Here is a 288,358-nt window from a genome sequence, read left to right on the forward strand (position 1 = left end):
ATTTTTGGCATAAAATTATTTTCGTAGAGATTTTTTATCGAATTTTTTAATGTAACAAATCTAATTTTAATTTAATCAGAATGGATTTGGATTAGGTTTGAATTTTTTTCGGAATTATTACAACTTTCAAAAATCTCGGAAACATTGTGTGATTTGCAGTATTTTTTTCTGATAAAAAAATCCTATAAAAATAACTTATCAAATTGAGAGATCCTGGAAGTTAACATTTTCGCCAACACATAATACACACAAACAAGCTAAAGACGTAAGAAAATTTTTTTGAAAAACTCGGAATTTTCTATTTGCAACCAAATTTGCACACTACAGACAGAATTCATAAATTATTAGGTCAAGTCAAGAACTTTTCTTTCAATACGCCGGAATATGAAACTTATCGTTCTTTACATTACTATTTCTTCGTACGTGAATCTTCATGAATTTAACTTCGAATCTTATTTTAGCGATATCATATGCTGATGTCTCCAATGGTGAAAGCAATAGACGCGTAGATGTTTGAACACTATTAATTAATTAAATTAATTAATTATTTAAATTAATTAATTAATTAATTAATTAAAAATAACGTTATAAAATCCATAACGTTTACAATACCTGTATCTGGCACTTTATTTAAGTAGAAGAATATAATAGTCTATACATAGAATTGAATAAACTTTATTAATATATGCTACATATCGCATTGATGAAAAAAATGTTATACAGATACAAGTCTGTAAATTCTTTTTTCGTGCATTCTTTAAATTTTAATAGAAAAAAATCTTCCACTTAGATAAACTTCACAAGTTTATATAGTCACACTTACGAAAATATTTGATCAAGCCACAAGAATATATTATATAAATCTCATTTCGAAATAATATTGATACTATACTATTTATACCAAACATTTTTATATAGGCCACTCTTTTTAAATTTAGAACAATTCTAATTAAAAATATTATATTGAGTTTTTTTCTAAATATTTACTCAAGTAAATCCCTTTACACATAAATTTAAATAAATATGTATATATTTGAGAAAAAATATTAAAACGCGAATAAATGAATTGATTAAGAAATTAAACTAGAGGAGATAGTCTTTTGTTCTTATTTTTATATTTTTGTATAAAATTTTTTCCAATACTTTTACTTTACCGTTCTTTCATCACAAATTGTACAGTATCGTGCGTGCATATGTGTATGATATACGCTATTTATAACAGCAGGGATAATATAATGTCATAAATCAAGTCTGCTGCTCACGTCAGACAAGACATAAAAAAAAGAAAGAAAAAAGAAAGAAAAAAGAAAAAGAAAAGTTATATTTTGATATTAGCGGATTTAAGAGATATATTTTTTACCGCTCTGCAATAAAACGTTCCTATAGATTGTGACATGGCCTGCCATAAGAAGTGCGAAAAGCTAACTGGAAATCTATGTGGATTAAACCAAAAACTAGTTGCAGAAGCGTTGCAAGCTTTGAAAAGAGGTGAGTAATGCTCTAATAAATATCTTTCATCGTTGATTATTTTAATTGCAACCTTTTAAGAAGTATAATTAATTAGAAGTATAATAAATTCTCAACTATAGTAACACATGGTACTTTTCGGATATTCTTTGCTCTTCGCACATTTTGCTTAATATATAATGTTGAATAGTCAGAGTTATTTTTAAAAAATGTCATACAGCCAAATTGCATAGAAAGTCAGATATTTTTAATTTTTAGTATTAACGCGACAATATCAAAGACGACAATTAGTAAAAAATTATATGTGAAAAACTTCCTTGATGCACGCGAAGAAAAAATCTTGACATCCTATATATACATCTATATACAAATTTTATACACACACATATATACATATATACGACATTGTGTAGATACTTTTTTTATTTTTACATTATTAATATTTTCAGAAACGGTTAAACTGCATTAATAATACAAATCAATGATTGAAAATAAGCTTATATAGTTGCTAAATACGGTTGTTAATATAAAATATAAAATTAATATAAAATATATATTGATCGAGTTGTATTAATTGTTTTATTACTAAAAGAAAGTCCAAAATAAGAATCAAAATGTTTATATAAGTTACTATCATAATGTATTTCTTGAATATGTTTTAACAATCGCATTTAGTTCCATTTAAGCCTAATTTTGGTAATTATGCAGAGATAAAGAGCCATTCCCGATTTCGATAATTTTGAAATATGTTATCAAAGTCATCATCTTGAGTAATGTTGTGAAGGTTTCAGCATTTATTGTTTATTAAAAAGTTATTAACAAAATAAGTTTAATAATAAAAGCTCATCCTCTCAACTTACTTTCAGCGAACAATGTAATATAAAAACATACAATTTATATACAATGTTATAGAATTATATACTATTCATTATACTTTCTTTGTTATTAATTATTACTTTCTTTGTTATTAATTTTTGAATAAATAACGATCGCCGACTGAAACCTCCACAACATCACTCAAAAGATGATGACTTTGGTAACATATTAAAAAATTATCGAAATCGCGAAATGGCTCCTTATCTTTGCCTAATTAATTTTTAATGATTAATTAATATTTTCATGTTCGTTGTATTTAGGAGTTGGAATCACAAGTCTCTTGTCTATCAAGCTGAGTGCATGACTGAGTCTGAGGAAAAATTAATCCTAATACATATAATTACAGATGCATGTTGTTCAAGTTTATTTTACTTATTTAAGAACAAATTAAAAATAAAGTTCATATAATTATCATTTATTCTTAGCGCCTTCGCAGTCATCGGACAATAATCAGCGAAACTCAGACACCTCGGATCGTTTCTCAAGTGGTCGAATAACACCTCCAGCAACGAATTTACCAAGGTTCAAGAAATATGCCGTTACAGACTTTAATTTTCTCAAAGTAAGTTCATAATCGAAGAAAGAACTCTGCACTAAATACATAAGATTTTGGCTTTCGGTGGAATTGGCTGTTTTTTCCATATGTTGTAGCTTATGTTCTGCTGAACAAAAGATGTAATAGCCTTTTAAATATAAATATTGGATAGTTACTGAGTTACAGCCAGTCAAACAACTCGTAGAGCTCAAGTTTTTCGTATTTGACTGGCTGTAAGTCAGTAACTGTTTATTATTTATTATTATTAGCAGATCATAAGCTACAACATATGAGAAAACTATCTTACCAAGATTTAATTTTATATATGGTTATATAGTACGAGGTTTTTGAACCTATATAAAATCCTAGATGAAATTGAATCCCGATAAAATCAGCTGATTTTCTCACATGTTGTAAATGACTTGCTGAACAAAAAATTTAAATAGGCTCATCAAAGCTATAATAAATAATAGATGGTTACTAATTTACAGTCAGTCAAACACGAAAAATTATTAGGACTTTGCGAATTGTTTGACCGGCTGTAACTCAGTAAATCTTTTGTTCAGCAAGTCATAATTTAAGCTACAACATGAGAAAAACAGCCAATTCCACCGAAAATCAAAACCCTATGGCCCGTATTATGAACTCGCATCTATCTCTAGATGTACCTCTAAAGTTAGAGGCGCCTCTACAGTTAGAGGCGCAGATAAATGTACATCTAAAATCAATCATATATTTATCGCACATTTAGAGCTTACATCTATCTCTTAGATGTGTCTCTAAAGTTAGAGACGCAGATAAACTGACTTTAGTCATACATTCATCTGCGTCTCTCACTTTAGAGGCACGCATCTATCTCTTAGATGTGCCTCTAAAGTTAGAGGCGCAAATAAATGTACCCAAGAGCACATTTATCGAGAGTAGCATAAATGTGCTATAAATGTGGTACAAAATAGGTTTTTTAGGCGATTTCCTCTAGATGCGCCGCTAAATGTGCGCTCATAATACCGCCACATTTATCGTGACACGTTTAGAGACACATCTAGAGATAGATGTGTGCTCATAATATCGCCACAATTATCGTGGTACATTTAGAGGTACATCTAGAGATAGATGTGAGCTCATAATACGGGCCTCTCTAACTTTAGAGACACCTCTAACTTTAGAGGTACATCTAGAGATAAATGTGAGCTCATAATACGGGCCTCTCTAACTTTAAAGGCATCTCTAACTTTAGAGGTACATCTAAAGATAAATGTGAGCTCATAATACGGGCCTATGTATTTTGATCCTTTCATCGATAATTTTATCAATATGATGAAATTCATGCGATAAACTGGAACTATTTTGAACAATTCTGATCCCATTTCGCAGGTCTTGGGTAAAGGTAGCTTTGGTAAAGTCTTGTTAGCTGAATTATTGTGCGGGACGGAATGCGTATACGCGGTGAAATGTCTGAAGAAAGACGTTGTTCTCGAGGACGACGACGTCGAGTGCACATTAATCGAGAGAAAGGTCCTAACCCTGGCGACGAGACATCCGTATCTCTGCCATCTGTTCTGCACCTTCCAGACCGAGTCCCATCTCTTCTTCGTTATGGAGTACCTCAACGGGGGTGATTTGATGTTTCACATACAAAAGTCCGGTCGATTTCCCGAGACACGCGCACGTTTTTACGCTGCCGAGATATGGTCCGGACTGAATTTTCTGCACAAGAAGGGCATCGTTTACCGGGATCTCAAGTTGGACAACGTATTGCTCGACTTCGAAGGCCATATTCGAATTGCGGATTTCGGCATGTGCAAGCTCCAAATCTTTCTCGACAGAATGGCCGATACGTTCTGCGGTACACCAGATTACATGGCACCAGAGGTACATCATCATTCGCTTAAGATTTATCTATCTCTATCTTCTCCACTTAATTTATTAATTCATTAACAGTTATTTAATAGATAAAATTAAAATATACATATTAAAAGGGACTTGATAACTTTGACTTTGACATATGTTGTCAAGATATGATGTTGTGAAGATTATTGGGGGTGAGGCCTCTAATATGCATATTTAGCAAATTATTTTATAATTTATATTTACAGATTATAAAAGGACTTAAATATAATCACGCGGTGGATTGGTGGTCTTATGGTGTCTTGTTGTACGAAATGTTAACCGGTCAATCACCATTTTCTGGATGCGACGAGGACGAACTATTTTGGAGCATTTGTAATGAACGGCCGTTTATACCTCGATATCTGAGTCAAGAGGCTACCGATATACTCGTCTGTTTATTGGAGAAAGATTCTGGAAAAAGGCCGCCTGCTCACGAAATTGCTATGCACGCTTTTTTCCAGGTAAGGATCGCTTTTGCCGCAGAAATATATTTAAATGTTAAATAAATATGTAAATAAAGAAATAAATATATGTACGTATATTTCTGATTTTACAGAATTTGCCTTGGGATCGATTAGAGAGGAGACAATTGGAACCGCCATTTAAGCCGGCGCTCGATCACACCTTGGACACAAAATATTTCGATACAGCGTTCACAGCTGAACGTCCAAGACTCACACCGGTGCCCGAGCAGATTTTGACTTCGATGGATCAAGATGTTTTCCGCGGATTTTCTTATACGAATCCGAACGCGACAGACTGATATGTATATATATTAAGTGGGAACGCGTAATGTTAAAGTTAACAGATTAATGTCTGTCATTTTCTTTCTCATCAATAATTTTCTTGTTCCATGTGAAAACGAGAAAAAAAGATGCGTTATGCTCTTTTGGGTTAGCACATTCGAAGTTACTATTATAATAATGATGCAACATATATAAATGAATCACATCTTAAAGACATGTATTTGTCTTTAAACAAATCACGAGGAAGGAATAATATATATCGAAGTATAATGCAATATTTTAAAAATAAATGTACAGGATGACAAATTGGAAAATTACTGAAACTATTCAGCTGTTATTTGGGAACAAATACATTAAAATTTTAAAAATTAAAATTTGAATACAAGGAACCTATGGTGTCAATTTTATTAGCACACAATGAAAAATTATTTAGTCCATGCAAAAATTATATAAAGCAATTTGATAATCAAATTTTATATTTTCAAAAAAGTATAAAAACGATGGTGAGCAAAATTTGATTATTACGTTGCTTTTATAATCAACAGTATACATGTTAATTGTTTAGAAACAAATAAAAATTGAACAAATCAAAGAATTTCGAGTATAAGAAATCTGTCAATTTTATCGACATATAAATTATACAAAGCAATAATTTGATAATCAAATTTTGTCCATTATACTTTTTTATACCCTTTTTTAAATGTAAAATTTGTTTGTCAAGTTGCTTTATATAATTTTAATACTATATGCTAATAAAATTAATAAATTTTTTGTACTTAAAAAACAATTTATATTTTTATTTATTTGTTTCTAAATAATAGCTGAATAGTTTCGGCAACTTCCTAATTGTTAGCCTGTACATTTACTGATATACAAAAGTATATCGATAAGTTATTAGCAATAATAAGCGAAGCAATTATTGCTAATATCATAAATTGTTTCATATATTTTATCGATACATTATATAATTAAAAAATTCATTAATAATGCATATTGTAGATAGCTAGCTTAATATAAGATTGTTTTCTTATACACAAACTATAAGCGTATAAGAACATATAAATTTTTATATTGTAGGCAAAGCATAATAGAGAGATGTAACAATTATATACAATTAAATATTTATTTAGTTCAGTGAATAACTGTTTTTGTAGTCGCAATTGCTCGATCCTGATCTACTTTTTATTAAATGTATCCTCTAGTTAGTCTATTAAAAGTTAAAGATTCCATTATCATTTAAGATAATAATTATATAACTCAATTGGAAAAACATATACATTATGGAAAGCAAATTAGAAATAATTTTTAAACATGTACGTGTTCATCAGTTAGGTATATAATTCAAATATATATAACTTTAAGCAATCGAGTTCAATAGAGATATGATATAATATATATAAAATGCATATATAATATAATATAAAATACATAAGATATAATTTGAAAAGTAAAAAAAATGCATGTGTATTTAAAATAACTTTTGCGTGTAAATATATGCAAGATATATTTCATCAAAAATATGCAAAATGCATTTATTTACACACAATTTTGAATTTATCATCATATGTCAATGTAATGCATCGTACCTGTGAAATTATATAAATTATTAAATTGTTTTATATTATTTAAATTTTATTAATTACATATTATTTGTTTTTCTGCATTCTCTCATTAGGGAGGTAAGCGGAAAGTGTGTTGATCACTCTTATCCTGATATAAAATTTCGGCTATGCGTGATTATTTCACCGCTTGAATATATAATCATTATAAGTCTCGATTTATCACTACAGCTAGATTATATTAATATGTGAAATGCCTTATTATTTTATTTTAATTATAGTAATATAATTTCGTTTTTAAATGAATACTCGCTTACTTGTGTATATCTTTACTATAATCGTATTTTTAAATCTGTTTTGCATTACTTTTTATTTGTTCCTTTCTTTTCAATCAACTTCCTATATTTTTCCAATATCTGAAATTTAGTTCCCTCCCTTTTTTTTACGAATCGTCTTATAGCCCTATAAATTTTATAGTAATAGTTTTATATTAATAATTATAGCATTAGTAATAATAATAGTCTTAGAGTAATAGTTTTTTGTCTTTTCTTTCTTTATTTTTTATCGGTTTTGAGATTTGTTTTTAAAATTATGGATTATTTTTAATTTATGTTTTTGAACTTTTTTTTATTTTCGTCTTTCTCTTTTGTCATTAAATAATTGTTTTCTCATAAATGTATATATTTTTCACAGAAAACACTCTCTTTCTCCATTTTTATTCACTCTTTCATTTCTCTCGCAATTTGTTTTTCCTTTTATTTCTTTAGATCATGTATTATTCTCTCGCTCGAATTTATTTGGTTGTATGTACGATTACTATACATGCTAACTTCAGATTATCAAAAATGTAGATCACACATCTGCTCTCATCTAGCTCTTTATATAAATACTAGAAACAACACAAAAATGAATGATATTTTTATATAAAGCTTGTTTAAACACGATTAATATTTTTCGACAGACATCAGCTGATTAAAACGTTAATTTGCTAATTAAATTTTAAAATAATATTATGTTATAAAAATTAAAATAATAATGTTATAAATAATATGTTATAATACTTTAAACGAATAAAATTTTTTTGCAGAAATCAGTTGATAACTGTCAAAAATATTAATCGAGTTTAAGGAATTATAACATATTATATAAAACATATTTTTATTTTATCATTTTTATTACATACTATTATTTTAAAATTTAATTTACAAATTAACGCTTTAATCAACTGATTTCTGTCAAAAAATATTAATAAAGCGTTAATTTGCTAATTAAATTTTACAGTAATAATAGATTATAAAATATAAAATAGTAATATGTTATAAATAATATGTTATAATGCCTTAATTGCGATTACTATTTTTTGACAGAAATCAGCTGATAACTGTCAAAAATACACTGAGAGAATTTTCTCTTAAAATTTACCCTGAAAATCATAGTAATCGTGGGACAATATGGTATGGAAAGAATTTTATGAGAATTTCTCTGATTAATATTTATCACAATAAAAATAATAATATCTATTACAATAAAATATAAAACATGTTTGATTAATTTTACTAAACTGCACAGTAATATTAATCAAACATATTTTATATTTTATTGTAATAAATATTATTATTTTTATTGTGATAAATATCAAAGAAATTCTCCTAAAATTCTTTCTATACCATATTGTCCCACGATTACCATGCTTTTTCGGGTAAATTCTAAGAGAAAATTTTCTCTATGTATTAATCGAGTTTAAGAAATTATAACATATTATTTAAAACATATTATTATTTTAATTGTTATAACATATATTTATTTAAAATTTTTATTAGTAAAGTAACGGTTTAATCAGCTGATTTCTGTCAAAAATATTAATAAAGCGTTAATTTGCTAATTAAATTTTAAAATAATGTTATAAAATTTAAAATAGTAATATGTTGTAAATAATATGTTATAATGTCTTATCTTATTAATATTTTTTGACAGAAATCAGCTGGTAACTGTCAAAAATATTTAATTGAGTTTAAGGAATTATAACATATTACTTCAAATATTTTGATACCAAGCAGATATACCAGCGTACAAATTCTTTTATTTAATATATATATATATAAGTATGCGCATAGAGTTCGCAGCGACATAGTGTCGATTTTTAATATTTTATGAGCAGAGACCAAGAATTCATCGCTTTTTGCACGCTCCTATCTGCTTTGATATAAAAATAATCTGTAAACAATGTATTATCGAAATATACCAGCGATGAATTTTTGGCTGATCTTAAAATATTAAAAATCGACACTATGTCGCTGTGAACCTTATGCGGAGCATACTTATTTTATGTATATTAAATAAAAAATTGTGTACGCTGGTAACTGCTTGAAATCAAAATATTAATCAAACAATGTATACTATCGAAATATACAAGCGATGAATTTTTGGCTAAACTTTAAATATTAATAATCGACACTGGATCGCCGCGGACACTAAGCGGCGCATACTTATATTATGTACATTTCATAAAAGAATTAGTAACACTGGTATCAAAATATTCTGCGAACAATGTACTGTCGAAATATACTAGCGATGAATTTTCGGCTCTTCTAAATATATTAATAGTATTAATATGCATAATATAAAAATTAATAATTATTAATTTTTATATTATGCATATTAATACTATTAATATATTTAGAAGAGCCGAAAACTAATAAATAATTGTTTGCAGAATATTTTGATACCAAGCAGATACCAGCGTACAAATTCTTTTATTTAATATACATAATATAAGTTTGCGCCGCATATAGGGTCCGCGGCGACATAGTGTCGACTTTTAATATTCTAAAAAGAGCCAAAAATTCATCGTTCATTTTTTTTACTAGTACATTGTTTGCAGATTATTTTTATACCAAACTGATATACGAGCCTGTAAATTCTTATATTTAATATACATAATATAAGTACGCGTTATTTAGGGTTTGCCGCTACAAAGTCGATTTCCAATATTCGAAGAAAAGCCAAAAATTTATCGCTTGTATATTTCGATGGTACATTGTATAATATATAAAAATGATCTTCAAACAATGTACTATTAAAAAAAAACAAGCCATGAATTTTTGACTTTTTTTAGAATATTTAAAAATGATTCTTTGTTGCCGCGGATCCTATATGGCGCAAACTTATATTATGTATATTAAATAAAAGAATTTGCACGCTCGTGTCTGTTTAATATAAAAATTATCTGCAAACAATGTACTATTAATTATATGTTATAATATTTCTTTTAGAAAGGGATATGTACGTGCACGGTTATTTAAAAAAATATATATATTCAAAAATTTATAAAGATATTTTTTTAATTACTTTTTATTGTATAGAGATATCTTCATCTAAAATATTTGCTGTGCGTCAGTCATGTTATTACAAATATATTCTCTTTAGAGAAAGATTTTGGTGTCGTGAGAAAAATTCATACGTATAAATCGTGATAAAAAAGTAATCTAGTTTTGAATGAGTTGAATAGTTTCGTGCTAACATCGAGGAAGAATAGACAAATGGCAGAACATCGCGGAGATGCGCAGCAGCACCTAAGGCGAGAAAAAAGAAGTGATGTTCGTACTATTAACCCAGGGTGAGGTAGCAGAGAAACCTCTGAATGCTTCAGGATCTTCGTCGAGCGCCATTACACCGAGAATAAATAATTGCGTAAGAGTCAGAGTCGTGAGAGCGATCTGCTGCTTGTGATTCGCCAACAAGACTGGTGATCTTTAATCTTGTCTCGTCTGTCTCTACTTCTTCCCTTCAATTCGACTTATCTGTCTCTCGTATCCTTATGTACTGACCGTAAATACGAAAGCTGCAAATCGATTCTATTGCAATGAACTGAATCAATTTCTTCAACCACGACAAATTAGAGAATTCGATTTAGTGACGTTATTTATAATTGTCACTGATTTTCAAGGTATAATGTTGTTTAAAATATTTTTCGCCAAACCACACAATTCTAAATAATTAAAATGTTTTTTAGTCATGCTCTTTTTCAAGCAGCTAACTATTATTAAAATTACTTAGATGATTTTTGCGATGATTTAGAAACTAATCTGTATAAGAAATTAATTGCAAAATAATTGTACTGTGATTGAACAAGTTAGAATAAATGTAAAATTAATTTCTCTAAATATATATATTTTATAACATACTAGAACAACACAAGCGCGCGCCATTCCTCGATCTTCTATAAAAAAGAATGTTTTTATATTTTGTTTAAACTTGATTAAAATTTTTTGACAGATCAGCTGATAACTGTCAAAAATATTAATCGAATTAAAAGAACTATAACATATTATTTAAAACATATTACTATTTTAATTTTTATAACATCTTACTATTTTAAAATTTAATTAGCAAATTATAATGCTTTTTTAATCAGCTGATATCTGCCAAAAATTATTAATAAACCATTAATTTGCTAATTAAATTTTAAAATAATAATATTTTAAAAATATTAAAATGTAATATGTTTTAAAATAGAAATATGTTCAAATAATATGTTATAATTCTTCAAACTCAATTAATATTGTTGACAGTTATCAGCTGATTTTTGTCAAAACATATTAATAAAACCAAAATTTGATAATTAAATTTTGAAACAATAATATGTTGTAAAAAATTAAATAGTAATATGTTGTAAATTATGTATGTTATAATACCTTATCTGCAATTAATATTTTTTGACGGAAATCAGCTGATAACTGTAATAATAATATTAATCAGGTTTAAAGTATTGTAACATATTATTTATAACATTACTATTTTTATTTTTATAACAAATTATTATTTTAAAATTTAATTAGCAACCTGACACTTCAATCAGTTGACTTCTGTCAAGAAATATTAATCGCGGATAAGGTATTATAACATATGTTATTTACAACATATTAACATTTTAATTTTTTTGACACATTTTAAAATATAATTAGCAAATTAACGCAATAAGTATTAATATTTTTTGACAGAAATAAGCTGACTAAAATGTTAATTTAAAAATTAAATTTTACAATAATATGTTATAAAAATTAAAATAATAATGTTTTAAATATTTCATAATGCTTAAAACTCGATTGTTATTTTTGACAAAAATATTAATAAAGTAAAAATTTGCTAACTAAATTTAAAAATAATAATACATTAAAAAAATTAAAATAGAAATATGTTGTAAATAATATATTATAATATACTCTCCTTTATCTGTATATATAATATAATACTTTATCTGCGATTAATATTTTTTGACAGATATCAGCTAATTAAAGCGTTAATTTGCTAATTACATTTTAAAATAATGTTTAATAAATTAAAATAATAATATATTTTAAATAGTATGTTATAATTCTTTTTTAACTCAATTTATATTTTTGACAGTTATCAGCTGATTTCTGTAAAAAAATATTAATCGAGTTTAAATATTTTTATATTATTTTTTTAAAAATATTCTTTTTAATATAAAATAAAAAAATGGCGCTTAGTGCGCGCTTGTGTTGTTCTAGTAATAACAAAATTTCGAATAATTTGTTCAATAAAATTCGATTTTTTTAATAATAATAACTTCATGTGCAATTTATATATGTACATTAATATATGTATATACCTATAATTATAGTTCTTCATTAGAAAGAGAAGAATCTCTGATCTGCGAATGATAGATATATCAAAAAATTACGATCACGGATTTATTTCTCAGAAAAATTATCGCAAATGTTCCAAATTATCACGAACTAGAACATTTGACGATTTCGTTTCTTTCGATAGGTAAAATGTGGATCTTCCGATAACTAACTATAAGATCAATATTTTCTAGATTGCTAATAAATTTTAAAATTATACAAAAACTTCATATTTAGTTCAAGCAGACTTCGATTTCAATAAATTGTTATAAAAATATCAAAAAAATTACGCATTTTCCAGCGGAAAAAAATATAAGTCAAATTTGACTGTAAAATCAAATTATTAACACGATTTTAAGAACTAATTTATTTTTAATTTATTATTAATTACCTAAAAATTACTTTAAAAAACTAATTATTAAATAAAAATATTGCTCTCTTATATTTGATTGAGGTTTGAACCTTTCTTAGAGAGTATTCTTAAAGATTTGATCTTGTACATAACTCTTTTATACAAAACCATTTTGTTCTATTTTCAAATTTTCAGTATATGTATATTTAAATATTGTATTATGTTTTTGCGAATTTTTCGGGGCCAAACAGAAATTATTTTGTTTCTAGAGTGGGCCATTTCATAATAGTACAATATTTGTATATTTTAATATATAAAACAGAAATAATCGCCAGAAAGTTTTAATCGTGTTCATGAATATGTAAATGTACATGAACAAAAAAAAAACTAAAATATTTAACACTTTTATTTGCTTGTCATATATGTATATATATATATATATACATATACATATAATATATATATATATATATACATATATATATATATATATATATTTTTTTAGAGAAACTTATGTATTTTATTGTTTTAATGAAAAAGTTAACATATATTTTCTTAAATCTGTTTTTATATAAAGTTAACATATTATTTCTTAACTCCTTTTTCGGAATTGTGCTTTAATTAAATTCTGGCGATTAATCTACATGTACAGATAATGTTATGCATATATGTATACATGCAATACACTCACCGATACGGTGCGGAGCTCTTCAGTACAAAGCGTTGATCTATAACATATAAAAAACGCAATTAAGATGCATATACAAAATAAAAATTTGAATAAATTTATATAAATTATATATATATATGTAATTATATATAAATTATATATTTATTTATATAATTTATTATTTATATATTTATTTAATATATATATTTATATATTATATAAATTTCTTTTAATTATAATATAATCTGCTTACCGCATGGTTGCTCTGCCGTTGCCCGATGCCACCCCGGGCCTCCTTCTCGTAGAAGCTTCGAAACACTTGCACTCGCGTTACTTTTTTTCGTTCGCGACGCGCGGCGACGCTCGGATTTTAAAAACCACATTTTCGACGCGTTTCAGTAAAACGCGAGAATCGCAAGAGCTTATTCACGCGCGAATAGAACCGATGCTCTGTTTTCGCGTCGCCGCTTTTCTCGAGGCCGACTTATCGGAGGTGGACCTAACCTCATCGAACGACGATGATGCGGCGACTCCCCCGCGACGCAGATTAGGTCAGGAATCGCCGATCGCTATGTTTTATATGTCACAATTCAACGACGTGGAAATCGCGGATCGACAACGCCGAAAAACTCCGGAAACTCGCTTCGAAAGCGGTAATTCGAACCGACCGTGTAGTACACTCGCCCGTGTAATGAAGTTGCCTGCGTATCGACTCGCCCGTGCGATCGCGATCACGATGTCGGTACACGATTTCGCGACGCGATCAGATTTATACGATAATTAAGCACGTTAAAACACTAATCTCACACTCGTACTGTCGCGGACCGACGACGAGCGCGCAAACGTCGATCGCGAACAACGAAAATGCACCTAACAACAGCTGTACAGTGACGGACGCCGGACTGGCACTGCCAGTTACGAGACGCGCAGACGCGCAACACGTCACACGTTGCGACAAGATGGCCGAGTCCCAAGCGTAGTGGTGGGGGTCGCTGCGTATATATGGCGTGCAACACGTCATACATTGCGACAAGATGGCCGAGTCCCAAGTCGTAGTGGTGGGGGTCGGCTGGGCGGTCCGGGCCAGTGTTGCCAATTTCAGGGGCGAGCCGCGGCGGCTGGTGGGGGGAACGGCGTGGAGGGGGCTCGGGGGTGCGCGCGCCGTTTCGTCACGTGACCGCGTCACGTGGTTTGTAGGCTGCGCAGAGGTGGTGGTGGGGGGCACACCGAACCGCGTGACGCAGCCATGTGACGAAACGGCGCGCGCACCCCCGAGCCCCCACCACACCGCTCCACCCACCAGCAGCCGCGGCTCAAGGCTCGCCCTTGAAATTGGCAACACTGCTTGGGATTCGGCCATCTTGTCGCAACGTGTGACGTGTTGCGCGTCTCGTAACTGGCAGTGCCAGTCCGGCGTCCGTCACTTGCATAATTGTTGTTAGGTGCATTTTCGTTGTTCGCGATCGACATTTGCGCGCTCATCGTCGGTCCGCGACAGTACGAGTGTGAGATTAGTGTTTTAACGTGCTTAATTATCGTATAAATCTGATCGCGTCGCGAAATCGTGTACCGACATCGTGATCGCGATCGCACGGGCGAGTCGATACGCAGGCGACTTCATTAAGTACACGGTCGGATCGAATTTCCGCTTTCGACGCGAGTTTCCGGAGTTTTTCGGCGTTGTCGATTCGCGATTTCTATGTCGTTAATTGTGAAATATAAAACATAGTGAAATGTAGTGCCCATTTCTTGGAATATCGGCGACTCCTGACCTAACCTGAGTGCGTCGCGGGGGAGTCGCATCATCGTCGTTCGATGAGGTTAGGCCCACCTCCGATAAGTTGGCCTCGAAAAAAGCGGCGACGCGAAAACAGAGCGTCGGTTCTATTCGCGCGCGAATAAGCTCTCGCGATTCTCGCATTTTAAAACGCGTCGAAAATGTGATATCTAAAATCTGGGCGTCGCCGCGACGCGAGCGAAAAAAAGTAACGAGTGCAAGTGTTTCGAAGCTTCTACGAGGAGGAGGCCCGGGGTGGCATCGGGCAACGGCGAAGCAACCATGCGGTAAGCATCAGATAGTAATTGAGAGAAATTTATATAATATTATATAAATATATAAATAAATATATAATTTATATAAATTTATTGTTTAAATTTTTATTTTGTATATAAATATAATTTGTGTTTTTTATATGTTATAGATCAAGAAACTCTTTGTATACTATAAAGCTCCGCACCGTATCGGTGAGTGTATTGCATGTATATACAATATATGTATAACATTACCTGTATATGTAGATTAATCGCCAGAAATTAATTAGAGCGCAATTCCGACAAAGAAATTAAGAAATTATATGTTAACTTTATATAAAGAAAGATTTAAGAAAGAAAAATATGTTAACTTTTTCGTTAAAACAATAAAGTACATAGTTTTCTTTAAAAAAAAACTAAAAAATATATGACAAGCAAATAAAAGTGTTAAATATTTTTGTTTTTTTTTGTTCATGTGTGTACATTTACATATTCATGAACACGATTAAAACTTTCTGGCGATTATTTCTGTGTTATGTATTAAAATATACAAATATTGTACTATTATGAAATGGCCCACTCTAGAAACAAAATAATTTCTGTTTGGCCCCGAAAAATTCGTAAAAACATAATACAATATTTAAATATATACTGAAAATTTGAAAATAAAACAAAATGGTTTTGTATAAAAGAGTTATGTACAAGATCAAATCTTTAAGAATGCTCTCTAAGAAAGGTTTAAACCTCAATCAAATTTAAGAGAGAAATATTTTTATTTAATAATTAGTTTTTAAAAGCAATTTTTAGGTAATTAAAAATAAATTAGTTTTTAAAATCTTTTTAATAATTTGAAGCATTTTACAGTCAAATTTGATATATATTTTCTTTTTGCTTAAAAATGCGTAATTTCTTCGATATTTTTATAACATAATTTATTGAAATCAAAGTCTGCTTGAACTAAATATGAAGTTTTTGTATAATTTTAGAATTTATTAGCAATCTAGAAAATATTGATCTTATAGTTAGTTATCGGAAGATCAACATTTTACCTATCGAAAAAAAACGAAATCGTCAAATGTTCTAGTTCGTGATAATTTGGAACATTTGCGATAATTTTTCTAAGAAATAAATTCGTGATCGTAATTTTCTGATATATTTTTTATAATATCTATTATTCGCAGATCAGAAGAACTATAATTATATATATATTAATTATATATAATTATATATATATTAATTATATATAATTATTATATATATTAATTATAATATATTAATTATGTATAATTTGCAGATGGTTATTTTTATTAACAGCTGCATTTTATTGAATAGATTATTTGAAATTTTGTTATCTTTTTATCGTTAACGATAAAATGATGTATGCATCTTTGTTCTGAATAACACAATTAAATACTATTTTTAAATACTATTTTTACTTTTTTTATTTTGTTACCGATTTTATCTCGAATATATATCAGTATTTCTTTATGGTTGTGTGTGTGTGTGTGTGTGTGTGTGTATGTGTGTGTGTGTGTGTGTGTGATAACCCAAATCTTTTACTAAATCGTCCAGGGTGTTGCTCTTCTTTATAATATTAAATTTATAAAAATAATTGCTCTCAATCTCGGAGTAGTGAAAAAAGAGTAATATCGAGTTTTCGTCACTAAACTATTGAAACTATTAAACACATTTTATTGTTTTAATTCATACTTTTACAATAAATTTATATTACGAATGTTTTATAATATATAATGTTTATTCAGCTATGTGAACCTAGCACCCGACTTTTTAAATATTAATTTTTTAAAACGGAAAATGATAGCATTTCGTTTGTAGTTGTTTATAGTGATTTTCCTTTCGTTTGTAGTTGAGCGGTTCAAAAGTTATAAACAATTGTTTATTCATCCAAGAGGTAAATTTGTTAATTTTAAAGATATCGCACATTTGCTTGCGCAGTCTTCTTTAGAATCGTTTGTAGTTGTTTGTAGTGATTTTCCTTTCGTTTGTAGTTGAGCAGTTCACAAGTTATAAACAATAGTTTATTCGTCCAAGAGCTAACTTTGTCAATTTTTAAGATTTTTAAAATTTGCTTGCGCAGTCTTCTTTAGAATCGATTTAATAGAATATATGTATTTTGATTAAAAAATTAACTCCAGCTCGATTATTTTAATATCTCATATTACCTATATATGTCATATTTAAAAAATTATATTATTAAAGCAAATGAGCTGGGGTTATTCCAATCGTTTTAATATCTTATTTGGGCAAGAATATATGTATTTTGATTAAAAAATTAACTCCAGCTCGATTAATTAACTATTTCATATTAGCTATATGTGTCATATTTAAAAAATTATATTATTAAAACAAATGAGCTGGGATTATTCCAATCGTTTTAATATCTTATTTGGGCAAGAATATATGTAAATTGATTAAAAAATTAACTCCAGCTCGATTATTTAAAAATCTCATATTATCTATATGTGTCATATTTAAAAAATTATGTTATTAAAGCAAATGAGCTGGGGTTATTTCTTACTAAACTGCATAGTAAAATTAATCAAACATATTTAATATTTTATTGTAATAGATATTATTATTGTGATAAATATTAATCAGAGAAACTCTCATAAAATTCTTTCCATATCATATTGTCCCACGATTTGTTACCATGATTTTCAGGGTAAATTTTAAGATAAAATCCTCTGTGTTTATTACTTACAAAATATTATAATTTTAATTATAATAATATGTTGTAGATATGTAAATAATATTATACGAGTATGTTATAATATATTCTTTTAATATAAACTTATTTGTCCGCGATTAATATTTTTTGAAAAAATCAGCTCATAACTGTCAAAAATATTAATCCAATTTAAAATATTAAAACATATTATTATTTAATTTAATTTAATTTTGGATAAACTGTCAAACTGCTGATCCTCGCGATGATTGTCAACAATAATTGCGGGAATTGATTTAACATGTTTTTTTTTTAGAAAAGGACTAGAACAACACAAGCGCGCGTTATTCTTCAATTTTATGTTAAAAAGAATGATACAGAAATCAGCTGATATAACTGTCAAAAAATATTAATCGAGTTTAAAAAGTACTATAACATATCATTATTTTACTTTTTATGTCATAATATTATTTTAAAATTTAATTAACGCTTTATTAGTATTTTTTGACAGAAATCAGCTGATTAAAGCGTTAATTTGTTTGCTAATTAAATTTTAAAATAAGAATGTGTTATAAAAATTAAAATAATATGTTTTAAATAATATGTTATAATTTTCCTTAAACTCGATTAATGTTTTTGACAGTTATCAGGTGCTTTCTATCAAAAAATATTAATCGCAGATAAGGCATTATAACATATTATTTACAACATATTTCCATTTAAATTTTTATAACCTATTATTTTAAAATTTAATTAGCAAATTAACGATTTATTAGTATTTTTTGATAGAAATTTACTGATTAAAATGTTAATTTGTTAATTAAATTTTAAAAGAATAATTAGTAAAAATTATAAAATAATGTTTTAAATAAAATGTTATAGTATGTTTAAACTTTATTAATATCTTTTGACAGTTATTAACTGATTTCTGTGAAAAAATATTAATCGAGTTTAAAGTACTATAACATTTTATTTAAAACATATTATTACTTTATAATTTTTATTACATACTATTATTTTAAAATTTAATTATCAAATTAACGCTTTAGTCAGCTGATTTCTGTCAAAAAATATTAATCAAGTTTAAACAAACTTTATATAAAAATATCATTCTTTTTATATAAAATCGAAGAATGGCGCGCGCGTAGCGCGCGCTTATGTTGTTCTAGTAAGATATAAAAACGATTGAAATAATCCCAGCTCGATGCTATGAATATAATGCACAACGCGAATCGAGACAGCCAATTAGTATCGCAGAAAAGCGACAACAATGTCAATAACATGCCTTTTTTTAGAAAGGGATCTTATATATAGAAAAGGATAGAAGAAAGATTTTCGAGTCTTTTGCTTTTACAATTAATAATTAATAATAATTAATAATTTATATAATAATAAAAATTAATAACTAATTGTAAATAATAATAAACTTTTAATAATGGAATAAATAAACTACAAAATATTAAATAATAAAAATATATTTATAACAAGAATAAGAAATGTTTCAAATAAACATTTGCATAACAATTCTGCAAAAATCTGTTGTAATATTGATTTATTCGAAATATATATAAATGTATATAATAGTCGCAAGGATTCGACACATGTCAAGCTATTTCCAATTACATATATTAATAAAATTGTGAATAGAAAAATACAGTGGAAGTTTATTCAATTATATTATTAATGAAATACCATTATAGGAGATTAGATTATTTTATATTTGATTACTTGATATAAACACACATTTTCTAAGAATCAATATATTTATTATTATTTATTTTCTTTAAAAAAGTAATTTTTTAAAGAAAATTAATAATAATAATATATTGGTTCTTTTTTTCTGTGTGTTCACTTATGCTTGTGTAAATTTGATTGATTTGTAACGCGTTTAATATGCTTATAAAAGAGTATATAGCCGTAATAAACTGTACGTTGAACTCTTATATGGTACTTGAGTGTAGGCATTTCGGACGAATGTATCAGCTAAGCCTAAGATTTAATAAGAAACGCACAATCTCATTTAACGCTAGGGCAACCGCGAATAAGCGTCCACACAGGGCCGCATAAAGTTCTCACGTAAAACGAAGGTACGCCATGTCATCATAAGTATAAATAGATCCGTTCGTCTGCAACGATGATACGGCCCTATATTGGAGGAGTTATTTTTGAAAGCCACATCTCGTGAGTTGTTATAGCTCTGCACTCAGTTATAAGGAGTTTTCTTCGCGGTAAGAGCGCGGTGGTTTCACGCTGCGCCCGGAGAATCGAACAAAGACAACTTGTTTACCCCGTGAGCAAAAAGAATCGTGATTGTGCCACTAAGATCTGATTTTTTTTTACATATGCGTTATTCTTTTGCTTCTCTGTTCAGTGAAAGATCTATTTTTTGCCAATTTAAGCCAATACTCTGAAAATTCATACGAGTAATATATGGCTAGACATATGTATATATATCTTTGATCTCCACACATGAGTGCGTTTATAGCTTTAGTAAATTTATTATTAGATATTAAAAAGTAGCTGAGAAAGAGTATATACTCTATTTTTCATTAATAATCGGTTTTAATTTACTAAAGAATGCTCTTCATTCGACGAGATGAGTATATAACGTAAAATAAAATGTTCATATATCCGCATCTATATATCATCAAAAGATTGTCTTATTCTTTCTTGAAGTGACAATTGTTTTGCTGAATTAATTCGAGCAAAATACATATTGGCTCGTGATCCTGAATCGAGGAAGCACAGAAGGATCAAGAAGGATGTTCAGTTCATTAAGGCTAACGACTATGCGTTCGCACAAGAATCGTGCTAGACCGGGAAGCATCGCCGCGTCTGCGAATTCCGACTCAAGCAGAGTGGAAGAGACGCAAATACAACACCATCCTCACAGCTCTATGCTCTTGAACGATCAGGAAGCGATGAATGTCATCGGTCTATCATCATCATTCAGTGTCTCTTCGAAGGTCGCGCAAGTCAGAGTGGAGCGAGAGGGTGGCAGCCTCGGCGTGACTCTTCGTGGCGGAGTATCCAAAGCTCTGATGGTGACGGGGGTGAAAGCAGACGGTCCGGCTGCCAAGGAAGGAAGAGTCAGACCTGGCGATCGGTTGCTGGCGGTAGATGACACCGAATTGCGGGGACTCACCCTGGCGGAGGCTCAGCGAGCGCTTAAGAAGAGTTCGGATGCACCTGTCGCGTCTCTCACGATCGAGTACGATGTCGCGAACATGGAAGAGGCGCGAGCGGCCACTTCCGGTCCGTTGCTCATTCAGCTGGAACGCAGTTTTTCGGGTATATATCGTGTTTCCCTCAAACGCGAGGGAAGAACTCCCGCTTAGAATAAATCCAGACAGCACCAAAATCAAAACATGTCCAAAATCGAGATAAGACGTCTTTAAGATGTTTTCTATCATAAGACTTCTTAAACATGTCCCAGATAGCCACAGTAATTATTATAATATCATTTTGACGTCAAAATACTTTTGCTATCTGTGGTCTTGAAGACTTCTTAAAGATATTATGTCCTAATTTTGGACATGGTGCTGTCTGGGAACCTTCGGTCCTGACAAAATGTTAAAAATATGAACATTCGAACGAATATTAACTTGAAATATGAATTGTAAATCTTCAGGAGAGCTGGGTTTAACCGTGAGAGAGACACCGAACGGAATCTATATAGAGAGTCTCCGTCCAGCGAGCACAGCGGATCGTTGTGGTGCTCTGCAAGTGGGAGATCGGCTTTTGGCCGTGGACGACACGCCTGTCCAGGATGCGACGACCGCCGCAAAGTTGCTTAGAAACAATTCCGAGAGTTGTCGTATCGCTAGGCTGCAAATATTACCGCGATCTCCGAGGACAGTGAAAAGAAGAGCGCAGCCGCAAGCTCAGCAGAACTCGAGTCAAAGCTTGCAGATGAAGGAAAGTCTGACGGTCGTCCTGCGACCGGATCATCGGGGTTTCGGGCTCGCGCTTAAGCTGGTCGAAGATCGCATGAATTACACCGTGAGCTTCCTGGAAGCTGGTGGCCCGGCAGAACGAAGCGGTGTCCTTTTGCCTGGCGATAAGGCTATCGCGATCAACCGGAGGATGTTACGCGATCTGCAACCAAGTGAAGTAGCTAATATACTTGAGACATCGCAATTGGTGAACATCTTTTTTAAACTTTTACAAAAATAGGAGATGAAATATCTTTTTATTAATTATTTTTGTTTACTTTGGCACAATCAGATCGAGCTGGTGATAGAATACAGAGTGGGTGGACCAGTGGTTCCGAATTCCGGAGTTTTCACAGTCAGAGTCACGAGGCCGTTAGGTGGTCAACCCGATTTGGGTCTTACGGTGAATGAGGATTTAATAATCACGGAAGTTCGTCGAGGATCACTTGCTTATCGAACAGGCAGCTTAGCATCTGGCGACAGGTTGCTCGCGATAGACGGAGAGAATCTAGATTCTGGAGACTTAAGACAAGCCGCTCAATTATTGCATCGACCCGGCAGCTCAGTAGTTGCCTTAACTGTCAGAAAGTCAGATCCTAATTCAACAGAAACAAGGTATTTGATAATGAAAAACATCTTCTATAAATGTTGAATTTTTGAGCATCGACTTTTTGGGGACAAAAATACAATTTTTATTAAAAATTATTATTTATATAGTTACATGTATTATATTTTATTATTGATGTATATAACTTGCAGTAAGATTATATAATTATGCAATATATAAGTTGATAAAATAAAAAAATAAGAATTTTTTAAAACAAATTTTTCGATAATTAATAGAGATAGGAAGCTGTTTACTCATAATATACTCGAAAGAAAAGCTCTACAGAGATTGTTGCAGAAAGCTTAGTATAGGAAGCGACACAGTCCAGCCACAGTTTCCAACAACTGCGTTACGTTCGGCTAGAGAGAGTCTTCCTAGTGTGGACAGCGCGGTGGATTCTTGGGGCGAATTGGGAGAGAGTACTACTATGCCAGAAATATTGAGAATTTGGGATACCGTCTCTGTAGACAGCGGACAATTGGACTTATCAATGCCATCTTATCCAGGGTATCGATCGATCAACTTACGATCAACAAATTTATTTGACAATAATCGTTTCTTTATATAATGTTTCTTGTTTTTTAGAGTACAGGAATGCGGCGATTCCGACAACAAAGCCCAGCAGATAGTGCATGTGTCGTTGCGCAAGGATCCTGTTTACGAAGACTTTGGCTTCTCAGTATCGGACGGCCTTTATGAACGGGGGGTCTATATAAATCGTTTACGGCCCGGCGGACCCTGCGACGGTGTTCTGCGACCTTACGACAGAATTCTTCGAGTGAACGAGGCCAGTACGGAAGACTGCGACTGTTGTCTGACGGTTCCGCTCATCGCAGCAGCCGGATCGCGTCTAGATCTGACCGTAGCGAGACTCTTATTCCCACAAAACATTATAAAAACTTTGTAAATCGATAAAATATCTATAACGATCTAATAATCATGATCATCTATAATCAACTGCCAGTATATCATCGTGACTCAATTAAAAATCTTTTATTTTAAAGAATACTTTATCATTAATTATATTAAAATATGTTAAAAATTATGTAATAAACTGAACACTGTTGATACTGGCAGTTATTTTTGGGGCATGACTGCAATTTTATATACGAGCAATTGCCTCGAGCATAATAAGCATATATATATAATGCTTTCGATATATTTTTGTACACGTGTATATTTATAAAAATAAATGTATAGATTGGTTTTCCAGCTAGAACGTCTCCTCCTAAATATAACTTGCACGCACGCATGCGTCTGTACAGTATATTGACACTTATAAAAAACATATTTAAGTTCTCTCTCACATGGATTAAAAACCGAAGAAATTTAAATAAAATTGAAACAACACTGAATATGGTCTGTACAATGTTCAAAAGTACATAAACCGTGTTGTAACCGTTTAATTATTTAGTATTTAACACAATTTTCAGTTTCTATATATTAATAAATACTGCATCACATTTGTCAAATACAGGATGTCATAACACATTGCATACCTTTCATATATTCTAAGCGATTTGCAGGAATGTAATTTCGTCGTTAATGCTAATTGAACCAGCAATCAGCTAAGAGACTATACTTTTGAATTATGCAATCATACCTTACCAGCAGGTTCAGAATTCAAAAACTAAATCAAATTCACAACGAGCGCAGTACGAAAATATATTTTTTATTAGCTAAGAAGTATTGTAATTTTTCACGATTAAATTCGAGAAATATAAATCACGATTTTTCTGCAATATTTATACAAGTCAAAAATACACACACATACATACGCAATAATTGATCATGAGTTTCTTCTATGTATCTGGCTGATTATACGCAAACATAACAATTTATATTTAGTATTTTATTGCGCGCGAATGAAACTAATCCATAGACAGATAAAAAGGAGATAAATAGATGCCAGAAAACTCATGAATTCGTCAAAATAAAACTATCAATTGAGACTAGATTGCTAATAATTGATGCTGTTTACTGGCAAATCCGTTTACCATGAAAGAACTATTACCATTCTGCGTTAGATTATGATATTTCGGAAGAATCGTCTCCTTCTGTTTCTCAATTCTCTGGTTGTATTTAGCCTTATTGTAACACAATACTCCAAATATGGCCATAGTCATTCCAAATATATTCAGCCATGTAACTGGATTGCCAAGCACGAGTAACGTTACTGCGATCACGAATATACGTTTGCTCGCGCTGGCTACCGCGTATGTTAAAGGAGTCACGATAGATAACACGGAAAACGCGATAATGTTCTGAAACCAGTTCAATATACCGTCTAAAAATAACAATCCTGATATGTAGTAACTCATCTCCGTCGATGATTTCATCATCGGTTCATATACCAAACCGTATAGATCGTATATACCCCAAATTGGTAGAAACATAAACAGAGCCAGACGACCCAAAATGTGTAGTAGCCGCAAGTGATGTATCCCTGTGTCATGCAGTACCTGTAAACGAATAAATTGGAAGGTTTAGTTAACGTAAGACGTAGAATTAAATGTTTCGTTGAGATTTGATTACACACACTTTACCTTTTTGGAGTAAATATTCTGCAAGGAAAATGCCATAGTGGATGCTAACGCACTTATCAGGCCAATCATGTTAAAACTAAGCTCTGTCAGCGTAGCAATTGCTACCCCACCGACTATTGGTACCAGGCTCAGGTAGACGTTCCATGTCTGCTGCTCCCGAAGTATTATTCTTGATAGGGTTACCGTAAAGAAGGGCATTGTAGCCTTCACTGGGACAGAGCCAAACTTTAGTTAATATAAGATAATATAAGACTTATGTAAAACTAAAGCAAACACGGTGTGTACATGAAGATTCTTTTTTATGGAATTATATTCAAAATACTGATAAAAATCATAGTTAGATTATTTAATGATACATTTATATTTGTGTTTCTTTTTTTATATCTATATATAACAGTACAGTGACATAAAAAATTTGACAATTCTAAATTTCCCTTTTCATAATACTCTTTCTTAATATATACATGTACATAATTGCATAAATATTTTTTCCAAATATTGTTTATATATTCATCATTACGCAAGTCATGAGCGAGTTTTTTAATTCAGCACTTTGCTGTATTTGCGCATCATGCGATTGATCAATCGATGAATTAAAAAACTCATCCCATATTGCATAAGCAATATATGTCGATGGTTTCAATAGACTGCCAGTATTTTTGCAACATTAAATTATTCAAACACATACACACACGCAACATGCACACATGTGCATATTCATTCACACTCATTCATATGTGATGTATTATTGGGTGCTTTCCAGCAACATAACATAAGGTCTGTTTCTTATCTGGTTCTTATCTAAACTGGCTACTAATTAAATTTATTATCTTTTTTACTCTACACTGGAAAGAGTGACTCTACATTTTGACAATGAAATAAAAAAGCTATAGCAAACTTTCCAGCAAGAAACACACATAAACAATGATTCGTCACATGATTAGTTTTCAAATAGAACAATTTTTAAAAATTATGTTCTGTTGCTGGAAAATATCCATTAATTAAAATGGAATACATCCATAATTATTATCAAAATTCTATACTTGTAAATTGCTGTTTATATAATATAAAATCTTGCCAAGGAACAAGATTATGCAACTCAAGCATCGCGTATCAAGTTGGATATTCCATATTGTCAAATTTTTAAAATTTTTTATCGCAGAATGTTTGATAATAATTGTGGATATTTTCGCAACATGTAAAAAATTGTTGCACTTAATATTTCATTTCAGAACTACAGGGTGATTCAAAACGAGTATAACAAATTTCGACAGATTGTTTGGGCCAGTCATTCTGAATAAAAAAAATGTCAATGAACATTGGTTTTATTTTCAATATTAAAGTAGTTATAGAAATTTAAAAATGTTGCCGCTATCATAGTAAAATCACATGCTTGGTAAGAGAAGTAAAACTTTCAAAAATCAAAGCAAACAAAACAAGAGAACATACAAACATCATTTATTTACAATTCAGTTTTATAATAAATGCTCAAAATGTGCTCTCTAAGCTTGAATGCACGCATCGCAGCGAAGAATCAAGGAATCTCGATTCCTCAATCGCACATTTAAAGTAGAACCTACGTTCATTGACATTTTTTTCAGAATAGATCTGTTCTTTATAATTGAACTGCTCGCACCAGTTCAGAGTAGTATCTTTTTTACTCCACATTGAAAGGAAAGCGATAAACTCTGAATTGGAGCAGCCAATTCAGCTATAAAGAACAGACCCATTGACTTCTCAAACAGGGCATATGTTCATTGACATTTTTTTTCAGAATAGATCTGTTCTTTATAGTTGAACTGCTCGCACCAGTTCAGAGTAGTATCTTTTTTACTCCACATTGAAAGGAAAGCGATAAACTCTGAATTGGCGCAGCCAATTCAGCTATAAAGAACAGACCCATTGACTTCTCAAACAGGACATATGTTCATTGACATTTTTTTTCAGAATAGATCTGTTCTTTATAGTTGAACTGCTCGCACCAGTTCAGAGTAGTATCTTTTTTACTCCACATTGAAAGGAAAGCGATAAACTCTGAATTGGTGCAGCCAGTTCAGCTATAAAGAACAGACCCATTGACTTCTCAAACAGGGCATATGTTCATTGACATTTTTTTTCAGAATAGATCTGTTCTTTATAGTTGAACTGCTCGCACCAGTTCAGAGTAGTATCTTTTTTACTCCACATTGAAAGGAAAGCGATAAACTCTGAATTGGCGCAGCCAATTCAGCTATAAAGAACAGACCCATTGACTTCTCAAACAGGGCATATGTTCATTGACATTATTTTCAGAATAGATCTGTTCTTTATAATTGAACTGCTCGCACCAGTTCAGAGTAGTATCTTTTTTACTCCACATTGAAAGGAAAGCGATAAACTCTGAATTGGCGCAGCCAGTTCAGCTATAAAGAACAGACCCATTGACTTCTCAAACAGGACATATGTTCATTGACATTCTTTTTCAGAATAGATCTGTTCTTTATAGTTGAACTGCTCGCACCAGTTCAGAGTAGTATCTTTTTTACTCCACATTGAAAGGAAAGCGATAAACTCTGAATTGGCGCAGCCAGTTCAGCTATAAAGAACAGACCCATTGACTTCTCAAACAGGACATATGTTCATTGACATTTTGTGAGAAAATCCAATCTCCCAAATGACAATCTGTTAAATTTCCATATCGTAGACTGTCAAAGAGCTGCATTAAGTATGCATACCAGTATGAGCATAGGAAACAGGCACTTTCCAAATGCTGACGTGGCTGAACACGTTTGCGAGAAATTTGCCTAGAGCCAGGGGGACGATGAGCCGCAAATAGTAGCTCCACGTTATATTGGCCGAGTATCGTCTCACGCCCCAGAGATTAAAGAACGGACCGGAGTAAAGGGTGATCGAGGTCAACTGGACCATGGTGACGGTGAGGGGATACGGGAACTCGGACAGCAGCATCTTCCCGACGACATTGCTGCTGCTGGATACCAGGTACCACAGCAGGCAGAGGAACAGTATCGTCACCACTTCACGATTGTTTCGTCTATCATCCATGTTCGCGCGAGGAGAGAGAGGTCAAAACTCACTCCCGATCCCTCTTCACCGCTTTATCGCGCGTGCACTCGCAACAATATACACGATATCCATCAGAATTCACGGTGCCTAACAGGCAGTAGTTATTAATGTCGACGGGGGAACCTGAAAACCGGGCCACGCCGGTGCTTCTCGTGCAATCATTAATAAGGATCGGACGGGACTGAGGAAGGAGGAGAATCCGAACCACAGTCACAGTATACTTACATACAGTAGGGACTAGGGACAGTCTTTTGTTCTCAAATCAGCCGCGCAGATTTGCTTGCGCATCGTAAGCGATCATTTTTATAAGTCACGCCAATCCCGTTCAACATAAAGAACCCAATAACTCCATTACTGTGATTACATTTATAGTAAAATATAATCTGTAAAACTACAATACTATCATTTTGATTTCGCGTTTTATGCAATATTAAATTTTTATTCAGAAAAAATGACTATAAAATAATATATCGAAAATATTTCGCGCAAAATTGTTTTAATAGTAATGGGTACAACAAAAATATTGATACGGTGCTGCAACCTAAAGACATGGCGGACTGCTGAAAGGTCAGCTGAAAAAGATCAAAGGTTTCGACGCTGTGTCCCTACTAGGGATGCGCGATTTTGAAAAAAAAAACCGATACGAAAAGAATCGATAAAAATAAAAAAAAACCGATACTAAATAATCGATTATTGCAAAAAAAAATCGGAAAATCGATATATCAGTTTCATAATTTTTTTAATATTTGAAATCTAATTACTATTATAATTTTTTTTTAATATTAACATATTTTTTTATATTAAATTTACATAAGATATTTGAAAATAAATCAACTTTTTGATATCATAAAATTTCATGAGCAGTGTGAAATGCAGCAGCAGTTTAGTAATTTCTAGATACAATTTGGTGATTTCTTTGATTTAGCGCAAAAATCACCAAATTGTATCTAGTAATACGGCTTGAGGCTGTGCTCATCGATATTCACCAAAAAATATCAAAAATCGATATATCGGACCTCAAAAACATCGGCAGTTGAAAATCGATTAATCGACAAAAAAAATCGGACGTTTCGATTAATCGATCAATATCGCGCATCCCTAGTCCCTACTGTATATAAGTATACTGTGGTCAGGTTGTGTCCTTATATGTACGTAAAATTTTATTACAAAAGAAATAATTATAGGATTATAGAATATAATTATAGGATTAAAGATGAAAAAGACTGATGAACTGATAGACTCGTCGGAGGATGAAATATCTCCAAGTATTCTGCGAGAAGCGATCGATCAAGAATTTTTAAATGATAATCTTTATATCGCAGGGAGAGCCGAATCTGGTAAATAAACATAATCTTGCTTTTTATATCATTTTTTTAAAATTTATTATGGAATAGATAAGTGTTTATACAACCTTTTTTGATGATCACGAAATTGTAATATATTAATTACTTTTTTTATAATTTTTAAAGACTCGCAGAGCAACAAACCAAACGCAAGATCTCTCAGAAGCTCAAAACAGGACAAATTTGCAAATTTTTGTGTTACTGACACATTCCAAAATTTTATTGCTAATAAGTTAGATGAAATTTTGGAGAGGTAAGTATCAAAGTAATTATCTACAAATGCCATTTTAATTTTAATAATTATTCTTTGTGTAAATATCAATGTTCTTCTTTTTTTTAGGACTATTAAATTAAAAAGAAACAAAACTACTGAATGTTTAATAAAACAGAAATGGAAAAGGAATAAAAATTCTGGAATAAAACTCTTAAGCACATCGAAGAAATTTGTAACTACTAAAGAAATCACAGAATTACTTACAAAGCACAAAGAGAAACTCGGAAGGTGTTCACAAATCATAGAGGATGACGATACTTTATTAAAATTTCAAGAAGCTGCCGTCACTCCAGAAAGTATATTGAGCCAATCAGATATGATAGTTTGTAATAGTAAATATTCAAAACCAGAATTTAACTACAAGAAATTAAAAGATAACATTTTAATCGAGGTGTAGCATTAATTTTTTATCTACGATTAGAGATTGTGTATATATATGTATAATTATATATATAAATATTTCATATGCACGTAAAACTAAAATTGCGTTTATCATATTTTTCTTCTTATTGAATTGTTTATGATGTACTATTATCGATGAAAAACAAACTAAGTGTATAGTTTTATATAGGTTTTCAACTTAATTAATTGTAAATACTATTAATGGTATATATTTGCCATCTTGCAGTGGATTGAATATTTTCAATTACAATTTTAATTTTTTATTTAATGTGAAAAAATCAATCGATATATTAAAATATCACATTTAAATATTATAATATATATAAATGTATATTTAAATATTCCATCCATTGCTGCATCTTCATGTTCCACTCATCGTTTTACATAAAAACAACTGGTTTTGTTAGTGATTTTAGTCCTTTTTATTGCAATATATTAGACGTCATTGTATTTATGTCCGATAAATACATCAAGTAAAATTTTATTTGACAAGTTTTCTTTTTTTTCCGACTGTTAAAGCGTGTTATGTGTGTATAATGTATATTATACGATTATATAATATCGCAGAGCGATGTGTGTTCACTTTTACCGCTACCATAACACGAATTTCTCATTATTCTTAATATTCTTATATCGCTTGCTTTCTTACCTAAAGATTAAATATTATACAAAATAAAAATCGTAAATTGTAGTAAATTGTAGAATTATAATATGCGTACGTTGGGTCGTAATAGTTTGCGCTTCACTTTTTGTTCCACATTTCTGAAACTACTTCATAATTTGTTCTATATATTTTAACGCATTATATATTGTTCATCGAGATGTCCAGTAGATGGAAAGAAATTAAAGCAAAAAAAATAAATTTATTGATTACAAAATTACTTTAAATAGTTGTTTTACTCAGCATCTTGTTTGCAATAAATTAGTTTTGCAATAATTTTAAATAAATTATTATACTCTTAAGACTTTGGAATTGAAACTGCAAAAATAACTAATATTGTATTTAAATATCATTAAAGTTGTTAAATATCTATTTAGATTAATTAAGAAACAAGATTCAGTTGCACATTTCTAAAATTATTTTTTACGCTGTTACTTTTCCTAATTGCAATTCTATTATATGCACTCAACAGAAGATGCGACTTCTATATTCTATTCCAAAAATGCAAATATCATTAGTAAATATATAATAACATTATTCCAAACTATGAATTACATAAAAACGAGTTAGCTTCTTCCGATCTCTTTTGCACTAACTATATTTCAGCAACGTACGCAGAATATATAATAGCGAAGTACATCCTTCGTTGAAACCTATGAGAATAAATAATAAACACGACTTTAATCTTAAAAATCCTGTGAAAAATATCAACTTTTCCTTGCGTTCACATTTTTTTGTTTGTTTGTTACGTAATAAGTTACATCGTATCCTTATTCATAGACAATATTAAATAAGTTCGCAATATTATTTTTGGTATATGTGGATTTTATGTGTGTGTGTGTATGTTTTTTGTGTGTATATGCGCGCACATTTTTGTGAGCGCATGAAGGTGTAATTTTATATAATACGTTATAGTCAATTTTATTATTAATTATAATATACAAATAATGGAAGACATATGGCGGCACTAAAAGTGCCGATCGAAAGATTTTTTATCTAACACGTTTATAGAACTTTTTTGTTATTTTAAGTTATTAACGTTTATCTTTATTATTTTGCGTGATCTAGTTGCACGCGTTTTGTTCGCATTATATACTGAGTTTACATAGATGTGTGTGTATGTGTGTGTGTACATATACACACACATACACACATACATATATATATATATATTCCCATTATCATATAGATATTTTTTGATAAAATGCATTATTTTTAAATAATTATTATCTATCAAGATCAAGACAAAAAATAAAAATTATTTAATTGACAAAAAAACGAAGAAACATAAAATTAATAAAAAATAGACAACAGTGCCTAGCATCAAAGGATAAAAATATATATACATAGATACAATAAATATATAATATATAATTCATATGTATAAGCAAAAGGATAAATAAAATAAATATTTTATAATAAAATATAAATTGATAAAAATAATTTTAACATTAGATTTTGATTTAATAAGTGTAGATTAAATTGTCTTGAATTTTTCTAATTACAAATATCTAAACGTAATAATCTTTCTTTCAAGTAATGCTTTATGACGCCCTCAGTATTCTATATCGCGATTTTGTCGCAAAGTAATAATCGCAACATTACAGCAATTGTGTTTATGATATATCATTAAATTTCCACTTCTAATAATACTCTGGTAAAATTTGTGTCACACTGTGATTAAAGTCTTTGTGACGCTCCGCGACGCGTACATATATATATTAACATACGTTAATGTAACATTTCTTACAATTAAATCGAACGAATAGCCAACTAAGCTCTCAACAAACATTGGTTTTTTTTTAAAATCCTTCCTCACACATAATCCACGCATTGAAATCATTCATGGTCGAGATACTATTTAATGACATATTGGCTATTAGACCGATACTTTGACAATAAGTCATCTTTCTTTGGCTCTATAATTCTACCTTTGCTTATCTTGATAAAGGAATCTATAATATATAACATTTTACACTTTACATAAAATGTGAGAAAGTATATTATGTAATAATAATAATTATTAGCATATATTATCGAAATTTAATCAACTTATATATATATATATAAATCATAAAATATATAACAATATATAATAATCAAACTATATTAGAGAAATACAAATTTCACGAATAATGAGTCATTTTTATAAACTGAACAAAATTGGAGATGTGTGTGTTGTGTGATTTCGCTTTTAAATATTACATTTTTTGATGATGCGATAATGTAGAGTTTTATTCGCGAAGAGATAATGCATTCTTTTCGTTAAGCATATAATCCTATCGCATTCAAATGTAATACAAATTATAAAGTAATTCGTGACTATATAGTATAAAGATTATAATAGCAAATTCGTTATGTTAATTAAAAATCAAAATCCTTGTAGAAAAATGTTGAAGCAAACATTATCGCCATTTCTTATATTAGAATATCAGTAATTTTCAATATTAAGCATTCTGGTAATCAAATGTAAAAAAATGTTTACGTTTGCTTTTAAAATCAACATCCCTACATTTTTTTTTCATAAAAATCCTTATTACCTTACTTCAAATTTTAATGAAAAATTTGATTTTAATATTTCGTACGCGCGCGCTCATAAATGCAAATTATTCTGTACTGCATTTAACATTTCTCGATCTTTATAGTTTTCCTTAGAAAATTGTTAAGATCACTTGTGGGGGGAATCAATATCTCGAATTAGGAAATCAGGCTCGGTTTGACCGATATCCCGATAAACAAAATGTCTGTTCTCACATTTTTATCTTACAATTGCAGTTATAAAACAATAAAATAGAAGTGATAGCACGCAACTAGCTATATAAGAATGTATTATTGCGTGATTTGTTATCATTTGCGTATCCGTGATACTCCAACGACTCTACTAATCATGCTAATAATAATCATATGCTAGTAATAATTATATGTTAATCAATTATCGCTTCGTTACGATGGTCGTAATTTCTGTGTGAAGTTTACACCGAAAAAATTGTACTCTCTCGAAGAGAACTGTATATTATAAAATCCCTATTAATAGATATTCTTAAAAATGATTATTTAAATTATATTATTTATTATTTATATCTCTTGAGCGACTTTGTAAAAATAAATTCAATTTCGTCTACATTTTATAAATTAGGAATATCTGATACTAATCTTTTAGAGGATCCCCTCTTAAGACGCCCCTTTTGGCGCCTTATTTCTGTGAATAAATCATTCTAATAATAAATGAGAAGTTTTTAAAATGAGAATACAATTTTTTCAGTGTATACAACATTAAATTACGAAATGATGCATATATTCCGATACGAATGATAATAAAATATTAATTAAAATTAAATATATATATTATCATTTTGTTTTGTTGTTGCTTCTGAGTTATGTCAGTGTGAATGCATCAATCTACAAGTTTCTTTGCGCGTCTTATTCACAACAAGAACATTATCTTATTCACATAGGGTATGTTTTGTTTTATGTCAAATAAGAAACGATGAATATTATAGATTACTTGTTTTTTTCTCTCGACTTCTCCGATTTCTTTTTACTTCCTTATCGATTATTTCGTTGCTCCAAGTGTATCGCGCTTTTTACACTTCCATAGAAACTTTTGTTATGCAATCAATTATTGTATCTATAAGATGCTGCGGCTATTTCTGACGTGTACCAGGTAAATTTACAAGATAACACAAAGAGTCTCTCTTTTCTTTCTTCAAACACACACACACATACACAACATATCTAGAAGAAAGCCTTTACTTTGGAAGAAAATGTTGCTTTAGAAGAAGTAACCGGAATAAAGTTACTTTTAATGTTATTCGATCGTAAAGATTTTACTAATATGTGCGTTTATACGCCTTACTTTACGGAATAAATAATCAATACACTGTACATTTGTCGCAAAATACTTTTTTTTTTCGGAGTAATGTAATTTTCGTATGTGTGCGTTTGTGACACGGATGGAAAATTTCTCTTTAGATCAATCATTTCTTTTGTCATCTTCAGAAGATGAATAAAAAACTTTTAACGTCGTCCTGAAGATTTTTTCAACAAATGCGAATATAAATATATAATTCGCAAAATTGTGTAACGACTATTTCATGAAATTTTCTTTGTGATATGGATTAAAAAAATTCAGTACAGTGCTTTACATTTTCAAATTTCATATCTCTTTGGAGTATTAATTTAGTAGTTATCCTACTAAATTAATTATTCAATAACCAACCAAGAATAAGCGCGATAATAAAAAGACTAACTCTAACAAATTAATATTTTACAAATTAATTGAATATTAAGATAATTACAATCAGGCTCTCATATTTTTCAACTTCAGTTTTTTTTATTCCTTATTATTTTTATCACTTCTTTTTTACACTGCTTTCTTACTATATGTTATATAGAGTGAAAAAAAAGTGAATAATGCACAGTCGCATGGCCATGCAAATATAAAAATAGTAAAAGAGCAGAGCGAGAAGTGGTAAAAGAAAATAAAAAATAAGAAACTCAATATTATTAATACTTGACAGCGAATGTTATTGTAATAAGCCGATATCATAATAGTTGATGGCTCTGAATCAGATCGACATTTCGACATTAAAATATAATTGCAAAAATGATTCACTAGCATAATAAAACTATACAATTATTAAGCTATATAAAATATAATAATATATAATATAATATAATATAATAACTATCGTTTTTTTGGTGTTGCATAATGAGCTATACGGTTTTAGATATTTCAATAATCATGGCGGTAGATAAAACCATCAATTCTTTGTTGTGGAAACCGATGTCTCTCTGATAAGCTAATTAATTCAATCTCTCATTTATTGCGCTATTATTTTATTTTAAACATTTGAGAGTAGCACGATTAGTATTTAAAATTTTAAATAATACATAAATGTTTTATATATCAGAGTTTATCTAATAACTTTAAGAATAACAAAAACATTCAATATAGATATAATATATAGGATATGAATTAGGAAGACTTTTTTGTGATAGTAATTCTGCTGATATGATTTCCTGATAATCCTGCTGATATGAAAGGAAAGAATTTACAACCTTAGAATAATTAATGAAGAATAATCGATACCATAATTAATAAGAATAATATATGTATTTACCGCGAAAGAATAAAGCATAGAGAAGTTAAAATAAAAAAAAATATTTAAGATAGCTATTATACAACTAGGCCTTTTCTATTCTTTCTCCAAATTTCTCGATTTTTTAATATTCTCTTAACATTTTCATTTTCTTCTATTCTGAAACGACTCTTTTCTTGTATTACTCTCTTAATACACATTTGTAACATTATTACATAATCATACATAAAAAATTAAATAAAAAATAAGTAAAAGTGGAGATTGAATAAAAATTCTAGAATAGAGAAATGTACGATTCCATTTCGATTATGATTCCATTTTTTATCAATTAAATTATATTATGGCCATTTGAATAATAATAAATAAATGGAAAGCTTTTAAGCTTTTAAGCGGCTCTCGTAAAAGAAATCCACAATAGTTAGACGATAAATCATGATAAAAAACTGGCTAATCGAAATCTTCAATAATTTCATATTAGGTTTTCAGGAATCATAAAAAAGACTTTAACAATAATAGAAACAAGATTCGAAGAAATTAAATTTTCTCGATAATCCTTTGAAGATTGAATCACTCATCGATCGTTACAATTTCTAAAGAATAAAAAAGAAAAAAAAATTGTAAACTAAAATCGTTCAAAAAAACTGCTGCTGCTGCTATTTAATATAAAAGCTAAACTTCACTTCATTACAATCAATCATTCATTATTAAATAATAACATCTTGTAAGTTACTGTTTGATTCGAAACAAAAAATCTTAAAGTGAAAATTTGATGAGGAAAATACATCAATTTACTGCTAAAGCAAAAAAAAAATGTACTATTAAGTGCAAGAAAATTCCTATTACAACAATATTGTCATTAGAGTAAATATCAATTTGCTATATTATAGTAAAATAATTTGCAAGTCGACAAAATCATTTTAAATAAAAGTAAAATTTTTCCGACAGTTTTTACTGTTCTTTTTTTCATATAGTATTAATAAACTATGTTACTCAAATATAATCCTCCATTTTTTCTCAAGATCGTCAAATTACAGGGGTATTTATTGCTTTTAGTGAGAGAATAAATTTTGACGAGATACGTATAAATATACAAGACTTTCTCGCCTAACAAAACTTATAACTCAATATTATAACATAGATGTCATGTATATATATATATATGTGTATATGTATGTATATATAAACATACATAACATATATTATACATATATACACACATATCTACTTATGTTCATGCATACATACATACATACATACATATAATATATATATATATATATATATATATATATATATATATATATATATACCCAGATAGCCAAATCTGTCAAGAGCATGTATTACAAACTATGTTATATATTATGTTAGGAGAATTTCAGCAGCAGCCGAGCATAATCTATCATTTTACTTAGTGTCGGCAGAAATATAGCAGAAATCGAGCAGACCTTGCGTCTTAACATACTTTAAAAAATACTATAAGAACTTAGGCCGGCATAGAAATAAAATTTTAATTGCGTGGCCTAATATATTAACAAAAAATCAATTTAGACTAACAATAAGTATGACATAATTCATGATATATTCTAGTTAGAAATGTATGTAATTAGAAATCAAGTTTATTTGCGAGCACATTATGCGTGTATATATGTGTGTGTATGTGACGGCAGAAATGCATGCATTATCATTTCAAATAAAAATAGCAAAAACTCAAATGAAATACAACATAGTCTGTTATCATAAAATAATAACAAGAAATAGAATATTGCATGAGATATGTTATAGTATTTGATGAGTTACAGTTCTCTCGTTGAGTTTCATTAATTATTAATAAATAAATTATTAATGATTTAAATTTATTTTACTTATTAAGTATTTAATTAAGCCATAATCGTGTTTATGTTATATAAAATTTAACTAAGAAAACATGTTACATTTATATGGTAGACTTTACTTGATATTTGTTTCACATTTGTTGCTACGACATGATACAGCAGACAATAATGTTTGATTTTTATTGCATTTCTACTGTCACACTATATCAGCAAGCCATGTTATTGAGAAATTGAGTTTAATGAAGAAGCATCAAAATCTGCTGCAAAATCATGATTAAATTTTCTGGTATACTATTAACATTTTTCTATCTGGATATGCATATGTGTACACACACACGCACACAACAAACACACACACACACAGAGACAGAGTGCTTTAAAACAACGCTGAGAATATTTAAGGGCTAATAGAGAATGATAAAATAAGCATTTTTTAAATGACAGTTTGTGTCCGGAAATGTCGCGTTTTTCTGCTAATGATAAAGTTATATATCAGAAACGTTTTTGAAACAGATTTAAAGGCCATTAGAGATTTGCGATATTATAATAAATGCTTGAAATTTCTATTTTTTTATCATGTGCACCGAATTTGCGTATTTTCCCATTTGGCGCATTCAAATTAACATCGACAATTTTGTATGTGTTCTTATGTGTGTATGTGTGTGTGTGTGTGTATCGCCATTTTTACCTTCATGTCGTGACCATCCGCGAAATATCTAATACGTTTTCTCTTTTTCTCTTTTACTTCTCTCCTTTATAATTGTTTCATAGAAACGATGATGCTAAATTCATTTTAAGAAGACAATTTATAAACATGTGTGTATATGTGTGTGTATATATATGTATTTGCGCGTGTGCACGCGCAATATATTAATTAATAATGAGGATAAAGTCACGCAAGTAACAGCCGCACTGTAACGATGGATAAGAGAACTGTAAGATTTAACGACGAGAAACTAACAAGACGAACTGCGTCGCCACAGAATTTAATCTCCATCTCTTCAGGATGGTAGTTTATACATTTCGGTGGTCTTCGTCGATACAAGCGTTCTCTTCTTGCCGTGCATGCTCCGGGTTCTGTCAGAGCCTCAATAGGTTCAATACTCAACTGTTTACTGCCGCATGGACACAAGGTGTCAACCACCAGCAATATCAAATTGGTGTGACGAATCTTTTGAACACTGAACGGTCTACGAGGCAAAAACAGAAAGAGAAAAAATATATTTCTTAGATTAGAAATTCTCTGTTTTATCCCAAGTAGCAAATACACGTCACGTAACGTCAAAATGACGTCATTAAAATAATGTGCGCTTGTTAACTCTTTTTGAGAGTAAATATAAGTTATAATATGGCCAAGTTCTCTTATAATTATATTATTAATAATATAAATATTTATTATTAATATATATATATAAAATATATATAAATATAATATATATAAATATAATATATATAAATATATATATAAATATAAATATATTAAATATATATATATATAATATATATTAAAAAATATATTATTAATAATATTAATAATATAATATAATTTCAGCTAACGAAAAATCAAGTGAAACTCGGCTCTCCGCGCTCTTTATTTCAAAAGTTTATCCAGTTCCCTTGAAATTTATCCAATATTTTTGGAAATAATATATAGTGTTGTATATCTATACTTTTTTTCATAGTTTTATAATTTTAGCTTATTTTTTATGTATGTGTAATCGTTACAAATTACCTTTCGCATCCAGTAACGTGACAATTGGTGAGCTTTCCCTTCAAAGGATTACTTTGCCCGCTGGTATTGAGCCGTTCAGGTTGCAGAATGTACAAATCTGTTTTCTTCTCGCAGGAGCGCAATTTTCGGGGATAATGAGCGGAAGTGGCTCGAGTAGTTGGTGGCGAAACTGGCGCAACCATCGGAAATCCCATGTATATGTTGTTGTTTGATGTTGCCTCCTCCGTCGAATCGACAGGCGCAAGTGACTCGAGATCGCGCGCTTCACCATCGTCGGTGAATATTAAATCGTCTGGAAAAGGTAAATAGAATTAATGAAAATGATGATGGACCTGAAATTATCAGACCCTCTATGAAAATAGACTATCGCAAGCTTAGAACATATATCAATGGAAGGGGAATTGTCCATATTTTCAACGAGCCTGAGTTCAAGAGCTGTACGAGAGAGAAAAGTAGAGACTTTAATTAATTTACAATTATTATATTAAATAATTATATCCTGCATTGAACACATTTTAATAATTGTGAAATTCTATATCTTTCATCTGATTTGTGATAGAAATAATTTTTACAAGGAAAAACTATATTTATCTTATAATTGTTGATTAAAAATACATTTGAGAATGCAAAGATTTTACTCATAAATGCATTTATGACATACTACCGTCTGACGAATGCATTGCATCTTTAGCAAATGCCAATGTTGTTCGCCAAACATCTTGAATATTGAGGCCTAAGACCAGAGTCCAAAGAAAATTGCCGAATGCCGCCGCTGTTTTTATAACAGAGTTGGATAGAGTTCGCGGCGCTGACGATTGATGAGATTCTTGAGGGCTACAGGTTCCTTGATAATCAATAACAGTTACTTTTCTGAAACATCGCATAAACGAAATACTTTAATAAATAGTAGCCATTATCTTACAGATGAGTATCTTACAAATTAGTTCGAATCTGTTTGCGTAGTTTTGAACTCTAGGATTATACTTGAAAAAATAAAAGCAGTCTACTTGCAAGTAGACTCGAATCTCGACGAGATAGATTCGAATTCTTTATGACTATTTAAGAAATAAAAGAATACAAATTCCAAGTAGTGTTAAATCTAGATAGATTAGAATTTTCTTCGAGAATCAAGAGCAATATCTTCGAAAATTGAATCATATCTTATTAAAACATTTCAATTACTTTTTAAATCAATAAATTATTTGATGATAAAGCAATACATACACACAATCAATTTAAATATATTAGGCTTAAAAATTTGACTTGGGGTTCATTTTAAAAGTGTTTATTTTATATAGCGCATAATTCAAAAGTTTGGCAAAGCAATTTTATAATACTCTAAACAATATATAGTCATATTACCTGTATATCCTATCTTGTACTAAAGAATCCATTATTGTCCCATCTATTTCGCCGAAAAACTTTCCGGTATGATCGTGACGTTCGCTTATAATGATAAATCCATTGTTATCTAGAATATAACAGTCGAGCTCTTCCGACGCGCAATTCTTTTTGCATCCTGACATACCAGTGCACTAAAAACCAAACATTCCATATAAATATATCATATGTATATAGGGTGTTTACGAATACTTCACAGTTAAAATGTTTGTGTTAAATATTTAACACATTCATGTGTTAATTTAACATTTTTATTGTGTTAATTGAACTCAAATGTTAAATTATTAAAACAATTGAAAAAAAGTGTAAAAATAACACAGAAAAAAATGTCGATTATATTTTATAATATAAGTGGGGATGGAAAATGAAAAATTAACATTTTTTTAGTTAATTTTTACATTAAAACTATGTTAATTTTACACAAAATTTATTTTAAGTTTACTTCAAGTTTGCCTTTATTTTATGTTAAAATATTAACATAGTATTCGTGTCACCATTTAACATATTTATAGTTTGGGATATGTGATATTTATTAAATTTAACACACTTTTTCAACTGTGTTGGACAAACTTCTAAGGCGTATTAAATAAAATACTTAATAATTAAATAATAATAAAAAGTTTTATATATACTTATAGTAAGAAATGAGCGACTGCGAAGTTATAGTAAAACAAAGTTGATATTAACAATAATAATAAGTAAGCACGTAACTCATAAGTATATATAAACCTTTTTTTCTTTCTTTTGACGTGAGGAATTGTCTTAGAAATTTGTCCAAGTATTTTGTAAACATCCTGTATAATATTATAGAGGAAAAGAAGAAATATATTCCATATCGACTTACCGTAGAAGTGATATTGACGAAATGAGTTGCCAAAGACGAATGTTGAAATTGCAAACCCACCACTGCCGCTGGAGCTTTGTGACTTTTTCCGATGTAAACTGCGTGAGTGGCGGTGACAAGCGAATCGAGTGTATCGGCTAATAATCGAAAGAATAATTAAAGAAATGATAATGATCAAAGATAAAAATTGAGGCCATGGATGGAAAAAGGGCACATGGACTTATGTGACATATCTAAATCGACTCTCAGGTATGTTTTATATATATAATATACAAAGGACATATTATTTCTCTAATGTAACAATATTATATAATAAATAATATAATAATAATTATTGTATAATATACAATATACATACGTATATACATATGTATATATTACATATATATTTGTATATATATTATAATACTATATAATTATTTTAATATTTATTTAAACAATATATAGAAAGTTATAAACTAAATAATTAATTATATTTAATTAAATCAAATTATATTTAATAAATTTAATTATATTTAATTAAAAAAGAGACCACTTTTTTACGATTTTACCCTATTTATGGAAAAAGGGCACATATATCAATTTTTGAAAACTCATAAAAAAGCAAATATCATCTTCAAATCATGACCTCTGTTTTCAGAACGTTTGAAGGATATGTTAATACACTGTAACTACTACTTAAAAAAAAATGGTTTTAATCAAATTGAAAGAAAGGTGATATAAGCATATATAATCTATTATCCTTACGGTTTATTGAAAAATAAAGGTTATTAATTACGACATTTGTCTTGATGTACAGCTTATTTTAAATGCTTTTCCCCCTGTCGATACCTTTTTTAATAATTTAAATTGAAAATGATAAGAATTATGATATAAAATTTTTAGAATTGCTTCTTTGATTGTCTATTCTTTGCTTATATTTGTTAAATAAGAAAATAAAAAAATAAAAATAATAATTAATATAATTATTTATATATAGCAGATATATCTCTTTTATATATACCTATATTAAAATACACATTTTAAAATATCTGTGCAATGTATCTACAACTTTTTTCTCCATAAAAAATATCTCAAAAATCAATTATATAAAGAAAAAAGATTTAAAATATCATAATACAATCATAGATACCTATATGTATTTGAAAAAATTCCAAATTTTAAAAAATTTAAATTCACATTTAAATTTACAGTTTTATTGATTTCATAAAACAGTAAGCAAGAATTATCTAATAAAAAAATAATTATTTTTTTATTATATATATACACACACAGAGAGAATTTTCTCTTAGAATTTACCCTGAAAATCATCGTTATCGTGGGATACAATATGGTATGGAAAACATTTTTTAAATATGTTTGATTAATTTTACAATACTTTTAGTAAAATTAATCAAACATATTTTATATTTTATTGTGATAGATATTATTTTTTATTGTGATAAATATTAATCAGAAAAATTCTCATAAAATTCTTTCCATACAATATTGTCCCACGATTACCATGATTTTCAGGATAAATTCTAAGAGAAAATTTTCTCTCTCTCCCTTTCTCTGTGTGTGTGTATATATATATATATATATATTAAAATAGGCATATTTACCCGCATTTAATGGTACGCTGAAGACGAAACTTTCTGGTTCTATGGAATGTTGATCCACTGCACGTTTGTACCATGATGAATCCATAGCTCTTGCATGCTTTTCCGCGAATCGCCTGCATTTTCAAATCATTAGAAAACCAATCGTGTTTAATTAATTTTGTCGATTCAGCATTTATCACGTAAAATCTGTCGTTTTTCAAATTTTTATACCAACAATTTAGAATATTGACCGCGTTCAGCAGAAAAACTGCTGAGTTGTCGTCCTATGAACACTCTACGTTGATTTGTTGGTTCTAAAAGTAAGAGCCAACAATCACGATTGTTTATTCTGCTTGAACGCGCCCATTGTTTCATACAGTGTTTCATGCAGTTCTTAACTATTATCGATATTTGTTTTATTGTTAAATAAGCTCACGGTTCGTCAGTGTTGTCATCGTTTTGCTGATGCTCGTGCCATCGCAGGAGTCCACTTCTGGTTGCGATGAAACTTCTCGTGACGCCGAATCTACCCTTGCCTTGACTGCAATTGTACATAATAAGATATGTAAATAGTATTCTTGGTAAAATAACAAATATGCCACATCCCGGTACGCAATCATTTGTACGTCCAAAAGCCGAATTACAAGTCAAACTAATCGTTTCGATCGTGGTTTGTGGAGTAATTTCTCTTTAACAGCTCTTTCATAATTTAGTAAATATACTGACAAAAGAAGATTCCGACTTTAATCTTGACATATATGTTGAAGATCATCACCCTAATTCGTAATTCCTAAAAAGTTTTGTAGTTCCGTCGTTCGTTGATTGTTAAAAAATTATTAACAAACAAAGATTTGTGAATATCAAGATTCGAAGGCAGACTGATAGTAAAAAATTCAATATTAAGGCTCCTGGCTCCTTTCCGACCATGTCGAAATCGTGACGTCAGAGGCGAGAAAACACACGCTAAAATTTCTTAGATGCCATTTCGAAATAAAAAAATATTTCGATGAAACAGCACTTCAGATGACTTTAGCACACTCTTAAAAAACCCCGAAAACTATCCTTTCCCCTTTATAATCAATCAACAGCTGTAAAATGTAATATTATGAAGCCCGGTCCGTCTGGTCTTTGCACATGCGCAGTCATTCCGCATGTCTGATATCTCGATCATTTTACAGATGTTGATTGATTATAAAGGGAAAAGGATAGTTTTCGGGGGAGTCATCTGAAGTGCTGTTTAATCGAAATATATTTTCATTAAAAAATGGCATCTAAGAATTTTCAGCGTGTGCTTTCTCGCCTCTGACGTCACAACCCAATATGGCCGCGGTGAGCACCCAGGAGCCTTAAATAGAAAATTAATATTAAATAATTTATATGGATATTCTTACTTATAAATATGTAATTAAAATTGTGTGTGTGTGTAAAGAAATTTAATATTAAATTTTCCATATCCAGTTTTTTGTTAAAACCTTGCTTTTCAGAAAACATTATTTGTTAATAATTTTTGAATAAACAAAATGAGTGATGCTTAAAACTAAGGGTGATAATCTTGTCAATATATGTCAAAATCAAAATTATTGGATCGAGATTCTCTCTTTTATCAATATTTCTCTCAGTTCTCGCTGATGTTGAAATGAAAAATTGAATAAAACTAAAGTTACAAAATTGTCGATATGTTCGAACTATACATTTGACATTTTTTTATTCCTAAGTAAAACTATCAAGTTCGATATTTGGCGCAATTTAATGGTTTCTGAATATAATTGGAGACAGCGACATATTTATTACATAAATGCGTGCAAAAGTACGCAACATTTTAGTTTGTTATTTAAATATTATTTCATCAATAATTGTAATATAAATTGTATACAGAGTGTCTCTTATACATGATGGTAAAATCGGAAAAAATGATTTCTTAATGAAAATTCGATATTGATATAAAATAAATTGTTGTAGTGATCACCTCTTCTCGAATGCTATATTTTTAAGATTGGCATATAATATAATCACATTTAATTTTCCGGCAATAATCTATTGTAACATGAAATTCTATAAACTTAGGAATTTTATAAACATGGTGATTTTATAATAAAATATAATAAATATAGACATATTGAATTATGATATTAAAAACGAGAAATCATGAGTTTTTTCTTGAAAAATAAATACATTTTTTATCATTAACATGCGATTATATAGATTAATAAAATACGTCGAAAACTTTCTTTTTTGTTATCCTGTATTATAATAAATATAATTATAATAAATAAAATAATATAATATATAATAAATAAAAATGTATCATCTGCATGTGTCCATTTTCAGAAAAAAAAAATAGATTTTATAACAATTGACCAAGATTTACAGCTATTTATTAATTCATAATTCAAAAAGAGAGTTTTTGGTGTGTTTTATTAATCAATATTCTCAAACACGCGAATAGTTGCATCCAAACAATTTTATTTTGATATATATTTTCAAGAAAAAACCTTATATGATATTTCTCGTTTTTGAAATCATAATTAAATAGCTGCAATAAGGAGTCTTAATTCGACTCTGGATGAGAATATATAGAGAAAAAGACTATATTCATCAAAACTCTTTCTCTTCATTCTTCTCTTAATCAAAATACGCAGTCTATATTTATAATATTTATGAATAATTCAGAGATAATCGCTTTATTTTTATTTTGTTTCGGACTAATTGTGTAAAAAATAAATGACTTGAAAAGAATCGATAAGAATTCATTGTGTAAAATTAAATTTATTAAATGAATTCCTATTGACTTCTTTCGACTCACTTATTTTTTTTCCACAGCAGAATTTTTCCGAAAATGAAAAGACCATAGTCGACGGCTGCCAAACATTCCTTTTAGCTCGTATACTGACTATAGTCAACGATCAATGATTATTCGTTATAGCTGTTTAATGTTAATATTTATAATTTTATTTGCGGGTGTCTCACATATTTGATTAAAATTAAATCTCCCAAATTCTTGACACATGTGCAAAGTACATTAAAGTCTTTTCCTTTAATTCTCCAAGTATTTTACTGGAATATTTAAAATGAGAAATTATATATAATAAAGTCTCTTTTTTAGTCCCGTTAATTTTGATATCCCTCCACATGCACTTATCCTAAAATATGTTACAATATGCTAGATGGTGCATGTACAGTTTAACTTCGTACGCGAATCTGCATTCGCGCAAATATATGTATGTATGTAATATATATATGAATTTTTATAATGTATTTTTATATATTAAACAGATTTTATATATCAATATAAATATATATATAAGAAATTTAAAAATCATATATATATGTTTTTTAAATTTCTTGTGTGTGACTTGTTTCTTCATAAAAAATCAGGATCTTTTCGATTGTACCATCAGTTTTAGTATAGTATAGCTTTTATTTATGTATGTATATATGTATAACGTATGTCTGAACATATGTACACACACATACATACAGAAGCTATATTATCACCAGAACACGTACAACTTGGTATATTTTTTGCGCTTATTATACACAAAAAACATATTTGTTACATCTATAACAAAAATTGCTAAAAATAATTGCGATTTTATATTTTATCCATCGAAAATAATAAACACATTTGAACCAATAAGTAAGTGATCATTAAAAAGTGAGTGTTACCGTGCATTATTGATAAATGTGTTTAACATGTTAGACAAATAATTGTGCATAATGGATTACCTGTGCAGTAGAGCCATCAGTATGGCAATAGGGCTAGCGGTGGAGACACACAATAATAAAATGTAATAAAAATATGCAATAAAAGATAATATTGTAAAATGAAATGTGGAACGGTTGCTCAAAGTACATTTCGCATATTACTTCGAGTAGTGATAACTGATCACACTGATCTCTTTTTTATATATGTGTGTATATATAAAATAACGTGCGAACAATCTTTATCACCTCTGATATCTTATTATGTATATATATATGTGTGTATAAAACACTTCTCTCTTTTATATATATATATATATATCTGTGCAGACTTGACAAAGAATTCTGAACAATGTTCAGCGATTGTCAGAAACTTTATCCGTCTATTGACACTATAAAGAAATATGTTGCAATTTTTGTTAAGTTTATTTCTACACCTTGCAAAACAATTATGCAAACCAGGACGTATATCACGGGCTATATAATCAAGGCGCAGAGTGGCAGATGAATAATTTGCAAAAATAACCGGCTTTATACGGTGCGTGGTAATGAACCGCGTGCTTGTGCATTGCTGTGCTCGATCGCAATTTGCAATAGTGGTGTGAACGGGTGAGAGTAAGAGACAGACGTGCATTCTTGTTTACTACCGATCGAGAACTTACTTATCATTTTCCTCCTTGCGCATTCTTTGTATTTCCCTCTTATCAAATCCATCTGTCACTAGAGCATCCATAACTAGGGATTGCACTAGTTTCTTATCACCTGTGGAATACGACAGTCGTCTTAATTGAACGAAAAACCAATTAATTTTATTAATTAAAATTAGAATTATTTATTTTATTATTAAAATTAGAAGTATATTTTTCTAATTAAAATTAGAAAATTTTATTTGCAATATTGTAGTACTTTTATGGTAATTATTTATATATATATATATCATAATATATATCAAGATCTTTGAAATCTGAAATCAGCCCTAATGTAAATTACTATTTTTGCTTGTCTTAGTTCAATATGTTATTTTTTCAAATCATTTTGAACGACGATTTAAAGGTATTAAATTATAATATGCGAATACTTACAATAATAAGAATCTTTATCCGTCTTGCTCGCTTGTTTATGGTGCGAGCTAGGACTCCTTGCTCTCAAGGACATCCACTTCCAACCCGGTCTACGCGTTCGTGCTAGAAAATGCAAGACGCGTTCTTCGGGCGAAGAAAAGAACTTATCGGAAGCCGAATTATATTCGCAGTAGACCCAATCGGGATGCACTTTCCAATTGCTCCCTTTGAAATACTCGGTTACTGCAATAATTAATAATAATAATATTAAAGATTTTAATGTCATCTCGGATTATCTTCTACTTAGATATTGTGAAATAACAATGGAAAATTTACCATTTACAATAGCGAGTTTGATTTCGTGCTCGGCACGCAATTCGAACATGCCGTATCCTTCTGGCAAAGCTAGGCCTAAAGAAAATGGAGTACCTTCGATCGGCTTGTAAAAATAGTTGTGCCGTCTAATCGTAACTCTCTTCTGCAAATCAATATAAATATATATTGCATAATCAAATAAAAATTTTAAATTCCATAGTATATAATAAAACGCGTATAATCACGTTTTTTTATAATCGCTTTTATAATAAATATGCAATATCTTTCGGTAATTATTATGAAAAGATTACACCTCATCAATCATTTTTATTCTCATTTTTTATTTTTATTATAATCGAGATATAGACTCCTAATTAATTTTAAATTATTTTAAAATAATTATTTTAATCTTTTAAAATAATTAAAAATTTTAAATTATACTTTTAAGACATGTTATTTTTAAGTTAAATATTTTGAAATAAATTTCAGAAATTTTATAAGAGTCTGCAGTGTGTATGATTCAAAGAGCACGTGATTCAGTGGATAATATATATGTACGCGAAAATTAAAGTGATCAGTGAGAAGTGTAATCTTTTCGCAATAATTATCAATCTTTCAAGTCTTACCATATTGTCATAATGAATTTTGATTGTAAAGTCAGTTTCTCCTTCTTTTTGATCGATCATATCACGTCTCAACTAAAAAGAATAATATCGCACTTATTATTATACACTATATAAGAGCAATAAAATAATCGACACGCACACCCACACATCGAACTTACATCGAGAAGGAGAGAATTGTTTGGAAGGGTTGAAGGGCCATCATATTCTGCGAGTTCAACTTCCGATAAATCCACACTTATATATGAAGGCTTTAGCGTTTCTTCATACTGAAAAAAAAAATATATATATATATATTTCTTCAAAATTCTTAGATATTCGAATAAAATGTAATTCCATAGTTTTGGGATATAAGTATAATAATTTTTATATATATATATTATTGTGTACATATTTGATTTTCATACTTACTTCTACATTTCCAGGCTGCACATGAAACATTTATATGATTATAATATCATGATATATTTCTGCAAAAAAATATACATAAAAAAAACTAATAAGAATTTGTTCTGTATAAGCTTTTATTGTTGAAATCGGGGATTGCTTTAAAAAATTATGCGTCATATGTGCAACGTAATGTATGCTAAGATGTGAAAAAACCAAACACGCTACTAGTTAAAAAATTTTTCAAGTGAAAAATTTCGAGCATATTTGATATATTTTTTATTATAATAATATTAATACTCACGAGAGGCCGCAAATCAGGATGATACAGAACTCTGCCATTATTGTCAACAATAAATGAATATCCATTAACTCCTAACTGTAATTAAAATACCGTACATTAAAATTAATAATCGGAACAAGAAAAAAATAACTTGTATAAGCAAATTTAATTTAACACTAATCTTCTAACTTTTCATTAAATAAATTTCATCTGTGGTATAAAAATATATTAGAAATTATAATTTTAGAAAAAAAGAATCAAGCTAGCTGATGCAATCAAGTTTTACTTGTAAAAAAAGTATTAGTCTGTACCTTGTAAGGCGGCACGAGTTTCTGAATCTCCTCAACAGGTACGTCAGTACCAACGATACCCAATAAATTGGCTGTTTTTACCTTAAAAAACAATATACTCATCAATATACATATCAATATACTCTTACAATCATATTTATATCATTATTATATTAATATCAATTCATATTAATTATGAATAAATATAAATAAATATTACTTTAGCATAAAACATTAAAGTAACGCAACATTAAAACAAGACCTATTATTTTTAGACAATTACCGTATAATTTCGGCGATCCAAGATTGGAGCTGTCACAGACGTCATTAGTTGACCGCGATTTTCTCTGCCATACATACTACTCTGAAAATCAATCATTATTATATTGTAGAATGTCACAGATTCTCACATGATATCGAGAAAATATTAATATTTAGAAAGGTATTTCACGAAAATGTAAATTAACTAATATGATGAATTGACATAATAAATTTATTAATAATGTGAATTAAAATGACTTACCTTTCCACCTATATAAGCAGGACTCCAGTGAAGAGGATGATCATGCTGATAAAGTACCATAGGCCGCGCTAGAACCTTCACGTACTCAAAGACTTTATCATAGATTTCGTCCACGTTTGTTATTCTCGCATAAAATCCTATGAAGTCATTATCGTTGAAAATAAAAAATTTACAAAAGTTTGTTTCTTCAGGTATCGACGAGATATTAATTTTTTCCTAATTTCGCTTAACTTTTACATATACATATTTTAAATAGATTTTCACAATTAAATATATATTTCGAATATCTATTTATAGCTATAGTTGCTATAGTTAATTTATAATATACAGGGTGTTTACAAAATCCTTGGACAAATTTCTAAGGCTATTCCTCATGTATGATATCTGGCATAATCTTTATCAGATACCCTGCATATAAATTTTTTTTTATTTTCTAGTATTTCGTAAACACCCTATATTTGCAAGTTATCGACACAAATAACGTTACCCTTATTGGTGCAAGCCGTATTTCGGAGTTCGGGACTCTTATCACCGCCGATGAGATAAGTGAAGATGCGAACAGGCATGTGAGGCCAATTGTAACGTTTTATGACTTCCGTAGGCGGCGCGCTGGTGTCGGAAGTGATCAACATAATGGCCTGATTGCACTGACTTCCCTGGCCGGTTCGATTATACTTGTGCAAGATCTCGAAGGCAGTGCTGAGCGCGGCTGAGATGTTGGTCGCTGGGTCCTCGTGTTTCACATAACTCAATGCTATCTTCATCTCGTGAATATTCTCTGGTGATGCCTGCACCAAGCTGTCCTTGAAACATTGTACGATCTCCTCGGCGTTTTCGCCGTAACGATATACATTGACGTAATCGTTCGGTCCTAGGGTATCCAGGATGACTTTCGTTGTGGCTATTGATAACCGCCGATTCTTATCGGACGCGTAAGTCGCGCTATCGATCAATATTGCTAGATCCCTTGGGCTATTCGCCGCCCCAATAAACCAATTCAACATCTTGAAGTCGTATATGTCACGAACAGCGCGATGGTGCGAGGAGGACTTGGACCTTCCGAATGTAGACTCCATCGGCGGCCACGATATCGCTGTAATAAAAATGATCTTATTATTTTCATGTAATTTTTCCAAAGATCATTAAAAAAATTGTGGAACATCTGTATTCACAACTCTACTCGTATGTATATTCATATTTCATCGTTCAAAGTATTATTTGAAAATATTATAAATAAAGATTCGAGTTTTTTCGTTATATAAGACGTGTCCAGAAAATAAGAACCGGTTGGGTGTAAAAAATTCTGTAAAGCATTGTTTTAGATATATTTAATGCACAATGTTGTAATATTTGTATGAAGAATCATTATTGACTAATCACTTGCATTACTTTCATTTTGCTTATACCATCTTGTTCCTATACATAAACTGGATATATAAATCGGCCCAAATACCTGGAAAACGACGTAGAAATCCTGTCGTCGATCCATAATATTGCCATGATAGTGTAGGGTCGCTCTCATAATTATTAACAAACAAGAGATCTAAATATTCGCTCCATTGAATGCCCGCAGCAACATCACGTTCTGCAAACAAACGAATTATTTTTTTTTCAATTACTAATCAACTTTTTTTATTTAAATTTAAACTGTAGCAATTTTAAAAAATGTGAATAACTTGGCTGAGTACGTACGAGAAAAAGGTAAAAAGAAAATAATGAAGGAAGATCTTTTCTTTTATTATATTATTTTTATGTAGAACTTAATAATACAATTTTTTTTATTTTTTAAGATTATATTGAAGTTATTTTGATTTTTCAATAGAACAATAGATTTATGTTTTAATACATAAAAGCACAGAAAAAGACGAATTTAACAGACTCATTTGAAATGACCATAAAACAATCCAATCACAATGAAAAAATTATTAACGAGAATTATAAGATCTCTAATACACTTAATTTATTTTATTTACTTTCATGAGTAAGTAAAGAATAATATTACAAAATGTATATTACTTAATAAAATTATATGCAATCAGAGATGAAACGACTTTTAAAAACAACAATAATACAGCGTTAAAACAATAATGCATCATATGTTATAATGATAAAAATATTTTGATGATAAAATAATATATTCTGCTAAATATAACTTGATAGTATTGGATTTTAATTCTTTACAATGTATTTATATTTTATATTTATTTCTTTTTATATTTTAATAATTTCATGTAGCCTTTAACATATAGTAATGCAAAATAATGCGAGTTTCAAATTCGTTATCAGATTTTATAAAAAAAATTTTATACAGGGTGTTAAAAAATTAGATTGAAAAACTTAAAAGGAAGAAAGAAGACTTCAAAATAAACATTTTTTGTTAATACTAATTTTTTCTACGACGTTTAGTTTTAATATTACATGATATAATATATGAGTTTGTGATTTTTCAGTTTGTCCTTTATATTAAAGTTAATGGAGAAATTTTTAAGCATTTACTGTAAAAAGAGTGAATTACTTTTATATATTTGTTCTGTGTTTTGTTCAAGATTGAAATACAATTTAATTTTTCAACTTATATATTTGTTTATTGTTTAAGTCACAAACTTCTATTTCATACCATGTAGTATAAAACTAAGATCGTCGTAGAAAAAAATTGTATTAACAAAAAATGTTTATTTTAAAGTCTTTTAAATTTCCCTTCAAAATTGGTCGGTCTAATTTTTTAACATCCTGTATAATTATATAAAAAAAATCTTTCCGTTGTTCTCTCTTTCTCGTTCTCTCTCTCTCTCTCTCTCTCTCTTGTATTTCTTACCTTCTTTGTTAATTACTTCATTTTTTGGCTTATTTAGGAGCACTCTGTATCTTAAAATCCATACATACAACGCTATTTTCTCGCGGATATTTGCCTTTATCGATTAATATCGTAATTCTTTAGAACAATTGCAGAATTATTACAATACTCACCACTGTCTTTAACTCCACTTGGCAAAAGCACGGCTGACAAACTAACGTTCACTGCTAAATGGTCAAAATGACGATTTACAGTGAGGAACATTTCTTGCGCGCCGGGCTTTCCGTCACTAACAAAGTTATTAAGCCGATGGGAAGCGTAATACTTAGGCGATACATTTCCTTCTTTTGGCATCGATACCGCAGCTTGCTCGGCGCTCTCGACCAATCTCTGTGAATGTCAATTATGTTCCATAAATAAATTATATTATGTATAAATAGATTATATGTTATATATAAATAGATTATGTCATGTTAACGTTTCCATACACGTTTGCACTTCTATTTAACGACAAATGTAGCAGTTTCATTAAAAATTAATTCAATTAACATTTAGAATTTCAGAACTTATCCAATTAACGGTATTATAACATTAATATTAATGCTAATTTTTTTTTTGATTGCGTGAGTAAAAATTAAAAATAAATGATTTTAGATAATATAAGTTAGCTTAAATCGATCGTACTTTTTTTAATTGCCAAATCTTTTGCCACTTTCAAATCAGTTTTTTATCTAAAATTTTGCATATAAAAGAGAAAATGTAAAGACAATTTTTATTTAGTTAAAAGGAAAGAAAACTTGTGTCTATATATGTGTGTTCTTTTGCATTAGGGTTTTTAAAAACAGACTTTTGCCTGAAACTCTATTATATTATTAATTTTGTATTATATATTGTACAATATATTTATTCATATTATAATTTCGCTTCGTTGAATCATAGAAATTCTATCATTTTTAATAACTTGGTGAATAGCTTTTTAAATCTCTCAGAAAAAAAGAATACCATCTACTTTTCACCAAGACGGTCTTTATATAGTGTTATATATCTAATTTAATATAAAGATATATATATATATATATATATATATATATTATATATTATATATATATATATATTATATTATATATTATATATATATATTATATATTATATATAAGATTGAAGCGCACTAATGAAAAAATAAGATATATATGCGAAAGAGATATGTATTAAAACGTACCATTACAGCATTCATTTTAAAGTCAATCATATTTTTCACTTCCATGGCCATTTCCCGAACAAGGACGAGACCATCTCGTTTTATGACGTTTGCATCCATTTCATGGTATTTCTAGATGTGAAGTAATAAAAATCAGTACATAAAAAATGAAACTATAAGGTTTTTTTTTATTAAAGAGTGCTTTGTGGAAGAATTCTAAAATATAATTCATATATATATGTTTATCTCTTATATTTTGTAAAATATATAAAATAAAACTTTGTGTACACACAATTACAATATATCTTTATATGTGATTTGCTTAACGGATATATTTATTCTAATTATGAATGTAATATTGAATTGAATGTAATATTATAATATTGAATATGTGTAATTAATTAAATTAGATTTATTATAATTATGAATGTAATATGGGATTGAATGTAATATTATAATAAATGAATGTAATATATTGAATGTGTGTGAACAATTAATTAAATATTAAGTATATATTATCTTACCCTCTGTATCTCATTCATTTTAGTTACTTGTTTCCCAAACTCCCATAAATCCACTCCAAACTTTAAGGCCCAGTTTTTCACTCTGCAATAATTTTAATAATATTATTATATTTCAAATACGTGCATGTTCAATAAGAAATTGAAAATAAAATATATATGAAATAAATAATTAAGATTTCTGTATCAACTCTATTAAACTTATGACATTGTTGTTTTATGCTAATTAATAAAAATCATTAATAGAAAAAAAATTACTCATAATTGCATTAAATATATGTTTTAACGTTTCTGTTTATTAAAATTAAGACACATATGAAAAAATCCTCGAGATAAAGAATATAAATCGACGAGATATTATTACGTGAAATTCATTTTACAAATTTATTATATTGTAATAAAAATTAAAGTAAAAGTACACGTATGATTTTCTGTTGCAATTCCAAAAAATATATAAACAGTTGTACAATTTGCGCATTTGCCATTTGTTTGCCGATCTCAACTATCTTCTTTAGACTTAAAAAATAAAATAAAATAAATTTTTTACATTTTTTCCATTTAAATCTTTTCACAATTAAATTTTTTCCCATTATATATATATATATTTTTTTTTTTTTCTTTTTCCATTTATTCATATACAGTGTTGTGCTTAGATGATTTTAAAATTAACTAGATAGAGATGAAAATATGTGAATTCTTATGGAATATCTTAGAATAAGATGAAGATGATTTTGTTTTAAACATATCTAGATAAAAGATAAAATTATATGGTGATTCATCTAGATAACTTCCAGATAATATTATTTTTAAGATTGCTTATGTAAACACAGTTATAAAAAAGTGTAAATTATAAAAGGGATATAAAAATATATTCATACTTTTATTTATAAATTTTTATCGCTTACTGCTTAAGTACTTTTTATGTGCTGCGACTCTAAACCAAATTATCTGAACATTATTCTAGATAATTTAGTAAAGATAACGCTATTTTTCATCTAACAATAAGATCCAGATATATAGATAGTACATATATTTTTATTATCTATAAAGACAAGATGACGCCAGAAAATTTCATCTAGATGATCATCTATAATTTTATTTAGATAACAGCAAACATTGTTCATATATAACCAATAGCCAAAATAATATCTCTCGCGTATCCTTATTTTCGCTTCCTTTAATATAATCGCCTTCTATTTCTTCTCCTCTTGTCCTTCTTTTAGACTTTTCCGCTCATATCCTTTACCACTCGTACCTTCTTTTATTTCTCTCACTTTGCCATCTCATTCTCCCCTTTTCGATCCTACATATTCGTCTTTCCTCCTCGAGAGCAACGCGTTACGCGTTTCTCGTCTTCCCTTCTTCCCTGCTCTCACCCACCCCCACTCAGCTACTCTCTTTTTACCTGCCCTCCTTTCCACCCTTTCGCGCGCTCCTTTATTTCCCCACCCTGTTACCGCATGCTCGTTCTCGCCTTCGTCTACCCGCTCGCCCTTTGCCCTCGCGCACCTTCTACTCCCTATCGAGTTTTGCTCGTCGAGCTTTATGCACCCCATCCGTCCGATCGCTCACATATCCCACCACTCTCTCCCTCCCGCCCCCCTAGGCCCCTATATGCGTCATCGCGATGTCCGACGAAGGTCTCGAATATCTCTGCCGGATATTTTTCGCCTAATCGCTAGGTGGAATCGTTTAAAATGCGAATAACACTTACTCATTGTGAGGTATGTCCTCCTCCTGCTGACAACTCGAGCCTATCCACAACAGAAACAGTATCCCAAAGCGTAGTAGCTTGTCGTCGATGCGCAGGAACATTATTTCAACAGTTCTCAACAATTATTTCTCGAATTCCTCTCTCTCTCTCCTCTTTCTCGGGACGAGTTTAAAGTCCCCTTTCCTTATTGCGCGAATAATTTGGCGCGATTGGGGCGATCGATCGGTAGTTGAATGAGGGACCAGTAGTTGACCAGGTACCGGCTCCGACACCCGTCGATTTAATGATCTTCGCGCATCGTCCATAGGTCGTCGCCTAAGAAGCGTCCAGATTTCTTCCTCTCGTTCTTCCTCCGGATCGATCTCAAGCGCATCTAGCCCTCTCTCTCTCTATCTCTATCCTATTTATCACTAATATAATATCGCGAACTCTCCCAACCCGCTGTCACTCGCTCACGTGTACAAGGTAAGGTATAACATGTATACGAGTCGCAAAAAGGGATCACACACAGAATAAGGACTCGGTCTTCATCCCCGATGTTCTTCCACGTTCCCCGATAATTACGGTCGTCCACGACGCTGATAATACATTCGCCACGATGACGGCGGACCCGTCCGTCGATTCGATCATTTCAGCAGAGGGCGGAAAGGAGAGGAAGGCGGCGGCGGCGATAGGTAGCGTTCCGGAACGTGTGCGTCCGAAATGTCACTGCCTCCTCGGACTCTGGAGCCGAGCGCGACCACATGATGATTTCATCGCGCTTAGCGAACGCGGCATATTCCCTCTTATCAGCCGCCTTCCTTCGGTTCAGCCGTTCGGTCGATTTATATTCGCACTCACCGCACTATCCCTCGATCGCGATTCGCGGCGCCGCGTACCGAATTCAGTAGTTCACGCCGTAACGCGCAGACAACTAGAAAGAATGGAAGACGGGGGGGTAGCGCGCCTCGTAGAGGGAGGAGGATAGGGAGTAAAGGGAGATAGAGGGAGCGAGCGGAGGACGAAAGGCGGGAAAGGAGAGAGTGAGAGAGCGGAAAAAGAGCGAGTACAAGAGCTAACAATAAGTAAAGGAATAAGGAGAAACGATAAAGATCGACGCACGATTTCGCGAAATTTCTTCAACGGGTCCACCTCGACGTGTGACGCAAAAAAATCTCGCAGAAACGCGCGTCGCGCTCTGTTATCTCGCCGCCGCCGCTGCCTAGGTTACCGTCTCCCCCCCACCAATAGCGCGCCGCTCCCACCAGTAGCGCCGCCCCTACCCCCCACCAATAGCGCGTCACCCCTTACCCCCCACCACTCCTAGTAGCTCGCCGCGCATGCGCGTTCTCTTTACTACGTCTACGTGCGACGAGGCGGCTTTGCGCTTTGATAGTACGTTGTTTCAGCGGGAAGGGAAGAGAGAAACAGAAGTGTGAATCTTTTCCTGGAAGAAGTTATAAGCAGCGGTCTAATAGAGCGATAAAGCTGATAACAGCCACCCCCTCGAGATTGGAATCGCCGAAACTTGTTGAAGCTTTCTCGGCCATTGTGATTCGTTTTGTAAAGCTTCGGAGTATTCGCGGTATTGAAAGATAGGAAAGGCGAGAGGAGAGGGAAATGGAGTACGTTGCGTGAAGAGTATATGTATATATATATATAGGTGGTAGTACGCAGGGGAAGAAAGGAGGGATAAAAGCGACAAAGAAGATGTGGCGGGGATGGCACAGTCCCAAACCTTATGCCACGTTAGGGGATTTAACGCAGCGCAAGCCCGGTATCATTGATTTAACATATATCTATATCTTACATAAAGACAGCGAGATCCTTTCCTATAATGGCGAGACGAGGTAACATCGTATTATGCTTGTTATTCAAGTGCGATAGGAATAGCGTTATGCGCGCGACTTGTATAATAATAAGAGTGTGAGAGAGATCTTTTGATCCCGATCGAAGGAATTCATTTAGAGATTTAATTGCTAGTAACTCTAGCAATTTAAAAAACGCAATAAAAAAACGTTGAAATCTTAATAAACTAGCATGTTTTTTTTCCTCTTTCGAACTACTATGCTAATAAAGTTGAAATATTTCAATTACAACACACTTGTATATTTATATATAATTTATACTGTGCTCTATTTATACTTATGTCTACAAAATGTGCTCCATTTACACACTTTTTAATTGCCTATATAATGTAGAAGCAGTGAGTATGTATATGTGTGTGTGTGTGTAAATATTTTATATTTATTTTAATCTTGAAAAGAGTAAAAAACTGTAGTTTCATTTATACAAATATTCTTTATACACATATATGTATTCCATCATATTTCGCTATTGTAACCATGCAATTGATGCTTCTTTTCATAAAAGTATCTGATCTGCCAATAATGGACAAACTTTTTACACTCGTATAGCACTCTAATTCTTCAAAATATATCTCTTCAAACATTTTCAACTTTTAACATAATGTACAAGTTTGTCGCACATATGAAGAAAAACAATTTATACTTGCTAATTATATTAGTTTGTGATTTTATCTAAATTTCATTAGTATGAAAAAAGTACTCGTATATAGTTACGTCAAACAAATAATATAATAACTAGTATGCGAACAAATAATGATTATATTATATGATACATATATATGTCATAATACATACAAAATACATTTCAGAAAAGTTGTATCTTGAACAATCTTATATCGATATTCAATGTGACTTTCATCCTTTCTCAAGTGATCAGATATTGTACAAAAAAAAATTATATGTATGAAATGTTTCTCTAAAGAATACAGAATTATTTCTCATTATTTCACATTATTTCTCGCGCACCTTTCCCTTCAACTACACACTATTATCGAATACATACTGAATTGCATTATACATAATACGCTTCTTAAGTTACTTAATATAATTTTATGCGCGAATTTTTAATTAATAAAAATGTAAAAAAGATCTAAATTTTATCACATGTTGATGTATTTTGCCAAGTTTTTATAATTTCCAGCTTTTTATCTACTGTATGAATCGCGTGATTTATTTTATTATGTCGCAGTCTGCTAAAAATATGTACTGTATATCTGGAGTTTTTAAACAAACTTTATACTTGCTTGTGCGAAATTCTAACTTAATTGTGGGAAAAAATAAAAGTTGTATCTTCTCTATTGCATTAAAAGACGTAAAAGCTTAACAACTATATTAATAATCAATAAATTAACTTATGTGTGTGTTATTCATTGCGACATCACTTCAGTTACGCGCATATTAACGATGGGTCGAAGTTCTTGCTGCGCATAATCCTCCGGTAATGGTAGCTGTGATATTAGACGAATCAACAATTTTGTGACAGATTTCTTTTCATTTTTCTGCAATAACAACAGATTTCTAGCCAAATGTAGAGTCCTTTTTGCAATTTCAGCCTGACATAATCTGGAAATGTGTGAAATTTCATTAGTATAAATTGAGAAAGTAATAGCCTTAACATAATATGTATTTTGCGCACCTGTGTTTAGCAGTTGGACATGGAAACTGATCGATCTTATGACACAAGCTCGTTAACCGTGGCTTTAATGCTTCCAGTTGATAAGTTATTCCATGGAAATCTGGAGCGGACTTTAACAGATTTTGAATTTCAGTAGTTATTTCCATATATTCCCACAGAAGCTGTCCCTGATGTGTCCATTTGTTAATCGTACCGCTACACTCAGGTGGTACTAGCGTGATTAACAATGATCTCAAATATTCGTAGTTTTCTGAAAAACAGAATAGTTTGTGAAATTGTTTGGATAAAGTTGAATATATAAAAAAAATCTCTACCGATTTTTACTGATTTCAATGATTTTGAAATATGTGATCAAGATTATGACAATGTTGAAAAAATTTTAATCGCCACTAGTTGCTTATTACAAAGTTAGTAATAAGCTGTGCTTTGGACAACATTGGTTTAAAAATAGTTTTAATACCATTTATTATAGCATCAGCTGCCAAATGCTCTATAATAATTTCATGAGCTTGAGTCCACTGCTCCGCTTGAATGTAGTACCAAGCTGCTTCACCAAATCTGCAAAAAATGAAAATAGCAAGTTGAAATTCTGTAATCATGTTCAGAATTTTTTTGCAATCGACAAACATATATATATGTGTGTGTGTGTGTGTGTGTGTGTATATATATATATATATATAATATAACAATTCTTTTTCTTTTTAATATTTGGTAAATATATCAAATAATTTTGAGCTTGACATATTAAAGCTCTAACATTTGAAAAAATTTAGTAATCACTCATTATTTATTAATAAATTGACGACTAAGATCTTTATTTATTAATTAACGAATTAAAAAGAAAGTTTTCGGCAAATTTTATTAATTCATATTATCCAATATAAGTGGTTGCATTCAAAAAACTTGTCTATCCCGATATATTTCCTCTTAAAAAGGAAAAAAAAAAAAAAAGAAAAAAACAAATGATTTCTTGCTTCTAATGTCAGAATTCGATATGTCAGAAGTGGAAGAGCATAAAAATCTTAATATTAAGTACCTTTTATTGATACTACTTTTGATGGCTTTAGCTTGATTAATCCAAACTGATGATATACCAAGCTCTTCTTTCAGAAATTGTTCACGTTCCATATATTCCGAGGAATCGTCTATCTCTACGTGACGCATTAGCAGGTCCTGTACAGCAATTTGTCGTCTAGATGAATCTCGTAGATGCAACATTACGAAGATCGCCCAGTGCCAGAGTCCGTATGCCTCTAATTGCGTCGCAAAATTTGTATGTGTTAACGCGGCAACATGATCGGAAAGATGCGTGTAACCCAGAGCTACGAGTATTTGTTGTATCAACCAGCTACCAAAAAAATATCACAAGTGTGAAAAGTTAATCATACAAGGTATCTCATATTTTAATTAATATAATTGAATATTGCTGAAACAAAAGTAAATATTTCATACAAAAATTAAAAAGGTTTTTTCTTTAAATTTTTGTATGAAATATTTACTTGTTACAGTCATAGTTTTTTTTTTTAAATAAAACCATCCTTACTTTTTTTATACAAATTGATATTTTTTATACAAATCTTTGCAATATTTGGCATAAAAAGTTATAATAGTAGAATGAACAAAATGTTTTTAAGAAAAAATATGTAACTGCTGATTGCAAATTATATATTTTTACTCAGAATGGCTCTCTATCTCTCTTAAATGATTCTTATCCAATTTATTTTTTAAATAAAAATTGTATTATTTTTTTTTAAATTAAAATATTTTAAAAATAAAACCATTATTTTTAAAATAAAACTAATTATAATTTTTATATAATAATTTTGATTTCTATTTGTCTTTATTTCTTCAATTTTACTTTTATCTTTTCGAGTAAGACTTCTACATTAAGGCATTTTTTGATACACCTCATTTATTATATTTTCTCTCAAATTTAAATAATATTCCAACATTAAGAGACCTCTGATACATCTTATTATTAAAACCATATGATCTTTTTGCTGTTGATCGTGCTACAATTAATTATTATTACGATTCAACACTCATTTGGCCAAATTGCAAATAATACGTCGTCGGTTTCAAATTACCTCAGTCTGTAATCCAAAGGATTGGCGGTGTAGGACAGCGGATTCAAAAGTTTTCCTAGATCGTGATTTCCCGTGCAGTATAACTTCAAGAGATGAAAGCAGAGGTCGTACGATTGCTTGCCATTAATCAACTCAGCGTCGTAATCGTAATTCTTCCTGTACTCAGGTTCCGGGATCGCCGCGTATCTTTGGCTACACTCTGTCGTATTGAATGACGCTTCGTAGAGATCCAGGGCGTCCGTGATCGAGCACGTAGGCGACGACAGGTACCAGAGATGGATGGCGAAGGCCCGCTTCCAATCCAGATCCTCGCACACATTGATGGTACCGTGCTTGCTGGAGATGAGCGGTTCGCCCGCGACCGTCATGAACAACTTGAGACGGTCGACCGTGAGATTCTCGTCCGCGTAGATCTCTTGCCACAGCGCGAGCTGCTGTTTGATCAGTTCCTTGACCGGGGCGCCGCCTCGCAGTTGCGCCATCAACAACGCCAGACAATGATCCCCGGCTCTTCGCGCCTCCTGGCAGGCGTCCTCGAGCTTGCAGGCCGAGAGCAGCGACAGTATCACCTTCTCGTGGGAATTCCTCGCCTCGCCGTCCACATTCCTGATCTCCTGCTCCACCGTTTGCTGCACCACGTTCTTCAGCCATTCGCTCAGCGCCTCCCTCCTCACCATGACGTTACAATGTTCCTCGTTGGAGTTATTAGTCGTATCCTGATCGGTATAGTTGCCCCAGAGCGCCACGCACAACGTCCACACGATGCTCGCGTATTGACGAAACGAGCGTTCGGTGACGGTACGCTGTTGTTCATCATCGTTTAAGTTCTCGTTCAATATTTGCTCCCTTTCCGTAAGATCCTGGGCCAACGTGCAATGCAACTGCAGCGCCTTATTCGCGTTTTCGGTAGCCACGTTGAAGATGGGACAATCCCCCTCGTGACCCATCACGCAGTGATCCAACTGGATTCGCAGGTGACGCTCTATGCTGTCCTTGAACATCCTCACGTCGTCCTCGTCACCGTTCAGAATCTGTAAACGTTGAACGATCGCCGTCGATGTGGTATCGTTGGCTAGACGACCGGACACATAGTAATTCAGCTGACTGAACGCGCTTTGTAGCTGCACCTTAGTCGCCTGACCCTGCGTGCTCAAGGATAATAATGTCAAACCGGCTCCCCAGCTAGATCGGAACATTCTACCCATCTGTACACCAGTGTCAGCGATGCAGCGAAATCGCAATTTGTTCAACCTTGACTCTTTCAACGGTACAACCTCGTAGTGGTATTTCAATATACTTGTGACTGGAGTGACCGCAGACGGCGGGATCACTCTCTCGATCATTGATTGCTTACTTTGCGCGTTGATCCGCGTCGACAGCTGCAATTTCTTCCCGGACGCGTAGAGTAAGTTCTCTTGGCTCGGGGAAAAGGGTATTTCGTTCATAATGATGCTCGATCGCAGCGTCGTAGCGTTGCGCAGAGTCTCGTCGTTCTTAATCTCCGCAACATCCGGAAAATAACGGGTCCGAGTTTTCTGCACGGAGGGAAATATATCGCGATTCATTTCCTCGCTCATATCTTCATCATCGTCGTTCGTGTCGAAGAAACTCGCTTTCATAAGTTGCACCTTGTGGCTGTCTGTACCTGCGACTCGGGCGGTATCGCCGACCGGACTGACGGTCATCCGTTTCTCGTAATTGTAATCTCTCGAGATGAAAACGGAACGATCGACAGGAGTATCCCTAACTGGACGAACGATCATATCCCATTTATCGTAAGCGCGATCGTCGTGACCGAATGAAATCTGAGTGTCTCCTAAAAAATTGCCCTCGACGTCTGAATGTTTAGCGTTATCTGCCTTTCCGCCACCGATCGTTCCATTAATCGCTCCGTTAATCGCATCCTTATTCGTCGCCGCTGACGGATCGGCAAGCTTTCCTTTTTGCGGGGGAACAGGAAACCCCTTCAATTTCTTCGCTTCCGAAGCTGGAACTTGATTGTCATCCTCGTCCGAATCGCTGAGACCGTACTTGGAAAAGTGATCGACCTTGAACACCCAGGAGCCGGTCTCCGGTCGATATTCGAGGAAACGAGTGTCGTGCTTGGCGGATACTCTACGCAATTTTCCCTCGTAATTCATTGCGGCGAGTCGTTGCGGATCTGTGATCGGCTCGTGCACCGATTTATCATGTGGCCATACTTTATCCAATGTAACTTGCGCTCTTCGATTTAAACCTTGGCCCACTGGTGGTTTCTTCTCGTCGTCGGGATAAATGATCACCTCCTTATGACGGAAATGAACTGTAACAAAAAATGCAAAATGTCATTCAACACGACTGATATACTTTAAAGAACAAGATAATTAAAAATTAATCGCGATAAAATTATATATATAATTATATATATTAATTGATAATTATACAATAAAACGTTAAAATACATATTAAATGATAAAATATAAATATAAATAATATATAAAATATAAATAAAATATAAATAAAATATAAATAAAAAATATAAATATATTATACTATTATAAAATATATATATAAAATATATATAATAATTATATATATATTTTATAATAGTAATTTTTGCATGTGTCAAAAAATTAGATTAATATATCTATTAATCAACTTACCGATTTCATCAAGATTTAAACCATACACATCGAACGAATCTGGAAAATAGACATTGCCGTAACCTTCACGGCCAATGGTAAAGTTTGGCACGATACATGTCTCGCCACAAACGAAATCGTCTAATTTATCGAGCGGCGGAATGGTGTAATAACCCACTCGTCGTAATGTAACTTTAGCCATATTTAAACTCCAATTTGATTGTAACATCAAAAATGAATTTTCATTTGCTTCCTGACTTAAATCTGAAAACAAATTAAATTTAAATTTAAAAAGACCGTTAACTTAATATTCAAAACAATCCTTTATCATACATAGCTTTTTAAATTAATTAGAAATTAAATTAATTAGAAAATATTTACCTGCATTTTGGATGGTAAGATTTCCAGAGCTTTTATCTTCGAAAGTAGAATTTAACGGCACTTCGATCGAATTAATCGTATTATCGGAATGATTCGTATTTATCATATTATTTTGTGGTCTCAATTCTGCCACCGTGTTATTCACTTCCTCGGGCATGTTTAATGCAGAAAATGGCGATCGCTGGCCCTCAAGTAATTCATCATCTGGAATTTTACTTCTCCGCGGAAGTGTTGACTTCAACCTGCAGATGGAAATTTATTCAAAAATTGTTTATATATTTTCTTAACGTTTTCATAATTTCTTTAAAAAATTAAAAGCTGAGAAAAGAAAATCTAAAAGATATATATATATATATTATTATCTTACCAAGATGTAGATGATCGTCGATCATTTGCAATCCGATTATTATCTTGACTGTGATTTTCTTTATTATTAACTTCAACACTGTTATTGTGTACTATATTTGACGTATCTGCTCTATCTTCTATAGAATTATTAGAATTATTTTTTGTCACAGACTCTCTCTCTCCGTTTACTGTAGGAGACTGAATCGAGGAATTTGTTGCCGATTTTGGTCGTAATACCAAACGTTTTGCATTTGGCCGGGGTTGGAAAGCTTCTGTTAACACGGGATCTTCCTCTTCAAGACCATCAAACAAAGATTTCTAGAAAAATAATACGTGGCAAAATAAATTATTATATTTAATAAAAATATAATATTTGTCATTTATATGTAATTAAAAATATAGGCATAAATAAATGCAGTTATTTATGTATATACAGAGTGTTATTAAAAGTATAGATAATAAATATAGTGTAAACTGTGATAAACGACATAACATTAAAATAAACAAATTTTAGTCAACATGAAATATGCAACTCAATCATTTTCAAATGTTTGGAGAAAATTGAAAATAAGTTTGAATAACTTAGTAAAAAATTTACCTTAGATAGTTGTACAGAATTGACAACTTTTGCCTTGATTTTTGGAGATTTGTTATTAGTGGTAACTCTATAATGTGGACTATTAAGTATTTTTGATGTTGGATTTGTAGGTTTTAAAAGTTCCTCGGTCTTTCCAGATGCCTATAAAAATAGAAAAATCAAAAATAAAGACTACACATTTTTTATTTGTTTTAACATCATCCTAAATGTGTGTGGGATACAATACTTACTGGTAAAAGATTCTTCAACAATGGTGAATCACCGAATGGTGCAGAAACAAGAGCTAAGATTTGTTGATGCACTGGTACTAAACCGTTTGTTTTAGTTTGATTAGATACCATTCTGAAATATATAAGTTTATTCAATTTATATACACAAACACACACAAATACATAATAAATATAGACAAAAATACACAAAATGTCTCAATTCGCGATTGTAAGTTTAAGGATATATTCCTGAGCCTAAATAAGAAAATTCAAAAATAAAAATGTCAATATTTTTTAAATGGGAAGTGTTTATAAAATTGATAAATCAGATCCAAAGTTTGTGCTTTCAGATACAGTCTATCTAATAATAATAATAATTATATATATAATATATACTCTTATTTTTATCATTCCTTTATTAAAACTAATTATGATATTAAAACTAATTATGTGTACAATAATGCTAAAATATTTCGTTGAATAAGTCATTATTTAAACACAAAGTGACTAGTATGTGCAAATAATAAACATTAAAAATATTACAGAATATTAAATATAATGTACAAAATATTAAATACAACAAGCTATCAAAATATTATATGATTAATTTCTTTCATATGATAAAAATTTTTAAAGACTTTAATCAACTCAATATTACACGCACATGCAACTTGTCAACTTTAAATTCTTCCCATTAAAAAATATTATAGTTTTCGACATTTTGTTTCTATTTTCGTCTTATTTGACTTGAAAAATATATCATTAAAATTACAGTTGCAAATTGTAAAATACTCTATACATGTTATGCATATATACATATTAATATGGGTAATTATTGAAAATTTAAGCGATTAAAACAAAAGAGGTTGAGTTTCTCTAAATCCAAAGTTAATCCGAATAAAACTTATTATTTGAAAAATAAATGTGTAAACATTACCCTCCGTTAAGCAAACCCATTCCTGTTCCAGACATCATATTAGAGCTTGTTCCAAAAGTGGAAGATCCAAATGTTCCAGGATTGTTAAACGTAGTATTAGTTCCAGTATTTCCAAACAGACTACCTGGTTTTTGTTGTCCAAATAATGAAGAACCACTATTTAAACTCAAACCAGTATTTGTGCCTGTAATAATAATGTTAAAATATTAATACAGTTAGAAATTAAATAACAAGAGTGTTAATTGAATATAAAAATCGAATTAAATATTAATTCAAAATAGATGTAATTACCAAGTCCAGTCGAAGCTACAGGTGTAGCTCCAAAAGAAAATCCTGATGTTTGTCCAGCCGGTTTAAACGATGAATTAAATAATGAGGATCCAGTATTGGTACCAGAATTGAAACCTGTGTTAGTTCCGAATGTGGAAGGCGCAGTGGCACCGAATGTAGATGCTGTTCCAAATCCAGTCGTATTGGTTTTGTTACCAAATAATGGGGTAGTAGTATTATTTGTAGCTGGTTGTCCGAAATTAGTAAAACCAGTACTAGTCGATGTTGATGGAATATTAAAAGCAGACTTGTTTTGGTTGAATAATCCGATGCTCTGCGAAAAATGCATAAAGTATAAGAATAATTTTGACTTTTACATGCAATATATATACATATATCAACTATTACCTGATTAGGTTGTGTGGCACCAAATGCAGATCCAAAACCTGTACTCTGTCCGGTATTAATACTACCAAAACCTGTACCAGCAGTAGGATTAGTATTGCTGGTACCGAAAAGCGGCGTCGGGGCAGCTGCTGTAAATAAAATTTCATACTTTATATTAAAATAAATATTTTTTATCAATAAAATAAAAATGTTTTTAATAAATAAGATAAATAAAATTGCACATATCAAAAACTCGAAAATCTATATTTAATTTTTCAATTTTGGGATTAATATTTAATATATAAAAATGATTAAATAATATATTGATATGTATATATTATTTATAATATATTCTCCGAGATGGATGACTTACTACCAAATGGTTTTGTTTGCGTATTAGTACCAAACAAGTTTGTAGTAGGTGTAGAGTTGAATGCAAAGTTATTGGTTGTTGTAGTCGCTGGTGTTCCAAAATTAGTAATAGGTTTTCCAAATAATCCGGTTGAGCCAGACTGACTGGTAGTGCCAAAACCTCCAGTCATTGATCCAAATCCTTTAACAAACAAAATAAATTAGACCTAACTTCCTCTTGCTTTAAACAAGTACTTGCAATATAAGTATTGTGCAATAGAAACATTATATAAAAATTTATATGAAAATTTTTTATTATAAATATAAATGTTTTATATCATATATAAGTTACCTGTTCCACCTGTACTGGTACCAGCTGTTGTATTAGCAAAAGGCGATGTCTGTGCTGGTGCTCCAAAAAGTCCCGTTTGCGGACCTGTTTGAAAAAAATGAGAAAGAAAAAAAATCAATAAATTTTAATCAATAAATTTTCTCATTTTTTCATAACTGATGATATAAATTACAACATATACCTTTCCTTCCTACTTGGTAATCTTCGAAACGTAATTCTTCGTATGATTTTGATTCATATTCCTTCATAGATGCGATGCAACAATGGCGCGCAGAAATGCTATGTGATATTCCATTTTTTGACATAGAATCGGTTGTAATGACAGGTGTAAATTTCACTACAGTACCAGTTGGCACAGTAGTAGTATTAGTATTGCCAAAACCTGTATATAAAGAAATCAAAATAATATAAAGATAGTACTGTTATAGATTATAATTGTTATTATTAATATATCGATAATATATATTTCTATAAAATGTCTATATTTTTTATATCATAATATCTTAAATATTTTTTCTTCCAATTATCTAATCTATTAAATTATCTAATGTAATCTATTATTCTTCTAATCTATTAAATATCTATTGCATACTTTCTATTTAATACATATAATATATAATATAATATATAATAATCAATTATGTTTGTAATTCACCTGCAGTTGTGCCGAAAAGATTTGTATTTGTAGTAGTGTTGGTTTGACCAAATGGAGTAGTTTGTTGTGCATTCTGTTGTGGTTGTCCAAATAAATTAGCTCCAGATGTCGTGCCGAAGTTGAAACTACCAGGTTTGTTCGTTTGACCAAATGCCGAAGTTCCTGTACTTGTGCCGAAAAGATTTGTGCCCGCATTTGGTTGAGTACCGAAAAGATTAGTACTTGTATTCGTTGTTCCAAAGCCTATAAAAATAAAATTATTACTTCAAAAATATACTCAAATATTATCATATTTGTCAAATATGACTTATTTACTGTCTACAAAATCACTTAATTACTGATTTTATCTTTTTCTTTCTTTTATCTGTTTACTTGATGTCAAAATAAAGTGTTCATAATTAAAAACTATGTATAAAATCTCTCAGATAATTCATATCCAAATTTCACAAAAAAAATAATATAATTGACATAAATTATTTTAAAGAAGTGTATAAATAAATAATATAAAAAAATAGTTTTAAACTAATTGTTTACATTTGCATCAAATTTTTTTCTAACTATAAAGGATTTTCAGAGTTTACAAATTTAAGAATTATATTAAATCATGAAATCTTTAGTTTCTTTTGTGGAATTCTTTGAAAATTCCTTAAATTTATCTCAAATATATTTTTGTAAAAGATGTATAATACAACTGATGTGTAAATAAAACAATTCATAAATTGCTACCTCCAAAAGATGGTTGTGTGTTAGTTGGTTGTCTAAATGCCGGTGGCGTTGTGGTATTGCCAAACAAGCCACCTGTGGTAGGACCTGGGGGCTTAGAACTAAAGAGTGATGAAGTATTGGTACTACCAAAGACAGGTGCTGCGCCACTACCGAAACTTGTCGTAGTAATTGGTTTACCAAACGCAGACTGACCAAACGGACTGTTTTGTGTTGCTGTACTAAAGCTACCTAAAAAAAAAAAAAAAAAAAAATAAAAATGCATGTTTTTTAAATAAAATCTCTTAAATAATATCTATGTATCAAATATACATACTGAAAGATGTATTTCCAGTTTGCCCAAACATATTTGCCAAATCAAATTATGACAAAATCTTGCTTGCGTAATCTGAAAAATAAAAAATTAGATTAAAATTAATTCCATATATTTACATATTTTTATATAAACCAGTTTCATTTATTAGAAAAATTATTTATATTTCTAGAAAGATTGAATTGATTAAACGCATCATATGCAATTAAATACAGTAATTATATACAATAAAACTATATTATATATTTTACACTAATAGAAATATAAATACAATATATAATCTTAAATATTGTTGTGCGAAAGTGAAATATTGTTTTATTATTAAAAAAAACAATTACAATTTAAAAAAATTTTATGATTTATAAAATACAAAACAATTTATATCAAAATATGAGTACCAAAATACATTATTACAAGATACTGTATTGGAGCAACAATGCTTATAGATATCAATAATGTGCATAAAATCGCTATGAAAAAAAGGCTAATTTTTTTTTTCCAACAGATTCTATTTCTGCGTCTACGAATCTATAAAATACACGAATTAAAGAGCAATTAAAAAAAAACGAAAGTTTCTTCATCAATAGCCCAAGATAAGAGCGCTAAATACGCATTTAGTTCGCTTTGGTTATGAACTCCCAGGCCTCTCTATTGTTGGAGAAAATCGAGTACTCGACTGAAAACGGCCTCGTTATCCTCGAATGTTCGAGGTTTTCACTCACCCGTGCAAGTAAAATTCACGCACGAAGCGCGAAGTTGTGATTCTTTCACGATTTTCTGCAAATTTGACACACACAGGCAGTTGTAACGCAATTATACAAAATCGCACGAAATGGCTCAACAGCCCAACAAACTTCCATGCAGTGTTCTCACATCATTTTAAAATGGAGGATACGCATCGACGTATCTAATCGTGGGTTTAGGAACGCGCTGCCGCCAACGAAAGTGAATTCCACGTCGCCGATTGGTCGAATTCCAGATAGAGCTCTCTGATTGGTTGATAGTTTTCCCTAGAGTCCCTAGAAAATATCTTCTAAAAATAAAATAAAATAAAATAATAAAAAATAAAATAATAAAAAATAAAATAAAATAAAATAATAAAAATAAAATAAAATAAAATAAAATAAAATAAAAATAAAATAAAAATAAAATTAAATTAAATTAAAATAAAATAAAAATAAAAATAATAAAAAATAAAATAATAAAAAATAAAATAAAATAAAATAATAAAAATAAAATAAAATAAAATAAAATAAAATAAAAATAAAATAAAAATTAAATTAAAATAAATTAAAATTAAATTAAATTAAAATAAAATAAAAATAAAAATAAAATAAAAATAAAATAAAAATAAAAATAAAATAAAAATAAAATAAAATTAAAATAAAAATAAATTATCTTCTAGGGACTCTAGTTTCCCCTAGGCATCGAGCGATGTGATTGGCTGACGTCATAAAGCCGTATGATTGTGATTGGGATTGAAACCTGTAATGTAATACGGCCTTAATGATTTGTTTTTTGTAGATTCATTGAAAACCGCCCTAATATTGACGAGCAGCAACGAGCAACGAGTATTTTCTCTAATTTCGCCAGTTATAAAATACACATGTGTATTATTGTTAAACATGGCGGTAAGTTTTCTCATAATTAAATAAATTATAAATATGTGTATAGATAAACTACAAGTCTTATATAAATAAATTATATAAATCTGTTTTCATAATTTCCGGCAAATACAATTTATTCTCATTTACGGTGCCGGTTAACCTATATGTATACATATATATATATACTTCTTTTAACTGATTTAAAATACATTTTATTCGCGCATTATGCTTTGTATAAAATATTTATGTACTTATATATTTTGTTTTAATTAATTCTTTGTAAAAGTTTAAATATTGATATTATTTTATGCTTTTTATTGGTTGACATAGCAACCAAGTGTTTGATCAATTTGATTACAATTATGCATATTTCATTACAATATGCAGATTTGAAAATCTTCATCATGTATCCAATTATTATTTTTTATTTCAGGTTATTACTAATGTCCAAGATGTTCGTGAAATTACTAAAATAGAGCGCATCGGTGCCCATTCTCATATCAGAGGTTTAGGATTGAGTGACAGTTTGGAACCTCGTAATGTAATTATCTGCATTAGACAAAGACACTTTTATTAATTACGAATAATAAAGTAATCTGAATTTTATAATTTTTAATTTTATACTATATTATAGGTATCCCAAGGTATGGTTGGCCAGCTTATGGCCCGCCGGGCTGCCGGTATTATACTGGAGATGATAAAAGATGGCAAGATAGCAGGTCGCACAGTTTTGTTAGCTGGACAACCTGGCACAGGAAAAACAGCCATTGCTATGGCAATGGCGCAAGCCCTAGGCATGGATACCCCTTTCACGTCAATGGCGGGTTCTGAAATTTATTCTTTAGAAATGAGTAAAACGGAAGCTCTAACTCAGGCCATCAGAAAATCTATCGGTGTCAGAATCAAAGAAGAGACAGAGATTATAGAGGGTGAGGTTGTGGAGATCCAAGTTGATAGGCCGGCAACCGGAGTTGGAGTGAAAGTTGGCAAATTAACATTAAAAACAACCGAAATGGAAACGATATATGATTTAGGAAATAAAATGATCGATTGCTTAATGAAAGAGAAAGTTTGTACATTTATATTATTACATAATATTTTTTTACATTAATTTTTTTTAAATTATGGTTTTGCATTATTTCTAGGTACAAGCTGGTGATGTTATAACAATCGATAAAGCAACAGGGAAGATCAACAGACTCGGACGGTCCTTTACTAGAGCTCGAGATTATGATGCAACTGGTTCGCAGACGCGTTTCGTACAATGTCCGGAGGGTGAATTGCAGAAACGCAAGGAAGTTGTTCACACGGTGACTCTACACGAAATTGACGTAATAAATAGCAGAACTCATGGATTCTTGGCGCTGTTCTCCGGAGACACCGGAGAGATTAAATCGGAAGTACGAGATCAAATAAACGCTAAAGTTGCCGAATGGCGGGAGGAGGGCAAAGCCGAAATCGTGCCAGGTGTACTTTTTGTCGATGAAGTACACATGCTGGATATCGAATGTTTCTCATTTCTCAATCGGGCATTGGAAAATGAAATGGCTCCAGTTGTGATCATGGCAACAAACAGAGGTACGAAAATGTGGAAATAATAAAATATACTAAACAACTATAAAATAATTACTATTTTGTACTTTGTGATATAATTTTTTATTAATGTGATATAATTTTACATAAATTATCTCATAAAATATTTATTTTTTGATAATCTTATCAATACTTTTATACAAAATAATGAAAGGAATTAATTGGTAAAGAAAACAGTTTTTAAGACTAGTTGTAAAATTAAAATTCCATAATCGTGTAGGTATTACAAGAATCAGAGGGACAAATTATAAAAGTCCTCATGGTATTCCAATTGATCTATTGGATCGCATGATTATTGTTCCGACAAGTCCATATCAAGAGAAAGAACTAAAGGAAATTTTGAAAATAAGATGCGAGGAAGAAGATTGCGAAATGGCTGATGATGCTCTGACAGTGTTAACAAGGATCGCTTTGGAAACGTCACTAAGATACGCAATACAATTAATTACAACCGCTTCTCTTGTTAGTCGCCGAAGAAAGAGTACAGAAGTAAATAGTATATGATATAATTTATCACATCATATGTGTTCAATGATTTTATTGAAATTTTTAAATTTATTTTTAGGTCAATATTGACGACGTAAAACGTGTCTATTCTTTATTTCTTGATGAAAATAGATCTTCGCAATTTCTTAAGGAATATCAAGATGATTTTATGTTCAATGAGTACTGTAAGTAAAAATGTAATTATTACGCGTAATTTATGACTACATGTTTAAAGTTTAATTATTTCAGCCACTTCAACTGGGGAAAGTATGGATGTTTCATAGGGACGTTAAAAAGTACACGAGTCGAATTTTTTTTCATTAAGTTCTATATTTTACAATATCTATCTAATTTACAAAAATTAATTATAATAAAATTTTTTATTAAATATAAAAATTGAAACAACTTTTTAATGATATTACTATATGATACTTATTAGCACAAATATTCTTATATATTAAGTATATATAAACAATAAATTTATCAAAAATAAATGTTTTGCATTAATTATCTCTTAATAAATAAATTTGAATATTTTACAGTTTATAATTAGTAAGATAAATGTGTAAACATTTCCATATTCAGATATATAATTCTACTTATTAGTTTTGATATCTTGGATAATAATACATTTTTGATAATAAAGATATATAATTAATAATTACAACATTTACAAAGGAGGTATATTATATTTTTGGTGTGATTTTTCTCTTAACTGCATATTAAACGTAATTGTAACGTGGTATTTGTATTTTATTTTCATTGTTCAAATGTTTTGATCTGTGTCTTAATTCAAGTTTGCTTACTGGGTTACTGAATAAGTTTATAAATCATGAATTGAAAAAAATAATGAAAATCTTACTATAAGAAAATCTCATTTTATATGATGTATTTTGTATAGCGCATAAAGTATTTAATTTAATGATTTAAATGTAATATTTGTCTCCATTAACACTTGATATAGAATGCAGTTTAGCACTACATTTTCGTCTTTTTCTCCTGAGTTTTCTTGACTAGAAAGAAGAAATTGACATTAATCATCGCAAATATTATATAAAATCATTTATATAAAATATAAATGATATGTAGAAAACTTGTTTTCATACAATCGCGCGTATTCTTTATGTAATTTGAATATAAATAATTGAATCGCGTTTTCCAAACAGCACAAAACATTGAAGGATTACTTTGAATATATCCAGAATATTTTGAATATTTTGAATTTTTTATAATTATTTATGTGAAAATTGAATGTGCATACATGTGATTAATTTTAATTGTAAGGTATATAAAGTAGTTTATTTAATTTAAAAACAATATATATCCTTTATTTCATATATGGGATTTATTATGGACTTTTCACAGCTTATGAATGTTTTGCGGACATTATTCATAGGACTCTAAAATAAAATATCCAGAGAATATTTCAAAGCATAGTTTGAAGCTCATTTGCTATTTTTAAGGATATCTTGAAAAAGTATGAGGAATCTAACAGTATATTTTCTCAATATCCTGCATAGAGCAAGTCCTATATACAAATACACGTCATTTGATGTCAAAATATTATTTGACATAAAAATGGCGTTCCTTGTTATCTGGGATAAAACGTCCTTAAAACATCTAAAAGATATTCGTATGCTATTTGAATTATAATTCATAGTTATAGTTTATTTGCTCGTATTGCAAACTTTTAATTAAAAAAAAAAGAAAAAAAATTGTATAAATGGCGGAAAAATAAGATTTACAGAAACGGGGGTTTCTAATCTTAAGGTTTTCTAATCTCATTTACAAGTTAATACTTACTGGTTATCAGCTTTATATTATCTTCTGGTTTGAACAACGATTGGGTTTTCTTATCTTTTGATATGAAACCTAAGCCATATTCTACCCTGTACACGGGTAATGGAATCACCGTGGATGATACAGGTATCATTACTAGAGAAAAAATACATTTATAATTAATTATTAATTAATAATTATATTATATTATTAATTATTTATTAATTATAATTATAATTATATTAATTATTTATGTAAAAAATGTATTGGAATCTCGTAGAGAAATAGAAAATTAATCTTGAAATAGCGCGCAAAATCCTTTTTACGTGCCGGATATACGTGAGTAGCGTAAATAAGGGTAACGATACAATGAAAAATTTGTTAAAAGCAAATATCACATGTCCCAAACGGTTCACAGAAATTTTTGTGTTAATTTAATATATAACATGGATATGTTAAATGGTGACGAATACATAGTGTTAATATTTTAACATAAAATAAATGCAAACTTTAAGTAAACTTAAAATAAATTTTGTGTAAAATTAACATATAATTTTAATGTAAAAATTAACTAAAAAAATGTTAATTTTACATTTTTTCATCCCCACTTATATTATAAAATAAAATCAACATTCTTTTCTGTAAATTTTAAAAGATAAATCTTGTCACTATAATAATACGGAACATATATTTATTGTGTAAAATTAAAAATAGATACACATTGTGTTATTTTTACACTTTTTTCAGTTGTTTTAATAATTTAACATTTGAGTTTAATTAACACAACAGCAATATGTTAAATTAACACATGAATGTGTTAAATATTTAACAAAAGTTTCAACGAGGATCATTTTTAACAAGAAAACCAACATTTTCAAATTGTGTGCGTATCTGTTTTCTGGCTGTACTAGAAAATAATGTGGACAAAACAATTAATAATAGTGATAAAAAAATAATTTGTCAAGAAAGAAGGTTTATTACAATATTCTATTTACAATATTTGTGTGTATATTCATCGCATATCGTAAGCAATATGGTTATTATAAATGGAATTAAACTCTTCCTGGCTTTATTTTTTTATTATTTATTTTTTTCATTGTAGATTGTAGATGATTTTAAAAGGTGCCACTTATGGCACAAAATACAGGGACACAATTCATGCATGGAATTTTTAAAGAGACGTATGGGATTTTGATGTTTTTTGTTTTGTTATTTGATTAAAAATAATTTTTTATCGTACGTTTTTATTTTATATATGCGTATATAATCATTTTTGTAAATCTGCTTATTATTACCAAATATTAAATTTTTACACTAAGAATGATGTTTCAAAGCTCAGCCGCATAAATTTTGCTGCATTTTATTCCAGCAAAATTTATGCGGCTGAGCTTTAAAACATCCTTATTTATTTTTTTATATATGTATATATGTATATAATCATTTTTGTCTGCTCATTATTACCAAATATTAAATTTTTGCTTCAAGAATGGTTTCAAAGCTCAGCCGCATAAATTTTGCTGCATTTTATTGCGCCGACAAAATGTGCAAAAAATTTCGCGATCTAGATATAAGTAAAAAATAAACAAAAAAACAGATCAGTGTCCGATGCAATATCGAATATTCTCTACATCGATTAATATACAATATACAGACTTTGTAATCTTGTAAAATATAATATGTAAATCTTGTGATCAAACCTACGCATTAGTCTGACAATCACCATTCTGTTAAGGCTTCTTTAGACTTTAGACGATTCATAACTCGTGACAAAATTCAAGAGATAATTCTATTTATAATTTTATGCGTCACAACATTTTAATGTATACGTGTGTTTTTTAATATATATTTTTATATGATTTATATTTTACGTGTTTAAATATTTTCTGTATTACAGCATAACATAAAATTTATACATAACATTTTCAAGAATTCGCTGTTTATATATATATAATTACAGTTTTTTTCTTTTTTTTTAAATAATATACTTTTTTGATTAAGATATGTAAAACGATAATATATATGAAAAATGTGAGTAGTACGAGAGAGTATATACTGTATCAATTAGCCTCAACGATATATAATTACGGTGAAAGTTCTTTCCACGTTCACTTTTCCACGATGTGTTACTTATGTGATTCCATAGAATTTTTTAATTAAAAAACACAATTTTTATATTTAAACACTTAATTTCTTATAATATTAAAATACACTTCATTTTTTATAATAAATTATTTATTAAACATTTATTATTTTGCATTATGTGCAAAACAAGAAATTATTTTCTTGATTATGTTTTATTTATGGATCGATGAAACAATAATGTGTTTCTTCTTAAGCGATCTAAGAGAAGATCATTTTTTATCTTTGTTGAATAAAAATAGATTTTTGAATAATCGTCAAAACTATCGTGGGAAATTATCGTGGCATAATTTTTGTTCGTATGTAGTTTTTATTAGAGTGCGGAGAGTGGATTTATTTTTTATTGTTTCGTATTAAAACTATAGTGATATGCATAGATGATGTGCATTGGAAAAAAACACACGGCTTGTATATATATTCCTTGCGTACAAATAATGAAAGTTTAGATTTCACAGGAAATATTTAGAGAACATTCTAACACGCGCGTGAGAGTGAGAATAAGCAGAGCAGAAGAGGATATTTCAACTAATCTTTGTGAAATATTTAAATATGCTTAATTTCAATTTAAACAATGAATTTTTCTTTAAAGCGATAATACATATTCAAATTCACGAACGACAGATCGTTCGCCCACCTGGTTCAAAGATGTTGTCCCCGTTCTTCTTATAAATCATAGACTTGGCGTTTATCATGGCGAAAAGACAAAGAAGGACGACGGTCCAGAGAGTCCTCATGCTTAATTCACTAATTTTTGCGAATTCTAGGAAATTCGTCGAAAGAGATTTCTCCGCACGAAGATTTGAACACCTCGGTATTCGATACGATACTGTACGTTTCGCGTACGTTCTCCATGGACCCAGACAGATGAAAATATGAGTGGGGAAACTTGGGAATAAGGGAATTGGCGCAATCCGTGGGAGATCGTGGTTGTGCGATTGTGGTAAAAGTTAGCATATTATAGCATGTCAGTATGATAGAAGGTATAATAACGAAAAGGAAAGGAAGATCGAAAAAAAACATCATCACACAAATACTTATTGTACATCTCTCCCGCATAAGAGCAGGGATACTTGAAAATTCTAATCTTCAGCAAAAACGCTGATGCATCACATTCGCTGATTTGGATCGATCTTCATCTACTATAAATAGAAAAAAAATCATTTTTATTTTTCTCTCTCTCTCTCTTTCTCTTGTCAGAAAGTTTTTATTTTTATTATTATATTGTAATAAAATTGTAACTAATATTTGCGCTATAAACATTTGACACGATTGTGTATCACTTGGTAGAGAAACGTTATTCATAATACTCTAAAGATATTTTAGCAGCGAGTTAATTTATGCGATTTCCTCCTCGAGGATAAGTAAAAACTATTTTGAACAAAATTATACGTCACGCAACACGCCTACGCGGGTTTATTCTGCTTGAAAGTGAATTGTGACAAAAGCAAGATGCTCGTGTAAGCAATGACTTGGGAGCGTCAAGGATTTGTGTTAATTATTCTTTATACATACGTCGTACTTCGTTTCTTCGCCAACTTATATACATATGTAGAAGATAAAAGAGACAAAATTACAGCAAATTAATTTTTTAAATTTAAATATTGCATAAAATATAATTTTATTTAAGATAGAATTGAATAAATCAATTATCATTTATTTAAATTTAGAAAGAAAAATACAATAATAAAAAATAGAAAAAATAGAATAAAAATATCAACGATATAGTACTATTAATTATAGATAGTTCGGTAGTCAATAGATATGACAGAAACACAGACTTGGTCTAAGAATGTAAAATTGGGTTAAAAAGTGAAAGGATCTAGATTGGAAGAGAAACACGATGGTATATATAACTTTATTCGAATTTTCTATTCATGACGATAGTTTTCTACTTAAAATTATAGTACAAAATATGTTATACATTATTCATTGAATATAACAAAATTTTGACAGTGTGCCTCAAAATACAATCACCCTTTAGGAGGGTAAAAATAACAGAGACCTATATATACCTTCTAAATAAGATAAAATTAACAGCAGAAGAAAAAAAAAATAAGCTAATAAACACCTTCACACGATGAAGAATCTATTATTCAATCTGTTCTACTCAAAATTATAGTACAATACAATATTAATTAAATATAACAAAATTTTGACAGTGTGCTCGAAATACAATCACCCTTTAGGAGGGTAAAAATAACAGAGACCTATATACCTTCTAAATAAGATAAAATTAACAGCAAAAGAAAAAAAAATAAGCTATAAACACCTTCACACGATGAAGAATCTATTATTCAATCTTTTCTACTCAAAATTATAGTACAATACAATATTAATTGAATATAACAAAATTTTGACAGTGTGCTCGGAATACAATCACCCTTTAGGAGGATAAAGATAACGGAGACTATACATATACCTTCTAAATAGGATAAAATTAACAGCAGAAGAAGAAAAAAAAAAAAAAATAAGCTATGAACACCCTCACATGACGAAAAACCTATTCAAGCATGATGAAGCCCGGACACGAACCATCGGCAATTGTCTTTGTATCGACGGTGGAAGAGCAACCCTCGTGTTATATCGCACACTTTGCCACCCCGAAGATAGGCACGCGGCTGTTTCTGTCCGCCACGTTTTCCAGAGCCTGATTTTGACACCCTCGTATCGTCGTTGTTGGTCGGTGATCGTTCTCTGCATGTGCGCAGAGAGGGTGGAAAGGGTCTCTGTTCGTTAGCGGGCGTGGGGGTGCGCGCGCACCACTTACCCCCCTTTGTGTGCCCGGCACGTAATCGAACTGGGAGCGCCGTAGTAGTCGTCAGTTCCGTAAAACGGGGCTATATTTCATCGCTAAAAATGGTAATATAATTCGATAGAAAAGAGAAAAGCGTGGAAAATATATAATCTGTACAAAACGCAAAGGCAAAGACTCGCTCGAGGATCGGTCTCCCGTCGTGATAGAAGGCTCGGATCGCACCGGAACACAATCACGCCGCTTATCGCTAGATTATAGCGACACCGATGCGTGAATGCGTGCAGAGCGGAATGACTCAAGCGAAGGAGGGTGCCTATGCATACGTGCCAGCTCGAGCCCCGAGGGTGTCTAGGAAATCTTGAGGAGATCGTTAAGTTTTGTTTTGCTAGTCCGAGTTGCGAGCAGAGTGAAGATATCATCAATGGGAGCAGACTCGACGATCTGGTTAAAGCTGATGGACGAACGAGGGGAATCATCGTGAGGCGGAGGAGATCTGCGAAATCGTGAGCGAGACTAAAAACGGCCAATTTTATTGGGGCTTAGCCTGATCAAGGCCAGGGTGCTGCGGTATCTTTTCTCATAAATGGCGCGAATCATAATGGCGCCCAACTCCATTTTCGTGGAATCCTGACGGGCCGTGAACGACTGATGCAGGAGCAACTGCAGATATTACCTTCATAAATATCTAAATCCTCCTAATATTCCTATATATAGTTCGCTTGATACCTCGCTAATTCAAATGGGCAAATCAGCTAGTATCGCTCCTCGAAATATCCCGGGCAATCTAGTCAATGCAACACGGTCAAGGAGACAACATGGAAAAAATTCGCAAGATACATCCACCGAAGATAAAAGAACATTTACGAAAGTGATAATGTTAGCGTGAGTGTATTTAGATATATTATGATGTTTCTGCCTGAAAGTATTTGGTGGTTCCTTTCATCGCCGAAAGTGAATATTGTATCTTTTGAGGGATAAGAATTTAGGCTAACTAAACGATAACTATGGATGTATACGTGACACGTGATTTGTTGATTGCGTTCTCGATTCATTAGAACGAAAGACAATGATAATATTCCAATAACATTTGCAAATAATTTGGGTTTGATTCAGAATGTACATAGCAATATTGGAGAAAGAATGGGACACTGACGATAAATTGACATTTGACGTACATTGCATCGTTCACTTCCGGATGATGTTTGTGTCTGAATAAAACTAAAAAAAAAAAATATAAGTAAAAAATAATTTATTTATTGGATTGCCTTTGAAGCATTTTCTTAATAATTCCATCGCAAGCTGAGCCTTAAAATCATTCTAACAAAGTACATATGATACTGCATAAAAGTAAAATGGCAGTAAAACACAATAGACCGATCTCACGCAATCTCGTAAGAAAGTGATACACGAACGTGGAAGGGCATAAGAGGAAGAAGAAGAAGGATCGTGCGGCTGTTCGATCTCCGTGGCTACAAAACAATCATTCAACCTGGCGGACCAAGAGGAAGGTGGAGGCTCGGCAGCGATGCAGGGCAAAGAGAGTCCTATCGGGTCCAACACCCAGGAGACTCATCAGTACGTCGGCCCTTATCGGCTGGAAAAGACCTTGGGGAAAGGCCAGACCGGTGGGTGGTGCATCATCCCTCTTTTCCTCTCTCTCTCTCTCTCTCTCTCTCTCTCTCTCTCTCTCTCTCTCTCTCTCTCTCTCTCTCTCTCTCCCTCCCTCCTATCTATCTATCTATCTATATCTCTCTCTCTTTCTCTTTCTCTCTATGTCATAAATTCTTTGGATTTGTTCTTTATCGCTGCAGTGGTGAACCAGTGCAATAAATTAGAGTGAAACAAAATATATTTGTCTCACTTTAACTTATCGCACCAGTGTGCACTAGTTCATCAGTGCAGCGATAAAGAACAAACCCTTATTATAATAATTGTTATCGCGATCGGTGATGGCAAATCACATGGAAACCATATATAATAGCCACATGAATCTAGTTAAACAGGGTTGGAAAATTAGAGCAAATTCCACGTATTTAATAGGATACAAGAGACTTTGCACATTGCGTTTCTCATGAATTGATGGAAATTATAAAATTTTATAATTGTCCTATATATGTGTGAAACGACTATTCGAAATAATTGGTGTCGCGGTTTCTTATTGCTTACCAAAACTTATTGAAGTCGGCATGAATACATTGATCGATATAAATTTGCAGCAAAACTTTCTCGCGCGATTTCAAGGGCGCCGTTTGTACGTATGAGATACAGAACACATGCAAGTTTCATGGATTATTTCATTATCCGTACTTCTGAAACAAAGATATCTTCGAAATCTCTCAAATCTACACAGAAGATTGCGAATTCTGATATCATAACAATAAGGCATATGAGAAAATTTTTTTTACAAATAATATAATTTAACAAAAAATAACTTTTTTCGGATACAAGAACAAAATTAATCACTTCCTAGTTTTGTTGACGCTAAAAAAAAAATTTAGGTTTCCAAATTGCTCAATTACTTCATAATTTTGGAAATTTTGCAATTAATTGGAAGAAATGTAGCTGTAATTAATATATATCTTATTATATTATAATTACGATATGTAATGTATTGGTTTTATTGCAATAAAAATTAAGTATCTTGTTAAGGCTTTCAGCTCTCAAAAAAATATATAAATTTTTGTAAAAAATTCAAATATTTTAAAATTTTGATATCGATATTAATTCTGCCACTTTAAATTTGTTAATTTTAACACTGAATTTGTATTCAACGGCCTAAAAAAGTCCTTAAATTTAAATAAACACAATTGAAAATATATATTTAATCATGTTAATTTTGATTTTTTTCATTAAATCATATATTTAATCGCATATTTAATCATGAATATCTTGTTAAGCATAATCAATACAATAAATTTCTTTTACGAGTTAAAATTTAATTTTAATTGCAATAAAATTTTTTATACAACATGTCACATACTGTAATTATAATATAATATATTAAAATAGAGCGATTCTTACAACTTTAACTTCTAATTTCTTAAAATTGTGATATAATTAAACAATTTAAAAACCAGAATCATGTTCAGTGTCAAAGAAAAAAATACAAAAAATGACTAGTCTTGTTCTTATCTTTTTTTGTTTATTATGTTTTTATAATGTTTGTATAATGAAATCAACTCGAGTTTCCGGCATATAAGATTGAATAGCCATTCTATAAATAATGAATATCAACTTTATGGTAATATTCAATCAAATACATTTTCCAACTCGATACGGATTTGATTGTTTCATTAACTTCTCTCCGTCCATCGGTCTATTGTTTCGCCCAAACATAACTTAGGTATTGTCTTTCGTTGTTACTACGACATGCTATATATATGGCACATGCAAATTTATCAAAACTAGATATATATTCCATATATCTTACATATATATACATTAAGGAAAATTATAAAATAAATAATATTTCGAGAATACTGTTTTATATATAAATATTTTCTTTTACATATACACACTTATTTTATAAGTATATTATATATTATATAAAATATAAATATTGTGTATTTAAATATGCATGTGTGTGTATGCATACATATTTACATAAATATAATAATATCACTATATATTTCTGCAAATGTCAAAAAGTTACAGTGTAATTATTACAAAATGCTTTTTATAGCAAAACTATAATGTTTGTTATGGTATAATAAAAATAAGTAGAATGATTCGAGGAAAAATAGATAATTAAATGGTTAAAGAATTTTTCACAATATAAATCATAAAAAGTAAGTGAGAGGACAATGTGTTTTATAAAAAGCTCGTGTATCAAGAATATTTGCGGAGAAGTTAATGCCGCACTAATTTGCTCTCACCTCGAAGGTATTCGATGCTATTATGCTATTATACGATCAATACTGATGACATACTAATTATGCAGCGGTTATGGGCAGATAGAGAGCTAGAAATGTTTGAACTTAATTATACAGGAAGATATATAGTAATATTCTATATTTGAAATGTATACAAAAAATATACGTGTATTTATATTGTCACACAAATTGTAAATTGCCAGAATTAAATTGTATCATTTTTTATAATTTGAATCGGCAGATGGTAGATAGGAACAAGGCAAATAGAAAGGAAAATTTTTATCGAAATATTTTAAGAATATTGCATAATACACATGAGAAAATCAGAATTTAGTGTATCGATATACTTTCAAAGCGTTTTATCCAAGATTTTGTTCTCAATTATATGCAAAAGATTGCAATAGAAGAGAAGATATGATAAAAACCGAAATTTCACGATTTATAATATTGCTATAAAATAATTAAAAAGTCTTAAAAAAGTGCCGCTTATCCGCTTAATAAGAGTTAAAAGAATTGGAATGTTTGGTATTTTAATTTTTAAATATTTTTTCGTTAAATATCTAAAAAAAATCAGTATTCTAATACAAATGCGATTAGAAAACTAATGTAAAAATTCAAAATTAAAATTCTCATTTTTGTATTACATTCACTGGAAGAGAAAAAAATCCTAATAATTGTAAATTTTTATAAATTATTTAATAAGCGTTTCTAATTAAATGCTAAACCGATGAAGAGATTAGAAGGTAAAATAGTATCGATGACAATGAACCAAAGAAAGAAGAAACCGCCGATTTGCAAACGTGTATGTGCATTTTGCATATGAATGCTAGAGTAAATTAATATACTTCTGTTTTAATCAGAAATTTTTTTTTTTAGATTTTTATGTTTTTTTAGATCCGTATAAAATTTTTAACCTTCCAATGCAAAGTTGATATATGCAGAGATATTTTGCGAATTTTTTGCGATCAACGTGTTTCGTAAGAACTTGTTAATGAATTCACATGGGTTGGCTTTCAGCGAATGAGTCTCGTAGTGGTCATTTCCTCTGGCAGACTATATCGATCCCTTATGCACCTTGGAAGGGGTGCATGCTCCGGCACGTGACAATACGGTGCGTTAATCATACGAATGAATTCCTCTCCACGCTTTGAATTCTGTGACCCACGCGCAAACGGGGTAATGAAACTGCCGCTTCGTGCTTGCCGGCACAGTTTGAATTATAACCAGCACTATTAGATCTCGACGAAAAGTTGGGAAGAAGAATGTAACAGTTTTCAAAATTTCTTACGTGTTTTCGCGCGAAAAAGACAAGGGCGAGAATGTTACTTCCGGGACCCCCCCAATTTGATGGGTCATTTTTTATAAAACTTTTTATCGGAGGAAGAAGCTTCATCCCGATAAAAATCAAACCTAATCCAAATCCATTTCTGATTAAATTAAAATTATATTTGTTATATTAAAAAATGAGATGAAAAATCTCTACGAAAATGACCTCTTGCCAAAAGTTTTGAAATCTCAATATATTTTTTCAAAAAAAAAAAAAAAAAAAGATTAAAATTTTGAAACATTTTGCAAATACAAATTTCATTTCTTCATTTGCGTAAAAAATATTTCAGAGATTTTATTCTACAAATTCATATACCTTCGACATCGTTTAATCATAGATTGTTAGAGAAAAAAAATGATTTTAACTTTCTCGATTGTTAATGCAATTGTCAGATTTGATGGAAAACGCTGTGTCTATTTAACATATCTCCATAGAAATGTCACGTCGTCAATCATCGGTACTTAATATCGGACTTCATTTCATGTGACTCTATTGAGGCTGTCTAAAAGATAATCATCGATCATAAAAAGTGTTTCGGGCTATTTATAACTTTGCGATATAACGTCACAGAAATATAATATATTTCTAGACGATATGTAAATAAGTGCACATGCGGTAGATATATAGGGAAGCCAACGCGCACGTGAAAAATTATGTTTCGCTCGAGTAATCAAAAAACGTTGATCACTTCGCGATAATCGAGCGCCTGCAAGATTGCTAATAGTTTTCATATATAATTGCCACGTAAAGCTAATGCAAATTCCTCGTCTAGGATTAAACTCTTTATATCTCCAATTAGATACAACTTCATTACAAAGACTCTTAATTGCTTCCCCATTATCGCTTTTATAATGAAACAGTTTCCTTCTGTTTTTCTCCTCCCTTTTTTCCCTCTTCGTATATATTTGTTTAAACGGTACAATCATCGTTAAATCGACCGTTTAAGTAGATTAAAACTATAATAATTGGCCCGTATTATGAGCTCACATTTATCTCTAGATGTACCTCTAAAGCTAGAGGTGTCTCTAAAGTTAGAGAGGCCCATATTATGAGCTCACATCTATCTCTAGATGTACCTTTAAATGTACCACGATAAATGTGGCGATATTATGAGCGCACATTTAGCGGCACATCTAGAGGAAATCGCCTAAAAAACCTATGTTGTACCACATTTATAGCACATTTATGCTACTTTCGATAAATGTGCCCTTGGTACATTTATTTGCGCCTCTAACTTTAGAGGCACATCTAAGAGATAGATGCGTGCCTCTAAAGTGAGAGACGCAGATGAATGTATGACTAAAGTCAGTTTATCTGCGTCTCTAACTTTAGAGACACATCTAAGAGATAGATGTAAGCTCTAAATGTGCGATAAATATATGATTGATTTTAGATGTACATTTATCTGCGCCTCTAACTTTAGAGGTACTTCTAGAGATAGATGCGAGCTCATAATACGGGCCAAATAAATGTACCCAAGGGCACATTTATCGAGAATAGCATAAATGTGCTATAAGTGCTACAAAATAGGTTTTTTAGGCGATTTCCTCTAGATGCGCCGCTAAATGTGCGCTCATAATATCGCCACATTTATCGTGACACGTTTAGAGACACATCTAGAGATAGATGTGCGCTCATAATATCGCCACATTTATCGTGGTACATTTAAAGGTACATCTAGAGATAGATGTGAGCTCATAATACGGGCCTCTCTAACTTTAGAGACACCTCTAGCTTTAGAGGTACATCTAGAGATAGATGCGAGCTCATAATACGGGCCTTTGTCTTTACATTGATCCTGTCAATGATATTATCATCGCAGAAATATGGTTGTGTCATTATAATATAATAATTAAGAATAAATTATAAGGATAATATATGGCACAAATAATAACGAATTACTAATTTATATTTGATTAACTTGAATTATTAATGTATTTAAAAATATCTTTTAATAATATATTCTCAACTCGTTATTATCATAAAATTGCAGAAAATGTTATTATTTTAAAGTAATAATAGACAAAGATAAAATAATTAGAATTGTTTTGTTACGTGTTCTTTAGAGCACATAACAAATTAAAAAAATAATTAATAATACAGAGAAATCGTTTTTCTTTCTATATCTTCCAACTTTTTGCTATGCTAATATGTGTAAAATAAAGAATTCTGTCTTTTTATTTTAGGATTAGTAAAGCTCGGCGTACACTGTGTGTTGGGCAAAAAGGTAGCAATCAAGATTATCAATCGTGAAAAGCTTTCGGAATCTGTGTTGATGAAAGTGGAGCGCGAAATCGCAATCATGAAACTGATCGACCATCCTCACGTGCTCGGCCTCTCGGATGTGTACGAAAACAAGAAATATTTGTAAGTTAAAATTGATAAAAATATTTTTACAAATGGAAAAATATTTTTCTCTTACAAATAATGCAAAAGCGTCACATTTCGAATATTCTTTCAAGATACCTGGTTCTGGAACACGTCTCGGGCGGGGAGCTGTTCGATTATTTGGTTAAAAAGGGTAGACTGACTCCGAAGGAAGCGAGACGATTTTTTCGACAAATAATTTCCGCATTAGACTTTTGCCACAGCCATAGTATATGGTGAGTCGTGTACATATCTCGTTATTTATAATATAAATAATCGTCTTTTTCTTTTCTTTTTTTTTAATTATTATAATTGTCCCTCTTTCTCGACATTATCTATGATTTATTTTTTTGTTATTTTTACAGTCACAGAGATTTGAAACCTGAAAACTTATTACTGGATGAAAAAAATAATATTAAGATAGCGGATTTTGGAATGGCATCCTTACAACCTGCGGGTTCTATGCTGGAGACTAGTTGTGGATCGCCTCATTACGCCTGTCCCGAAGTCATTAGAGTAAGGACCTCTATTATAATTAATTTTCTCACTAATAGCTAATCGATATCAAATGACAAGAGTGCTAAATTAAGCGAGTAATAACTAAATGTACTCGATGTATGTACGTAATGTAAAACCACTTGCCGTTCCTCTTTTTTTTCAGGGTGAGAAGTATGATGGTAGAAAGGCGGACGTCTGGTCCTGCGGGGTGATACTTTACGCGCTTCTGGTAGGCGCATTACCTTTCGACGATGACAATCTGAGAAAACTACTGGAGAAAGTTAAGCGCGGATTGTTTTACATACCGCATTTCGTGCCGCCTGAGTGTCAGAATTTGCTCAGAGGTATGATAGAGGTTGATCCTGAGAAAAGACTGACGGTGAGACGCTTTATATCCCTTTCTAGATTATGAACCGGCTTTTATAAAAATATATTACATATATTTGTTAATGTTGAAACATATTTTGTAAATAGCAAGCAATGCTACTTTTATGTTTTAGTTAACGGAAATAAACAGACATATCTGGGTGACGGCGGCGGGTAAGGGTGAACTGGAGTTGGAGCTGTCGATGATGGATGTAGTGCAGACGCACGTTATTCCGTCCGTGGATGCGATCGATCCCGACGTGCTACAAGCGATCGCGAGTCTTGGTTGCTTCAAAGAGCGCGACAAACTCATTCAGGAACTGCTCAGTCCAAAGTAAGATGATTCAACTCTGATAGAGAGAGAGAGAGAGAGAGAGAGAGAGAGACTATATTTCTTGACTCCAATCTAAGAGTTGGATATATATCGTGAAAAATGACTTTACAAAGTAATGCGAAAATTTCTCCCCAGCCACAACACGGAAAAGGTGATATATTTCCTGTTGCTGGAGAGAAAGCGAAGGAGACCGGCGTGCGAGGACGAGCTGGAAGTAATGAGGAGCGGCATGAGGGGATCCGCAGGACAATTAGAAGCTGATCCACCAAGAAAACGAGTGGATACGTGTAGAGTGAACGGAAGTACCGCACTCAATCTCGGACAAATCAGTCATGGATCACCTTTGACGCCCAGAAGACAGGCCAGGTAAACTTGAAATGAATTTTAATAAGAGGCGCGTCCAGAAAGTAAGATTGGGTGGAGAGAAACTTCCGAAATTTCATCGTGGAAAATAAGTTTCGTAATCGATTCTCGCATTTTATGAATAAAACTTATGTGCTTAATGAAAGAGTTCTGTAACATCAGACAGTTGGTTCACTTTAAATTGGCATCGCATGACAGCGTCAGTTATGTCACGTATTTCCTTCGTGTCTCTTTCTTCCTGTTTTCTCGTCAGATCTGAACATTTTGTGCAGGTGACTAGTTCTCGCACCATGTTTGGATGTTAGACATCTTGAGTTCTCGTAAAATAAAACATAAAACAATTGATACCAATGGTAACATCAATTAAAGTGTCTAAGTAAGTGCTGTTGTCATTAACTATTTGCTAATTGTTGCAGCACGAGACACCACGCGCGTCGATCACCAAGTACGGGCGGATGCCACACTCATAGTTCTCATTCGCACGCGTCAACCCCAGGTAGCTCACCGTTGCACGCGCCTGTGGGCCTATTGAGTCCCCACAGAGCAGTGCCGATATCACACGTAGGCCAAACGGTTACTAGCAGTCCACACAGATTGTCCATAGGCGGTAGTACTACTACTACAGCTGGAAATGGCAGTCCTACGAGTCAGAGCGCACCAACGCCAGCGTCAGCGTCGGCGCTCACCAGTGTCGGCATTGAACTTAACGAGATGCAACCTAGTGAGTTTAGTAGTGTTACAAATTATGTTTTTATCTTCATCTTATTTTTATCCTCCTCAAATACTTTTATCTCTCTTGTCCCAACATTGGGATAATCAATATTCTCAGGTACAAAAGGATTAATAAGAGCCAGGCGCTAATATTAGGTGCAACAAAATTGTTTTTAAATTCCTCTTTAATTATTTTGAACATATTTTTTGGTCCTTATCACTTGAATCATCTTCAGCAGGGGGAGGATCTCATTAGCATCCAGATATATCGACCTGAGCCTAGGGTAATCAGCATGATTGATCAATTAGAGAGTCTTAGTGCTCAACTGGTCAATTAGCAATGTGAGCTATCGGATCCTGCTCTTCAGCAGGTTGACTAAAAACAATTTAAGAGGCTTGTATATCTTGAGCTTAATGACAATATTGTTTTATATGAGGTCAGGACGTGCAAGCCACTTGAATGTTCTTAGTCAACCTACTAAAGATGGTCCAAAGAAAGAAACGTTCAAACCAAATGTTCAAAATAATTAAAAAGAAATTTAAAAATAATTTTGTGGCGCCTCTAATATCTGCGCCTGGTTCTTATATTAACCCTTTTATACCTGAGTTTATATTTGTGTATCAGAACTTTTTCAATTTATTATTGTCGATAATGTTAATAACATTGTCTGTATTGTTAAAGCTTCTGTATTGTTAAATTATATATATATATATATACAATTAACTTAAGTCAACTGTTGCTCTTACAATCAGCATAGCAGATTATATTATACTAAATCTTCCTGTAGTTTATCACACAGTTTTAGGATTGTCTATCAATGTTTGTACAGGAATCTCAATACGATCATGCAAATCATAGTATTTCTGATATTGCGTCTTATCAGATGTTTTATTATTCTGATTTATATATAAAATTTGCACTATGTAATCACACGAAATTGCATCCTTTGCTTTCATTAAATGTATCCCTTTTTCAATTAATAATCTTACAATAACAATCGTACCTGGATAGAAATTTGAAGAAAAAAATAATTAATATCAAAAGTAATAGGTAAAACTGTCACGTATTATTTTAATGTGCTTAAAATAAGCCCGCTATATACACTGTAAAAAAATTTAGTAAATTTACACAAATAATAGGTGTAAAAATTACATGATTAGTCTTGTAAATATAAGAAATCATGTAATTTTACAGAAATTATGTAATTCCACAAAATTATGTAGATTTATCTTTTATTATGTAAATATATCTTCTTTTATATGGAAACTTACGAAATAATATGATATTTTAAAGATTTTATGTAATTATCTTTAAATTTTTGTAATATTACTCAATACAACAGTAATATTCTATATATCGTGTTTAATAATATGTTTAATAATATGTTTAATAATACAATTATAAAAAATATTTTTACATTATCGTTTTATAATTTTACATATATATTGTAAATTTATTTTTGCAATCAGCTTAATTACAAATGAAGAAATTAATTTTACTTGTATATACTGCAAATTTACAAACGCGTGGAAATTTACAACTATTATAGTGGGTCTTAAAATTACCCACTATAATAGTTGTAATTTTACACAAAATTTTTTTACAGTGTATATATATATATATATATATATATGTTTTCAAAACGTAGCTTGTTTCGCAATAGTTGCGGTCGGCATTACACCCCCTGGATCGCCTCACACAGGAGCAGGATCCGGAGCTCATCACTGGAGATCGAGATTGACCACAATCAAGAACTCTTTCCTAGGCAGTCCCAGGTTTCATCGTCGTAAATTGCTCACTAGTACCGAGGAGGTATGCGATAATAGATATAAAAAAATATAATTAATTTCTTTTTATTATATATAATTTGTATTATATAACGTGTTGTATCTCAATCACAACATGTGTTATTTCCAACAATTAAATTTTAGATGAGTTTATAATAATCCGATTGATCTTCATACAATTTAAAAATTGATAAATATTTTTATGCACAGCAAAATTCCCCCAAAAATCAGTTGTAAGAATTTTAGCGCGATAGATAATTATGTAAATTTTGAATATACATTAAATATAAAATTAATTTTATTCATATATATCTCAGGAGGAATCACAAAGTAAGCTTCCTACTGCATATAGGTACACCTCACGCCAGATTCCTCTCCGGAACTAACAAAGAAATCGTGGTTCGGTAGCTTGATGACTACGGAAAAAGACGAGACCTTTACCGTCCTGGTTAAGGGAAAACCACTGGCCAGTGTCAAGGCTGATCTGATCCATGCTTTCTTGTCCGTAAGTATATCGAGATTAGAGATCACTTCGATTAAAGTCTGATTAACGTAATTGGGATTAATTCAATTGGTATATGAAATTATCTGCAGCAAAAATTCAAATTTTATATTCATTGATTCTAATCTAATTTTTCTCTCCGCACATCAGATGACAAACAACTAATAATAATTCTGAATTAATAAAATGCAGGTGTTACGATATATTAATCGCCGATTAAGTTAATCAGAGTTTGGTCCAAGTAATGATTAATTTGAGAGTAATTTTTAAAAGTAAAGAAAATAAAAGAGTAGCTATTCTTATCTATTTGAGAGAGAGAAACAATTTTCACATTTTTACCAAAACAATCTGTAAAATACAAATGAAGTATTTAATACAGATTAATTGGCATACATATTATTTAAAAAATTGCGAAATTCTATTTCCACTCAAAATTGTAATATTTAAAAGATTTAAAGAAATTTTATGATTTAAAATATTTGCCTTATACAATAATCTTTGTTAGAATTTTTGCTGAATCAGAAGAGAGAATTCTCTATCTCCTAAAAATTTCATGTTATTTTGTCCACTGTACATTTAATTATTTTTTAATACTAAGTTTTTTATTATTGAATATTTTCAATAAATCTTTAATATTTTTTAATTTGGAACAAACTTGTACCTGCAGATAGCAGAATTATCTCACAGTGTAAGCTCACCGATGTCGTTCAGAGTGGAGTACAAGAGAGGTAGCACCGCACCTGTCATGTTCCAAAGACAAGTGCGCTTTCAAGTTGACATTAGCGCGATATCGAAGCAACCAAACGAGCCCCTCTTCGCTATCACGTTCACATTATTGAGTGGTAAGCACACAATTTTTGCAATCTTCTTTTTCAATTAAAAATGTCGTTTCTCGAATTGGATATAACACAGAAACTAATTGAAGGGCGAAAAATTATAGAGTCTTCGCGATAATACTCGGTAAACTAACTAATAAGGGAACCTCACAAACCCTCCAAAATTCTGATTTCGATGAAATATTTTATATTGTTCGGTGTTTGGCAGTCATCCAAGCGCACTATCGATCGATAGTAGCATCCTTGGCTCATGTCAGTAAGATACATGCAGCCTTACATCTTATCCGCACATGTATTCTTATATACTCATTTGCATATGTTATGTACGATTCATAAGACGAATAGATTATTCTGGTAGCCTTTCTTCTGACGAATATATATTTTATTTTAATTACATCGTTTCCCCAAAAATGTCACGTCATATATGTATATGTATTTGTTTTAATCAATTCGTTTTATATTAATTTTATTCGAAAACATTTTGTGTGTCTCTTTAGAAGAAAATATAAATAATCTAATATAATAATGTTTTTCTGAACGTTCCTATAGTAAGGAAAAACAGAGACTGTCAAATTATGACTGTGAACAGTGTTTGTTGTTATCTAAATAAAATTTAAAATTATATAGATGATCATTTAGATGAAATTTTGGTGTTATCTTATCTTTATATAGATAATAAAAACATGTATTATCTATATCTGCATCTTAGATGAAAAAAGTGTTATCTTTACTAAATTATCTAGAATAATATCCAGATAATTTGGTTTAGAGTTCATAGCACATAAAAATACAAGTAGTAGAACTTGAGCAGTTAAGGCTCCTGGGTGCTCATCGCGGCCATATTGGAATCGTGACGTCAGAGGCGAGAAATAACACGTTGAGATTTCTTAGATGCCATTTCTAAATAAAAACATATTTGCATAAAATAACACTTAAGATCTCTTTAATACACTTCTAAAAAATGCCGAAAACTATTCTTTTCCCTTGACAGTCAATCAACAACCGTAAAATGATCGAGATATCAGACTTTGACGCGCGGAATGACTGCGCATGTGCAAAGACCAGACGAACTGGGCCTCATAATATTACATTTTACAGCTGTTGATTGATTATAAAGGGAAAAGGATAGTTTTCGGCGTTTTTTAGAAGTGTATTAAAGAGATCTTAAGTGTTATTTTATGCAAATATGTTTTTATTTAGAAATGGCATCTAAAAATTTTTAGCGTGTGTTTTTTCGCCTCTGACGCCACGATTCCGACATGGTCGGCAAGGTACCAGGAGCCTTAAACGATAAAAACTTATAAATAAAAGTATGAATACATTTTATATCTCTTTAATAATTTACATTTTTTTATAATGTTTACATAAGCGGTTTTAAAAATAATATTATCTGGAAGTTATCTAGATGAATCGCCATGTAATTTTATCTTTTATCTAGATCTAAGATGAATTTACATATTTTCATCTCATCTTTATCTAGCTAATTTTAAAATCATCTAAGCACAACACTGACATATTAATTATAAAATGCAATTGATTAATATTCGCAGGGAACATCCGAAGATTCAGGCGAGTGTGCGAACATATCCAGTCCCAAGTATGTTCGAGAAATGTGGGTCTAAGTTTGGGAGGACAGAGTAGAGCTGCACCCCCTAGTCCGAGAGCCTCTAGAAAATTTACCACGGAGATGAGTGAGAGCTCCAGCTGCGGCAGCGATACCAGCGAACGACTCTTCCTTCCTCATCCAGCTACCAGACAGGTAGTCTGTTTTAACAAGGTAGCGCATCATCCTCATTATCATCATCATCATCATCATCATCAAAATTCAAGCAGAAGGCTCTGATACTAAATATGTATATGCACAAGTAGTCCGCACTTGGCTCTTAATTAGCTCACTCCGCTTTGCTTGTGGATCTTCACCGTCGTTATCATGATAGTAATATTATCATTTTCTTTATTACTAAATTATTATTCTCTTTCCCTCTAGATCTTCTCTTTAGAAGTGTTAAAATTATTTCATTTCACACCAAGTTTTATAAAACATAACATAAAATATTGTTTTATTTATAAAGCCCCGGGAAAATAGAGTCTGTATATAATAAAATATAAATACATATATATCTAATTATGTATATATAAAATACGTCCTATGTTATATTTTCTTTTTTTTTTTGTATTATCTCTGTCCGCATATATATACAGGAAAAATAATAAGAATAATTGACAAATAATTAGAAGATTAATTTATCTCGCATTTTTTTAGAAAAAATAAAAAAAATACCTTTATATAATTTTATATAATATTGTACATATGATTAATTTTTTTTTATTTTTTCAAATTTTACATTCTCTAAAGAATATATAATGCAAAAAATCAATATCTTTTAATTATTTTCCAATTATTCTTCTTATTTTCTGTATACATATATGAACAGAGATTATACAAGAAAATAAAACATATATAGACATGTTGTACATGATGTATAATTATACATACATATATTTATATTTGATTATACAGTGTGTTTACGAAATACTTGGACTTTCTAGGACATATATTCCTCACGTTATATAAATTTTTTCTCTTTTCTTTCGATATAAGGAAATCTCTTTTACGTTATAACTAACGTATTATTTGCCGATTTCAGATCGATTCGGACATCGAGTCGGACACTTCGTTTGACGTGAAGTCACCGACTCGCGAAAATGGTAGAAGAAGCTCGACGTCGACGAATAATAACAATGCCCTGCCGAGCGATACAACGTCAACTCCGGGCAGCTCTCCTAAAGCAGTGCGAAGTAATTCGGAAAGCCAGAACACGCCCGAGAAGAAATGTGTCACCACAATGAGTGGTAACAACATAGCGTGATACTATCAGAACCTTCGCTTCGAATTCCGATCGAGTCTGAAAAATTTGTGGGACAGTGCTCAGAGATTCTGGTGAGGTTTCTGACAAGAACGCTCTTGGAACATCTTAATAGAAAAATGCAAAAGCGTATGAACTACATCTCTATACGACGTAGAAGACTACGAAGTCTAAACATTATTAATCTTTCCATCAGCAGTAAATAGGGAGAAGATCAAGAGGCAACAATAATGGGAATAGTGCAGTCATTCGTTACGTGAACGAAATTTCGAAACATCGAAATTTTTAGTGCGAATTCTACATTTATTTTCACTTTCAAAGTTGATACATGCTTGATTATATTTCGAGAAATACATGCGCGCGCGTGAAATGTTTTTTTAACTCGAAATCTAAAAAACAAACCCACATACAGAAGTTATGTAGAATACAATAACATTTAAAAAAAATAGATATCATACTATTCAGTTCGTAAAATAAATAACTCTTCGAGAAAAATATGTATTTCCAAATCGCCTCCAGATAAAAAATCGCCATGAATGTCACGGAATCAGTGGCGTGTGTATTTAAATAAAGAAGCCTATACAGTGCGACACAACATGAAGAATCACACGAAGAAAGGGATTCAGGAAATGAAGTGTAAAGTATATTATAAAGAAATGTGTTTGTTATAAATAACGAGACTTAAGTGCAATATAATATGACACATTGATATTGTTTTTTTTTTACATTAGATGTTATTGCAAAATAGCATTTTTCTGTGCAATAATCGCTGATTTTTTCGTCTGTTAAGTTTATAAATAATGTTTTTGCATTTATGCATGTTTTATTTGTTAACTAGAAAAATTACGCTGCTCGGAATACATTATTGTTATTTCGAAAAGTTATAAATTATATATTATACTGCATATTATATATAATTTCTATTTATTTTATATATATTATAATTTGTTATTATAAATTATAATATAATTTCTTGATCAATTTTATAATGCCATTATATGAAAATCTATTCTCAAAGCAATCCGACTAAATTTATATCGAATGCATTCCCATATCCATTTAAAAACACGAACCCATATGATCAACTGCAAAAGACGCGCCGAGAGATTTTTCTACGCACGATGAAAAAAAAAGAGAGAAAAAGCAGGTTTCCATACACTAGAAAATATTAATAACAAATATAAATACGTCAATAATAATATGCGAGAGAAAGAATAAGTATATATATTATGTATACAGGCTGTCCCAAAGATGACACATCACCTGCTAATGACAGATATTTTCTTCAGCGAAAATATTGTGAGAGTTTATCATTTCTTGCAAAATTTCCAATTTTTATCATCATATAGAGTCCTATAAATAAACTTTAATTTAAAATTCCATTAAAGTAAACTCCAAATTGACTAAAAAATTTAGTTTTGTTAATTTTTTAACTCTACAAAGTTTTTAATTTGTGAAAAAGTTTTCTTTTTCAATCGCTTATAAGTCGGAAATTATTATTAATGCCTTGACATTTTTACCGGGGAAAAATTGTCTCCAAATGAGTTTAAAAATCTGTTATTAAAATAATATTCGGTGATTTTGGAACACCCTGTGTGTGTATAAAAACATATATATATATAACTTTTCTCGTTCCTCGCAAAAAGAAAAAATTACTGACTCGACGAAGATATTTGAAATCTATCACAATAAATCCACAATAAAGCAATTAAAAAATGCGTTGTTTAATATAACTGGTATAGAAAAAGTAATAATTATACATATATATAATGTATTTATTTGTACATATGTATGTATGCATGTATGATATATATACACATATACAGGATGTGTTGTGTATGTTTAAAAGTAAAAAAGAACTATTAAACGAAAAGGAAAAAAAGAAGACTAAAAAATATTTCTGTTATTATTTTTTATATCAAATTTGATAATATAAAAAAGAAATTTATTTAACAAATTTTTCAAAAGGTTATATCTATTTGAGATTTATAAAGATTATATCAATTTTTCTGATTTTTACATCACAATATAATTTTATGTTTTTTGTGTTTAAATGGAATACTTATTTTTATTTTTATTGTAGAAAAAAATAAAATTAATAAATTCAGTTAAAGTATTATTCTTAAAGCAATTCAAGCATTACAAGAATAGAGAAATTGTTGAAACAAACAAGATTTTTATTATATTTTATTTATTTTGTATATACTTCTCTCATTTACAAATTATTGCTCGAAATGTCCATTTTTGCATGTATGCGATGCGTGTATAAATATTGCGTGCATATGTATATATATATACATATATGTATATAATAGAAAAAAAGCAGTAAAAATTTTGCACTTTCCCAAGTCGAGAGTTAAATAGTTATCATAAAGATTATTCTTAACACAGACATATCTCGAGATTATCCCCATCGACTTCTTAGTGAGAAATGATATAAGGTGTATCGTAAATGCATGTTAAGCACTGTTTTTAAGTAAAGATTTATTATTAAGGCTACATCGTGATAGAGGTTTACGAAGAGAAGAGAAAAGGCTTGATATATATAAAATAAAATGGATGGAAAATAACGAGCGTTGAGCGCCCGAATATTCTCGAAATCAATATCTTGAAATTCATCGATTTTCGAGAATGCGATGTACATAGGTAGTTTGAAAAAATGATATTCTTATCTAGGATATCCTTAATAATAATGCTTAATAGCATCGCGATCTTCGAGATTCTCATTAATTATAATTAGATTACATAATAAGCAAAAAAGATCGAATATGTATATAGAGAACATTCATATGAATCAAAATTATGATTTTTTTAGCGAACGTGTTGGCTTTTCCCCCCGCGGTATAGCTTCTCTTTTTAGATATTATATCTACTTATTATAAGGCGCAGGTGGCGACTCGTTCCTATATTCAAATAATAAATGTCTGTAGGCTATCTTTGACAATTGATAAATAATACAAAAGGAGAGAACTAGCGATCTTCATTTTCCGTTGCAAATAGTAAAATTTTGCGGGACATAAAAGCGCAGTGGTATTTCTCAGATAAAAAGATAGACATGCATTAATATTCCGCATCGTCGAGCAGATATATGTAGTATTGTAAAAAAAAAAAAAAATTAGCAGGATGTATCGAAAATATTGTTATAATGGAAGAACCGAGTGTAAAATTTTATGAAGTTGTTAACCTTTAACTCTATTTACAATTTTTACATTTTGCATCTTCATTTGTGTAATGTGTAATGCATAAAACATTGAATATTTAAACAATTTACAATTGAAAGAGTTAATAGAAGAAATCATTTAAGATTTATCTAGACACATTTGCATAATGCAGAGAGAGATTAATCAGGTATCTAATATAAACATTAATATGTTGTATTTTTTTTATATTGAACGCGAGGTCTAATATAAAAAAATACAACATATTAATATTTATATTAGATACTTTATTGATTAGATATTTTTGGTTGAAAATTTTTTTTTAGGTGTGTATTATGCAATTATACAAGTCTATATAGACATGCCTTTATTTATACGTCAATGCGCACACCAATTTATACGAATAAACTGTATAAATGTTTCCGTTTTTCTTTATCGCTTTTCGGAAATCAATTTCCAATTATTGCCTTTAATCGTCGTAGAGATAAATCATTAAGGCTCCTGCATACTCGATTGCCAAGTCCGTAAAATTTATACGACAGCGCCACATTTGGCAAAACTATAAACTATTAAGCGTGAAAATGATATAAATTATACTTGCGACTTACAGCGTCATTTATCATTTTAGTGCAGTGTTTCTATTTTTAAAGTAATTGTCATAGTGTTAGAATATACCGAAGACTCTCATTTTGTTATAATTTAATATGTGAAAGCAAATATTTATTTCATTTCGATACCTGTCAAACAGCTGGTTTTTGTCCTTGATTAGGCTCAATTCAATTCGACATATACAATATGTTATTTATTGCTTACCCAAACAAAAGGAGAGTTTTTGGATATTTTACAAGTTGGTTCTATCGGTTACAAACCCTATTTTATTGAAAAACATTTTTATTTTAGCGTAAGTCGCAAGAATTTTCATGGTATATTTTCTCGCTTCTGACGTCATCAATTCAAGATGGCTGCAGTGAGTATGCAGGAGCCTTAAATATTGTTAAAAAGAGAGCGAGTTTTAGCGTTAGTAGTTAAGCATTAAATGCACCAAGTTCGAATATAACTTATCCATGAGTTTATTGCGTTATTATAGTTGTTTGATAATTATATCAACACAAGAGTTAGGAAACAATGTCATAATTCGAATATAGGCGCGATTAATCCGCGATAAAAACAGACATTATCTTTTACGTATTACTCATAAATAGAAAATTGATATCCTCTAAAATTACTTTTAACGATGTAAATAAATTTTCTTTGTTTAATATTTTTTTGTTGATGAGTTGTCGAGTTTGATAATAAATGAATCGTTTATTAACGTATGAGAATGAAAGTAATAGAGAGACAGCTAATGATTTAAGAAAGAATAAGGAAAACAAATTTTCTCATTGCATAGAAGATGAATGTGAATTTAATACTACAACATAAACATAAACAAATAATATAAATAATATAAATTAAATTAGCATAAGCTTGCACACAATTACTATGTATTTACTAATTGCGGTTAAATATACATAAAACTCATATATATAGTGCGTATACTATAATAATGAAAAATTGAAAAAGAGGAAGTGAAACAGAGAACGAAAAGGGGCGATTAGAAAAAGAGAGAGAAAAAGAATGTAAAACAAATTACCGGCCATATTAAATTAAGATTTTATATTGAGCAAACTTGAATGTGAGTAAAGAAGACTAAAGTACTTCGGAGGGTAATAATATAATCATTTCGGAGAAGTGTCCATTATAAATGTAAATAATTACCAAAACATTTAAAAATTCGTAGAAAATATATTTATAATAATTTAAAAAATAACCCTAAATATAATTGGGGAAAATTATTGAGAAATCTGTAACGACACTATTTGTACCGAATCGCAGCACTAATTTTTGAAGATAGGGCTTTGCAACAAATTAAAAAATATGTAGTTTTTTAATTTACAGAAATTATCTCATTAAACAAATTGATCTATTATATCTGTGCTGTTCTTTATTTACAACTTTTGGCCAAATTTTATAACTCACTGTGAATGTAAGTCACAAAATCTGCAAGTAAAGAAAGAATAGTATTGCATTAAATCAAAATTTTGAGAAAATAACGATTTAGATTTTATTTTCTTACGATTTTTTAACAGAAATAGCATTTTTAGTAATGGAAAAAATTGTCTATAATCGTCACTACTATTTAATTACATTTGTATATGTGTTAAAAAATTATTTTTTAATTTTTTTCGATTCGAAGTATTATTTTCAAAAAAGTAAATATCAAATTATATTTTTATATCTTGCTTCTTTTTAAAAATCATTTAGTCACATTGTATGTGTTTTTCAAACATTCATATCTTAACATATCAAAATATAATTCAATGTAGTTTAAATTAAATAAGAAAAAAATTCAGTTTCTATTAATTTTCTACACTAAAAAAAATTAAGTGAAATGATATTTCTACTAAAATTGTAAAAATATCCTAAATCGTTATTTTCTCCCTTTTGATGCAATAAACTAATTTTGTCCAGTAATTTTTTGTATGCTAAAAAGCTTTGAAAACTACTTAAAAAAATGATCTATTTTTTATTTTATATTGTATTATATAATATATCTTTTCAAATTAATACACTGTGCGATGCTGTACAAATATTTTTATCTTAGATCTTTCACCAATTTTTCCCAATTTTGAGTTTCTAATCATTTTTTCTATCCTTATTACATAATGTTTCTATGAATTTTAAAAGTTCTTTTCAATTTCCTTTGAAGACGAAATATTGTCATTTTTTAAACATTATTCTTTGTATTACGAATTTGAACGAATTACAATAATATAATTCCACGTGTAAGAACACAAATCTTTGTCTCTTATTGTGCCATACAAAAGAGTAAAAATTAAGAGAAATCCATATGATAATTTGGCGAATTGATCCAGAATAGATTGATATTTTGCGAATTTTGCGATTTTCGATAAAATATCTCATCGATAGCTATACCGAATTAGTGTCATAACTAGCCTGCGTTGCAACCGGTGCAAGCTCAACTTTTTGCGTCCCTCCCCGTCTTCTAATACTTATAAAAAAAAAATTAAATTTTTAAAAAGCATGTTTACTTGCTGCAAATAAATATTTTCTCACAATTTTTTAAAAAAAATTTGTTCATTTAAAAAAAGAAAAATTTATTTTATCATCTTAAGGCTCCTGGGTGCTCACCGCGGCCATATTGGAATCGTAACGTCAGAGGCGAGAAATAACACGTTGAGATTTCTTAGATGCCATTTCTAAATAAAAATATATTTGCATAAAATAACACTTAAGATCTCTTTAATACACTTCTAAAAAACGCCGAAAACTATTCTTTTCCCTTGACAGTCAATCAACAACCGTAAAATGATCGAGATATCAGACTTTGACATGCGGAATGACTGCGCATGTGCAAAGACCAGACGGACTAGACCTCATAATATTACATTTTACAGCTGTTGATTGATTATAAAGGGAAAAGGATAGTTTTCGGCGTTTTTTAGAAGTGTATCAAAGAGATCTTAAATGTTATTTTATGCAAATATGTTTTTATTTAGAAATGGCATCTAAAGATTTTTAGCGTGTGTTTTCTCGCCTCTGACGTCACGATTCCGACATGGTCGGCAAGGTACCAGGAGCCTTAATTAAAGCTTGCACTCGGTGCAGAGGCATCGCCTTAATTATAGCCGCTTATATACTTGCAAAATTTTATTTACAAAGGAAAGAACAAGAATACTCGCTATCTCTCTCGCGTTTCTGACTTATTTTTCGACTCGCTTTTGCGTATCGCGAGAAATGCGTCACGATTTGCCGTATGAGAGCAATCATTATTATTGTATAATCGATCCAACCGAAAAATCAGCGACGATGATGAATAAATGTACTCTTTTCCTAGAAATAGATTGGAGCTTACGCGATCAGATCGTGGCAAAATGTTTCGCCGCAAGAAAGGCAGGCATTACACAACAAATTCCCGAAATATATCGTACTCTTAAGCTAATTATAAGCTAGGTTGAATAGATAAGAAATTTTTATACGATTTATAAGACAATGCAAATTTTGCATATGCAATTGATTGATTTATTATCACGTGTTTCCTTGTTGGCGTTTCGTTAAATAATGTACATTGTATTCTTCGGAACATGTATCCTATACGGTCATCCTGCTGAATTTCACGAATTTTTCGTTATAATAACGATTTGATAAATAATCGAGTGATATACAGGGTGTATCTAAATAAGTGCGAAAAATTTTAAGAGATGATTCTTTGTCGAAAATTAAGGGGGGAGTTTCTTATATAAATATATACTCTTATATCCCTGAGAAGTTAAACTTTTCTAAAGAGGAAGGTAAAAATTAAGTTTTAATTTTTTTTCTTTCAGACAAATTAAAAAAATGAAACTTGGTGGATATTTTCCACTAATAAAAAGGATATTCATTAATGTTTTTTTGATCTTCCTGTATTGTTATAAGGGGATGAAACTAACAACCCCTATTTAATTTTTTATCAGAACTTTTTAACGGATAAGAGTATATGTTTAATGTTTATATAAGAAACCCCTCTTAAATTTTCGACAAAGAATCATCTTCTAAAATGTTTCGCATTTATTTAGATACACCCTGTATAAATTATTTGAATCTTAAACAATTTATTTTCAAGAGATTAAATTACGTCTCTTATATTTAATTATGTTAAAATAATTTGAGCAGAACAATAGAGAAATAATAAAAAAAAATAATAAAAAAATGTCTCTTCTTTAATCGGTTTTAAACAAAATATATAAGGTATATGGACATCAGGATTGAAAGATATAAACGATGAAATCGAGCAGGTCGCCGCGATGTGCCTCGCGTCGATTTATCTATTGTAAGATACGTAATACGCTCTTATTAATTGTAAGTGAGAATTACATGTTATTTATTATTATTATGCTTATTGATATGCTTGCGCATACAATCCAAATCTTCATCGTGCGTTTCGCACAATCTCTCGGTGCGACACATTGCGCTTTTATTCATGTGCGTATTTATTTCTTTATCACTTTTTTTTATTTCTTTATCATTTTGACCTTTTGTAATCGCGACAAACGAGGTCCAATTAGTTTTAGCAAGGTTTAGTAAAAGCAGAGAAGAAAAAGGACACACCACATATATGTATTTATAGTCAAGATTAATCCAGATAAGAGGAATGTTTGAAGGACGATATCTTTTGATGAGGTATCGTTTTTAGATGTCCATCTAGAAAATTGCGATTGGAGAGAATGTTATTTCCTGGACCTTTCAATTTGATAGATGTGCTTTGATAGATTTTTTAGAGAAAAAAAATGTCGCAAACTAACGATGCGCTTAACAGTTTTCCAGATATTAATGTTTAAAAAACAATTTTTTTTAATATTGAGATTTCAAAATTTTTGACAAGAGGTCATTTTCACAAAGATTTTTCATTAATTTTTTAAACAAATTTTAATTTAATCGAAAATGGGTTTGGATTAGGTTTAAATTTTTTCGGGGGGTGTTTTTCTCCCCCGCTTTTACTTTATAAATACACGCATAACATAAATTTTTCCACAGAATATATTTTTTCTTAAATGTATATATATAGTACTATCTATTGTTGTTATTGCGATTTTTAAAAACTGATATTTCGAAAATTGTGAATCATAACGTATATTGTGGTTTGCGACATTTTTCTTCTGATAAAAGATCCTATCCCAGATAGCACCATGTCCAAAATTGAAGCATAAGACATCTTTAAGAAGTCTTATCATATAATATCCAAAAACATCTTAAAAATATCTTAAAAATGTCTTTTGCGTCGATTTTGGACATGATGCTATCTGGGATGAAAATGACCTATCAAATTGGAGAGTCTCAGAAATAATATTATTGTCGAGTTATTTTCGAAACAAAATGCTTCTTTTACAGTATATATCATATCACGCTTATTGGTTGCAAGTAATGCATTGTCAATCGTATTTAAATCGTCGGGTCTTATCAATATGTAGCTTTTGCCTCCCTATCATTGTTTAGGGAGAGCTTCGATAGCCCACATTGCTAATTGGCCAATTGAACACTAGGACTTTCTGGACATTCCTGGTCCAATATTAGGCACCGGTCGATGTGAATGTGTGTTAACGGGACTTTTCCCATCGTTTATAGGTTGCGTACAAAATTTGGCATATGCGCAGGCCTCGAGAAGTCATATCAAGTTCCGCTGATGATTGAAGAGAATAAAGTAGTACTTTTTCTCACAGCGACAAGAATACCTCTCTCGAGTTCAAATTCATAAAATGACGATTGTCATATTAATCGTGCATCATTAAAGCGGCAACGAATAAAGCTTGCGACCAAGTCGAATAGAAAATAAATGCGCAAAAATTTTGTTCATATATATGTATATATAAAATCTACATCAACTTAAGGCTCCTGGGTGCTCACCGCGGCCATATTGGAATCGTGACGTCAGAGGCGAGAAACAACACGTTGAGATTTCTTAGATGCCATTTCTAAATAAAAACATATTTGCATAAAATAACACTTAAGATCTCTTTAATACACTTCTAAAAAACGCCGAAAACTATTCTTTTCCCTTGACAGTCAATCAACAACCGTAAAATGATCGAGATATCAGACTTTGACATGCGGAATGACTGCGCATGTGCAAAGACCAGACGGACTGGGCCTCATAATATTACATTTTACAGCTGTTGATTGATTATAAAGGGAAAAGGATAGTTTTCGGCGTTTTTTAGAAGGGTATTAAAGAGATCTTATGTGTTATTTTATGCAAATATGTTTTTATTTAGAAATGGTATCTAAAAATTTTTAGCGTGTGTTTTCTCGCCTCTGACGTCACGATTCCGACATTACAAGATACCAGGAGCCTTAAAGCCAATTTAAATTGAGTCAAATCTATTATCGGATCTATTTTTGCAAAAAAAGAATGTTTTTTGAATTTTGACAACTATTTTCAAGAACAAAAATAAAATTTCATGGGATAATTAAAAATAAAATGATCAGTTTCTGAAACGCGTGCGTGATAGTTGATTTCTAACAATTACTTCATCATATTTAGCAATATTTTGTAACAAAAATGGATAATAATTATTTTCTTTTTCTGCATATATAATTATATCCAAAATTCTAAATATAATATATATTTTCTCTTACAATTAATAAATATTAGATAATACTATTAATGATTAATAACATAAACACTTGATTTTTCGTTTAATAACAATGATGAGAAAATGCCGCAAAACATAATTGGGCAATATTTTAAATTTTCCTCGCATTTACGAGCTTCAATTTATAGTAATCACGCGTATGTAGTATGTGCTGAATATTTAGTGACGTCCAGATAAACTGACAATAACGGCTGTGTGAGTGAACAGTATTCTTTTCAGCAAAAATCTATTCTAGCGTAAATCGCGTTTCGCTTGATCTGCCTATATCTAAATCGGATGACTACACCATGTCCGATATAAAAGCGTATCCAACGCATACATGCATCAATAATTTATATATATACTATCGGAATTACAATAAACTTTTGGTCGATACAGCTTGTATGTGGGCCAATAATTACACCGATCTGCTTTGGAATGCAAGAATATTCATTTCTATTCACACTTTAATTGTAATTTCCAAAAATCTAGGAGCTGCGTTTTAGCATCTCATTATTGTAAAACCACGTTTCGAGAAGATGTAAAGGTCTCATTATATATTATATCGCGAATATACTTCACTCGAACGTCGTACCAGATTTATGCAGTTAGCCTGAAGAAAAAAAAAAGCGCTGAAATTTGATGCATTCACAGTGAACTATTTTTTTACGAAGGATGAATCCTGCCCTTATGCGATTATATGCCGATACTGATTATAATAAGCGATCCACTGTGGATGATTAGATTCTCTTCACGCGAATTACAAACGATAATATGTACGTATTGTAATTTGAGTAATATTTCACAGGTCGACGAAGTATATATGCAAACTAATACACACAAAAGTATACACAAATACAGAATATATACATACATACACGCATATGCATATAGTTTTTAGCGATTATTCGCTAAGTGTCTGAATTAATTGTTCGACAAGGAAAAAATAATTTTATACAACGCAACAATATTTTGCGATGCATAATTTCATAAAAATCAACATCTGTGCAAAATTCTGTTTTTTTTTTTTTTTTTCGTTCGAAAGAAAATAAAATGATATGCAGCGGGAGAATCCATGAATCTGTATATGCTTTGCGATTAATTTTCCATACAATTTTTCGCTGCATCAATATGCATATGTGTATATTATCGTTGTATATTATTTAGGTCTTATTTGTTGAATATATCAATTCACATGCTGCAATTTATTTTCTTTTTTTTTTACATCATACGCGCGCAATTTTATTTAATACGGAGTGAGTTGAGAACGACGATGTCTATAATTTAGCGCGGTATAATTAATATTAGTAGACATTTGTCATACGCAATGACTATTTACATAAATGACTATGAGAATTATTATTATTATATTATTATTATTATATTATTATAAAAATAAAAATCGTGTTTTTTCGATAAACGAATAAAACACGAGAGGATGGAGAGATAAAAATTGTAACATATTTGTTGATGGCCAATATCAAATATGTATAAAAGTAATAATAATGCAACATTACCAAAATAAACAAATATTATTAAATTTGCTCGTTTTTTGTTAACCGACCATGTTAGATTAGACGATTAGACCATGATGCAAGTAAATAGAATATATAGTCTACTTATTATTGCATCATTAGACATTAAACTTGTCAGCTTTATATGACAGGCAATTTTTTTTCAAGACTTTCAAAGAGCTCATGTTATAGTAGGACTCTATGATAAAAATGAACGTCATGATATTTATCAGAAAATATAAACTTGAGCTCCGGAGCAAAATTATCACTTTTACTCCTTTGTGTCAAATACTTTTGGAAGTCCTTCTGGACACTAGCTAGATTGTAAATAATGCCCTGAAGACCAAAAGGGAAAATTCTATCTACCTTTATGTGGGCGAGCAAGAGAGCTATAAAGTAAGTCCTGGGATGTTAAACCCTTTGACCGTATAAGGCAGTTTCACTGTCCGGTTTGTAATCTGATGGTCCACAGCAAGTGCAAAATTACATATATAATTATATATAAAATAGATATATCTATGTATACTTATATTCCATTAAATTTAAACTTTTTTCTCAGGATACAGATGTTCCTTTACTTGCCGCTACGCGGCGAAACCAGGCGAAACTATCTTAAGTTTCCACTACGAACACAAATAAAAGCTACAAAGAGCGGCTACCAACATAAGATCCAAAGTGGTATCTTTTTCTCAATTTAATTTCTGACACAATCCAAACAAGAGATTCAGAATATATTAAGTAGATTGTTTGAAATTGGACGAATAAATGAGATAAATTGACCGAGATGGAACTGACTGATGAAATGAATCGAGACGAAAAGAAACAGCGCGGCAAGGATGGAAGGGGATGAACAAATCGAGCGCAATCTTCATGGTCGCGACTCTGACTCGCCGGTCCGATGCCAGAGAGCGAGGTGCTATTATAATTTCGTGTTCGACTTGGTCACCATCGTCGAAAGTCAAAGTGAGTTTGCCATCAGCTGAACGTTAAAACGATACGTCGAACTATTTGCGAAATATACACGAGAAACCTCATTTAGTGTCCTCGCTCAGTTATTTCTTTTCCCGCTTGTTTTCGTCAAAATCATGAAATGGTATGTATGTATATAAGATGAACTTTCTAATTAATGTCATCGAATGTGTGCTGCGATTTCTTATTTTTATGTACAATTTTTATATACGCTATCTTGTGTGTGTTTAATTAAATTACTTTTGCTATTTTTAATTTTGTGTATAGTGTTGTGTATTAAATTATATATATATTGTGTAATAATGTGTATACACCATTTTTATAAATGATAAATTGACGCAACAAATCGTATATTATAATTGTTTATAAAAGCATGTGAAGCTGTAATATACAAATGTATATTTTCTCTGAAGCATATATATTAAAGAGATAAATAAGCCTTTTGTGCCAGAGTGTTAAACTTCATTGTTTTAAAATATTTCTCAGAATCATATGTAAAATACTTAGATTTAATATATTTCAGAGATAAAGAAAATAATGTATATTTTTTCCACACAAGCTCTTCCAAATTGAAAAAAAAAGATTTAATAAAAATTTGTTTTGAAACAAAATTGTAAATTGCTACGTCTAAAGATCAGAATAAGTTGCTTAAAATAACTTTCCTTTTGTTTCTTTTTGCGCTTAGTTGTCTTTTCTTGATAAAATCTAAATATAGCTGAATTAAAAGTAATTTTTTCATACTTGCATGTTTTAATAAATTTGTAATTTTATCTTGGCAAATTTTTTTTACTCATTAACTTCAATCGTAGAATTATTTATTTAAAAATTAAAATGTTTTAGTGAATTAAACTTTACTGATATAAAACAATATAGATAATTAAGAAATATACAACTCTTAATACATGCTACCCAATAAACATTTTTTTATATACATATAATTATATAATAACAATATAAAATTATATAGAAATATATAAAATTCTGTATAAGTTATGTATAATTATATATAATTTTACATGACTTATTATAATATTTATATATAATTTTATATTAATGTTAGCTAGATGTCAGCCAAAACATTAATATAAAATTATATATAAATTATATAATAAGTCATAGAAAATGATATATAATTATACATAACTTATACAGAATTTTACATATTTCTATATAATTTTATATTGTTATATATGATTATATATAAACAAATTTTTACCGGGTATATATAATGATATAATCGCAACTATTTTAGTGTCGAGGTCTCTACCTGTAATGCAATTTGTATTTCATCTCTAAGATACTATTATTAAAAACACTTTAAATGATTATTACACCTCAAGCATGATATACTTTTTAAATCACAATATCATTGTCTTTGATATATAATAAATAAATCAATCAGCTTTCTCATCCTCCATCTCTTTTTCTCTTTTTCTATGTGTATATAGATGTGTGTGCGTGTATATAGTATTATGTAGTAGTCTTATAAAATATTACAATCGCAAAAACATATATACATATACACATTATAAAAAAATATATATATATAAAATTATATTAAATATAATAGTTGATTAAATAAATAAATAAAATTCAAATTTAAATATAAATTATTCTCCTTACAATGAATTTAACATGTTATTAGTATTTATAGTATTATTATATATAGTATTTATAATTTTTTATTCAATATAAAATTTAAAAAAGTTCATATCGATATTTTCAATAATTTGTGTAAATTGAGTCAATGAAACATCTCTCTCTCCTGTAAGTATATATGTGTATATATATATATATTTATCTGAAGTTAGTTATATAATTATAATTATATAAAGATATGTATACAAATCTGATCTAAATAATTAGATAATAATAACACCTACATTTTATCGCTTGCTTATTTAGATTTAACTAAATTATTGAAATAGTTTATGTTATTGTTGCATATGCGGATAACCGCAACATTAGATATTATTGGTTCGAATAGAACAAAAATATGAAAAAATGTAAAAAAAAATGGAAGAAAGATGGAAAGTTCTCTGGCACAGAGGAAGATGCTGCTCAGTGTATTATATACTGAGTGGGGTCGTTTAAAAATAGATGTTTAAACTTAAATTATGCCCTCTAGCAAAGGGAATCGCGAGCGAGCGGTCAAAATTTTATAAGCGCTTTATGTCTTGATATAACCGAAAGACATCGTAACAAGAATCCGAATATCAAATTGCATTTCCTTCTTTTATCAAGTTGTATTTAGATTTAGCAGACAAAGATAATATTAATAAATGATCAAATATCTTTAGTTAGATTATACATTCTGTGTACATATACAAATGAAATATTACGTATATTTTTGTTTTAACTATCTTATTAAACAAACAATTCCTTCATTCTCTAAAAATAACAAAATAGCAACATGTGGTTGTGTTGCCTGCGATTGATTTATTCTAACTTATTAATCAATAATAAACTCCCGAGGAAGAAAGTTCATATATATAAAATTAAATATAAATATATAATTATATATAAAATATGTCCCCTCATATATATCTTTTATCTTTCTCTTGTATAATCATTGTCCGCATATACAGAAAAAAATAAGATTAATTAAAAAATAATTTTTTTCTACAGTTTTTTTAGAAAAGAAATTTTAGAGGAAAAATTTGCCTATAAATATATATAAAATCTTATATGAGCATTTAATCATATATAAATTTATATATGGTTATATATACGAACACACAATTTTTCTTACTTCAAATTTTACTAAAAAAATATATCTTCTAATTATTTTTCAATTATTAAAAAAATTTTTTTTCTGTATATACAATATTATATATATTTTATATATAATTTTATATTTATATTTAATTATATATATTTAATTATAATATATATATATATTACCTTTTTTTTCGGGCGCTTCTATATAAGCATGATTGTACATTAAGACTCGTAGAACAAAGTAAACGATTAATCCAACTGAAAAGATTAATATAATAATTAATATATATAAATTCGTCAAAAATATATATTCTAAATTTTTATGTAAAATAATTAAATTCTTTTATGTGACGACATATTTTGTTGTTGCGCGGGAAAAACAAATCTTATGATTCACGTTTCTTTTTCACGAACCATGAAAGGAGAGAGATGTTGCATATATAATGTGTATATTATATTACCTATCTACCTACATACCATGCGGAACTTTGACGCGTATATATATATACATATTCACGCGTGCGACATGATAAAAAAGAGAGCGTAAAAAAGATCTATATAGGAGATATAATAAACCAATAATAAACGCGCGCGAAGGAGGACGACGCTGACGCGCGAGAGAGAGCATATGATGCGCGAAAATGGTTGGCAGGGGGGTGGAAGCGGGGCGCGAGAGTGAAAGAGGGGAGAGGGGAGACCTAGGCGAAAAAGGAGAGACAGACAGAAGAGAGGAGCGCATCGATCGTCGCGCGTCGCGCGCTATCTAGCGTCGCTTTCGGGCACTACTAAGATTCATGTGCGGTGCGAAACTCGAAAAATGGCCGTCCCGCTGGCATTTGACGAGAATTTTCACGGCAGCCGTGAATTTATCCGGCCCCGGCCGTGACGGACGAGTGTGATCAGCTGTTCTAACGATACGGGACTGTCAGAAGGAGAATGACGGCGGCAGGATTGTGAGGAGGAATTGTGCGCGCGATACAATTTATCGTATATACGCGAAAAGGAAGAAGAGAAGTCTAGCGGAGAGAGAAAGACAGAGAGAGAGAGAGAGAGAGAGAGAGAGAGAGGGAGGGAGAGAGAGAATAAGACACACGACTGGGAGTAACACAGTAAAGCGGTATTTCTAGCAGACGACATTGTTAGTAAAAATAAGATACTCACTATCATATTTTATATTTGGATCAATCTCTCGGAAAGAGTGGGGACGAGATGCACGCAATAATAATTGTAATGAACATTCCATCCGCAATGCGGAGATTATAATTATTTGTCGCGATAAAAGGGCGGCCGGATTTTTTGTCCTTTCGTATTATTTCGCGTCGAGGTATCACCGAGGCGATTCCGATCGAGGACGAGAAAAATGCGAAAGGGAAAGGGGCACCTCCGAGAATATGTGTGCGCGCGCGCGGACGTTCGATTAATTGTCACAATGCTCGTTAACCCGTTAATCGCCGGCGACGATGACGTTTATTTCCGAACGATTCGGGACGGTCGGATGATCGCTGGATATGCAAGTTAATTCTGGTGACCGAATAACGAGAGCAAACCAGCAACACCTTTCGCTCGCGAGCAATCATGGCTGCCTAGCACAGGGCGCGTATTGACCAATTTTATTAAACGTCTGTGTGCTATGAAAAATTAAAATTGAATTATAAAAAAAAAGAAAGAAATACTTACATCTCCTTACTCGAGATGGCTTTTGACAGCTCGCGGGGATCGTCGACGCGTAAACGGACTCGACCATCTCTCTCGTATGTACGTGTAATTTTATAATCTGTCACTCTTTCGCATTCTTTTTCCAGGCCTACAAATTATCTGGAGGATCTGGTGTTGAGGAATGTAGACGACGAAAGCACGGATCAAAATAATAATATAACTATGACGAGCGAGGATCTATTACAGCCCGGCCATGTGGTCAAAGAACGGTGGAAAGTTGTGAGTTTAATTTAATTTAATTTTTTCTTTTACAAACACGTATTTAATGTCATAGGGTGCTTTCCAGCAACGACACAGTGCGACAGAGTATCATTCTATGTTCTTTCAATACGAGTGAACAACAAAGATAGAATGATACTCTGTCGCACTGTGTCGTTGCTGGAAAGCACCCATAATTTCTCGACAAGATAGATCGACGAATATTTTATTCGAAAGGATGAAATATTTTTACGTCAATATTTCATTTGAATGGGTAAAATGAGTTTTACGTCAATATACATACGTAACTTCTGTTCTGTTTAGTAGAAATGCAAGCAAGCGAGATGTGTATTAAGAAAACATGTGTGTATCTTGTAAACGTAGGTGAGAAAAATAGGTGGCGGTGGATTTGGCGAAATTTACGAAGGTCTCGATTTAATGACAAAGGAACAAGTCGCTCTTAAAGTTGAATCTGCTAGGCAGCCTAAACAAGTCTTAAAGATGGAGGTAGCTGTACTAAAAAAATTACAGGGTCAGTATGAAATTTATTTTTCATACAAAATTAAGATAAATGTGTTTAATAGTTTTTAGAATATATTGCCTTATTAAAACCTTTCAGGTAAAGATCATGTGTGTCGTTTCATTGGCTGTGGACGTAATGATCGATTCAATTACGTTGTGATGCAATTACAAGGAAAGAATTTAGCGGAATTGCGCAGGGCGCAACCGAGAGGTGCTTTTTCACTCTCTACTACGTTACGTCTTGGTCTTCAAATTTTGAAAGCTATAGAAAGCATTCATCAAGTGGGATTCCTGCATAGAGATATTAAACCTGTACGTTTTTACATACGTTTATGATATTGTGCTTTAATTGGTGTATTTAAACAGTGAAATTATTAAAAAGAATTATCGATTTTGTCACTTTATAAGTAAAAGAGTCAAATGTTGCGTATTGTGCAAACATTGTAAGATTTATGTAGAGTGTATTAGAGTGTGTCTTATTTCCGTAACTTACATAGTAAATAGTTATAACTTATTTCTTTATTATAATGATTATATAATTTGAAAAAGATAATGATATTTTGTTTACAGTCTAATTTTTCAATCGGCCGACATCCTTACAACTCCAGGCTGGTGTATATGTTGGATTTTGGTCTAGCCCGACAATTTACGACTGGCACGGGAGAAGTTCGACCGCCTCGTGCTGCTGCAGGATTTAGAGGAACCGTCCGATATGCGTCAGTCAATGCACATAAAAATAAAGAGATGGGTCGACATGATGATCTCTGGTCATTATTTTATATGCTAGTCGAATTTGTTAATGGACAATTGCCATGGCGGAAAATAAAAGATAAAGAGCAAGTAAGTCCACGAGAAATTTCTATGTAATTACCAGATACATAAACAGTCTTGTACATAATTAGAAGTATCAATAAAGCGTAACATTTTTCTGCACAGGTGGGTCTCATGAAAGAAAAGTATGATCATCGATTGCTTCTAAAACACCTCCCATCTGATCTACGAGTTTTTTTAGAGCATATTCAGGTACATATATATGGATTGAAAAATATTCTTGCAATGTTAATTTTAGAGCAATTCATCTTTTTTGCATCTTTTGTTGAAAATTTTTTATGATTCTTGATATGTGACATTTTTATTTTTGAAATAATGAAATATTTATAAATGTTTATATAGAATTTAGAGTATGCGGATAAACCAGATTATGGTATGTTAGCTGGTCTGTTTGAGCGATGTATGAAGCGTAGAGGTGTAAAGTCAAATGATCCTTATGATTGGGAAAGGCCATTAATAGCTAATGAAGGTTTATCAACTACCAGATCATTACCTACAGTAACTGTACCTCCTGCACTTACTACAGCTACTACTATCAATCAACCTCCGCTTACGAATGTGGACACAAACAATCAAGAGAACGTGGAGCCAGATAACAGGAAGGAGTTGGATGTAAAAAATATAAAAATTTTATATAAAAATCTTATATATCTTTAAGTTTATATTAGATTAGTGCATAAAGTTTGTCATTTCATTAACTATATATCTTAATTTTAATAATCTTCCTTAAATTATTTTCTTTATATATTTACATAAATTTCAAATTTAAATGTTTTATATATATCATATAATTTAAATATAATATATTTCATTATAAAATGGTTTTATATAACAGGCACAATTGGATTATGAAAGCATATATAGAAGAAATAGGCAACGTGGAATAGAAGGTTCTCCAGTGCCCTTTGCAGCAGCAATCAGCAATCATGGTAGGGATAAAAATTGCAATGCTACGATACCAACGACAGATAATACGCATCAACAAGTCGCACAGCAGACTATGCCACCTCTACCAACTCAAGGTTTATATATAATTTACTTATATATTGCAATATCTATATCTTCTAATACACGTAGTAATTATATATTATTCATCGCACACAGGATCTCCCAAAAAACGACGCGCTGTATCGATGGCAGTAGAATCTCAAATTCCCGCACCAATAGAAAAACAGGTAGATAACGAGGGAGACGCATTGATGGCTTCCGCACGTTCCGCATCCGACGTTCCTCGACTTAAAACCGTAACGAATGCGACAGCCCCGCTTAGAAAATCAGCAAGCGGTGCTACATTGCCTGCCACGCTTGCACGTTTGCGTATAGCCACTCCTGAAGGAGCATCCGGCGAATTACCTAGTCCTCGCATACAAACGGAAGTCGACGCTTCCTACTGTTCTTATGATGTAACTAATACTAAATACATTGGAAATCAGAGCCCGGTAAGTATATATATCTTGTAGTCATCATTCGATATAATAAATTCATGTGTTGCGCTATAGACATTTCTTCAAATAATTATGTATACAGAATGATTCTTAATAAGTAAAAAAAATTTAGGACATGATTTTTTGTCGAAAATCAAGGGAGAGTCTTTCATAAACATATAGTATCTTTTATAAGTATCCTTTTTATTAGTTACAAATGTTAACCAAATTATAAATATATATTATATATTAATAATATATAATAAAATATATAATAAAATATATATATAATATATATTAATAATATATAATATATAATAAAATATATAATAAAATATATATATAATATATATTAATAATATATAATATAATAATAAATATATATAAATTAAATATTTTGAATTTGTCCAAAGTTTAAGAAAAAAAAAAGAATAAAAACCTAATTTTTACCTCCTCCTTTAGAGGAGTTAACTTCTCAGAAAGAGATATAGGAGTATATGTTTATATGAAAGACTCCGCTTAATTTTCGACAAAGAATCATTTAGAAAAATTTGTTGCACTTACTTAGAATCATTCTGTATACTGATTCAAGTATGAAAAGAGTCAGTGAGAGCTAGGCATAGATATTAGGTGCAACAAAATTATTTGAAAATGATCTGAAGGAAGGACCAAAACATTCAAAATAAAATATTGAAAAATAATTTTGTTACATTTAATATTTGTGACTAGCCTTTTTCATACCTGAATCTGTATCTATATATTAGAGCTTTTTCCAGCTTTTATTATTTCAATTATGTATATTTGGACGTTTTTATAGGTAACCGAACAAAGGGAACCTCTCAGAAGAGAACCCAGAAGAAAAGCGGAGAATCGACAACAAATGAGAGCCGGACGTTCGGGATATCTCGTACGAGATTGCTCTATTACGCAATTTGCACAAATAGACGACGACAACGTATCCGCCCTGCAGCAAGTGACTAAAGGCGGCGGAGGTTTGACTTTGGCTTCGCAATGGAAATCGCAATTTGACGATTCTGAGGAGACGGATAACGAATGGAAGGGGGAAAATTTGCAAAGCCCCGAACACAAAGGGATAAATGCCCCGTCCATAGCGCCACAGGTAAAATTCTTGTCTATTATAATCGAAAGATTAATAAAAGCAAGCATAATTTAATAAGTCACTGGAATGAATGAGTTTCTACAAGTAATCTCTATATGCAGTCCATAGATGTCGTCGAAAGTATACAACAATCGGATGCAAAACCTGTCACGGCTCAACCAAACTCATCCAACGTGTGTCAACAAGCTTTAATTCCTACCGCGTTGTCCAAAATAAGCGAGGATTCTCCGAAACCGGCGGCGCCGCACAGATGTTTAAACATCGCGGGTATTGAAAAATATCCAGAACTTCAAGGAGCACTTCCGCGAGCTTGGAGCGTTCCGGCTTTAGCGCCGCATGTTCGAGCTTATCTCGAAGCTCCATTGGTTCGTACCATATTCTATGTAGTCATCACTGTGATGTATCCATCACTGTCAGGGACTTTTTTTTCACCTTGAAAAATCCAAGAATTCTCATGAAATTTTATTGAAACACATAAATTCTTTTTAAAAATTGTGTCTTTGATTATTATTTAACACTTATATCTAATATATCTTTGTAATATTTAAATTTTTATTAAAATTTTGTGATTTTTGTATTGATAATCTCTTTTTAGAAGTCAAAGTTTTATGCAAATTTCATAGAAAATTGTTCAATTTTTAAATATTATTTAAATAAATTAGTACCTACTTCTTAAGACTTCATTATATTCATATAATGAATTATTTTTATTTTATATTTTTGCATATATCTTTAGCATGTAGATATTGCTTTTTGTTATTGTCCAAATTAATTTTACGATTAATAAATCAATATCAAACGCTAGAAAAACTACATTCTTGGTAACTTTCTTTGCAATCGTATGAATAAAAAATATTAGAAAGCGCGTCCAATAAAGAGACGTATTTTAAAAAGCTGCATCTACAATTTTTTTTATTTTACCTGGAATTTTAAAATATCTGGAAGAGATAAAAAAATTCTCAGGGAATTTTTTTACAAGATTTGAGTAGACACCTCCTGGTTTTTACATAGATGTAATTTTTTTGATATGCCAATAGGTTCAACAAGCGGCATTTGACGATTTGCTATACGAAGTTGATGTTATGAGAAACATCGCCACTCGATATGACGAGCCGAGACAGATCGCACCAGTCAGAAGAACTAGTCTACCAGCGGTAGCTTTCAATTCTGACACAACATTCAACGCTCACAAAGGAGAAGAAGAGGAAGAAGCAGTAGCAGGAAGATTGGAAATCAGAGTGGTGGATGCCACTGGTGGTGCTACAATTGTGCAAACCAGTGCCGACAGGGAACCATTACAAAGTACGCGCGTGTGACTTATTTTCTTCACAAAGTACCCCACATTAATCTTATGTAAAATGGATTTCGGTTAAATCAGCTGGTTTTTTTATATGTTGTAGCTTATGATCTGCTGAACAAAAGATGTAATAGTCTCAAAGCTAAATAATAGATGATTATTGAGTTATAGTCAGTCAAATAGCTCGCAAAAATCCGAGTTTTTCATGTTTGACTGATTGTAAATCAGTAATTGTCTATTATTTAGCTTTGAGCCTATTACATTTTTGGTCAGTAGACCATAAGCTACAATATATGAGAAAATCAGCTGATTTAACCGAAATCCATTTCACATAAGATTAGTGCGGAGTACTTTTATTTCCCTTTCATCGACCGAAATAAATCAGCACGCATTAACCATGCTTTGCCCGAATTTGTAGAGAAATTGGCGAACGGTATGGCAGGTAGTCCGGCTAGTCCTAATCCAGGACCGGAAGAACCATCGATATATTACGACGCTACCGAGAATCGACCGACTGCGAACGCCAGTTTGCAAAAGGAATCGACTAGCGTCACTACTGCCTTGACCACTGTACAAAATGCAGTACCGCTTCGTGATAATAAGGACAATAAGGAGAAGGAAACACCTAATAGAACGTATATCGCTCACAGTAAAATACCGATTCCCGTTAAGAGTCCACGATGCTCGTTGTCCGAGTCAACGCCCGAGACTAATACTCTGAATACCAAAGGGACTGGAAGTGACGTAGAAAAACTACCGGTGCCTATAACCGCAACTAAGGAAAAAGAAAATAGTTAGTAAAATTATTATAACATAACGGATTAGAGACAAATTCTTAAACAATATATCGATATAATATTTATAGCTGTATTTGTGATCGCTATGATATGTATAGATTGTGATAAAAATCGGCATGTAATATCGTTTTTGAAAGTAATTTTTAAAAGTATATAGAATAAGCGATGTTTCACCTTGGATACTTGTTGAAAAAGCGATATTTCAATTACTTTAATTTATTATTATGTAGGCGTTTTGTTTTGAAAATTTTAAAGATTATTTTTATTTACATGATTATATCATTGTTATTTTTAAAGGAAAGTTTTTGTAAAATATTAATATATATATCTTTATTTAAAGAAGATATTATCTAAACAAGTTTATTATGTCCCAGGATTTTATCTGGGACAAAAGAATTATAGCAGAAAACTTTTTCAAGTGTTACTTTCTGCAATATATTTCCAGAAACTTATTTATCAATTAAATCTTCAAATTTTTGCAGATTATAACATTTCTTTTCAAAACATGAGTATTAACTTTTCGTTATTAACTGTACAAAATATGTAACAATGCTACATGCACAAATATATATATATAACAATATATATATTATATATAACAATAAAACATACACGAATTTTAAATATCCCAAAAGAATTTATCTATAATCTAAAGAATTCTATAACAGAATATTTTTAGGCAGCAAAATAGAATCACAATTTTTATCGAAAAGCTTATAATTTATATTTAAAAAAAGATGAAACTATTCTTATTATACGCTAAATTAAAAAATAATATATGTATAGTTTCTCGCGCCATATTAATGTTTGCAAATTTTAGCTGTCAGAGATCAAATATTGATATATGTGAAAGCGCCAGCGTTTTGCCATTTGCATGTCATTATCTGATGCTAGACCAATCATATCATCTTTAACTTCAGCCAGCTCTGCCGAAGATGAAAATTTAACCGGATGCACGCCTGCTCTGCGCCGCCGAAGACAGAATGAAAAGTACGTGACAGACGCTAGTCAGCTGAATCTGCAGTTCCAAAGACCGCAACATAGAACTAGACCGCAATCCGAGATATTGCCGAGACTCTCTCCCAGGGGAGTGCCGTCGCATCTTCTACGGGAGCCGAATAAAAAGTCCGAGGAGAGCAGCGAGAGTGATTCTAACAGTAGCGGACCGCCAAAGTCCGCTCGTCAGCCACCACCACCGCCTACATCATTGCCACCTCATATAGCAGAAAATAATGCTAGGTATGATCACAAATATGTATATATACACCTCTGATCCGTATACAGGGTGTCCCAAAAGTCCTGCAACAGTCAATATCTCGAAAATAAAGGCTTTTTGAAAAAAATATTTCAAATAAAAGTTGGGCTTTAAGTGGCGCTTTAAGTAATAATATTAACATTTGTTAAGGTTCCTGGGTGCTCATCGCGGCCATATTGGATTGTGACGTCAGAGGCGAGAAAGCACACGCTGAAAATTCTTAGATGCCATTTTTTAATGAAAAGATATTTCGATTAAACAGCACTTAAGATGGCTTTAGCACACTCTTAAAAACCCCCGAAAACTATCCTTTTCCCTTTATAATCAATCAACATCTGTAAAATGATCGAGATATCAGACTTTGACATGCGGAATGACTGCGCATGTGCAAAGACCAGACGGACTGGGCTTCATAATATTACATTTTACAGCTGTTGATTGATTATAAAGGGGAAAGGATAGTTTTCGGGGTTTTTTAAGAGTGTGCTAAAGCCATCTGAAGTGCTGTTTCATCGAAATATTTTTTTATTTCGAAATGGCATCTAAGAAATTTTAGCGTGTGTTTTCTCGCCTCTGACGTCACGATTTCGACATGGTCAGAAAGGAGCCAGGAGCCTTAAGGCCATGTGAAATTTACTTTGAAATTTTTTAATAGAAACCCCTATTTTTGATTGCACATTATTATAGCTTATCTCGAAAGCTTTTCAAAATACTATAATAAAAATAACACTACAAGTTTACAGTATTTTGACATAAAATATCTTGTAAAACATTCAGTTTTCGATAAACTTATCTTAATACTTTTATGCACAGAATAATGAAATCAATTAATTGATATAAAGAAAACGCATAATTGTTTTTAAGAAAAAATGTTGCAAATTGTATACATTTTCTTAAAAATAATTATGCGTTATCTTTAAACCAATTAATTTGTCTAATTATTTTTATGAATAAAAGTATTAAGGCTCCTGGTACCTTGCCGACCATGTCGGAATCGTGACGTCAGAGGCGAGAAAACACACGCTAAAAATTTTTAGATACCATTTCTAAATAAAAACATATTTGCATAAAATAACACATAAGATCTCTTTAATACCCTTCTAAAAAACGCCGAAAACTATCCTTTTCCCTTTATAATCAATCAACAGCTGTAAAATGTAATATTATGAGGCCCAGTCCGTCTGGTCTTTGCACATGCGCAGTCATTCCGCATGTCAAAGTCTGATATCTCGATCATTTTACGGTTGTTGATTGACTGTCAAGGGAAAAGAATAGTTTTCGGCGTTTTTTAGAAGTGTATTAAAGAGATCTTAAGTGTTATTTTATGGAAATATGTTTTTATTTAGAAATGGCATCTAAGAAATTTCAACGTGTTATTTCTCGCCTCTGACGTCACGATTCCAATATGGCCGCGGTGAGCACCCAGGAGCCTTAAGGTAGATTATCGAAAACTAAATATTTTACAAGACATTTTATATTTTACGTCAAAATACTGTAAGTTTCAAGCATTATAATTTCAAAAACACTGAATGAAAAAATAGTTTATTATAGTGTTTTGAAAAGCTCTCGACATAAGCTAAGAATGTGCAATAAAAAAATAGGGGTTTCCATTTAAAAATTTCAAAGTGAATTTTACGTGGCCTTAACAATGCTATTTATAGTCACACTAATATTTTTACTTAATGTTCCACTTAAAACCGTACAATTTTTAATTAAAACATTTTTCTCAAAAAGCCTTTGTTTTCGAGATTTTTGCAGGACTTTGGGACACCGTGTATAGTCTATATATATTAGAGATGGGATCAATTAAATGTGTACTTAAAGATCCAAATCGAATCCACTCAATCAAGTTTCATTTTCTAAATAGAACTCGAATAATAAAACTAATAAACTCTTAAGAAATAATATTTTATATATTGTATACTTGTAAAGTAATCGAATAGAACAGTTATATTCGAATTTTAGATTGAAAGTATCTCTACAAAGTTCGAAATAGTACTTATAAGTACTTTCTGTCGTGAAGAAACGAATCTTTTACAAATAGTACTCTCATAAATACTCACAAAAAATTCAAACATATTTGGTTCGAGTCTACTTAATTTTTTCTTTTAAAATAAAAATCATAAAGAGTTTGAAACAATGCAAAGAAATTTGAACTTACTTGTAACATACTTAATCCTATCGCTATCTAATCACAAGTTTGATATATTATTTTCCCTCCAATTCGACGCATTAAATTCCACATCACTTTCTAAAAAATAAAAAAATAATTTATATACATATAATCTTCTTTTTTTTAAATCTATAGATGCAACTTTTTCTGTATAATTATAGATGCCGTCGTTATTGGCCCATACCAGATCCAACTGTTACTAGCAGAGAATCGTGAGATTTGGTATTCAAAATGACGAATAGTCTCACTTTGTGTTAGGATTGAGAAGGTTTTACTGCTCAACCAACTAAGAATGTGATACTCACTCGAGGCAACGGAAATACGCAATCTTTATCTGATTAATGTCTCTCTCATTGGGTACATATACAAATTTTTTGCGAAAGTGCATATCTGTATATCTACAAAGACAGAGAACATATTGATAGTTATTCATTTAGTATGTGAAAATGTAACTGTCTGTGAATGCATATTAATTAATAACGCCGCTTTAATTAACTACTGAAGTTCTTGAGCGAATTTTTCAATTAAAAAATCTTTCTATATATATAATATTGAGAGATTTTGGGATGCGCTCAATAAATTTCAGTAAACTGAATAAAAATGTGAGATTGCTTAAAATGTGCAAACAGTACAACAATCTAGTGATTTGAAATAGTCACTTTATAGGGATTATACTCTTTCTTTACTTATACACTTGGCACAGTTGTGTTACAGTATCCATCCAGTATCTTTAAATTTCTATATATATATTATGTATTCCGTTTGTGTGTGTGTATGTATGTGTGTGCGTTCGTTCGTTTGTGTGTATGTGTGTGTGTATGCGTGCATTTTGCATAATTTTGTTCACGCATATTGTACATACATGTTGTCAGAAAACTCGATGCTTTTATCAGAATTTTTTTTCTTTGCACAGAAATAAGTCGAATGCACTTATATATTATTTACACAACTTATCCATACTAAACTATACTTTTCTAGACAAGTTTTATAAGATTTATAATTTTATTCTATTATGTGAGAGATAGTCCTAAAAAAATAATATATAACATTTTTGTTATATATAACGATGTAATTATTATAACTACATTAAAACATATTTTATTTGTTAAAATAATATGAATATTTTATCTCAAAAAAAGAATGAATGATAATGATAATTTCATTAAAGTTATATTTAATTCCGATTCATAATTCATACTTTAAATTATTGATAATTTAGAATTCCTATTTTGCAATGAACAAGAGAATCACATGAATATGCCACACATATTAAAGCTCATATATATATATAAAAAAGCATACGGATAATAGATTTAGTGTCGCAGAAGAAAAAGAGGAGTTTAATGTGCGAAGAGAAGACACGCAGCTCTAGAATAATTATCAAATTCGGGCCAGATGTCCTAGTCCCCTTAATAGTCCATTATTAAAGTCAATGAAATTTTCGCATATAAAATACAGGATCTTCCATTAAGATTTTTTTTAAAGATTCCTTGACGACTTGGAATAAAGTTTTCCCTCTTGTAGATGTCAAGAAAAATCTAAATCAAATTTATTAAATGTTTGCACTATATATATTTTTATAATTAAGTTTTAAATTAAATTTCTACATTTAAAATTAGATAAGGAATGTAGTTTTGTTATTCAATTTGGAATTTAATTTGTTAAAAATTCTCTCAATCGTTTATAACTTGAAAATTATTGATGACTTGACATTTCAAGGAGAAGAAAAACGACTCCAAATCAGTTGAAGAATCTTTCATTAAAACAACTTCCGCTTTTCTGGGATATCCTGTAAATACGTATGTATAAGTGTGTGTATACGTGCATTTTGTGTATACGTGCATCTATATGTGTATGTATATAAATACTCTCAGTTTTGTTCTATTATTTTTAATTTATAGATTTTTTACACTGCATTTTCCTTCATAAAAATTTTATGATGGTCTTTAATTCTTGAGCTATAAATAATTTTTAAAAATCAAGGAATTTTTTTTGCAATCTTACTTCAACAATATAAACATATAATAACGCTATTTATTATTCAATAAAATAAATATAATCGCTCAATTTTAATTTTGATTTAAAGATTAAAATGCTTAAAATTATTATTATATTAATTATGCATATACACATTTACATACGAATTTTATATATATTTATTTATTCATTAAATTATATTCATATATATATCATTAATTAACATACATAATTAATATAAAAATATTTAAAATTATTATATTAATCTTATTTTATTATTTTTAATCTTTAAATCAAAATTATACTGAACGATTACATTTATTCTTATATGCTAATTTTTGAAGCGAAAAAATTTGCGAAACAAATTTTTTGATTTTTTAAATTATTTAACTTAAAATGAAAACTATCGTACAGTTTTTGTGAAGAAGAAAATGTATTCTAAAAAATCTATAGATGAAGAAAAATGCAAAAATTAGTAAATTGCACATATGAGCACATATACGTATAGACAAGAATCGAAAGGATGTGTGTGTGTGTGTGTGCGAAAAATATTTTAAATAGGAACTTTCAAGTAATGTTTGTACCAAACAACGTACCAAACACAAGTTCCTTTAGCAGCGTATGTGTATACATATGTATATGTATGTATGTATGTGTATATATTTATATTGCATATATAATATGTGTATATGTATGCATACACATTTCAAGATGGTAACGAAATATACCACAGTAATGTATAAAGTAAAAGATAATCGGTCAAGTAAAAAAAAAAAGTAATCGTAAACGTAAAAAACGTAAATGGCAAACATTTAAACATTTCTTATGCACATAATACGACAAGAGATCGAGCTAATTGTAAGCTTTGCGAGTTTTCTTATATAAATACGAATCTTGAGTGAAGTCTAGTGATGCATAAAGCTAGTCAAAGTAGAATAATTTATAATGTGCTATTGTTAAATCCAATTTTAAATATGGAGTTATATTACTTTGTGTAAAATAGGAAGATTATTCTGTGCAATGATTAATATAAGATCAAGTATATATATATACATATAAAATGTATTCTAGTGTTGGAAAAAAATGGACATGTAGCGAGTAATTTCTTATAAAGTATGTCGATTATTTTCTTAGTAAATATGACAAAACAGCGAGTAATAATAATTTTCTTCGAAATTTTTTTATCGAGGAAAAATTGAATCCAGGGTTCAAAAAAGATAAAAATTACTATGCAACTACTTTTATCGTCTCCAATATACTGTGGACACCCTATAAATAATGATACTTAAATTAATAAATTTTTAATCGTTTTGTTCGGAGAGAATATAACGCGCAACAAAAGAGATTATAATAATAGAATCTTCATCATCGACTTATTATACCGCTTATTAATCATGCAGCAATATATCTTCGTGTAAATGTATACGAAGTGCGGATACACACGATGTAGATTGAATAAAGATAGAAAAAAAGATCAAAATTGGTAAATTTTGCGATATTATTAACGATAGTATTATTATATACAAAGTCAGATATAAAAAAAAGTGTATCTTATTCATGCAAATATAACATAGACTTATAATTGTAAAATATTATTATTCAATATGCATGTATAATTGAATTTAAAGTTTTATCGCTTTTTTCAAAAGAAAAAAAAATAGAAGAGGAAATACGTATCGTCTTTTCAAATTTATGTAAATAAGTAGCATGTATGCATATATATGTAGATATAGTTTATGATAAATGCATATATACATATATGCATATAGATGCGTATATATATACTGTATTTTATGGATATTCAAATATAATATACACAATAATTAAACGCGCGCAGAAAATTACGCAGAATAAATGTTCGACAAATTCGAAAGATTAACTCATTTAAGCCCATGATTTTATTTAAAAATTCTGAATGGAATTTTCTTATCTCACAATTTATAAGATATAATTTAAAATAAAATATACAATTTTTTTTAGATATATATATAGAAATTACACAAATTTTAAAAGTATTTGGACTAAAAGATAAATATAACAATTGCTATCTTTTTATCCAATAGCAAACTCTGCAATAATTAAAATTCTAACTGGACTTTAATGAGTTAATTTGTAAAGCTGATATAAAAACAGATATAATTGATATAAAGATAGATTATATAGTATACAGGATACCAACATCTGGAAAGTATTTGAAAGGTATATGCTTTAAAATCAACCATTAGTGAAAATTATATGAGCTAACTTATCGCAACAGAGTTCAGTTTTTGATATTAAATATTGTTGTGTGATTAAGCATTAAATTTTAAAATTTTGCTGAGAGATAAAGTCTATTTGAAATTAACTAATCAAATCTATATTGTTCATCTATATTATTGTTTTTACGAATCTTACATATATAATAAAAATTTATAATAAAACTTTATATTTTTTTCTATAATTTAAAGATCCTTATTTTCTTAGAATTGTGTTTTTAGTTTTTAAGAACATTGAGATTTTAAATCAAGAAAATTAATTTTTTTCAAAAATTTCCTGCTTGTGGTATTCTGTGGTATATAAATTCTCAAAAAATGGATGTGTCAATATTCTTATTCGAGAATTTGATAAAATTATTTTCAATTTCCATAAAGAGAATATCACCCTAATATATTTTCACATTTATTTATTTTTCTAACATTCTCCCCCCCCCCCCCCCTCCTCACACCAAAATATTTTATGAATTTATCCATTTGTGTATTCTATTGAACTATATGATACTTGAGCTTCGAATTTTGATCATAAAAATCATTTTACGTATATATGAGCATATTTTCTGTCTTTGATAGATGGAAAAGTATGATTCCATCCATAATTTTGTATTATAACATGTGCATTATGAAATAGAAGACACGAGATCGTTTCCATCTTTACAATGCATCCGTAAATCGTCATGACGAGACCTCGAAAAAAGCGAGTTTTTTTTGTGTAATATATATTTAACGGATCTTTTACAGGAATCTATATATATATATATATATATTGTATATATATATAATTAATATATGTATTATATATATTAATATATATGTATTATATATATTATATAATTATATATATACATATATATATATAAATATAATTGTGTGGCTACTTTATTAAGAGTGAGTCCACATGTGTAGTTAATAAATATAACAAAAGTTGGCTGTAACGAACACCGCTAGAAAATGAAATATTGTATCGCCATATAAACGAAGTTCAATATAGCTGAAGTTTCAGCAATTTGGATTTAAAGCCTTCCCCTTTTGTATACAGTTCACTGTTCCTGTCTCTTAAAAAAAATGCATATTTTGAAATGAATTATACATCTAGACTATATAATATCGCATAAATATATAATATTAAAATGCACACAATACACAAAATGGCTCTTCTCATTGACATAATTTTATAAACAAGAAATAAATCGACTTGATTTATTTGAAAACAGTGACTCATATTATATTAAGCAATTTAAACCGGATCAGAAAATTGAATTGTCGGAAAGTTAAGTGTATTTTCTGTGCCTGTGACACTTCATAGATATATAAACGAATACCAAAAATCATAGAATAAATAAAAAATAGGCAAATGTTTTTTAGATATCTCGACAAAGTAAATAAAAGCTATCTATTAAATGCAATCAATTCTCAGATAATCTTACAGCAGAGCTACTTCCAATGCTTTCTGTCTTTTGAGTTGTTTCTCCTTTTTCCTTTTCTTTTTAATTTTTTTAATAGCATTATTAAATCATCTTTTTAGTATCTTCTATTGTAAGCTTTTCTCGAGCAGAAAGATAATAATGATCCTATCGGGACTCAATCCTAGGTTCTTGTGAGCCATACATTATTTCATATCACTATATTCTTTCTCTTCACTTACATATTCTCTACCCTATATTGTTTTGTGAAATATATTTGACAAATAATTCTATTGTAAAATTTACTACAAATAATTTTGCATAAGTTATGCAGAATATAGTATGGACTTAGGATTATCATTCTCTTAAAGTAGAAAAGAACAAAAGTAATGTTTGCAATACTAGTAATGTTGTTTTTATTTGTTATTAAAGTTTTTTGAGGTGTATTAGAGTTTTATAATAATCAATAGTGATATCTTTGCGCATTGCATTTCATATAATAGCTACCATTTCTCTAATTTATACATGAAGTGCTTGGTATCTTTTGAGAGTACAAGAGAGAAATCAGAATATCGACATCTACAGACTATAATATCACAATAATTAATTACAATTATGTTGATATTATTTCAGCTTTACAATAGCAATCATAGAAAATACAGAAATACTAATTAGATTTAACTGTATTAAATATTGGAATATATATAAATATATATATATATATATGTATATATATATATATATATATATATATATATATATTCTCGGACTTACCTAGGAACGAAAATATAAAAAATTGTCCCTTATTACTAATGTGCTCGTGGGAAGTGAGTGCCTTATGATATAAATCACACGAGCATATTTCTTGGCATATAAGCACGATTTTTTTTTTCTTTTTTTTTTTTTTGGTTTTTTCTTTTGTTAATATTTTATGGTATTTGCACCATCCACAACTTAGATCAGCTAAAGCTCAAATAGTTTTCTACAATAATGACACATTTGAACAAAACTTGCCCAATACGCTCATTTTACAATTTGATCCCAATACTATTATCAGTATCAAAGATTCGTCACGATACTAACAAATAATAGGATATTTTTAAGAATATTAGCGAACTCCACTTTTTGAATGCGCTATGAGCCACTGTAACGTAATATCAATATTGTCTTTTTCTTTACACGAAATACTGTAGCAACAAATCTCGCGATCTTGAATCGCAGATAGATTCCTAAAACATATGTGTCGTCATATATATATATGTATATGTACATAAATATATATCCATGTACTTGTAGAATATTACATTATAGTTAAATTGTAATACGCAACTTACATTCTTTCTATGAGTCCATTCTCATCCAGCGCATGAGGTAGATCCCTTTTATTGCCCAAAACCAATACTGGTATCCCAGACAATTGTGGTTTATCCAATAAATTGTGCAATTCATTACGGCTTGCCTCGATTTTCTCTGAATCAGCTGCATCCACCATATAAACTATGGCGTTTACTCCTCTGCAATATCTTTCCCACATGGATCTAAACCTTGGTTGACCACCAATGTCCCACACTTTTATAGTGACATTGCCTTTGGTTATTTTACGCATATTAAAGCCTACAGTCGGTATCATATCTTCGCTAAATTGTCCTGACTAAATATATAAAAGAGAATTATTTTGATTTGTTGTTCAATTTGAAAACAACACATATATATATATATATATAATTATTATTGATTCTAATAATACAATATAATGTTTACAATAATTTTTATACTTTTGACATAACAAAATTATTCAAATACTCAAGTTTTGCAAATTAATTAATTTTTTAATTTATCGATATGTAGACAAAATTAATTATACGCAATATAAAATCATAATAAGATAGAAAAGGACCAACTTTAATCAAAATTATTTACATATATATGTTGTTATATATATATATTTTATCATTGCAGAAAAAAGTAAAACAAAAAAAAGAACACAATGCAAGAAAAATAAGCAGCAATTAAATCGAATAATTATTACAGTCGATCGTGCGATTTCGAACGTAGCGTTAAATCACAGGGCGTATGCGAAGACGATTTACATTATCAGAGAGACGAAGAGAGTTATTCCGAACGGATTATCGAATATAACCCCCAAGATATATTGACTTTTCGAGTTTGCCTAATTTTCACGAATTTCATATCGATGTCGAGTATAAACAAACATTCCTGGTATTTTGGCAACCGAATGGGAATGCGACATGATAAATAGAACGGAATGACTCACGTACCGCTATGACATTCACGAAAGTAGTTTTCCCACTGTACTGCAGACCGACGAGAGTGAGTTCCATCTCTTCCTTCCAGAAGAGAGACTTGAACCAGTCCAAGATCCGATTAATAAGGGCCAACATGCTGAATTGTTTCGTGCGATCAGATCCAGCTCCAAAGTTGGAAGAGATTAAAATGAGGAAACTCCTTCAAAATACGACCGCTTAAACCTCTCGACGTTTAGATCTCACTGTATCCGCCGTCGGGCTACGTCTGATCTGACGTTTCGCAGGTCGAGAAACAAATTCCACGCATGCGCAATAACGGCATGCGCAGCAGACGAAGTAGGCCCTGCGCACAAGAAGCAGAGGAAATTAGGAACAGGAATAAATATTTATTTTTTTGAAGTATGTTTTTTTTATAATTTTATCTATAATATATTTTATAAATAATTAAGTAAATAATTATAAATAAATCTTTAAAATATTCATTCTTTTATTTTTAATATATGTTTAATTTTATATATATGTTTTATATGTTTAATTTTATTTATTAATATTTTTATTATTATTATGTTTAATTTTATTTATTTATAATTTTATTTATTAATATTTTTATTATTATTAATATGTTTAATTTTATTTATTTATAATTTTATTTATTAATATTTTTATTATTATTAATATGTTTAATTTTATTTATTTATAATTTTATTTAAGGTAAATAATTATAAATAAATCTTTAAAATATTTATTCTTTTATTTTTAATATATGTTTAATTTTATATATGTTTCATATATTTAATTTTATTTATTAATATTTTTATTATTATTAATATGTTTAATTTTATTTATTTATAATTTATTTATTATATATTTTGTAAATAATAAAGCAAATAATTATAAATAAATCTTTAAAATATTTATTCTATCATTTCTAATATATATTTAATTTTATATGTTTAATCTATATATATATTTAATTTTAAAATATTAATATTTTATTTTTAATATTTCTAATTGAACGATTTATTTACATTTTGAAATTTCGCGCTTTGTCCAACTAAGGATATGGCGATATGTCATGTGATTCGCAAATTGCAGCTCGTACAACTAGTTAAACTGTGATCTATGGACAAATGAAATACTTTCCTCTTTCCTTTCTTGTGAAAGTCTCTAGTTTTAATTTAGGAAAGAATTTTAGTGATACTTTCTTCTCGAAAACTTTGGCACAGATAGAAAAAAATATTTCTCGGAAATTATCGACGTATATTTAATACAGCAACGAAGCAACTTGTCTCGCAAAATGTCACATCAGACAGGAATTAAAGGTGATTATATTATACGCTTTTTATTATACATAATGTATCTCTCTCCCTCTCTCTATGGCAAAGATTAATTGCAATAAAGCGTCTGTATAAAGATATTTTATAATTTTAAGTGTCATCGTTAACAATCGTTGTGATAAGATTGATTTGTTTTAGCCAATGATGCATTAAAGAAATTGTTCACGAAATGCCGTGACGGAAAAATACGAGTACTAAAGATTTCGATAGAAAATGGTAAGTTTCGTTGAATTATGCAAATTTGCATTTCTATTATAATTTTATAATAGCAGAATTTTTTTCTACTATAATATTTTACTTAAAAATTTTGCAGTTTAAGATTTGGAAATTAAAAAGTACATGTAATATTTTTTTGATATTTATTTATTTTTTCCTTTCCAGAACAATTAACTCCGGTATCTAGTTCTAAGCCAATAAACAAGTGGCAAGACGATTATGATAAAATGATCAAGCCATTAATTGAGGAGAATCAGCCGGCTTATATTCTTTATAGAATGGATACAAAGTCGCCGGATTCTGGCTACGATTGGTTATTTATCTCTTGGTCTCCAGATACCGCACCAGTGAGACAAAAAATGCTTTATGCATCTACTAAAGCTACGCTGAAGCAAGAATTTGGCACGTCTTCGATAAAGGAAGAACTGCACAGCACCGTTCCAGAAGATATTACGCTGGATGGTTACCATAAGTATAAAAGAAATGATACGGTGCCTGTGCCGTTGACAATAGCGGAGGAGGAATTGGCTGAATTGAAAAAGACTACTGCAACTACAGATTACAGCGTAGAAACAAGACATCAGACATTGAGTGGTGTAGCATTTCCAGTATCGGATAAAGCCAAACAGGCTATTGTAGAACTTGAAAAGGGAATTCATGAATATGTTCAGTTAAAAATTGAATTGGATGAAGAAAAGATACATTTAGTAATGGCTTGTGATATTTCTTTAGATAAATTACCTACTAAAATTCCATCCGATGTCGCTAGATATCATCTTTATAATTTTAAACATACTCATGAAGGAGATTACACGGAAAGCATAGGTAAATTTAATGATAAATAATCTAGTAGCTTTATACACACCGATATAGTACAAGTAATTTTAACATTTTTCTTTTTTCTTTTTTAGTTTTTATATATAGCATGCCGGGATATAGTTGCAGTATTAAAGAGAGAATGTTATATTCATCATGCAAAGCACCTCTTCTTGATCTTATCCAGTCTCTAGGAGTTACTATAGCAAAAAAGGTTAGTATATATTTAATCTCTTAATAATTTATTTTTATTATTTTATTATCTTATTTTTATTCTTAATCATTTTTACACAAGTATATTTTATATATTTCTATTCTGTCTCATTTTTATATATATATATATATATATATATATATATATATATTTCTTTATCAATATTACTAGTTTAAGTTTGAAGATAATATTGCAATTAAATAGATATATTTTTGAAATGATAAAAAGTTTAAAACTTTGATATAAAAATCATAAAAAATTATATATATATATGTATGATGATGTATGTTGTTATATATGTGTGTATGTGTTTTATGATGTGGAACTATGTGTATATGTATGATACACACATAGTTCTATGCTATGTCATAAGATATGTATATAATTTTTCGTGAATTTTGATATTAATCAAACTTTTAAACCTTATTATTTCAAAAATGCACACATACACACACAGAGAGACAGAAATAGAGAGAGAGAGAGAGAGAGAGAATGTTTCAAACTTCTTGTGACTACTTAATGGCAAACTCCTGAGTTCATTTGAAAACGAAAATTCTTGTATCAAAATGTAGAAGCTATAATTGTTTTTAAATAAAAAGTATTTAGGAAGAAAGAGAGAGAGGTGTTAAAATTGATTAATTAGATTGGATAAAGTTTGAATGCTCAGGTATAATACAGTATACAGTAGAAATTTCTGTAGAATCATTTCTATTCTCGATATTGATATAATTTTATATATAATATTATTGAAGTTAATTCTTAAATTTGATTTATTTATAATTGATCTATTGCGAAAATAATATCTAGATCACAAAGATATTGACATTAAACGCGATGCGTATCGAACTGTCAAAGTTGTCACCTGAAATTTATATGAATAACATATACACACACACACAAATGGGATGGGATGCATAAATGTGTGTGTCTCATCCCATTTTTGTATTTAAATTAAGGAAGTGTGTGTGTTTATATATCATAATATTGTATATATCAATACATTCTCTCTCTTTTTCTTAATTAAATATATCTTTAGAGCTAACCGGGGATTGGGAAGGGGATATTTATATTATATAATATATATATATAACGCTTCAAATGTAAATCATGTGCCATGCTTATAATAATTTTCAACAATTAAAATATCCTTGGTCTATGTAACGCTTGCTTTTCTAAATCATGCAACATTATTGCATCAACAATATCAACAATATTGCTATTATCTATTATTTCTTATTTGATATTTTAAATATTTTTCACATGTAAACATATGTATATATAACTGCCATCTCTGTATTATATAAATGCAATCCCAGTTGGAAGTAAATAGTGGGGAAGAGTTAACAGATATGTTAGAAGATCCTTCAAGCATAAAAGACACAGCTGCAATAACTCCCGCAACTCCATCAACACCTTGTGCCCCTACTCAATTCATACCAGAGAAAAAATCAAAACAGAAACGATCTTGTGTTTTAAGCTAAAACTGGCCTAAAGTATTTGTCTCTGTCTTATTGCTTCCGCTAATTGAAAATGTTTGTGATGTTTTGCGCGTCAAATATTTTTTTATCCATGAATAGAATAGTAGTATAATATTATGACATCATTGATGGCTCATTTGAAGTAAAATAATGGATTTCCAATGGTTCCAAATACTAGAACAAATACATTTGCAATTATATATACATATATATATATATATATATATATATATATATATATGTATATATGAATATATATGTGTTGCAAATTAATTTAAAAGCAGTAGAAAGAAAGCGTGCATTATAGAAAAGAATATTAATCTCAATGTTGTTAATCAACATTTAGAATTAATTTATGTGTCAAAGTAAAACGTAAATATCTATTTAATGAAAACAGAATAAACTAAATAATGTATTTTTCTAAATTATAAAGGCAAAAATGTCACGCATATGAAAGGCTCTCTGTTGTGAAACGCCATTATATCTACAAATAACTTAATGTGAGATATAATACAACTCCATATATATTTCGTATTATATTTTAAAGACATACTCTATGAAATTTTTGTTTTATATGAAATATTGTGCTGAAATAGAGTGAAATCCACTTTGTTTGACATTAAAAGCTAAGCCTCATTTTTTTGGATTTTATATTTTGGATTTTATTAGACATATAAACACTATGTATGTGATAAATGAAATGTGAATTTAATTTAATTATATATAGAGAATGTGTAACAACATTCTATTTATATAGTTTCCCCATTTTTTATTTTATATATATTTTATACATATATGTAATTCCTATATTTAATAGAACACCTTGTATTTGTGTACACACACACACACACACACACACACACACACACACACACACACACACACACACACACACACAAACACGCACACACACGCACGCACACTTCAAAAAAATATATAAAATTCCATTATATTGAGTCCCGAATTAGTTCCTATAGTTAGTTCCTATAATTAGTTCCTTATAAAAAGTGATATGTATCCTCTTTTAAGTATTCTTTAAGTGGAATTTGAAGGCTTGGCTTTTAAGCTCATTCAAATAGTCATATATATATATATAAGATTTAGTAATGCAATATTTTTAATATTGATACGTAGTAATTTGCATATAATATGTGACGGACAGAGAGTTAGGAAAAATTCCATATTTGCTCTAGATAGAGATAAAAAGATAGAAGAAGAGATAGAGAAAGAGCTAAAGCCATTCACCTAACTTCTCTATGAAACGTATTTGATGATAATGTAGTGGACAGTGATAAATACGCGAGCACGATATTAACATGAATATATTTTTTTTGCACATTATGAAATATATATATATATATATTTCAGCTATAAAATAATAATAACACTCTAGTTATTCTACATATAAAATTTTATATCATGTTCTACATATATTGTAAATGCTACAAAAATATTAGATTCTACAAATACGTATGAAATAAGACTGATTTGAGGCGGGTCCTATCAGCTGTTAAACATTTACATAAATTTACTGTCTTGTAAGATCAATTTAAAATTATTCTTTTATTCTTGAAAAAGTTACATTATACCAAAAATCCTTATATTTCATGTATTTATTATTTTTAAATACATCTCTATATTTTCAAAGAGAATTTTCTGAAACATTTTTAAGTGCATTTATGCAATTTACAGCAGATAGGACTAAAATTCGATAACCAGCAACAAAATATACAAGAGGCATTCTATTTTTCGTAATCTGTATTTTTTAAAAATACCTGTAGCTTTTTATAAAAACTTAAAATATTTTAGTCTAAAATAGAAAGAAGTGAGAAATTGGTAGGTCTACTCTTGCGCTGTGAAGATTATTTGTGAGTTAAATTCTTGTAATTTTTTCTCTTCCATGCACAGTTATGTTTCTTATATTGTTTAAATAAATAATGTGTCTTATGATTTTAAAGAAATTTATAAATTATAAAAGTTATGGAGGATTCTATTTACAACAGTTTATCTATAAAGCTGGAAGAGGAAATAAAATGATATTTGACTCACATATTTGCTATAGATGTAGTTAAGTTAATTCTTGTATTATGCTAAAAAAAAAAAAAAAAATTTAGTTACAGTGTTCTATTTTACAAGATCATGACGCACAGTGTTATCTAGCATGTTTTAATTAAGTAATCATATCAGGCCTATTCTGTAATTGTTTAATTTTATTTTAACTCTGATATTTCTTCAGTTATGGTTATATAGATTCATTCAAAGAAATTGTATATCTTGTCAATATCAAATATACTGGAAATAAAATAAAGCATCATGCAATTTAAACTTACAATTTGGTGTTTCTCTTTATATCATGTTCAGTATTATGTATATTTATACCAGGTACATACAATGTAATTTGCTAAGGGCCATTTTAGGTACGTATGTATTTGCAATTAACAAAGAAAAGACTCTTTTCGTGATAAATGGATCCTTAAATGGGTACGCGATTACTTTTAAAATTTGAAAGCATGTTTGTTACAGAATTTACAGAATAGGCCTGTCATACATGACCTATAGCCACCTCAATTAATTTACAAAATTAATTTACAAACTTTTCTATCTCTATATGTACACGCAATGTCATGAATATTTTTTATTGCTTTTTTTTTTTTTTTTTTTGCAAATTGGGACATATATTTGCAAAAATGTGTATATGTGTATGTCGTATGTGCATATAATCTTTTATATATGTAGTTACTGTTTCTTGTTCTTATTAAATTGTGTATTAAATTATATAGCTTGAAATAACTGACGGAAAGGAACTTACCGAGGAATTTTTTCAAGAGGAGTTGCATCCAAAAATTAGTTTGCATCAGCCAAAATTTGCTAAACCCAAGGGTCCACCGAACAGAGGTGCTAAGCGTATAACCAAGGTTCAAGAGTTAGTATCTTCTGATCAAAGAAGTTAAATAAATAATTAAATTAAATTTTGAAATTTATTATCAGGATAAAAGCAGAATAGCACAGTAGTCTTTTTTCTATTATACTTTCTTGTGCACATCCATCATTGTATTGAAATGTGCATATAAAATCTTTTCATTTATTTTCAATGAAAAGTATTAATATTTTTTAATTACGTTAAAAAAATGTAATTTTTAGGCACAATATATTTGGCTTATTTTGTAAATATACTGAAAAATATCTATATAATTATTTATTCTATCGTTTAATTTCTATTCTAATTTTTACATATAAAAAAAATTCATCAAACCTTTAATTTTTAAGCACAATTTATATTTTGGCTTATTCTGTAAATATACTGAAAAAATATATAAATTATTTATTCTATTGTTAATTTCTATTTAAATTTTTACTTGCATGATATAAAAAAATTCATCGAACTTTGCACTTATTATGATAAATTATTTGTAGAATTTGTATGTTTATTAAAGAATGATTTTAAATCATTTTGCCTTGCAAAATTTTGACTAATTATTAACAGATAAATAATAAAGATACGTAATATGTATGTACAAGATTTATAGATGAATATAATATAAAGACACATATATCTATATGTACAAGATTTATTTACATAATAAGTTTATGTTTTATGATCTTCAATATTCACTCTTTGTTGAGCCAAGCGAACTTTTTGATTTTCTTCATATAGCTGTTTCACTTCTGGTAATTCAGTATTCAAGCATTCTTTTATCTTCTTATGCATAGTCCTATGATTATCGAATATATGAAATATTAGTACTAATATCAGAGATATAATGATAAATAGATGATAATACAAACAGATACGTTTTATAATTTCTATATAAAATATGTAACAAAATTGAATTATATATTATAAAATTTCTTTATAGAAAAAAATTAAATTTAATTAAATTACAAAAGAAGTGATATTTTTGTACTTACTCATCCCTTGAATTTACCCATTGTTGTTGTGCTTCTAGTACTTCATCTATAGTTATTCCTGATATTTTAAGAATAAGAATTGAGACGCCACCACATATTCCACCTAATATACCACCAAGTCCCATGCCAACGAGCGCTGCTCGCAATCCTAAATTCATTTTAAATAGTAATCCTGTTACAGAACCGCCTAACATATAATTGTCTATCGTTAATTTTCCTCGATACGCCGTTGTACATGTTGCTACAGAACTGTAAAAAAAAAAGAATATATCTTTAATTTATAGTAAAATCTTCCTATAAATTTTATATAGACTACAGAGATGTACTTACCTGAATATAAAACAAAAAAGCCCAAGTTTTGCTCCCATTCTTGCACCCTTTCTTATAAAATTCGTAGTAACTGCCTGTTGAAGATGCCATTTTGCATCAAAGTGACTTATAAACTTTGTCGCTTCATTATTTGAGATAAAATTATCTACAGTATTCCTAGTTGCACCCATGCCGCCCAAGGCTACACCAAGCACACCACCTGATAATGTTATATTTATGATAGACGTCAATTCTTTCGATAAGTAACCATCTTGGCTGTAAAATAAAATTATTTATAACAATTGTTAACTGTATATATATATATAGTTAATTTGATAATATACAGTAGATACATACTTTGTACGAAATACTTTTTTTACTCTATCCCAACCCAATTTATCATCCAGTGGCTCTATCACGCTATTCACAGGCTTGTCAAAATCATCATTATTAGTAAATGGAAATACGGCCATTAATATTGGGCTTCTAGCTATCAGGCCTAAGCGCATCATTCTGACAGTTTTTAAGAATTTATTGCAAATCACGTATGTATACATATAAGTGTTGTAATAAATCTGCAACAGAATTAAAAGTATATAAACATTTATACATAAACATTAATATAAACAATGGAATATACAACGGAATAATTAATCTCATTATTTAAGATCTTTATAACTTTCATATATACAACCTTTTCAGCTATAAAGTCAATATAAATATTCAAATGAGAGGATGTAAAACACTCTTTATATGCTTTCCAGCAACAAATATACACAGACAAAACTTGTAATTTACTCTCATGGGATTTTCTCCCATGCGAGCTATGGAAGCCTCTGTGCGCATGCGTCGAAGAGATGACAGATGACGTCACAGCAGAATCAGCTGTTACCACTGACACTTGACGTCACACGATTGGCTATTAAATAGAGAAATTCTGGGGACTTAAAAAATTCTCCATTCGATAGCCAATCACGTCACAGTGTGTCTAGTGACATTGTTGGTAATGGAGGAATTGAAAATATCGATATAGATGAGGGCGCTATTAAAAAATCCGGCTCTCCACCTACATCTTCTATTATATCTATGGAATACAATGTCAGTGGTTAGTGGTTATGCGTGTCACACTATTCCTTACTATTCATCGATGACAGTTTTCTGATATCTTTTCGGAGCTTGCTGGAATGATAAACATAAAAACATGAAAAAGAGAGATCTCGCACGTCAACATTTCGGTGCACTTTATATCCGAGTGATTAATAAAGGTAAACGATTGAATTAAAATGTGCTGTTTGCATTAGATATTTTCTTGCACAGAGATAGGATTGTTACTATTGCGACGAATTATTTTTAAAGATAAAAAAATTCTAGATTGTGCCTTTGTATGATATTGCATGAATAAATAAGTGTATGCTGTTTAATATATATTTATCAAAGCTATTTATTAGATACGTTTATACGTAATTTTTCGTGCACGTTCGATATGCCAAACTTTTAATTACAAAATATCAAATTTTTTTATACATTAATTGTTATAAATGTAAAGATTATGTTGATAATTTAGATAAATTCAAAATAAAGAGATAAAATGTATATTAAATATATAATAATAACAAATTTTCAATAAAAATAAATTTAATAAATCAAATAATTTTATTTTTTTTTAATTTATTGTATTAATAATTATATAAAACTTAATAATTGAACATAAATATATAATTAACATATATATATATATATATATGTATATATATATATATATATATAATGTATTAACACATTTGCGACAAATCTTGTTTTATTATTTTAGAGAGAATACATAAATTATTATGAGTAACAACTTCTAATTTAACGGACGGAGGGAAATAACGCCATCATGGAGGAAAACGAAGGATACAATGTTACAGTCTCATCTTTCTTTGGAATCGAACCAGCCTTTTGGAATTATTCCGATCATGTCATCCTGGATGACCTTAAAATGGACAGCAACTTCATATGGTTGCTGTGTTCATTAGTATCCGCCATATTCTGGATTGTTTATATCGCTTATTATAATAGCAGAGTGGCTGGTTATATTTTAACAAAATTATTAAATCGATTTGTTATTAGAGATGGATATATTAAAGTTGGTAAGGACACAATTGTTGTTGGATCATTTGTATCAAAGTATTTATTTTATTTTCACTTTACAGGTTCCTTCACACTAAGTGCATTAAGTGGAAAAATAATGTTCAGGGACATTGATTACATTACAATGGATTATAGCTTTAGAATCCAGGATGGCTGGCTTATATTCAGATGGTGGAGAAGCTACATTCCTAAAGATGTATCGGAAGGTATAAAACATTCTCCTCCAATATTTAATATGATAAATCTTAAAATAAAATAATATAATTAAAATTTTCTATAATTATAGATCTTTCACACTCTGATACACGATTGTCGGTTATGCTGAACGGGTTTGAGTTACATGTCTACAATCGCTGTCAACTTTACACACAATTGGAAAAGTCTTTTGGTCTTTCGTCGCAAATGTTCCCTGACGAGGAAGATCACAATGTAAATATGGATGATCGAGACGGGGAATCTATAAATAATGCAGCCAATGAAACTCGTCATTCACAAATCAATGCGATTGATGTATCTCGTCACGTAGATAACATCAGAAAAAAGGAGGCTCACGTGATCGCACGTACTTGGAGAGATCTGATACCAGTTATTAAACTAGACATTTGCACGGTTAGTAACAACATAACATTTTTTTTCTACTTTAATTTGAATTCTTCTTTGCATCTCTATTAACGATGAATAAAGATGTTGAAATAAAAACCATTTAAATGGAAATGTAAAATAGTTTTTGAAAAAATGTATTTTAAATAGGTATTTTACATTTTGTATTTCCATTTTAAATGTATCTATTTCAAATAATGCACATCTCTGACGAGAAGGAAGCTTTTTAAAAATATTATTTGCATTTTTCTAGGGAAGACTGGTATTTGGTAATCGTTTGGTACCAACTACACTATCCATAACTGTCGAGGAGGCGCATTTTGTATATTCCACAAAACCGGCGGCATCTAGGCACGATCATTTCATGCACTTCACCAAGTGCAAGGCGGAGAATTTCAAAGTTATTTTAGCCCCGAGTCCAAAGTACACCGGGATGATCGACGATCCGCCCAGATATATGGGAGAGGGTTTCGTGGTTTTAAGTTCGAACAATATGGAGGTTTATTATTACATGGACGAGCCAGGCGTCGTACCGGAACATCCCGAAATGATACAACTGGTAAATGGGGATATGGTCGAGGCGATGCCACCGATATGGGGTATCGACATCAAGTGTGGAAAGGGCACCGATTTCAGTTACGGTCCATGGGCCGACAGGCAGCGGGAGCATCTATTCAAATTCTTCTTTCCCAATAATTATCAGCCGCTAAAAATTACTAAATCACCCAAACCGGGGGATAAGAGACAAGTTCAGTCGTTCGACATTAGATTGTCGACGCTGAATGAAGCGACGATCGATATACTTTTCAGTAAAAATAGAGAGACCAACGCTGTTCATGTTAACGTAGGGCCAGGCTCGTACTTGGAAATTACAATGCCGTGGATAGTATTACAAGACGGATACACGACGAAGCTAACCGGTCAGCTTCTGCATCTGGAGGCCACGACTAGTCTACAGTATCGGAGTCTGGTCGAGAGCGAGACTTTGGAATTTGGAGTGAAGTGTCACTATCCCATCAAATGGAACGATCATCAAGAGTGGACGCTGAATTTAACTGGATGCAAAGCTACCGCGAATTTAGTCTACTTGCACAAGGACTTCTTTCAAGATATGATCAACGATTGGGCGAGCAAGGCGAGACCCGACATCCTACACTTTGTCCCGTACACCTGGAAATTTAATTTACTCTTGAAGGAATTCGAACTGATTACGACCTGCAACGAGTACAATTGGATCGACTGCTCGTCCCAGAATCAGGAGAATGCGCATATCGCTTTCTGCGGGGAATGTTTCGATCTGTCGTTCGATCTTCCGTTCGTGGACTTCCTGCCTGTTACGATACCACTGCGTTTCTGGATTCAGGGGGAAAGCGTCGATCTCTCGTTCTACTTGCCAGAAGTCAATACCAATCGTGTTATCTTGCTGGCGTTGGACAAGAATGCGAAGATCATGACGCGCGACGGGTCTCACAAGCATCTGCACGAGTTAAACAGAGGCAAGAAATGGAGGAACTTTTGTCAGAAGGAATCGGGTTGGGTGGATTGCTGGTCCGTACCAATTGTAGCCCTGAGCATCAACTATACTTACCACTTGTGCCCACCCCTAGGTCCCACACCGCAAGCCAATATAACGACTCCGGAAAAGGAGGAGATCCTTTTGTCCCCCATGCGAATTCCCAAGTGTAGGAAATCACCGGGCTTGCAGTGGGCGAGAAGCGGGGCGCAAAAGTTCGACCCGCAGTCCATAACGCCCGATAAAGTCAGCGTGGAACTCGAAATCGGGCCGTCCGTATTGATCCTATACGGATCGCTGCTGAAGAACTTCATGCACTTGAAGGAGAACATCTTCGGGGATTATCAAACGTTCACCGATATGCAACAGAGTAGGGCGAGTTCGACGCCGATCAACGCGGAGAGAAGCAACAAGGATAAGGATGTGCAAAACAGCAGCGTCGAGGTGTCCATGGAAGACGAGGAGATCAAATCCAAGCCGTTCGATTCGAGGGATTACAGAGCCCTGGAAGTGACAGTTGGCGTCACTATGCACGACATTCAGGCGCATCTGATCAAGAATTGCAACGAGGACGATCCGTCGTGTCCGATTATAATCCTGGAACGCTTCGGATTCGAAATGAGGAAGAGCTACAGGGAGACCCAGCTACAGCTTTTGCTCTCTCCCGCGATTGCTCTGCTCACGGATAACGTGGTGAGATCGAATAAGGAGCATCATCTGAATCAGGGACATTTGATGCTGAGCGCGCTGCAAGTTAGAGGACACGCTATGTTCAGCAACGAGGGAAGGAGCCTGGATCAGGAGACACTGGAGTATGCGTGGTTGATTGAGGTGCAATTGGGCAAATTGAGCGGAAAGATCACCTCCCCTCAACTGCACCATTTCGTTACGTCGTTGGAGACCTTTCTGTTGATGGCGAAGAATACTGAAAACAGTCTACGTCCACCCAATTTACCCTTTCAATGTCATCATGGTCTTCCTCCGCTTCAATGTCCAGAAAGCGATGTCGATAAACATTATAGGTATGTTTTCTTTATCTTCTAGTCTACAAGATGTTTTATTTTAAGTAATAGTAAGTAATAGTCGAATATTTTGCAGTCATAGTTTCAGCGATATTCAATTATATTGATCAAAATGAAGCAAACCTGTATGATAAAGATTTATCAACCATTTTTACTAGATGCCCGAGTTCCGAGGATATAAAGTATCGAATGACGAGGCTATCTATAGACGCCATTGATTTATATCTGCAAGAAGCAGGCACCGCTATACAATTTTGGATATCTCCGATTCGCGTTGCCACTTGTAATCTTCACGGACACCAAGTGAAATCGGGCGTCACAGCTGTTCTACCTACAATATCGATTCGGCAGTTTGTATCCGCGGCGGATTACTTCGCGAATACAAGTAACACCAATACAACTGGCAGCGGAAGATCCCATAATAATGCAAGCAGCCGGATGTCAGGTATTTTTCGTATGTATCTGCGAATTATGAATCCAAGTTATATGTATACATCAAGGTTGGATAGTAAAGTTGGCAAGTTAATTAGTTAAAAATTAAAAAAGTAAAAATTTAATAACTTTTAACTTAGCTTAATTAATTTAAAATGAGTTAATTTTTAACTTCAAAACTAGTTACTTTTAAACTTAAATTTATTAACTTTTTTTCTAAGTTAAAAATTGTTGAATGCCATTATTTTTTTTTTTTATAAAATCTTAAACATTGGACAATTAAATTTTTAATAACGATTAAATTTTAATAAGGGCATTTTATGATTTTTGTATATCCTTATAAATATTATAAAATAAATAAAGATACTATTAGTTTTTTTTTTCATAATTGTAATTACAAAAAAAATACATTTCTATATGAAAAACAAAATTTTTATTATTTCGTTATTTATTTTATATAAATTTTTAAAAAATTAACAAATAAAAATATTAAATTAAAAAGTTTTAAAGTTCTGACATTTCAATTTAATATAAATATTTTTAAAAATTAATATTTGATTTAACTTAAGTTAATTTAATTTTAACTCAACTTTTAACTGAGTTAGTTTTTTGTTCACATGCAACTTTTAACGTAACTAAATTAATTTTATAAACCATTAACTTTAATTTAACTTAGTTTAAAAAAATAATTAACTTACCCAACCCTGATATACATAAACGTGAATAAATTAAAAATAATTTTTAATCGATAAAAAAATTTAATACATTTTTCCCTCTGGACACGTATAATTACAGGTGACGGATCGGACATATGGCTTGAAGTGGGATCGATATCTCTGGGTCCGGTGATTTTAGAAGCCGCGATTTCCCTTCCGGCTCCAGAGCACAATTTGCATTTAGTACAAAATAAATATCTAAAGATGCACGACGAGGCGACGAAACGTTTGTGGTTTTTGTGGCCGCAGGAGAGCGGGGTGAAGGCGACAAAGTGCGGCTGCATAGGTGGTTGCGTATTCTTCGGCAATAATCGAAACGGACCGAGATTCTTCAAGCCAAGCTATCACGATCTTCAGGATGGTATCAACATCGCAGCCTACAGGTGGATATTTGCTCCCTTTCTCTCATTGTATTATAAAAATGTCTAGAACTTAGAAACATTAAGTCTGTTCTTTTTAGCTGAACTGGCTGTCTAGTTCAGAGTTTATCTTTTTTACTCCACATTGGAAAGAAAGAGATAAACTCTGAACTAGGACAGCCAGTTCAGCTGAAAAGAACAGACCTTTAATGTCGACGAATAATGGAATATTCTCGAATATTGTTTTAATATAAATTATTTTTATCGCATTCTCTAGGATTCACGAGCCTGGCAAAGAGAAAGGATTTGGACAATCCATCTTACACGATAGGCAATTGATATTTCATACACCGCCATATAGTTTGCAAGATATATCTTTGCAAGACGTATCCCATCCTGCCACGACAGGATTAAAAGTAACGCTCAGTCAAGACGGTTCGCAAATTACGAAGAAGGGCGTCGAGCGTCCCAAGTCTGTAACCGATCATAATAAGGAAGAAAATACTAGTACAAAATTAAACGTTGCGTCTGCGAGCCCGTTGATATCCAGTAGCGACAGGAAGCCGCTGGACAGAAGATTTTCTTACACATCAATGCGGTAATCTTCAGGATTTGTAGCAGTCTTTTTTAAATTATTTAAACATTCTGAACATACAAATTATATATTTTGGTTTCATATGATTTTATTTAATTTTTTAAAATCCTTTTATTCAATTATTTCAATTATTTCAATTTTATTCCATTATTAATAACAAGAATTCAAGGTTTAAATATTTTGGAGAACAAAACTATGCATTTTTTTAAAAATTTGTTAATTTATATCGCTAATAAAGGTGAAATAATATCGCTTGCGGAGGAAATTGAAAAGAAAGAAAAAAATAGCATATAATATGAAAGTGTAATTAATTAATTAATATGTAATTAGCTAATTCTTTTGTAATTAATCCTTGCAGCGGGCCAAATGTGAAAGATGTACCGTATTCTCGTTTGATCGATGCTAGTCCTATAACGCAGCTACCTCAGAAATTGGATTCTGATTCTAAACTAAATGTAGAACGAAGTAAATCCATCCTAAACGTACCGGAGATCGAGACTGCGCCAAAGAGTAGCGTGTCCGATTCCAAATTAGCTGTGGATTACTTCACCGCGTCGGAAAATGTAGAGACGTTCGAGTTTGCGAGTAGCCCGCAATCTTTACCTGTGGTTCCGACCGAATTCAACATCTCCTCATCTGCATCCTCGAGAAAGGATGACCAACGCGAAGGAGTGAACGTATCGGATTCTCATCACTCCTTGTACACGAGGACAAACTCGGAAGAGCGACTGAAACAGGAGGTAAGGAGATCGCGAGAGACTTTTAAAGCTCCTGGCTTAAAAAATGTGTCAACGTATCAAGCAATTACTCAATATTCAGGACGTTTACTGTAAAAAAAATGCGTTGATCTTCCATATTTTTGTTTAAAATTCCAAGTAAAATAAGAAAATATGAAATTGTGACGTCAGAGGCGAGAAAACAAAAAATTCTTAGATGCTATTTCGAAATAAAAAGATATTTCGATGAAACAGCACTTCGGATAGCTTTAGCGTACCCTTAAAATACCTCGAAAATTATCCTTTTCGCTTTATAATCAATCGACAGCTGTAAAATGACTGTAATATGAGGCCCAGTCCGTCTGGTCTTTGCACATGCGCAGTCATTCCGCATGACAAAGTCTGATATCACGATCATTTTACGGTTATTGATTGACTCTTAAGAGAAAAGAATAGTTTTCGAGGTATTTTAAAAGTGTGCTAAAGCCATCTGGAATAGTGTTTCATCGAAATATGTTTTCATTTAAAAATAGCATCTAAGAATTTTCTCGCCTCTCGCTTTCTCGCCTCTGACGTCACAATCTAACATGGTCGCGGCGAGGACCCAGGAACAGTGTTATGCTTAGATGATTTTAAAATTAGCTCGATAAAGATGAGATAAAAATATGTAAATTCTTATATAAGATGAAGATGATTTAAATATATCTAGATTCTAGATAAAAGATAAAATTATATGGCGATTCATCTAGATAACTTCCAGATAATATTATTTTTAAGACCGCTTATGTAAACACATAATTAAAAAAAAAATGTAAATTATAAAAGGGGGATATAAAAATATATTTATATACTTTTATTTAGAAATTTTTATCGTTTATTGCTCAAGTTCTACTACTTAAGTATTTTTATGTGCTATGACGCTAAACTAAATTGAACATTCGTCCAGATAATTTAGTAAAAATAACACTTTTTTATCTTAGATGCAGATATAGATAATACATATTTTTATTATCTATATAAAGATAAGATGACGCCAAAATTTCATCTAGATGATCATCTATATAATTTTATTTAGATAATAGCAAACACTACCCAGGATCCTTAAATAACTGTACTTTATCATTTATCGGATTTTATGTTTTTGAAAGGTACAACGTACGATTTCTATGTCTTCGGAGAATCACTCGGAAGCTTTTTACTCGGCCGACGAGGATATGAGCCACGGATTAAGCGGTAGTCGAACGTCCAGCTTACGTCAGTCCATCGTCGGCTCTGGTTGCGTCTTAAATCGTAATGACAGCATGAAGAAGAAATTCTCGTCGGATCTGTCTATCGTCGAGAGCTCGACCAACGTTAATCATTCGGCGACAGACAAAGCGCATACGTTGGAGAGAGCAAAAACGCAGATATTGAATACGAAGAGAAGTCCCAGGATCAACAGAAACGCTAGTTTTCAGAATGAAGTCGATCAAATGGAAAACGGTCGCGGTACGCAAGATTCCTCGGACAGCCACTCGATATCGTCCACCAGTTTCATCTCCGCCGTATCGTCGCAAGAAGATGTCACGCTTGTAAACCTGCACATGCAAGTGAATAAGCCGATCGTGGACTCGCCATTGTTGATGTCGAGTTACGTCAGCCACTTGACACAGGTACTTTTGACGCAAAACTCGTTTTCATAATTAATGAATATATTTTATATTCAAATAATATAATATATATAATAATATAATATATATATAATATAATATAATATAATATATAATTAATATAATATAATATAATTAAATAATATAATTAATATAATGTGTGCTATATAAGCTACATAAAATCTAAGCATGAAACAAAACCTGTTAGGTTCGCTGTACAAATTGGAATCAATCCTCATTACCTGCTGGTGGCGACGCATTCACCACTCCTGTATTCCAACGTACGGAAGACGGCAGATTGGTTTACGTTGGTGGACGATACGTGCCGAAGCTTGAAACTGTCACTGAAGGTTTTACATCATTGAAAATGATAACACGTTCCGATGGCTCACCTGTCGCAGGTTCATCCAACAAAACGCCTACGCATCCTTACTTGTGGGACGATATATCTTTAAACCGAACAGAAGGTACGATCTATTATTATTGAGAAAATTATACGTTATATTCTTTGAACAGTCCTGAGAAAATCTAGATAATTTTTATGCAGGCGAAGAGGATAGTGCGATGCATAATGAGGAGGAATTATTGGCGATACTTCACGAAACTGGATTACGTACAACGGTTATCGTCAAGTTTAAAGGTGACGTCGATATTATGTTAAGTCCCATGGTTCTGGAATCGCTTCAGCGTTTCATCGATAGCATCATACCAACCTTGGCCAGTCTACATCCGTTAACGATCTTGAATCACCTTCACAATGAATGTATAAGCAAGGTAGAGGATGCGAATATTTTGAAACAGGATCAGCGTTTGTCATATTGGAGTCAAGTCCAAACCAGTTCGAAGCGATCGACAGCGGAAAGAAATCTTAAAAGCGATCAAGGTGGTGACCAATGTTAGTTTTTATTATAACATTTCGTTATCCTGCTTCCTGCAGGGATCAGGGTGTATTTATAGATTTTTTATTTTTTTGTCAACAGGTAAAATCGCGTTACAGACGAACGTTTACGAAGAAAGTATTACGACACAAGTACAAGGCAGTATTATTCTACCGAAGGTACATAATTTTACAGAATGTAATAAACTCCCAAAATTTTTCACACATGTGTTCTTTAATTATACATTTTAATATTGTTTTTTAGTTGAATTTAACATTATTACAAGCATCCGTTGTTGAAGAGATCATATCGTTCTCTGCGTTGGAAAATATCCGCGATCTGACGTGCGTGTCGTTATTTGCGATTTGCCTTGACGACGTCACCGCTAGGTTTTATCTGGGGAAGCAGGCTCGTGAGGTCGTTCAAATGTTCCATAAACCAGCCGCATTACCGAATCAGAAGAAGGTGAACAAGATCAGCAAAGCGTTCTTACCCGGGCATCAAACTACTGCGGTAGTAGCTGATGTAGGAGGAGAAACGGTGTACATAGAAACGTCGGAGAAGCAACAGGAAGAGATTCTAGTCACCTTAAATATCGGTATTTAACTAACAAAATAGAGAGAATGTTTCATTTTAATTAATATAGTTGAATATCTTCTGAAAACTATGGCTATAACGAGAAAATAATTTATACGAAAGTTGAAAGATTTCGAGGGAGAAATAAAAGGTGATAATTTTGAATCTTAACCAGGGTTGAGTAAGTTAATTATTTTTTTAAACCAAGTTAAGTTAGAGTTAATGGTTTATAAAATTAATTTAGTTACGTTAAAAGTTGCACAAACAAAAAACTAACTCAGTTAAAAGTTAAGTTAAATTAAGTTAAATCAAATATTAATTTTTAAAAATAATTATATTAAATTAAAATGTCATAACTTTAAAAATTTTTAATTTAATATTTTATTTGTTAATTTTTTATAAATTTATATTTATATAAAATATATAACGAAATGACAAAAATTTTGTTTTTTATATAGGAAGGTATTTTTTTTCTTTGTTATTACAATTACGAAAAAATATAACTAATAGTACCTTTATTTATTTCATAATACTTGTAAGAATGGCATACATCATAGAATGATGCTCTTATTAAAATTTAATCGTTATTAAAAATTTAATTGTTCAATGTTTAAGATTTTATAGAAAAACAAATGATGGCATTCAGAGATGAAAAAAATTTTTAACTTACAATAGAAAAAAGTGAATAAGTTTAAATTTAAAACTAGTTTAAGTTATATATAAAAATTAACTTATTTTAAATTAACTAAGCTAAGTTAAAAGTTATTAACTTTTTTATTTAACTTTTAACTAATTAACTAGTTACTACTCAATCTTGATCTTAACTAGGGTTTTTTTTCAATTGACCTTTAAATGAAAAATAATTTTAATTAAAAATGATTTAAATTATATTCGACTATATTTATTAAAATCAAATCTGTATATCATGCGTTTTATCATATAATTTTTTTCTTTCTTTCTAGGCAAGGCTCATTCTCAATTAAGAAGGCTAAGAAACGAATCTTCGATATTGAAGGACGCGGTGATAACTGCTATACCTGCGCATTATTCGAAAGTATTGTTTACGTGCACAAGAATGACGTCGCCGCTAAAGTGTGTCGATTATTATTTACATCATTCAATTGATGATAAAGAAAAACTAAAAGTATATCCAGATCTTTTTTCCGAATATTACTTTATTAGGTAGACGTAAAGATAAGAGATGAATGATTACATGTATTTTAGAAACAAACTGGATTACCGCAAGCCACCGAAGAATTTACCATGGGATGCGGAGAGGATAGATTGGGATTTATCATGTTCGAGTGCGGTCTGGAGGGAATTAAATTAAAAGTAGTGAAGAGATCTCAATTTGAGAAGAATGAAAACGGTGACAATAACAAGAAGAACGAAACTGAAGTACTTTGTGCGGATAGCATTAAAAGCCAAGAGGAATTGGATAATAATACTGCTGGTAAAAAGAAACTATACCTACACGAATAATATGTATAATAATATATAATATATAATATAATATATAATATAATACATAATATTATATTTATAATTATAATATAATAATTATAATATAATATTATATATAATATATAATATAATATATAATATAATATATAATATAATAATAATGTATAATATATAATATTGATACAAAATTATTATTGCACTCATACATTTATTTCATTTACTTCATCTACTTTCAGCAACAGCTACCACAGAGGCAGAAACAAAGCCGGCAAGCGTATCAGCCAATACTCAGATGAATATGAGCGCTACATGCAACAGTCTCACGTCCAAGGTAGCTAATGGCAATACGGTGTCGTGCGTCATCGAATTGAAGACTGTTTGGTTCAATTTCGCGGCGCCCCCACGTACCCCGATAACGAGGAAGATCGATTACACTAGATTGGATTGGAATTTGCTCAGCACAGCGTCGCCGGCGATAAACGCGTGGATGAATCCTAGTAACAAGTTTGCAATTCGGATCGTTCATATGTTCAGAACCATGTATCGAAGATCCACCGCGATCGTGGCTTGCCTCATGGCGGAAGCACTAGACGTTCAAGGAATACATATGCCTATGAAGGTATATATAGTGATATATTGCACTTTGTTTTATTGTCCAAATTAATTTTACGATTAACAAGTCAATATTAAGGCTCCTGGATCCTCAAAACAGAAGAAATACATATGACAAGCTTTATCTCTCTATCTATTCTGCTATTCTCAATTATCTGTGAAAAAGAGATCTTATTTAAGGCTCCTGGATCCTCGCCGCGGTCATGTTAGATTGTGACGTCAGAGGCGAGAAAGCAGACGCTGAAAATTCTTAGATGCCAATATTAAATGAAAAGATTTTTAAAAACTATTTCAGATGGCTTTAACGCACTTTTAAAATACCTTGAAAACTATTCTTTTGCCTTGATAGGTCAATCAACAACCGTAAAATAATCGTGATATCAGACTTTGTTATGCGCATGTGCAAAGACCAGACGGACTGGGCCTCATATTACAGTCATTTTACAGCTGTTGATAGATTATAAAGGGAAAAGGATAGTTTTCGAGGTATTTTAAGAGTGCGCTAAAGCCATCTGAAGTGCTGTTTCATCGAAATATCTTTTTATTTCGAAATAGCATCTAAAAATTTTTAGCGTGTGTTTTCTCGCCTCTGACGTCACAATCTAACATGGTCGCGGCGAGGAGCCAGGAGCCTTAAATGCTAGAAAAACTGCATTCGTAACTTTCTTTTGCAACCGTATGAATAGAAAACATTAGAAAAAGTGCATATAATAAAGAAACTTATCTTAAAAAGCTGCATCTATAAAATTTTTTTCTTTTACTTGGATTTTTAAACGAAAATATAAAAGATCAGCGCTTTTTTTACAGTAGACGTCCTGAATATTGAGAAATTGCTTGATACGTTGACACATTTTTTTCCGTTAATTTTGTATTAACATTTTTGCATATTTTAACAGAGTCGTTATGGAAGGTTGACACCATTGGCGAAAACATTGCAGGAAGATCCATCTTGTCAATTATGTACTATATTACAGAATTACGTTTTATTGTCCGAAATTGCAAATATTGAAGCTAACTTGAAAGAATCCGATCTACCGCTTCTTTCAACACTTCGACAGGTAAGAATTTTAAATACAATTGACATATACATTTAATTTTTTGGAAAATATATAATTTAGGTTTTGCAATATATATTTTTCATTATTGTTATTTTTTTATTAGGGTGTCATCGTGTTGAGCAGACAATGGAAGAATGTACTTTATACACCATTATTGTTGGAGCATAATTACAAAACTAAACATGTTAAACCATTGAACGTTACATTTGCTGTGTCAGATCCAGATGAGGTAAGATATACATTGCGTAGACGAATTAATAAATATTCAGTGCCTAGAGATTTAAACATCAATATTGATAGTTTATTCGAAAATGCTAAAAAAATACGAAATAATTATTTATTTTAGTGTAAAACTTACAGATGACCTTGACCTTTATATATATTGTCAAAGTTATGATTTTAATCTTATCTTCAAAAATTTTTAGTTTATTGTTTATTAAAAAACTGTTAACAAATATAGATGTTATAATTTGATATTATCTCCCTAATAACTTTTTAATTTTTTGAAGATTACTAATCGTGATCTTGACAATATATCTCGGGGTCAAGGTCAAATGTAAGTGTTACACTAAATAATTATCAAATATTGATATAAGTTAAATATATTAAAAATAAATATATAATAAAGCTCATTATATTAAAAAAATAAGTTTAATATAATTGAATCGATACGATCTAGGAAAAGTTATTAAAGAATAAAGAAAAGTTATTACAGAATACATTTTTTTATAAAATAAAATATGCACAATTGCCAACAATTTTTTTTTAATCGGTACAAGTGAAATCTTTCCTACACTAATTAGTGTTTCTTCAGCCACAAAATATAATATTCATGTATATATTTATATATTTTATGGCTTAAGATACACCAGTTAGAGTCGAAACGTCTTACTTATATAAATAAAAGATATTTTGACAATTATCTATTATTTTATTTTATAAAAAAAATCTTTATTTAAAAAAAAATCTTTTTTATGCTCGTATTGGCTCATTATTAAAATTAAAAATTAATCTATAATATTAAATAAATCTATAATTAATCTATAAAATAAATATAAGACAAGAACATTTAATTTATATACACCTTGTATTTATTTGTTTCGTCTTTTCAATATTTAAGATCTTGAAGAGTCATCAATAGAAAAAGCATAAACTTTTTAAAAAATATAAATTTAGGAATTTTTTCTTTCAGCAAGTAAATAAGACAAAAGTGGAGGAAGAAATCGATATGAAAAGGAGTAAGAATTTTTCATTAAAATTTTTTTTTCAGAATTTATGCATTGTGCAATACATGATAACAAAGTCATTTATATATTTTTTTTCTTTCTTAAAAATAAAATTGGACTAAACGCTTTAAAGTTCTTCTTGCAAAATTGTTAAATACTGAAAAATATTAAAATATTACTGACTAACAAGGAAACATATGAAAGTGTTTGTTTCCAATTTTGACGAGCTTTAGATATGATTGTAGAGAAATATATTGTATTATAGAGCTCAGTATTAAATACATGAGAGAACGCACTTATAAAAAATAGCTGTCTTATATTTTAATTGTTTTCTACATCATTTCTAAAGTCTATCAAAATCAAAAGAAAAGGACATGTTTTCTTGTCAGAAAATTCTATCACATATGCTTTTAACAAATTGTAATATATATATTTAATATAGCAATTTTATATCTTACATTGTTTTATATATATATATATATATATATATATATATATAAATATATATTACACATTTATATCATAATCAGGTGTACAGGTGCGGCTATGCTTGGAAGAAATAAATGTCGCTAATAAACAATTATGTGGAATAGCTTGAAATCTTTTTGATTATTATAAAATACTTTTATATTTTATTTTTTTCTATACTAAAAAAAATTATTTAACTGTAACGCTATATTCTGCTATACAACACAAAATCAGCTTTAAAGCATTTTCTTTCAATTTAATTAGATGTTACAACTATAGAGGAAAGTCGCAGAAAAAAAGTTGTCGACGATTATATACGTTTAATGTCAGCGAAATATTATATTTTTTGTAAAATTGTTTTAACAAAAAATTGGCTTTGCAAAAAAAATTATTTTGAGCGGTGGTCTTTGCTGATACTTTTAGGAGAATCTATTAACCGATGGAGAGGGTAGCGCGGGAGATATTGATGATCAGGAAGTCACAGATGAATGTGCTATGCTCATCCATGCGGACCATATGCATAAACATGCACATATCAAAGGCGGACAAGATAAAACATCAGGTATTGCAAATCATAGCAAGCATTAATAACATTGCAAGTGTCAACAGAAAATAGGGCAGAGTATTTAACAAAGAAAAATTACTTTATATAATAATTGAAATATTAATATTATTATACATTGTATAAAATATTAATATTATTATACATTGTACATAATACGTATAATTAATTAGTCAGCACAATTATTTTTTGCCTTATAATTATTTATTATGATATGCTTAATAGTGTCCCATTTTTTAAATAAGTATATAAAAAAAACCGTGTTGTAGAAAACAATGTTTTGAACAAAAATTTGGTTTTGAGAAAGATTTTACAGTCAAAGGAACGTATAAATTATGTAAAATATATAAAATATTATATATTGAGTTATATATATTAATAATATTATATATATTAAATATTTTAGCTTGTTTTTCTAGATATTCAAACAAATTATCTTACACATTTTTCGTACACTTTGATTAAAAAAATTACACTTCCGACATTATTGAGATGTGCAGTAATTCGTCATTAATTTATCCATAAGAAATCTTGTTGCTTTCATAAAATGCTTGATCTTGTGTACATAAATGCTTGTGCATGTTCTTGTTTAAGCGTCTCTTTTCCTACTTTCTTCTTAACCGATCAGCTTGTGCGAGTCTATCCTCTTGATTAACAAATGTAACACTATTGCCTTATATATACAAACGCTTCTTCCGTTTTTGTTCGTGCGATAACGTGCTCAGGTATATGTGGTGGCGATGGTTTGACGGTTCCCGTAAGCTCACCTCGCGGAAAAGATACAACCCCTATAGCAACACCGGTTCCAGGCCCGGATTCATATTCCTCTCCCTCTCCGCCCGTAGCTGTTGCAAAGAGAGGAAAAACGTTGCAACAGACTCAAGTACCCGCTAGTGCTCGTGCGAGTATTGTTTTCCCTTTACTTACCAGCAGCGGACTATTTGGTCAGACACGAGAAGCGAATAATATAAGTAAGTGGGGACGGAGGCCTGTGATATCAATTTCCTTTAGTTTTTTTTTTTTGTAATTAATTTTATTTTTGGTAAATTGACTTGGTTGAAGTAATAATGACAATTAAAAACTATCATTATGTGTGTATATGTATATATCTCGTGTTTTAAATATTAATCCATTTTTATCATGAACAAATTTAGATATACTTACTGTCCCTAATTTAGCTAATTTTAAAAATTATTATTAATGATGTCATCTCTATAATTGTATTTATTTTAATTCTGAAATTATTCTTATATTAGGCTATGGAACGTTGAGAGAAGAGAAGACCCCGCAAATTCATATCCAACCTTCGCATCAGCTTGGCTCCAATCCTAGCATTTATTCCGGAGGCCATGGTAGTCAACATAGCACTGGGAGTCTAGAACAAGTAACATCTCCGACAAATCATTCCATTAAACCTATAAATACAGGGGAAGATCTGTACAGCTGGATGGCAAAGCAACAAGAATTTATAAAGGACAATGACAAAGGAAATTTAAAAGGAAATTGGGTAAGTATTAATATACGCATATATATTATATCTTCCTATTAAAATATGCAAGAGATGTGTTTGTAGGACTGTAAAAATGTATATACAGGATGTCCCAAAAGTCCTGCAACAGTTAAATATTTCGAAAACAAAGGCTTTTTGAGAAAAATGTTTCACATAAAAGTTGTAGGGCTTTAAGTGGCGCATTAAGTAATAATATTAACATTTGTTAAGGCCACGTAAAATTCACTTAAAAATTTTTTAATGGAAACTCCTATTTTTGATTACATATTCATATAGCTTATCTTAAGAGCTTTTCAAAACGCTATAATAAAGTATATTAAGGCTCCTGGCTCTTTTCCGACCATGTCGAAATCGTGACGTCAGAGGCGAGAAAACACGCTAAAATTTCTTAGATGCCATTTCGAAATAAAAAAATATTTCGATGAAACAGCACTTCAAATGGCTTTAGCACACTTTTAAAAAACCCCCGAAAACTATCCTTTCCCCTTTATAATCAATCAACAGCTGTAAAATGTAATATTATGAAGCCCAGTCCGTCTGGTCTTTGCACATGCGCAGTCATTCCGCATGTCAAAGTCTGATATCTCGATCATTTTAGATGTTGATTGATTATAAAGGGAAAAGGATAGTTTTCGGGGGTTTTTAAGAGTGTGCTAAAGCCATCTGAAATGCTGTTTAATCGAAATATCTTTTCATTAAAAAATGGCATCTAAGAATTTTCAGCGTGTGCTTTCTCGCCTCTGATGTCACAATCCAGTATGGCCGCGGTGAGCACCCAGGAGCCTTAATATAATAAATATAATATAATAATATAATAAATATAATATAATAATATAATAAATATAATATAATAATATAATAAACTATTTATAGTCACCCTAACATTTAACTATTAACACTATTTAATGCACTATTTAAAGCCCTACAACTTTTATTTGAAACATTTTTCTCAAAAAGCCTTTGTTTTCGAGATATTTGACTGTTGCAGGACTTTTGGGACACTCTGTATGTATATTGAAAATTATGTGTGTGTATTCACTCTTTCATGTTTACATTTTTTTGCTAATATAGGTCTTTCGTACAGAGCAAAAGCCTATGAAGGTATCTTAAAAAACAATTAGTTGTATTTTAGTTATAATATATTTAAAAATGTTTGTGCTCTATTCAACGATATACGGATACGTTGCTTTGTGTGATATAAAAATAAATTAAAGCATTTTTACTTTTTTTTTTTTTTTTTGCAGGACTCAAAAATCAACACTATGACTACCGACGATACCGAAGATTCAGATATACAGAGCGGTGCTTTTTTGTATCCAATGAAGGATTCTCTTAGATTATTAGATGCACATCTGATATTTGAGCCGCTTTTATCGTCTTTGTCGGTTATGCCACAACAGATGTTATCAGTTATCGGATCAGGAAATGTAAATAATATGTCTTCCTTAGATTCGTTAGGCTCAAATCTGTCTCTTGTAGGCAATATGGACACGATGCGCATTGATATAGTCGTGAGCGAATTTGGAAAGGTTACAGAAAAAAAGAAAAGTGAGTTTCCAATATTATTAAAACAACTAGATATAAAGATGTCAGGTATCTCTATAAATAATATATCAAGTTAACAGCCTTGAATTTTTATGTATATATTTTTTTTATATAGATAACAAGTATCAGTCAAGAAAAGGAAATAATTCGAAATTTTATCTCGATATACCACCGGAGACGCCAGCGTTTCTATGCGAAAGAATCGGCGTGGACATCGACGTGAAAAAAATGGCCGACATGACGGTAGACGATATGATACAGAAGCAAAATGTTTTATACATATCGAGGGGCCAATTGAAGAAGCACACCAGCACGGTGGTTAACATTAGTCTAAATATCCGGTACATAAGCCAGCAAGTGAACATGCCTCTTCTCCGATTATTGCATCAGATAAGTAACATGTATCAGAACGTTAAGGAAACGCAGATGGAGTTGAAGGAGCAACAGCCTGAGCGGAAACGTAGCGCTAATCTAATTGTCAACGATACGACTGCGAAGAACGGCTCGTCGTCGAGTAAGCATTATATTATTTTTATTAGTGTATTATGCAGTGTTTGCTGTTATCTAAATAAAATTATATAGATGATCATCTAGATGAAATTTTGACGTCATCTTATCTTTATATAGATGATAAAAATATGTATTATCTATATCTGCATCTTAGATGAAAAAAGGGTATCTTTACTAAATTATCTAGAATAATATTCAGATAATTTGGTTTAGAATTTCATAGCACATGAAAATATTTAAGTAGTAGAACTTGAGCAGTAAACGATAAAAACTTATAAAATAAAAGTATGAATATATTTTTATATCTTTTTTATAATTTACATTTTTTTATTTTACATTACATTTTTATTTATTTACATTTTTTAACTGTTTATATAAGCGGTTTTAAAAATAATATTATCTGGAAGTTATCTATGAATCGCCATATAATTTTATCTTTTATCTGAATATATTTAAAACAAAATCATCTTATCTATGATGAATTTACTTTTTTTTATCTCATCTTTATCTAGATAATTTTAAAATTATCTAACAAAATACTGGTATTATGTATGTGTGTCTAATTTTTTTTATTTTGTGTAAAACTTAATCAGGGTATATACTCCTGGGAAAAACCTTGAAAATCTGATATTCTCAGGGAATTTTGCTTTATCTTGAAAAATCAGGGAATTCTCATGAAATCTGATTGGGATTCAGGCACTTTTTTTAAAAATTGCCTTTTTCATAATTTTACTCTTATTTGTCACTTAAAAAACATGTCTAACATATCTTTGTAATATTTAAGCTTTTATTACAATTTTATGCGATTTTTTTATTGACGATCTATATTTCGGTGTCAAGATCTTATGTAAGTTTCATAAAAAATTGTTTAATTTTTTAACAGGTAATATTTAAAGAAATTAGTACTCTTGATTTATTTAATAAATATATAATTAAATAAATACTTTAATAAACAAATACATAATAATTTAATAAATAATTAATTTAAATAAATTAAAATTCCTTAACACGTTTATCATAAATTATTTTTTGTTTTCTATTTATATTTTATATTATAAACTTGCATATATTTTTAGAGTTTAGATATAATGATATATCGCACTTTGTTATTGTCCAAATTAATTTTACAAAAAAAAAAACATTAAAAAGCTTATACAATAAAGGAACTTTTAAAAAGCTGCACCTATAAATTCTTTTACCTGAAATTTTAAACGAAAATAACGGGAAGATTAGGAAATTCTCATAGAATTTTTCTACAAAATTTGAGTAGACACCCTGTTAATAAAAGAACTTAACATTTTATTTCTAGCGTCTGATCTGCAAGAACAGTTTCTCATCGGCAGCAAGAAGATGGAAGCGCCGCTGCTCGGTAGCAGCTTCGTCGAGGCCAACCAACAGAAGGTACCGGGTACAACAATCGTGCAACGATCGCGGCCGCAGAGTTTCGCCCAGAAATTACGCAGCACCGGTAAAAGCGTGAAGGGATACATGAATTTGAGCGAGGGTGTCATCACGCCCAGTTTCGGCGCGAGTCCCAGCGGATCGAACCTGGATAAATTCACGGACGCAGCCCGCAAGGATAGCGGACACTTGACGCCGCGATGTTGGAAGACTATATACTACCTTCTCGACTTGTACGCGACTCGTCCGGAGACCAAGACTATCACTCATCGATTTTCCATACCGGCGGACGCGGCGGAACACGGGAAGAGCGGCAGAAAGTACGAGATCTTGAACGAGGCCAAGGATATTGATATCGAGAAGGGATTGAACGCGGAGAACAACTCGACACCAGTTCCTCCATCGAGAGAATTGAGTGAGTGTCGAAAAATAATTTTTTTCCCCAGATATCTTCATCTTTTCAGCATCAATACTGACATCGAATGATCTTTATGATTGTAGACATCGTGACGGGTGAGAGAACGAGATTGATTATCTTCGGCGTCGCCAGGATCCATAGGACCAGATTGTTAGCCACTTTAAGCGGCTTGAAGCTCGAAGCGGAGATCACCAGTCTACACGCTAGTCTGACCTGTCGGAAGAAATCGCGACCCGCGAGCTTAGAATGCAGCATGACCGGACAAATCGGGAGGACCATGATCGTTCTATTGGAGGGCGTCGCCCCGAGTCAGCAGACGGTTGTAAAAGTCACCGTGGGAAAGTCGCAGGCGCTATATTCCAGCATCACGAGACGTCAGAAGGACAAGAATAGCGGTCTGCTGACCGTCGGTGCTGTTAACATCGATATACCGCAGCATCCCGTAGCCTTGCATGGAATGATGACGAGGGGCAGCAAGCAATTGTCGTCGACGCTCCAGGTAGATATCGATCTTCACTTGTTAAAGAATAAGTTTAATTTCACAACAAAATGTTTTAAATAAAAGTTGTTTGATTTGAAGATGACATTATTGACTTTTTTCTAAAGAGCACTTTTCAAGGTCATTTGAAGGTCATTTTTTTTTTTTTTTAATGGAACCATATTTTTTTTAAATAAATCGATTCCTCACAATTTTTGGCATAAAAAATTATAAGGGTTATAAAAATGAATAGTTTTGATAAGATATTTTATACTCAAGTTTGATATAATTTTACATAAACTCTAAAATATCTCGTATAATGTTCATTTTCCGATGATCTTATCTTAATACCTTTATATCTTTATAAAATAATGAGAGAAACTCAATTGGTGTAAAGAAAACAGAAAACACATAGTTGTTTTCAAGAAAAAGTATACAAATTGCAACTAGTAGCTACATATTTTTTCTTACAAACAACCATGTGTTTTTCTTTTATACCAATTGATTTCTTTCATTATTTTATGCATAAAAGTATTGAGGTAAAATCGTCGAAAAATGAATATTTTACAAGATATTTCAGAGTTTATGTAAAATTATGCCAAAAAGTATAAAATATCTCGTAAACTATTCATTTTTTTGCCACCTTACTCTTATAACTTTTTATGCCGAAAATTGCGAGGAATCGATTTATATAAAAAAAAATATGACTCAATTTAAAAAGCATAAATGACCTTCAAATGACCTTGAAAAGTGACTTTTTTCTATCTTCTATTCCCCTTTAAGTCAAATAACTTTTATTTGAAACAATTTTGTTGTACAATCAAAAATAAAAAAGTTTTGGGGGATAATCGATTAAAATGGGACACTCTGTATATTTGTAGGAACTAAGAGTTACTAGAACATCGTCGAGAATGTCGCGAGGACAGCAGCAGGATGAGGTAGACGCCGTCCCGGGCAGTCCTCATCATTATGCGCCTGCTCCGTCCGTAGACACGGAGAAAGAGAAAGCGCAGACCGTGTCCGGTCTTTTGGAGCCCATTGTCATGCAATTCCACATAATCCTTCAAAGCCTGAGCATAACCGCGGCACTGTTGCCGTCCCTCCAAGCCCAGTACAAGATGGATCAGGTAAATAGTTCCGGTATAACAGGCGGTAAGGCTAAGTTTACCATAGACTTGCCCCATCATAATCTGAGTTTCACGACGAAACTGCAAGTAACGGAAGCAAATCTACCATCCGAAGCTAGCATCGAATTACCTAAAGTGCACGTTTCGGCCGAGTACGTTCAAGACGGAAGCGGTAACTTGAATGACAGTAAACTAGCAGGTAAATAAATCGTGTTTTTTAAAAATTTTTGATAATATTTTTATAACAAATTTGCTGATCATTGTTTTGCAGACGGTGTCGTGTTGAGGCAAGGTAGCTATTTAAGCGCAACCGCCGATATTGGGGTATTTGAGCATTCCTTGACGACGGATCTCCTAAATCATTTGGTATTTGTGCAAAAAGTGTTTATGAAAGAGGTAAATGAGGTGGTGCAGAAGGTCTATGGAGGTGAAAAACCGGTGCCGTTGTGGCTCGAAGACGACGAATCCACCAACTCTACCTTGAAACGAATCTTATTCTCACTGATAATACGTATTAAAGTAAGGAGAATCTTTCATAAAGTTTTTTTTTTATATTGCTTTTTTACATTGCTAATTTTATCATTCATTTCTTTACAGAGAATTCAATTGACCGCAACAACTCCAACAAGCTCGGCGGTGCGGCTAGAAACCGGCGCGGTCGAGTTTCAATTATCCAACAGAGTGCAAAATGTTTCTGGATCCACTCACCCTAATCCCTACATGAAATTATTCGGCAAAGCGCAAGTTGATATCAACTTGAGTCTGGGACAATTGTTGAAGAACGTCCTGTTCGAAGAGGTGGAGCCCGAATTTCAGCAGTTTGCCTTTTTCAATACCAGAATCGGGCTGCGAAATGCATTTCAAGAGGAGATGGCGCAGGGCGAGGACAAGGAAGTGGTTTTGATCACCCTTAAACGTCCGCTGATTTACATACAACCGATGGCCATCGATAAAGCTATACTCGTTTGGTTGAATTACAAAAATGCGTACGAGTATTGGAACGAGAAGAGATCTAATTTAAACAAAGAGGTATTGACCGCCACCCAGCAAGTGTTTGAGAAGGTCCCCTTTGGTCAACTGACAAGTCAGTTGAGCGCGCCGCATCTTGGAACATTGTTCTTGCAATTGACGGTCGACGATATGGGTATCTGTTTGCCACTTAATCCATTACCGCCGAATAATTGGAGATTAAACAGAAGTCTTTACGACGGAGAATCGCGAGGAGCTGTTGTGGTGACGCTTGAAAACACGAGCATATCCGCGTGCAGCAGCGGGAGTCTAGTTAGCAAAGGAAGGTATGTGTACACATATACAAGGTGTTTCATTTTAATTTTCCCCAGGCAAATATTTTTAAAATTAAGCGCAATTAAAAAAAGAATATTTAAATAAAAAAAGTTGTAGGATTTCGAGGGGGAAAAAAGTTGGCGCTACAGCCTTTTTTTTTAAATAGCGATTTTCAAGGTCATTTGAAGCTCATTCGTGTTTTCTTATATGAAACTATTTTAATTTTTTTTTATATAAATCGATTCCTCGCAATATTTACTATATAAAGTTATAAGAGTAAGATGGCCAAAAAGTGAATATAAAGTTTATGAGATATTTTTATACTTTCACATAATTTTACATAAACTATAAAATATCTCATAAAATATTCATTTTTTGATTATGTTACCTCAATCCTTTCAGGCATAAATTAATGAGAGAAATTAATTGGTATAAAGAATAAAACACATAGTTGTTTGTAAAAGTATGTAATTTGCAACAGCTATACATTTTTTCTTACAAATTATATGTTTTCTTCACATTAATTAATTCCTCTCATTATTTTGTGCATAAAAGTATTGAGGTAAGATCATCGAAAAATTAATATTTTACGAGATATTTTTTAGTTTATGTAAAATTATGTTATATTAAAGTATAAAATATTTCGTAAACTATTCACTTTTTGGTCATTTTACTTTAATAACTTTTTACGCAGAATATTACGAGGAATCAATTTATATAAAAATATTAAGGTACTGCTATTTAAAAAAACAAATGACCTTCAAGTGACCTTGAAAATCGCCCTCTAGGAAAAAGTTAATAACGCCAACTTCTTTCCCCCTCGAAATTCTATAACTATTATTTAAACTTTTTTTTCATATTTCGCTTTATTTCAGAAATATTTGCCTGGAGAAATTAAAATGAAATGTATACAGAATGTTCTATTTAAAAAAAAGGATATGTATACAGAATGTTCTATTTAAAAAAGAAGGATATGCTTAAATGTATAAAAAACATCGCGTTTTAAAAAACAATTCGAACAAAGGTTGTCTGGTTTTGAGGGAAAAAGTTTTATATATTTAACCATTTTTTAAAAATAGGACACCCTGTATATTTGCAATTTTTGTTATTATAATATATATAAGCTTATTTATATATATACAATTTTAAAAATTTTATGTATGTTTTTTTTAAATTTTAAACTAACATGTTTTGTCATTTTTTTTTATAGATTTGTAGGATTATGTTTGAGATTTGCAGAAGACTTTGAAACTTCTTTGGACGATTGGAAGCCAGACATGACTGATAGTAATATAATGAATTTATGTGTTGTATCAGAAGGCACTTACGAAGTGTGTAGCAGAACTATTGCGCAGAAACAAGACAAGTCTGGTGTGTAATTTGCATTTTTTTTAATAAAATTGATATTTTAGAAGTATATACACATTATTATATATTATTTAATAATTATATAATATTATATTATATAATATTACATAATATTATATAATACAATAATAATTATATATAATGTATAATAATAATTTATAATATATAATAATATAATAATTATATTTAATATATAATAATATAATTATATAATATTATATAATATTTGGCGAATAATTAATTTTTTCTAGATAACGCCAAATGGATCTTAAATGTTCAATGGCAAATGGAAGGAGTTGATATTAATCTTGATGTAAGTGTAGGACAACAGCTGTCGGCTCTTGGACATACATTAACGATGTTAACTGGTTCTGAAGAAGAAGATGATATTCACGTTCCCCCGGATTATGATAGCGACGATGGAGATCAACCGGATAATAGCACTAGCCAGGTTAAAAAAAAAGTATGGTTTAATTAATTTTATTTTTCGCCATCTTTACACGCGTAACTTTGGTATTATACGTATATTTAAAAGTAAGTAATATGTATTATAAACAAAATGCCATATAATAATTTTTTATTATATTTATTTATTATTTATTTATTTATAATTTTCTAATTATATTTATTTATGAAATATATAATTATTTCTAAATAATATATGAAAAATATATAATAAAGGAAAAGAGAGTATAAAATATAATACTTATTTTTGAATTTGCATTAAATCTCAAATTTGTAGCTCTAACTTTTTATTAAAAAAGATCTCGGAATTATACTGCAGTGATCTTATTTAAAACTAAGATTGTTTGTGATTACAGGAAAGTATATTGATGAAGAAATCGAAAAATTGGACGGATAGTCTCCCGGCATTCATTTTTGATCCTACACTTGACGCAAAGAAGAGATCGCAATTGATAGAGAAGGAAATGAACGAGCAGGCCAAGATTATAAACGATTTGCGATCATTGGGCGCTTCGCACGGAACAATCGAGCAAGAAATGAAACGTCTACACGAATTAGAAGCAATGGTATTTAAAGATTTTAGAAGGTAAGTTATATTTTTTTTTCTTTTTTACATATTTTGACTTTTAAAAAATATTAAACAATATATTTTTTATTAGGGATATGATCCAAAAGTTGAGGAGACAATCGGTTAAAGCTTCCAGTATCAAGGGTAAATTAGGTCTCGGTAGCAAACCGAATACATATCGTTCGAGATCATTTATTGTACCTTCGCCTACACCGGAACATCATTTAGAAAGCCCGGAGGATATGAATACGGAAATTAATTCAGCAAATTCTGCTAGTTATGAGAGCAGCCCCAGAAGCGGCCCCAGTCGGTATGCATTTTTAGAGTGTATTCCCGGGAAAAACCTTGGAAAAACCTGGTATTTTCAGGGAATTTTATTCTACCTTGAAAAATCAGGGAATTCTTATGGAATTTGATTTTTTTGTTAAATTACTTCTTTGATAATTTTACTTTTATTTAGCATTTAATAAATATATATCTTTGCAATATTTTAGTTTTTATTAAAGTTTTATGTGATTTTTTTTACTGATAATCTATTTTTAGTATCAAGATTTTATGTAAGTTTCATAGATAGTTGTTCAATCTTTTAATAATATTTAAATAAATTAGTACTCTTTATTTATTTAATAAATTTAATAGTAATTTAATTTAATAATAATTTAATATAAACGAATAAATAATAATTTAATAAATAATTAATTTAAATAAATTAGTATTCCTTAAAACGTTTCTAATAAATTATTTTTTTATTTTATATTTTTGCATATTTTTAGCGTTTAGATATAGTGATATATCATACTTTGTTATTATCCAAATTAATTTTACAATTAATAGATCAATATTAAATGCTGCACTCTTGATAACTTTGCAATCGTAAACACCTTGATTTTTCTGCTTTAATTAAATATCATTACTCTTTAAAGCGTTTTCTAACTGCATTTTTGCAAAAATAAGTTTTTAATTTTATGTAAATTTTTTACAAAAATTATAAGCTCATTTAAAAATGATCATTACAGATCAGCTTCCTTGCGTATAAAAGGACTTGGTGGACCACGAGTTACCTTTAGCGATACACATGCAATGGGCAGGTATGTTTGAAATCACATTAGTGATAAGAAAAATAAAACTGCATGGAATAAGTGTTTACCTTTATCAGGCAATCATCCTTACCAAGCGCTAGTTCTGACTTGAGTTTACCGGAAGGGGAATTGGAATGGCCGGAAACTATCGAGATAGAGGGAGAACGTGTTGAATTGAGAAAGAAGAATAGGGATGCTAGTTGTACATCTAGTTATGACAGTATGGAGGGAAAGTATGTAGTCTCAATAATTATCAAGATGTCATATTTTTATTTTATATTTTTGCATATATCTTTGGCGTTTAGATATAATGATATATTGCACTTTGTATTATTGTCCAAATTAAGTTTACGATCAGGGTTGGATAAGTTAATTATTTTTTTAAACTAAGTTAAAGTTAATGGCTTATAAAATTAATTTAGTTACGTTAAAAGTTGCATGAACAAAAAACTACCTCAGTTAAAAGTTGAGTTAAAATTAAATTAACTTAAGTTAAATAAAGAGTAATTTTTAAAAATATTTATACTAAATTAAAATGTCAGAACTTAAAAATTTTTTAATTTAATATTTTATTTGTTAATTTTTTAAAAAATTTATATAAAATGACAACGATATAACAAAAATTTTGTTTTTTATATATAGGAATGTATTTTCTTCTTTGCAATTACAATTATGAAAAAAATAAAAACTAATAGTTTATTTATTTTATAATACTGTAAGAATGATATACAGCATAGAATTAAAATTTATCTCTTATTAAAATTTAATTGTTATTAAAAATTTAATTGTTCAATGTTTAAGATTTTATAGAAAAGAAATAATGGCATTTGGATGAAAAAAAATTTTTAACTTAGAAAATAGTTAATAAGTTTAAGTTTAAAAATAACTCATTTTAAATTAACTAAGCTAAATTAAAAAAAGTTATTAACTTTTAACTTTTTTTATTTAATTTTTAACTAATTAACTAGTTACTTATCCAACTGTTTACGATTAATAAATTAATATTAAATTCTGAAAAAACTATATTCTTGGTAACTTTTTTTGCAATTGTACGAATAGAAAGCGCATACAATGAAGAAACTTATTTTAAAAAGCTGCAGTTACAAATTTTATTTTATATTTGTAATTTTAAATGAAAATCTGGAAGATCAGGACATTTTTTATAATTTTTTTTACAACATTTGATTAGATACTCTTTAAAGTGCATATATGATACATTAGACTTACCATTTTCTTTTCAGTGCACCATTACTCGATTCATTTGGAAAGGAGCAAGCATCATCGACGTCGTCTCCGTACATCACTTCCCAGAAAGCTCAAGAACCAAATATAGACTTTGAACTCGATGTCAAAGTTTTAATTAATAGCGGGAAATGTGTATTGCATACAAAAGACCCAGGAAAGGAGGACGAAATTAAATTGTAAATATATATCTATAGCATTTTTTAACTCGAGTTCGTAAAATATAATTTTTACGTAACATAAATTCTTCTCTTCCAGCTTGAGTAGAATGAAGAAAGAAAGATCATGTTCTGGTGGTATGTTCGAATTTCAATCCGGCAGTCCTAATAGCAGCAGAAAACACTTGAACAGCAAAGAGAAATCGTCAGTGGCTAGCACATCTCGATTGAGATATTTGCAGCATACAAATGTGCCTTTGGTAGATTTAACAATTTTTCATATTCCCGGCTTAGACGTTAAGGTAAAAAAGAAATTCATTATTTATAGAAATTATTATAGATATTATAGATATTATAGATATGGATATTATATATATTATAGATTATTATAGATTTATAGAATTATTATAGATATTATTTATAGAAATATATATCGGCAAAATTATTGATTTTTTTCAAACAGCGGATATAATAAAAAGTATTCTTTTTTTGCAGGTTCATTACGAATCCAAGACTGTTCCAGAGGAATCGTTATCTCCCCGCGTATCGGCGGAAAATAGTCTGTTGAATCCAATCACGATGACGATGCTCAGAAAATCTAGTACTAAAAAGGCCAGTCTCTTCGCTTGGATGACACTTCAAAGCATTCCAGAGGAAACTATTATTAGTCCTCATATTCTCGAATTTCTAGAGCAAACTCTAGAGCCAATTCCAAGCAAAAATAACTTCCAAAGTAGCGCGCAAACGAACGCTAGCTTTCTGTCGGAAAATACAGAGAACACGTTGTGGGCTGCTACGGCTGCGAATAGCAATTACGTTTACGCCAGTTTCCCCGTTGACGTTATAGTATATTTTCATATGCAGCCGTCCACATTTAGGTAAAGTCGCGAATATTCAGTTTTTAAAAGAGAAACTCAAGAAATTTGTAATATTAATTATATTATTAGAAATTATAATTTATATTATTATTATTACATATATATTATATATTATATAATATAATAATATATTATTACATTATATATTATTATTTTATTAAATTATATGTTATTTTATTATAATATATTATTATTATTAATATAATATATATTAATAATAATATATATTTTATATTATATATTATATTATATATTATTATTATAATATTTATTATAATATAATATTATTATTATATTATTATATATAATACATAATATAATATATAATATAATATATAATAATACATATTATAATATATAATAATATGTATTATTATATATATACTATTATTATATTATTAACAAATTATAATTTCCTTCTAGATTTTCGTGTTTACCAGTTTCACGAGTAGAGTGTATGCTGCAGTTACCGTCCCTCGACATTGTGTTCTCGTCGAAACGGGCCGAGGAAGAGCTGATAGAGTTTCGGGAATTTAAATCCCAAAGCACACCAGGAAAGGAGACAGGCTCGGCCATCGGTGGATTATCCGTCACCGGTTGTTTAGCAGATTTTTCCGTCTATATCTTTCATCCCTACGGTGGCGGGAAGAAAACTGGGCTGAAGGAAGCACAATGGTCGCCTCTGTCGGACAGCGAGAGGAAGGATTCGTTGAGCATCAACGTCGAGTTTGTAAAGTTTCATTTGTCAAGAAGCAGGAAACTGAACTTTCAAAGCGAACAGCTGAAAAAGCTCTCGGACACCAGCCGTGCCGTCATAAGATTCTCAAGTATGTCGAAGATGTCGAAAACATCAGTTCATCAATTTAGCTATAATAGATACTTCCGCGACAGATTTTTCAAGCAATTTATTCTTTTCAGCAATCATTGATATCGGATCAGCCTCGTTCAAGTACGATATGCGCCGATTAACAGAGATTCTGGCTTTTCCAAAGGCATGGTACAGACGCAGCATAGTGAGACGTTTGTTCCTGGGAGACTTGAGTTTAGGCACCGCGTACTTGGAGGGAGACGGGAGTCCGTTGAATCAGGAAGAGGCGGTCATGGGTAGCTCATTGTTGAAGCATTACGATAGACACACGTGTGACGCGTTATCGAAGAGCGCGCCTGAAAGAAGTCCTGTATTGAATAGAGAAAAATTGAAGCTGAGTTTGGAGAACGACCCGCCAAGACCCGCGCGATTGAAAGGTATCCACGCGCACTTTACATAAAAAAATATATATTATATACAGGGTGTCCTAAAAGTCCTGCAACAGTTAAATATTTCGAAAAAAAGGCTTTTTGAGAAAAATGTTTCAAATAAAAGTTGTAGGGCTTTAAGTAATAATATTAACATTTGTTAAGGCCATGTAAAATTTACTTTTAAATTTTTTTAAAATGGAACCCCCTACTTTTGATTACATATTCATGTAGCTTGTCTTAAGAGCTTCTCAAAACACTGTAATAAAGTTTTTTTCAAGTTATGAGGCTTGGAAGATGCAGTATTTTGACATAAAATACAAAACATTCAGTTTTCGGTAATCTTACCTTAATACTTTTATGCACAGAATAATGAGACCAATCAATTGGCGCAAAGAAAACGCATAATTGTTTTTAAGAAAAAATATGTTGCAAATTGTACATACATTTTCTTAAAAATAACTATACGTTTTCGTTACACAATTGATTTGTTTAATTTTATGCATAAAAGTATTAAGGTAAGATTATCGAAAACTAAATATTTTACAAGACATTTTATATTTTATGTCAAAATACTGTAAACTTCAAGCATTTATAATTCGAAAAGCACTGAATGAAAAAAATACTTTTATAGTGTTTTGAAAAGCTCTCGAGATAAGCTGAACAGGAATGATTTGAAAAGCCTGTTTTCGAGATAATTGCAGAACTTTTGGAACACCCTGTATAATAAAACATTTTAAAAAATAAAATAGACTAAAACAAACTCGAGCTTCTATAAAAACAATTATTATAATACGTTATTGTCATCTTTATTATCAGATATTGGAAAAGCGTGGAGCTTTACTACGGACAAGCAAATATCATCCGAGATCAAATTGAGAGAATCCGCGTGGGAGACCTTGGTGTTATTCGCCGTGAATTTTACGCGTTTGAACGTACATATGAATATGGGTAACGTGATGGGCAACGTTAGCTGGATGACAAAAGACTTCAGATCGGACGGTAGATTGTCTATTGGCAGTACAGGACATAAAAATCTGTATATAGGCATCGGTCTCGGAGGATCGAGTCTAGACGCGAAAGGTGGTATAGTCGGTGGAACCATCGAATTGAGTAAAATCGATACTTACAGTGAGTTTTTTTTTTCTTATACCAAGGTCCTTTTAATTAATATAGTCGAATATTGCTCTAAGGTTCTCTTAATTTTTAAAAAAATATTTTTTTATTACAGTATCATAATTTCACCAATATTCGATTACATTAATTAAAGTGGGACACCCTATATTAAGCATTTAAATATATTGATAAGTTAATATAGAATTTAATCTACTTTTTTTATATATTATAGTATATATTCGAGAAGAACCTGGAATAGAGCCTGATCATACGGTAGGATTGAAATTATTTGCATTAGAATTACGATTGGATTATATGGGAACAAGTGTGTTAATGTCTCGAGTGTCTTCGTTGGACGTTACTCTCAGAGATGAGTGGAAAATTAATCGTAGCAGTAATGGTGATGCTTTCATGCCAACACGAAGGTATATATACGTTTCGATCGATTTTAATAAAATTGACAAATGTTATATTGTCATATGTATAGTAACAATGTATAATAATAAATAAATGAAGAAATTTTAACATGTACACAGGCCCGCCATCATTTTTATGCACGGTGATCTGGGTTGGGATCAACTACAAATCATGATCAGCAAGTCGACAACAGCTGACTTGCTGAAGATGTTTTACAAACTGGACGAATTCTTCAGTCAACAGTTTAAGAGTAGCAAACGTGTATTCAGTTCGTTGCAACCGAAACATCAAAGAATAAATAACAGCAGTTTTAAAAAGAGGCAACAGAAGAAGAGATCCGATGGTAAATACAAGCTGCTATGATGATTGATCACCCTCTTCACGATATAAAGACGTACAATGCTAATTAAAATTTATTATAGGGGGTCCGTGGAGCTTAAATCAGACTGCGATATCGGACGCTAGGCATCATAGACACTGGCAAAGGGTCTTAGCCCAAGTAGCCGGTCTTCAATTAGGAAGCTTAAGATTTTCTCTGCCGTCAACCGGAACCGTCCTCGGCGGCACGATGGAACTTCATGGCTCTAACATTAGTTTAGCGTGTTTCCATGGAATTAACTTCAAGAGCAAGAGTTGGGCTCTATTCTCCCTGAAGGAGCCCTGTATAAGTTTCGCTACGGAAGCGCAAGAAATACCGAGTGTCGAAAGTAAATATAACTATATTAAGGCCCTGCGCACAATAGAGAAAATATTAGGAATAATTATTAAATATTAGGAATAAGAATTATTTTAAAATAATCAAATCGAAAAAACTCTGATATAAAAATACAAATTCGGGTATAAAGGCTAATAAGAGCTAATAAACTTACTAGTTTATTAGCTCTTATTAGTCCTTTATACTTGAATTTATATTTTTCTAATAGGAATTATTTTTTAAAATAATAAAATCAAAAAAACTAATATTTATATTTATTCTTAATATTTATTCCTAATGTTTTCCCTAATATTATATTAATTTAATATTTATTTCTAATATTTTCTCTATTGTGCGCAGGGCCTAAGGCTCCTGTCTTCGCCATGTTAGATTGTGACGTCAGAGGCGAGAAAGCACACGCTGAAAATTCTTAGAAGTAATTTTTAAATGAAAAGATATTTTTCGATGATATACTATTTCGGATGGTTTTAGCACATCTTTAAAATACTTTGTGTAAACTATTCTTTTCCCTTGACAGTCAATCAATAACCGTAAAATGATCGTGATATCAGACTTTGTTATGCGGAATGACTGCGCATGTGCAAAGACCAGACTAAGCCTCATATTACAGTCATTTTACAGCTGTCGATTGATTATAAAGGGGAAAGGATAGTTTTCGAGGTATTTTAAGAATGTGCTGAAGCCATCTGAAGTGCTGTTTCATCGAAATATCTTTTTATTTCGAAATGGCATCTAAGAATTTTTGTTCTCTCGCCTCTGACGCACAATTCCAACATGATCGGCGAGGAACCAGGAGTCCTAAATATTACGTGCTAAAGTATTTTTATATAAACATTATATCAATTTATTTAAATTTTCTTCGTAGCACCCAACACATGCGATGTTCACGTCGTACAAACGTTGACCATCAGTCTGGGTCATCAGCAGGAGCAACACGCGAGACATCACTCCATGGCAACCGTCTGTAGATTAAGTCGAAGCGTTTTATTTCCACCGCAGTTTAAATCTCTGCAAGAATGGTTTCATTATGCATTTGCTAGTAGCGAGATCGACGGTACGTATTAAATCCGTATAAAAATTCATCTTATTAATTTCTTTTATCTCTAACACTGTATACTATTCATCTCTTTCTCTGTTCTTTTCATTATATAGCGGTAGATAGATTTCCGTGCGTCGAGAGAGACAAGATGGAAAGTACATCTGTGGATGGTAATAACACATCGCGTGGAAGAAGCACGTCCGCAATATCCGGCAAGCTTCAAGAACATTCGCACACACGAGAGGTGATATTTGCCTTGCCTTCGTTGCAGCTGCATCTGAAAACTGAACATTTACAAACCGCCAGAACGCCGGATGTTTTAGGTACGTATAAATCGATTTTTTTCAATTATTAAAATGCATCTCTGTCAATCTGTCACTTGTCCTTACATATAAAAATCGACTGCTGTCGAACAAGTAATTTTCTGAGATGTGAAAATAAGAGATAAACACACACATAATGATATGCAATGGATGTATTAATTATTTGCAATCGTTTTATTCAAAAATATAAATTATATATACATATATAAGTGTATATCGTGTCAAGTTGTTTTTTTTTGTTGAATTGTTTTAAGTACAAATCATAATATTTATACATTTTTCACTGCGCGAATTATTCTGCAATTGGTTTTTTCATATAATTTTAGGACTTCCTAAGCATATTTTATACAGTAAGTACAGAGAATGTGAAGTTTATTATATCTGGTAAGAGGTATTAAAGAGACCTGTTTAGTATGCTTTATTATGTAGATGCTTAAGATAGAGTTGATAGATCGCAAGAGGCACTTTCTTACGATATTTTTGAAATGTTTAGTAATTATTATTTTAACTATTCTGATAGCGGCAAAAAAATAAAAGAAATATTGATTACATAGAACAGGAAATAATAGCATTTGAATTATGAATTTTAGAGACTCTTATACACTGTATGATTTGTAATAGTGTCAACTTATACTTTCGCCTATAAAAAAACGCTTCTTACGATTTTTAATGAAAAACGATTTTAAAATAAAGCAATATCTATAAAAATTTTTTAAACCGTTTTCCATTTGTTATCTTTACATATATTTTTATTAGATATTACAATTTTCCATATATTTCCAAGGATGATTTATTAGCGTTTCTATCGAGATAATGATTTAAATCATTTGAAATGGATTGAACAATAAAAGAAAAACAAATATATGAAAGTCAAAATATATTGGAATATTGAAGGCGAAAATTAGCACTTTTATAACATCTTCCTTTATAATTATTTGATATAACCGACTAGGAATGTTTAAGTAAGCATAGGAAATTAGTTGTACTATTTAGATATATTTATAAGAGAGTGTATGTTGTAGAATATATAGTTCTAATAGTATACAAAAATGTTTAGATTTAATAATTAATATTTTTTAAATATTTTTAATTATATTTTATTTAATAAAATGGTTGAAGAAACGCTTGTTTTATATATACATATGTCTATGTGTATTATCTATTATTTCGATTTGCAGGTGAGAAACCATTAGTCGAATGCAGTTTCATAACGGAATTTGAAGATCACATATTTGTCACCGTTGACGCTGAAGCCTTCTTTTTCCTACATGATCTCATTACATCGTATGTAAAAGAAAAGGAAAGAGTGGTAAGGACTTTTAGAAAAATCTCAAGATACATTTAAAATAGCTTTTTATCTGTCAGAGGAAGAAAGGGGGATATTCTTAATTTCAATTAAATTTTTTTTCTATTAATAGCACACGATGCAAAACATGGGTGCGAGAGCACACAGTCCTGATCAGCAAGAGAGAAAGAATATAAACGCGAGTGCAGCGGCTAACGTATCTAATGTATCCAGTGTAGCTTCGGAAGATGAGAAGAAACGCAAGCAGTTCGACCCGGCTGAAATGTTTATAAAAGACTGGCGGTCGTATAGATGTAAAACGTGGCACTTGGAACCGACAGTAAGGTGAGTTAGCTTTTTAAGCCTCCTGGTTTCTCGCCGACCATGTTGGAATTGTGACGTCAGAGGCGAGCAGTGTTTGCTGTTATCTAAATAAAATTATATAAATGATCATCTAGATGAAATTTTGGCGTCATCTTATCGTTATATAGATAATAAAAATATGTATTATCTATATCTGCATTTTACAAGATGAAAAAAGTGTTATCTTTACTAAATTATCTAGACGAATGTTCAGATAATTTGGTTTAGAGTCATAGCACATAAAAATACTTAAGTAGTAGAACTTGAGCAATAAACGATAAAAACTTATAAATAAAAGTATGAATATATTTTTATATCTCTTTTATAATTTACATTTTTTTATTTTACATTACATTTTTATTTATTTACATTTTTTAACTGTTTATATAAGCGGTTTTAAAAATAATATTATCTGGAAGTTATCTAGATGAATCGCCATATAATTTTATCTTTTATCCAGATATATTTAAAACAAAATCATCTTCATCTTATCCAAGATGAATTAACATATTTTCATCTCATCTTTATCTAGCTAATTTTAAAATCATCTAAGCACAACATTGGAGGCGAGAAAACACACGCTAAAAATTCTTATTGTTAGATGCCATTTCGAAATAAAAAGATATATATTATAAGCAGAATTACATAAGAAATTGTAATGTCTATCATATGTGTTGTTTATTATAAGTATGAATTTGTGAATTATAATACGGTTTTATACATATATACATACGTTTCTTAAACATGAAACAGCACTTCAGATGGCTTTAGCACTCTTAAAATACCTCGAAAACTATTATTTTCTTTTTATATTCAATCAACTGTAAAATGACTGTAATATGAGGTTCGTCTGGTCTTTGCACATGCGCAGTCATTCCGCATGACCAAAGTCTAATATCACGATCATTTTACGGTTATTGATTGACTATCAAGGGAAAAGAATAGTTTTTGAGTATTTTAAAAGTGTGCTAAAGCCATCTGAAAGAGTGTTTCATCGAAATATCTTTTCATTTAAAAATGGCATCCAAGAATTTTCAGCGTGTGCTTTCTCGCCTCTGACGTCACAATCTAACATGACCGCGACGAGGACTCAGGAACCTTAAATAAGATCTCTTTTTGTCACAGATGATTGAGAATAGCAGAATAGATAGAGATAAAAGCTTATATGTGTATTTTTTTTCTGTTTTTTCAAGGCTACTCTCATGGGCCGGCAAAAGTATAGAACCTTACGGCATCGATTATATTCTTCAAAAATTGGGATTCTCTCATGCACGTACGACGATCCCGAAGTGGATACAACGAGGATTTATGGATCCCTTGGACAAATTGCTCGCCGTTCTTATGTTAAGAATGGTATTAGCCGTTCGCGAAGAGCCATCGGACGAACAAAAGGAACATAAAAGAGAAAAATAATTTGATTTTTTGTAATAAAAGCATCAAATGTATATAATGTGATCTCTCTTCTTCATGATATCTATTCGAATTATATATATTAGCAATGGTGCAATAACTGGCGCAAAACGACACAATTAATCAATGTTACTTCAGATGTGATAAAGAAATCTATGCGTAAAGTAAAAAAAACATCGAGCCTATACGTATAAAGTTTTTTTTTATCGTTTGTTTAAAGTAGTTCATAGATTTTAATGGTACGATTGAAGTAAATAGAACCATAGTGGTTGGTAATAATCGTTCTTCGTAAAGAACAATGTGAAACATTTATAAAACTGATGTTCAGACACATATGCTACGAAATGTTTCAATATAGAGAAATATAATTACAATGAAACGTAAAATGATGTGTATTTTTAAGCAATTGTATATTGTTAATATACATAGTCCGTATAATTTTTGTTAATAGACATATTCTTAATAGACATTATATTTTAATTAAAGAAATGGTATTATGTTATTTTAGTATATCTTAAGTATATACTTTTATTATATACAGAGGGAATATTTCAAGAATTTCTGTGATGAAACAATACATAATCATTCACACTTTGGTCTGTCTTCTGAACACTATTCTTTTTCGTTTTATGAATTGTAATAATATAATTTTATGTATATATGTAATGTATAATAATGCAGGATATATTCTAAAATTAATATTTTATATGCAAATAAGTATGTGAAAAAATACGTATTCTTATTATGTTCAATGGGATAATATATTATAAGCAGAATTACATAAGAAATTGTAATGTCTATCATGTGTTGTTTATTATAAGTATGAATTTGTGAATTATAATACGGATTTTATACATATATATTTATATATATACGTTTCTTAAAGACTTAGACTGTAAAATGTTATCTGTGATTTTTCTATATTTTTATTTTATACGTATTGTGTATACACTATTCGCTACGATTTAATTATTTACAAACCTTTTGAAAGTTATTTGATATGATTTAAATATGTATATATAAGTAGATTTCTATATTTCTCTTCTACGATCATTATCGACCATGAAAAAGTTCTAGAAAGAGCACCTTGTTAACTTAAATAAAATGTAAAAAGTTTTATATTGATATGCGTGTAAATACGTAAAGTAGTTGAAGTAATATTAAATCTATCCAGCACCATCGCAGGAATATATTCTTGAGGATATGTATCATAAAAATATTTACTTTGTAAAGATTTCGATGAGACAGCAGCATCGTTCTAAATAGAGAAAAATGTATGCATTTCTAATACACACACACACACACACACACACACACAGAATATCTAGTAGTGAATCACTAAAATATATCCAAAAATTCACAATTCTTTAAATATGAATTTTTTGTTGTTTAACAGCAATATGTATTGAATATGTATTTGCTGATGCTGGAATAAATGTGCATTTATATATATATTTGAAATTATTTTTTGACTACATTAAGTTACACAATTCCATCAAAATAAATTGAAAAATTAAATGTCTTGTCTGCATCAAAGTTATTTTATTAAATGTTCAAGAAAATATCCGTTAACTTCCAGACATTTGTTTAATGTAACAATAAGTTTAAAACAAAACTTAATGTTCATGCGTGAAATTGTTTCATTGTGTTTCCGTAACGATGTGCCAAATTCTTCCTTTCTTTTGGATCGTTCCACCCATGAAGACGCAATAAATATCTACGATGTGCTAAATAATATTGCCATTTCAGCTCTAATAATTAAAAACTACTTGTTTGATTTCTATCAAATTTTGTCCAACTTGTGTGATACATAAATTTAATTTATTTATTAATTCTCGAAGAGCATAATTTATTATACGTATCACTTGTTTACGTATCGTTATTTCAATGCATATTTAATAAAATATATATACACACAAATATATTATGTAATGTGTGTATATATGCACAATTATAATTCTGTTTTTAATTAAAATAACAAATAATAAACATACAAATTATTTGATAAAAATACGATATAATTATATATGAATATAAATTCATTGTTCGCAGAAAAAAAATGTGCGCAAAAGATAGAGCTTAAAAATATTTTTACTCATATCATGATATATCTTATTACTATACATAATTTTATATATTACATGTGTATATCTTATTCTATTTTGTATACTATTATTATAGATTATTGTTTTATAAATCAAGATACAAAAATTATAATAAAATAACAGCGTTTACATTAAAATTTAAAACGTATTAATAACATTAAATAATGATAGGAAGGAGTGATTAGAGGAAAGTATAAAAAAAAATTTGAAATATACATATGCATACAGAAAAAAATGAAACGAATGAGTTTCTCATATCTTACAATAACAATTTGTTTTCCAGCGTTTTTCAAGATTATTTCTTTCTTCTTTATCACATATCATACAAATGATATGATATTGTATATATCTTATAAAAAACATTTTTAACGAAAAAAATTGTTAAAATAATAAATTAAAAAAACTTTTATGTAACGTAACAACATTTGTTACATATTGTAACAACATAAATTCAATCAATAAATAAAATCTACAGATATCGCGTTAACAATGTTCTATATTATTCTACTATATATATAATAATTATAGTTAAATATATATATATATTAATTATCCAAAAATTCTCCAGTTTCTCTACAATACATCACAAATTTGTGCACTGAGCTGTGTATATGGTACAATCAATCGATAAAGTATAATGTTCAGTGTATATATAAACTACTCTTCCCTTCATACAGAATATACGCGTGGACGGCAAGAATGTATATATAATTATTAATATATATAAATAATTAAACCGCTTAAAAATTGCTAGTTAAACAATTTCGATAACATTATATGATTCACATTTTGATAATAAAAGTGCGCTTTATATATCGTCATTAAGCGAATTCAAATGTTAGTCATATAATTTATACATATATCGTCGACTATTATTTTTAAATTAAAAAAATTGTTCTTTTCATTCCATTATATAAAAATTAAAATCAGTACACGCGTACATAATCAGCCGAATATATATAATATATGTTTACTGAATAATAATAATTGTTTTTTACTCTAAGATATTATTTATGCCTATTTAATTTTTTAACATAAAAGTGTGGCAAAGTATGTGCATATGTAGACTCTAATACGCATTAAATATATTTACTGTACAATATTTTTAGGAACTCGCAATTCTCTCTCTCTATAATATCTGAAATATTAAAATGATTAGTTGCCTCGATGAGATATATCTATTCTGTTACTTTGAATAAAAATTATTCAAATTATAATTGCATGTATGTAGATATATAACTTAATCGACGTTAACGGTAAATTATGTGTATTGTTCTTGAGTAACAATATATATGATATAATTTTACATTAAATGCGTATATCAGTATATTGTTATTTTTACACAATTATGAAATAAAATTTATTATATAGCAGCATGTATGACTTTTTACAACTAAATACTATCATACTTTTTTCACGCGACACATATTTTTTCATGATAATAATAATAAGCTTATTCAATTTTTTGTAAATATTTAAAATGCCGTTATAGATTAGTAATAGTATGATATATATATATCATATATATTATACAATATATATAAGAAAGTGTTATTTGTAAGTCAGTGTATCTCAGAAATTAAAATCTCAGCTACATAAAAGATATACCAAATGTAGAAATACATGCTTACAAAATGATTTTAACGTTGTTGCTACAATCTTACAGCAATGTTTTGCAATTTTTGAATAAAATTATTTTGCAATATGTCTGCAACCTTTTTATGCTATAGGAAGTTTCAAAAGAGTATTAACAATAAAATAAATAAAAAAGATGTAACTTGTTGATGGGTATATAAAATAAAATATAATAAAATCTCTGATTTACTTATTATAATATACCGGGTGTCCCATTTTAAAGGACCCACTCAAATATCTCAGAAACACTGCGTTAAATAAAAAAATGTTTCCTACAAAAGTTGTAGGGGGGGGGGGGGGCATAACATAGTAATATTCATATGACCTTGGGCGGCGTCTCCAAGGTCAAGTGAAGGTGAGAATAAATTTTTTAAATGGAAACCCATATTTTTTATTATAACATCTTTTTCTACTAATTAATTTGAACAACTTTTATCTAATTTTTTTATTTTCTTCAAAATTCATTCTCACCTTCACTTAAGGTTAACCTTCACTAACCTTGGAGACGCCGCCCAAGGTCAATATACAGATAATAATATACAAGGTGTGTTGCATCCACCAAATATTTTTTTAATAGTAATACCAGCAATTTGGGAAGACAATTTTTTTTAGCAAAAATGTCGAGGCATCAATATTTCCGATTTACAATTTGGAATATTCTATATCTTCTGATTCCATGCGAAACTTTATGGATAATTTTATATATTTAACACTTTACATCCGAGTAATATTATTTTGGCGCATTGACGATGCATCAAATTCAAAATTTGTTAACATAATATAGCAAAATATGGTAAGATATATTGAATAAATTTATAATGTGAGAAATAATATTATACCCATCAACTACAACATGATTGTTCGTTTGTCATATTATTTGCTATCTATATATAATTGCGATGAATAAAATAATTATCATATATCTTTTCTCTCGCATGATAAAATATTTAAAGAAATTTCCTGCGTAATATATATGATATGTTATACTAACTAGAATTCTAAATCATGTATATATTTTACGTTTATATTAGTAAATAATATACTATATGTGTGTATAATGCAATACAATGATATATGTATATAAAATACATGTATGTCCTGCAAACTACGAAAAGCAGAGAACAAAGATTACAAAGGCACGAAGGCTTATTTATTCTTAAGGTGGAAAGTCTAACTCTTTTGTTAGATTCTTAAAAATTTATCGTTAAATTTCTTACTACAACATTTGTGCACTGTACAAGAAAGAAAAATATTTATTGTTCTTCGCAATCTCGATAAAAGTGCAATGTAAATTCCAAATAATCGACACCATGTTTGTTTCTGCAAATATTCTGTAATAAAGTAATTAACAAAATTAGTGTAGAGCTCATAATATTAAACAAGATGTCATTTTCAAGTCTTTAATGTAACAATAATTTTTTTCTTTATGTAGGAAAAAAGATATACATATATATATATATATATATATATATATATATATATATAGGGTGGGGCATTAAAATGGTTCACCCTTCAGGGTGTCTACTCAAATTTTGTAAAAAATTTCCCTGAGAATTCCCTGATCTTCCAGATATTTTCGTTTAAAATTAAAAAGGAAAATTTGTAGATGCAGCTTTTTAAAATAAGTTTCTTTGCTGTATGCGCTTTCTATATATATAATGTTTTCTATTCATACGATACCAAAGTTGTTATTAAGAGTGCAGTTCTTCTAGCATTTAATATTGATTTATTAATTGTAAAATTAATTTGGACAATAAGTGCGATATATCACTATATCTAAATACTAAAAATATATGCAAAAATATATGATAAATATATAAAACAAAAAATAATTTAGTATAAATGTCTTAAGGAATACTAATTTATTTAAATAAATTATTTATTAAATTATTATTTATTTATTAAATAAATACGGAGTACTAATTTATTTAAATATTACCTATTACAAAAAATTGAACAATTTTTTATGAAACTTACATAAGATCTTGATACATGAAAAATAGATCTTCAATTAAAAAAATCAATTTTTTATTCTTTTAAAAAAACTTAAATATTGCAAAGATATGTTAGACATATGTTTCTTAAGTGCTAAATAAGAATAAAATTATCAAAAGAGCAATTTTTTTAAAAAATTCCCTGAATCTCAATCAAATTCCCTGAGAATATCAGATTTTCAAGGTTTTACCCGGAAGTGTAATATATACCCTGTCCTTCTAAATATTGTGAAGAATTTATATCAAATATATAATAATTACCTCTTGAGGTTGTATCGTAGGTATTCGGAACTTCAAAGTCTTCCTAAGATAATGAGCGACGTCGAGTGAGAACGACTGATCGCCCGGTTGATTATTATTTTCGATATACTGAGCTTGTTGGGGCACAGTGTAAGTCCAGCCGCACACCATCGTTTCGTCAATATTGGAGTTCGGCGAAAAGGGACACTGCTGCACGATCTGCCAATACGGCATCCCTCTAAAATTGCATATTAAATGCATTGAACAGAAACTTAGTATACATCTATAATATATATCCAGATAAAAGTATACATATATATACGCACATGCTAAAAACTTACACGAAATGTAATGTTAAATGCGTATCTGGCATGTGTTTCGACAAAGGTATGATACAACTGATATTGTTCGGGGTGTCCGGCGACGATGGCGAACAATATCTCTGATCTAGGGAAGTGTTGAAATTTTTCGCCACCACGAACAATTGTGGTCTGGGTTCCGGAGGTAATAATCCCGCGGCGTTACTCGCCACCTCTCCCCAATCTCCACCAGTTTCTCGCCTTGCTCGTTTATGCAAATACTTGTAATTAATCTGTAAAATAGATCCATTTATACAGGGTGGCCCATTTTAAATGGCAAATATCTCGAAAAATATGAAAGATACGAAAAAGCGTTTCAAACAAAATTTGTATGGCTTTAAGGGGGACATAAGATAGTGGCAAAGATTTGTCTAATTAATTGGTGTAAAGAAAGCACATAATTGATTTAAAAAAAAAAATGGTTGCAAATTACATACTTTTTTTTAAACTATGTGTTTTCTTTACACCAAAATTGATTAATCTAGCTTATATTATTCTATGCATAAAAATATTAAGGTAAGATTACCAAAAACTGAATATTTTACAAGATATATTTTACATTTTATGTCAAAAAATGGTTAATTTCAAGCCTTATAACTCAAAAAGTATTTAAGAGAAAAATATTTTATTATAGTGTTTTGGAAAGCTCTCGAGATAAGCTACAAGAATATGCAATAAAAAAATAGTAGGTTTTATTTAAGAAATTGAAGATGACCTTCACATGACCTTCAAACGACTATCCAAGGTCAAATCTTTGCAACTATTTTATGTCCCCCTTTAAGCCGTACAAATTTTGTTTGAAACGTTTTTCCGTATCTTTCATATTTTTCGAGATATTTGCCTGCGTCATTTAAATTGGGCCATCCTGTATATTATTTGTCATATGAAAGATATCCAAGAAAGATAATAATATAATATGTACTATATAATAATATAGAGCATTTACAAAATATTTAAACAAACTTTTGAGACATATTCCTCAAGTCAAAATAAAAGAGAAAGATATATACTCATAGTAAAAAATGAATGATTGCAAAATTATAGTAAAACAAAGTTTATGTTAATATTATTATTACCTCTTTCACAAGAGTTTGAGTGCTAGGATTGGATGGACTGATGCCATTTTGAAAACCTTTAGCTAATTTCCGTTTCTCTTCATGCGGCATGCTCAATGGCTGTTCCAAGTGATCTGCTAAAAATAACACACAAAATAAAGAGTAAATTTCTATACATTAGTAGAGATTTTACCTTCACTTTCCTCTCCCTTCAGAATCTTAATCTTGACATAAATTTATACAAATAGTTCGGGATGATCTTCTACCTTATATTAATATCAAATCAATCCTTTTGATATGCAGATAATATTTGATTTTATTTAATAATTTTTTAATAAACAAATAATAAAAGCGACGGGCAAAAACTATTTGAAATTACTTTAAGTTTTGATAAAATATGTTAATATCAAAGTCATTGGGAAAAGATATATTAATAATATAGAGATTTACCGAATAAATAAGTTTGTCAAGTATTATTATTGTAATTTATATAATATTATTGTAATTTATTGTATTTGTAATTTATATAATATATATACGCTTGAAATTCAATAAAGAAACTGATATGACACTTACAAATGGATTTCTTTTCTGATGGATGATCAGGCTGAGGATCTTCCAACTGATGGATCTCAGCTGTGCAACAATATATCTGAAAGATAGAACGTTCATTCGATTTAATTAATACCAAATTATATACATAAAATAAAATAATATTCTTATTTTAAAATTTAAGAAAACATCAGATGAAAACAGATATCCTACCTGGCATGGACTTTCGAGCTCTGTAAAGTGCGCGGGACATTCTTCAGGTCTGCCCAATGGAATCGGACCTTTGTTAGCAGGTGAAGACTCTACGTCTGAGCTCTGATCGTTTTCATCCACGTTGCTAGGAACGGCGCCCGCGCCATTTCTACTGAGCCAGTTTCCAGGGAATTCGCTGAAAAATAAATTACGAATATAAAACAGTTTTAATAAAATATATACAATGAGATGTTCTTCTTTTATGACAAAAAAATTTACTGACTTATTTTTTTCGAGTTTAGGCTGGGAACCCGGATGACTTATCGGATACCACGTTATCTCCTGCGAATACAATTGCTGTTTTGTGTGAGGTGGTGATGTCGTCAGGGAATTACTTTTAACGGATAATCCTCCGTCCAATCCCCTCGTGTAAGATCCGTGCTTCGTGTACAAAGGAGACAATGTACTATGCAGCAATGAATTGTATCGGTGCTCGTAATTAGAAATGGTGGACATCGTCGATGGATGAGCTGGACCGATGGCCAACATTCCATTGCTTGCCATGGTCGACCATTCAATGTTACTGCGTTTCTGGTATTCCAAGAAATATAAAGTTGCCATTGCAACTAGGCTGAAAATATTATTAATTATTAAAAAATATATTATTATTATTATTAATGTATTAATTAGAGAAGATATTTTATAGAAATAATAATAATAATTTTATAGAAATAAAATTGGAAACTTTGCCAGTAGATTTATTTGGATCTGTTCATTAACAATGTTTTCTTTTTGTTATCTAGATAAAAGTATCTAGATAATTATTTAGATAAGATCAATGTTTTATTTTATTTTTATTTTTAAATAGATAATATAATGTGATTGACAGTCAGATATAATTTGTCGAGGATATAAATAGTATTATGAATTAAGAAAAACAATTACCAAAATGCCATGATGAGAATAAGTATAACAATGATAATTTGAATAAATTTGTTACTGCAGAGAAGTTCTTCTTCTCTTTCGAGCCTTTTCGTCTTTCCATGCAAAGACGACTTATTATTGATAGAGGATGAATATTTATTGCCCGATATACTGGATACTGTGCTGATGGAGCTCTTTAAACTATCACCCCGTTTCAATTTTGCTAATCGTTTATTTATTCTCTCTAATTGATCTATTCTCGTTTCTAGACTATCTGTCACCTGCAATAAATTCGTTATATAAAGAACGTACATTAAATTTATTCATATGTCACAAAATCATCGAATGTATTTCTTTTTTATAATAGTAGATTTCCTGCAATTTGAAGTAGATTTTTCATTGACAAAAATATCGAGGTAGATCACTATATTAAAATTCTATTAAAGTAAACTTGACTTAAAATTAATTATTTCGTTAAAAATATAGTTTTTTAAAAAAAATCTTTTAACTCTACAAAGTTTAGTTTTTATGAAAAAAGCTCTTCTTTTTCAATCGCTTAAAATTCGAAAATTATTCATGTCTCGACATTTTCACTAAAGAAAAATCGTCTCCAAATTTATCTGCAAAATAGACATCTGGTTTTGGAGTCATCTGCATTTTATATGTGTATTATATAATAATGTATAAAATTTTTTCTTTTTTGAAAACTTACCTTACATAATTCTTTGACGGCACCAACATTCTCCATAAATATCCTCTCTTTATTTACCACCAAGAAATTTTCGATCCTTTGACCGTTTGGTAGAACTATATCACCTGCTGGTAGAACCGCTTCCGGTAAAATTTGCTGAACTTCTTGCGCTATAACACCAGTGTCTTCCTGCTTTACATCCAGACCCGAGTGCTGCGCGAATTCCGGAGCATATCGATAACGAACAACGCGTAGTTGTTGTACATTTCGTAATTGTTCACGCGTATCCACTTCTTGAACACTTTGCTTGGCCCTTACATCGCTTGGTTGAACGATATGACCTGTTACCTATAACAAATTTAACGATTTATATATAATATTGTATATTAAAATGCTAAATATAGGGTGTCTCATTTTAATTAATACAGTCAAATATTGCTGAAACTATGGCTGTAACAAAAAAGAATTTTAAAAGGCCTTTTTTCAAGGTCAACCTAGTTTTTTTAAATGGAACCACCTTAATTTTTTTTTTATATAAATCGATTCCTCGCAATATTTAATATAAAAAGTTATAAAAGTAAGATGACCAAAAAGAGTGAATAGCTTAGAGAAGAAATATTTTGTATTTTAATGTGACATAGTTTCTCTCTCACAACTATATAAAATATCTCATGAAATATTCATTTTTCGACGATCGTATCTCAATATATGCACAAAATAACAAAAGAAATCAATTGATATAAAGAAAACATATATAATTTTTCTCAAAAACTATATATGTTTTCTTTATATCAATTGATTTCTCTTGTTATTTTGTGCATATTGAGATTGTTTTAAAGTAATTTGTGCAACTGCAATATTATATTAAGTAAGAGAGAAAGATTTTATATAGGTTTGCAATTTTTTGCATAAAGTGATCAAGTGAGATTTACGTGATCTTTTGACGCAAAACAGAATCTATAATTATTCGATTCTGTGAATTTATAATTTTTTTGCGTAAAGGTTCGCTCTCTCCATTCACTCACGCGATACTTTCGGTGCAAACCGACAATAGTAAAATCTCCTCACTTTGCACGGAAAGTCACAAATTTATGTGAAACTACATAATTATAAATATCATTTTATAAGCATCGAGCGATGGAATGTATCTTTTGCTAATATACGTACTGTACAATTATAGATCAGGCGATATCGGATTTCGCTTCACGCAAAAAAATATAAATTGATGGAATTGTATAATTATAGATTCTGTTATGTTTTCCCTTTTGCCTACATATTTTTTTAAAAACATTTATATAAATATTTCAAAAACTATACGAGACCGTCGATTAGTCAATAATAAGTACCCTTATATTTCTATAATATATCAAAATCAAAATTGATGGAATTATGGCCGTTAATGTAAATAATTACACTAATAGCAATTTCGGTTATATTGTTTAAACAACTTTTCAATTAAATAATAGTATTCAAATAATATATTTCCATTATCTATTGTCTTCATGTAAATAATAATTATTTATATAAATAATAATGGTATAAATAAAATTGTTTATTAATATTTTAGTATAGCAAGTAATTAACATTTAGCAATATTTGTTAATTATATAAGCAATGTGTAATAATAAAATTAGAAAAAAATCTTAATTAACGCGCAAAAGATAAGACATATTCGTTCCAGAATAAGATATATAATCCAAACATCGCGTACCTTCATATTACCATGTACAACGAGAGCTTCATCTGGCCTGTCCGTATTAATTCCAACTCTGCCAGCATGATAGACGCTATCCGGAGCTGCTCCTCTTTGCCATCCACCCTCAGCACCTACACCACTGCCTTCTGATTCAAATTGTCCTGGATTACTTGCCTGTAACGCGTAAAAGTCGTATGAGAGTCAATCTATATACTTTCTTCACAAAGTAATTATATCTTACAAAGAAACTTCGCAAACCCAAAAATTCTGATTTTGATGAAACTTTACACATATGTAGGGAAATGAATAGATAAATTTAGAAATGTTTTATACAAAAGTTTTATATGATAAGAACACTTCTATTTATCACATTAATAAAATTTTTAAAAAATTTTTCTCACATTAAAAATTTCTTTTTTCAAAAATTATTTTCTCAAAATATTAATGCGGTTAAATAGAAGAGTTCTTATCATGAAACTTTGGAACTATGAAAAAGTTTTTGTTATCTCGAATACTTTTTGAGATATATTGAGAAACACAGAAAGCCTTCTATATAAGGAGTGGTTTTATCCTTTAGAATCGTTTCTGAATCGCAACTAAAAATTCTAAATTCTAAATTCATCTGTTTATCCAATCTGCATGTGTGTAAAATTTCATCAAAATTAAAATTTTTGCGTCATTCCCTTCCCAAGTAGCAAACTGACGTCATTAGACATCAAAATGACGTCACTTTGCCGTCTAATGACGTCATTTGCCGTCTAATGACGTCATTTGCCGTCTAATGACGTCATTTGACGTCACTTTTTGCCATCTAATGACGTCATTTGACGTTTAATGACGTCATTCAAAATGACGTATACTTGCTACCTGAATTGTTAGTCCATTGATTTGACATACCCTGACAATGATACGTTCTGATGCGTGAGCCACTACTTGATAACTGGCTTGATCCGCGGTATGAGCGTGCAATCCGACGACCAAATGAAAATACCTCTGATCCGGATTTGGCTTTCCCTTTTTGCGCATATTATTACTCGTAGTTTCACTAAAGTGTAATCGACCGACCGTCACTTTCGTAACACGTTCGCTGCCTAATTCGATTCTGTAATACCGATATCTATCGTAGCGTAATTCAGCAATATCCAATTACATCACCGAAATCTCTATAGGTATTGCCTCTGTATATAGACTTACGTTACAGGGTGAAATGGTTTTTTGCTCCTATCGCTCTGACTTTGTTCCACTCTGATCGTTTGCGATGGAGATTCCACTTTGACTCCGTAGAAATGTAATTGAAAACCACTTATTTTTTTTAGACCTTCACCAGTTCTGACGAATATGGCCTCTCCTTGAAGTTGCGAGTGACACGTTATCTAAGAATGCAATTCCTGATTAGATATTGTTTAAGAAAATAATATCCGTTATTAGTTCAGCTTCTCGAATATTCTCAGGATCAAGACGTTCGAGCAATAAGGTTTTAACAAGGTTTTATTCCTATATAGTTTCTCTGATTTCACATCATATATTAAACAGTTAATGTTGCCTGAAGGCAGCTATGCTCATGCTATATCACCTATGTATATGGATACCCATAAATACACCCTACATTATTTTGTCCACTATCTAGCTGCGGAACCTCCTGCTCTGCACTATTCGTGGTTTTGCTAGACAGGAGATAGGGATGTCATATATCAAATAGTCAATGACAAACAATGTACCCGATGTTGATTCCTGATTGGTTATCGAACGATCGACAATTGTGTGATTATGTTTTAAAATCTGCAATAGTTTGTTTTATTTTTTGCTAAATGTCATTCTTTCTTACCTGAAAATGATTCTTCTTCTGGCAAACAAACGCATCGTCCGAATTGCTAAAATTGAATCCTTTGTCCGCGTCCACCCTATAATGTGGCACCGGCAACTCTTTGAGATTATGATCGCAGAGAACGTGCCAGGATGTCTGTTGAAAAGGGTGGAACCGAATGCATTGGTAACTGGCATCGATGTAACTGTTGTCAGCGACCTCGTCGCCATCCAGCACCGCGCTACTGCTGCTGCAACTGTGTTCCACGGTACCCAGTTCAGGTTCCTGAAGAAGAAGAAGAAGAAATTATACCAAATAATTCAAAATCGAAACAAAAAGCTACCCGCTACCCAAAACGCTATAGTACTTGTTTGACGTGGATGAGGCCATCTTGGCTAAGCTTCCTCTTTTTCGGAGCTGATTGTAAAGATGAGTACAAGGTGTTAATTCCAGCCGGGCTATGTTCGTGCGACAATGGTACCAAAGACGGTCCTATCTGAGGCTGCGTCGGAAGACTCGATGTTCCTGATGTAAGATGCGACGTCAAAACCGGCGTCAATAGTAGAGGATCTGTCGTCGTTGAAGGCAACGCTCTCGGAGAAGGTGGCAACAAATTAGGGGTATATTGGTTGTTCGGGTGATGCATAAGGATTTCTTGCAAAGCCGCTTTTTGGTCTGCAATTATGTATATACGATTGTTGAATTATATAATTTTATGTTCTATTGTAAAATATTCTACGTAAGCGAGTTAAACTTACGTGGCGAATGCACGTGTTGAGTGTCATTATGTCCTGGCGGCGAGTATGGTGGCTCGCTTCCACTGTCCGGTGGACTCTCTGGTAATGCATGTCTGGAACATTTAAAAATCGGAATTGAAACCAGTCTGTATAATTTTTCATCGAAATCAATTTCCTACAGAAAGATATGGAAAGATACCCAGACAGCACCATGTCCAAAATTGGAGTATAAGACATCTTTAAGAAGTCTTATAATATGATATCCAAAAGACATCTTAAAAATATCTTAAAGATGTCTTATCCGCCAATTTTTTTTGGACATGGTGCTATCTGGGTAGTATTTAGGTTCAATTAGATTTGAATATAATTCTTATATGTGAGTTCAACTTACGGATGAACATAGGATTGCGGATCTTTGTAGCCGCTATTATTGTTAGGCACCGTCGTGGTACCGGAAATGCATGCTATCGATACTGGATGTGTCATCTGCGGCGAAGGTAATCGTGGTGATGGCTGTTGTTGGATGACGACCGGCTGCGACGTAGGTGCTTCGATCCGGCCATTGTGAGTTGCCGTTCCACCCCCATTTTCATTATGCGCGAGAGTGTCCGCAAAGTATCTAACACAGAGCGGTACGAAATCTAGATCTCTCATCTAATGTGTCTCTAGATATATACGCTTGTTTCTTTTATTTTTCTTCTAAAATGTTTCTAAATTATCATTTATCATATTTATATCACAAAAATATAAGATATAAGAAAAATAAAAAAAAGATACAAGGAAAAATTAAAAGAAGAGATAAGAAAATACACAAATGGAAGATATAAGTATATATATCTTCTTTAAAGAAAAATCTTCTAAAAAGAAGATATGAGTATATATCTTTTTTAAAAAGAAAGTAAAAAAGCATTTTGGTATAACACATTGTATAGTATACAAGGTTTTTATTAAATAATATTATTCTATATATATATATATATATATATATATATATATATAAAAAGAAGGTATATACTTATATTTTCCTTTACTATACTGTCCACAAAAATTAATTATATAATATTTATATAAAGAAAATATAAGTATATAGCTTCTTTAAAAAGAAGATATATATTTATATATATCTTCATTATATATAAATATTATATAATTAATTTTTGTGGTTAGTATAGTAAAAAAAGATATAAGTATATATCTTCTTCTTGCAGAGTAATGTTAAAAATTAATTATATAATATTTATAAAGAAAGAGATATAAGTATATATATGTATCTCTTCTTTTTCTATAGAAAATGTTATTCGATAAAAACCTTGTATATATACTATACAATTATATCAGCGCCTTTCTATTGATCTTTCGAGAGCTATGCGTGCTGAGAGTGCAATTAAATTTGCAAAACATGAGATATCGTTATCATCTGAATCGTTCGGTATTTCACGGAAAATGACGATTCGTGTTTTGTTCAGCGAGTTGAGAAAATTCGCGGGTGTTTCACTGTACATAATGTACGGTTACTATATTATATTATGCAATTTCCGTGTTGAAGACTCGGCCACACAATTTACATTTTTGTCTGATGAATTTTCCGTGAATTCTTGATTAGAAAATAATTGGAAAACATTCGCTCGATAACAATCCACGCAATCTCTATCGATATCACGTTAAAAAAAAAGAATCATGCAAAATACCCATTCTTTTTTATTACGTAAACCAGTCATTAATTATACTATCGGAGAGTTGGAAATTCTTGAAATTCTTTAAATATAAATTATAGCCAATTATTGTTTTCATTATTATTCTCTCTATATATTATTTTTTTACTTTGATATTTTGGGCATTATTTCACATTTGTTTTCTCCAACTATATAACTGTTATTATATAATTGAAAAAATAAAATAAGCGTTTTTGTAAGCTCCTCTTTCTCTAAGCAACCATTTCATATATAAAATTATTTCGTATTTACGTCATTATAAATTTTCTCCGCTTATCTATCTAACTAATGTTTCTTTAAATAACATATCTGTTGCGGATTGATCACGATGCATGCACGTGTACATATCAAAATATGCGTCTCACACAGAATTGCAAGAATAAGATATATATTATAAAAAGAGACAAAAATAGAAATACTAATAAAAAAGAAAAAAATGTTAAAATATCTAAAATTGTAAAAAATATAACTAATTTATCCATATAAAATGAAAACTGAAATAATTATATAAATATAAAAGTATCTTATCGAAATTCAAATTCTAACATTGCTAGTTGGAAAATTTGTGTTTTCTTGTTAAAAACCGAATTAAACCGAGGTAAAAACGGTCCCCGATAAAATTTTTGTGTTAAATATTTAACACATTCATGTGTTAATTTAACATATTGCTGTTGTGTTAATTGAACTCAAATGTTTTGGCTTGCAGTAATGGGAATCTTCCTAGAATATATGGCCTACCAAAGGTGCATAAAAAAGACTTTCCATTGCGACTTATTGTATCCTCTATTGGCAGTCCTACGTACAATCTAGCGGTATACTTGAGGGACATTATATCTCGGTCTGTTAAGAGGCCTGTTTCACATGTAAGGGATAGCTGGTCGTTTGGAAGAGGCATTAAGAGCGCTAATATTAAAGATAATGAATGCATGATATCCTTGGATGTTAAGTCTTTATACACAAATGTTCCTAAATCCTTGGTTGTTTCGGCAATCAAAGATAGATGGAAAGATATCTCTCAAAATACGATCATTAACCTGAATCAATTTTTGTACGCGTTGGAATTTGTTATTGACTCCACGAGTTTTTCCTTTGAAAATGGTTATTACGAACAAATTTTCGGAATGCCTATGGGGTCCCCTCTCTCTCCGATTCTATCAGACCTGGTTATGGATGATTTGGAGTCATACTGCCGGAATGCACTATCTTTTTCACTGTCGGTTTATTGCAGATATGTGGATGATATTTTCGCTATTGTTCCAAGAAATCAGATAGACAATATTTTATCGCAATTTAATGGCTATCATCCTAGACTACAATTCACTTGCGAGATAGAATCAAATGATTGTATTAATTTTCTGGACATATCCATTATAAGGCAAAATCAGAAATTAACAACTAATTGGTACCGGAAATCTACATTTTCGGGAAGATATATTAACTTTTATTCTAACCATCCTCACAAATACAAAATCAGTACTATTCTTAGCCTCACTGATAGGGCTATTATTCTTTCGGACAGGAAGTTTCATTCACAGAATATTTCGTTGGTCAAACGGATTCTTTCCAATAATTGCTATCCAATTACTTTAATTAACTCAATCATTAATAGAAGACTTAAGTTTTTACAATCTAAGTCATATGATAATTATCCATCGGGGGGAAAAAAATCTTTTGACACATCTAAGGTAATCATTTTTCCATATGTCAAGGGATTAAGTGAAGATATACAGCGATTATTGGGGAAGTGTGGCCTTGAAGTCGTATATACTGTTCCTAACAGACTAGACAAATTAATTAAGAAAGGGAAAGACCAACTTCATCCCTATAAGAGAACTAATGTCGTATATGAGATCTCTTGTAAGAATTGCACTTCCTGTTATATTGGGCAAACCAAACGTCATTTGGAAACGCGCATAAAAGAACATAACTCTAACATCAAAAAACATGAAAGTAATTATTCGGTGATTAGTAAACATAGATCGTCGCTTAATCATGATTTCGATTGGTCTAATGTATCGATCCTACATAATGAAGCTAACTTGAAAAAGAGAGAAATAAGCGAAATGATTTTTATTAAAAAGCAAAAGAATTCTATAAATTCTCAAAGGGACACGGAAAATTTAAATTCAATTTATGACACTATTCTCAAATTATTTTAGTCCCATCCAACGCATTTTTTAATTATATTTTTAATTAAAATTACCTTTAATTATTCAATTTTAATATTACTTTTAATTCTTTCGATACATATCCTATTATGGGTTTATAGAGTCCTTTAGCTTTATTATTGTAATTGTGTTTATTTTTATTTTAATTATTTGACTTTTAATGCTCTCAAAACAATGTCTCTGACTTACTGTTAGTTATACACGTCAAAAATAAACACCATATCTCAGTTTGATACTGACTATGATTCTGTCAATTTTAACTCACATTCTAACATAACATCATGTGCGTATAGGGTTTACCACGTTACATTAAAGAATAGGTATTACTAATTACAATATTACTATTATAAATCAAAAGTGTTATCTAAATGTATTAACGACTCTGTATTGTGATCAATTTTTGTAGCCTGAAGAGGACCCAATTTAGGGTCGAAACGTCGTAATAAAAGAATTATTGCTTTAGCCAGTGTTGGTCAATAAAATACTCTTAACCTTGTTTTCAAATGTTAAGTTATTAAAACAACTGAAAAAATGTAAAAATAACACAATGTGCATCGATTTTTAATTTTACACAGTAAATATGTTCCGTATTATTAATGACAAGAATCAAGAAAACAATCTGTTAAAATTTATAGAAAAAAAATTTTGGTTTTATCTTATAATATAAATGGGGATGATAAAATGTAAAATTAACATTATTTTTAGTTAATTTTACATTAAAACTATGTTAATTTTACACAAAATTTATTTTAAGCTTACTTCAAGTTTGCATTTATTTTATGTTAAAAGATTGACACAATATTCGTGTCGCCATTTAATATATCCATATTATATGTTAAATTAATACAAAAATTTCTGCGGACCGAGACATGTGATATTTGTTAAATTTAACCAAATTCAACTATTTAAACAGGATCGCAAGAATCTTTCAAAATGCAAAATAAAGTGCTGACAATCGAATTATTACCGTAAAAAACAAACATAAATAATAATAATAAAAAATAATATTAAAAATAAATAAGAATAAAATAATAATATTAAAATAGTAATTAAGTAGTAAAATAATATGAAATTTAATCATGTATGTGAAAAACATAAATATTTTAATAAAAAAGATAAATATTTTAAAGTGCAAAATTGATAAATAATAATAAATAGATAAATATAAATAATTCAATATTTTAGCACGCAAAAAATGCGATATACAAGCTTATATATTTTAAAATTTACTAAGTAAACAAGATAACATTTCGTATTCATACTATTCAGAGAGAAATGAGTGACATTTTTTTCGATTAATTCTTTGCTGTTGCGATGATTCGTTTTAATGGACGAGTGTTGGAAGTTGGATTAGCAGGGTTACAACACTGTACAACACTGTGATTCCATCAATTCTGTTCTGTCTGTGTCATTATATCATTACACCTCTGCGGTCGTTATCTGCATAGATATATCTGTATGTGTGAACCAAGTGTATACACGCACGCGCGATTGTGTTTGCACATAAAGAATAGGTCTGGGATGCGTTTCCTGGGTATATATGATTACGTCAGTATATGCAGTTTGGAGTAAGATGTTCTGTGCCTCAAGTAATAAATGAAAAACGGAAAGTCGATTGTATCTTCGTGTATTTGTTTTTTCTTTGTTTTTGAAATTAAGAGATTTTAATTTTAAGTTTCTTGCTTCTCTCTCCCTCTCATTTTTTATTATTTTTTAAGCATTTTTTACTACTTTTTATATTTTATATACACTTAGTATATAATATATATTTAATATATAATATTATAAAATTAGTATATAATATATATTTAATATATAATATATAATATTATAATATTATTAGTATATTTTTTCTAATTTTTTAGATTTTTTAATAAAATCATGTACATTTTCGAAATGTGTTTACATTTCTTTTATATTATCAACAATACATACATAACAAGTACACTTCGAGACACTTCTTATAGGCTTTTCTTCTTCTTAACTTGATCGATTATATCTAAAGAATACTTCAGTTTACAAATAATATAATGATTTATATACATATTTTTTTGACAATAAAAAGATGATCTCTTTTTTTTTGGTTGCATGTTTTGTGTGCATTGCATTGCTTCAAAAATATGTAAAAAAATTAAAATATGTTACAGCAATTCCAGATACAATATGGATATATTATCAAAACACAGTAAAGCTATTCCCATGATAATCTCTCACCGTAGTGACAGAACAGCTTGAATACATAGAGTCAAGATAGAGCAATTTAGGAATTTAGCCTGATACTTGGTTGTGTCGTTCGCAGGAAACGCGTGCTCCTGTTATTGGACGGTAAAACCATATTATCTAAATTCGTTAATTAGCATAACTTGAAAAGGGGCGCCTGTAAGTGTGGAAGTGACATCGTGTGAGGCTGTTTTCGCAGAAATTCTACGCTTCTCATTAAAATTTTTGACTTATTTTTCATCACGGAATATTATTATGAATATTTAATGGATGCGAATTAATTATAACAGCTTGTATATATTCTTTCTTTTAAATATTACATTTTGGATATTATTTTTTCTTTAAAAAAATTGTATTAAATAGAAAAAAAAATTGTTTTCTTGAAGTATATTTATTAATTTAGAAAATGTATCAAATAACATGTAATTTTTATATAAAAATAATCAAATATATTTATTATTCTAATTTTATAAAAATCGAATGTATTGTTTAAAACAAAAAACTAAATTTTATTTTTAAAAACAATTTACTTTATTTAATATATAAAATCACTTATTTTATAAAAGTGTTATTTAAATGTAGAAAATATAAAACTAAAAAGTAATGCTAAAATTTAATGTAATATACATATTTATTTAAAACTTAATATTTTTTGTTACATAGAATAAATAATTCATGATGATAAGAATAAACAATTATTATATCTTCACGAAAAATAAAAATGTAAGAAAATATTTATAATAAATATTTATTTCATAGATATCATTACGGATCGAATTAATGCAAATTTCATAAAAATACAGAGATTTATCGATATAAATTGCTAAATCAGTACCGTATATAGTATTCCCTGAGAAACAACAATTTGAATTTGTGATTATTGCGTTAGCGAGACACGCAGTATTCACGTGTAACAGAGAGACACGCGCTTTGTAGGCGTTAACCATGGCTTCTAAATGTAGTTAAACTCTGTCGCCAGATCGAATACTTTGATGCCCGAGATCGGGTTTCTCGTCCGATCGAGTCTTTTTTCAAGCCAACGCAAGGCGCAACAATGAAATAAAAATAAACAATAATAATAATAATAATAATAATAATAATACCTACATACAAAATTAATGTTCTTTAGACTCACGTTGCAGGTTGTTCACTGTCACTGTTGATAAAGTCCTCCAATTGCGAAAAATCTAGAGCCTCGTTGTCTATACCCCCGACGAAATCACCACGACCTGAAAGAAGATAGGAATTATTCTATATAATTTTTTAAATCATCGTCTTTACATTAAATATACGTAACGTAATGCTACTATTTCTAGTTGTGACAGTCCGTTTCGACAATATCTATTTTCTTTTTATTACCCAAAATATAATATATAATATATGTATAATATATATTATACATATCATATATGTATATAATATATAATATCACATATATAATATTATATATATTAATATATTATATATTATATATGAATATATAATATATTATATATAAAATTATATTATATAATATATTATAAAATGTTATAAAATATAAAATATATTATATATTATATAATATATAATAAATATATAATATATAATATATAATATCTATATATAATGTATAATATATAATATCTATATATAATATATAATATATAATTTGCATATTATATGTATAATAATTTTATGAATAAAATTGTTGTGTCATGCAATGTTTCGCACAGACTGCGTCGTCATTTATTGTGTCATAAGATGCAAAGAGTCTGTATGAGGAAAGCATCTAATCGTATGAGAAAAAGATTTCAGATAAGAATATTGCATATTATCATTCTTGACGATTTTTAGATAGGGAAAGGAGAAAGTCAATTTATGAAATGAATATACAAACAAATTTCATGGATGATTGCGATTTAAAGATGACGCAGTTGAACGAATAGAGCAATAAAAAAATCAATCGTGCAAACAACAACCAAATTTCTTGCCATTATCTCATGTTTTCGTCAAGACATATTTATTTTTACAAGCAATAGAGAGAAAAAATATATATATATATGTATTTATTATATAATTATTTACAATTTTCTCAACCCACAAGAGATGAAAATTGCGCGATATTAAATGAGAAAAAAATTGCTCGCCAAAGTTTAAAAATCGTCGAAACAGTCATTAAGCTGCTTAAGCAAAGTTAAGACTTCTGATCTTGTTTTGAAATGTAAGAACACCAGCATATACATACCCTTGTATATGTTTAAGCGCTTAAGACTACAATCTAAGTGTTGTAATACGTTACTTCCGGTCAAACATTCATAGACGTTCGAGTCGTTGGGAGTCGAGAATATAAGAACACTTTGCAAGTGAATAACGAGATGTAACGACGTGTGTTGTCTCGCCAAATGTATTTTTCCGGTTGAACAATATTATCTAACATTATATGTATTATATGATATGAATTTAAAAATATTTTAAGAATTATTTTTAACTAAAAAATTATATTTTATTAGAGTTATATGAAAAATAATAATAATAGTGGTGGTAGCAGATATAATAGTTTATTCTATTTTGAGAACATTTCTCTAACAATATAAAAATAATAGTAGTACAATAATATGTAAAAAAACTTCGAAAATATAATGATTATATATATTGAATATAATTATATAATAATTTAACCAATTTATTGTCTTCGATTAAAAAAAATAAATAATAAATCACAATACATTAATTAATATTAGAAATTATTATAAGTTAGCGTTAGTATTATATAAGTTATAAAAAACTAATAAAAATAAAAGAACATAATTATCTTCAATAGTGCTCCTCTAATTCGAAGAAACTCGTCTCATTGACTTATTGAAATGCAATAATTTTTTTAGAAGCGATTTCTAAGCATTTTTTTCGCCATTTACCATAATAGAAACTACACAGAGAGAATTTTCTCTTAGAATTTACCCTCAAAATCATGGTAATTTTATGAGAATTTCTCTGATTAATATTTATCACAATAAAAAATAATATCTATCACAATAAAATATAAAGATTAATTTTACTAAAAGTATAATAAAATTTACTAAAAGTATGGTAAAATTAATCAAACATATTTTTCAAATTCTTTCCATACCATATTGTTTCACGAATACCATGATTTTCAGGGTAAATTCTAAGAGAAAATTCTCTCTGTGTATAAATTTTTTGAAAAATTAGGCAAATAATGTCTAAGATGTTCATAGCGCTTAATATATATGAAAAGAATTTGAAGGGTGAGTTACGATGGTAGATGAGTCGTTGCCAGACAAGCTTTTATCGAGGTATCGACCAAACATCGCCCCTTCCCCCCGTGATGGGTGGCTGTTTAAATGTGAATATCACATTGTACCAGATATGCGCCACAGTTATAAATTATCGAGTCAATATATCAATATATGAAAATTAGAATAGTCGATATTATTCTGTGCCTTGTAGAAACGAAATTTTCCAATACGCATACACGTAATTTGCTAAGATGTATATATAAATACCTCATATAAACGAATCAAACGATATTTGCGCACACTCCATATATTTTTTTAGAACAATTTTACACAAAAAAAAATAAAAAAATTACTGCAGAAGGTTATCATCTACATTTGTTCGCACATTAAATTTTGAAAATATATACTTTTGGATTGAAATTGAGATGGAAATTGAATTGAAAGGGAGCAACAATCTGTTATATTTTCATAGAATTGTTATAAAAATATGCAAAAAAAAATACTTATTTTACTCGCAGTGAATTTGAATTAATTATAATATTCGCAACAACACAAAGGAATGTAAATTTCATTGACAACTGTATGTATGCTAATGTCAATTTTCATTCACGTAAGCGATGCATCCGGTTATTGATAAAGCAATAGTATGATAAAATAATTGCGCTTCTATTCCAACCGATCGACTCCCGAATAATAATAATGCAAGTATGCTCGTGTATATATAAGCTATCGGCCTATGTATCGAACGACGATCACTTTCTCCAGCGAGGCAAATAGAAATGCATAGTATATACAGGGTGTCCGGTAATAATCGCTCCATTTCTCAAATAGAGCGAATTAAACCGAATAGAAAAGTCCTCTACCGTTTTGAGATCTTCGTAATAATTAAATGAGATATTAAGGCTCCTTGTCGACCATGTCGGAATCGTGACGTCAGAGGCGAGAAAACACGCTAAAAATTTTTACATGCCATTTCTAAATAAAAACATATTTGCATAAAATAACACTTAAGATCTCTTTAATACACTTCTAAAAAAACGCCGAAAACTATCCTTTTCCCTTTATAATCAATCAACAGCTGTAAAATTTAATATAATGAGGCCCAGTCCGTCTGGTCTTTGCACATGCGCAGTCATTCCGCGCGTCAAAGTCTGATATCTCGATCATTTTACGGTTATTGATTGACTGTCAAGGGAAAAGAATAGTTTTCGGCGTTTTTTAGAAGTGTATTAAAGAGATCTTAAGTGTTATTTTATGGAAATATGTTTTTATTTAGAAATGGCATCTAAGAAATCTCAACGTGTTATTTCTCGCCTCTGACGTCACGATTCCAATATGGCCGCGGTGAGCACCCAGGAGCCTTAACTAAAATAAATCGGGTCTACATGCAAACGAGAGATGGGTCGATTATTACCTGGGCACCTTATATATAAATGCGACACATCTATGAAAATAATTGGCTGGCTTTCATCCTTCATGATAAACATGGCTGAAACGTAATATTAACGCGTATCCGTATTTCGACATATTGTTATGATCGTATCATGAACATGGGGAAGTTAATCGTTGCCCAGTTGTCGATTTCACCCCTGTTAATAGTTAATAGAGTTCATGCAGCTGCCATGAATACGAATCTAACCCCGGGTAGTCCCACCTGAACCCTATAAACGATTAGCAGGGTGCATAGCATTTTTTTTCACGGCTATTAAGAGGCTCTCGAGGGGAGCTCTTGAACAAGTTGTGGACAGGTGTTAAACCGCCGTTCACGTGTGATCACAAACGTATCAATATATAACATCAACACGTAATGACAATCATCATGTAAAATTATGTATTATATTGCAATATGTTTGTTTAAATAATAATGATACGAAACTCGCCGGCATAAACAAATAAACGACGTAACGCGACATTTTTTAATTCACGTGACTGGCACTATTTATCATTTATAGTTTTATATGTATATATACACAATTCTTTTTTATTTAGTATAGTAAATTCTCAATCCAGAACATATATTGGAATATGTTAGAAAAGCTAAGCAAAATAATATAATTAAAAAAATTAAGAATAAAAAGATCTGGAAATTGACTGATTGTAAACGGAATTTTTTATAAAACTTTTAAAATTGTATATATTTTGAAAGTAAAAAATGAAAATTGACATTATGTTGTCCCTTCAATTACTTTAAATTCAATGGCAATTAACGCTATTTGCTTGACATTGATAACTTGTACACACATATAAGATGTTTATAAATATTCTTCTAAAGAATATGATGAAATCAAATTCCGAGATACAAGGAAAAATAGCATTGACGCATTGACTTAATCGAACATAAATATTACACATATCGTATATCTTTAACATATTGTTAAAAAATAAAAATTATTTCCTCGTTTTTTTTATAGGAGGAGATAATAATTGACTCTGACTGAGTTTTTTTTCGTCTTCTCACAGGTAGTAAATTATTGTGATATAATCATAAACTCTATGATCGATTATTTGTATTAATACCGATTTTTCAATATTTTATGCTTTATCGTCCTCCTTCTCTCGCTCTATTTCTGATCTTTTAAAATTAATTGATATATGTTAATCAAGCTCTGTCTTCGCCTAAAGAAAAAAATTCGATAAATATCAATTCTTTTATTTCTTAATATTGTGTGTGAGTAGTTTATATATATTCAGAATATTTTAGACAAATAAACATTAATATTACAAAATAAACAGATTCTTCTCTTGGCAAAAAATGTCATCCAATATCATTCCAAGATATTTACAATTTTTAATGAACGAAATTATGTTAATATAATAAAGACGAATTCTTCGTTTAGAAATGTTAGTATTAATCCTGGAAAAAAGCTGTTTTTGCAAATTTTAAGTAGCATTTTAATCCAATAATAAATGCTCAAAATCGCGGCTGACTTTTATGAAAGTTCTGCATCTTCGCAGAAAGATTTATTGCTATCACCGCGTATAATCTTGCAATTATTTTTTTCAAAAAATAGAAATCTTTAGAATATTAACTTATTTATTATACTAAAAATTACAATATCTCGAAAAACATTGCATTTTTGCAAAAGGAAGTATTAATTTTTATCCTTTCACTTATAACATCCTATAACATGTTTTATCAATTTAGCTTATAGATAATTATTGAAATGAGCTACATAAAAATATTGTTTGTAATATTTATAAAATTTATTTTATAATATTTAAAAAAATATTTAAAATTTATAGAAAATATAAAATCTATATAAAAAATAAAAGAAGTAAATTTCTTCCTTTTTCTCTCCTTTTCTCTGGTGCTTATATAAATTATAACTGATATTTAACATATCTTATATTGTATAAATTATATATTTTATTATACCTGTGACGCTGAGCAGTCGACGAGCGCTCACTTGATTAATAATGTTAACGTCTTCATGATGATTCTCTGGATTTCGTCCGTTTTGATCGTTAGCTTGATGCTGAAGAGCCCAAAATTCCATGGCAACGAAATGTTTTAATCAACTTCGATCACTTTCGGAAGATTGTTCCTTGTGACGTAAGACCGGAATGACACTTCATCGCGCTATAAACTCGTCGCCGCGAATAAGATCGTACGAAATAAATATCATCCCGTTTGCATATAGTTATATATATGCTCAGATACTAATGTGAATCTTTACATTTTGCATAGCACTTTATAAGCTGTGTTTTTCCGATAGATTTATTTCTCGTCACAGATAAGATGAGAATATATCGACGATACTTTGAAATTGTGAAGAGAGAGAGAGAGAGAGAGATAATATAAAATTAGTCGAATTTCTCTCTCTATCTTTATGATTGTATATCGCGAAAATAAAGACGTGGGTTACTCGTGTAATCCTGATTTTTCGGAACAACAAACTACAACAGTCCACGGTAGTTGACGATTTAAGTCTCTTCCATCGGAGAAGGGCTCCAAGAGTGCCTCTATTCCACAATTCCAAGTATAGTGGGGATTTGACCGGAGGGCGGCGCTTATTTCGGACTGAAAGGGGTGGTTATACGCGCGCAACCCCTTTCTTCGAAATATATTATACTATCACATACATAAGACATTGTGATGCAACTTCGAAGACCAATGTTTTCTTACGAGTCGCATACAGAGAGAGAATTTTCTCTTAGAATTTACCCTGAAAATCATGGTAATCGTGAGACTATTGATATGAAAAAAATTTTATGAGAATTTCTCTCTGATTAATATTTATCACTATAAAAATAATAATATCTATCACAATAAAATATAAAATATGTTTGATTAATTTTACTATACTTTTAGTAAAATTAATCAAACATATTTTACATTTTATTGTGATAGATATTATTATTTTTATTATGATAAATATTAATCAGAGAAATTCTATTGTCCCACGATTATCATGATTTTCAGGATAAATTCTAAGAGAAAATTCTCTAAGTGTATCAATGCGCTTCCTCATACGCTATAAATTCAAAATAAAATTCTAATATAAAGCATTATAAAGCATATTATATATACACATATGGGGGTGTCCCATTTTAATTTTCATCCCATTGAGATTTCTCGAAAATTAAGGCTTTCATCGAAAAATTTCATATAGAAATTGTAGGATTTCGAAGGCGACGTCTCGTCCTAAGCATAATCTTAATCCAAGTGGATTTTTCAGATTTCCAGGTCATTATTATACTTGTTTAATGTGTACTTATTTATTTATTAATCAAAAACTAACTCAACACAATATCTCTTTGTAAACGAATTTTAATTTTTATACATTATTCCAAAAAAATTGAATTAAATTATTGTATTAGCTGATGAATTTTATTCACGTAAAATAATAAATTATGACTTTTTAGCGATTTTTCGATACCAATTTTAAATTTTCGAATCGTTTCTTTCTTTCAAATCTAATTGATGCGACACACAAACACATATATTGAAGCATAAAAAGATAAAAATTCCCAATAAGAATTAGTCTTTTTAGGATTCGACTCAGAAAATATTTATTCACTCGAATCATCGTGAATTTCATAATGGATTATGTAAGAAATTTTTAAGCGAATTTTATGACGAAGTAAAATGATGAAAAATATCGAGATTTTATCACATTATATTGAATAGATATAGAAAACAAAGTAATAATCAATGTCAAGTTATGGAAATGCTGTGTTTTCTATTTTTTTAATTATATTATTTTTTATTATTTTATATTATTTTATTTTTCTTTTTTCTTTATTATTATTCGTTTTTTTTTTTATTATTTTCCATCCGCCGAACATATAATTTTTTTCATAATCAATTAACACTAACTTAAACACGTCATACGAACAAAACATTAAAGGGATAATAGATCATCCAATTATTCCATCAGAATTTTTTTGTTGAGAGCACCTGCTGTTCGTACGTCTATCATTCGGGTGCAGCGAGAAAGAGAGAGAGGGGTGGGGGGAGGGGGAGAAAGAAAGAGAGAGAAAGCACGAATCCATTTCTCGTCGCGTGCGTAAATGTTCATGGGTGCGTGTAATCGACACGCATTACAAGTCTACCCACCCGCCCGACTGCGTCTCTCTCTCTCTCTCTCTCTCTCATACATATGTTGTATATCAACCCTCCGTTTATATTACCATTAACGCGGTCGGAGCCAAGCGAACATTCCCAGGCTTGATTTTGAAACCCTTGCAATTGAATGAGAAAGAGCGGCAGTGGCCGATAATATGCAAATGTTTGCTCCTGGTTAAACGATCGTTTACTTATTCATCAGGTTACATTTGTCTTTCGTCATTTCTCGTTTATAAGAGGGATAATCGGCCCTTCGTAAATTTTACAGACTTACAACGCTTCGCGTAAACATCATGTCTGACCGATCACCTTGATCACGAACTTTTTTTAAGTATGTTTTCTTTTGTTCAACTATCATTAATTATATTAAAACTACAGAAATCTGCGATGTCGTGAAAGGGAGAGTAATATAAATAAAAATGATATATATTGTATATTGTTTATGCGTATGTGTGTGTGTGTATATATTACATATATTATTATACATGTAATATATCTTTCCTAATATATGTTAGAAATATCCTAATATATATATTAATATATAATAATTATAAAAAAGATTATTTTAAATAAAGATTACGTATAACAAGAGTAACACAAATTTTCTCTTATAAATATTGGATTATGGTGTAATTGAATTATGTTGTAGTCTATAGAGATCAAAATAAGAGGATATATAAAATCTTTTTATTTATTCTTTTATGGAAGTTTATTAGCAGTAATTATTATTCATTTTAAATATTAGTATGTGTAATAGTAATCTGAAATATTTTTATTATTATTTTATACATTCTTATTTTTCTTAATTTTATCTTTTAAGTTCATGCGCAAATTTTTATCTATTTTTTTCTCTTGTTATAGAATTTGTGAAAGAACTAGTAAAGAATTAGTAAAAAAATTAATAGTAAAAAAGATTATTTTAAATAAAGATTACATACAACAAGAGTAAAACACAAATTTTCTCTTATAAATATTGGATTGTGTTGTAATTGAATTATGTTGTAGTCTATAGAGATCAAAATAAGAGGATATATAAAATCTTTTTATTTATTCTTTTATGGAAGTTTATTAGCAGTAATTATTATTCATTTTAAATATTAGTATGTATAATAGTAATCTGAAATATTTTTATTATTATTTTATACATTCTTATTTTTCTTAATTTTATCTTTTAAGTTCATGCGCAAATTTTTATCTATTTTTTTCTCTTGTTATAGAGTTTGTGAAAGAACTAGTAAAGAATTAGTAAAAAAATTAATAGTAAAAAAGATTATTTTAAATAAAGATTACGTACAACAAGAGTAACACAAATTTTCTCTTATAAATATTGGATTATGGTGTAATTGAATTATGTTGTAGTCTATAGAGATCAAAATAAGAGGATATATAAAATCTTTTTATTTATTCTTTTATGGAAGTTTATTAGCAGTAATTATTATTCATTTTAAATATTAGTATGTGTAATAGTAATCTGAAATATTTTTATTATTATTTTATATATTCTTATTTTTCTTAATTTTATCTTTTAAGTTCATGCGCAAATTTTTATCTATTTTTTTCTCTTGTTATAGAGTTTGTGAAAGAACTAGTAAAGAATTAGTAAAAAAATTAATAGTAAAAAAGATTATTTTAAATAAAGATTACGTACAACAAGAGTAAAACACAAATTTTCTCTTATAAATATTGGATTGTGTTGTAATTGAATTATGTTGTAGTCTATAGAGATCAAAATAAGAGGATATATAAAATCTTTTTATTTATTCTTTTATGGAAGTTTATTAGCAGTAATTATTATTCATTTTAAATATTAGTTTGTGTAATAGTAATCTGAAATATTTTTATTATTATTTTATACATTCTTATTTTTCTTAATTTTATCTTTTAAGTTCATGCGCAAATTTTTATCTATTTTTTTCTCTTGTTATAGAGTTTGTGAAAGAACTAGTAAAGAATTAGTAAAAAAATTAATAGTTACTCGACATATAAAATTTGTAAAATACATACAACAAAAATGTATCAATACGTTGCATATATTATTCTTTTTCTTTATTCAAGCGAAATTTATGTGAAGATGGAAGACCGACGGAAAATTTTCGCAAAGATAATGCAATTCGTAAAATTCGTAAAATATAACGCAATGTTGCTATTTGATACAACACATTAACAAAAAATATTATATAAAAACTTTATATAATTTTATATAAAAAATATAATTTTTCTAATTAAAAAAAAAATAGTTTATTCTTTTACAAACTCTGCAACAAAAGAAAAAAGCAAATTAAATTTAGCATAGTTTAAAAAAAGAAACCTATAAAAGTAAGAGTTTTTTTATCTTCTATTTCAGAAAATAATTTTAATACACGATTAAATTTACAGTAAAATGCTCTTCAATTTTTGTCTCTCTCAAAAATTTTAGAATTAAGAAAAAGAGAAGTGTTTTTTAATTTTTAATTTTCGAAAAATTTAAATATACCATTTTATGTTGTTTTTTGAGCTATAAAACTTTCATAAAACATTTTTTCTATTTCATACTGTTTCGATATTAAAAATAAAAACCAATCCTTTTTAAGAAGACATTTCTCCTTGACGAATATAAGAAAATAAATTAAAAAAATATTTGTCTCTTTTACCTAGACTATAATATAAACTTTTACAAAAATCAAAGGAAGATATCTTCATTAATTTCAAAACAGACATCCTGTGATAGCACAACCTTAGCACAACTTTTGTTCCAAATAGATGAGATAATAAAATTTATAAGATATTATAATCTTGTGTTACAATAAATTATAACATATATTTGTTTTATATATTGTATTATTAAAAGTATATCTATTTATACTGCACAATATATATATATATATATATATATATATATATATATATATGAAATCTCATCCTAAAACAAAATATACAAATACTTCTTTGACTTATCATATATATAAAATTATTATTAATTAAACAGCGTTTACAAATCATGCAAACTTCGTGCGTGCAATTATCACTAGATTCAGTTTCAATGCCAGTACAATGAATGCAATTAATGGCTACTCACCCGATGTAGGTGTCAAAATGATTTATGATTCATAATTGTAGAAGCTAGTAAGGAGAATATAAAAAAAAGAAAAATATAAAATTTCCTTCTTTATAATCAAAGTTTGCGAAAACAATCATCCACTCGATTGTTCGTACAGTAAATTACAGATGTCATTATCACTGTGATTAATATCGTAATTATCGAAGATATCATGTGCGCGTGTAAAAGCCATTTTCGAAGTACTGTTCTTTTGACATTTCCTCGTTCATCGACTCGAGGAAAATTTCAAAGAATTGTAAAATCCAAGATTCAAAATTTATAATTAAGCCGCATTCAGATTTTCCAATCCACGTATATTTAACGATATAGATTTTGCAATAATATTCGTGCTTTTATCAATCTCAGCAATTTTGTTTTTTATTATGCACATAAAAAATAAATATTATATTAGAATAGCGAATATTTTAAATGTATATATGTACACCGAGAGAATTTTCTCTTAAAATTTACCCTTTAAAATTATGAATATTATGAAAATTATGATAATCGTAAGACAATATGGTATGGAAAGAATTTTAAAAATATGTTTGATTAATTTTACTATACTTTCAATAAATTTTACTATACTTTTAGTACAATTAATCAAACATATTTTATATTTTATTGTGATAGATATTATTAATTTTTATTGTGATTAATATTAATCAGAGAAATTCTCATAAAATTATTTCCGTACCATATTGTCCCACACTAGCGGATCCTGACGTCGATAATGGGGGGGGGGGGGGTTTGCAAAATTATATTTTATTTAATATTTTTGGTTTCATGATTAACTTTTATTCCAGCATCAACGACGTCGATAGCTCTTTAATGTTTGTTTTTCTTTACTTATATTTTTTAAACAAATTCAGCAAAACTGTTTTTTTTAATTTCCAAGGGGGGGTTTTAACCCCCTGGTCCCCCCCAGGATCCGCTAGTGTTGTCCCATGATTTTCAGGGTAAATTCTAAGAGAAAATTCTCTCTGTGTATAAACTCTACAAAGTTCCTTTCAATAATAACTCAACATTCAACAATAATTCAACATTCAATAATAAATCAACAAAAACAAAAGCAATTTGTGATCTAATTTTTGATATCGTATATTTCTATAAGTAAACTTCAAAGTAAAATTCTATTCAAGTAAAGTGTTTCTAAAATAAATTGAAAAATGAATTCTGAGTACTCCTATTTTACTCTAGAAATTCGCAAAAAAACTCTTTTTGTAAATCATAGGGTTAAGGCTCCTGGGTGCTCATCGCGGCCATATTGGATTGTGACGTCAGAGGCGAGAAAGCACACGCTGAAGATTCTTAGATGCCATTTTTTAATGAAAAGATATTTCGATTAAACAGCACTTCAGATGGCTTTAGCACACTCTTAAAAAACCCCCGAAAACTATCCTTTTCCCTTTATAATCAATCAACATCTGTAAAATGATCGAGATATCAGACTTTGACATGCGGAATGACTGCGCATGTGCAAAGACCAGACGGACTGGGCTTCATAATATAACATTTTACAGCTGTTGATTGATTATAAAGGGGAAAGGATAGTTTTTGGGGTTTTTTTAAGAGTGTGCTAAAGCCATCTAAAGTGCTGTTTCATCGAAATATTTTTTTATTTCGAAATGGCATCTAAGAAATTTTAGCGTGTGTTTTCTCGCCTCTGACGTCACGATTTCGACATGGTCGGCAAGGAGCCAGGAGCCTTAACTAATATAAAAATTATAAAATGCCGTGACATTTCCTTTAAAAAAATCACCTTTAAAATTTATCGAAAAGTCTATTATTAAAATACCATCTTCCTTGACATATTTCATATAATACGTACATTGACACGTGCGATTATAGTTTGTTTATAGTTTTGGATTGCATATTTGGTAATATATACGAATACTCTGCCACTAGTTCACGATTCGTATAGGTTCAAAAAGTAAGTGTATGTAATTTTGTACCACAGCAGCGAATTATTTAAAGTCTTACTTGAATAATTTGTGTAGTATGAATTGTTACGTTAGCCACACCTGTATAACTTTCACCCGACGTGTTAATAGTTTGCGCGTGAACAAAAACTTGCTTTGATACTGATTTATTTGATCGAATTCAGGAGAATCCACAGTCTTTTCAGTCTTTTCAGAGATTTTCCAATTTGTAATTTCAAAAAAATAAATATAATATTTACTATCAATATGCAAAAATGATAGGTTCGCGTCGGGAATTCTTGCGTGTGGCTGTGCGTTTAATCCAAATGCCTGACCTTATCCATACATCGCTCAACCATGACACACTCGCCTACGAGTAAATGTTATTGCCAAAGCAATAAATATGGTAATGGGTGCTAATGTGGGTGTGCGTACCTACATACGTATTCGCGGAATAAAAGTGGATGTATTTGAGCGCATCACAAAGGCGACAGACTATTGGTTCGCGCGTACAGATATATGTTATATTATAAATCGACACAAATCTCGGAAAGAAAGGGTCTTAAAAAAATGGGGACGTATATGCAAGAGAACTTATAGCGTGACTTGAACGGGAGACATGACATCGGGACATCAACAGAAACAGGCGAGGCCATGTTTCTCCTATAATAACCACATTCTCTCTACCTCATCGCGATCATGCGCATGTTGAACCGTGTCTCATTGTATGTCACTGATATTCAGCCCAAAGCACATCGTTTTGTTATCGTATAATAGTCTCCTTGGAGAATTCACAAGCAACGTTAGCAGATCCCCGTCTTCGGGATCGATAAGCTCGCGGAATTTTTGCGAGGACTGCAATATATGTATTTCCTATATCTCTCTCTTATTTTAACACGAAACTTAATATAGTATTTTGATACCGTTATAATATTTTCATGCAGCCATAAATATTATTTCGACGCAATCTACCCAGGTAGCAAACTGACGTCATCAAACATCAAACTGACGTCATCAAACGTCAAATGACGTCATTAAACGTCAAACTGACGTCAGTTTGACGTTTGATGACGTCAGTTTGACGTTTGATGACGTCAGTTTGCTATCTGGGTGGATTGCGTCGAAATAATAATGAACAATATTCAGTTATAGGCATTATAATTTTCGTAAAATGTACATACACGCATACACACACATTTACAGAATGCACAGAGAGAAAAGTCATATGATTCCCACAGTGATACGCCCCCTGAACTTTAGCTCATAGAATTCATCGGCTTTCACTAGCCACTGCGCCACTTTATGATGATACGATTAAATATAATCATCGACATGAATGACGTTAAAATTAAATAAAGATTCAAGCTTTCTGAAATAATGACAAACTAATAATTTTTCCATCGTGTTCTTGAATATTTTCAAGAAAGAAGATTACTTCAAAATTAAATTACCATTGCAATATGTAAAAAGTTTTTTGCGACAATAAAAACTCAACAATAACTGTTCGAAAAGAGTTTCTCAATATCTCGATATATATTAAAATTATATATATAATAATAATATATTTAAAATATTTCATTAAATCCAACGTAGATATTTGATCCAACTACATGTACAAAATGCTTATGATGGAATATATGCTTCTTATTTATTATTAGAGATGCCAAAGATAGGTATCATTCTATATTCATTAAATTTTATTAGCATAAAATTCACAAATCACTCTCATTATGCGATTACTTGGACAACGTAGCGCTCGAAAAGCAATTGAAAACAGATTTTAAAAAAATTCTAATAAAAAGGACCATCACACTTCCTTCAGTTTATGACCAGCCTGTGTAGAATGTTTGTACATTGAACAATCATGTCGGCAACAGCAATGATTCGCAAGTTACAAAAGTAGTCCACACATCCTCTCTCTTGCATTATAAACAATCTCCCATGAAAATCTAGAGCAGCCGGTGTAGTTAAAGTTCGCAATGACGTGTTGGTTGACGCGTATAAAGAGGACTATTATTTGCTGCAAATGAAAACATTGTTGAGATTCAAACTTGTAAGACAAGTCTCAACTCTGTTTAATAATTAATAGACACTTAATAACTGGGATAGCATGTTGAACATCTTATTTGAGTTCCAAACGAGAGATTAGTTGACTTGATAATTTGGTATATTTAATCCTTCCCCTTCTCGATGAAAAAAGATATCCGGAGCAACATTTTTGCTGATTAAAAATCTTTTCTTATAAAACTCTGCTAATTATTGCTGATAATGATCAATAATTATTGCTGATGTTATTGATACAGGTTTCGTAATGATATTATCAAAAGCGAAAGTCGAATTTGATCACTGAAAGTTGTATCGAGCATGCTTTCGTATATCAATTAACGAAAAAAATTTAGTAGCTAATAATTATTGGTGATAATTATCGATCATTATTGCTGATATTGCTAATATATAAATTCATTCAAAACGGAAAAAGGCTGCTTTGTAACAAAATTTATATTGGAAAATTACTCTGCGAATTATAGCAAAAATATTTAAAATACATGGTATGTTAATAACATTATATAAATTAATAGCAAAAAATATTAATAATAATGTGACCATTATACATATACACTTTCAATCATATACACTTTATTCACTTCGTGATACGTTAATCGTGACGTCTACCAGAATCAAAGGAACTTATCATCGATTAAACAAATCGCCCCATTATGTCTGAGACACGTGTCTATGTTTAGGTTTATGAGGTTTACGATATGTTTACGATATACCTCACATATATTGTATCATACAAAACATAATGAGACGATTTGTTTAATTATAAAAACCTCTTTGATTCTGATAGGTGTCATGTCACATATATTTTCTTCAATTATCACGAAATGAATAAAGTGTGTATGATAAAAAGTATGTATGTGATAGCCACGCACATTATCATTAATATTTTTGCTATTAATTTATAATGTTAACATGACATGTTATTTTAAACACCTTAACTATATTTGCAGATTAATTTTTCAATAAATTTTGTTACAAAGCTAAATTTTAACAAGTTTTGTGAATATTATAAATTAAAAATATAATTAAAATATAGATTCTGTATGTATTGAGTGTGAATATTTTTAATCCTTAGTTTAACATTTTAGATCTTCTAAAATACACACGATTTTCTCGTATTCTCTCTCTATTAATATTATTAATTAATTTTACATTAATTAATTTATATTTTTCATTAATTGACTTATCTTATTAATCCATTTTATATTAATCTTATTCGTCACAAAATTGTATACAGAGAACAAAAAATTCAATGTATACAAATTTTTTGAAATTTTCTAGGAAAATAGCTTTTTTCATCAAATTAAAAGTTAATTTATGAATGTAATAAAAACGATAATCTTTCGGAAGGTATTATTTATCGTACAACATTAAATACAAGAGTTATATGTATATATAAGGCTATTTCACTTTATATATAAAAAGCTAGCAATACACACTCGGTGCAAATAAACTAAACTTGTAAGATACACGTGATTTTCTCGTATTCTATTAATATTACTAATTAATTAATTGACTTATCTTATTAATCTACTTTATATTAATCTTATTTGTACAAAATTGTATACAAAGAACAAAAAATTCAATGTGTACAAATTTTTTGAAATTTTTTCGGAAAAGAACTCTTTTTATGAAATTAATTAAATAAATAAATTTAATTAATTAAATAAATAAATTTAATTAATTAAATAAATAAAATTAAAAGTTAATTTATAAATGTAATAAAAATGATAATCTTTTGGGGAAGGCATTATTTATCGTACAATGTTAAAACTCCGGGGAATTATGTATATGTATATATAAGACTGTTTCACTTTATATAAAAGTTAGCAATACACACTCGGTGTAAATAAACTATTCTCCTACTCAAGCCGCAAGTATAAAGTGCGCGTGCCCGAGCTTTTCGCGAAAGGCGGACCCGCCGTAGCTTTTCATCGACCAATGTGCTTTCGTGGGTGGTTCCGGCTTGCGCGGCCATACTATGCGCGATAAAATCCCATAATTCATCCGCGTGCTTCAACTATTGCCGTTAAGCTCGCGGGACGATCGAACGCGGCTTTCATTATCGTTTTATTTAAATTCGTCGCAAAAACGTTCCGAAATAAATTTTAGGCCGCGATCGATGGCGACCTGACGAGATCCCCTCCAACGGATCTCATCGATATAATCGTAAGTAATTGCTGCAAGGAATAATCGCAGGGAAGATTCGATTAAGCTTCGAAGCGAAAAAAAATTGTGAGGGTCAAACAGAGGTCAAGTTTCGATATATGTAAATTATCTTTTAAAAAAGCAAATCAGTAACAAATTATCGATTATAAAGCGACTGCAGCTTCCCTCCCTCCCCTTCTTTCCAGGAGTCAAGGATATTTATAAGAATTGTAAAAAAAAAAAAAAAAAAAAAAAAAGAGCGAAGCTTTCAAAGCAAATATTGCGAGAATCTTGACTCATCCGAGCGCGTATGTAGTAAGTAGTAAATTGATTCTCTTGATAACACATACCGTTTATTATAATTTATGTCTGCTATTATTATATCTAGTGTAATAAGCTAAACAACTTATGAATTACTTGCTATACTATTTATAAACGATACGTATAAATGTGAATGAGTTATTATTCATTACTCATCTAATCTCTTTCTTTCATGAAAAAGAAAAATTATTCCAATAAAAAAAATAAAATAAAATAAAATATATACAAATAAACTTCCTTCCTTTCTCTGATTTTCTTCGCAATTAAAGTTTTATGTAATATTAATCTATAGAGCAATAAGATTGTAAAAAAAGATTAGAATTAAATATATTTATTATACATATATGACAATATAATTGCCGGATATATGTTTCATCATACTATTTGCATAAAGAAAAAAAAAAAAATTTGAAACGTACAAATAAAAATCAGATTACGTTCGTATCTTTCTATTTGCGTTTTGTCACCACGTAAGTCACATCTTTTACGACGTGTTCTGTCACATGCATAGGTGTAAAAGCGAGCAGTATATATGTATAAATACGTTTTATCATTATTCTCATTTTCTCAGAGTAACTTCAATCGATAATTTATTAAATGATGCGTTATTCTTATTATTATAATTGCATTCTCTTTAAAAAGTCATTTGACAGGGTTGAGGCAAAGAAACGAGCATGGAGGAAAGTTAGTGTCGCTAAAATAGACACATCAAAAGTGAATGCATAGTAGTCATACATTGTCCGTCTTGGTATATAGGTTACCGTGAATTATCAAACCACTAATTCCAAATAAACGGAAAAGCACATTCACCACGCGACTTTCACTATCAGTTCGTAGCAGCAGTAGAGAGAACAGTGGAATAGTTGATGAATAGGCTGGAGAATACAGCATTTTAATGCTGGCAGAGCGCGGGAGAGGCAAAGAACAAGAAATTTATATGAAACACAGTTAGAAAGGCATGATTATTACCCCCAAAAAAGATTAATCCTTATAGTTCCTGGGGTCCCCGTATCAACATTTCAGAGAAAACACTTTCTGTCAGTTTAAAAATCTTACAAAAAAATTCTTATCTAATTATTACAGATATTATATAAGAAATTTCCTTTGTGTTGTGACTAAGAAAAATAATATACAATATAATAAACATAATAATAATAATGAATTGTATGGATTCCACCTATTTCTCAATCAAATACATGCATAAAATGCGATTTGATAAATTGATATGGCGTAAGTTAATTTTTTTAAATCACTGTTAAAAAGTGAAGAAGCTTCGTCTCAAAGATGATATTATTAAACGAGACGATATATCCATCTCGAGAGAAGAGAAAGAGAACCAAAGGAGACATTACGCGTTACAACCTCCGACCTACATAAAGAATGCCACGCTGGACTCGTTACAGGTGAATGCACTCGGCACGGTAAATTGCGAGTGCACACGAAAGAAATACAAATATCTGGGAGAGAACGAGATATATCGATTGTTCGAAAGGTGTCCCAAGTTTTGTAATCGCAATTATTGAACGACGCCAGACAGAGAGCGACGTAACTCTCGTGCGAGGATGCCAAGAAAATCTACGTTGATGCTCGAGACACCAAACCAAGAAGCGCATAACAAGTATGTGAAGGCGGTTTTTCCACAAGTGTGGAGGGGAGAGAACCGCAGTCAAGGAAAAAGTAGGATGAACGTATCCATATAAGCGGCATGACTTTCCTCTTTTAATCCTTTCAAGTCTAGATTGTCTTGGGGTCTACTATAGAGATCCCAATTTAGTAGTATCTTCGTATTAAGGTGCCTTTTCATGCTGACGCTCGACGCTCATTTTTAGCGTCAAAAGACGTCACGTGACCAAAATTGACGAATTGGTATCTATATTTTTGGTCACGTGACGTCTTTTGACGCTAAAAATGAGCGTCGAGCGTCAGCATGAAAAGGCACCTTTATGCTTCAAATGAAATTTAAATGGAATATTTTTCGCGCTTTTTGTTCTTCATCTCATCTTCGCTTTGAAGATTTTCGAGAGAATCTTCTCTTAGAATTTACCCTAAAACTCATGGTAATCGTGAGACAATATGGTATGGAAACAATTTTATGAGAATTTCTCTGATTAATATTTATCATAATAAAAATAATAATATCTATCACAATAAAATATAAAAGATGTTTGATTAATTTTACTAAACTGCATAGTAAAGTTAATCAAACATTTTTTATATTTTATTGTGATAAATATTATCATTTTTATTATGATAAATATTAATCAAAAATTCATTAAATTCTAAGAGAAAATTCTCTCTGTGTAGAGACGTAAGATGTAAGATGTGGATCAAGACATATGAATTTTTTTTTTTAAATCGATCTAAAGATCTCTTCGTTTATAATTCTGCACTCAGTTCACACTATCACAACTCAACTTGTGGTCAGTAAGTTTATTTTTTTTTAGCTATTCATCATTAAATTTATAAGGAAGGAAACTCGAGGTCCCAATGTCAAATAAAAGATAAACAAGAGGCCGAAAGATTAAGAATCTTTTGATTATTTGCGAAAGAAAATTCTTTGCACTTTGCGATAAGACGAGGATTTTTTATTACCTTGCTGAATTTTAAATTTAAAATAGTTTTGAACAATAATAGAGCACATCCCAAGTAGCAAAAAACATAAAAAATATATTAAAATTTATTTTAAACTCAGAGATATTTAAAAAATGTTAAAATAATTGGTTAAGTCCCTTTATATTCATTTAAAAAAAAAAACGTTTATTTTCACGTTAATGTAATATAATTTAACGTTTATATTAAATATTAAATATTTCATTAATAAAATATTAATAAAATATTAATAAAATGAATATTTAATAAACGTTAAATAAATATTTATTTTATTAATATTATATAATTTATTAATATTTTATATAAACGTTAAATAAATATTTATATTACATTAACGTTAAAAGAAACGTGTTTAGTAAATAAAAAGGGACTTGGCTAAATATATACTTAAACATTTTAAAAATATTTTTGAAATGAGTTTTAAATATTTTTTATACATTTTTTGCTACACTGAAAAAAAAATTTGTTAACTTGACTAAACCTTTCAACTAAATTTGTTAATTGAATTATTTTGTCAATTTTTTTGTTAATTGAACATATATTTTAGTATTTAAGTCAAGTACGTTTTGTTAGATTTAATATGCTACATTTAATTTAAATATTTCTACATGTTCAATTAACAAAATAATATTTAGTTGAAAGGTTTAGTCAGGTTAACAAATTTTCTTTTCAGTGTACTTGGGATGTTGCGCCGACAACCGCGTTTTATTCTTATCTTTTTAGGAACGAATAAATATAAAAAAAGAGACCAAAGTCGACTAAATCGTCAGTGCAAAACCGACTCTCTTCGTTCTCTTCCTAAATGGAGCGACGCGATAAGATGAAAAACACTATAAGGAAAATCTCTCTTGCAATTGAGTCCTAGATTACACGATGATGATACCGGCAGATCCTTACTACGTTTTACTCGTCGCAAATTCCACGAATCGTATTCGATCGTTTTCGATCGCGCAGGCATGATTGGACCAACGTTGGCCACGTTCAGCTCCTCTTAACTGTATCTACGGTGAAGGATGAAAACGCATCCGGTGTGCGTTTAAGGTCAACGTACGCGCTCGTGTGGCCACAACACTCGAGAGGAGAAGTAGCCGAGTAGCGAGCTGTACAATAACGGTGTTGGTGTCAAATTCGCCCGACATTCCGTAGCTGTCACCGTGGCTTGGTTGTCGCTTCGCGACGCGCTTGTATGCTTAATAATGAATCGCGTTTAGAAAATGCGAGTAACACCTCGTTCGCCTCTCGATGAATCGCGCAAACAATTCAACGAATCATCATAATAACACCGTTCGATATGCAACAGGAAAAGACACGCTAAAGAAGAAGAGGGAGGTGACGTTTGGGACGCACACAGTATTTAGCTACTTTCGAGCGCGCTAAAAATGAAAAAAAAAAAAAAAAAAAAAATTAGAGGAAAGAAATAAACTCACCGAGAATCGCCTGTATTGTCTGCTCGTCCCCATCCCCGATGGCGTCCATACCTTCGCCGTCGATGGTCGTCGTCGAAGCCCGTTTTGCTGCGGACCCGATCAACGGGCTCGTCCATTCCGCGACGTTCCGGCCGCGATGTCCCACATAGCCACCTGACAAAGTCCTCCGCGCTCGCGATCTCTGTTCTGTCTTGTTTTATTTTGTTACTCCTTCAGACTCCTAAGATCCTATTAGCTTGTTGCACGCGTAACCCTTTCGCAAGAGCGCTCTTGCTCCTCACGCACTTATTATATATCTCTCCTTCTCGCTCTCACTATAACTACTCGCCTCCGATCCGCGCGAACGACTACCGACTACCGATTACGCGTGTCATCAATACACAGCATACGCGACCGCACAAATCGTTTCGCGGGTGAAGATGAACGCATACATGAGCGTATTACGCGTGCGCGCGCGCGCGTTCCGCTTTTTCTCGCGAGGATGAAATAAAAACGCGTGAGCGCCAACAATTATATACTTACTACGAAGATATATATATATATTTACTGTCGTGTCTAGCGTCCTGTCTCTATAGTCGGCGAACCGCTGTTCTGCGCTCGAGTCGCTCGAGTCGCGGTAATACCGTGTCACGGACTAAAATCCGAGCCTCCTCGCGCGATACCGCACATACACACGCGCGCGCGAGAAAGAGATGTAATGCACAACGGGCGATTCGCAAGGCCGTATCTATCTCTCTCGGGGCCCCGAGTGTCCGTTATTTCATGTTACTTTTCGAAATCAAACTTTTGTTTATTATTATCAGCGTGTCGGGTAATAATACTGAGAGCACTGAAGGAGAGCTCCAGCCTCTCCAATTTTCCAAGTAGAAAATGTTTAAAACTCATCATTTTCAAAGATATTTTAAAAATGTTTAAATAATTGGTTAAGTCCCTTTTTATTCATTAAGAAAACGTTTATTTTAACGTTAATGTAATTATCTTTAAATATTTATTTTATTAATATTTTAATTAAATATTAAGTTTAATTAAATTATTTAATATTAAATATTTAATAAACGTTAAATTAATATTTGTATTACATTAATATGAAAATAAACATTTTTTTAATGAATAAAAAGGGACTTAACCAATTATTTTAACATTTTTAAAATATCTCTGAAAATGAGTTTTAAACATTTTTTTATATATATTTTGCTACTTGGGTTGCTGAAACTTTACAATATATATAATTTTTTTATACTTGAAACGTTAAAACAATAATGTAAGAGAAAGGATAAGGGGAAATTATGCTTAGAAAGTTGTAATAAATAAATTTTGCTACAACGTGTGTCACGAAAAATCTATGCGAACGAAAAAAACAATTAACAATTACGCACGAATTATCGCAACACGATGAGAGAATAGCGTAATAAACGTTTGATGTATTAAATAATTGAAATAATGCTCTCGTTTCAACAAATAGAATACCTCAATTAATATAAATACAGTACATCTCTCTCACACACACGCCAATTAATAAATAAAGTAATTTACTCACGAATGGATAACTCGAGTGACTCGTAAACGGCGCCATATTTTACATCGAAAAAAAAACTTCAGAGTTGCGTTCGGAAATCCGTCCGTCAAAGTGCAGAATTTGACCGACCAATCGGAGACCGAGGATCTCTTTGTCCTGATTGGTCAATCGAGCGCTTCGCCCTAGATGAATAGATTTTCGAACACAATCTGGAATGCTGCTGCCCTCTGGTGCACTTTCGAATTGTTCGCGATCAACGTTCACGCACTCATCTTCGGTCCACAAAAGTACGAGTGTATCAAATTAATTTAGTGTCTCGATCAATTAGTTACGTTAATTATCGTATAAAACCGAACTCGCGTCGCGCGCACCGACATCGTGATCGCGATCGCACGCGCGAGATTGATCTCGTCGGCCGCGAATCTAGCTCAACGTTTTGTTCTCCCGAAAGAGCGTGACGTCACAGCGCTCCGACTCGAGCCGCCGAAAGTTCACGCGCAAGGCCGTAAGCAAATCGTCCAATCACAGTCAAGCATTCTTATTACGTTATGATAATTCTTCTCTATGGCCGGTATTCATAGTCGGTTCTTATATTTAAGAATGATCTTAAGTACAATCTTAAGATGTGATTAACCAATCACAGAGCCGTATTTGCATCTTAAGACTTAAGACGGTCTTGAAACAAGAACGGACTATGAATATTGGCCTATGATTGGACGATTTGCTTACGGCCTTACGATTACGACTAAAATTTTTGTACGTGCAACGGCCTTAAAAACGGAGTATCGGTTTCATTCGCGCGCGAATATAAGCTCTCGCGATTCTCGCGTTTTACCGAAACGCGTCGAAAGATTGTGATAGCCAAAACCCGGGCGTCGCCGCGCGTCGCGAACGAAAAAAAGTAACGCGAGTGCAAGTGTTTTCGAAGCTTCTTCGACGAGGAGGAGGCCCGAGGCATCGGCGGAACAACTATATATGGTAAATAATTTATTTATTATATATTTTATTAGATTATTATTTATTTATTACTCTTTATTTAAGTTTAATATTAAATATATACTCATATTTGCAAGGTGTATTTTTTGTACTTAATATGAAAAATTATTATTTAAATTATTTATAAAAGAAATTTAATTTTTACTTATCAAATTTTATAAAAAAGTTTATATCTAAAAAAATTTTTTTTGATAAAAATAATGTAAGTTTTTAATTAAATATGTATTTAATAAATATCGAATAAGAGAAACTCAATGTAAATAATTATTTTATTTTTTCGAAATATCAATTATTTTAAATTTCGTTATACAATAATTTTCATATGTATTTATTATATTTTACAGTTTGCAACTCCGCTGCTGCGAATTGAATCGGTGAGTCTCATTTATATGATAAATTAATTATGTACAATTAAATATTAATTAATAAATAATAATATACCGAACGTTTCTCATCCTGGAAACTATTCTCAAAATTTGAATATTAAAGTCACTCTTATTATTATGTTTATATATATGAATGACATTTTCATTGAGGGTTTTATACATATATATATATATATATATATATATGTATATATATATATATATAAATTATAAATATGTATATATACATATATATACATATATCTATAAATATTTAAATTCCTTCTTAACTTTATAAAATTATTATTTATAATCAATCCATTATTAATATTTCAAAAATTTTTCCGTATATTTGAAAGAATAATTTTATATCTTTCCATCCATCATATTGATTTTGTACATGTGTTCAATATGTTTATTTTTTATTTATTATTTTTACTTAAATCGATAAAATTAGGACATTTATCCACAATATAAACAATAAAATGCGAATTGTCAAAGACCCCTAAACTTACGGAATCCTTAACGTCCCTAACTAGACTAAACTCCCGTTATTCTGTGTGCTTTTCGCTATATATGTGTATGACACGCTATTCTGAACCAGCTGTTTCATTGTAGAAAACGGCTCAATCACGTGATTTGAAGTTATAGTCTCGTTCTCGTCGAACAATCGCGCGCGAAAAATTAATATACAAAAATCTATGAAAAATCGAAGGGAACAGTTGTCGGAAAAATTTCGGAAAATTCAAAAGAATAATATCTCAGAAAGATAAGCGCATCAGTTTAAAGCAAAGTTTAAACATCAAAATAAATAATGCGCCTATAATAAGAGCTATTATATAGCTATAATTATTCTCTAATTATAGACCAAAATAAAGTTAAACTTTATGTCTTACACAATCACTAATAATTTTTATAATTTATTTACACATATTCTATTAATATAACATTCTGTCTTATTACTATATATAAATAATAAACAACGGATATAAATATATGATTAAATAAATAAATAGTAAATAAATTAGCATTTCTTGCATAAAAATTGCTAATTTAATTATCTGCTTTTTTCTCTTTTAGACTATAGCAGATTTACCAATTTAATAAGCTACAAATTTAATAGAACTATATCATATTTACTTTATGTGTGAAAAAAAGAAGATTAGAAAGTAAATATTTGAACTATTTGTTTTTGAATAACTTAATTAAGTAATTAAATTTGTTAAAATTTTAGAAAATATTCAATTTATCAACTGATTTAATTTAACGTTGCCTTTGTAATTTAAGTAACAGAAATTTTTTTATATAAAATTTCTTATTTTTATTATCGTATATTAATAATGTTCAAAAACTAAAACTAACAGCAATTTCACAATTTTGTTCCTTTTTGCTGCAGTTTAATAGTTAAAAATAAATTGTTAATATTGCAAAAAATTAAATTAAAATTAAATTAAATTAAAAATTAAATCAAATTAAATTAGAAAAGTTATAGAGAGAGATCTGTGTTTGTTCTACCCTCCTTTTAGCGTTACACAATATCAAAGTTTGATACATTTTCATGGATACTATAAACATTTATTACATCACACAAGTACAATTGAACACCAAGGGGTTACTAAATTATTGTTATGTTATTGTTGTTATTTACCATTGTTATTATTATTGTTGTTATTGTTATTACCATCGCTTATTTATACATCTATGCTAAGTCACTTGCGGCTTTGCGCATTCATAAATATATATATATATATTTTTTTTGTCTTACACAAATACATACTCTCTTAGATATACTTTTCTTTCTGTACAATTTATGTACATTTTAATATATAAACACATATGTATATTTATATACTTACGTGTGTGTATGCATGTAAATATATATATTATTTATATACATATATATATACATATATGTTTTTCGAGGCATCAATAATTTGAATGAATAACAAGCGATATATGGAGCAATGGATTCAAATACATTGCTAAATATAATATTGAAAATCTCGAATCGTTTTGAATATTATTCGATGACAAGAGGTTCTGAAAATTTTGAGTCTTAGAAATTTGAGTTTTGACTTGAAAGTCTTAAAAATCAACACTATTGTTACACAGTATAGTTTTAAATATAATATATAAAAATTCATATTTTTGCAAGAAACTTTGAATTAATTTTTGAGATACTTTATAAATAATTCTATTTTGTACTTATATAAATAGAGAATTTTTAGAATATTGAAAAATTGAAAAGTGAATGTGCTCTCTTTCTCTCTCTCTCTCTCTCTCTAAAAATAAGCAATAAATATTTGACGTTGATCTGTGAACATCAATGCCATGTAAAAAAATTTTCTATAAATCAGATCTAATTATTAATAAGAGATTCAATACAAGTAAGATACTGTTTTTGTATAAACAATAACAAAATATATTTTTTCCTTTACGACACTCATTATTGTTTCAATCCATTCTCTATACTTCCTTCATACAAATGTAGAGGATAATTGTATTCTTATACATTTCAGATATATAATTGAATACATTTAGATATTGTATACAAATATATACATACAAAAAACATTTTTTAGTATTCAAGACTCTCTTTTAACATTTTCAAATTTTTATGACTTTCAAGAATTTCTCTTTTCAAATAATGTTCAAAGCAATTCAAATCTTTATATATAATATTGAATTTGAAAATTTTCGAAAAAAAAAAGATTCGACCGCCCAAATTTCTAGATGAATTATCTAGATATATTGAAGAGCTTCACTTTCTTTGCAGCACATATGCGAAATTGTTATATGCTTTTTGTGTACACACAAAAGCTAAATACATCTTATTCTGTTTTAACTGATAGATTGAGTTTATCGAAGATAAGTTCGAGAAATAGTCAAAATTTGATTACATAAGAAGAGAACTATAGTCGCTAAGATCTCGCAAAATCTCGCACGTTTAATATATACCATGGATTTAGATATAATTCGAGTTGATACTATAGAAAAAATTTTGTTATTATGTACGTGTGTCATTTGTGTGTGTATAAGATTATTCTATTAATAAATAGCTTAAAAGATATTAGCAGCCGAATCAAATGCTTTCAACTAATAAATAATATTAATGGTGCAATAATCGTTTATTGTCATGTAAATTCGCGGTGATAATCCAAATTTATATTAAATCCAATTCATCTCGCACACTTAAATAAAATTTGTATATATATATATATATATATTTATATAAATTTAATATTTTGGAAGTGTAAATATATCCATTATTTACGCTTTCAAAATATTAAATAATGGATATTTATGCTTTCAAAAATATATTTTCGACTTTATATAATTATCAGCTAATATTGTAACAATTCAATTTTAATATATTAATGAATTAATGTAAAATAAATATATATATAAATACATTTTTATACATAAAATACAAGAACAAGAAATACATGTATATAATATAAATTTATATATAATTTTTTTATAATATATTCTTTTGGAATTAATAAAAATTCACTTTTAATTGCTAAAGATTTTTCATTATTAAATCAATTTGTAAACTAAACAATTATTGTATTAAATAAGTGTCAATTTGATAAGTAAATGCATTGTTGTTGGAGCAAAATATACTTATGGTCGAAGTGTCTTGTCAACATTTCATGAAAGCTGAATGTATAGTGTATTCCTTGGCCAATTTAAAATTTATATATGATAATGTAGAGAAAAATTTTATCTGCTTTTTGTAATTCTTTTAATCTGTATTATTACACATCTCTTCATAAAAATCTTAAATTCAAATTTTAAAAATAAAAATATAGCCTATTTAAAACTAATTGAAAAATATGATTTTATCTATTTAATAGTATTTCTGAAGCTTAGTTTACGGAAAGACCCTTATATTTTCAATTAATTTAAATTAAAAACTTAGTGTCTGGATATTTATATAAAGAAAATAATGATTCCAAATTAGTCAAAGAATGTATGAAGTTCATATAATAATCAAGAAAGATGTTGTACATTCCAACTTAAAAGTTTAATATAATTCACTTATATAATTACTTGTATAGACTATACATAGATACAACAGATTTAATTTATATTTAACTATCAAAAATTAATATTTGTTCAATATAATAATTGTGTAGGTATTGTTATAAATTAATTTAAAAATAAAAAATGATGCACATTTATTAAGATCTTTTAATCACCAAGATCAATTTTCTTTTTCTTTTCTATTATTATATTGTACTACCCTTCAGTCTTAGTCAACAAGAATTAAACAAAAGTAAAAATCAGAAAGGGATATTTTAAAATCAAGTAGGAACTAGAAATAGGACGATATCTAATCGATTTGGGTCCCATAAATTAGTAATTATTTTTACTGTTATTCACGTATTATGGATTTAACTGTAATTCCAATCAAACCAATAGTTATTACGATTAACTTTAACTCTTACACGTTGGAACAGTTTAGTAAATTTTTTTCATTTATCTATTTTATTGTAGTGCTATAGCGAAGAATATCGTAATATTAGTATCATAATTGCTATAGTCACAAAAACGTTTCTTTCTATATATGTTTGCGCGTTTAAAAGTTATTTAGAACTTATTAACTATTTTATAATATACGAGGAATGTATAGAAAATTATAGTTTCCAGGTTTAGTAACTGATCTTTAAATACAAATTATGATACTAATCGCGAATATATTATCGCCGCGTCTGTGAAGATTTTATATTAATTTATATATATATATATATATATATATATATATATTAACACTCTTCGTGTGTGCGTGTGTATATACATATATATATATGTACATATACATATATTGTATACATATACATATATATACACAATCTGATCTTGATTTAAGCGTATGCATCGCGCGATTCATATCGTGCGTCACTCTCTCTAAACATAAATATTTTTTCTCCATATTAAGCTTTTTGTGATACCTCAGTTTCAAGAAGCACTTGCTTAAAAAAAATTCACTCCTTTTTCTCCTCTTGAGCTTTGAGATTGATATTAATTGTCAACGATTTGTCATGGCAGTATAGTAAATGGCAGCTTGTTAAACGAGTTTCAACTCGTCCGAATATTGAGATAAAGATCGGAGCGCCAGTTCATAGATTGACCATTGAGATTCGTTATAAATTAACAGGTTTTAGAATTACACACATGCGCACACACTTGTGCACATCTGTGTGAAGTGATATTCTCTCGTAGGCAATAATAAATCCTCTTTCAAGAAAAGAAAAAAGAGAAAGAAATATAAAATAATATCCGTTCAATCGCTCGAGGTCGACGGTTTACTACTGTCTAACGTCTGCTCAAAAAGATAAAGTGCTCTATGAAGAAATTCATACTGTTCAGCTGTTTGCACCATTCCTCCCCTGTCATATCTAAAAAAATATTATAAAAGATACTCGTTTATTCTCGTGAGAAATCCATCAAGTGTTTCGTATCCAAAGCTTATTAAAGCCTTACCTCATTTGGCATAGAAGACCCAACACGTCGACATTTCCATCTCTCACGAGTTGTATCATTCCTATCGCTAACGCTATAAAACAGCCGGTCCGTCCTATACCGGCGCTACAGTGAACGACCACTGGTCCTGGTAAAGAGTTTACTTCTGCAGCCATGCTGACAAGCGCGTCTGCAGTTTGTGGTACGGCATGATCCGGCCATGAATCATACCTATATTTTAATATATATAAAAAATATATATTAAAAAATATATAAAATTCAATAATAAAATATATATAAAATATTCTATGGTAATGCAAGCTGTAGAAAAAAGTCTTCGATTCTTATTATAATTTTTCGTCACCAGTAATTTCTGCTTAAACATCGCGTGATCGATTATTACTTGTGACACATGTAAATAAATTTATCTTCCAAAAATATTCGCCGAAGGCGAGATGAGTAATGAGCTATAGAGGCAAAATTGATGATCAGAGATCCGATTAGAATTTCTTGCAACCAGATGAATATATAGATAAACTCGAGGAATTGAACAATTTAAGTGAAAACTAGAGTATTTAAAAATAAAAAGATAATGGGATAATAATAATTATTATACCAGTAATGCTGCAAATGCCTCCGTTCTCCTTCATGTCTAATTTCTATTGTTCTGATGGTATATCCATCCTTCATATCGATATAGTTAACGATAATGGTAAAAGGTCCAGCTTGTATACGGCTGTTTACGTCGAAGGGAAAATATGCGTCACACTTGGCTTTAGACGCTTCGTGTAATCTAGTTATCATGACAATTACAGGAACTTTTTCCGCCCAGATCATTCTCCAGAAATCCGCTATCGTGTGAGCTAATGGTCCCTGTGTCGCGATATATCTACCGTCCTCGCCGTCGTATCCCTACAATTTATTTGATCTATTAGTAGCTTTTAATTCGTGCAACTTGACAAAAAAATTTATGCATTATTACATTATGTATACATCAAGGAATTTTCAAGTTTTGTGCATCAATCTAATACATATTTATGCATATTTTTGTAGACATCTACTTTTTTACATGAATTTTATTTCCGTTTGTATGTTTTTTTTGCTATGCAGTTACTAAAAATAGTTCAAAGTGGGACCGAAACGTTTAATTTTGAACTAATAAACAGTGCCTAAAATTATTTAGTTTTTTAATTCGCATTTTGGCTCTATTAGCCATTTTTTAAACATATATTAACTAATATATATAATTTTACATACGCGGATGTAGTTGGCGTTTATGTAGCCGGCAAGAGGATCATCAGAGAAACCTGGTAGAATCACTCTCGATTGCGGATTGGGCAAAACGGAGCAGTATCGATTTTTCACTCCTGAACCGCAAACATCCACCTTCTCTGGGAGATTCAATGGCACCTCCCAAAATTCCTTGTACAATGTTGCTGGATCGTTAACAGCTCTCTTCAGCTGTGCTCTCGACAATACATTTCCTGCGCTCAATAAAAATTCTTCCGCCGTACATTCTCGAGTGGGAGTGACCATATGTGGTGGACTTTCAGGAGCTTGTGCTAGTTCTATGGTCAAACTGGTGCTCGAACCACGTCGTTCCAATAATCCCTTCGCTTTTATACGTATCGCTTCCGGTCTACGTTCAGGTGTCGCGACGGACATTACCTGTAATGTAAAAAAATATATATGAAGTATTCCTATCACAATATTCAGGGTGTCTATTCAAATCTTAAAAGAATTCCATGATCTTTCAGGACTTTTTGTTTGAAATTCCAGATAGAATAAGAAAATTTGTAGATAATGTAACTTTTTAAAATGAGTTTCTTTATTGTATGCGTTTTTAAATGTTTTCCATTCATACAATTGCAAAGAAAGTTACCAAGAATATAGTCTTTCTAGCATTTAACATTGATTTATTAATCGTAAAATTAATTTTGACAACAAAATGTAATATATTACTATCTAAGTTAAAGATATATGCACAAAAATATAAAATAAAAATATAAAATATAAAATAATTTATTATAAATGTCTTAAGATTGATTTATTATTAAAAACTTGAATTTTATTATTAAAAAACAATTTTCTATGAAACTTAATTGATATTAAAAAGAGATTATCAATAAAATCATATGAGATTTTAATAAAAACTTAAATATTATAGAGATATGTTAGACATATGTTTCATAAGTGTTAAATAAGAGTAAAATGATCAAAAAAGCAATTTTTTTTAAAAATTCCCTAAATCTCAACAAAATTCCATGAGAATTTTCAGATTTTTTAAAGTAAAAAAAAATTCCTGATAATTCCCGATTTTACTAGAGAATAAACACCCTGTAATTTGATACATAATAAAATTATATTGGTAGATTTGTTACCTCTGGTAAACCTGTTGTTTGAAGAACTGGTTGTAACGAGTGTGCGGATGTAGATTGCTTTGCAAATACTTCGTGAACCCATTTGGCTTCCATAGATCCCTTTGCATCTTTACTCGACTTGTCTGACTGGCAAATGGCACCTTCCTCCACTAAACCGTGCCGATCACCATCTTCAGTATCTTTTTCACGCGACATTTGTTTCCGCAGCCATAACAAGATCTATTAAAAAGTATTTAATTATTATTGTATGATTATAAACAATCCAATAGTGTAGTACTTTTGAGTCGCTAGTCGAAGAAAAAATAAAAGGTAACAAAATTAGTCGACCAAACTAGCCAAAAATATATTTATTTGAAAATCACGACGTTTCGACCATGTGGTTGTGGTCCTTATCAAGTGACATAAATTGGAAGAATATATCAATAATTAACGATTGAAATCATTAAAAAAGTAAAAAGGTAAAAAGAAAAAGAAAACATACTTTCGTGTAGAATATAAAGCTCAACTCAATCATCATAAATGTCTATTATTAAAAGACTTAATTTGTCAAATTTGAAAGAGAGAAACTGTCATATTGTTTCACATATTCGTCAATACTGAGTGAAATAGACGTTAAACCGGGTTAGACGACCTTTATTATTTTGTCGTAAATATTATTCAAGCTGTCTGTGTCCTTTTGTAAATTGATAGTATTATTGAATTTTTTAATAAAAAACATTTCAGCAATTTCTCTCTTTCTCACATGTTTTTCATTATGTAATATGCTAGATGTCCAATCGAATTCCAATAGTGTAAATATATATATATATATAAATCAAATCTCTCCGATTTATATAAATTTTTCAAATAATTATTTATTTTTGAAGGAGAGAAGATCTCTTTCCATATATATATATATTTGTTTCTTGTACTACACAAAGAAATAAATATAATATGTACTTACTAGAAATGTAAAAAGAATAGTGCCCGTGATGACAAAAAGCGTCACGAAGAAAGGCAATTGCCAATCTAGCCATGATAGCGCAATCTTAGAATGTACTCCCTTGTCTGATTGACTACTGAGCTGAGCCACTTGGAGATCCATTCCAGCATCATCCAGTCCAGTCATGGACTGCCGGATCCTAAGTTTAAAATACTTTGAGATAAAAGACAATATATCTTAAAATATATTTCATAAAATATTATCTGAAATATATTTCATGAAATATAATAAAATTATTGTTGATATATTGTGAATTCTTATACAACATGTAAGTATTACCTGTGATGAGATCTCGCAGGCATTCCCTTTGTAGATGGCAATAAGGAGATTGGCACTACCGTATTCTTATGCCACGTTTGTTCGCTGATGAAATAAAATTTTTCCACAGGATTTATATTATCGCTGTTGTTGATTGTTGAATCATAATAATTTACATCATTTGCGTAATGAGTCAAGGAAATACTCGTACCGTCTATAATAAAAATAATAATATTACATACATAGAATATACACATTTTACTACATATTACAAGTATTGTAATGTGGTAAATATTATATGCAAATTTTTTTTATAATTATATACACGATCTCTATATATACTGTAACTCTATAGAATTGACATATTTCCTAGACAGTCTCTATCCTCCTGAAGAAAAAAGTTGCATAAGCACACATTTTCGTGATTCAGTAAAGGAAGGTGTCTCATGTTCTAACAGTAAACAATAAACAAATTAATTAAATCTAAATGAATGAGACAAGAAGAAAATCGTACAGTGAAAGACATAAATAAATTTGACAGATGAAAACGAGGATGGGGAGATAAGACAAATGTACCGATTGTCATTTGTCAGCCATGATCAGCAGCACACCACATACATACGTATATATGCATGCATATATGTATATATACATACATGCACCATCCTAAACAGCACTACTACATATCTGGAAGTCACAAATAAATCACATCCTGTTTTCCAGTTGATGCGATAACAGAGTAACGGATATGCAGAGCATATGTATGATATGTGTGTGTGTGTGTGTCTATGTATGATGGTGGGTGAACGCATAAGGCTGATTTTCCGCGCTTGTTTGATCGATACCTTTCATCAGCAGTAAATACGCCAGGAGCGGGAATACGGTGTGACTGACGTGCGATCCAGGATGAGCTTGGCGAGCCGGAGGCGCCGACCGCGTGTGGCACGATGACGATACGGCCATATTGCGAGATATAGAATCGAGATCGAATGTGACGGTTCCGTTCGCGCAAACTCCTAAAGCGAAAACCGTCTAAAGAGACGTTTCGCCACGCTCTTCGCGCGCCTTGACCTGGGCTTTGGTTCTATTCATAGTGTTAGCGACCGGCTTTCTCTCTCTTTCTCGCTCGCGCTCTTCCACTCCGGCGCGTGTATATAGTACGCGGGAGTAAATGCGCGGCCAATCGGGAGCGCGACGGCGCCGCCGGCCCATCCGCGCCGACCAATCGCGAGCGCGTTACGCGAAGGGTGGGGGTAAGCGTGAATGGGAGCCGCAGCACGTGCGATTAATGCGACGGCGTCAATCGGATCGACATTTCGCGTTTATCCGATACGGACGCAGCGAGAGGCTACATTTGTTCTCTCCGGTAACAATGGATTCTGCATGAACACGCGATATATATATATATATTTGTACATATATATATATATATATATACATATGTATATATGTTTTCCATATAATGGATAAAAGTGAGTGAGAAGTCATCATTGTCTCGTATATCGTTTGAATTGGCGTTATTGCCGCGTCACGCTCTGAATGAATTAAGTCCCTTTCCGGCTTATACGGATTATGCAGGATGAGTCACGATTTTTTTTGTCTTTCCGCATTATCTCTAAGATTATAGCCGTTCGAGACAAAATTTTTTATAGATCAAGATTGTACATTCTATTATATGTTTAAAAGAGATAGTAAGAAAATTATAAATATATGTGTATATAAATAAATAATATATGTATGTATATTTGTGTTCTAGCAGAATTGTTTATGAGAGATTTGAAATTTATCATTATTATTGTTTTTTTTTTTTTTTTGAAGAAATTATATATATATTTTTCTTTTATTATAGAGTTATAGCTTATAAAATTTACATATTCTAGTTATTTTTTTAAATTTGTAATTTTGATTGACATACACGCATACAGCTACATATATTATAAATTGTGAGTCAATTTGTCTGTGCATAAGACTATAAATTTACAAAAAATATATGATTCAAATATCTCAGATTTTATTTATTGAAAAAATATATAGGTATGGGGTTTCTTTAAGTTTCAGGAACATATTTTTTATGTGCAGAAAGTTATATTATCTATAAAATGTCTTTGTCTTTCGAAAAAGCTCTTTCTCTCTCTCTCTCTCTCTCTCTCTCTCTCTCTTCTTTGTGAGTGTATGTAATATATGTAATTTTAATTTAGTTTGTTTAAAACGATTATTTAGGTTTGAAGATAATCGCATGAAAAAATTAAATAACTAATCTTATATATTACATTTGATTTTCCAAGATCTAAAACAAACATTTTCGTGATTTGTTAAAAGAGAAAATATTAATAAACATTGTAAGAAATAGAGATAGAAAGAGAGAGAGACAGAGGGATGGAGCGAGGGAGGAATAAGGGAAAAGGATAGAGAGAGAAAGAGAGAAAGAAAATGATAAAAAGAGGCAAATTATAAAATAAAATAATAATATTATGTAACACAAAACAAAAGCGTATTTTTGCATCAATTTAGTCAAAATTTTTTAGATTTTTTATCTTTCAAAAAGTAGCGAATTTTTTCTTGAAAACCTTGGAAAAAACAAGAGTTCATTCTGTAATTAAATATATAATTATTGTATATGTATAAAATATGTCCATATATTTTTTCTTTTTCTTATATATATGTATAATCTCTGTTCGTATGTATAGGAAAAATAATATGAAGAATAATTGAAAAATAATTTGAACAATTTTCATGTTTTTTTTAGGAAAAGTAAAATTTGAAAAAAGACAAAATTATTCATATATAATCATATATAAATTTACATATAATTATATATATATGTATATGAATAATTCTTTCTCACTTTTCCAAATTTTATTTTTCAAAAACCAATATGAAAATTATTCTTCTAATTATATTTTTATTATTTTTTTATTATTTTTTCTGTATATTCAAACAGAGATTAAAAAAAAAAAAAAACATGAAAATATAATTATTTATATATTTATATTTGATTATATATATGGACATTTTTCCCTCAGGACAAATTGTAGGTTTTTAACAATTTTTATTATTTAAATAAGTTTACTTCTATTATTATAAGATTCAAAACTGATATCGTAGCATTAATTTTATTGTCGATCTCGCAACTATATCAATAGCCACGTCATTCATGAATATCTTCGTGCACGAATATTTTACGCGCCTATGTAGTTCTCAAGAATATACCGATGATTCATGAAACCGGATATACGTATTTGACGTTCATGGTCGCTTAAACATCACATTCATTTCGCTACAAATCATACTATTTACGTTTTACTTTTATATCTCTTTCTCTAGTTCTTTTTAGTGCTACTTCGTGGTGCTTTCATCTGAATAAAATTATAGATAAAGTAATTAAACGATTTTTTTATTAGACCATTGATATTTCTCTAAAACGATTCAATTCATTTTTCCTTTTTTTTTAACAGGAAACTCGCTAACGAAAACTGTTTAAAATTAATAAAAATATATTAATGAAAAATGTGTGTTTTATAGCAAAGCTAAAACGCGAAAAAAATTAAAGAAAAAAATGATTAAATTATTTTCTTTGAAACTCACGCGTATGTGCGTGTGTGCGATTCTTTTTGTATGACGCAGATACTCTCTAACAATAAGAATATTCAGCATCATGTAACATCTCTTTCTGATAACGTATTCCAAATAATAAAAAAAAGCTCCAAACTTTACGTTGACTAATTCTTGTTGATTTCTATTCATTTTTCCACAAACTGCTTAAGAGAACTTTTTTGGAAGTATTTTTGTATTCCGAAATATACACATTTTCGTAAGTAAAATTGTGTTAGAATAATTGATTGAAGAAACGAAAATGAAGTGTTTACAGAAGATTAAAGTTTAAGATAACCCTCTCTCTCTCTCTCTCTCTCTCCCTAAAAATAGAATTTTTTTTTCATATTAATAAGTTTCGATATCTCAACGATATAAAGTTTGAATAATTAAAGAAAATACATATATAAATAATTGAAAAAGATATATTATAATATTGCTTGAAGAAGATATATGAATATAATTGAAGATATATGAATATATAATTGAAGAAGATATGAGATATCTCTCTCTCTTTCTCTGTCGAATCGATTTTTAGATTTCAGAATTCATATAGTCTTCTTGTAATGTTGAGTCATAAGAAATTAAGCCTGGAATTAACTTATTACATCTACAATCATATAATTGAATAGGATATTATTCAATGGGACATAGCGAAAGAGAAACTATATACATATAATAATAAATTGTCAATTATCGAATCAGTATTTCATATATCAATTATCGATGAATTATTCGATATTCGCATATCGCTTTCTATTTAAATAAATTTATAATTCTATTTGATAAATCAATTTAACTCTAATAAATAAATTTTATTTAAAATTCAAATTAATTTCAAATTCATATTGTATGTACAAAATTTACATATAAAATGTGGAAATTTACAATTGCTTTTATTTTTGATGTCACGAATCATTTGACTATTTTACGAGAAAATTTTCTAAATCAATCTTCAATATATAATAATTTTTATACAAGCTTTTTTATACTATATAGATATTAGATTTTTACTAAAATGCTCTTAAACGATGAAGATTGTTTCGTTTATATTGGCAATATATGTCATATATATATGAATGAAACTATATACATATAATATAGGTATGTCTGACAATAAATGATCTTTTCGTCCGGATAACAAATTTTTTATATATAATTATATATAACAATATATAAAATTATATAGAAATATATAAAATTCTGTATAAGTTATGTATAATTGTATATAATTTTATATGACTTATTATATAAACCACTTATATATAATTTTATACACTGAAAAAAAAATTTGTTAACTTGACTAAATCTTTCAACTAAATTACTGCTTTGTTAATTGAACATATATTAGTATTTAAGTCAAATATACAAAATTTTGTTAGATTTAATATGTTATATTTAATTTAAATATTTCTATATATGTTCAATTAACAAAATAACATTTAGTTGAAAGGTTTATAGTCAAGTTAACAAATTTTTTTTCAGTATATTAATATAAAATTATATAATAAGTAGATATAATTATACATATAATTTATACAAAATTTTATATATTTTAGTATAATTTTATATTCTTATACATATGATTATACATAACAAATTTTTTACCGGGGTATACTGTCAATATACTCTGGCAGAGAGTCTATATCGAGGAATAATACAGATAATAATATAAGAATACATATATACATATATACATATATATATATATATATATAAATATATATATACACACTCGCATTTTCCTTGGTCGTATACTTTTTCGAGGCGAAGATACAAGTTGGGGGGAGACGATCCTTTCCCTCTTCTCGGGACTTTCTTCTGTCACGTGTCGTTAAGACGTTGTCGCGATCGCCGGCATCACCCAGCGCACATTGACACCGGGGTGGATGACAAGAACATGGCTCTGCAGATGAATCGCACGACCGCGTTGGTACGGACACGCGTCGGACGCATCTGAATGGCGTCTGAACGGATCGCAAAAGTCGACTGCATTCACCTCTTTCGCGCACACACACTGCACACCGCGAAGGGGGCGATAGGGGGTGGATGAGTGCATACACGGGGAGCAGACGCGCGCATTCGTGACACGGATACGATCCGACCGACCCACCCTCTTCCTCCAGATAGCCTCGCTTTATCGCCTGCATACGCGATACGTTTTGTCGGGAGAAAAAGAGAGCTTTCGCACACACATGCAATCGCTAGGAACCTCGAACCCTCGAGCATCCCCGAAATTATTCAAAGTACAAAATTATGCAAGAAATTATTCAGATGAGATCTCGTCCGTTTGCAGGAAATGGAAAAAGGAAGAACTCGCAGAGCTCGAGTTTCTTGTGTTTGATTATGGCTGTAAGTCAGTAATTGTCATCCCTTATTTTTTGTGCAGCAGGTTTTGTAATTATAAACTACAACATATGAGAGAAGCAGTTAATTTTAAGTGAATAATTTTGTTAATTTTGTTAATTTTGTTAATTTTACAAGTTTGATATGAAAATATATATGAATCTTCTCGAGACTTTGGAGATAGAAAAAAATATATCCCATTCCCCCAACATATTAATATGTCTCTCGACTTTTTATCATTCAATCAACGAATTCTCATTTAACATTGCAGATGAATATTTTATCATGAATAAATAATATATATTTAAAATATATTTATTATTACAATAGATCAAAGTATAATGCTTCTCTTTTTTAAATTAAAAAGTAATACATTATCACGTGTATCACTTATTCTTTTTTATCACGCCGAATGATACTTTTTATTTTCTTTGTTCCTACGTTTACATTATATATTCGTTGCTTTTTGATTATATTTTATCTGCTCATTGCCTCTATTTTTCTTCAAATGCCCGTCGAATAGCGATTGAAGAAAGAGAGGCAGCAAAAAGAGACAGAGAAAGCGTAAGGGTAGCTAAGAACAGAAAGGAGGGGGACGTTGAATGAGAGTTTTGAGGTCGACAAGAGGGTATAGAAGAGGGTGGGGAAGAGGAGGAGGGGAGGAGGGACAAACCGGCTCGGGAAGGGTGAAGAAAGGAGATAGAATGTAGGTTAGTCTCGTCGGCGAACAGCGTCCCCAATCGATATCCACACAACAAACTTTTATGCTTCTTCCCCCCTCCCGTCAATTTTTCATCTTGTTACACACTTAACTAGCGAAATTAACGTAATTTTACAAAGAAGCTAGAAGCGAAAGAAGAAAAAAAAACAGAATTTTTTAATTGTATTTTTTGTGATGTATGCGTGCTGTGAAAATTATTTAGATGACTAATAACATACGTGAATCGCAATTTATGATAATGATATATGTACATTCTTTATAGCAGCTTATTATGTTCTACCATGTTTAAAACATATTTGACATTAGGTTATTAAACAAATGTTTGAAATATGATTTTTAACGACGTATCTAATATAAATTTATGAAATCGTAATAAATAATTATTTTGATTGGCGTGTATAATATAATACAATTTATATATTTCTTAAAAATATGACTAAAATACAATTTTGTATTAGAAATATAAAACATATTTATATTATTACATTAATTTTTTTAAATATTTTATTTTATTTTATCTTAAGTTTTAATAATAGATACTACTTTCGATGCTTTTTCAATTCCTTAGCCTATTACGCACACATTTTATTGTGAACTAAGTAAGCCGAATATAAAATATTTTTTATATTATTACATACAGAAAAAAGTTATATTAGAATTATAGAGAAATATTCTCTATTTTAATATCTAGAATATAATGTGTCTATATAGAGTGTGTATATTATTAATTAATATATAATCAGTGTTGTGCTTAGATGATTTTAAAATTAGCTAGATAAAGATGAGATAAAAATATGTAAATTCATCTTAGATAAGATAAAGATGATTTTATTTTAAATATATGTATATAGATAAAAGATAAAATTATATGACGATTCATCTAGATAACTTCCAGATAATATTATTTTTAAAATCGTTTATGTAAACAGTTAAAAAATGTAATGTAAAATAAAAAAATGAAAATTATAGATATAAAAATATATTTATAGTTTTATTTATAAGTTTTTATCTTGATTTTTATCGTTTACTGCTCAAGTTCTATTACTTAAAATATTTTCATGTGCTATGAAACTCTAAATCAAATTATCTGAATATTATGTTAGATAATTTAGTAAAAATAACACTTTTTTTTATCTAAGATGCAGATATAGATAATACATTTTTTTATTATCTATATAAAGATAAGATAACGCCAAAATTTCATCTAGATGATCATCTATATAATTTTGTTTAGATAACAGCAAACCCTGTATATAATGTATATTTTGTATGTTATATAATATTTTAAAATCTTTAAAAAACATATTTTTTGTTTTAAATATGATTTTTTTAACGGTATTTAAATCTAAAGTATTAAAAACATTTTTAAAAAGTTTTATTTTTTTAAACATATTTTTTAACCTTGCATTATAGATCTTAAACAAATATTTTCCAAAAATGCGAAAAATAATTTTAAATATGTCAAGAATGTAATTTACATTCGTACAACAGTTTTTTAGAATATATATTCTGTATATAACTTTATATACTATATATATATAAACTCTGTTACATTTTGATTGTTAGATATGTGGATATGGACATGCATTATTTGTGACATTAATATACATATTGTCTCTTAAATATATACACACACACGCGATGTAGTTTTTTACGGTAAGTATACAGGATGTTCTAAAAAACCACCGGAGGTTCCTTTAATAATATATTCTCTGAACCAAATTTGGACATAATGTTTCCTTTGGTGAAAATATCAAGAGTCATCAATAATTTCCAAATTATAAATAATTGAGAAAAGAAACTTTAAAGAACTTTAAAAAAGAATTTCACAAACTAAACTTTGTAGAATCAAAAAGTTAAATGTTCTTATTATTACAACCACATTTTTTGTTAATTTCAAGTACAATCTTTAATAGAATTTTAATTCCACACAATTCTTGGTAACACAGATGTAAGTATAATAGAAAAAAATGAAAATTTAGAAAAAAATATAAGATATGACTTCTCAAAAAATCTCTCAAATAATCTATTAAAAGCAGGGTTGGGCAGATACTTCAAAACAAAATATTTAAATACAAGATACAAGATACTTTTTGATATATATTTAAATACTATTTAAATACTTTGGTTTTGATATATATTTAAATACTAATTGTATTTAAATACATTTATAATACTTTTAAATACAATTATTCTTCAAATTTCCTGATTATATATTGAAAGTAGAATTGTATGAAAATAGAATTAAAAGTAAAATCAGCACTTTGAAAGAGAGATAAGTTCATTTATTTTAACTTTGAAGTTCGTAAAATAATAATAATTAAAATAATAGACATATAATGGCATATATATTAAATAATTTATATATTATATATAATAGCATATATTATAGTAATTTAAGTATAGGTTTTTCAAGTATACATAGAGTATACTCTATTTATTTATCATCACTACAAACTATGTATAACTTTGTTAATTCTTATTGCCTTTTAAAAATACCAATGTTTCAAACATTTTGTCAGATAGAAGGCCACGAGTAGGCGAATGTATAAATCCCGCAAAAAAAAAACAGTCTCTCTACAGGAGCAGAAGAACATAGACTAGTATCAAATTTTATAAACGCCTTTTTCACACGTGGGCGATAATAATGTAATTACATAAATACATTTAAATACAAGATACATTTAGATTAAATAATTAATTACAAAATTCAAGATACTTGATTATTCGATATTTAAATAAGATACATATCTAAATACGTATCTCAGATACTTGAAGATACATATCTGCCCAACCCTGATTAAAAGGATATATGATTTTGGACCTTTATATGTATATATGTAAGATGCTTCTGCAAATAATCTTTCTGTAACAAAAAATAGTTAGACATATTGATAATATTTGAACATCGATTCGATAGAAATAATTTATCTCTTCCGTTTTTTAATATTTGTATTATTATTAACAGTTTGCGATACATTTGCGATATAACGATGCAATTGTTCGTAGTAGCTTATCTGATTTTATAAAGAGAGAAGAGAGAATGAAATTCTTTTTTAATGACTAAAACCAATATCATATCTATTTCCGCTTAGATAACAAATCAGTCTTATAATAAATACCTTTATGTATGAAAAGCTCTTTTTATAAAAATGATATTTTATATACCAAAAAAATTATACAGAAATATTTTAATCTCTATACGTTTATTATATATATATATATATATATGTATATATATGTATATATTATATTTTAAAATATTTAATATAAAAAACTAAGAATTATGAAAAAAAAATTTCAAAAAAGTAGGATTTTGAAAGCAATAGAAAATGTAGTGACCTTGAACATATATGTATATAATAACAATGACGTAGTTCAATGTTATTGTTATGGTCAACTTAATTTTTGAAAAAAATAACAATTTTTAAAAATAGATTAATAATCTTTTCATCAACTTTTGTTTAAAACATTTTTTGACGTTTTTATTAATTCAAAAGTTTATTTATCAAATCTCTTCTATAATCTGTTCTTATTATTAATATTATCTAGACTCAACGACGTAGACTTTTATTGAGTGAGAAAGAGGGATCCGAAAAGAATAGATGCTATTGTTGAAATCTTATCGCTATAATAGGAGAATGATAAAAAACTGACGTAAATTTTAGATTCTCCTATTATTTTCATCAATTTTCGATTAGTTTTCCTAAAATTCCTTTTCGATTTATTGTTATTTGATTAAAGATTATTAAACCAGGGACAAATGGGGCCATGTAAACTTATTTCGTACACGACTCGAATGGTTTTTTAGACGTCTCTGGTCTCAATTTTTCTTATTACTTTTTGTTATTGACTTTTCTATAATAATGTCTCGTCGGAATATGAATTATATATTAACGTTAATCATGATCTAACATTGCAGTTCTAACAATAGTTCAAAATAATTTTTCGCATCTAGAGAAATCCAATGTAATTTGTTAAATTGACATAGGATTTTTACATGTAGCTCGATTTTATCTATATCATATGTGATGCTGATTCAAGTTTTATCTGAACAATAGATGAGAGACTAGAAACAAATTTTGCAATTAGATTTTGGGAAAGATCGAGATCCAATATGACTTATCGAATAAAATATGACTTAAAGAATAAAATTGTAGTTGACAGGGTGTTTATGAAATACTTGAACAAACTTGCAGTGAATTTCTCACGTTAAAATAAAATAAAAAGTTTATATACCTATTCTTATAGTAAAAAATGAGTGGTTGGAAAGTTATAGTAAAACAAAGTTTATGTTAACGTTATTTATATAAATAATCATAAGTAAGTACTTAATTCATAAGAAATGTCCAAAATAGACGGCAAAATTTGAAGATAACTAGATTTTTATTTATAAGGACATTTAAAATGTCTAGTGTAGTTCGCATCCTATATTGACAAGAAATCCTATTGGCGAAGAAATGCTACGTCAACGCATTATTAGTGCTCGTGACATTATACGAAAAATCATCCGGGAATCTTTGAAATGCATGGCCAAATAAATGGTCAATGGCTGTCTTCAATCAAATGGCGGACATTTCGAGCATTTCTTATAAGTTAAATGCTTATTTATGATTATTTAATAATAAATTTTGTTTTACTATAACTTCCCAACTACTCATTTTTGACTACCCAGATAGCACCATGTCCAAAATTAACGCAAAAGAAATCTTTAAGATATTTTCAAGATGTCTTTTAGATATCATATCATAAAACTTCTTAAAGACCTCTTATGCTCCAATTTTGGACATGGTGCTGTCTGGGTATGAGTATATATAAACTGTTTTCTTTATTTTGACGTGAGGAATACATCCTAGAAGTTTGTCCAAGTATTTCGTAAATACTATATATATATATATGTATAACAAAAATGGATCCCTTTACATCATGGTTCTCGTGAAGAGAAACAGTGAAGAGAAACAAATATGCGAACACGGATAAAGAGAAACGTCAGAGCGCCGCGCATACGCAATGCGAAATGTAACCTTCAATGGATGGTCGACCCATTCGCATCCGTTCACGGGGATAGAGCTCTTTCATTGAACACACAGCTCGCGGCCTCTTTCCCTTTCCCTTCATGTGTGTGTGTATGTATGTATGTGTGTCTGCCCCTTTTTCTACCCTCTTTCGCCCCATCTTTTCTCGACAGTTTTTTGTTTTTAGACACGATTCAGTGCAGCTGATTCGTTATTGCTCAAAGCTCAATAAAGGACCGAGGATTCTGGTATTCATTCGCTTCGTGGATTTTGTTATTAACGTATTTATCAAGATATTGATCGAGTCGCGGTTTTTCAATGAACTGTACTGCCGTAGCTAATGGCAATACAAGGGACAAGGCGACCCGGACTCGTCCATGGCGACCTACTTTTGAAGCTGTGACGTCGAACGGTCCATTCACCTTGCAGCTCGTTCAGAAACCAAAGCACGTGCCATCATTGGTTACCTAGAAATACACAAGGGAGCGATTCCTATCTAGGAAATAGTCTAATCTCGATATATAGGTAGGCCGAAAACACCATAAAATATTTAATTTTGAGTATATTTATGCTAATCTTTATATTGCGTTTATTCATTTGTTCAGCAAACTTGAGGAAAAGAAAGATAAAAATAAAATACAAACATTTAAGTACACTTCGCTACACTCTATTACATTATTCTGCTCATATTGCTCCGGTTAAATGTCAATCCGTGGGTCGTTAAAGCTTTGATCATTTTTCTTAGACCATTGGAAAAATGCGCCGAAGTGATGAATTAGATTTTTGCCTCTTGAATGACTTTTCGTCTAGAGAAGACACTGCCAGAAGCGAAATTTTAAGCTCTAAGCAATATATTTTCTCGAAATCTAATTTTTTGGACTGATGGGCAGTTGTATTCGATAATTCTCTCACAAATTGATTCTAATAAATTGATTTATCCGAATACTTTTAATTCCATAGCAAATTTTAAACATTGATATTGATTTATTGGGTAATCTAACATATTAACGCGATTGATGTTAATACATTCAGAATTTCAGAATAATTGATACTATATCTTTTCCATGTATTGTAACAATCAATAAGATTCTATCTCTTCTAGAAGTATTAGAAATCTCTTTCTACGAAAGAGATCAGGATAAAGGGGTAGTTTGTCCTATTGACCTAGTTTATCCCCGGGGGTTGAATGAACGGTGTTGAACGTCAGATGACGTCATTCTCGACCCCATTTCCGGTCTCCCCAGTGCAACCAGTTAGCCTAGCTTCGTGTCCCGTTGACCCGAAATTTCTCATGAATTGAAGGACATTCGTTCATAACGAGTCGATCTGCCATGCATGAATGAATTCTCCGCTTCTGCGTCACTATTACGTTGAAGTAAGAAAAAAATAAGCTTACGGTTAAGAATCGTGATTCGATGTATATATAATGATATATGTCTTTTATATTAAAAGTTTATACGATCTTTTTTTACTTCGTGAACGAAGAAAAATCAGCTATCCGAACAAAGATGTGCAACTGAAACATTTGTAGTCCTTAGCAGACACTTCTAGGCACCAAACTTTGTAATGGAAATAATGTGCTTTATCGAAAGTTAATAAATTATAAGCTCACTAGAACATTTATATCCTCTTTTGTCATTTATTATAGAAAGATATATTTCTCAATCTCACATTGAGATTGAAATCAATGATTGAAATCTAGAAGAGAATAAAGTTAATAGTAAATTAAACTGTGTCAAATTATACCAAATTATAGCAAATTATACAAAAATAGAATTATAAATATAATTTTTAAATTAATCAATTTATATATGTATATTAATTATGCGACTTATTATCCAGGTAGTTAAATTTAACCAGTAGCGCTAATAAAGTTAAAACTAATATTAAAGCCAAACTATTGAAGCACTAAAGTTAGACTACATTAAATCCGAAGTTTTAGATAATGTCGCTGTTTGTACAAAAGCGGAAAAACAAATAAAACAAAAAAAATGAAATTTGTATTAGCGCTGCTAAAAAACATCCAATAAATCAAATGTAGGAGTTGTAACTGAAAGTAATGCCAATAAAATTAAAACTGGATTTAAAGCTAAAACATAAAACACGATAATTTGTTGGATTTTTATTTTTTTATTTTTACAATTATTATTTTTTTTTTAAATAAAACCATATATTATTATTACTGTAGTATTTTGATTGATATTAAGACAAACACAATAATATACAGGATGAGTCTTTTTAATCTTAAATATATCTCTATTAGCTTTCCAGAACACTATAATAAAATGTTCTTCCGTTAAGTATTTTTCGAGTTATGAGGCTTGAAAGATAGCAGTCAGATAAAGTATTTTGACATAAAATACAAAATATATATCTTATAAATTATTTAGTTTTCAGTAATCTTACCTTAATACTTTTATCCACAAAATAATGAGGAATCGATTGGTGTAAAAAAAACACATAGTTGTTTTTAATAAAAAATATCTAATTTGCAACATATTTTTTTAAAACACACTAAGAATTTAAAGGCTTTTCTATATTAAATATATATTAAGAATTAAATTGGCTATAAGAGCCGTACGCGGATTTCGGTGCGTTGATTCCAACGAAATTTAATTTTTTCGTTGGAATTAAATATATACTTTGTGCACGGGGCACGAATTTTGCTTGGTATACGCTTACCAAGACTTTTACGGAATAATCTCAATTCGAGATATTTAATTCCGATGATTCCTTCTGACCCCCCCTAAATCTTATGTCCCTCTCGAAACCATAAAACTTTTGTTTGAAACACATTTTAAAAAAATTTCTCCTTTTCGAGATATTTGCCTGTAAGGTGATGCTGGAGTTGACTCTGTTTTACCGACGAAATTTAATTTGAAATTTTTTTTTTATTGCTTTTATAAAATTAAAAATCCTTTTCAGGGATTAAAGTACATATGTTAATAAAGGCATGGGTGGTCATCTTTGATTAAAAAAAAAGAAAAAATTTTGAAAATTTACCAATAATTAAGCTGTCAGTTCATACAAATATTTATTTTTTATTAAAGTTATACAGTTTGCAAATACAAAATAAGCTCAGGAAGGCAAGGAGAGCATGTGAAAGAATAACAGGAAACCTTTAAAATTGAGTTTAGAAGTTTAGCCTAAAAAAAAAACAAAAAATTTGATTTATGTAAAACATGTGCAAAACCGAAATAATCCTTTCTTTAAAAAAGGCATGTTAAGTCGATTCTCGAATGTATCGCAGTCCACTCGAATGTATCGAAGTCATCTCGAAAGTCTCGAAGTGTATTATTGCCTCTTTTCCGAAATGCTGATTGGCTCTCTGTCGATTTGCGTTGTGTGTTATATTCGTAGCATCGAAAGGCTGTCATCGCGAGGGTTAGCAGTTAGCAGTTTGACAGTTAGTCCAAAATAAAATTAAATAAAATAATAATATGTTTTAAATAATATGTTATAATACTTTAAACTTGATAAATATTTTCGCGGAAAAGAGGCAACAATACTTGCGAGAATCGACTAAATATGTCTTTTTCAAAAAAGAACTAGAACAACAAGCGCGCGCTACGCCATTCATCGATTTTATATAAAAAAGAATGATGTTTTTATATAAAGTTTGTTTAAACTTGATTAATATTTTTTGGCAGAAATCAGATGATTAAAACATTACATTGCTAATTAAATTTTAAAATAAAAATATGTTATAAAAATTAAAATAATAATTTTATAAATAATATGTTATAATGCTTTATCTGCGATTAATATTTTTTGACAGAAATCAGCTGATAGCTGTCATAAATATTAATCGAGTTTAAGGAATTATAATATACATTATTTAAAACATTATTATTTTAAATGTTATAACATATATTCTTATTTTAAAAATTAATTAGCAAATTCACGTTTTAATCAGCTGATTTCTGTAACAAAAATATTAATCGAGGATAAGGTATTACAATATATTATTTACAACATATTGCTATTTTAATTTTATAGTTTGCTGAATTTGCCCGATAAACGTTTAAACTTGAAAAGATTAAGGCCTCTATAAAGACTAATAGAACATTTTTTGTTCTAGGCTGTATAGAAGAGATATTTAAAAGATTTCTTCAAAACCTACAAAATGAGACGACAAGAAAATGTTCTGGGCTTTATAGAGGCCTTAATCTTTTCAAGTATAAACGTTCTTTTAAAGATCTCTACAAGACGAACTTTTAACGATCTTTTAAAGATTTCTTCAAGACAAACAAAATGAGTCCTCATAAAATGTTCTACGACTTACACAAACCTTACTTTTTGAATTCAAAGTTTAAATGGTTATTGCGAAAATTAAGGCCTGTGTAAGTCGTAAAACATTTTATTTCCACGTGTTTTAAAAGTCTCTTCAAAGTCTTAAATTTTAAAACAAATTCTAAAATAAAATTCTTTCTGTAAAATATTATTATTTTATTATTATGTAACATATTTTCATTTTAAAATGTATTTAGCAAATTAACGCTTTAATCAGATGATTTCTGTCAAAAAATATTAATCAAGTTAAAACAAACGTTATATATAGATATCAACCTTTTTTAATCAAATCAATAAATAACGCGCGCATAGCGCGCGCTTGTTACATCGAAAAGTTTGTACGCTGGTATGCTGATGGTACCATCATAATGTGCAGTCAATGTAATGTTAAAATATATGAAAGAATAATTTTTGGCTCGCTTTAAACAATTGAAAATTAAAATTTTTAAACCGCGGATACCATACGGCGCGGATTCATTTTACGTATATTAGAACAAAAAGTTTGTACGCTGTTATGCTGATGGTACCATCATAATGTGCAGTCAATGTAATGTTAAAATATATGAAAGAATAATTTTTGGCTCGCTCTAAACAATTGAAAATTAAAATTTTTAAACCGCGGATCCCATACGGCGCGGATTCATTTTACGTATATTAGATCAAAAAGTTTGTACGCTGGTATGCTCATGGTACCATCATAATGTGCATATAATGTAGAGTTGAAATATATAGGAGATAAATTTTTGGTTCGCTTTAAACAATTGAAAATTAAAATTTTTAAACCGCGGATCCCATACGGCGCGGATTCATTTTACGTATATTACATCAAAAAGTTTGTACGCTGGTATGCTGATGGTACCATCATAATGTGCATATAATATATAGTTGAAATATATACAGGATTAATTTTTGGCTCGCTTTAAACAATTAAAAATTAAAATTTTTAAACCGCGGATCCCATACGGCGCGGATTCATTTTACGTATATTAGATCAAAAAGTTTGTACGCTGGTATGCTGATGGTACCATCATAATGTGCAGTCAATGTAATGTTAAAATATATGAAAGAATAATTTTTGGCTCGCTCTAAACAATTGAAAATTAAAATTTTTAAACCGCGGATCACATACGGCGCGGATTCATTTTACGTATATTAGATCAAAAAGTTTGTACGCTGGTATGCTGATGGTACCATCATAATGTGCAGTCAATGTAATGTTAAAATATATGAAAGAATAATTTTTGGCTCGCTCTAAACAATTGAAAATTATAATTTTTAAACCGCGGATCCCATACGGCGCGGATTCATTTTACGTATATTAGATCAAAAAGTTTGTACGCTGGTATGCTGATGGTACCATCATAATGTGCAGTCAATGTAATGTTAAAATATATGAAAGAATAATTTTTGGCTCGCTTTAAACAATTGAAAATTAAAATTTTTAAACCGCGGATCCCATACGGCGCGGATTCATTTTACGTATGTTAGATCAAAAAGTTTGTACGCTGGTATGCTGATGGTACCATCATAATGTGCAGTCAATGTAATGTTAAAATATATGAAAGAATAATTTTTGGCTCGCTCTAAACAATTGAAAATTAAAATTTTTAAACCGCGGATCACATACGGCGCGGATTCATTTTACGTATATTACATCAAAAAGTTTGTACGCTGGTATGCTGATGGTACCATCATAATGTGCAGTCAATGTAATGTTAAAATATATGAAAGAATAATTTTTGGCTCGCTCTAAACAATTGAAAATTAAAATTTTTAAACCGCGGAACCCATACGGCGCGGATTCATTTTACGTATATTAGATCAAAAAGTTTGTACGCTGGTATGCTGATGGTACCATCATAATGTGCATATAATGTAGAGTTGAAATATATAGGAGATAAATTTTTGGTTCGTTTTAAACAATTGAAAATTAAAATTTTTAAACCGCGGATCCCATACGGCGCGGATTCATTTTACGTATATTACATCAAAAAGTTTGTACGCTGGTATGCTGATGGTACCATCATAATGTGCATATAATATATAGTTGAAATATATACAGGATTAATTTTTGGCTCGCTTTAAACAATTGAAAATTAAAATTTTTAAACCGCGGATCCCATACGGCGCGGATTCATTTTACGTATATTAGATCAAAAAGTTTGTACGCTGGTATGCTGATGGTACCATCATAATGTGCAGTCAATGTAATGTTAAAATATATGAAAGAATAATTTTTGGCTCGCTCTAAACAATTGAAAATTAAAATTTTTAAACCGCGGATCACATACGGCGCGGATTCATTTTACGTATATTAGATCAAAAAGTTTGTACGCTGGTATGCTGATGGTACCATCATAATGTGCAGTCAATGTAATGTTAAAATATATGAAAGAATAATTTTTGGCTCGCTTTAAACAATTGAAAATTAAAATTTTTAAACCGCGGATCCCATACGGCGCGGATTCATTTTACGTATGTTAGATCAAAAAGTTTGTACGCTGGTATGCTGATGGTACCATCATAATGTGCAGTCAATGTAATGTTAAAATATATGAAAGAATAATTTTTGGCTCGCTCTAAACAATTGAAAATTAAAATTTTTAAACCGCGGATCACATACGGCGCGGATTCATTTTACGTATATTACATCAAAAAGTTTGTACGCTGGTATGCTGATGGTACCATCATAATGTGCAGTCAATGTAATGTTAAAATATATGAAAGAATAATTTTTGGCTCGCTCTAAACAATTGAAAATTAAAATTTTTAAACCGCGGATCCCATACGGCGCGGATTCATTTTACGTATATTAGATCAAAAAGTTTGTACGCTGGTATGCTGATGGTACCATCATAATGTGCATATAATGTAGAGTTGAAATATATACGAGATAAATATTTGGTTCGCTTTAAACAATTGAAAATAAAAATTTTTAAACCGCGGATCCCATACGGCGCGGATTCATTTTACGTATATTACATCAAAAAGTTTGTACGCTGGTATGCTGATGGTACCATCATAATGTGCATATAATATATAGTTGAAATATATACAGGATTAATTTTTGGCTCGCTTTAAACAATTGAAAATTAAAATTTTTAAACCGCGGATCCCATACGGCGCGGATTCATTTTACGTATATTAGATCAAAAAGTTTGTACGCTGGTATGCTGATGGTACCATCATAATGTGCAGTCAATGTAATGTTAAAATATATGAAAGAATAATTTTTGGCTCGCTCTAAACAATTGAAAATTAAAATTTTTAAACCGCGGATCACATACGGCGCGGATTCATTTTACGTATATTAGATCAAAAAGTTTGTACGCTGGTATGCTGATGGTACCATCATAATGTGCAGTCAATGTAATGTTAAAATATATGAAAGAATAATTTTTGGCTCGCTTTAAACAATTGAAAATTAAAATTTTTAAACCGCGGATCCCATACGGCGCGGATTCATTTTACGTATATTAGATCAAAAAGTTTGTACGCTGGTATGCTGATGGTACCATCATAATGTGCAGTCAATGTAATGTTAAAATATATGAAAGAATAATTTTTGGCTCGCTCTAAACAATTGAAAATTAAAATTTTTAAACCGCGGATCACATACGGCGCGGATTCATTTTACGTATATTAGATCAAAAAGTTTGTACGCTGGTATGCTGATGGTACCATCATAATGTGCAGTCAATGTAATGTTAAAATATATGAAAGAATAATTTTTGGCTCGCTCTAAACAATTGAAAATTAAAATTTTTAAACCGCGGATCACATACGGCGCGGATTCATTTTACGTATATTACATCAAAAAGTTTGTACGCTGGTATGCTGATGGTACCATCATAATGTGCAGTCAATGTAATGTTAAAATATATGAAAGAATAATTTTTGGCTCGCTCTAAACAATTGAAAATTAAAATTTTTAAACCGCGGATCACATACGGCGCGGATTCATTTTACGTATATTACATCAAAAAGTTTGTACGCTGGTATGCTGATGGTACCATCATAATGTGCAGTCAATGTAATGTTAAAATATATGAAAGAATAATTTTTGGCTCGCTCTAAACAATTGAAAATTAAAATTTTTAAACCGCGGATCCCATACGGCGCGGATTCATTTTACGTATATTAGATCAAAAAGTTTGTACGCTGGTATGCTGATGGTACCATCATAATGTGCATATAATGTAGAGTTGAAATATATACAGGATTAATTTTTGGCTCGCTTTAAACAATTGAAAATTAAAATTTTTAAACCGCGGATCCCATACGGCGCGGATTCATTTTACGTATATTACATCAAAAAGTTTGTACGCTGGTATGCTGATGGTACCATCATAATGTGCATATAATATATAGTTGAAATATATACAGGATTAATTTTTGGCTCGCTTTAAACAATTGAAAATTAAAATTTTTAAACCGCGGATCCCATACGGCGCGGATTCATTTTACGTATATTAGATCAAAAAGTTTGTACGCTGGTATGCTGATGGTACCATCATAATGTGCAGTCAATGTAATGTTAAAATATATGAAAGAATAATTTTTGGCTCGCTCTAAACAATTGAAAATTAAAATTTTTAAACCGCGGATCACATACGGCGCGGATTCATTTTACGTATATTAGATCAAAAAGTTTGTACGCTGGTATGCTGATGGTACCATCATAATGTGCAGTCAATGTAATGTTAAAATATATGAAAGAATAATTTTTGGCTCGCTTTAAACAATTGAAAATTAAAATTTTTAAACCGCGGATCCCATACGGCGCGGATTCATTTTACGTATATTAGATCAAAAAGTTTGTACGCTGGTATGCTGATGGTACCATCATAATGTGCAGTCAATGTAATGTTAAAATATATGAAAGAATAATTTTTGGCTCGCTCTAAACAATTGAAAATTAAAATTTTTAAACCGCGGATCACATACGGCGCGGATTCATTTTACGTATATTACATCAAAAAGTTTGTACGCTGGTATGCTGATGGTACCATCATAATGTGCAGTCAATGTAATGTTAAAATATATGAAAGAATAATTTTTGGCTCGCTCTAAACAATTGAAAATTAAAATTTTTAAACCGCGGATCACATACGGCGCGGATTCATTTTACGTATATTACATCAAAAAGTTTGTACGCTGGTATGCTGATGGTACCATCATAATGTGCAGTCAATGTAATGTTAAAATATATGAAAGAATAATTTTTGGCTCGCTCTAAACAATTGAAAATTAAAATTTTTAAACCGCGGATCCCATACGGCGCGGATTCATTTTACGTATATTAGATCAAAAAGTTTGTACGCTGGTATGCTGATGGTACCATCATAATGTGCATATAATGTAGAGTTGAAATATATACAGGATTAATTTTTGGCTCGCTTTAAACAATTGAAAATTAAAATTTTTAAACCGCGGATCCCATACGGCGCGGATTCATTTTACGTATATTAGATCAAAAAGTTTGTACGCTGGTATGCTGATGGTACCATCATAATGTGCATATAATATATAGTTGAAATATATACAGGATTAATTTTTGGCTCGCTTTAAACAATTGAAAATAAAAATTTTTAAACCGCGGATCCCATACGGCGCGGATTCATTTTACGTATATTAGATCAAAAAGTTTGTACGCTGGTATGCTGATGGTACCATCATAATGTGCATATAATGTAGAGTTGAAATATATACGAGATAAATTTTTGGTTCGCTTTAAACAATTGAAAATTAAAATTTTTAAACCGCGGATCCCATACGGCGCGGATTCATTTTACGTATATTACATCAAAAAGTTTGTACGCTGGTATGCTGATGGTACCATCATAATGTGCATATAATATATAGTTGAAATATATACAGGATTAATTTTTGGCTCGCTTTAAACAATTGAAAATTAAAATTTTTAAACCGCGGATCCCATACGGCGCGGATTCATTTTACGTATATTAGATCAAAAAGTTTGTACGCTGGTATGCTGATGGTACCATCATAATGTGCAGTCAATGTAATGTTAAAATATATGAAAGAATAATTTTTGGCTCGCTTTAAACAATTGAAAATTAAAATTTTTAAACCGCGGATCCCATACGGCGCGGATTCATTTTACGTATATTAGATCAAAAAGTTTGTACGCTGGTATGCTGATGGTACCATCATAATGTGCAGTCAATGTAATGTTAAAATATATGAAAGAATAATTTTTGGCTCGCTCTAAACAATTGAAAATTAAAATTTTTAAACCGCGGATCACATACGGCGCGGATTCATTTTACGTATATTACATCAAAAAGTTTGTACGCTGGTATGCTGATGGTACCATCATAATGTGCAGTCAATGTAATGTTAAAATATATGAAAGAATAATTTTTGGCTCGCTCTAAACAATTGAAAATTAAAATTTTTAAACCGCGGATCACATACGGCGCGGATTCATTTTACGTATATTACATCAAAAAGTTTGTACGCTGGTATGCTGATGGTACCATCATAATGTGCAGTCAATGTAATGTTAAAATATATGAAAGAATAATTTTTGGCTCGCTCTAAACAATTGAAAATTAAAATTTTTAAACCGCGGATCCCATACGGCGCGGATTCATTTTACGTATATTAGATCAAAAAGTTTGTACGCTGGTATGCTGATGGTACCATCATAATGTGCATATAATGTAGAGTTGAAATATATACAGGATTAATTTTTGGCTCGCTTTAAACAATTGAAAATTAAAATTTTTAAACCGCGGATCCCATACGGCGCGGATTCATTTTACGTATATTAGATCAAAAAGTTTGTACGCTGGTATGCTGATGGTACCATCATAATGTGCAGTCAATGTAATGTTAAAATATATGAAAGAATAATTTTTGGCTCGCTCTAAACAATTGAAAATTAAAATTTTTAAACCGCGGATCACATACGGCGCGGATTCATTTTACGTATATTAGATCAAAAAGTTTGTACGCTGGTATGCTGATGGTACCATCATAATGTGCAGTCAATGTAATGTTAAAATATATGAAAGAATAATTTTTGGCTCGCTTTAAACAATTGAAAATTAAAATTTTTAAACCGCGGATCCCATACGGCGCGGATTCATTTTACGTATATTAGATCAAAAAGTTTGTACGCTGGTATGCTGATGGTACCATCATAATGTGCAGTCAATGTAATGTTAAAATATATGAAAGAATAATTTTTGGCTCGCTCTAAACAATTGAAAATTAAAATTTTTAAACCGCGGATCACATACGGCGCGGATTCATTTTACGTATATTACATCAAAAAGTTTGTACGCTGGTATGCTGATGGTACCATCATAATGTGCAGTCAATGTAATGTTAAAATATATGAAAGAATAATTTTTGGCTCGCTCTAAACAATTGAAAATTAAAATTTTTAAACCGCGGATCACATACGGCGCGGATTCATTTTACGTATATTACATCAAAAAGTTTGTACGCTGGTATGCTGATGGTACCATCATAATGTGCATATAATGTAGAGTTGAAATATATACAGGATTAATTTTTGGCTCGCTTTAAACAATTGAAAATTAAAATTTTTAAACCGCGGATCCCATACGGCGCGGATTCATTTTACGTATATTAGATCAAAAAGTTTGTACGCTGGTATGCTGATGGTACCATCATAATGTGCAGTCAATGTAATGTTAAAATATATGAAAGAATAATTTTTGGCTCGCTCTAAACAATTGAAAATTAAAATTTTTAAACCGCGGATCACATACGGCGCGGATTCATTTTACGTATATTAGATCAAAAAGTTTGTACGCTGGTATGCTGATGGTACCATCATAATGTGCATATAATGTAGAGTTGAAATATATACAAGATTAATTTTTGGCTCGCTTTAAACAATTGAAAAATAAAATTTTTAATCTGCGGATCCCATACGGCGCGGATTTATATTACGTATATTAGATCAAAAAGTTTGTACGCTGGTATGCTGATGGTACCATCATAATGTGCAGTCAATGTAATGTTAAAATATATGAAAGAATAATTTTTGGCTCGTTCTAGACAATTGAAAATTAAAAGTTTTAAACCGCGGATCCCATACGGCGCGGATTCATTTTACGTATATTAGATCAAAAAGTTTGTACGCTGGTATGCTGATGGTACCATCATAATGTGCATATAATGTAGAGTTGAAATATATACAAGATTAATTTTTGGTTCGCTTTAAACAATTGAAAATTAAAATTTTTAAACCGCGGATCCCATACGGCGCGGATTCATTTTACGTATATTAGATCAAAAAGTTTGTACGCTGGTATGCTGATGGTACCATCATAATATGCAGTCAATGTAATGTTAAAATATATGAAAGAATTATTTTAGGCTCGCTTTAAACAATTGAAAATTAAAATTTTTATACCGCGGATCCCATACGGCGCGGAATCATTTTAGGTATATTATATCAAAAAGTTTGTACGCTGGTATGCTGATGGTACCATCATAATGTGCATATAATATATAGTAGAAATATATACAAGATTAATTTTTGGCTCGCTTTAAACAATTGAAAATTAAAATTGTTAAACCGCGGATCCCATACGGCGCGGATTCATTTTACGTATATTAGATCAAAAAGTTTGTACGCTGGTATGCTGATGGTACCATCATAATGTGCAGTCAATGTAATGTTAAAATATATGAAAAATAATTTTTGGCTCGTTCTAGACAATTGAAAATTAAAAGTTTTAAACCGCGGATCCCATACGGCGCGGATTCATTTTACGTATATTAGATCAAAAAGTTTGTACGCTGGTATGCTGATGGTACCATCATAATGTGCAGTCAATGTAATGTTAAAATATATGAAAGAATAATTTTTGGCTCGTTCTAGACAATTGAAAATTAAAAGTTTTAAACCGCGGATCCCATACGGCGCGGATTCATTTTACGTATATTAGATCAAAAAGTTTGTACGCTGGTATGCTGATGGTACCATCAAGATGTGCATATAATGTAGAGTTGAAATATATACAAGATTAATTTTTGGCTCGCTTTAAACAATTGAAAATTAAAATTTTTAATCTGCGGATCCCATACGGCGCGGATTTATTTTACGTATATTAGATCAAAAAGTTTGTACGCTGGTATGCTGATGGTACCATCATAATGTGCATATAATGTAGAGTTGAAATATATACAAGATTAATTTTTGGCTCGCTTTAAACAATTGAAAATTAAAATTTTTAATCTGCGGATCCCATACGGCGCGGATTTATTTTACGTATATTAGATCAAAAAGTTTGTACGCTGGTATGCTGATGGTACCATCATAATGTGCATATAATATATAGTTGAAATATATACAGGATTAATTTTTGGCTCGCTTTAAACAATTGAAAATTAAAATTTTTAAACCGCGGATCCCATACGGCGCGGATTCATTTTACGTATGTTAGATCAAAAAGTTTGTACGCTGGTATGCTGATGGTACCATCATAATGTGCAGTCAATGTAATGTTAAAATATATGAAAGAATAATTTTTGGCTCGCTCTAAACAATTGAAAATTAAAATTTTTAAACCGCGGATCACATACGGCGCGGATTCATTTTACGTATATTACATCAAAAAGTTTGTACGCTGGTATGCTGATGGTACCATCATAATGTGCAGTCAATGTAATGTTAAAATATATGAAAGAATAATTTTTGGCTCGCTCTAAACAATTGAAAATTAAAATTTTTAAACCGCGGATCCCATACGGCGCGGATTCATTTTACGTATATTAGATCAAAAAGTTTGTACGCTGGTATGCTGATGGTACCATCATAATGTGCATATAATGTAGAGTTGAAATATATACGAGATAAATTTTTGGTTCGCTTTAAACAATTGAAAATAAAAATTTTTAAACCGCGGATCCCATACGGCGCGGATTCATTTTACGTATATTACATCAAAAAGTTTGTACGCTGGTATGCTGATGGTACCATCATAATGTGCATATAATATATAGTTGAAATATATACAGGATTAATTTTTGGCTCGCTTTAAACAATTGAAAATTAAAATTTTTAAACCGCGGATCCCATACGGCGCGGATTCATTTTACGTATATTAGATCAAAAAGTTTGTACGCTGGTATGCTGATGGTACCATCATAATGTGCAGTCAATGTAATGTTAAAATATATGGAAGAATAATTTTTGGCTCGCTCTAAACAATTGAAAATTAAAATTTTTAAACCGCTGATCCCATACGGCGCGGATTCATTTTACGTATATTAGATCAAAAAGTTTGTACGCTGGTATGCTGATGGTACCATCATAATGTGCATATAATGTAGAGTTGAAATATATACAAGATTAATTTTTGGCTCGCTTTAAACAATTGAAAAATAAAATTTTTAATCTGCGGATCCCATACGGCGCGGATTTATATTACGTATATTAGATCAAAAAGTTTGTACGCTGGTATGCTGATGGTACCATCATAATGTGCAGTCAATGTAATGTTAAAATATATGAAAGAATAATTTTTGGCTCGTTCTAGACAATTGAAAATTAAAAGTTTTAAACCGCGGATCCCATACGGCGCGGATTCATTTTACGTATATTAGATCAAAAAGTTTGTACGCTGGTATGCTGATGGTACCATCATAATGTGCATATAATGTAGAGTTGAAATATATACAAGATTAATTTTTGGCTCGCTTTAAACAATTGAAAATTAAAATTTTTAAACCGCGGATCCCATACGGCGCGGATTCATTTTACGTATATTAGATCAAAAAGTTTGTACGCTGGTATGCTGATGGTACCATCATAATGTGCAGTCAATGTAATGTTAAAATATATGAAAGAATTATTTTAGGCTCGCTTTAAACAATTGAAAATTAAAATTTTTATACCGCGGATCCCATACGGCGCGGAATCATTTTAGGTATATTAGATCAAAAAGTTTGTACGCTGGTATGCTGATGGTACCATCATAATGTGCATATAATATATAGTAGAAATATATACAAGATTAATTTTTGGCTCGCTTTAAACAATTGAAAATTAAAATTGTTAAACCGCGGATCCCATACGGCGCGGATTCATTTTACGTATATTAGATCAAAAAGTTTGTACGCTGGTATGCTGATGGTACCATCATAATGTGCAGTCAATGTAATGTTAAAATATATGAAAAATAATTTTTGGCTCGTTCTAGACAATTGAAAATTAAAAGTTTTAAACCGCGGATCCCATACGGCGCGGATTCATTTTACGTATATTAGATCAAAAAGTTTGTACGCTGGTATGCTGATGGTACCATCATAATGTGCAGTCAATGTAATGTTAAAATATATGAAAGAATAATTTTTGGCTCGTTCTAGACAATTGAAAATTAAAAGTTTTAAACCGCGGATCCCATACGGCGCGGATTCATTTTACGTATATTAGATCAAAAAGTTTGTACGCTGGTATGCTGATGGTACCATCAAGATGTGCATATAATGTAGAGTTGAAATATATACAAGATTAATTTTTGGCTCGCTTTAAACAATTGAAAATTAAAATTGTTAAACCGCGGATCCCATACGGCGCGGATTCATTTTACGTATATTAGATCAAAAAGTTTGTACGCTGGTATGCTGATGGTACCATCATAATGTGCAGTCAATGTAATGTTAAAATATATGAAAAATAATTTTTGGCTCGTTCTAGACAATTGAAAATTAAAAGTTTTAAACCGCGGATCCCATACGGCGCGGATTCATTTTACGTATATTAGATCAAAAAGTTTGTACGCTGGTATGCTGATGGTACCATCATAATGTGCAGTCAATGTAATGTTAAAATATATGAAAGAATAATTTTTGGCTCGTTCTAGACAATTGAAAATTAAAAGTTTTAAACCGCGGATCCCATACGGCGCGGATTCATTTTACGTATATTAGATCAAAAAGTTTGTACGCTGGTATGCTGATGGTACCATCAAGATGTGCATATAATGTAGAGTTGAAATATATACAAGATTAATTTTTGGCTCGCTTTAAACAATTGAAAATTAAAATTTTTAATCTGCGGATCCCATACGGCGCGGATTTATTTTACGTATATTAGATCAAAAAGTTTGTACGCTGGTATGCTGATGGTACCATCATAATGTGCATATAATGTAGAGTTGAAATATATACAAGATTAATTTTTGGCTCGCTTTAAACAATTGAAAATTAAAATTTTTAATCTGCGGATCCCATACGGCGCGGATTTATTTTACGTATATTAGATCAAAAAGTTTGTACGCTGGTATGCTGATGGTACCATCATAATGTGCAGTCAATGTAATGTTAAAATATATGAAAGAATAATTTTTGGCTCGCTCTAAACAATTGAAAATTATAATTTTTAAACCGCGGATCCCATACGGCGCTGATTCATTTTACGTATATTAGATCAAAAAGTTTGTACGCTGGTATGCTGATGGTACCATCATAATGTGCAGTCAATGTAATGTTAAAATATATGAAAGAATAATTTTTGGCTCGTTCTAGACAATTGAAAATTAAAAGTTTTAAACCGCGGATCCCATACGGCGCGGATTCATTTTACGTATATTAGATCAAAAAGTTTGTACGCTGGTATGCTGATGGTACCATCATAATGTGCATATAATATATAGTTGAAATATATACAGGATTAATTTTTGGCTCGCTTTAAACAATTGAAAATTAAAATTTTTATACCGCGGATCCCATACAGCGCGGATTCATTTTACGTATATTAGATCAAAAAGTTTGTACGCTGGTATGCTGATGGTACCATCATAATGTGCATATAATGTAGAGTTGAAATATATACAAGATTAATTTTTGGCTCGCTTTAAACAATTGAAAATTAAAATTTTTAATCTGCGGATCCCATACGGCGCGGATTTATTTTACGTATATTAGATCAAAAAGTTTGTACGCTGGTATGCTGATGGTACCATCATAATGTGCAGTCAATGTAATGTTAAAATATATGAAAAATAATTTTTAGCTCGTTCTAGACAATTGAAAATTAAAAGTTTTAAACCGCGGATCCCATACGGCGCGGATTCATTTTACGTATATTAGATCAAAAAGTTTGTACGCTGGTATGCTGATGGTACCATCATAATGTGCAGTCAATGTAATGTTGAAATATATGAAAGAATAATTTTTGGCTCGCTCTAAACAATTGAAAATTATAATTTTTAAACCGCGGATCCCATTCGGCGCGGATTCATTTTACGTATATTAGATCAAAAAGTTTGTACGCTGGTATGCTGATGGTACCATCATAATGTGCATTCAATGTAATGTTAAAATATGTGAAAGAATATTTTTTGGCTCGCTCTAAACAATTGAAAATTAAAATTTTTAAACCGCGGATCCCATACGGCGCGGATTCATTTTACGTATATTAGATCAAAAAGTTTGTACGCTGGTATGCTGATGGTACCATCATAATGTGCAGTCAATGTAATGTTAAAATATATGAAAGAATAATTTTTGGCTCGCTCTAAACAATTGAAAATTAAAATTTTTAAACCGCGGATCCCATACGGCGCGGATTCATTTTACGTATATTAGATCAAAAAGTTTGTACGCTGGTATGCTGATGGTACCATCATAATGTGCATATAATGTAGAGTTGAAATATATACAGGATTAATTTTTGGCTCGCTTTAAACAATTGAAAATTAAAATTTTTAAACCGCGGATCCCATACGGCGCGGATTCATTTTACGTATATTAGATCAAAAAGTTTGTACGCTGGTATGCTGATGGTACCATCATAATGTGCAGTCAATGTAATGTTAAAATATATGAAAGAATAATTTTTGGCTCGCTCTAAACAATTGAAAATTAAAATTTTTAAACCGCGGATCACATACGGCGCGGATTCGTTTTACGTATATTACATCAAAAAGTTTGTACGCTGGTATGCTGATGGTACCATCATAATGTGCAGTCAATGTAATGTTAAAATATATGAAAGAATAATTTTTGGCTCGCTCTAAACAATTGAAAATTAAAATTTTTAAACCGCGGATCCCATACGGCGCGGATTCATTTTACGTATATTAGATCAAAAAGTTTGTACGCTGGTATGCTGATGGTACCATCATAATGTGCATATAATGTAGAGTTGAAATATATAGGAGATAAATTTTTGGTTCGCTTTAAACAATTGAAAATTAAAATTTTTAAACCGCGGATCCCATACGGCGCGGATTCATTTTACGTATATTACATCAAAAAGTTTGTACGCTGGTATGCTGATGGTACCATCATAATGTGCATATAATATATAGTTGAAATATATACAGGATTAATTTTTGGCTCGCTTTAAACAATTGAAAATTAAAATTTTTAAACCGCGGATCCCATACGGCGCGGATTCATTTTACGTATATTAGATCAAAAAGTTTGTACGCTGGTATGCTGATGGTACCATCATAATGTGCAGTCAATGTAATGTTAAAATATATGAAAGAATAATTTTTGGCTCGCTCTAAACAATTGAAAATTAAAATTTTTAAACCGCGGATCACATACGGCGCGGATTCATTTTACGTATATTAGATCAAAAAGTTTGTACGCTGGTATGCTGATGGTACCATCATAATGTGCAGTCAATGTAATGTTAAAATATATGAAAGAATAATTTTTGGCTCGCTTTAAACAATTGAAAATTAAAATTTTTAAACCGCGGATCCCATACGGCGCGGATTCATTTTACGTATATTACATCAAAAAGTTTGTACGCTGGTATGCTGATGGTACCATCATAATGTGCATATAATATATAGTTGAAATATATACAGGATTAATTTTTGGCTCGCTTTAAACAATTGAAAATTAAAATTTTTAAACCGCGGATCCCATACGGCGCGGATTCATTTTACGTATGTTAGATCAAAAAGTTTGTACGCTGGTATGCTGATGGTACCATCATAATGTGCAGTCAATGTAATGTTAAAATATATGAAAGAATAATTTTTGGCTCGCTCTAAACAATTGAAAATTAAAATTTTTAAACCGCGGATCACATACGGCGCGGATTCATTTTACGTATATTACATCAAAAAGTTTGTACGCTGGTATGCTGATGGTACCATCATAATGTGCAGTCAATGTAATGTTAAAATATATGAAAGAATAATTTTTGGCTCGCTCTAAACAATTGAAAATTAAAATTTTTAAACCGCGGATCCCATACGGCGCGGATTCATTTTACGTATATTAGATCAAAAAGTTTGTACGCTGGTATGCTGATGGTACCATCATAATGTGCATATAATGTAGAGTTGAAATATATACGAGATAAATTTTTGGTTCGCTTTAAACAATTGAAAATAAAAATTTTTAAACCGCGGATCCCATACGGCGCGGATTCATTTTACGTATATTACATCAAAAAGTTTGTACGCTGGTATGCTGATGGTACCATCATAATGTGCATATAATATATAGTTGAAATATATACAGGATTAATTTTTGGCTCGCTTTAAACAATTGAAAATTAAAATTTTTAAACCGCGGATCCCATACGGCGCGGATTCATTTTACGTATATTAGATCAAAAAGTTTGTACGCTGGTATGCTGATGGTACCATCATAATGTGCAGTCAATGTAATGTTAAAATATATGGAAGAATAATTTTTGGCTCGCTCTAAACAATTGAAAATTAAAATTTTTAAACCGCTGATCCCATACGGCGCGGATTCATTTTACGTATATTAGATCAAAAAGTTTGTACGCTGGTATGCTGATGGTACCATCATAATGTGCATATAATGTAGAGTTGAAATATATACAAGATTAATTTTTGGCTCGCTTTAAACAATTGAAAAATAAAATTTTTAATCTGCGGATCCCATACGGCGCGGATTTATATTACGTATATTAGATCAAAAAGTTTGTACGCTGGTATGCTGATGGTACCATCATAATGTGCAGTCAATGTAATGTTAAAATATATGAAAGAATAATTTTTGGCTCGTTCTAGACAATTGAAAATTAAAATTTTTAAACCGCGGATCCCATACGGCGCGGATTCATTTTACGTATGTTAGATCAAAAAGTTTGTACGCTGGTATGCTGATGGTACCATCATAATGTGCAGTCAATGTAATGTTAAAATATATGAAAGAATAATTTTTGGCTCGTTCTAAACAATTGAAAATTAAAATTTTTAAACCGCGGATCACATACGGCGCGGATTCATTTTACGTATATTACATCAAAAAGTTTGTACGCTGGTATGCTGATGGTACCATCATAATGTGCAGTCAATGTAATGTTAAAATATATGAAAGAATAATTTTTGGCTCGCTCTAAACAATTGAAAATTAAAATTTTTAAACCGCGGATCCCATACGGCGCGGATTCATTTTACGTATATTAGATCAAAAAGTTTGTACGCTGGTATGCTGATGGTACCATCATAATGTGCATATAATGTAGAGTTGAAATATATACGAGATAAATTTTTGGTTCGCTTTAAACAATTGAAAATAAAAATTTTTAAACCGCGGATCCCATACAGCGCGGATTCATTTTACGTATATTACATCAAAAAGTTTGTACGCTGGTATGCTGATGGTACCATCATAATGTGCATATAATATATAGTTGAAATATATACAGGATTAATTTTTGGCTCGCTTTAAACAATTGAAAATTAAAATTTTTAAACCGCGGATCCCATACGGCGCGGATTCATTTTACGTATATTAGATCAAAAAGTTTGTACGCTGGTATGCTGATGGTACCATCATAATGTGCATATAATGTAGAGTTGAAATATATACGAGATAAATTTTTGGTTCGCTTTAAACAATTGAAAATTAAAATTTTTAAACCGCGGATCCCATACGGCGCGGATTCATTTTACGTATATTACATCAAAAAGTTTGTACGCTGGTATGCTGATGGTACCATCATAATGTGCATATAATATATAGTTGAAATATATACAGGATTAATTTTTGGCTCGCTTTAAACAATTGAAAATTAAAATTTTTAAACCGCGGATCCCATACGGCGCGGATTCATTTTACGTATATTAGATCAAAAAGTTTGTACGCTGGTATGCTGATGGTACCATCATAATGTGCAGTCAATGTAATGTTAAAATATATGAAAGAATAATTTTTGGCTCGCTCTAAACAATTGAAAATTAAAATTTTTAAACCGCGGATCACATACGGCGCGGATTCATTTTACGTATATTAGATCAAAAAGTTTGTACGCTGGTATGCTGATGGTACCATCATAATGTGCAGTCAATGTAATGTTAAAATATATGAAAGAATAATTTTTGGCTCGCTTTAAACAATTGAAAATTAAAATTTTTAAACCGCGGATCCCATACGGCGCGGATTCATTTTACGTATATTAGATCAAAAAGTTTGTACGCTGGTATGCTGATGGTACCATCATAATGTGCAGTCAATGTAATGTTAAAATATATGAAAGAATAATTTTTGGCTCGCTCTAAACAATTGAAAATTAAAATTTTTAAACCGCGGATCACATACGGCGCGGATTCATTTTACGTATATTAGATCAAAAAGTTTGTACGCTGGTATGCTGATGGTACCATCATAATGTGCAGTCAATGTAATGTTAAAATATATGAAAGAATAATTTTTGGCTCGCTCTAAACAATTGAAAATTAAAATTTTTAAACCGCGGATCACATACGGCGCGGATTCATTTTACGTATATTACATCAAAAAGTTTGTACGCTGGTATGCTGATGGTACCATCATAATGTGCAGTCAATGTAATGTTAAAATATATGAAAGAATAATTTTTGGCTCGCTCTAAACAATTGAAAATTAAAATTTTTAAACCGCGGATCCCATACGGCGCGGATTCATTTTACGTATATTAGATCAAAAAGTTTGTACGCTGGTATGCTGATGGTACCATCATAATGTGCATATAATGTAGAGTTGAAATATATACAGGATTAATTTTTGGCTCGCTTTAAACAATTGAAAATTAAAATTTTTAAACCGCGGATCCCATACGGCGCGGATTCATTTTACGTATATTACATCAAAAAGTTTGTACGCTGGTATGCTGATGGTACCATCATAATGTGCAGTCAATGTAATGTTAAAATATATGAAAGAATAATTTTTGGCTCGCTTTAAACAATTGAAAATTAAAATTTTTAAACCGCGGATCCCATACGGCGCGGATTCATTTTACGTATATTAGATCAAAAAGTTTGTACGCTGGTATGCTGATGGTACCATCATAATGTGCATATAATATATAGTTGAAATATATACAGGATTAATTTTTGGCTCGCTTTAAACAATTGAAAATTAAAATTTTTAAACCGCGGATCCCATACGGCGCGGATTCATTTTACGTATATTAGATCAAAAAGTTTGTACGCTGGTATGCTGATGGTACCATCATAATGTGCATATAATGTAGAGTTGAAATATATACGAGATAAATTTTTGGTTCGCTTTAAACAATTGAAAATTAAAATTTTTAAACCGCGGATCCCATACGGCGCGGATTCATTTTACGTATATTACATCAAAAAGTTTGTACGCTGGTATGCTGATGGTACCATCATAATGTGCATATAATATATAGTTGAAATATATACAGGATTAATTTTTGGCTCGCTTTAAACAATTGAAAATTAAAATTTTTAAACCGCGGATCCCATACGGCGCGGATTCATTTTACGTATATTAGATCAAAAAGTTTGTACGCTGGTATGCTGATGGTACCATCATAATGTGCAGTCAATGTAATGTTAAAATATATGAAAGAATAATTTTTGGCTCGCTCTAAACAATTGAAAATTAAAATTTTTAAACCGCGGATCACATACGGCGCGGATTCATTTTACGTATATTAGATCAAAAAGTTTGTACGCTGGTATGCTGATGGTACCATCATAATGTGCAGTCAATGTAATGTTAAAATATATGAAAGAATAATTTTTGGCTCGCTTTAAACAATTGAAAATTAAAATTTTTAAACCGCGGATCCCATACGGCGCGGATTCATTTTACGTATATTAGATCAAAAAGTTTGTACGCTGGTATGCTGATGGTACCATCATAATGTGCAGTCAATGTAATGTTAAAATATATGAAAGAATAATTTTTGGCTCGCTCTAAACAATTGAAAATTAAAATTTTTAAACCGCGGATCACATACGGCGCGGATTCATTTTACGTATATTAGATCAAAAAGTTTGTACGCTGGTATGCTGATGGTACCATCATAATGTGCAGTCAATGTAATGTTAAAATATATGAAAGAATAATTTTTGGCTCGCTCTAAACAATTGAAAATTAAAATTTTTAAACCGCGGATCACATACGGCGCGGATTCATTTTACGTATATTACATCAAAAAGTTTGTACGCTGGTATGCTGATGGTACCATCATAATGTGCAGTCAATGTAATGTTAAAATATATGAAAGAATAATTTTTGGCTCGCTCTAAACAATTGAAAATTAAAATTTTTAAACCGCGGATCCCATACGGCGCGGATTCATTTTACGTATATTAGATCAAAAAGTTTGTACGCTGGTATGCTGATGGTACCATCATAATGTGCATATAATGTAGAGTTGAAATATATACAGGATTAATTTTTGGCTCGCTTTAAACAATTGAAAATTAAAATTTTTAAACCGCGGATCCCATACGGCGCGGATTCATTTTACGTATATTACATCAAAAAGTTTGTACGCTGGTATGCTGATGGTACCATCATAATGTGCAGTCAATGTAATGTTAAAATATATGAAAGAATAATTTTTGGCTCGCTTTAAACAATTGAAAATTAAAATTTTTAAACCGCGGATCCCATACGGCGCGGATTCATTTTACGTATATTAGATCAAAAAGTTTGTACGCTGGTATGCTGATGGTACCATCATAATGTGCAGTCAATGTAATGTTAAAATATATGAAAGAATAATTTTTGGCTCGCTCTAAACAATTGAAAATTAAAATTTTTAAACCGCGGATCACATACGGCGCGGATTCATTTTACGTATATTACATCAAAAAGTTTGTACGCTGGTATGCTGATGGTACCATCATAATGTGCAGTCAATGTAATGTTAAAATATATGAAAGAATAATTTTTGGCTCGCTCTAAACAATTGAAAATTAAAATTTTTAAACCGCGGATCACATACGGCGCGGATTCATTTTACGTATATTACATCAAAAAGTTTGTACGCTGGTATGCTGATGGTACCATCATAATGTGCAGTCAATGTAATGTTAAAATATATGAAAGAATAATTTTTGGCTCGCTCTAAACAATTGAAAATTAAAATTTTTAAACCGCGGATCCCATACGGCGCGGATTCATTTTACGTATATTAGATCAAAAAGTTTGTACGCTGGTATGCTGATGGTACCATCATAATGTGCATATAATGTAGAGTTGAAATATATACAGGATTAATTTTTGGCTCGCTTTAAACAATTGAAAATTAAAATTTTTAAACCGCGGATCCCATACGGCGCGGATTCATTTTAAGTATATTACATCAAAAAGTTTGTACGCTGGTATGCTGATGGTACCATCATAATGTGCATATAATATATAGTTGAAATATATACAGGATTAATTTTTGGCTCGCTTTAAACAATTGAAAATTAAAATTTTTAAACCGCGGATCCCATACGGCGCGGATTCATTTTACGTATATTAGATCAAAAAGTTTGTACGCTGGTATGCTGATGGTACCATCATAATGTGCAGTCAATGTAATGTTAAAATATATGAAAGAATAATTTTTGGCTCGCTCTAAACAATTGAAAATTAAAATTTTTAAACCGCGGATCACATACGGCGCGGATTCATTTTACGTATATTAGATCAAAAAGTTTGTACGCTGGTATGCTGATGGTACCATCATAATGTGCAGTCAATGTAATGTTAAAATATATGAAAGAATAATTTTTGGCTCGCTTTAAACAATTGAAAATTAAAATTTTTAAACCGCGGATCCCATACGGCGCGGATTCATTTTACGTATATTAGATCAAAAAGTTTGTACGCTGGTATGCTGATGGTACCATCATAATGTGCAGTCAATGTAATGTTAAAATATATGAAAGAATAATTTTTGGCTCGCTCTAAACAATTGAAAATTAAAATTTTTAAACCGCGGATCACATACGGCGCGGATTCATTTTACGTATATTACATCAAAAAGTTTGTACGCTGGTATGCTGATGGTACCATCATAATGTGCAGTCAATGTAATGTTAAAATATATGAAAGAATAATTTTTGGCTCGCTTTAAACAATTGAAAATTAAAATTTTTAAACCGCGGATCACATACGGCGCGGATTCATTTTACGTATATTACATCAAAAAGTTTGTACGCTGGTATGCTGATGGTACCATCATAATGTGCAGTCAATGTAATGTTAAAATATATGAAAGAATAATTTTTGGCTCGCTCTAAACAATTGAAAATTAAAATTTTTAAACCGCGGATCCCATACGGCGCGGATTCATTTTACGTATATTAGATCAAAAAGTTTGTACGCTGGTATGCTGATGGTACCATCATAATGTGCATATAATGTAGAGTTGAAATATATACAGGATTAATTTTTGGCTCGCTTTAAACAATTGAAAATTAAAATTTTTAAACCGCGGATCCCATACGGCGCGGATTCATTTTACGTATATTAGATCAAAAAGTTTGTACGCTGGTATGCTGATGGTACCATCATAATGTGCATATAATATATAGTTGAAATATATACAGGATTAATTTTTGGCTCGCTTTAAACAATTGAAAATAAAAATTTTTAAACCGCGGATCCCATACGGCGCGGATTCATTTTACGTATATTAGATCAAAAAGTTTGTACGCTGGTATGCTGATGGTACCATCATAATGTGCATATAATGTAGAGTTGAAATATATACGAGATAAATTTTTGGTTCGCTTTAAACAATTGAAAATTAAAATTTTTAAACCGCGGATCCCATACGGCGCGGATTCATTTTACGTATATTACATCAAAAAGTTTGTACGCTGGTATGCTGATGGTACCATCATAATGTGCATATAATATATAGTTGAAATATATACAGGATTAATTTTTGGCTCGCTTTAAACAATTGAAAATTAAAATTTTTAAACCGCGGATCCCATACGGCGCGGATTCATTTTACGTATATTAGATCAAAAAGTTTGTACGCTGGTATGCTGATGGTACCATCATAATGTGCAGTCAATGTAATGTTAAAATATATGAAAGAATAATTTTTGGCTCGCTCTAAACAATTGAAAATTAAAATTTTTAAACCGCGGATCACATACGGCGCGGATTCATTTTACGTATATTACATCAAAAAGTTTGTACGCTGGTATGCTGATGGTACCATCATAATGTGCAGTCAATGTAATGTTAAAATATATGAAAGAATAATTTTTGGCTCGCTCTAAACAATTGAAAATTAAAATTTTTAAACCGCGGATCACATACGGCGCGGATTCATTTTACGTATATTACATCAAAAAGTTTGTACGCTGGTATGCTGATGGTACCATCATAATGTGCAGTCAATGTAATGTTAAAATATATGAAAGAATAATTTTTGGCTCGCTCTAAACAATTGAAAATTAAAATTTTTAAACCGCGGATCCCATACGGCGCGGATTCATTTTACGTATATTAGATCAAAAAGTTTGTACGCTGGTATGCTGATGGTACCATCATAATGTGCATATAATGTAGAGTTGAAATATATACAGGATTAATTTTTGGCTCGCTTTAAACAATTGAAAATTAAAATTTTTAAACCGCGGATCCCATACGGCGCGGATTCATTTTACGTATATTACATCAAAAAGTTTGTACGCTGGTATGCTGATGGTACCATCATAATGTGCATATAATATATAGTTGAAATATATACAGGATTAATTTTTGGCTCGCTTTAAACAATTGAAAATTAAAATTTTTAAACCGCGGATCCCATACGGCGCGGATTCATTTTACGTATATTAGATCAAAAAGTTTGTACGCTGGTATGCTGATGGTACCATCATAATGTGCAGTCAATGTAATGTTAAAATATATGAAAGAATAATTTTTGGCTCGCTCTAAACAATTGAAAATTAAAATTTTTAAACCGCGGATCACATACGGCGCGGATTCATTTTACGTATATTAGATCAAAAAGTTTGTACGCTGGTATGCTGATGGTACCATCATAATGTGCAGTCAATGTAATGTTAAAATATATGAAAGAATAATTTTTGGCTCGCTTTAAACAATTGAAAATTAAAATTTTTAAACCGCGGATCCCATACGGCGCGGATTCATTTTACGTATATTAGATCAAAAAGTTTGTACGCTGGTATGCTGATGGTACCATCATAATGTGCAGTCAATGTAATGTTAAAATATATGAAAGAATAATTTTTGGCTCGCTCTAAACAATTGAAAATTAAAATTTTTAAACCGCGGATCACATACGGCGCGGATTCATTTTACGTATATTACATCAAAAAGTTTGTACGCTGGTATGCTGATGGTACCATCATAATGTGCAGTCAATGTAATGTTAAAATATATGAAAGAATAATTTTTGGCTCGCTTTAAACAATTGAAAATTAAAATTTTTAAACCGCGGATCACATACGGCGCGGATTCATTTTACGTATATTCCATCAAAAAGTTTGTACGCTGGTATGCTGATGGTACCATCATAATGTGCAGTCAATGTAATGTTAAAATATATGAAAGAATAATTTTTGGCTCGCTCTAAACAATTGAAAATTAAAATTTTTAAACCGCGGATCCCATACGGCGCGGATTCATTTTACGTATATTAGATCAAAAAGTTTGTACGCTGGTATGCTGATGGTACCATCATAATGTGCATATAATGTAGAGTTGAAATATATACAGGATTAATTTTTGGCTCGCTTTAAACAATTGAAAATTAAAATTTTTAAACCGCGGATCCCATACGGCGCGGATTCATTTTACGTATATTAGATCAAAAAGTTTGTACGCTGGTATGCTGATGGTACCATCATAATGTGCATATAATATATAGTTGAAATATATACAGGATTAATTTTTGGCTCGCTTTAAACAATTGAAAATAAAAATTTTTAAACCGCGGATCCCATACGGCGCGGATTCATTTTACGTATATTAGATCAAAAAGTTTGTACGCTGGTATGCTGATGGTACCATCATAATGTGCATATAATGTAGAGTTGAAATATATACGAGATAAATTTTTGGTTCGCTTTAAACAATTGAAAATTAAAATTTTTAAACCGCGGATCCCATACGGCGCGGATTCATTTTACGTATATTACATCAAAAAGTTTGTACGCTGGTATGCTGATGGTACCATCATAATGTGCATATAATATATAGTTGAAATATATACAGGATTAATTTTTGGCTCGCTTTAAACAATTGAAAATTAAAATTTTTAAACCGCGGATCCCATACGGCGCGGATTCATTTTACGTATATTAGATCAAAAAGTTTGTACGCTGGTATGCTGATGGTACCATCATAATGTGCAGTCAATGTAATGTTAAAATATATGAAAGAATAATTTTTGGCTCGCTTTAAACAATTGAAAATTAAAATTTTTAAACCGCGGATCCCATACGGCGCGGATTCATTTTACGTATATTAGATCAAAAAGTTTGTACGCTGGTATGCTGATGGTACCATCATAATGTGCAGTCAATGTAATGTTAAAATATATGAAAGAATAATTTTTGGCTCGCTCTAAACAATTGAAAATTAAAATTTTTAAACCGCGGATCACATACGGCGCGGATTCATTTTACGTATATTACATCAAAAAGTTTGTACGCTGGTATGCTGATGGTACCATCATAATGTGCAGTCAATGTAATGTTAAAATATATGAAAGAATAATTTTTGGCTCGCTCTAAACAATTGAAAATTAAAATTTTTAAACCGCGGATCACATACGGCGCGGATTCATTTTACGTATATTACATCAAAAAGTTTGTACGCTGGTATGCTGATGGTACCATCATAATGTGCAGTCAATGTAATGTTAAAATATATGAAAGAATAATTTTTGGCTCGCTCTAAACAATTGAAAATTAAAATTTTTAAACCGCGGATCCCATACGGCGCGGATTCATTTTACGTATATTAGATCAAAAAGTTTGTACGCTGGTATGCTGATGGTACCATCATAATGTGCATATAATGTAGAGTTGAAATATATACAGGATTAATTTTTGGCTCGCTTTAAACAATTGAAAATTAAAATTTTTAAACCGCGGATCCCATACGGCGCGGATTCATTTTACGTATATTAGATCAAAAAGTTTGTACGCTGGTATGCTGATGGTACCATCATAATGTGCAGTCAATGTAATGTTAAAATATATGAAAGAATAATTTTTGGCTCGCTCTAAACAATTGAAAATTAAAATTTTTAAACCGCGGATCACATACGGCGCGGATTCATTTTACGTATATTAGATCAAAAAGTTTGTACGCTGGTATGCTGATGGTACCATCATAATGTGCAGTCAATGTAATGTTAAAATATATGAAAGAATAATTTTTGGCTCGCTTTAAACAATTGAAAATTAAAATTTTTAAACCGCGGATCCCATACGGCGCGGATTCATTTTACGTATATTAGATCAAAAAGTTTGTACGCTGGTATGCTGATGGTACCATCATAATGTGCAGTCAATGTAATGTTAAAATATATGAAAGAATAATTTTTGGCTCGCTCTAAACAATTGAAAATTAAAATTTTTAAACCGCGGATCACATACGGCGCGGATTCATTTTACGTATATTACATCAAAAAGTTTGTACGCTGGTATGCTGATGGTACCATCATAATGTGCAGTCAATGTAATGTTAAAATATATGAAAGAATAATTTTTGGCTCGCTCTAAACAATTGAAAATTAAAATTTTTAAACCGCGGATCCCATACGGCGCGGATTCATTTTACGTATATTAGATCAAAAAGTTTGTACGCTGGTATGCTGATGGTACCATCATAATGTGCATATAATGTAGAGTTGAAATATATACAGGATTAATTTTTGGCTCGCTTTAAACAATTGAAAATTAAAATTTTTAAACCGCGGATCCCATACGGCGCGGATTCATTTTACGTATATTAGATCAAAAAGTTTGTACGCTGGTATGCTGATGGTACCATCATAATGTGCATATAATATATAGTTGAAATATATACAGGATTAATTTTTGGCTCGCTTTAAACAATTGAAAATAAAAATTTTTAAACCGCGGATCCCATACGGCGCGGATTCATTTTACGTATATTAGATCAAAAAGTTTGTACGCTGGTATGCTGATGGTACCATCATAATGTGCATATAATGTAGAGTTGAAATATATACGAGATAAATTTTTGGTTCGCTTTAAACAATTGAAAATTAAAATTTTTAAACCGCGGATCCCATACGGCGCGGATTCATTTTACGTATATTACATCAAAAAGTTTGTACGCTGGTATGCTGATGGTACCATCATAATGTGCATATAATATATAGTTGAAATATATACAGGATTAATTTTTGGCTCGCTTTAAACAATTGAAAATTAAAATTTTTAAACCGCGGATCCCATACGGCGCGGATTCATTTTACGTATATTAGATCAAAAAGTTTGTACGCTGGTATGCTGATGGTACCATCATAATGTGCAGTCAATGTAATGTTAAAATATATGAAAGAATAATTTTTGGCTCGCTTTAAACAATTGAAAATTAAAATTTTTAAACCGCGGATCCCATACGGCGCGGATTCATTTTACGTATATTAGATCAAAAAGTTTGTACGCTGGTATGCTGATGGTACCATCATAATGTGCAGTCAATGTAATGTTAAAATATATGAAAGAATAATTTTTGGCTCGCTCTAAACAATTGAAAATTAAAATTTTTAAACCGCGGATCACATACGGCGCGGATTCATTTTACGTATATTACATCAAAAAGTTTGTACGCTGGTATGCTGATGGTACCATCATAATGTGCAGTCAATGTAATGTTAAAATATATGAAAGAATAATTTTTGGCTCGCTCTAAACAATTGAAAATTAAAATTTTTAAACCGCGGATCACATACGGCGCGGATTCATTTTACGTATATTACATCAAAAAGTTTGTACGCTGGTATGCTGATGGTACCATCATAATGTGCAGTCAATGTAATGTTAAAATATATGAAAGAATAATTTTTGGCTCGCTCTAAACAATTGAAAATTAAAATTTTTAAACCGCGGATCCCATACGGCGCGGATTCATTTTACGTATATTAGATCAAAAAGTTTGTACGCTGGTATGCTGATGGTACCATCATAATGTGCATATAATGTAGAGTTGAAATATATACAGGATTAATTTTTGGCTCGCTTTAAACAATTGAAAATTAAAATTTTTAAACCGCGGATCCCATACGGCGCGGATTCATTTTACGTATATTAGATCAAAAAGTTTGTACGCTGGTATGCTGATGGTACCATCATAATGTGCAGTCAATGTAATGTTAAAATATATGAAAGAATAATTTTTGGCTCGCTCTAAACAATTGAAAATTAAAATTTTTAAACCGCGGATCACATACGGCGCGGATTCATTTTACGTATATTAGATCAAAAAGTTTGTACGCTGGTATGCTGATGGTACCATCATAATGTGCAGTCAATGTAATGTTAAAATATATGAAAGAATAATTTTTGGCTCGCTTTAAACAATTGAAAATTAAAATTTTTAAACCGCGGATCCCATACGGCGCGGATTCATTTTACGTATATTAGATCAAAAAGTTTGTACGCTGGTATGCTGATGGTACCATCATAATGTGCAGTCAATGTAATGTTAAAATATATGAAAGAATAATTTTTGGCTCGCTCTAAACAATTGAAAATTAAAATTTTTAAACCGCGGATCACATACGGCGCGGATTCATTTTACGTATATTAGATCAAAAAGTTTGTACGCTGGTATGCTGATGGTACCATCATAATGTGCAGTCAATGTAATGTTAAAATATATGAAAGAATAATTTTTGGCTCGCTCTAAACAATTGAAAATTAAAATTTTTAAACCGCGGATCACATACGGCGCGGATTCATTTTACGTATATTACATCAAAAAGTTTGTACGCTGGTATGCTGATGGTACCATCATAATGTGCATATAATGTAGAGTTGAAATATATACAGGATTAATTTTTGGCTCGCTTTAAACAATTGAAAATTAAAATTTTTAAACCGCGGATCCCATACGGCGCGGATTCATTTTACGTATATTAGATCAAAAAGTTTGTACGCTGGTATGCTGATGGTACCATCATAATGTGCAGTCAATGTAATGTTAAAATATATGAAAGAATAATTTTTGGCTCGCTCTAAACAATTGAAAATTAAAATTTTTAAACCGCGGATCACATACGGCGCGGATTCATTTTACGTATATTAGATCAAAAAGTTTGTACGCTGGTATGCTGATGGTACCATCATAATGTGCATATAATGTAGAGTTGAAATATATACAAGATTAATTTTTGGCTCGCTTTAAACAATTGAAAAATAAAATTTTTAATCTGCGGATCCCATACGGCGCGGATTTATATTACGTATATTAGATCAAAAAGTTTGTACGCTGGTATGCTGATGGTACCATCATAATGTGCAGTCAATGTAATGTTAAAATATATGAAAGAATAATTTTTGGCTCGTTCTAGACAATTGAAAATTAAAAGTTTTAAACCGCGGATCCCATACGGCGCGGATTCATTTTACGTATATTAGATCAAAAAGTTTGTACGCTGGTATGCTGATGGTACCATCATAATGTGCATATAATGTAGAGTTGAAATATATACAAGATTAATTTTTGGTTCGCTTTAAACAATTGAAAATTAAAATTTTTAAACCGCGGATCCCATACGGCGCGGATTCATTTTACGTATATTAGATCAAAAAGTTTGTACGCTGGTATGCTGATGGTACCATCATAATATGCAGTCAATGTAATGTTAAAATATATGAAAGAATTATTTTAGGCTCGCTTTAAACAATTGAAAATTAAAATTTTTATACCGCGGATCCCATACGGCGCGGAATCATTTTAGGTATATTATATCAAAAAGTTTGTACGCTGGTATGCTGATGGTACCATCATAATGTGCATATAATATATAGTAGAAATATATACAAGATTAATTTTTGGCTCGCTTTAAACAATTGAAAATTAAAATTGTTAAACCGCGGATCCCATACGGCGCGGATTCATTTTACGTATATTAGATCAAAAAGTTTGTACGCTGGTATGCTGATGGTACCATCATAATGTGCAGTCAATGTAATGTTAAAATATATGAAAAATAATTTTTGGCTCGTTCTAGACAATTGAAAATTAAAAGTTTTAAACCGCGGATCCCATACGGCGCGGATTCATTTTACGTATATTAGATCAAAAAGTTTGTACGCTGGTATGCTGATGGTACCATCATAATGTGCAGTCAATGTAATGTTAAAATATATGAAAGAATAATTTTTGGCTCGTTCTAGACAATTGAAAATTAAAAGTTTTAAACCGCGGATCCCATACGGCGCGGATTCATTTTACGTATATTAGATCAAAAAGTTTGTACGCTGGTATGCTGATGGTACCATCAAGATGTGCATATAATGTAGAGTTGAAATATATACAAGATTAATTTTTGGCTCGCTTTAAACAATTGAAAATTAAAATTTTTAATCTGCGGATCCCATACGGCGCGGATTTATTTTACGTATATTAGATCAAAAAGTTTGTACGCTGGTATGCTGATGGTACCATCATAATGTGCATATAATGTAGAGTTGAAATATATACAAGATTAATTTTTGGCTCGCTTTAAACAATTGAAAATTAAAATTTTTAATCTGCGGATCCCATACGGCGCGGATTTATTTTACGTATATTAGATCAAAAAGTTTGTACGCTGGTATGCTGATGGTACCATCATAATGTGCATATAATATATAGTTGAAATATATACAGGATTAATTTTTGGCTCGCTTTAAACAATTGAAAATTAAAATTTTTAAACCGCGGATCCCATACGGCGCGGATTCATTTTACGTATGTTAGATCAAAAAGTTTGTACGCTGGTATGCTGATGGTACCATCATAATGTGCAGTCAATGTAATGTTAAAATATATGAAAGAATAATTTTTGGCTCGCTCTAAACAATTGAAAATTAAAATTTTTAAACCGCGGATCACATACGGCGCGGATTCGTTTTACGTATATTACATCAAAAAGTTTGTACGCTGGTATGCTGATGGTACCATCATAATGTGCAGTCAATGTAATGTTAAAATATATGAAAGAATAATTTTTGGCTCGCTCTAAACAATTGAAAATTAAAATTTTTAAACCGCGGATCCCATACGGCGCGGATTCATTTTACGTATATTAGATCAAAAAGTTTGTACGCTGGTATGCTGATGGTACCATCATAATGTGCATATAATGTAGAGTTGAAATATATAGGAGATAAATTTTTGGTTCGCTTTAAACAATTGAAAATTAAAATTTTTAAACCGCGGATCCCATACGGCGCGGATTCATTTTACGTATATTACATCAAAAAGTTTGTACGCTGGTATGCTGATGGTACCATCATAATGTGCATATAATATATAGTTGAAATATATACAGGATTAATTTTTGGCTCGCTTTAAACAATTGAAAATTAAAATTTTTAAACCGCGGATCCCATACGGCGCGGATTCATTTTACGTATATTAGATCAAAAAGTTTGTACGCTGGTATGCTGATGGTACCATCATAATGTGCAGTCAATGTAATGTTAAAATATATGAAAGAATAATTTTTGGCTCGCTCTAAACAATTGAAAATTAAAATTTTTAAACCGCGGATCACATACGGCGCGGATTCATTTTACGTATATTAGATCAAAAAGTTTGTACGCTGGTATGCTGATGGTACCATCATAATGTGCAGTCAATGTAATGTTAAAATATATGAAAGAATAATTTTTGGCTCGCTTTAAACAATTGAAAATTAAAATTTTTAAACCGCGGATCCCATACGGCGCGGATTCATTTTACGTATATTACATCAAAAAGTTTGTACGCTGGTATGCTGATGGTACCATCATAATGTGCATATAATATATAGTTGAAATATATACAGGATTAATTTTTGGCTCGCTTTAAACAATTGAAAATTAAAATTTTTAAACCGCGGATCCCATACGGCGCGGATTCATTTTACGTATGTTAGATCAAAAAGTTTGTACGCTGGTATGCTGATGGTACCATCATAATGTGCAGTCAATGTAATGTTAAAATATATGAAAGAATAATTTTTGGCTCGCTCTAAACAATTGAAAATTAAAATTTTTAAACCGCGGATCACATACGGCGCGGATTCATTTTACGTATATTACATCAAAAAGTTTGTACGCTGGTATGCTGATGGTACCATCATAATGTGCAGTCAATGTAATGTTAAAATATATGAAAGAATAATTTTTGGCTCGCTCTAAACAATTGAAAATTAAAATTTTTAAACCGCGGATCCCATACGGCGCGGATTCATTTTACGTATATTAGATCAAAAAGTTTGTACGCTGGTATGCTGATGGTACCATCATAATGTGCATATAATGTAGAGTTGAAATATATACGAGATAAATTTTTGGTTCGCTTTAAACAATTGAAAATAAAAATTTTTAAACCGCGGATCCCATACGGCGCGGATTCATTTTACGTATATTACATCAAAAAGTTTGTACGCTGGTATGCTGATGGTACCATCATAATGTGCATATAATATATAGTTGAAATATATACAGGATTAATTTTTGGCTCGCTTTAAACAATTGAAAATTAAAATTTTTAAACCGCGGATCCCATACGGCGCGGATTCATTTTACGTATATTAGATCAAAAAGTTTGTACGCTGGTATGCTGATGGTACCATCATAATGTGCAGTCAATGTAATGTTAAAATATATGGAAGAATAATTTTTGGCTCGCTCTAAACAATTGAAAATTAAAATTTTTAAACCGCTGATCCCATACGGCGCGGATTCATTTTACGTATATTAGATCAAAAAGTTTGTACGCTGGTATGCTGATGGTACCATCATAATGTGCATATAATGTAGAGTTGAAATATATACAAGATTAATTTTTGGCTCGCTTTAAACAATTGAAAAATAAAATTTTTAATCTGCGGATCCCATACGGCGCGGATTTATATTACGTATATTAGATCAAAAAGTTTGTACGCTGGTATGCTGATGGTACCATCATAATGTGCAGTCAATGTAATGTTAAAATATATGAAAGAATAATTTTTGGCTCGTTCTAGACAATTGAAAATTAAAATTTTTAAACCGCGGATCCCATACGGCGCGGATTCATTTTACGTATGTTAGATCAAAAAGTTTGTACGCTGGTATGCTGATGGTACCATCATAATGTGCAGTCAATGTAATGTTAAAATATATGAAAGAATAATTTTTGGCTCGTTCTAAACAATTGAAAATTAAAATTTTTAAACCGCGGATCACATACGGCGCGGATTCATTTTACGTATATTACATCAAAAAGTTTGTACGCTGGTATGCTGATGGTACCATCATAATGTGCAGTCAATGTAATGTTAAAATATATGAAAGAATAATTTTTGGCTCGCTCTAAACAATTGAAAATTAAAATTTTTAAACCGCGGATCCCATACGGCGCGGATTCATTTTACGTATATTAGATCAAAAAGTTTGTACGCTGGTATGCTGATGGTACCATCATAATGTGCATATAATGTAGAGTTGAAATATATACGAGATAAATTTTTGGTTCGCTTTAAACAATTGAAAATAAAAATTTTTAAACCGCGGATCCCATACAGCGCGGATTCATTTTACGTATATTACATCAAAAAGTTTGTACGCTGGTATGCTGATGGTACCATCATAATGTGCATATAATATATAGTTGAAATATATACAGGATTAATTTTTGGCTCGCTTTAAACAATTGAAAATTAAAATTTTTAAACCGCGGATCCCATACGGCGCGGATTCATTTTACGTATATTAGATCAAAAAGTTTGTACGCTGGTATGCTGATGGTACCATCATAATGTGCATATAATGTAGAGTTGAAATATATACGAGATAAATTTTTGGTTCGCTTTAAACAATTGAAAATTAAAATTTTTAAACCGCGGATCCCATACGGCGCGGATTCATTTTACGTATATTACATCAAAAAGTTTGTACGCTGGTATGCTGATGGTACCATCATAATGTGCATATAATATATAGTTGAAATATATACAGGATTAATTTTTGGCTCGCTTTAAACAATTGAAAATTAAAATTTTTAAACCGCGGATCCCATACGGCGCGGATTCATTTTACGTATATTAGATCAAAAAGTTTGTACGCTGGTATGCTGATGGTACCATCATAATGTGCAGTCAATGTAATGTTAAAATATATGAAAGAATAATTTTTGGCTCGCTCTAAACAATTGAAAATTAAAATTTTTAAACCGCGGATCACATACGGCGCGGATTCATTTTACGTATATTAGATCAAAAAGTTTGTACGCTGGTATGCTGATGGTACCATCATAATGTGCAGTCAATGTAATGTTAAAATATATGAAAGAATAATTTTTGGCTCGATTTAAACAATTGAAAATTAAAATTTTTAAACCGCGGATCCCATACGGCGCGGATTCATTTTACGTATATTAGATCAAAAAGTTTGTACGCTGGTATGCTGATGGTACCATCATAATGTGCAGTCAATGTAATGTTAAAATATATGAAAGAATAATTTTTGGCTCGCTCTAAACAATTGAAAATTAAAATTTTTAAACCGCGGATCACATACGGCGCGGATTCATTTTACGTATATTAGATCAAAAAGTTTGTACGCTGGTATGCTGATGGTACCATCATAATGTGCAGTCAATGTAATGTTAAAATATATGAAAGAATAATTTTTGGCTCGCTCTAAACAATTGAAAATTAAAATTTTTAAACCGCGGATCACATACGGCGCGGATTCATTTTACGTATATTACATCAAAAAGTTTGTACGCTGGTATGCTGATGGTACCATCATAATGTGCAGTCAATGTAATGTTAAAATATATGAAAGAATAATTTTTGGCTCGCTCTAAACAATTGAAAATTAAAATTTTTAAACCGCGGATCCCATACGGCGCGGATTCATTTTACGTATATTAGATCAAAAAGTTTGTACGCTGGTATGCTGATGGTACCATCATAATGTGCATATAATGTAGAGTTGAAATATATACAGGATTAATTTTTGGCTCGCTTTAAACAATTGAAAATTAAAATTTTTAAACCGCGGATCCCATACGGCGCGGATTCATTTTACGTATATTACATCAAAAAGTTTGTACGCTGGTATGCTGATGGTACCATCATAATGTGCAGTCAATGTAATGTTAAAATATATGAAAGAATAATTTTTGGCTCGCTTTAAACAATTGAAAATTAAAATTTTTAAACCGCGGATCCCATACGGCGCGGATTCATTTTACGTATATTAGATCAAAAAGTTTGTACGCTGGTATGCTGATGGTACCATCATAATGTGCATATAATATATAGTTGAAATATATACAGGATTAATTTTTGGCTCGCTTTAAACAATTGAAAATTAAAATTTTTAAACCGCGGATCCCATACGGCGCGGATTCATTTTACGTATATTAGATCAAAAAGTTTGTACGCTGGTATGCTGATGGTACCATCATAATGTGCATATAATGTAGAGTTGAAATATATACGAGATAAATTTTTGGTTCGCTTTAAACAATTGAAAATTAAAATTTTTAAACCGCGGATCCCATACGGCGCGGATTCATTTTACGTATATTACATCAAAAAGTTTGTACGCTGGTATGCTGATGGTACCATCATAATGTGCATATAATATATAGTTGAAATATATACAGGATTAATTTTTGGCTCGCTTTAAACAATTGAAAATTAAAATTTTTAAACCGCGGATCCCATACGGCGCGGATTCATTTTACGTATATTAGATCAAAAAGTTTGTACGCTGGTATGCTGATGGTACCATCATAATGTGCAGTCAATGTAATGTTAAAATATATGAAAGAATAATTTTTGGCTCGCTCTAAACAATTGAAAATTAAAATTTTTAAACCGCGGATCACATACGGCGCGGATTCATTTTACGTATATTAGATCAAAAAGTTTGTACGCTGGTATGCTGATGGTACCATCATAATGTGCAGTCAATGTAATGTTAAAATATATGAAAGAATAATTTTTGGCTCGCTTTAAACAATTGAAAATTAAAATTTTTAAACCGCGGATCCCATACGGCGCGGATTCATTTTACGTATATTAGATCAAAAAGTTTGTACGCTGGTATGCTGATGGTACCATCATAATGTGCAGTCAATGTAATGTTAAAATATATGAAAGAATAATTTTTGGCTCGCTCTAAACAATTGAAAATTAAAATTTTTAAACCGCGGATCACATACGGCGCGGATTCATTTTACGTATATTAGATCAAAAAGTTTGTACGCTGGTATGCTGATGGTACCATCATAATGTGCAGTCAATGTAATGTTAAAATATATGAAAGAATAATTTTTGGCTCGCTCTAAACAATTGAAAATTAAAATTTTTAAACCGCGGATCACATACGGCGCGGATTCATTTTACGTATATTACATCAAAAAGTTTGTACGCTGGTATGCTGATGGTACCATCATAATGTGCAGTCAATGTAATGTTAAAATATATGAAAGAATAATTTTTGGCTCGCTCTAAACAATTGAAAATTAAAATTTTTAAACCGCGGATCCCATACGGCGCGGATTCATTTTACGTATATTAGATCAAAAAGTTTGTACGCTGGTATGCTGATGGTACCATCATAATGTGCATATAATGTAGAGTTGAAATATATACAGGATTAATTTTTGGCTCGCTTTAAACAATTGAAAATTAAAATTTTTAAACCGCGGATCCCATACGGCGCGGATTCATTTTACGTATATTACATCAAAAAGTTTGTACGCTGGTATGCTGATGGTACCATCATAATGTGCAGTCAATGTAATGTTAAAATATATGAAAGAATAATTTTTGGCTCGCTTTAAACAATTGAAAATTAAAATTTTTAAACCGCGGATCCCATACGGCGCGGATTCATTTTACGTATATTAGATCAAAAAGTTTGTACGCTGGTATGCTGATGGTACCATCATAATGTGCAGTCAATGTAATGTTAAAATATATGAAAGAATAATTTTTGGCTCGCTCTAAACAATTGAAAATTAAAATTTTTAAACCGCGGATCACATACGGCGCGGATTCATTTTACGTATATTACATCAAAAAGTTTGTACGCTGGTATGCTGATGGTACCATCATAATGTGCAGTCAATGTAATGTTAAAATATATGAAAGAATAATTTTTGGCTCGCTCTAAACAATTGAAAATTAAAATTTTTAAACCGCGGATCACATACGGCGCGGATTCATTTTACGTATATTACATCAAAAAGTTTGTACGCTGGTATGCTGATGGTACCATCATAATGTGCAGTCAATGTAATGTTAAAATATATGAAAGAATAATTTTTGGCTCGCTCTAAACAATTGAAAATTAAAATTTTTAAACCGCGGATCCCATACGGCGCGGATTCATTTTACGTATATTAGATCAAAAAGTTTGTACGCTGGTATGCTGATGGTACCATCATAATGTGCATATAATGTAGAGTTGAAATATATACAGGATTAATTTTTGGCTCGCTTTAAACAATTGAAAATTAAAATTTTTAAACCGCGGATCCCATACGGCGCGGATTCATTTTACGTATATTACATCAAAAAGTTTGTACGCTGGTATGCTGATGGTACCATCATAATGTGCATATAATATATAGTTGAAATATATACAGGATTAATTTTTGGCTCGCTTTAAACAATTGAAAATTAAAATTTTTAAACCGCGGATCCCATACGGCGCGGATTCATTTTACGTATATTAGATCAAAAAGTTTGTACGCTGGTATGCTGATGGTACCATCATAATGTGCAGTCAATGTAATGTTAAAATATATGAAAGAATAATTTTTGGCTCGCTCTAAACAATTGAAAATTAAAATTTTTAAACCGCGGATCACATACGGCGCGGATTCATTTTACGTATATTAGATCAAAAAGTTTGTACGCTGGTATGCTGATGGTACCATCATAATGTGCAGTCAATGTAATGTTAAAATATATGAAAGAATAATTTTTGGCTCGCTTTAAACAATTGAAAATTAAAATTTTTAAACCGCGGATCCCATACGGCGCGGATTCATTTTACGTATATTAGATCAAAAAGTTTGTACGCTGGTATGCTGATGGTACCATCATAATGTGCAGTCAATGTAATGTTAAAATATATGAAAGAATAATTTTTGGCTCGCTCTAAACAATTGAAAATTAAAATTTTTAAACCGCGGATCACATACGGCGCGGATTCATTTTACGTATATTACATCAAAAAGTTTGTACGCTGGTATGCTGATGGTACCATCATAATGTGCAGTCAATGTAATGTTAAAATATATGAAAGAATAATTTTTGGCTCGCTTTAAACAATTGAAAATTAAAATTTTTAAACCGCGGATCACATACGGCGCGGATTCATTTTACGTATATTACATCAAAAAGTTTGTACGCTGGTATGCTGATGGTACCATCATAATGTGCAGTCAATGTAATGTTAAAATATATGAAAGAATAATTTTTGGCTCGCTCTAAACAATTGAAAATTAAAATTTTTAAACCGCGGATCCCATACGGCGCGGATTCATTTTACGTATATTAGATCAAAAAGTTTGTACGCTGGTATGCTGATGGTACCATCATAATGTGCATATAATGTAGAGTTGAAATATATACAGGATTAATTTTTGGCTCGCTTTAAACAATTGAAAATTAAAATTTTTAAACCGCGGATCCCATACGGCGCGGATTCATTTTACGTATATTAGATCAAAAAGTTTGTACGCTGGTATGCTGATGGTACCATCATAATGTGCATATAATATATAGTTGAAATATATACAGGATTAATTTTTGGCTCGCTTTAAACAATTGAAAATAAAAATTTTTAAACCGCGGATCCCATACGGCGCGGATTCATTTTACGTATATTAGATCAAAAAGTTTGTACGCTGGTATGCTGATGGTACCATCATAATGTGCATATAATGTAGAGTTGAAATATATACGAGATAAATTTTTGGTTCGCTTTAAACAATTGAAAATTAAAATTTTTAAACCGCGGATCCCATACGGCGCGGATTCATTTTACGTATATTACATCAAAAAGTTTGTACGCTGGTATGCTGATGGTACCATCATAATGTGCATATAATATATAGTTGAAATATATACAGGATTAATTTTTGGCTCGCTTTAAACAATTGAAAATTAAAATTTTTAAACCGCGGATCCCATACGGCGCGGATTCATTTTACGTATATTAGATCAAAAAGTTTGTACGCTGGTATGCTGATGGTACCATCATAATGTGCAGTCAATGTAATGTTAAAATATATGAAAGAATAATTTTTGGCTCGCTTTAAACAATTGAAAATTAAAATTTTTAAACCGCGGATCCCATACGGCGCGGATTCATTTTACGTATATTAGATCAAAAAGTTTGTACGCTGGTATGCTGATGGTACCATCATAATGTGCAGTCAATGTAATGTTAAAATATATGAAAGAATAATTTTTGGCTCGCTCTAAACAATTGAAAATTAAAATTTTTAAACCGCGGATCACATACGGCGCGGATTCATTTTACGTATATTACATCAAAAAGTTTGTACGCTGGTATGCTGATGGTACCATCATAATGTGCAGTCAATGTAATGTTAAAATATATGAAAGAATAATTTTTGGCTCGCTCTAAACAATTGAAAATTAAAATTTTTAAACCGCGGATCACATACGGCGCGGATTCATTTTACGTATATTACATCAAAAAGTTTGTACGCTGGTATGCTGATGGTACCATCATAATGTGCAGTCAATGTAATGTTAAAATATATGAAAGAATAATTTTTGGCTCGCTCTAAACAATTGAAAATTAAAATTTTTAAACCGCGGATCCCATACGGCGCGGATT

At 30.4% G+C, this 288,358-nt stretch overlaps 16 protein-coding genes across 50 annotated transcripts in view; 8 read left to right on the forward strand and 8 right to left on the reverse strand.

The window, feature by feature from the left end:
- Positions 1-7,392, forward strand: part of LOC145938628 (uncharacterized) — a 14,119-nt gene extending 6,727 nt beyond the window's left edge. For 3 of the 5 annotated variants that reach the window (XM_083042389.1, XM_083042391.1, XM_083042394.1), the window contains exons 3-7: positions 1,387-1,488; positions 2,769-2,905; positions 4,253-4,750; positions 4,975-5,229; positions 5,325-7,392. In XM_083042389.1, the coding sequence (XP_082898515.1) occupies positions 1,387-1,488; positions 2,769-2,905; positions 4,253-4,750; positions 4,975-5,229; positions 5,325-5,531 (1,199 nt within the window). In that variant the 3' untranslated portion in view covers positions 5,532-7,392. The remainder of the gene's footprint in view (positions 1-1,386; positions 1,489-2,768; positions 2,906-4,252; positions 4,751-4,974; positions 5,230-5,324) is intronic. The other 2 variants (XM_083042393.1, XM_083042392.1) reach the window with 2 other exon arrangements.
- Positions 7,393-15,757: 8,365 nt separating this feature from the next.
- Positions 15,758-23,976, forward strand: Grip (Glutamate receptor interacting protein). Of its 3 annotated transcripts, XM_083042819.1 has the most exons (7): positions 15,758-15,807; positions 15,945-15,987; positions 21,137-21,751; positions 22,092-22,603; positions 22,688-23,010; positions 23,288-23,509; positions 23,588-23,976. In XM_083042819.1, the coding sequence occupies exons 3-7, from the start codon at positions 21,223-21,225 to the stop codon at positions 23,907-23,909; spliced, it is 1,908 nt and encodes a 635-aa protein (XP_082898945.1). In that variant the 5' UTR covers positions 15,758-15,807; positions 15,945-15,987; positions 21,137-21,222; the 3' UTR covers positions 23,910-23,976. The 3 variants fall into 3 exon arrangements, with proteins under 3 accessions (XP_082898945.1, XP_082898944.1, XP_082898946.1); XM_083042818.1 differs by lacking the exons at positions 15,758-15,807; positions 15,945-15,987 and having other exon boundaries at positions 20,585-21,751; XM_083042820.1 differs by lacking the exons at positions 15,758-15,807; positions 15,945-15,987 and having other exon boundaries at positions 20,585-21,751; positions 23,300-23,509.
- A 682-nt stretch (positions 23,977-24,658) lies between these two features.
- LOC145938919 (solute carrier family 35 member E1 homolog) lies at positions 24,659-28,825 on the reverse strand. The gene is made up of 3 exons (XM_083042821.1): positions 28,263-28,825; positions 25,549-25,757; positions 24,659-25,464 (listed from the first exon to the last, which is right to left on the reverse strand). Exons 1-3 carry the CDS (start codon positions 28,588-28,590, stop codon positions 24,955-24,957), a joined length of 1,047 nt encoding a protein of 348 aa, XP_082898947.1. The 5' UTR covers positions 28,591-28,825; the 3' UTR covers positions 24,659-24,954.
- An 877-nt stretch (positions 28,826-29,702) lies between these two features.
- Positions 29,703-30,777, forward strand: LOC145938921 (uncharacterized). Of its 2 annotated transcripts, XM_083042823.1 has the most exons (4): positions 29,741-29,759; positions 29,817-29,948; positions 30,081-30,207; positions 30,295-30,777. In XM_083042823.1, exons 2-4 carry the CDS (start codon positions 29,825-29,827, stop codon positions 30,623-30,625), a joined length of 582 nt encoding a protein of 193 aa, XP_082898949.1. In that variant the 5' UTR covers positions 29,741-29,759; positions 29,817-29,824; the 3' UTR covers positions 30,626-30,777. The 2 variants fall into 2 exon arrangements, with proteins under 2 accessions (XP_082898948.1, XP_082898949.1); XM_083042822.1 differs by having other exon boundaries at positions 29,703-29,948.
- A 689-nt stretch (positions 30,778-31,466) lies between these two features.
- Stol (voltage-dependent calcium channel subunit stolid) lies at positions 31,467-58,380 on the reverse strand. Of its 4 annotated transcripts, none has more exons than XM_083042815.1 (24): positions 57,197-58,380; positions 55,486-55,567; positions 54,983-55,093; positions 53,937-54,153; positions 52,423-52,554; positions 51,457-52,062; positions 50,970-51,106; positions 50,730-50,810; positions 50,468-50,548; positions 50,178-50,252; positions 49,898-49,912; positions 49,648-49,755; positions 49,490-49,561; positions 48,885-49,026; positions 48,570-48,791; positions 48,150-48,249; positions 47,512-47,544; positions 44,222-44,326; positions 43,807-43,919; positions 42,203-42,339; positions 41,320-41,492; positions 40,622-40,827; positions 39,958-40,249; positions 31,467-39,415 (listed from the first exon to the last, which is right to left on the reverse strand). In XM_083042815.1, exons 1-24 carry the CDS (start codon positions 57,295-57,297, stop codon positions 39,118-39,120), a joined length of 3,639 nt encoding a protein of 1,212 aa, XP_082898941.1. In that variant the 5' UTR covers positions 57,298-58,380; the 3' UTR covers positions 31,467-39,117. The 4 variants fall into 4 exon arrangements, with proteins under 4 accessions (XP_082898941.1, XP_082898940.1, XP_082898943.1 ...); XM_083042814.1 differs by having other exon boundaries at positions 40,619-40,827; XM_083042817.1 differs by lacking the exon at positions 47,512-47,544.
- A 926-nt stretch (positions 58,381-59,306) lies between these two features.
- On the reverse strand, positions 59,307-71,778 carry Nup98-96 (nuclear pore complex protein Nup98-96). The gene is made up of 20 exons (XM_083042813.1): positions 71,634-71,778; positions 70,915-70,986; positions 70,602-70,829; positions 69,876-70,118; positions 69,402-69,602; positions 69,221-69,304; positions 68,891-69,070; positions 68,539-68,666; positions 68,152-68,464; positions 67,861-68,044; positions 66,945-67,056; positions 66,715-66,855; positions 66,136-66,434; positions 65,769-66,010; positions 65,409-65,651; positions 62,767-65,068; positions 61,716-62,027; positions 61,140-61,237; positions 60,680-60,929; positions 59,307-60,606 (listed from the first exon to the last, which is right to left on the reverse strand). The coding sequence occupies exons 2-20, from the start codon at positions 70,943-70,945 to the stop codon at positions 60,411-60,413; spliced, it is 5,787 nt and encodes a 1,928-aa protein (XP_082898939.1). The 5' UTR covers positions 70,946-70,986; positions 71,634-71,778; the 3' UTR covers positions 59,307-60,410.
- A 678-nt stretch (positions 71,779-72,456) lies between these two features.
- Positions 72,457-75,003, forward strand: Rept (RuvB-like helicase 2 rept). The gene is made up of 7 exons (XM_083042917.1): positions 72,457-72,542; positions 72,952-73,059; positions 73,153-73,587; positions 73,664-74,096; positions 74,332-74,600; positions 74,677-74,782; positions 74,847-75,003. The coding sequence occupies exons 1-7, from the start codon at positions 72,537-72,539 to the stop codon at positions 74,879-74,881; spliced, it is 1,392 nt and encodes a 463-aa protein (XP_082899043.1). The 5' UTR covers positions 72,457-72,536; the 3' UTR covers positions 74,882-75,003.
- Positions 75,004-75,090: 87 nt separating this feature from the next.
- On the reverse strand, positions 75,091-113,909 carry LOC145938963 (uncharacterized). Of its 2 annotated transcripts, XM_083042919.1 has the most exons (4): positions 113,794-113,909; positions 112,816-112,890; positions 76,401-76,532; positions 75,091-75,610 (listed from the first exon to the last, which is right to left on the reverse strand). In XM_083042919.1, exons 1-4 carry the CDS (start codon positions 113,873-113,875, stop codon positions 75,576-75,578), a joined length of 324 nt encoding a protein of 107 aa, XP_082899045.1. In that variant the 5' UTR covers positions 113,876-113,909; the 3' UTR covers positions 75,091-75,575. The 2 variants fall into 2 exon arrangements, with proteins under 2 accessions (XP_082899045.1, XP_082899046.1); XM_083042920.1 differs by lacking the exons at positions 112,816-112,890; positions 113,794-113,909 and adding an exon at positions 79,150-79,471.
- On the forward strand, positions 81,304-99,002 carry Sff (BRSK family serine/threonine-protein kinase sugar-free frosting). 3 transcript variants are annotated; one of them, XM_083042914.1, is made up of 13 exons: positions 81,304-82,895; positions 88,656-88,836; positions 88,932-89,072; positions 89,202-89,352; positions 89,498-89,713; positions 89,835-90,034; positions 90,170-90,400; positions 90,814-91,118; positions 92,758-92,921; positions 93,249-93,401; positions 94,066-94,240; positions 95,785-96,011; positions 96,883-99,002. In XM_083042914.1, the coding sequence occupies exons 1-13, from the start codon at positions 82,796-82,798 to the stop codon at positions 97,102-97,104; spliced, it is 2,466 nt and encodes an 821-aa protein (XP_082899040.1). In that variant the 5' UTR covers positions 81,304-82,795; the 3' UTR covers positions 97,105-99,002. The 3 variants fall into 3 exon arrangements, with proteins under 3 accessions (XP_082899040.1, XP_082899042.1, XP_082899041.1); XM_083042916.1 differs by having other exon boundaries at positions 95,785-95,993; XM_083042915.1 differs by having other exon boundaries at positions 92,773-92,921.
- Positions 109,912-127,532, forward strand: Asator (tau-tubulin kinase asator). Of its 5 annotated transcripts, none has more exons than XM_083042908.1 (15): positions 109,912-110,035; positions 114,435-114,567; positions 114,931-115,078; positions 115,166-115,380; positions 115,639-115,908; positions 116,005-116,091; positions 116,242-116,511; positions 116,735-116,921; positions 117,004-117,338; positions 118,141-118,443; positions 118,545-118,808; positions 119,481-119,745; positions 120,159-120,533; positions 121,458-121,776; positions 124,127-127,532. In XM_083042908.1, exons 1-15 carry the CDS (start codon positions 110,028-110,030, stop codon positions 124,179-124,181), a joined length of 3,234 nt encoding a protein of 1,077 aa, XP_082899034.1. In that variant the 5' UTR covers positions 109,912-110,027; the 3' UTR covers positions 124,182-127,532. The 5 variants fall into 5 exon arrangements, with proteins under 5 accessions (XP_082899034.1, XP_082899038.1, XP_082899035.1 ...); XM_083042912.1 differs by lacking the exon at positions 109,912-110,035 and adding an exon at positions 113,401-113,859; XM_083042909.1 differs by lacking the exon at positions 109,912-110,035 and adding an exon at positions 113,401-113,770.
- Positions 127,533-130,072: 2,540 nt separating this feature from the next.
- Positions 130,073-132,153, reverse strand: Arl8 (ADP-ribosylation factor-like protein 8). Its single transcript, XM_083042918.1, has 3 exons — positions 131,877-132,153; positions 130,932-131,248; positions 130,073-130,826 (listed from the first exon to the last, which is right to left on the reverse strand). Exons 1-3 carry the CDS (start codon positions 131,997-131,999, stop codon positions 130,706-130,708), a joined length of 561 nt encoding a protein of 186 aa, XP_082899044.1. The 5' UTR covers positions 132,000-132,153; the 3' UTR covers positions 130,073-130,705.
- Positions 132,154-132,994: 841 nt separating this feature from the next.
- Positions 132,995-139,201, forward strand: Twf (twinfilin actin binding protein). Of its 2 annotated transcripts, none has more exons than XM_083042722.1 (5): positions 132,995-133,186; positions 133,340-133,417; positions 133,583-134,242; positions 134,329-134,447; positions 135,764-136,833. In XM_083042722.1, exons 1-5 carry the CDS (start codon positions 133,162-133,164, stop codon positions 135,926-135,928), a joined length of 1,047 nt encoding a protein of 348 aa, XP_082898848.1. In that variant the 5' UTR covers positions 132,995-133,161; the 3' UTR covers positions 135,929-136,833. The 2 variants fall into 2 exon arrangements, with proteins under 2 accessions (XP_082898848.1, XP_082898847.1); XM_083042721.1 differs by lacking the exon at positions 135,764-136,833 and adding an exon at positions 138,706-139,201 and having other exon boundaries at positions 132,997-133,186.
- Positions 139,202-139,476: 275 nt separating this feature from the next.
- On the reverse strand, positions 139,477-140,992 carry 140up (RPII140-upstream gene protein). The gene is made up of 5 exons (XM_083042723.1): positions 140,838-140,992; positions 140,501-140,718; positions 140,165-140,419; positions 139,835-140,083; positions 139,477-139,638 (listed from the first exon to the last, which is right to left on the reverse strand). Exons 2-5 carry the CDS (start codon positions 140,698-140,700, stop codon positions 139,512-139,514), a joined length of 831 nt encoding a protein of 276 aa, XP_082898849.1. The 5' UTR covers positions 140,701-140,718; positions 140,838-140,992; the 3' UTR covers positions 139,477-139,511.
- A 251-nt stretch (positions 140,993-141,243) lies between these two features.
- On the forward strand, positions 141,244-180,528 carry Tweek (transmembrane protein KIAA1109 homolog tweek). Of its 9 annotated transcripts, none has more exons than XM_083042704.1 (50): positions 141,244-141,408; positions 141,954-142,272; positions 142,336-142,479; positions 142,560-142,882; positions 143,127-145,408; positions 145,567-145,853; positions 146,636-146,939; positions 147,193-147,513; positions 147,869-148,250; positions 149,375-149,878; positions 150,084-150,342; positions 150,423-150,770; positions 150,856-150,932; positions 151,018-151,351; positions 152,292-152,473; positions 152,554-152,782; positions 153,030-153,412; positions 154,302-154,463; positions 154,567-154,692; positions 156,581-156,719; positions 157,445-157,690; positions 157,976-158,226; positions 159,301-159,330; positions 159,474-159,777; positions 159,890-160,288; positions 161,594-162,100; positions 162,187-162,602; positions 163,463-163,907; positions 163,980-164,227; positions 164,306-165,003; positions 166,203-166,363; positions 166,612-166,823; positions 167,182-167,411; positions 167,485-167,703; positions 168,410-168,481; positions 168,550-168,705; positions 169,714-169,893; positions 169,973-170,174; positions 170,368-170,750; positions 171,174-171,577; positions 171,669-171,995; positions 172,806-173,117; positions 173,335-173,527; positions 173,639-173,862; positions 173,942-174,226; positions 175,100-175,288; positions 175,387-175,596; positions 176,775-176,905; positions 177,015-177,226; positions 178,438-180,528. In XM_083042704.1, exons 2-50 carry the CDS (start codon positions 142,020-142,022, stop codon positions 178,655-178,657), a joined length of 15,105 nt encoding a protein of 5,034 aa, XP_082898830.1. In that variant the 5' UTR covers positions 141,244-141,408; positions 141,954-142,019; the 3' UTR covers positions 178,658-180,528. The 9 variants fall into 9 exon arrangements, with proteins under 9 accessions (XP_082898830.1, XP_082898833.1, XP_082898838.1 ...); XM_083042707.1 differs by having other exon boundaries at positions 150,423-150,758; XM_083042712.1 differs by having other exon boundaries at positions 150,423-150,758; positions 166,612-166,811.
- A 331-nt stretch (positions 180,529-180,859) lies between these two features.
- Positions 180,860-221,754, reverse strand: LOC145938872 (myelin regulatory factor homolog 1). 8 transcript variants are annotated; one of them, XM_083042718.1, is made up of 18 exons: positions 221,112-221,754; positions 199,874-199,989; positions 193,030-193,257; positions 192,660-192,751; positions 192,269-192,576; positions 191,923-192,186; positions 191,292-191,470; positions 190,965-191,214; positions 190,113-190,271; positions 188,423-188,749; positions 187,732-187,991; positions 187,070-187,417; positions 186,808-186,982; positions 186,619-186,694; positions 186,064-186,179; positions 184,970-185,220; positions 184,650-184,866; positions 180,860-183,725 (listed from the first exon to the last, which is right to left on the reverse strand). In XM_083042718.1, the coding sequence occupies exons 1-18, from the start codon at positions 221,142-221,144 to the stop codon at positions 183,648-183,650; spliced, it is 3,477 nt and encodes a 1,158-aa protein (XP_082898844.1). In that variant the 5' UTR covers positions 221,145-221,754; the 3' UTR covers positions 180,860-183,647. The 8 variants fall into 8 exon arrangements, with proteins under 8 accessions (XP_082898844.1, XP_082898840.1, XP_082898839.1 ...); XM_083042714.1 differs by lacking the exon at positions 221,112-221,754 and adding an exon at positions 205,351-205,677 and having other exon boundaries at positions 186,064-186,176; positions 199,874-199,967; XM_083042713.1 differs by lacking the exon at positions 221,112-221,754 and adding an exon at positions 205,351-205,675 and having other exon boundaries at positions 199,874-199,967.
- A 5,547-nt stretch (positions 221,755-227,301) lies between these two features.
- Positions 227,302-234,236, reverse strand: LOC145938498 (tyrosine-protein phosphatase non-receptor type 5). Of its 2 annotated transcripts, none has more exons than XM_083042181.1 (8): positions 233,924-234,236; positions 233,100-233,292; positions 232,782-232,959; positions 231,839-232,057; positions 230,715-231,125; positions 230,074-230,369; positions 229,479-229,688; positions 227,302-229,393 (listed from the first exon to the last, which is right to left on the reverse strand). In XM_083042181.1, exons 1-8 carry the CDS (start codon positions 234,039-234,041, stop codon positions 229,279-229,281), a joined length of 1,740 nt encoding a protein of 579 aa, XP_082898307.1. In that variant the 5' UTR covers positions 234,042-234,236; the 3' UTR covers positions 227,302-229,278. The 2 variants fall into 2 exon arrangements, with proteins under 2 accessions (XP_082898307.1, XP_082898308.1); XM_083042182.1 differs by lacking the exon at positions 233,924-234,236 and adding an exon at positions 233,655-233,854.
- Between the last annotated feature and the right edge of the window lie 54,122 nt (positions 234,237-288,358).

The sequence above is a fragment of the Prenolepis imparis genome, unplaced genomic scaffold, assembly GCF_030444845.1.
Source record: "Prenolepis imparis isolate NDT839.2.m4 unplaced genomic scaffold, iyPreImpa1.0 SCAF_7, whole genome shotgun sequence".
NCBI classification, from domain to species: domain Eukaryota; kingdom Metazoa; phylum Arthropoda; class Insecta; order Hymenoptera; family Formicidae; genus Prenolepis; species Prenolepis imparis.

What these genes read in the sequence shown, in the direction of transcription:
- Grip (XM_083042819.1), top strand. Translation starts at nt 21,223, where the DNA reads ATGTTCAGTTCATTAAGGCTAACGACTATGCGTTCGCACAAGAATCGT. An exon ending in CCTAATTCAACAGAAACAAG is followed by an intron (nt 23,011 to 23,287) that starts GTATTTGATAAT and finishes AAAGCTCTACAG; the next exon opens with AGATTGTTGCAGAAAGCTTA. An exon ending in TCAATGCCATCTTATCCAGG is followed by an intron (nt 23,510 to 23,587) that starts GTATCGATCGAT and finishes CTTGTTTTTTAG; the next exon opens with AGTACAGGAATGCGGCGATT.
- LOC145938919 (XM_083042821.1), bottom strand. Translation starts at nt 28,590, where the DNA reads ATGGATGATAGACGAAACAATCGTGAAGTGGTGACGATACTGTTCCTC. An exon ending in TGTTTCCTATGCTCATACTG is followed by an intron (nt 25,758 to 28,262) that starts GTATGCATACTT and finishes GCTCTGTCCCAG; the next exon opens with TGAAGGCTACAATGCCCTTC. An exon ending in AGAATATTTACTCCAAAAAG is followed by an intron (nt 25,465 to 25,548) that starts GTAAAGTGTGTG and finishes ATTCGTTTACAG; the next exon opens with GTACTGCATGACACAGGGAT.
- LOC145938921 (XM_083042822.1), top strand. Translation starts at nt 29,825, where the DNA reads ATGAAAAAGACTGATGAACTGATAGACTCGTCGGAGGATGAAATATCT. An exon ending in CGCAGGGAGAGCCGAATCTG is followed by an intron (nt 29,949 to 30,080) that starts GTAAATAAACAT and finishes TAATTTTTAAAG; the next exon opens with ACTCGCAGAGCAACAAACCA. An exon ending in TTAGATGAAATTTTGGAGAG is followed by an intron (nt 30,208 to 30,294) that starts GTAAGTATCAAA and finishes TCTTTTTTTTAG; the next exon opens with GACTATTAAATTAAAAAGAA.
- Stol (XM_083042814.1), bottom strand. Translation starts at nt 57,297, where the DNA reads ATGTTCCTGCGCATCGACGACAAGCTACTACGCTTTGGGATACTGTTT. An exon ending in CGCAAGGAGGAAAATGATAA is followed by an intron (nt 47,545 to 48,149) that starts GTAAGTTCTCGA and finishes CTCCACCGCTAG; the next exon opens with CCCTATTGCCATACTGATGG. An exon ending in CTGATGGCTCTACTGCACAG is followed by an intron (nt 44,327 to 47,511) that starts GTAATCCATTAT and finishes GTACAATTGCAG; the next exon opens with TCAAGGCAAGGGTAGATTCG.
- Nup98-96 (XM_083042813.1), bottom strand. Translation starts at nt 70,945, where the DNA reads ATGTTTGGGCAAACTGGAAATACATCTTTCA. An exon ending in TACCAGTACAGGTGGAACAG is followed by an intron (nt 69,071 to 69,220) that starts GTAACTTATATA and finishes TGTTTGTTAAAG; the next exon opens with GATTTGGATCAATGACTGGA. An exon ending in TTTAAATCTTGATGAAATCG is followed by an intron (nt 65,069 to 65,408) that starts GTAAGTTGATTA and finishes TTTTTGTTACAG; the next exon opens with TTCATTTCCGTCATAAGGAG.
- Rept (XM_083042917.1), top strand. An exon ending in GCCGAAGAAAGAGTACAGAA is followed by an intron (nt 74,601 to 74,676) that starts GTAAATAGTATA and finishes ATTTATTTTTAG; the next exon opens with GTCAATATTGACGACGTAAA. An exon ending in TTTTATGTTCAATGAGTACT is followed by an intron (nt 74,783 to 74,846) that starts GTAAGTAAAAAT and finishes TAATTATTTCAG; the next exon opens with CCACTTCAACTGGGGAAAGT.
- Sff (XM_083042914.1), top strand. Translation starts at nt 82,796, where the DNA reads ATGCAGGGCAAAGAGAGTCCTATCGGGTCCAACACCCAGGAGACTCAT. An exon ending in CCTGTCCCGAAGTCATTAGA is followed by an intron (nt 89,353 to 89,497) that starts GTAAGGACCTCT and finishes CTTTTTTTTCAG; the next exon opens with GGTGAGAAGTATGATGGTAG. An exon ending in ACGCCCAGAAGACAGGCCAG is followed by an intron (nt 90,401 to 90,813) that starts GTAAACTTGAAA and finishes TAATTGTTGCAG; the next exon opens with CACGAGACACCACGCGCGTC.
- Asator (XM_083042908.1), top strand. An exon ending in TGTACTAAAAAAATTACAGG is followed by an intron (nt 115,079 to 115,165) that starts GTCAGTATGAAA and finishes AAAACCTTTCAG; the next exon opens with GTAAAGATCATGTGTGTCGT. An exon ending in CCCCGTCCATAGCGCCACAG is followed by an intron (nt 118,444 to 118,544) that starts GTAAAATTCTTG and finishes CTCTATATGCAG; the next exon opens with TCCATAGATGTCGTCGAAAG.
- LOC145938963 (XM_083042919.1), bottom strand. Translation starts at nt 113,875, where the DNA reads ATGGAATGTTCATTACAATTATTATTGCGTGCATCTCGTCCCCACTCT. An exon ending in TCCAAATATAAAATATGATA is followed by an intron (nt 112,891 to 113,793) that starts GTGAGTATCTTA and finishes TAATCTTTTCAG; the next exon opens with TTGGATTAATCGTTTACTTT. An exon ending in TAATATAAAGCTGATAACCA is followed by an intron (nt 75,611 to 76,400) that starts GTAAGTATTAAC and finishes TCTTCTTTCTAG; the next exon opens with TCAAGAAAACTCAGGAGAAA.
- Arl8 (XM_083042918.1), bottom strand. Translation starts at nt 131,999, where the DNA reads ATGTTGGCCCTTATTAATCGGATCTTGGACTGGTTCAAGTCTCTCTTC. An exon ending in CTTTCGTGAATGTCATAGCG is followed by an intron (nt 131,249 to 131,876) that starts GTACGTGAGTCA and finishes TTATATATTTAG; the next exon opens with TCAGGACAATTTAGCGAAGA. An exon ending in AATGGACTCATAGAAAGAAT is followed by an intron (nt 130,827 to 130,931) that starts GTAAGTTGCGTA and finishes CATATGTTTTAG; the next exon opens with GAATCTATCTGCGATTCAAG.
- Twf (XM_083042721.1), top strand. Translation starts at nt 133,162, where the DNA reads ATGTCACATCAGACAGGAATTAAAG. An exon ending in AAAGATTTCGATAGAAAATG is followed by an intron (nt 133,418 to 133,582) that starts GTAAGTTTCGTT and finishes TTTCCTTTCCAG; the next exon opens with AACAATTAACTCCGGTATCT. An exon ending in GAGTTACTATAGCAAAAAAG is followed by an intron (nt 134,448 to 138,705) that starts GTTAGTATATAT and finishes TAAATTATATAG; the next exon opens with CTTGAAATAACTGACGGAAA.
- 140up (XM_083042723.1), bottom strand. Translation starts at nt 140,700, where the DNA reads ATGTATACATACGTGATTTGCAATAAATTCTTAAAAACTGTCAGAATG. An exon ending in AAAAAAGTATTTCGTACAAA is followed by an intron (nt 140,420 to 140,500) that starts GTATGTATCTAC and finishes TTTATTTTACAG; the next exon opens with CCAAGATGGTTACTTATCGA. An exon ending in TGGGTAAATTCAAGGGATGA is followed by an intron (nt 139,639 to 139,834) that starts GTAAGTACAAAA and finishes CGATAATCATAG; the next exon opens with GACTATGCATAAGAAGATAA.
- Tweek (XM_083042703.1), top strand. Translation starts at nt 142,020, where the DNA reads ATGGAGGAAAACGAAGGATACAATGTTACAGTCTCATCTTTCTTTGGA. An exon ending in GATACACATGCAATGGGCAG is followed by an intron (nt 168,482 to 168,549) that starts GTATGTTTGAAA and finishes TACCTTTATCAG; the next exon opens with GCAATCATCCTTACCAAGCG. An exon ending in TAAAAGAAAAGGAAAGAGTG is followed by an intron (nt 176,906 to 177,014) that starts GTAAGGACTTTT and finishes TTCTATTAATAG; the next exon opens with CACACGATGCAAAACATGGG.
- LOC145938872 (XM_083042713.1), bottom strand. Translation starts at nt 205,471, where the DNA reads ATGGAATTTTGGGCTCTTCAGCATCAAGCTAACGATCAAAACGGACGA. An exon ending in TCGACTGCTCAGCGTCACAG is followed by an intron (nt 199,968 to 205,350) that starts GTATAATAAAAT and finishes ATCTTCTTTCAG; the next exon opens with GTCGTGGTGATTTCGTCGGG. An exon ending in CCGTCAAAGAATTATGTAAG is followed by an intron (nt 187,992 to 188,422) that starts GTAAGTTTTCAA and finishes AATTTATTGCAG; the next exon opens with GTGACAGATAGTCTAGAAAC.
- LOC145938498 (XM_083042181.1), bottom strand. Translation starts at nt 234,041, where the DNA reads ATGGCCGTATCGTCATCGTGCCACACGCGGTCGGCGCCTCCGGCTCGC. An exon ending in TAAACGCCAACTACATCCGC is followed by an intron (nt 230,370 to 230,714) that starts GTATGTAAAATT and finishes AATAAATTGTAG; the next exon opens with GGATACGACGGCGAGGACGG. An exon ending in GGTCTTCTATGCCAAATGAG is followed by an intron (nt 229,394 to 229,478) that starts GTAAGGCTTTAA and finishes ATATTTTTTTAG; the next exon opens with ATATGACAGGGGAGGAATGG.